Source organism: Dendrobates tinctorius, unplaced genomic scaffold (genome assembly GCF_039654945.1).
Source record: "Dendrobates tinctorius isolate UK_male_01 unplaced genomic scaffold, ASM3965494v1 ptg000058l, whole genome shotgun sequence".
Classification (NCBI taxonomy): Eukaryota; Metazoa; Chordata; class Amphibia; order Anura; family Dendrobatidae; genus Dendrobates; species Dendrobates tinctorius.
In genome coordinates, this window is record NW_027361726.1 from 7,172,764 (window position 1) to 7,461,121 (window position 288,358).

The 288,358-nt window shown below is 45.6% G+C and overlaps 1 long non-coding RNA gene across 1 annotated transcript; it reads left to right on the forward strand.

Annotated features, from left to right (window-relative positions):
• The first annotated feature begins 13,753 nt into the window (after positions 1–13,753).
• LOC141092212 (uncharacterized) lies at positions 13,754–168,812 on the forward strand. The gene is made up of 3 exons (XR_012232706.1): positions 13,754–13,802; positions 58,891–59,179; positions 167,724–168,812. It is a non-coding gene; the product is annotated as an uncharacterized lncRNA (long non-coding RNA).
• Positions 168,813–288,358: the final 119,546 nt, after the last annotated feature.

Here is a 288,358-nt window from a genome sequence, read left to right on the forward strand (position 1 = left end):
TTCCCATTATTGAATGATATGTACTTTATCCAGTCAGCAGGCATCTTCTCAACAGTCGAGTGCCGAGGTCATGTAAGGCCACACTAGTTTTGTCAAGCGCTCACAGACAATACAGCTCAGCTGCTGGCATCTCACCTTGGATAACTCAATAGCTTTTCAGTGGAAAGAAATGATATTTAAGTTTGCTGTAAATATGTAGCACGTGAAATCAGAATCTGATTTATTTTCAGGGCATCTACAGTGCTGCTCCCCATTATTCCCACCCCTTCATTTTTTTCATAGAATGTACAATATCTTCAGAAATAAATCTAAATGTACCAAAGTTTTATCCTCAGGATTTTTTAATTAGTGGTCCAAAGTAATACAACAATAAAACATTGTTTTTCAACTTACATGTTACAAATTCAAAGAATAAACAGAATAAACATCATGTGCAGCAATAAAGGCACCTCTAATTAATATTTGGTTGCATGCCCTTTGGCATTGATGAGAGACACCAAACATTTCTTGTAGCCATCTATAAGCTTCTTGCACTTCTCAGTTGGTATTTTCTCCCACTCTTCCTTTGCAGTTTGTTCAAGCTCTTGAATGTCTGCAGGGTTCTTTTTCCCAGTGGCAGATTTCAGCTCACCCCAAAGATTTTCAATGGGATTGGTGTCAGGATTCATTGCTGGCCATTTTAAAACAGTCCATTTTTCTTTTTCAACCATCCCTGTGTACTTTTTGATATGTGCTTTGGGTCATTGTCCTGCTGGAGGACCCATGATCCTTTTTCAAATATTAACAACATTATTGAAAAACCAAATTTAACCCCTTTCTGACATTGGATGTAATATTCCATCCATGTGCCCTGGGCCTATTTGACCATGGACGGAATACTACGTCCGAGCGATCACCCACGCACTCAGGAGGTGTGCGGGCGATCGCCACGGCTGTCAGCTGACAATGACAGCTGACATCTGGCACTTTAACCCCTGAAATGCTGCGATCGAATACAATCATAGCATTCAGGAGCAGGCAGAGGGCTGACAGCGGAGTGATGCGGGGTCCCGATCATTGCCTTGGTGACCAGATGTCGTCATGATGACATCTGGGTCACTACAGCTAGGAAACTTGCTGATCATGCCCACTGCGAGATCAGCAAGTCTCTGCTAATAAAGAGCTGACAGTTTCTATAGCATGGAGATGCTGCTTCATCTCCATTCTGCAGAAGTGATCAGCCTACAAAAAATGATTGTCCCATAGTGGGACAAAGAAAAAAAGTTAGAAAAAGGTAAAAAAAAATTAAAATATTTGTACAAATATTTTAAAAAAACATTAAAAATAATAATAATAAAAAAAAAGATATTGTATCTCAAAATCCGTATTTGAATTAACCCCTTCACCCCCAAGGGTGGTTTGCACGTTCATGACCGGGCCAATTTTTACAATTCTGACCACTGTACCTTTATGAGGTCATAACTCTGGAACGCTTCCATGGATCCCAGTGATTCTGACATTGTTTTCTCGTGACATATTGTACTTCATGTTAGTGGTAAAAATTAATTCAAATAACTTGCGTTTATTTCTGAGAAAAACGGAAATTTGGCGAAAATTTTGAAGATTTCGCAATTTTCCAACTTTGAATTTTTATGCCCTTAAATCACAAAGATACGGCACACAAAAAACTTGATAACTAACATTTCCCACATGTTTACTTTACATCAGCACAATTTTGGAACCAAAATTTTTTTTTGTTAGGAAGTTATAAGGGTTAAAAGTTGACCAGCGATTTCTCATTTTTACAACACCATTTTATTTTTAGGACCACATCACATTTGAAGCCACTTTGAGGGGTCTATATGATAGAAAAAACCCAAAAGTGACACCATTCTAAAGACTGCACCCTTTAAGGTGCTCAAAACCACATTCAAGAAGTTTATTAACCCTTTAGGTGCATCACAGGAATTTTTTTGAATATTTAAAAAAAAATGAACATTTAACTTTTCTTCACAAAAAAAATACTTCAGGTTCAATTTTTTTTATTTTACCAAGGGTAACAGGAGAAATTGGACTGCAAAAATTATTGTGCAATTTGTCCTGAGTAGGCTGATACCTGATATGTGGGGGGAACGACTGTTTCGGCGCATAGCAGAGCTCAGAATGGAAGGAGCGCTGTTTGACTTTTTCAATGCAAAATTGGCTGGAATTTAGATCGGACGCTATGTCACGTTTGGAGAGTCCCTGATGTATCTAAACAGTGGAAACCCCCTACAAGTGACCCCATTTTGGAAACTAGACCCCCCAAGGAACTTATCTAGATATGTGGTGAGAACTTTGAACCCACAAGGGCTTTACAGAAGTTTATAACGTACAGCGGTACAATTAAAAAATCATATTTTTTCCACAAAAATGATCTTTTCACCCCAATTTTTATTTTCCCAAGGGTAACAGGACCCTAAAAGTTATTGTGCAATTTGTCCTGAGTACGCTGATACCCCACATGTGGGGGTAAACCACTATTTGGGCGCATGGCAGAGCTCGGAAGGGAAGCAGCGCCATTTGACGTTTTTGGCTGGAATTGAGATCAGACACCACGTCGCGATTGGAAACCCCTGATGTACCAAAACAGTGGAAACCCCCCACAAATGACACCATTTTGGAAACTAGATCCCCTAAGGAACTTATCTAGATGTGTGGTGAGAACTTTGAACCCCCAAGGGCTTCACAGAAGTTTATAACATAAAGCAGTACAATTAAAAAATCATATTTTTTCCACAAAAATGATCTTTTCACCCTCAATTCTTATTTTTCCAAGGGTAACAGGACCCTAAAAGTTATTGTGCAATTTGTCCTGAGTACGCTGATACCCCACATGTGGGGGTAAACCACTATTTGGGCGCATGGCAGAGCTCGGAAGGGAAGCAGCGCCATTTGACGTTTTTGGCTGGAATTGAGATCGGACACCATGTCGCGATTGGAAAACCCCTGATGTACCTAAACAGTGGAAACCCCCCACAAATGACACCATTTTGTAAACTAGACCCCCCCAAGGAACTTATCTAGATGTGTGGTGAGCACTTTGAACTCCCCAGTGCTTCACAGAAGTTTATAACGCCCGGGCGTGAAAATAAAAAATTCGTATTTTTTCCACAAACATGATCTTTTAGTCACCATTTTTTTATTTTCCCAAGGGTACCAGGAGAAATTGGACCCCAAAAGTTGTTGTCCAATTTGTCCTAAGTATGCTGATACCCCATATGTGGGAGAAAACTACTGTATGGGCACACGTCGGGGCTCGAAAGGGAAGTAGTGACGTTTTGGAATGCAGACTTTGATGGAATGGTCTGCGGGTGTCATGTTACCTTTGGAGAGCTCCTAATGTACCTAAACAGTGGAAACCCCCCACAAATGACCCCATTTTGAAAACTAGACCCCCTAAGGAACTTATCTAGATGTGAGGTGAGCACTTTGAACCCCCAAAGGCTTCACAGAAGTTTATAATGCTAGGGCATGAAAATAAAAAAAAGGTATTTTTTCAACAAACATGATCAATTAGTCCCCAATTTTTTTATTTTCCCAAGGGTAACAGGAGAAATTGAAACCCAAAAGTTGTTGTCCAATTTGTCCTGAGTACGCTGACACCCCATATGTGGGAAAAAACTACTGTATGGACACACGTCAGGGCTCGGAAGGGAAGTAGTGACGTTTTGGAATGCAGACTTTGATGGAATGGTCTGCGGGTGTCATGTTGCCTTTGGAGAGCCCCTAATGTACCTAAACAGTAGAAACCCCCCACAATTGACCCCATTTTGGAAACGAGACCCCCTAAGGAACTTATCTAGATGTGTGGTGAGCACTTTGAACCCCCAAGGGCTTCACAGAAGTTTATAATGCCCGGGCATGAAAATAAAAAAATCATATTTTTTCCACAAACATGATCAATTAGTCCCCAATTTTTTCATTTTCCCAAGGGTAACAGGAGAAATTGGACCCCAAAAGTTGTTGTCCAATTTGTCGTGAGTATGCTGACACCCCATATGTGGGAGAAAACTACTGTATGGACACACGTCGGGGCTCGGAAGGGAAGCAGTGACGTTTTGGAATGCAGACTTTGATGGAATGGTCTGCGGGTGTCATGTGCGTTTGGAGAGCCCCTGATGTACCTAAACTATTGAAACTCCCCACAAGTGACCCCATTTTGGACACTAGACCCCCCACGGAACTTATCTAGATGTGTGGTGAGCACTTTGAACCCCCAAGTTCTTCACAGAAGTTTATAACGCTCGGACGTGAAAATAAAAAAATCATTTTTTTCCACAAAAATGATATTTTTGCCCCCGATTTTTTATTTTCCTAAGGGTAACAGGAGAAATTGGACCCCAAAAATTGTTTTGCAATTTGACCTGAGTAGGCTGGTACCCTACATGTGGGGGTAAAACACAGTTTGGGCGCATGGCAGAGCTTGGAAGGGAAGGAGCCCCATTTGACTTTTTCAACTCAGAATTGGCTGGAATTGAGATCAGACGCCATGTTGCATTTGGAGAGCCCCTGATGTGCCCAAACAGTGGAAACCCCCAATTCTAACTCCAACCCGAACCCCAACACACCCCTAACCCTAATCTCAGCCCTAACCCTAACCCTAACCCTAGCCCTAACCCTAGCCCTAACCCTAACCCTAGCCCTAGCCCTAATGGAAAAATGGAAATAAATACATTTTTTTATTTTATTATTTTTCCCTAACTAAGGGGGTGATAACGGGGGGGTTTGATTTACTATTTATGGCGGTTGTTATATTTGGCAGCTGTCGCATGCTAAAAGACGCTTTTTATTGTAAAAATAGTTTTTGCATCACCACATATTGAGAGCTATAATTTTTCCGTATTTTGACCCACCGAGTCATGTGAGGTCTTATTTTTTGCGGGACGAGTTGACGTTTTTATTGGTACCATTTTTGGGCATGTGACATTTTTTGACTGCTTTTTATTCCGATTTTTGGGACGCAGAATGAACAAAAACCAGCGTTTCATGAATTTCTTTTGGGGGGGTGCGTTTACACCGTTCCGCGTGCGATAAAATTGATAAAGCGGTTTTATTCTTCGGGTCAGTACGGTTACAGCGATACCTCATTTAGGTCTTTTTTTATGTTTTGTCGGTTTTATGCAATGAAAACTATTTTATATAAAAAATAATTATTTTTGCATCGCTTTATTGTGCGAGCTATAACTTTTTTATTTTTTCGCTGATGATGCTGTGTGGTGGCTCTTTTTTTGCGGGACAAGATGATGTTTTCAGCGGTACCATGGATATTTATATGCGTCTTTTTGATCGCGCGTTATTACACTTTTGGTATGATAATAAATCATTATTTTTTGCTTTGTTTTTTATTTTTATTTTTTAAGGAGTTCGCTAAAGGGGTAAGCTAATGGTACAGTTTTATAGGGCGGGTCATTACGGACGCGGCGATACCTAATATGTGTACTTTTATTGTTTTTTTTTTTTTTTATTTCCAAAAAATGGATTTATTGGGGGAATATTTTTTTTTTTCTAATTTATTTGGCGATTTTTTAATTTATTTTAACACTTTTTTTCATTTTTTTTTAACTTCATTAAATAGTCCTAGGTGGGACATCACTGTCCTGTGACAGATCGCTGATCTGTCACATCACAGATCACTGTGACAGATCAGCGATCTGTCACAGGCAGTGCAAAAGGCTTTGCAGGCACTGAGGAAGCCAGCTTCCTGCAGGCCCCCCGAAGGCCCCCGTCACCATCTTGGATTCGGGGGCCTGCAGGAAAGGAGCCCCCCGCAGCAGCAGCGCACATTGCGCTGCCGTGGGGGGCTCAGGGAAGCACGGAAGGAGCCCCCTCCCTGCCGATGCTTCCCTTTAACCCCCGGTACACCGCGATCATGTTTAATCGCGGTGTGCAAGGGGTTAACGTGTCGGGGGCGGTCCGTGACCGCCCCTGACACATTGTGCCGGGTGTCAGCTGTGATAATCAGCTGACACCCGGCCGCGATCAGCGGTGCTCACCACGTGGGCGCCGCTGATCGCGGTAGACGTACTATCCCATCCATGGGCATAGGGGCCCGGGTCCCATGGACGGGATAGTACGTCTGATGTCAGGAGGGGGTTAAAAAAACAACATAAAAAAAATAAAAGTACAAATATTTGGTATCACCGTGTCCACACTGTCCCACTAGTTAACAATCCTTTATCATCATACTGTCGAACAAAAAGTGGAATAAAACACGATCAAAATGACGGATATAAATAAACATGGTGAAACTGAAATGTCATTTTATCCCGCAAAAAACAAGCCGCCATGCAGCGAAAACATAAAAGTTATAGCTCTCAGAATAAAGCGAAGCAAAAATATTTTTTCTATATAATAGTTTCTATTGTATAAAAGCGTTAATACAAAAAAGAAAGATATAAATGAGATATCTCTGTAATCGTACTGATCCGAAAAATAAAAATGTCTTATCAATTTTACCACGCACGGAACGTCATAATCCCACCTACCAAAAAAAAAGAAATTCCTGAATTGCTTGTTTTTGTTCATTTTGCCTCATAAAAATCATAATTGAAAGCGATGAAAAAACATCATGTGCCCGAACATGGTACCAATAAAAACGTCAACCCATCCTACAAAAAACAAGACCTCACATGACTCCATGTGCCAAAATATTGAAAAATAATAGCTCTCAAAATGTGGTGATGCAAAAACTATTTTTTGCAATAAAAAGCGTCTTTTAGAGTGTGACAGCAGCCAAACATAAAAACCTGATATAAATCTGGTATCGCTGTAATCACACCAACCCAAAGAATAAAGTCGCCTAATCACTTATACTGCATGAGGAATGGCATAAAAAAAAAATAAAACCAATTATTCACATGCTGTTGATTTTTTCATTCTGCCTCCCAAAGATAGCAGTAAGACTCGGCGCACATTTATCCTGCGCTCTGCGCTTGCACTGGGTTTCCATGTGAATCTCTGAAATACGTGATTCAGATGGAAGCTCTGGTGGAAGATTCCCTATAATGAGGCAGATGGAGGCCGTGTGACCTGTGATCCATTGGCATCCATCTTTTTAGGATTGCATAAAAGTGCTTTCGGCCACAATTTTGTGCACTTCTGAAAAGAAGGACACAGCTGAACAGAGGCCAGATGGAGCGTAGAGTAACTCTGCTGCCTCATTATAGTGAATTTATCCCTCGGGAGTTTCATGTGAATCATGTCACTCAGAAATTTAGATGGAAACCACAAAGTAAGAGCTCAGCGTAGAGCGCCGGATAAATGTGATCCCAAACGTTATGTAAAATGTTTCCAATAAAAGCTTCAACTCAATCGACAAAAAAGCAAGTCCCCACTCAGGTCTGTCATCTGTTAATGGAAATATTGAGGCTTCCATGTTACTGGCAGCACAAAGGCACTGGAAAAGCGAAATGGCTCCTCACCCGCCAAACGAAATTCAGCAAATTCTCTGCTCCCAAATCCAAGTGCCCCCTCTATTTTGAACCCCACAGTGTACCTAAACCAAATATTGTGTACATGTTTGACATTTCTGAAACAATGAGAGCCCACCTAACTTACACATGCATGCCTCCAGAAGCACAGTCTGGGCATACTGGTTACTACAGCATACTGCTCACTGCAACCGCAGTTTGCAATTTCACTTGGCAACATTCATTGCTGCTTGTTTCTGGAAAATACCCATGGAGTCAAAATCATCACTACACTTGTAGATAAATTCCCCAATGGATATAATTTCCCAAATTGGGTCACTTGAGGGGGGATTCTGCTCTTCTAGCAATTGGGGGTTCTGTATATGGAGTCCGTAAACTGTTCTAGGAAAATCTGCTCTCCAGGAGGCAAATTGCGCTCTGTCTCTCCCTAGTCTATCCTTATGGCTAAGTAGTACTGTCTAGCCACATATGGGGGTATTTCCAGGTTTAGTAGAAATTATGAGACACATTTTGGTGTCATTTTTACCCACTTCTTGTGTGAAAATGTAAAATCTGGGGCTAAAACAAAATTTGGGTGGTAAAAATGTAGCTATTTTGTCTTCACTGCCCAATGGTATAAAATTCTGTGACACACCCATGGTGTCCATATGATCACTGCACCCCTAGATTAATTCGTTGTGAGGTGTAGTTTGTAAAATGGGATCACTCATGGGGAATTTTGCCGATCTGCCACCTCATGGGCTCTCTGAAAACAATAACAGTAAAATCTGGCGCTCCTTGCCTTCTGAGCTTTGCACTGTGCCTGAAAAATATTTCCCGATTACATGAAGGGTATTGGACCACTCAGAAAAAAATGGACCTCAGTTTGTTGTAAAAAAAAGTCCTATTAACCCTTAGAAAAATTAAAAACTTGGGGCTAAAACAACAATTTAGTGGTAAAAATGGATTTTATTCTTTCTTCACCGCTCAGTGGTATAAAACTCTGTGAGGCACATGTGGTGTCAATATGATCACTGCACCTCTAGATGAATCCATTTGGGAGTGTAGTTTGTAAAATAAGTTCAATGAGTTCACATAAAGGGGGTTTCTGTTGTTCTTGCACCTCAGAGGCTCCGCCAATGTGACATGGCACCCTCAAACCATTCCAGCAAAATCTGAACTCTAATATGGCACCTCTTCCCTTCTGAATTTTGCACTGTGCTTCAAAAGTAGTATTCCCCCACATATGGGGTATGAGTGTACTCAGGAGAAATTGCACAAGTTATATGGTGCAATTTCTCCTTTTACCGTTACGAAAATGCAATATTTTGTGCTGAAAACATATTTGTGGGGAAAATTAGATTTTTTTTATTTTTACGGCTCAACGTTATAAACTTCTGTGAAGCGCCAATTGTTTCCTCAAATTTTCCATTGAAAACGTCAAATGGCGCTCCTCCCTTTCCGAGCTCTGCTGTGCACCCAAACAGTGTTTTTCTCCCTCATATGGGGTATTGGCATGCTCAAGAGCAATTACACAACAAATTTTGGGGTCCATGTTTTGCTGTTACCTTAGTAAGAATTTTAAAAATTGGATCTGAAGTAAATTTTTGTGAAAAAGTTAATTTTTTTCAAAAGATTCTTGTGAAGCACCTGAAGAGTTAATAAACTTCTTGAATAACATAGAATGTGGTTTTGAGCTCTTTAAGGGGTTTAGTTTTTAAAATGGTGTCTCTTTTGGGTATCTTCTATCTTCTTTCATATAGACCCCTCAAAGGAACTTCAAATGTGATGTGGTACCTAAAAAAATGGTTTTGTAAATTTTGTTGAAAAAATGAAAAATCGCTGGTCAATTTTTAACCCTTATAACTTCCTAACAGAAAAAAAATTTGGTTTCAAAATTGTGTTGATGTAAAGTAGACATGTGAGAAATGTTATTCATTAATTATTTTGTGTGACATATTTCTGTGATTTAAGGGCATATATAGAAAATTGTGACATTTGCCAAATTTTCGCCAAATTTCCGTTTTTTTCTTCACAAATAAATGCAAGTCATTCCCTGTCTCCCTAGTGCCTTCCCTCCTCTGTCCTACCTCTTGCTCTCCGGTCTCCGTCTCCTTCCCTGTTGTTGCCTTCCTACGCCTAGTACATCATCGTGCTTCTCCTTTACAGCCTCCAGTTCTGTTCTCCTCTGGCTCTCCAGTCCAGTACCCCACTTGGTCTCTGTGTTGCCCGGTGTCCTGCTTATTGGACACGTCTGTGCCTTCTTACCCTCTATTGCCCCAGTCGTCCCTTTGGTTCCGGCTGTTGTGGCTCCATCCCCTGGAGGTCTGTCCCTAACACTCCCTGTATAGGGGGTGGTCCTCACCTGGGCACTCGCCCCAGGGGGCTCTGGAGCCTTGACCCAGAGGGTCCACTTTCGAGTAAATCTTTATTTTCCTCTTTAGCACCTGTAACACCGTAACAAAAATAATGAGAACATAGAATTAGTTTTCAGTATAACTAGGAACACAAAGTCTATTTGACAATAATATTAGTTATTGATATAATCGGTCCCTGAGTGTATATGACACCAATGTTTCAAATAAGTAATCATGTCAGCAAGATATATTAAGTCAGTTAGAAAGAATCCTCTGTATTCGACTCAAACCAAGTTTTTTTACACAGGGTAGGACATTTCGCTCTAAAATCTCTTGATAGTTCTCTGATTTCATGATTCCTGTGATATGGTCAAAGCCTCCAGTACCAGACACAGCAAAGCAATCCCACAGCATTATGGATCCTCCACCATGCTTAATTGTTGGTAGTGTGTTTTTTTCCTTATAAGCTTCATTGCACCATCTGTAAACAAACTGTTGATTTGCATTGTCAAAAGCTCTATTTTTGTTTCATTTGTCCACAGAAGATTTTCCCAGTAGGATTGTAGTTTGTCAAGGTCCTCTTGGCAAAGATCAGTAGTTCATTTTTACATCTTTTCATTAGCAATGGTTTCTTCCTTGGCCTTCATCCATAAAGCTCTGCTTGGCTTAGTGTGCAGCATATAAATTTTTCCACCTCCCTTTCGACCTATCATATCCAGTATCAATTCCCTTAATGAAAACCTTAGCTCATGGGTTAATGACCATTTACATCCATTGGTCTCTAGGACTCCTGGATATCTTAAAGATGCGTCTTCCGTTTTGGCAGCCTTCAATGAATTTCCTTGGCATGATAATTTTTGAGTTTTTTACATGCAATGTTGTCAATCTTTATTCATCTGTTCATCATTGTCTGGCCATTTGAGCTATTAATCATCATTTGGATTGTTACAGCAATTATTCTCGTGAATTAAAATGCTTCATTATCAGGTCGCTAACGTATCTGCTCAAACATAATTATTTTATATTTGGAATAAAGTTTTTTTTACAAATCCTTGGCGCCCCCATGGGCTTGAAAATTTCCCCTTCCCTCACTATTTTAGGCCTCATTCACACATCAGTATTTGGTCAGTGTTTTTCATCAGTATTTGTATGCCAAAACCAGGAGTGGACCTAAGGCTATGTGCACACGTTGCGGATTCTGCAGCGTTTCCGCAGCGGTTTTGACCCTGCGGAAACGCAGCAGTTCCGCTGGCCATGTACAGTACAATGAAACCCTATGGGGTTTCAAAAACGCTGTGCTGACCGTGCGGATTTTTCGCGCGGTTTTGCTGCGATTTACAAACCGCAGCATGTCAATTGTTTGTGCGGATTCCACAGCAGTTTCATACCTTTACCATAGTAGAGGTGTGAAACCGCAGGGCAAAACTGCAGGAAAACCGCAGGTCACTTTACCTGCGGTTTTAACTGCGTTTCCGCGCGGAAAAATCCGCAGCGGAATCCGCAACGTGTGCACAGAGGGTTACAGGGAAAAACTATAATTGAAAGACTGACACCTGTTCTGTGTTTTGGGGACACTCCTGGTTTTGGCATACAAATACTGATGAAATACTGATCAAAAATACTGATGTGTGAATGAGGCCTTATACATGGCTTGGTGGGGAGAACAATTTCTTTTTGTTGATTCTAATCCTTTTTCTGATGACATTTTTTGGTTGGGCAGGACGATATTCATTTGACAGGGTCCCCCATCGGACTTGGTTAAATTTCATATGTACTTAAATTCCAATTATTTAAATTTATCTTTTACCATTAGTGATATTGGTGATAAAGTTCCATTTTTGGATATATATTCGTAACAGGTGACTCAATTGCACATAAGATACATACTTCTGTGCATAGAAAAAGTAACTCGGGGAATGCCTTACTTTTTTTATTCCTCTTCTCATTCCAAACATACTATTAAAGCCATTCCCTATTGTGAATTTAGCAGGATTAAACGTTTGTGTTCTGACCAAAATATTTTTTAAAAGAAAGCCAGATTGTAATTAAACGTTTAAGGGACAGAGGCCATAATCGCCATGATATCAAAGTAACAGTTTCTCCTCCATATAGTCCCCAATTTCATTCAATTAAAAACATTGTGAAAAAATATCTACGTGTAATTAATCAGGATGATAAGTTGTGCCAAATTATTGGCACAGGCTGCAGATATGTAGCTAAAAGAGGCTTTAGGCTGGGGTCACACTGGCGATTAAATCGGACGAATGCAATGCGATAAAAAATCGCATTGCATTCGTCCCAATGTTATTCTATGGTGCTGCTCCCATCATGCGATTTTTGATCGGATCCGATCCTCGGACTGATACAATCGCAGCATGCTGCGATTGTCACCGATTTTCAGATCGGATTCGACAATACAAGTCTATGGGGGCGAGAAAAAATGGGACTAAAAACGGACTAGATGTGTGACTTGCGATAAAATCGCACCCGGTGTCCTTTAGCAAAAGCCGGCAATTCTTCCAATACAGTAAAATCACAGAGACCGGTTAAATAAAGAATGAATAGATCTAGACACACATGTGTATATATATATATATATATATATTTTTTTTTTATACATGTCATAGAGACACATTAATATATATATTACAAATTCATACAGTTCATCATTGCAGAATAGCCGCAGAAACATTTGCCGGCTTTTGTATAATTATTCTCCTGCCCGACATGAAATGACACATGGTTTACATATAGTTAACCATTTCATTTCATGTTTTTTTTTATGTCTATCACAATTAATTAGATGAGGGTTTGTGGGTAAAATTTTGGACTTGTAGAGGTTAATTTAAGGGGTTAATTCGTTGTATGAAATTATGGGGACTCCCTGCAGCCTTCATGACGTCAGCAGGAGTCCATTCAATTTCATACAACGAATTAACCCCTTAAATTAACCCCTACAAGTCCAAAATTTTACCCACAAACCCTCATCTAATTAATAGTGATAGACATAACAAAAAAAACATGAAATGAAATGGTTAACTATATGTAAACCATGTGTCATTTTATGTCGGGCAAGAGAATAATTATACAGAAGCCGGCAAATGTTTCTGCGGCTATTCTTCTATGATGAACTGTACGAATTTGTAATATATATAAATGTGTCTCTATGACATGTATAAAAATATATATATATATGTATATATATATATATATATATATGTCTTGATCTATTCATTCTTTATGTGGGGAAACCTGTCATTGGGCTCCATTATATGTCCATTTAGCTATCCTGCGAGAAAATCTCGCCAGACGGATGTCAAACGGATCCTTACATGCGATTAAAATCGCATCAATTAAGAAAAATCGCATCAAAAACGGATCAATGGTTAGGGTACCTTTGTGCGATTTCGGACAGTTAAATTGGGACCGTTTTTTTAATGGTTGTGTGTGACTCCAGCCTTAGTCTGGATAATGCAGACTAAAGGACTGGGCCCAACCAGTGAAACACCAGTCTGGTGAAGCCTTATATACAATTTCCAGCTCAGGAGAGGGAGACCACACCCCACCTTGCACAGAATGCAAAAATACAAAGAAAAAAACACAAAAATTGAGCTTGGTTTGAGCAAGACATCATAAACACATGTTCACATTTTTGTGTTTCTTTTTTTTTTTTTGTACTGTTGCATTCTGTGTGGCCTCCCTCTCCTGCACACTTTGCTACTTTTTATTTACTTAGTTACAGCAGGGTTTTTGCTCACTTTTTCTCTTGTAGGTTTTATATGTTTTGTGACCAATGTGAACATGCGTTTATGTTCTGCATGTGTACCAACTCAAACCAAGCTCAATTTTTGTGGTTCTTTTTCTTTGTATTGTTGCATTGTGTGCAAGCTGGGGTGTGGCCTCCCTCTCCTGAGCTGGAAATTGTATATAAGGCTTCACCAGACTGGTGTCCACTGGTTGGGCCCAGTCCTTTTGTCTGCCCATATGCACACACTGACGTCAACAATGACATATGGTAAGATTTTAATATTAGACAGTGTAGGACTGTCCCGATCAGAGTTACATTGCTGTGGTGGGACGGCTTTTATGCTATTTTTTTATTAAAAAAAAGAGTAATACTAAAAGCTTTGTATTATTTAAATGCATGTTTTGCTTTTTTTATTTACTTAGTTACAGCAGGGTTTTTGCTCACTTTTACCCTTTTAGGTTTTAAATGTTTTGTGGTCAATGTGAACATGTGTTTATGTTCTGCATGTGTACCAACTGAAACCAAGCTCATTTTTGTGTTTTATTTTCTTTGTATTGTTGCATCTGTGCTTGTATGATCAAGAAAAGGTCCTGCGTGATGCATGTTTTCTTCTTTTCTAAAAACACAACAGAAACTAGAGCCTGGGTGACCTTGTGACTGATTCATAACTGTTAAAAATGTCTACTATAATGTACGTCCATTTTGCTATGAGGCTGATAGAAGAAGAAAATAGCATATCCTGTATAGAATGAAATATACCATGAAACTCAGAGTTACATGTTAAATGTGGAAGAAAATCCTGTATTTGTTATGCAATCAAAGTGGTTGCTAAAGCCATAGTGGGAGTAGGGGGAGGGGATTTAGTTACGGAAATTCCTAGACAAACTACACAGTCATTTCAAGTCCTAAAGTGTAAAGCCTGCCAACGACCTCTCAGCTTATGTAAAATCCTTACATTTCCCACAAAAAGAAAATGGTGTAATCTGCATCCTCTATTTGATCCAAGTTTTAAAAATTCTTTGGAAGTTACTGGAATAGAACAGGGGAGAGAAAAGCATACATTTCCTGTAAATCAGAAACAAAATGGTTATTATTGCAGGTCTCGGAACTGGAAAAGGGAAATTATATTTTGTAACTTTAAATGATCAAAGGATTGGCTACAAAACCTTTTAATGCCTTCTATAGGTCCTTGCTGAAGTCTACATGGAAGGAATCAAGACTATTTTCATCGTTCCCCTTAGTTCCCTGGTGGTATTGAGTAGGTAAAAGGGTAATGCCTGCTTCTCTAGGGGTCTAGGATAATAAAGAGGGCTGTTTCCTGCTTTCCATACATTCCAGGGTAATGTTTGAATCTTTAGTGGTCTAGGGTAGTAGTGGGAAAAATATCCCTGGTGGTCTAGTGTAATAAAAGAGGTTAAAGGGACCCAAGGACAGCATGAGTTAGAGCATCGCTTCATGAGTACAGCCAGGTAAGTTACTATCTAAAAGGCTCCAGTTTTTCAAACACTAAATAGTTTGAAGAGCCTACCAGGGACAATAGGGAGTGGTCTGAATAGTCCCAATGGCTTCTTAAAATACTACTTTAGTTCATTGACAGGTCTCTACCTATGTACATGTTCAGCCAGGGTCTGATTAATGCTACCTGTGGTTTAGGCAGCATGAATAGACAGACAGATTGCCTATAATGGTCTCTTCCATGGTGGTCAAGGGTAGAAAAGGGATTAGTACTTGCTTTTATGGTTGTCTAGGGTAATAAAGTTTAATTCTTGCTTTCCTAACTTCTAAAGCTATGGAAAAGTATTACTTTCAAGGTTGTCAAGGGTAGTAAAGGGTTTACTACTTGCTTCCATGATAGTCTATTGAGGTTAATTTCCTGGAAAACTAAAGTAATTGAGAGGTTTATTATCTGTTTTCCTGGTGGTTTGGGCTGATATAATGAGATTATGACTTGCTTCCCAGATGGCCTAGGGTAATGAAAAATCTTACAGTTTGCTTTGCTGGTAGTCCAAAATAATGGAGGGGTTACTATCTGTTTTCCTGTTAACTAAGAATATTGGCAGGATTGGTACTTGCACCATGGTGGTATATGGTAATTAAAATGGTAAACTTTTGCTTTCTTGGTTGTCCATGTGGTAATAAAGTGTACAATTTCCCTGGTGGACTAAGGTAATGAGCTAATTTACAGTGGGGAAAAAAGTATTTAGTCAGCCACCAATTGTGCAAGTTCTCCAACTTAAAAAGTGAGAGAGGCCTGTAATTGACATCATAGGTATACCACAACTGTGAGTCAAAATGAGAAAACAAATCCAGAAAATCACCTTGTCTGATTTGGCAAGATTTATTTTTCAAATTATAATGGAAATTAAGTATTTGGTCACCAAAAAACATGCAAGATTTCTGGCTCTCACAGACCTGTAACTTCTTCTTTAAGAGGCTCCTCTGTCCTCCACTCATTACCTGTAGTAATGGCACCTGTTTGAACTTGTTATCAGAATAAAAGACACCTGTCCACAACCTCAAACAGTCACACTCCAAAATCCACTATGGTGAAGACTAAAGAGCTGTCGAAGGACATCAGAAACAAAATTTTAGCCCTTCACCAGGCTGGGAAGATTGAGTCTGCAATAGACAAGCAGCTTGGTGTGATTAAATCAACTATGGGAGCAATAATAAAAAAAGGAGACATACAAGACCACTGATAATCTCCCTCGATCTGGGCTCCACGCAAGTTTTCACCCAGCGGGGTCAAAATGATCACAAGACCATTGAGCAAAAATGCCAGAACCTCACGGGGGGAACTAGTGAATGACCTGCATGGAGCTGGGACCACTGTAACAAAGGCTACCATCAGTAACACACTACACCACCAGGGACTCAGATCCTGCAGTGCCAGACGAGTCCCCCTGCGTAAGTAAGTACATGTCCAGGCCCCTCTGAAGTTTGCTAGAATGCATTTGGATTATCTAGAAGAGTATTGGGAGAATGTCATATGGTCTGATGAAACCAAAGTAGAAACATAACTCGTCATGTTTGGAGGAAACAGAATGCTAAGTTGCATCCAAAGAGCAACATACCTACTGTGAAGCATCATGTTTTGGGGTTGTTTCTCTGCAAAGGGACTAGGACGACTGATCTGTGTACATGAAAGAATGAAGAAGGCCATGTATCGTGACATTTTGACTGCAAAACTCCTTCCATCAGCAAGGGCATTGAAGATGAAATGTGGATGGGTCTTTCAGCATGATAATGATCCCAAGCACACCGCCAGGGAAACAAAGGAGTGGCTTCGTAAGAAGTAGAGATGAGCGACTTTGCCTTTTTTCTGGTCGAGTCGGGTTTCATGAAACTCGACTTTCGCAAAAGTCGGGTCGAACGAAATCTGCCGATTATCGTGAAAAGTCGAAGGCCGACTGAAACACGAAACACAATGCAAGTCAATGGGGAAGCAAAGTCGGCAGGGAGTGGAGGACAGGAAACATACCTACAGTGCCCTTTTGAATGCCAAAAACATCAATTCTGAATACTAAAGCTTTTCAACCTTAATTTACTTCATAATACTAGTTACGCACTGAAAAATGGGGGTTATTTGGCTAAATTTGTGGGGGGTAGGGCTGGCTCCAGGTTTTCATATGCCCTGGGCCAAAGAGCGCCCCTTTAACACATACCACTAGAGTTGAGCGACTTTTGTTTTTTTAGGGTCGAGTTTCGTTTCGTGAAACCCGACTTTTCCAAAAGTCGGGTCGAGCAAAATCGTCCGATTATAGGGAAAAGTCGGGGTCGTCACGAAACCCAATGTAAGTCAATGGGGAATAAAAGTCGGCAGTGAGAGGAGGACAGGAAACACACCTACAGTGCCCATTTGAATGCCAAAAGCATCAATTCTTCTTACTTAAGCTTGTCAACCTTAATTAACTTCATAATACAAGTTACGCACTGAAAAATGGGGGGTTATTTGGCTAAAGTTGTGGGGGGGGAGGGCTGGCTCCAGGTTTTCATGTGCCCTGGGCGAAAGAGCGCCCCTTTAACACATACCACAACTCATCATGCTCCGATACGGCAGAGAAATAGCGGTATAGTACAATGAAAAATACTTCACTTTTTACATCTCATGACGAGGCCCATCTATTTCTCCATACAGAATCATTGGTCCCATATAATGTTTGAAACAGTATATGATGAGCTCCACATAATGCTACAGTATATGTTGGTCCCCATGGATGAAGCTCCACTGTCTTATGGGCCCAAATAATGCTCCAAACATAATGGGCCCCATTTCTAATGCTCTAGTGTATAATGGGCCCTGTAAATGCTGCTCCAGTGTCTGATGTCCACCTTTGGAATGTTCCAGTGTATGGTGGGCCCCATCTATCATTCTCCAGAGTATAGTGCTCCCCAAAAATTGCTGTCCCAACATTGAAAACAATCAAATAAGTCACCTCGCTAGGGAATCCCTGTACTAGTCTGGACTCCTTGTCGTCCCCATCTTCCATCTCACTGCACAGTATTTCAACCTTGCAAGTGCTGTGATCCTGAGCAAGCAGGGGGGGCCCACTCGTTGGCGATGGCACTGGCACAGGACCTCTGATAGTACGGTGGTGTGTCTGATGGCGGGTGGGCCGAACCTGCACTTTCATCTGCAGCTTCCTCTTTGTCACCGTGTAAGATGGAACTGTATATGGGAAGGGTAACCTGAGTTTCATCAGGGTCAGATTCAGGCCGTGTAGCGTGCGAGGGGAATGTAGTGGTCTGGGTCAATGTACCAGCAGATTCATCGAGCAGTGGCTGGGCATCAGTGCACTTGTGTCGCCCCAGGAGTACGGTCACCACAGTGGCATTACCTTCTTCCTAGGGAGTGTGATGTCATGCTTGGGAGCAACAAACGATCTCTCTAGCAGGTTAACTGATTGGGCGGCATTATTCCCACGAGTCATGACCCTCCAAACAGCGTTCATGAAGGCAAAGTGTTTGTTTTACGTGGGCAGTATGGTTGCAAAGCTGAACCTTAAAGGAATGTCCAGAAGGGCACCACCAGGAGTGGAGCCTACGGTTAAATTCGACTCCACCTGGGAAGCCTCAACCATGCCAGCTACAGAACAGATGCACACATTGCAAGCTTAATTCCGTTAACGAACGAGACTCCGTCATGCCCCGCGGTCCGAGTCCGGCTTACTAGAGGGACACGTGAGGCTCTGGCACATGAGATTGGCCAATAACTGGTGTGTCATGCCCTTACATGTCCGTGGCTGCACGTGCGCTACACTGAAAAGGCCAGCGTTTGTCGCTTACAGGTGCAGATAACCCGCTGAACAACATTAGTGATGGGGATCACTGATTACAATTATTACCCGCGAACAATGATTTCCCAGTAAGTGCAGGTCAACCGCAGTTCTGGAATTAGGCCTAACCGTCATTCCTGAAAAAATGAAAAACTTGCGTATGCAAACCACAGGTGCTGTAGCTTGCTTAACAGCTCGCCAGCCGTTCTCACGCCCAGTATGGATTACACGTGATTGCACAAAGGTGAGAAAGGGTACCGTATCCCCAGATAACATGTATGGATAGTGTACACATTCAAAATATATGTCTATACATCAGGAGGCAGGCTCAGACGGTGTTAGGCCCAGTATGGATTGCACGTGATTGCACAAAGGTTAGAAAGGGTACCGTATCCCCAGATAACATGTATGGATAGCGTACACATTCAAAATATATGTCTATACATCAGGAGACAGGCTCAGACGGTGTTAGGCCCAGTATGGATTGCACGTGATTGCACAAAGGTGAGAAAGGGTACCGTATCCCCAGATAACATGTATGGATAGCGTACACATTCAAAATATATGTCTATACATCAGGAGGCAGGCTCAGACGGTGTCAGGCACAGTATGGATTTGACGGCCCAGACTACACAGCGGAGGAGCAGGGAGAGGTAAAGATTGCAAATGCTGGGGCCCTGCCCAAGCAAGGGGGGCCCACTCGTGGGCGTCGGTACTGGCACTGGGCCCCTCATAGTACGGCGGTGTGTCTGACGGCGGGTGTGCACCACCACCGTCAGAGACACTTGATTGCACTATGAGGGACCCTGTGCCAGTGCCCGCGCCCGCGCCCAAGTGTCGGCCTACCCACCTGTCCAGGGCAACGGCACTCGCACTGTGTCGTGCACTAGGTGGTGACCCCGGCCATGGGGGGGGGGGGAGGCAGCACAGTTAGGGAGTTTTAGAAAGTGGCATATGTTGATATTGGACATTCAGCTGATGCAAAAGGTGAAATAGGTCAAGTCCCAGGAAGAGGTGGACCAAAGCAAGCCATATTTCTGTCACCCTATGTGTCATCAGGGGAAGGTGGGACAAAATCCTTGGAAACCCATGCATGGTTCATTTTAATGAAGGTTAGATCATCCACATTTTGGGTTGACAGACGGGTCCTTTTTTCTGTCAGGATTGATCCAGCTGCACTGAAGACTCTTTCCGATAGCACACTTGCAGCTGGGCAAGCGAGCTCCTGTAAGACATATTGTGCCAATTCAGGCCAGGTGTCCAGTTTAGCGGCCCAATAGTCAAAGGGGAATGACCTGTGTGGGAGAACATCGATATGGGAGGAAAAGTAGTTTGTAACCATAGTTGACAACTGCTGTCTCCTGTCACTTTCCATCGATGCTGTATTACCAGTTGTGTGAGCGGTACTTGAAAAATCAGTCCACAACATTGTTATGAAACCCCTGTCTCCAACACCACTTCTGCTGTGTGCACCACGAACACCTCTGCCAAGCTGCCCCCGGCCCGTACGGCTCGTGTGAGAACCATCACCGCTGCTGTGTGCTGGGAATGCCTCAAGCAACCGATTTACCAGAGTTGCTTGTTTATTAGCCAATATTAGGTCAAGGTTCTCCTGTGGCATGATGTTTTGTAATTTGCCTTTATAGCGTGGATACAGGATGCTGGCCAACCAGTAGTCGTCATCGTTCATCATTTTGGCAATGCGGGGGTCCCTTTTTAGGATCTGCAAGGCATAATCTGACATGTGGGCCAATGTTCCCGGTGTCAATGATGCACTGCGAGTGCTGGTTGGAGGAGCACTTTCTGGCAAATCCACATCCCTCCAGTCACGCACAAACCCTGTACCAGACCTTGCCACGCCAACATTTTCACTTGCCCCACGAGATGCATCCTCCTCCCCTAAGTAATCATCCCCATCATCATCCTCCTCCTCCTCTTCTTCCACCACCTCGTCCAGGAGAGGTCCCTGAGCAGACAATGGCTGAATGTCATCAAGGAATCCCTCCTCCTCATCAACATTGGCTGCAGAAGCCTGCTCCTTAAGGTGCGTCAAAGTTTGCATGAGCAGACGCATAAGTGGGATGCTCATGCTTAGGATGGAGTCGTCTGCGCTTACCAGCCGTGTGCATTCCTCAAAACACTGAAGGACTTTACAGAGGTCTTTCAGCTTCGACCACTGCACACCTGTCAACTCCATGTCTGCTCTCAAAGTGCCTGGCCGTGTATCCTCCCACAAATGCATTATGGCCTGCCTCTGCTCGCACAGCCGCTCCACCATGTGCAGGGTGCAGTTCCACCTTGTTGCAATGTCGATAATGAGGCGGTGGTTGGGAAGGTGGAGCAATCGCTGCAGCTTCTGCATACGAACGGAGTGTACAGGCGACCGGCGGATGTGCACGCACAGTCTTCGCACCATCTGGAGCAGGGCTGTTAACTCCGGATAATTTTTGAGGAAGCACTGCACCACCAGGTTCAAGGTGTGAGCCAAGCAAGGTATGTGGCTGAGTTTTGAAAGGGCTATGCCTGCCACAAAATTACGGCCGTTATCACTAACTACCTTGCCTGCCTCAAGATGTACACTGCCCAGCCATGACTCAGTTTGTCGCTGAAAGTACTCGGCCAGCACCTCGGCGGTGTGTCTGTCGCCCAAACACATCATCTGCAACACAGCCTGCTGACGCTTTCCACTAGCTGCTCGATAGGGGGACACATCGTGTGCAACAGTGGCAGCTGCAGATGGAGTGCTCGTACGACTGCGCTCTGTGGACGAGCTTTCGTTTCTGGAGAAGGAGGAGGAGGGTCGAACGCCTACAGCCAACTGTTTCCTATACCGTGGGCTAGGCAGCACTGTCCCACCACCGCTGTCCCCTGTGGACCCTGCATCCACCACAATAACCCAGTGCGCAGTGATGGACACGTAACGGCCCTGGCCATGCCGACTAGACCATGCATCAGTTGTGAGGTGCACCTTTCCGCTCACTGACTGCTTGAGTGCATGGACAATGCGGTCTTTCACATGATGGTGGAGGGCTGGGATGGCTTTGCGAGAGAAGAAGTGGCGACTGGGTAGGTCATAGCATGGTACTGCATAGGCCATGAGTTCGCGGAAAGCTGTGCTTTCCACCAACCGAAAGGGCATCATCTCAAACGAGATTAGTTTGGCAATGTGGGCGTTCAAACCCAGTGTACGCGGATGAGAGACTGAGTACTTTCTTGACCTACTCATAGTGTCTGGGAGGGTGAGCTGGACTTGAGAGCTGCATATGGTGGAAGTAGCGGTGGACAGGGTGGACTGAGAGAGGGTTGATGATGGTGATGGAGTTGTTGTTCTTTCTGATGGCCTAGAATCAGTCTTTCGTTGATATAACAGTGGGATTCCCTGACTGCTGTGGCATTGCAACGACACCTCAACATTTGCTGCTGTGCTAACCGGTGGGCTTACAGTGGGGGAAACAATGTAGCGTTGCTGACTACCTTCGTTGTGATCAGTTGCACATGTGGCACTTGAGGTTTGGTGTTGTGTCCACGCTTGCAAGTGCATGCTGGTTAAATGTCTAAGCATGCAACTGGTATTCAAATTTTTCAGATTTTTCCCTCGGCTAAAGGTCTTTGCGCACTTCTTACAGATAACCTTGGCCTGATCATGAGGATTTTGTTCAAAAAAGTGCCACACTGCACTCTTCCTACTTTGGCAGACATTTTGCGGCCTAGCACGCTGTGATATTTTGACCCTCTGGACAAGCTGTCCAGCAACTCTTTTGATGTTTGGAACCTGTCTTTGGAGTGCTCCGGGCCTGCCAGATAACAGCTGTTGCGATGTCGATGTCTGCTGTGGATGCTCCTCATCTGAGCTATTGGAAGCAGCACCCTCTTCCCCCAATGGATGCCAATCTGGGTCAACAACTGGGTCATCCATCACCTCCTCTTCTATGTCATGTGCACCTTCCTCTGTGTCACCGTGTATGGCGGTATAGTGTGCGGGAAGGTGCACCTGAGTCTCATCAGGGTCAGAATCTGGCTCTGTACACTGCGAGGACAATGTAGTGCTCTGAGTGAATGTACCAGCAGAATCATCCATCAGCGGCTGTGCATCAGTGCACTCCATGTCAGATTCATCTTGGCCTGGGTAATTCACCATTTCACTTGATAATCCAGGCATGGTATGTGAAAACAGCTCCATGGAGTAATCAGTAGTATGGCCTGCATCATCCTTCCATCTTGGTTGGGGTGAAGGACACAAGGAAAGGTGTGGTTCATGAACATGAGCCTCCAATGACGACTCAGTGCTTTTACTTTTTACAACTGAAGAAGAGGAGGCGATAGAGCTGGAGGCTGAGTCAGCAATGTAAGACAAAACTTTTTCCGGATGCTCTGGCTTTAAAAGCGGTTTGCCAACTCCTAGAAAACTAAGCGTTCGAGGCCTTATGTAGCCAGATGATGACGCAGGCTCAACACCTCCTGCATTCGGTCCTATTTTGCTCTTGCCACTACCATCAGATCCACCACCAACACCATCATTACCAGCTGCCAACCCCCGCCCAATTCCACGGCCTCTTCCACCAGCCTTCCTCATTTTTGGTAGAAATGTAGACAAAATCCAACAAACTATATAGTATGTAAAACAAGGTACAAGGTGTCTATAGGACAGGGGAGAATTTTAATTTCTGCACACACTTGTGGACACTGGACACTTATGGATTGTGTGAGGCCCACTGAGTATCTGAGCGCTCTGTCACAGGCTCGATGGCAGAGCTGTGACCAAAGTGACTAGAGGATAAGGGAGATTTTTAATTTCTGCACACACTTGTGGACACTGGACACTTATGGATTGTGTGAGGCCCACTGAGTATCTGAGCGCTCTGTCACTGGTCACAGCTCTGCCATCGAGCCTGTGACAGAGCGCTCAGATACTCAGTGGGCCTCACACAATCCATAAGTGTCCAGTGTCCACAAGTGTCTGCAGAAATTCAAAATCTCCCTTATCCTCTAGTCACTTTGGTCACAGCTCTGCCATCGAGCCTAAGTGACTAGAGGATAAGGGAGATTTTTAATTTCTGCACACACTTGTGGACACTGGACACTTATGGATTGTGTGAGGCCCACTGAATATCTGAGCGCTATGTCACAGGCAGAAATTGGCTAGTGTATCACAAACTACAAGGTGTATGTAGAATTGGGCAGAATTGGAATCTCCCTAGAGTGCAGGTCTGTAAGAACGGAACATGTCCTCGACTTATTCTCACAGAGTGACTCACTGAGAGCTTCACTGTGGCTGTGATAACAGCCGTTACACGGTACTGTGTGAGGAGCGTACACCGCTGTATGGTGTGAAAAAATGCACGCTCAGTACCTCAGCAGGACAAAAAAAAAAATTGTGATTGCTTTTAAAAAAGCAGTTTGCGGAGCAGTGGGTAAACAGCAATGCAGGAATGTCAGGAAGCCTTAGAAGGCAGCCCAACAACCAACACCACTGATACACCACTATATAGCCTCCCCTTGCACTGCACAGTGACTGGTGTGTTGTACAGGCAAAATCGCTAGCAGCAGAAGCAGTTTTTGGTGTCTTCTTCCCTGCCTAACGCTCTCCCTACAAAATCATCAGCAGCAGCAGCTCTCTCTATTCTGAGATCAGCATGAGTAACATGGCGGTCGGCGTGCACGCCCTTTTATACCCCCTGTGACGCCCACCAAAGCAAGCCAATCACTTGCATGCCCTTCTGAAAGATGGTGGTGACCCGTGCCTATGTCATCACGTTGCCCACAGTGTCCGTGGATCCTGATTGGCTGAAAAAGAGCGCAAAACAAACTTTTGAAACGCGACTTTGGCGCGTAAGTCGCCGACCTCGTGGCCGACCTCATCCTAGGGTCGGTTTTCGTTTCATGAAACCCGACTTTGCCAAAAGTCGGCGACTTTTTAATTTTTTTCGACCTGTTTCGCTCAACTCTACATACCACAACTCATGATGCTCCGATACTGCAGAGAAATAGCGGCATAGTACAATGAAAAATACTTCACTTCTTACATCTCATGACTGATATCCATTTTTAATAGCTCCAAAAATGAACAGTATATTACTCCATACAGTATTATGGCCACCGCATAGTGCGCTATACAGAGTAATGAAGCCCATATATTTCTCCATACAGAATCATTGGTCCCATATAATGTTTGAAACAGTATATGATGAGCTCCACATAATGCTACAGTATATGTTGGTCCCCATGGATGAATGTTATGAGCTCATTTTCTGCTCCACCAGTTGAGAGTTCCCCTTCCGTTCTCCCTCTGGTGGTGACGGGAGGTAGTGAGGTTGGTTTAAGTGGTAGTGATCTGCCACCTGGTGAGGAAGATGATTGGATCTCTGGAGTATCAGACTGGATATAAGACAGCCGACGCCCTATCCTGTTGCTGGTGATTCAGTCTGCTTCTCAGGTTTAGGACTCAGCTCTGTTCCAGTCTCTCAAGATAAGTTTGTTTTTTTGCTAATTTTCATACTTGCTCTTGTTGGTCTTTTCAGTTTTTTGTGTGGTCAGCCAGCCCGGCTGAGCTGTGCTGAATTTAAACTCTTATTTGCCAAATTGCCTTTTTTTTTGTCCCTTGTTAGATTGGCCTCCTTTTTGCTCTGTCTCAGAATATTTCAGAGTGCTGATATAGTGGGAGAAGTCTAGTGACTTCAGGGTTAATTTTGCTATCAGTTGTGTTGGGACATTTTGTAGGGTTTTTTCGAAACCCTCCAGAAGCAAAAGCTCGTCCACAGAGCGCAGTCGCACGAGCACTGCATCAGCAGCTGATGGTGGTGCACATGATGTATCCCACTATCGATCAGCTAGTGGAAAGCGTCAGTAGGCTGTGTTGCAGATGATGTGTTTGGGCGACAGACACGGCGGAGGTACTGGCTGACTACTTTCAGCGACAAACTGAGTCATGGCTGGGCAGTCTACATCTTGAGGCAAGCAAGGTAGTTAGTGATAACGGACTGAATTTTGTGTCAGCCATAGCCCTTTCAAAACTCAGACACATACCTTGCTTGGCTCACACCTTGAACCTGGTGGTGCAGTGCTTCCTCACTAATTATCCGGAGTTAACAGGCCTGCTCCATAAGGTTCGAAAACTGTGCTTGCACATCCGCCGGTCACTGGTACACTCCAGTCGTATGCAGAAGCTGCAGCGATTGCTTCACCTTCCCAAGCACCGCCTAATTATCGACGTTGCAACAAGGTGGAACTCCACCCTGCACATGGTTGAGTGGCTGTGCAAACAGAGGCATGCCATAATGCATTTGTGGGAGGATACACGGGCAGGCACTTTGAGGGCAGACATGGAGTTGACAAGTGTGCAGTGGTCGAAGCTGAAAGACCTCTGTAAAGTCCTTCAATGTTTTGAGGAATGCTGGTAAGCGCAGACGACGCCATCATAAGCATGAGCATCCCACTTATGCATCTGCTCATGTAAATTTTGATGCACATCAAGGAGCATAGTTTCATGAAACCCGACTTTGGCGAAAGTCGGCGACTTTTGAATTTTTTCGACCCGTTTCGCTCAACTCTAGTAAGAAGCATATAAACATCTTGAAGTAGCCTAGCCAATCTCCAGATCTCAACCCCATAGAAAATGTTGGGGGATTTAAAAGTCCATGTTGACCAGCGACAGGCCCAAAACATCACTTCTCTAGAGGAGATCTGCATGGTGGATTTCATGACTCTGGACAGGATGGTTCCGCCTCCATCCTGGACAAGTCAGGGTCAATTCTAGTTCGCCTCTCATTGGTTCTGGGGCGGCTATTTAATGTTGGCAGTTCCTGGATTTGGTGTTGGTGATACTTCTGTATACTTGGTTTGTGGTTGCTGACCCAGGTTACTTATCCTTAAATGTTGTGCCTCTGTGCGTGTGTGCTTTGCTGTGCATGACCTGGTTTGTCCCCTGACTTTTGCCTCTGTATCCTGCATTGTACTGTCCTGTCCTTCCTAGTTATCTAACCCCTTGGCTCGTCTCTGTTTACTCTCTCTTTGCCTTATCCCTAGGTACCTTGCTCTCGTCTGGTTTTTGACCCTCGACTCTCCTTTGACTATGTTAACTTTCTGTGCCCTGTACTCCACGCACTCAGCTGCCTTCCCTGTCCTCACGAGTGGTGACTCCCCCTCCCTGGTCACGTGACTGCTTAGTTCCAGGTCCTGTGCTCACTGCTTAGTCTCGGGTCCTTGCACACTGCGTGCCTTGTTCCTCGACTCCATGCGCTCGTTCACGTGCCCCCTGATAGTGCCCCCTAGGCTGTCCCAGTGACACCATCGATGTCATTACAGAGGAATGGGCCAACATACCACCAACAGTGTGTGCCAACCTTGTGAAGACTTACAGAAAACATTTGTCATTGCCAACAAAGGATATATAACAAAATATTGAGATTAACTTTTGTTAATGACCAAATACTTATTTTCCACCATAATTTGAAAAATAAATCTTGCCAAATCAGACAAGGTGATTTTCTGGATTTGTTTTCTCACTTTGACTCTCAAAGTTGTGGTCTACCTATGATGTCAATTATAGGCCTCTTGTTATTGTAAGGTGACATTAAGCACGGTTAATAATGGAGAGGTGTCAATAATATACCTATTCATATTAATCTTACAGTATGAAAGGGTTAATAAAACACACAGACATAAAGAATAAATTATTTTAATGAAATAATTAAACACACTGGTTTCCCATCTTTAATAAATTCCCAATCCCTCGTTCTCCTGTCCGGGGACTGCTGTGGGATCTACACTGCTCAAAAAATAAAGGGAACACTTAAACACCACAGTTTAACTCCAAGTCAATCGATTACATTTCTGTGAAATCAACCTGTCCATTTATGAAGCAATACTGACTGTGAATCAATATCTCCTGCTGTTGTGCAAATGGAACAGACAACAGGTAGAAATGATCAGCAATTAGTAAGACACCCCCCATAAAGGAGTAGTCCTGCGGAAGGGTGACCAAAGACCATTTCTCTGCTCATATCCTTTTTGGTTGTTGTGGGCCACACACACTACTGAGCATCATTTCCTTGTCTTGAGTCATTTCCACTGAAATTGGATCAGCCTGTAATTTATTATTCCACTTTGATTTTGAGTATCATTCCAAATCCATACCTCAGTGGGAGATTAATTTTGATTTACATTGATCATTTTTATGTTTTCCTGTTCTCAATGCATTCCACTATGTAGTGAATAAAGATTTGAAACTAATATTTCATTCAGTAATATCTAGGTTGTGGTGTTTTAGCATTCCCTATATTTTTTTAAGCACTGTATATTTGTTTAGAGAAATATATTTATTCAGAAATTATGGTCAGAATTAGTATTGATGGGTTCTGCATTCTTTATTTATTTAGACTGTGTGGGGTCTATAATGGTATGTTTCCACGTTCAATATTTGCTGTGGATTGGACGCTGCATACAGCTGAAGCGTCCAATCCGCAGCGGCCAGATGTTACAGCATAGTGGATGGGATTTTATAAAATCCCATTTCCACTATGCGTTCAAAGACGCAGGTGGCAGACTTGCGTATACGCACATGCGGTGCGTCTTTATAGACCGCAGCATGTCTATTTATCACCGTCCTATGCATAGGATGCGGTGATACCACATGTGTTCAATGAACACATGCGGAATCACCGCGTTTACAAAAGCCGGCAGCGCTTTGGACAGAGCACGGATCTGCTGCATTCAAAACGCTGTCAATACTGAATGTGGAAACATACCCTAATAGTTTTGGGGGTCTGTATTTATTACAGTAGTCTGATCTAGGTTTGTATCTTGCTAGTAGTGAGACTGATCTGGGGCCTGTACTTGTTTAGGTGTCTGACAAGACATTTGTATTTTTTACGGGGCCTTTATAGGTTTTTGTATGTATTTAGGTGGTCTGGTTTGGGTTCTGAGTTTATTCATGCGAGACTATGACCCAAATATCTTGGGTTGTTGTACAATTTATAAATGGGAAGGGTAAATGGTAACATTTGTTTGGCACGTTTTACACACCACGTGATAACTTATTACTACCTTTTTAATAAATGTATGCATATTGTATGCTGTATGCATGCAATATGCATATCGATATGCCCATTCTCCTCATACAGATTGCAGATCCCTGATCTTACCACAAAACTAGCAGTAGCAGTGGAGCGTGCCTACGATGTTCCTAGACGCCTCATCACGGCCGGAGGAATACATAAGCCTAAAGCAAGAAAAGGGAAAACTAACTGCCCCAGAGCAGACCGCAAAGGAATAGATAGCCCCCACACATGTATTGACGGTGAAATAAGATGAAGGCACAAACACAGGCAGGAAAATAGGCTGAGCAAATGATGGGACCCAAACTAACTAGAAAGGGAAGACACTGTCTGCAACCTGCAAAAAACCCTACAAAAATAATGTCCAACACTTCTGATAGCAAAATTAACCCTGAAGTCACTAGACTTCTCCCACTATATCAGCACTCTGAAATATTCTGAGACAGAGCAAAAAGAGACCGAACTAGTAAGGGACAAAAAGCCAATTGGCAAAATACCGATAAATAAGAGTGGAAATTCAGCTCAGCCCCCAGCCGGGGCTGGCAGACCACACAAAAAACTGAATAGACCAACAAAATCCAGTGTGAACATTAGCAGAAAAACTTAGCTTTAGATGACTGGAACAGAGCTGAAAACCAAGAACTGACAAGCCAGAAGGAATCAACAGCAACTGAATAGGGCACCGGCTGTTTAAATCCAATCTGAGAATCGTGAGATCCAATAGTCATCCTCATTCTCAGGTGGCAGATCTCCACCGATCAAACCAGCCGCGCCACCTCCCGTCACCACCAGAGGGAGTCCAGAAGGGGAACTCACAACTGGTGAACCCGAGAATGAACTCACAACAGTACCCCCCCTTGAGGAGGGGTCACCGAACCCTCATCCACGCCAACTGGCCGATCAGGATGGGCCCGGTGAAAAGCACGAACCAATCTATTGGCATGAATATCGGAGGCAGAGACCCAAGAATTATCCTCCTGACCATAACCCTTCCATTTGACCAAATACTGGAGTCTCCGTCTAACCAAACGAGAATCCAATATTTTCTCTACCTCATATTCCACATTGCCTTCGACCAACACAGGGTCAGGAGGTGCTGCCATAGGAACCACTGGCTCAACAAACCTCTTAAACAGAGATTTGTGAAATACGTTATGGATCTTGAGCGTAACTGGAAGAGCCAATCGAAATGAAACAGGATTAAGAATTTCCAAAATCTTATAAGGACCAATAAATCTTGGCTTAAATTTAGGAGATGCAACCTTCATAGGAATATTCTTAGATGAAAACCAAACCATTTCTCCCACTTTAAACCGGGGACCAATGGTCCTATGCCGGTTGGAAAATCGCTGGGCCTTTTCCTGAGAGAGTGACAACTTATCCACCACTTGGTCCCATATCTGCTGCTTTCTCTTAACCACAGTGTCCACACCTGGGCAGGACGAAGATTCCACTTGCCCTGAAGAGAATCGAGGATGAAACCCAAAATTATAGAAAAAGGGTGACATCAAAGTGGCAGAACTAGCTCTATTGTTCAGTGCGAATTTGGCCAAGGGCAAAAATGAGACCCAATCATCCTGATCAGCAGATATAAAACATCTCAAATAAGACTCCAAGGTCTGGTTTGTTCTCTCAGTCTGTCCATTGGTCTGGGGATGAAACGCGGAGGAGAAGGATAACTGAATTCCCAGATTGGAACAAAAGGCTTTCCAGAATCTGGAAACAAACTGGACTCCTCTGTCGGACACAGTGTTCTCAGGAATCCCATGTAACCGAACCACCTGTTGTAAATACAAGGGCACCAACTCAGCAGAAGATGGCAACTTTGGGAGTTGCACAAGATGGACCATCTTCGAAAATCTATCACAAATCACCCAGATAACAGTCATTCTCTGAGAGACAGGAAGATCAGAAATAAAATCCATTGAGATATGGGTCCATGGCCTATTGGGCACCGGCAAGGGCATCAGCAACCCACTAAAACGAGAACAGGGTTTAGACCAAGAACAAGTCCCACAGGACTGTACAAAATTCCTGACGTCACGAGATAAGGCAGGCCACCAAAAGGACCGACTCACCAAATCTCTGGTACCAAAAATACCTGGATAACCAGCCAATGCGGAGCAATGAATTTCAGACATCACTCTCTTTCTCCACTGGTCAGGAACATACAATTTTCCCATAGGGCAATGCTCAGGTTTATCCTCCTGAAATTCCTCCAGGGCGCTTCTCAAATCGGGCGAAATGGCAGAAAGAACTACCCCCTCACCTAGGATGGTAGTAGGCTCGGTCACACTAAGAGAATCGGCAAAGAAACTCCTAGAAAGGGCGTCTGCCTTAACATTCTTAGTGCCCGAAAGAAAAGAGACCACAAAATTAAAACGTGTGAAAAACAAGGCCCATCTAGCCTGTCTAGGATTCAAGCATTTGGCCGACTCCAGATAAATCAAATTCTTGTGATCGGTGAGGACCACAACTTGATGTCTAGCTCCCTCCAACCAATGTCTCCACTCCTCAAATGCCCACTTAATGGCCAACAATTCCCGATTCCCCACGTCATAGTTGCGTTGAGATGGGGAGAACTTTCGAGAAAAGAAGGCACAGGGATTCATCTTAGAAGTCACAGGGTCTTTTTGGGACAAAACAGCTCCTGCACCAATCTCAGAAGCATCTACCTCCACCTGAAATGGAAGTGAGACATCAGGTTGCCGTAAAACTGGAGCTGAAGTAAATCTCTGCTTAAGCTCCTGAAATGCTGAGATAGCCTCAGGTGACCAATTCAGCACATCAGCGCCCTTCTTGATCAGATCAGTCAGTGGTTTGACAATACCAGAAAAATTACCTATAAATTTACAATAGAAATTAGCAAAACCCGAAAACTTCTGGAGGGCCATCAAAGAAGTAGGCTGAACCCAATCATAAATGGCCTGTACCTTGGCCGAGTCCATTTCAATAGTCGATGGAGATAAGATAAATCCCAAAAATAAAATCCTCTGTACACCAAAGAGGCATTTCGATCCCTTAACAAACAGGGAATTCTCCCTCAAAATCCGGAACACAGTCCGGACGTGTTCCCCATGAGAATCCCAATCACTAGAAAAGATCAAAATATCATCCAGATAGATGATCAAAAACTTATCCACAAAATATCATTCATAAAGGACTGGAAGACAGAAGGGGCATTAGTGAGCCCAAAAGGCATCACCAGGTACTCAAAATGTCCCTCCGGAGTATTAAACTCCGTCTTCCATTCATCCCCGTGCTTGATGCGAATAAGATTATATGCCCCCCTGAGGTCAAGCTTAGTAAACCAGCTGGCACTCTTAACTCTGGAGAATAAATCAGACATCAGAGGTAACGGGTACTGATATTTAACCGTCATCTTGTTAAGGGAACGATAATCAATATACGGTCTTAATGAACCATCTTTCTTGGCCACGAAAAAAAAACAGCACCTAAAGGTGACGAGGATGGTCTAATATGACCCTTCTCCAATGACTCCTTAATATAGGATCGCATAGCATCATGTTCGGGTACTGATAAGTTGAAAAGCCGACCCTTGGGAAATTTACACCCAGGCATCAACTCAATTGCACAGGCATAACTCCTATGAGGAGGCAAAGACGCAGACTTGCTCTCACTAAATACATCAGAAAAATCGGCTAGATAATCAGGAATATCATGAGACTGAGGAGAGGTGGAGAAAACAGGAGCGTCCCTAAGAACACACTGACAACCCCAACTCGCCACAGACCCAGATTTCCAATCCAAAACTGGATTATGAATTTGCAACCAAGGAAAACCCAGAACAATAGTATCATGCAAAATATGCAGCACCAAAAATGTACAATTTTCTTGGTGGTCTGGGCAACCCCGCATCATCACCTGGGTCCAAAACTGAGGTTTATTCTCCGCCAAAGGAGTAGCATCAATACCCCTCAAAAGAATAGGCATCCGCAGCGGCATCATGGAAAAACCACAACGTTTAGCAAAGTCCAAATCCATTAGATTCAACGCTGCTCCTGAATCCACAAAAGCCTTCGTGGAAAATGTGGACAAGGAGCAGATCAGAGTAATTGCGAAAAGAAACTTAGGTTTTACACTGCCCACAGCAAATGTGTGTGCAAAACGTTTCTCTCATTTTGGGCAGACAGAAATAATATGAGAAACGTCTCCACAGAAAAAACACAGCTTATTATGCCTTCTAAACTCCTGACGTTGCGCCCTAGACAAAACCCCATCACATTGCATAGGTTCAGACATTTGTCCAAAAGGTGGCAACTCCTCTCATGTAGTTTTGCGTTCACGTAAACGCCGATCAATTTGAATGGCTAATGACTAGTGTTGAGAGACTTTTGGTTTTTTAGGGTCGAGTTTCGTTTCATGAAACCCGACTTTTCCAAAAGTCGGGTCGAGCAAAATCGGCCGACTATAGGGAAAAGTCGGGGTCGTCCCGAAACACGAAACCCAATGTAAGTCAATGGAGACTTAAAGTCGGCAGTGAGAGGAGGACAGAAACACACCAACAGTGCCCATTTGAATGCCAAAAGCACAAATTCTTGTTACTGAAGCTTGTCAACCTTAATTAACTTCATAATACTAGTTACGCACTGAAAAATGGGGGTTATTTGGCTACAGTTGTGGGGGGGGAGGGCTGGCTCCAGGTTTTCGTGGGCCCAGGGCCAAAGAGCGCCCCTTTAACATATACCACAACTCATGATGCTCCGATATGGCAGAGAAATAGCAGTATAGTACAATGAAAAATACTTCACTTCTTACATCTCATGACTGATATCCTTTTTAAATTCTCCAATACCTCCAAAAACGGACAGTATATAACTCCATACAGTATTATGGCCAGCGCTTAGTGCGCTATACAGAGTAATGAGGCCCATATATTTCTCCATACGGAATCATTATTCCCATATAATGTTTCAAACCGTATATGATGAGCTCCACATAATGCTACAGTATATGTTGGTCCCAATGGATGAAGCTCCACTGTCTTATGGGCCCAAATAATGCTCCATATATAATGGGCCCCATTTCTACTGCTCTAGTGTATAATGGGCCCTGTAAATGCTGCACCAGTGTCTGATGTCCACCTTTGGAATGCTCCAGTGTATGGTGGGCCCCATATATCATTCACCAGAGTGTAGTGCTCCCCAAAAAGTGCTGTCCTAACATTGAAAACAATTACATAAGTCTCCTTGCTAGGGAATCCCTGCACTACTCTGAACTCCTTGTCGTCCCCATCTTCCATCTCACTACACTTGGCTGTTTAGGCCCTCCCACCGGCAGAGACACTTTTGCGTACTATGCGGTGCCCCGTGCCAGTGCCATCGCCCATGAGTATGCCCCCCAACCTGCTCAAGGAACCTGCACTTTCATCTGCACCTTCCTCTTTGTCACCGTGTAAGGTGGTATAGTATGTGGGAAGGGGAACCTGAGTTTCCTCTGGGTCAGATTCTGGCTGTGTAGAGTGCGAGGGGAATGTAGTGGTCTGGGTCAATGTACCAGCAGCATCATCCAGCAGTGGCTGGGCCTCAGTGCACTTGTGGCGTCCCCAAGAGTACGGTCGCCACTGTGGCATTGCCTTCCTCCTAGGGAGTGTGTTGTCATGCTTGGGAGCAACGAAGGATCTCTCTAGCAGTGAAACCAACACACAACACATTTCCCACTCCAGGCCAGCAGGGAGACCTCTGAACCTGACTGCTGAGGAGCTGCGCTCTGTGGTCGGGAGGAGGTAAGTTAGGGAACTCTGTGCAGGGAAGGGGAAGTGTGTGGACGTGAGAAGGGGAGCTGGAGGATGAGCAGAGTTAAGGCTCACTCCTAGCTGGAGCGCTTGGTCCGGATTCCGGTCTCTGAGTTTGTAGGGACACTGACGTTCCTGCAGCAGAAACCGGGGGAGGTAGCAGCTATATATGCTCTGTACCCAACTAAGGCTCGGAGGCCCTAGCATCGACGTGTGCGAGGCAGAAGGAAAAGGCTACAGCTGTCTGCCATACAAGTAAAGTCTGAGGAACATCTGTTAGACAGGAGGCGTTTCAGTGAACCACGGTCATGTGAGTGCTTCCCCCACAAGCGCTAGAAAGGAGACGTTCAGGAAGGTACATGTTGGCGGAGTGTTGGAAGGGGGCTTTCCATTCTGGTCCCAGAGGTTGGCAGAGGTCCTGACCCGGAGGACACAGCACGGAGGCAGGCATCTGTGTAACCTGCAGACTGTGAGTAAAGCTTTGGAACTGCACGCTCTGGTGTCCTACAGTTATTCCAGCACCGCTACATCTGGGTACCAGCACCTACACCGCCTGTGCCTTTCCCCCATCACTACATCTACACTTCCCTGGGACTCCAGCTCCACCTGTGGGGAGCTTCACCATCTTTGCTGCACAACACCATCAGTCCCAGAGGATCTGCATGCAGCGTTGGCCTAACATCTATGTTGCCGAACACCACAGGTGGCATCAAACTATCTATATAAACTCTTTACCATTATACCACGCCATTTACATGGGCACCCAGGGCCACCGTCCGGGTCACCGCTGCTGTGACACATCCCACTGACACCGGCCCGGTACCGAGTACCGCACAGCCCTGGGAGGGCGACCCATATGCCGACTGCTGATCGGGCGGCGTTATTCCCACGAACCTCCAAACAGCGTCCCTGAAGGCAAAGTTTTTGATTTTCTGGGGGCAGTATGATTGCAAAGCTGAACCTTAAAGGAATGTCCAAAAGGGCACCACCAGGAGTGGAGCCTGTGGCTTAATTGGACTGCACCCTGGAAACCACTACCATACAAGCTACAGAAAAGATGGACAGATTGCAAGCTTTGTCGATTCTGTGTGTGGTGTGGTATGTCCGTTTGTAGATGTGCTAGCGATTTCTCAGCTTTATTCCGTTAACGACCGAGACTCCGGCATGGCCCCGCGGTACGCGTCAAGCTTACTAGAGGGATACGCGAGGCTGTGGCACATGGGATCGAGCAATAACAGGTCTAGCATTCCAGTACATGTCCGGGGCTGCATGCACGCTACACTGAAAGGACCAGCTTTTGTCGCTTACAGGTGCAGATAACCTGCTGAACTCCGTTAGTGATGGGGATCTGAGATTCAGATTATTACCCGCGAACAATGATTTCCCAGTAAGTTCAGGTCAACCGCAATTCCAGAGTTAGGCCTAACCGTCATTCCTGAAAAAATTACGTGTCCAAACCACAGGTGCTGTAGCTTGCTTAACAGCTCCGCAGCCGTTCTCAGGCCCAGTATGGATTCAACAACATTGTAGAAAGTTGATAAAGGGTACAGTTTCACCGGATAACACGTATATATGTAGCCTAGTTTACACATTAAAAATATATGTCTATAGATCAGGACGCAGACTCAGATGTTCTCAGGCCCAGTATGGATTTGACCAGATTGTACAAAGTTAAGAAAGGGTACTTTATCACTGGATAGCAGGTATATATAGCATAGTTTAAACATGTAAAATCTCTGTGTTCTCAGTATGGATTACACAGCAATCTAAAAAGTGGAAAAAAGGAAATGCATTTGAGGGCGTACACAACTATATACTTTTGGTGTTATTTTTAAATCTTCATATATATTTCTGTCTCAGTAATACAGTCCAGCCTCTCCGCAATAGGAAATGAGATGCATACAATTAGTGACATAAAGGCTATTAATTGCAGAAATCTAGGAATTATTATTCACGGGAAAAACTTCCGTCACAATTCTCATAGGCGATGCTGACCCTCAATTAATTTGTGTGTTGAGACAGTGAAAACATTTTTTTGTGAATAAAGTCTTGCTGTATCGCACTTCCGTTGATTCCATCACTGTTACTCATCTCAATCCAATTTTTATCACAGGGAGCGATGTAAACATGGTGCTCACTGGCTATCATGATCTGTCACGTAACTTTGGAGTGCAAAAGACAGAAGCCACAGGCCGTAGGCGATTCTATTTGATTGGCATGAGAGGGCACATTTTGAAATGTGCGCCGGAATGTCACACGTTTGTGTAGGAAAACTGAAAGCTGATGATAAACCACCACTGCATGTAATTGTGAGTCGACGTCCATAAGAAATGGAAGCCACTGATCATCTGGAGCTAGAGCCCGGCCAGCAGGACAGGGCATAGCTACATCTTAACCATCATCTTTCAGTTCAATCAATTTGTAGTGGCAGTCCCAGTGACGGATTTGACAGCACAGACTACACAGCGGAGGAGCAGGGAGAGGTAAACATTGCAAATGCTGGGGCCCTGCCCAAGCAAGGGGGACACACTCGTGGGCGTCGGTACTGGCACTGGGCCCCTCATAGTACAGCGGTGTCTCTGACGGCGGGTGTGCACCACCATGTCAGAGACACTTGATTGCACTATGAGGGACCTTATGCCAGTGCCCGCGCCCAAGAGTCGGCCTACCTATCTGTCCAGGGCAACGGCACTCGCACAGTTTTGTGCGCTAGGTGGTGACCCCGGCCATGGGGGGGGACCGCCCACTTAGGGAGGTTTACAAAGTGGCATATGTAGATGTGGGTCATTCAGCTGCTGCAAAAGGCGAAATAGGTCAAGTTCACAGAATAGGAGGAGGACCAAAGCAAGCCATTTTTCTGGCAACCTATGTGTCATCAAGGGAAGGTGGGACAAAATCCTTGGAAACCCGTGCATGGTTCATTTTAATGAAGGTTAGATCATCCACATTTTAGGTTGACAGACGGGTCCTTTTTTCTGTCAGGATTGATCCAGCTGCACTGAAGACTCTTTCCGATAGCACACTTGCAGCTGGGCAAGCGAGCTCCTGTAAGGCATATTGTGCCAATTCAGGCCAGGTGTCCAGTTTAGCGGCCCAATAGTCAAAGGGGAATGACCTGTGCGGGAGAACATCGATATGGGAGGAAAAGTAGTTGTTAACCATAGTTGACAACTGCTGTCTCCTGTCACTTTCCATCGATGCTGTATTAACAGTTGTGTGAGCGGTCCGTGAAAAATCAGTCCACAACATTGTCATGAAACCCCTGTCTCCAACGCCACTTCAGCTGTGTGCACCACGAACACCTCTGCCAAGCTGCCCCCGGCCCGTACGGCTCGTGTGAGAACCATCACCGCTGCTGTGTGCTGGGAATGCCTCAACCAACCGGTTAACCAGAGTTGCTTGTTTAGTAGCCAATATTAGGTCAAGGTTCTCCTGTGGCATGATGTTTTGTAATTTGCCTTTATAGCGTGGATCCAGGATGCTGGCCAACCAGTAGTCATCATCGTTCATCATTTTGGCAATGTGTGGGTCCCTTTTTAGGATCTGCAAGGCATAATCTGACATGTGGGCCAATGTTCCCGGTGTCAATGATGCACTGCGAGTGCTGGGTGGAGGAGCACTTTCTGGCAAATCCACATCCCTCCAGTCACGCACAAACCCTGTACCAGACCTTGCCACGCCAACATTTTCACTTGCCCCACGAGATGCATCCTCCTCCCCTAAGTAATCATCCCCATCATCATCCTCCTCCTCCTCTTCTTCCTCCACCTCGTCCAGGAGAGGTCCCTGAGCAGACAATGGCTGAATGTCATCAAGGATTCCCTCCACCTCTTCCTCCTCATCAACATTGGCTGCAGACGCCTGCTCCTTAAGGTGCGTCAAAGTTTGCATGAGCAGACGCATAAGTGGGATGCTCATGCTTAGGATGGCGTCGTCTGCACTTACCAGCCATGTGCATTCCTCAAAACACTGAAGGACTTTACAGAGGTCTTTCAGCTTCGACCACTGCACACCTGTCAACTCCATGTCTGCTCTCAAAGTGCCTGGCCGTGTATCCTCCCACAAATGCATTATGGCCTGCCTCTGCTCGCACAGCCGCTCAACCATGTGCAGGGTGGAGTTCCACCTTGTTGCAATGTCGATAATGAGGCGGTGGTTGGGAAGGTGGAGCAATCGCTGCAGCTTCTGCATACGAATGGAGTGTACAGGCGACCGGCGGATGTGCGCGCACAGTCTTCGCACCTTCTGGAACAGGGCTGTTAACTCCAGATAATTATTGAGGAAGCACTGCACCACCAGGTTCAAGGTCTGAGCCAAGCAAGGTATGTGGCTGAGTTTTGTAAGGGCTATGGCTGCCACAAAATTACGGCCGTTATCACTAACTACCTTACCTGCCTCAAGATGTACACTGCCCAGCCATGACTCAGTTTGTCGCTGAAAGTACTTGGCCAGCACCTCGGCGGTGTGTCTGTCGCCCAAACACATCATCTGCAACACAGCCTGCTGACGCTTTCCACTAGCTGCTCGATAGGGGGACACATCGTGTGCAACAGTGGCAGCTGCAGATGGAGTGCTCGTACGACTGCGCTCTGTGGACGAGCTTTCGCTTCTGGAGGAGGAGGAGGAGGGTCGAATGCCTACAGCCAACTGTTTCCTATACCGTGGGCTAGGCAGCACTGTCCCACCACCACTGTCCCCTGTGGACCCTGCATCCACCACATTAACCCAGTGCGCAGTGATGGACATGTAACGACCCTGGCCATGCCGACTGGACCATGCATCAGTTGTGAGGTGCACCTTTCCACTCACTGACTGCATGAGTGCATGGACAATGCGGTCTTTCACATAATGGTGGAGGGCTGGGATGGCTTTGCGAGAGAAGAAGTGGCGACTGGGTAGGTCATATCGTGGTACTGCATAGGCCATGAGTTCGCGGAAAGCTGCGCTTTCCACCAACCGATAGGGCATCATTTCTAACGAGATTAGTTTGGCAATGTGGGCGTTCAAACCCAGTGTACGCGGATGAGAGACTGAGTACTTTCTTGACCTACTCATAGTGTCTGGGAGGGTGAGCTGGACTTGAGAGCTGCATATGGTGGAAGTAGTGGTGGACAGGGCGGACTGAAAGAGGGTTGATGATGGTGATGGAGTTGGTGTTCTTTCTGATGGCCTAGATTCAGTATTTCGTTGATATAACAGTGGGATTCCCTGACTGCTGTGGCCTTGCAACGACACCTCAACATTTGCTGCTGTGCTAACAGTGGGGGAAACAATGTAGCGTTGCTGACTACCTTCTTTGTGATCAGTTGCACATGTGGTGCTTGAGGTTTGGTGTTGTGTCCACGCTTGCAAGTGCATGCTGGTTAAATGTCTAAGCATGCAACTGGTATTCAAATTTTTCAGATTTTTCCCTCGGCTAAAGGTCTTTGTGTACTTCTTACAGATAACCTTGGCCTGATCATGAGGATTTTGTTCAAAAAAGTGCCACACTGCACTCTTCCTACTTTGGCAGACATTTTGCGGCCTAGCACGCTGTGCTATTTTGACCCTCTGGACAAGCTGTCCAGCAACTCTTTTGATTTTTGGAACCTGTCTTTGGAGTGCTCCGGGCCTGCCAGATAACAGCTGTTGTGATGTCTATGTCTGCTGTGGATGCTCCTCATCTGAGCTATTGGAAGCAGCACCCTCTTCCCCCAATGGATGCCAATCTGGGTCAACAACTGGGTCATCCATCACCTCCTTTTTTAATGTCATGTGCACCTTCCTCTGTGTCACTGTGTATGGTGGTATAGTGTGCGGGAAGGGGCACCTGAGTCTCATCAGGGTCAGAATCTGGCTCTGTACACTGCGAGGACAATGTAGTGCTCTGAGTGAATGTACCAGCAGAATCATCTATCAGTGGCTGTGCATCAGTGCACTCCATGTCAGATTCATCTTGGCCTGGGTAATTCACCATTTCACTTGATAATCCAGGCATGGTATGTGAAAACAGCTCCATGGAGTAATCAGTAGTATGGCCTGCGTCATCCTTCAATCTTGGTTGGGTTGAAGGACACAAGGAAAGGTGTGGTTCATGAACATGAGCCTCCAATGATGACTCAGTGCTTTTATTTTTTACACCTTCAGAAGAGGAGGCGATAGAGCTGGAGGCTGAGTCAGCAATGTAAGACAAAACTTTTTCCTGAAGCTCTGGCTTTAAAAGCGGTTTGCCAACTCCTAGAAAACTAAGCCTTCGAGGCCTTGTGGAGCCAGACGATGACGCAGGCTCAACACCTCCTGCATTTGGTCCTATTTTGCTTTTGCCACTACCATCAGATCCACCACCAACACCATCATTACCAGCTGACAACCCCCGCCCAATTCCACGGCCTCTTCCAACTGCCTTCCTCATTTTTGGTAGAAATGTAGACAAAATCCAACAAACTATATAGTAATGTAAAACAAGGTACAAGGTGTCTATAGGACAGGGGAGATTTTGAATTTCTGCACACACTTGTGGACACTGGACACTTTTGGATTGTGTGAGGCCCACTGAATATCACAGCGCTATGTCACAGGCTCGATGTCGCAGGTGTGAAAAATGTCACTAGAGGATAACGGAGATTTTGAATTTCTGCACACACTTGTGGACACTGGACACTTTTGGATTGTGTGAGGCCCACTGAATATCACAGCGCTATGTCACAGGCTCGATGTCGCAGGTGTGAAAAATGTCACTAGAGGATAACGGAGATTTTGAATTTCTGCACACACTTGTGGACACTGGACACTTTTGGATTGTGTGAGGCCCAGTGAATATCACAGCGCTATGTCACAGGCAGAAATTGGCTAGTGTATGACAAACCACAAGGTGTATATAGAATTGGGCAGAATAGGAATCTCCCTAGAGTGTAGGTCTGTAAGAACAGAACAAGTCCTCGACTTATCTGTTGTGAGTTCATTTTCCCCTTCATTACTGAGGCCCGAGGAACTCCCTCTTCTGGTATAGAAAGGTAGTGAGCCTGATTATCAAACACCTGAGGCTGATGATGATGACTGGCTGAGTGGAGTTACTGACTGGATATAAGTGTCAGGAACACCGCACTGCACTTGCTCACTGTGCCAGTGCGGGTGTCCTGAGTACAAAGCCAGTACTCACAGATACCTGTGGAGCAGCGCAGCAGCGGTGACGATGCGTGCTTCAGAGTATCAGGACCTGAAGCACATGACTGCTGGGGGCGTGGCCTAAGCTCCACAGATCTAGGAGCTGCAGGGAAACTCCTAGAAAGGTAACTACGGGGCAATGTTACCAAGGGGCATAGACAGAGACAGAAACCAGACGAAGCCAGGGTCAAAGCACCAGATAGCAATACAGTACCACGGGGTTTAGACAGAAAGGATAGTCAGGACATAGCAATAGGTCAGAAAACCAGAACGGGCAATAGACGGTACAATAGGGACAAACTGTAACGGAGTAACGATAGCCAAGCCAGGAGGTCAGAACCGGAGAAGACAGTAGTACCAAAGCGAGAGACGGAGTACAGAGTGAGGGAACAGGCCGGGTCATACACGGGAATCAAACAAGCAACGCAGAATACACGCACACCAGGGGTCAGACACACCAGAACAACAGTATAGCTGACAGAGAACCCTGGTAAAGAGTGAGTATAAATACCCCTCCCAGATCCAGAAAGAGGCCACGAACACTTAACCCTGTGAGTGCAGGGCAAGAACCCTGTTCAAACCATGACAGTACCCCCTCTTAATGTGGGGCCACTGGACCCCCAGGCTTGTCTGGGTATCTGGCGTGGAAAGCCCGCACCAGACGATCGGCATGCACCGAACTGGCTGGAACCCATGACCGATCCTCCAGAGAGTACCCCTTCCAGTGTATCAGATACTGGAGTCTCCGGCGCACCAACCGGGAGTCAACAATGCGCCCTACTTCATACTCCAGCTGCCCCTCTACCAGCACTGGCGGAGCATTTGATGAGGGATCCTCTCTCGCCGTCCCCACAGGCTTTAACAGGGACCTGTGGAAGACATTAGAAATTTTAAAGGAGGTGGGCAGCTGCAGTCGGTAGGCTACTGGGTTAACAACCTCCACAACTTTGTATGGGCCAATAAACTTGGGGCCCAGCTTTATAGAAGGTATCTTAAGCTTGATATTGCGGGTGGATAGCCACACCTTCTCCCCTACTGCAAATGCTGGACGTGGCCCCCTCCTCCTGTCAGCAAATCGCTTATAGTTTTCCTGGGCCTTGGAAATATTCCTCTGAACCTCCCTCCAAAGAATTCTAAGACGTTGTGTCACATCCTCAGTACCAGGACAACCTGAATCCATACGGGAAAACTCTCCAAAATGTGGGTTAAAGCCATAGTTGACCTGAAAAGGAGACTTCCCAGTAGACTGACTCACACGACCGTTGAATGCAAACTCTGCCATGGGCAATACCTCACACCAGTCCTCCTGCCTGGAAGAGGCCAAGCATCTCAGAATCTGCTCCAACGATTGGTTCGTGCGCTCCGTCTGTCCATTAGACTCTGGGTGGTAGGCAGAGGAGAAGGACAACGAAATCCCCAGCTTTTTGCAAAAAGCCCTCCAGAACCTGGCTACAAACTGTACCCCTCTGTCTGACACCACATTCATAGGCACTCCATGTAACCTAATTATATGCTGCATAAATAAGCGGGCCAGGGTTTCAGCAGATGGTAACGCGGGGAGAGGTACAAAGTGAGCTTGTTTTGAAAACCTATCCACCACCACCCATATCACCGAGTTGCCCCTGGAAGGGAGAAGATTTGTGATAAAATCCATGGACAAATGTGTCAATGGTCTATCCGGAATTGGCAAAGGCACCAATTCCCCGGCCGGCCGGACCTGAGAACTTTTAGAACGAGCGCACACCCCACATGCAGTCACAAACTTTTTAATATCTGTTACCATAGAGGGCCACCAGAAATCCCTCGCAATTGCCCCCCGGGTAGCTGCAATCCCAGGATGAGCACTCAACACAGAATCATGAAATTCCTGCACAAGTCCGAGACGGAAACGTTCCGGTACAAACAATTTACCCGGGGGTTTACCACCAGGAGCCCGAGCCTGGGCCTCCAAAATCCCTCTCTGTAACTCAGATGAGATTTCGGCCACCACTACTCCTGGCTGAAGAATGGAGGAGGGAGGTTCTGGAGGGGACACCGAATCAAAGCTTCGGGATAAGGCATCAGCCTTGATGTTTTTAGATCCCGGGCGGAATGTGATGGTAAACTGAAAATGAGAAAAAAAAAGTGCCCACTGAGCCTGTCTGGGGGTCAATCTCTTGGCAGACTTGATATAGGCCAAATTTTTGTGATCAGTGATGACTGTAATGGGATGAACAGACCCCTCCAGGAAGTGCCTCCATTCTTCAAAAGCCAACTTTACCGCCAACAACTCTCTATTGCCGACATCGTAATTTCTCTCAGCAGAGGAAAATTTTTTAGAGAAGAAGGCGCAAGGCCTCAGGTTAGTAAGGGTAGGAGGGCCCTGAGACAAAACTGCCCCACCCCCACTTCCGAGGCGTCAACCTCCACGACAAAAGGTCTTGACGGGTCGGGTTGTACCAATACAGGGGCTGAAGAAAAGCACTTTTTTAATGTCATGAAAGAGTTTTTTGCAGCTACAGACCAATTTTTTACATCAGCTCCCTTGAGAGTGAGGTCCGTTAGAGGCTTTACCACCTGCGAGAAGCCCTTAATAAATTTCCTATAAAAGTTGGCAATGCCCAAAAATCGTTGCAACCCTTTCAAGTCATGAGGTTGCACCCACTCCGTAACAGCCTGGACTTTCTTAGGATCCATGTGGAACCCCTCTCCTGACACAATCAACCCCAGAAAGGATACTTCTTGCATGAAAAATGAGCATTTTTCCAGCTTGGCATACAAATGATTCTCCCTCAGTCTCATGAGAACCATCCGCAAATGGTGCAAGTGAGATTGACTGTCCACCGAGTACACCAGAATGTCATCCAAATAGATAACCACAAAACGACCGATTAAATCAGAGAAAATTACATTAATAAAATTCTGAAAAACAGCAGGAGCGTTGGTGAGACCAAAGGGCATAACCAAGTTTTCGAACAGCCCTTCAGTCGTCAGGAATGCTGTTTTCCATTCGTCCCCTTCACGGACTCTTATAAGGTTATATGCCCCACGTAAATCCAGTTTAGAGAACCACTTGGCCCCGGTGAGTTGGTTACATAAATCAGGAATTAGGGGGAGAGGGTATGTATTTTTCACAGTAATTTTGTTTAATTCCCGAAAGTCGAGGCACGGCCGCAAACCACCATCTTTTTTCTTAACAAAAAAGAAGCCCGCTGCCACAGGTGAAACAGAAGGCCTAATATGCCCTTTGCGGAGACTCTCAGTAATGTACTCCTTCATGGCTAGACGTTTGGGCCCGGACAAATTGAACAGGCGAGCCTTGGGTAACTTGGCTCCAGGGACTAGATTAATGGCACAATCAAAGGGTCTATGTGGTGGTAGCGCCTCAGCCTCACTTTCAGAAAATACGTCTTGAAAATCTTTCAGGCACTCCGGAATACCTTCCAGATCGACAGACGACACTGACACAGATTTTACTGGGGTGACAAGGGTTGTCAAGTTACAACATAGACCATTAGCCATACAACCCCACTGAATGATCTCCCCTGTGACCCAGTCAATAGTAGGATTGTGACGTTGAAGCCAAGGCATACCCAGTATCAGTCCAGCCGGCAGATTATTTATGACAAAACATCTTACCTTTTCTCTGAAAGTGGGTTCCACTCACGTGGAAAAATTATCAGTCATGAAACAAATTCCCTCCTGGGTGATAGGAGAAGAATCAATTGCCACGATTTTAACAGGATCTTTTAACCTGACTGTCCCTATCTTATGAAAAGTCACAACTTTGGCATCGATCAGATTAATAGAAGAACCACAGTCAACAAAGGCGGTAGTCCCAACCGGGCCGCCTGTAAGTTCCAGTTCCACCGGAAGCAGAATTTTAGTAAGCGAGTAAAAGGGTACCTGGGAGTCTGGGCAACCTCCTCGATTGTTACCCAGACTCAGTCGTTTTCCTGACAGCTTCACTGAAGAAGGGCAAGAAGGACAGTTCCTTCTCCAATGTCCAGCGGATCCACAGTAAAAGCACAATTGGTTGTTTCTTCGGTGTCACCTCTCTTTTTCCTCCAATGACGTGGCACCAACCTCCATGGGCTCAGGACTAGATGCAGAGTCTCTCAGATTGGAGAATAAAGGGGTCTCCTGCAGCATGACCCCTCTTGCCCGCAGCCTACGGTCCATGCGGACAGCCTGGATCATAGCATCCTCCAAAGAATCCGGTGGAGGATGAAGGGCTAGGGCATCTTTCAAACGTTCGGACAGGCCTCTACAGAACAAACCCCGGAGGGCAGCGTCATCCCAGGAGACCTCCGCTGCCCAGCGTCTGAACTCAGAGCAGAACCATTCAGCAGAGTTCCTTCCCTGTGTCACACTCATCACCATATCCTCTGCCAGACACACTCTATCAGGCTCATCATAAATGTGCCCCAGAGCCTCAAAGAACAAATTCACAGACATGCGTTCAGGAGAAGAGGAAGAGAGAGAGAAAGCCCATGCCTGTGGAGCCCCCCGAAGTAGGGAAATGACGACCCCCACCCTCTGGAACTCATCCCCGGAAGAGAGGGGGCCTCAGAGAAAAAAATAGCTTGCATCCTTCTCTGAAAGACCTGAACTCCTTTTTATCCCCTGAGAAAAGGTCTGGCAATTTGACCGGAGATTCTGGGAATGCCAATGACTCATCTCTATCCCCAGCACAAGAATCCCCTGTAGAGGCAGCCCCCTGTACCGTATCCACCAACTGTTGCTGGGTCTGGGCCATCATGCGCTGCTCCACATTAAGTTTGTGGAACATTTGGGTCAGGTGCTTGACCTGATCAGCCAAGGCTTGTATGGGATCCATGAGGATAACACACTTTTTTTTTTTTTTTTTTTTTCCTCAGAGGGGGGAAAAAAAAAACTGAAATGGTCAGCTATAATGTCAGGAACACCGCACTGCACTTGCTCACTGTGCCAGTGCGGGTGTCCTGAGTACAAAGACAGTACTCACAGATACCTGTGGAGCAGGGCAGCAGCGGTGACGATGCGTGCTTCAGAGTATCAGGACCTGAAGAACATGACTGCTGGGGGCGTGGCCTAAGCTCCACAGATCTAGGAGCTGCAGGGAAACTCCTAGAAAGGTAACTACGGGGCAATGTTACCAAGGGGCATAGACAGAGACAGAAACCAGACAAAGCCAGGGTCAAAGCACCAGATAGCAATACAGTACCACGGGGTTTAGACAGAAAGGATAGTCAGGACGTAGCAATAGGTCAGAAAACCAGAACGGGCAATAGACGGTACAATAGGGACAAACTGTAACGGAGTAACGATAGCCAAGCCAGGAGGTCAGAACCGGAGAAGACAGTAGTACCAAAGCGAGAGACGGAGTACAGAGTGAGGGAACAGGCCGGGTCATACACGGGAATCAAACAAGCAACGCAGAATACACGCACACCAGGGGTCAGACACACCAGAACAACAGTATAGCTGACAGAGAACCCTGGTAAAGAGTGAGTATAAATACCCCTCCCAGATCCAGAAAGAGGCCACGAACACTTAACCCTGTGAGTGCAGGGCAAGAACCCTGTTCAAACCATGACAATAAGGTTGCCGACGCCCTTCTGCCCTGCGGGTGATTTCTCTGTGGGGTCCTTGGAGACCAGTCTGAATTCCTGCTCCTCTAAAGCTAAGTTTGCTGCTCGGCCTTTTGCTTTGGTGCTTTGACTTTGTTTTGCTTTGTTTTTCTGGATTTCTGCCATTCCCTGCTGGGGTGTGCTGAATTCATTTAGCTCTGTCTTCTGAAAATACCTGAGTGCTGATTTAGTTTTTGAAGCCTAGCTGCTTCAGGGCCTTTTTCATATCAGCTTGTTGGCTTATGTCTTTGATAGGGTTTTGGCAGATTGCAGACAGCAGCCTTCCTGTCCTTTCCTATCTAGGTAGTTTTGGACCCCGTCTTTGCTCAGTCTATCTTTCTGCCTGTGTTAGTATTTTCATCTTGCTTCACCGTCGTTATATGTTGGGGTCTGCTCTGGGGCAGTTTAGATTTCCTCTTTCTTTCTTTAGGCCTATGTAATTCTCCAGCTGTGGTCGAGGGGTCTAGGGCATCGTAGGAACCCCCCACGGCTACTGCTAGTTGTGTTGATAGGTTCATGGGTCTGCAATCTGATAGTTGCCAACTTCTCTGATTTTCTGGATTTAGCTTGTATTTCTGCTTTTGCCTCCTACGGTGACTCATTCATAACAGAATCACCCGCCATACCGCAGATCCTAGGGTACTCAATAGCAGGAAAGAATTGTAAAAAAAAAAAAAGTGTGTATATTTTTTCCTCTATATCTAGGCCGTGGGGGGAATTTTTTTTTTTCTCTCAATGGAGATAAAGCAATTGTCTGATCGTGTGGAACAGCTCGCTGCGGAAGTGCGGGGAATTTCCGCCTACCTTGCTCATTCACATGCTGCTGAACCAAAGATTCCTACACCTGATGTATTTTTTGGGGATCGGTCTAAATTTTTGAATTTCAAAAATAATTGTAAATTATTTTTTGCCTTGAAGCCTAACTCGTCAGGGAGCTCCGCGCAGCAGGTTAAAATTGTCATCTCTTTGCTGCGTGGCGATCCCCAGGATTGGGCGTTTTCTTTGAAACCAGATGATCCTATTCTGACTAATGTGAACGCATTTCTTCAGGCCTTGGGGTTGTTGTATGACGAACCTAATGCCATTGATCAGGCTGAAAAGACCCTGCTGGCATTGAACCAGGGTCGTGATTCTGCAGAATTGTACTGTCAAAAATTCCGAAAGTGGGCAGTACTTACTACCTGGAATGATAATGCCTTGGCTGCTCTCTTTCGGAAGGGGTTGTCAGAAGCCGTAAAAGATACTATGGTGGGATTTTCTGTTCCCTCTGGTCTTGACGATTCTATGTCATTAGCCATTCAGGTTGATCGGCGTTTGCGCAAACGCAAAGCTGCACGAGAGGTGTTGCCACCTGTTGAACAAATGTCTGAACCTATGCAATGTGATAGAGTTTTTTCCAGAGAGCAGCGTCAGGAGTTCAGATGGCGTAATAAGTTGTGTTTTTTCTGTGGAGATGCCTCGCATATTATTTCTGTCTGTCCTAAACGAGAGAAATGCTTTGCACACACGTTTTCTGTTGGGGGTGTTCAACCTAAGTTTCTTCTGGCTATTACTCTGATCTGCTCCCTGTCCACATTTTCCGCCAAGGCTTTTGTGGATTCGGGAGCAGCCCTAAACCTAATGGACTTGGATTTTGCTAAACGTTGTGGATTTCCGATGACACCTCTGCAGACGCCTATCCCTTTGAGGGGATTGATGCTACTCCTTTGGCTAAAAATAAACCCCAGTTTTGGACCCAGGTGGTAATGCGGGTCGCCCCAGACCATCAAGAAAATTGCAGATTTTTGGTGGTGCATAATCTGCATGATACTATTGTTCTGGGGTTTCCCTGGTTACAGATTCATAATCCAGTTTTGGATTGGAAATCTGTGTCTGTGGTGAGTTGGGGTTCTCGGTGTGCCTTTAGTGAGGCTCCGGTGTTTTCCACCTCTCCTCAGTTGCATGATGTTCCTGATTATTTGGCGGACTTTTATGATGTATTTAGTGAGAATGAGTCTGCGTCTCTGCCTCCTCATAGGAGTTATGACTGTGCAATTGAACTGAGCCCGGGGTGTAAATTTCCCAAGGGTCGGCTCTTCAATTTATCTGTACCCGAGCACGAGGCTATGCGATCCTATATTAAGGAGGCGTTGGAGAAGGGTCATATTAGACCATCCTCGTCACCCTTAGGTGCCGGGGTTTTTTTTGTAGCCAAAAAGGATGGATCATTAAGACCTTGTATTGATTATCGTGCCCTCAACAAAATTACTGTTAAATATCAGTATCCGTTACCCCTGATTTCTGATCTATTCTCCAGAGTTAAAGGTGCTTGCTGGTTTACCAAGCTTGACCTCAGGGGGGCGTATAATCTTATTCGCATTAAGCATGGGGATGAATGGAAGACGGCGTTTAATACTCCGGAGGGACATTTTGAGTACCTGGTGATGCCTTTTGGGCTCACTAATGCCCCTTCTGTCTTCCAGTCATTCAGGAACGATATTTTCCGAGATTTTGTCGATAAATTTTTGATTATCTATCTGGATGATATTTTGATCTTCTCCAAGGATTGGGATTCTCATGTGGAACATATTCGGACTGTGTTCCGGATCTTGAGGGAGAATTCCCTGTATGTCAAAGGATCTAAATGCCTTTTTGGAGTACAGAGGATTTCTTTTTTGGGATTTATTTTGTCCCCGTCAACTATTGAAATGGACCCGGCCAAGGTACAGGCCATTCACGATTGGGTTCAGCCCACTTCTTTGAAGGCCCTCCAGAAGTTTTTGGGTTTTGCTAATTTTTATCAGAAGTTTATAGCAAAATTTTCTAGTATTGCCAAGCCATTGACTGATTTGACTAAAAAGGGTGCTGATGTGTTAAATTGGTCTCCGGAGGCTGTTTCTTCCTTTCAGGAGCTGAAGCGAAGATTCACCTCCGCCGCGGTTTTGCGGCAACCTGATGTCTCACTTCCATTCCAGGTAGAGGTGGATGCTTCTGAGATTGGTGCAGGAGCTGTTTTGTCCCAAAAGGATCCTGTAACATCTAAAATGAATCCCTGTGCTTTCTTTTCCCGAAAGTTCTCTCCATCTGAACGTAACTATGATGTGGGGAATAGGGAACTGTTGGCCATGAAATGGGCATTTGAGAAGTGGAGACATTGGTTGGAGGGAGCTAAGCATCAAGTCGTGGTCCTCACTGACCACAAGAATTTGATTTACCTAGAGTCGGCTAAGCGCTTGAACCCTAGACAGGCTAGGTGGGCCTTGTTTTTTACATGTTTTGATTTTGTGGTTTCTTTTCTTCCTGGAACAAAGAATGTCAAGGCAGACGCCCTCTCTAGGAGCTTCTTTGCTGATTCTCCTGTGGTGACCAAGCCTGCTACCATCTTAGGCGAAGGGGTAGTTCTTTCTGCCATCTCGCCTGATTTGAGACGTGCTCTGGAAGAGTTCCAGGAGGACAAACCTGAGCGTTGTCCCAGTGGAAAGTTGTATGTTCCTGACCAGTGGAAGAAGAGAGTGATGTCTGAAGTTCATTGCTCTGCTTTGGCTGGTCATCCAGGTGTTTTTGGTACTAGAGATCTGGTGAGTCGGTTTTTTTGGTGGCCCTCCTTGTCTCGTGATGTCAGGAATTTTGTGCAGTCCTGTGGGACGTGCTCCCGGTCTAAATCGTGTTCTCGCTCTAGTGGGTTGTTGATGCCTTTGCCTGTCCCCAAGAGGCCATGGACCCATATTTCAATGGATTTCATCTCTGATATGCCTGTCTCTCAGAGGATGACTGTTATGTGGGTGATTTGTGATAGGTTCTCTAAGATGGTTCATCTTGTACCACTCCCTAAGTTGCCGTCTTCCTCTGAGCTGGTGCCCCTGTTTTTACAACAGGTGGTTCGTTTGCACGGGATTCCTGAGAACATTGTATCTGACAGAGGAGTTCAGTTTGTGTCTAGATTTTGGAGAACTTTCTGTTCCAGGCTGGGAATTCAGTTGTCCTTCTCCTCTGCTTTTCACCCTCAGACCAATGGACAGACAGAGAGAACAAACCAGACCTTGGAGTCATATTTGAGATGTTTTATTCCTGCTGATCAGGATGATTGGGTTTCATTTTTGCCCTTGGCCGAATTTGCTTTAAATAATAGAGCTAGTTCTGCCACTTTGATGTCACCTTTTTTTTGTAACTTTGGGTTTCATCCTCGATTTTTTTTTTTCAGGGCAGGTGGAGCCCTCTCCCTCCCAGGTGTTGACACTGTGGTGGAGAGAATGCACCAGATCTGGGACCAAGTGGTGGATAAGTTATCTCTCTCCCAGGAAAAGGCCCAGCGGTTTTCCAACCGACATAGGACCATTGGTCCCCAGTTTAAGGTTGGTGATATGGTGTGGTTATCATCAAAAGATATTGCTATGAAGGTGGCTTGTCCTAAGTTTAAGCCTAGATTTATTGGACCTTACAAGATTGTGGAGATTATTAATCCGGTCTCTTTTCGTTTGGCTCTTCCTGTCACATTTAAAATCCATAATGTGTTCCATAAATCTTTGTTGAAGAGGTTTGTTGAACCTGTTGTTCCGGGGGTGGCACCTCCAGACCCTGTATTGGTTGAAGGTAACATGGAATATGAGGTAGAGAAAGTACTGGATTCCCGTCTGGCTAGACGGAGACTCCAGTATTTGGTTAAGTGGAAGGGTTATGGTCAGGAGGATAATTCCTGGGTCTCTGCCTCTGATATTCATGCCAAAAGATTGGTGTGTGCCTTTCATCGGGCTCACCCTGATCGCCCTGGTGGCGTAGTTGAGGGTTCGGTGACCCCTCCTCAAGGGGGAGGTACTGTTGTGAGTTCATTTTCCCCTTCATTACTGAGGCCCGAGGAACTCCCTCTTCTGGTAAAGAAAGGTAGTGAGCCTGATTATCAAACACCTGAGGCTGATGATGACTGGCTGAGTGGAGTTACTGACTGGATATAAGGCTGCCGACGCCCTTCTGCCCTGCGGGTGATTCCTCTGTGGGATCCTTGGAGACGAGTCTGAATTCCTGCTCCTCTAAAGCTAAGTTTGCTGCTCGGCCTTTTGCTTTGGTGCTTTGACTTTGTTTTGCTTTGTTTTTCTGGATTTCTGCCATTCCCTGCTGGGGTGTGCTGAATTCATTTAGCTCTGTCTTCTGAAAATACCTGAGTGCTGATTTAGTTTTTGAAGCCTAGCTGCTTCAGGGCCTTTTTCATATCAGCTTGTTGGCTTATGTCTTTGATAGGGTTTTGGCAGATTGCAGACAGCAGTCTTCCTGTCCTTTCCTATCTAGGTAGTTTTGGACCCCGTCTTTGCTCAGTCTATCTTTCTGTCTGTGTTAGTATCTTCATCTTGCTCACCGTCATTATATGTTGGGGGCTGCCTATTGCTTTGGGGTCTGCTCTGGGGCAGTTTAGATTTCCCCTTTCTTTCTTTAGGCCTATGTAATTCTCCGGCTGTGATCGAGGGGTCTAGGGCATCGTAGGAACCCCCACGGCTACTGCTAGTTGTGTTGATAGGTTCAGGGGTCTGCAATCTGATAGTTGCCAACTTCTCTGGTTTTCTGGACTTAGCTTGTATTTCTGCTTTTGCCTCCTACGGTGACTCATTCATAACACTTATCCTTACAGAGCGACACACAGCTTCACTGTGGCCGTGATAACAGCCGTTACACGGTACTAAGAGCGGAGCGTGCACGTACACGGCTGTCCGGTGTACGTAAAATTGTCAAGCTCCGTGTTTTTTAAGTATACAGACTGACACACGCTGTCTCTCTATAGTTTTGAATGTGATCAAACAGCAAATATATTTAACTGTTTGAAAACTAGACAAAACTAGAAGGTGCAGGTCTGTAAGAACGGAATATGTCGTCGACTTATCCTTACAGAGCGACACACAGATAGCTTCACTGTGGCCGTGATAACAGCCGTTACACGGTACTGAGAGTAGTAATCTTTATTTTTATATAGCGCTAACATATTCCGCAGCGCTTTACAGTTTGCACACATTCTCACCGCTGTCCCCGATGGGGCTCACAATCTAAATCTTGCACGTACACGGCTGTCCGGTGTACGTAAAATTGTCAAGCTCCATATTTTTTAAGTATACGGACTGACACACGCTGTCTCTCTATAGTTTTGAATGTTATCAAACAGCAAATATATTAAACTGTTTGAAAGCTAGACAAAACTAGAAGGTGCAGGTCTATAAGAACGGAACATGTGCTCGACTTATTCTTACAGAGTGACACACAGATAGCTTCACTGTGGCTGTGATAACAGCCGTTACACGGTACTGTGTGAGGAGTGTGCACTGCTGTATGGTGTGAAAAAATGCACGCTCAGTACCTCACCAGGACAAAAAAAAAATTGGGATTGCTTTTAAAAAAGCAGTTTGCAGAGCAGTGGGTAAACAGCAATGCAGCCGTCAGGAAGCCTTAGAAGGCAGCCTAACAACCAACACCTCTGATCCAGCAAAATATAGCCTCCACTTGCACTGCACACACAGTGACTGGTGTGTTGTACAGGCAAAATCGCTAGCAGCAGAAGCAGTTTTTGGTGTCTTCTTCCCTGCCTAACGCTCTCCCTACAAAATCAGCAGCAGCAGCAGCTCTCCCTATTCTGAGATCAGCATGAGTAACATGGCGGTCGGCGTGCACGCCCTTTTATACCCCCTGTGACGCCCACCAAAGCAAGCCAATCACTTGCATGCCCTTCTGAAAGATGGTGGTGACCCCTGCCTATGTCATCACATTGCCCACAGTGTCCGTGGATCCTGATTTACTGAAAGAGAGCGCAAAACAAACTTTTGAAATGCGACTTTGGCGCTTAAGTCGCCGACCTCGTGGCCGACCTCATCCTAGGGTCGGGTTTCGGTTCATGAAACCCGACTTTGCCAAAAGTCGGCGACTTTTGAAATTTTTCGACCCGTTTCGCTCAACTCTACTGACATAGAATCGTCAAGACCAGAGGGAACAGGAAATCCCACCATAGTATCTTTTACGGTTTCTGACAAACCCTTCCGAAAGAGAGCTGCCAAGGCACCATCATTCCAGGTAGTAAGGACCGCCCACTTTCGGAATTTTTGACAGTATAACTCTACAGAATCCTGACCCTGGTTCAATGCCAATAGGGCTTTCTCAGCTTGATCAATAGCATTAGGTTCATCATACAACAACCCCAAGGCTTGAAAAAATGCACCCACATTAGTCAGAATAGGATCTTCAGGTGTCAAAGAAAACGCCCTATCCTGGGGATTGCAGCGCAGCAAAGAGATGACAATTTTAACCTGCTGCGCAGAGCTCCCCGATGAATCAGGCTTCAAGGCAAGAAATAATTTACAATTATTCTTAAAATTCAAAATTTTAGACCGATCCCCAAAAAACACATCAGGAGTAGGGATCCTTGGTTCAGCAGCATGTGAATGAGCGAGATAGGCGGAAATTCCCCGCACTTCAGCAGTGAGCTGCTCCACACGATCAGACAATTGCTTAATCTCCATTAAAAAAAAATCCTCCTACGGCCCCAAAGAAAAAGAAGAAAAAATATACATATAAAAAAAAAAAAATTCTGACCCTTTTTTTTAACAATTCTTTCCTGCTTTTGAGTACCCTAGAATCTGCGGTATGGCTGGTGATTCTGTTATGAATGGGTCACCGAGGAGAAAAAAACAAAACAGCTAAGCCACAGAAAACCAGAGTGGTTGGTAACTATGCAGATTGCAGATCCCTGATCTTACCACACAACTAGCAGTAGCCGTGGAGCGTGCCTACGATGGTCCTAGACGCCTCATCACGGCCGGAGGACTACATAAGCCTAAAGCAAGAAAAGGGAAAGCTAACTTCCCCAGAGCAGACCCCAAAGGAATAGATAGCCCCCACACATGTATTGACGGTGAAACAAGATTAAGGCACAAACACAGGCAGGAAAATAGGCTGAGCAAATGATGGGGCCCAAACTAACTAGACAGGAAAGGAAAGGAGAAGACACTGTCTGCAACCTGCAAAAAACCCTACAAAAATAATGTCCAACACTTCTAATAGCAACATTAACCCTGAAGTCACTAGACTTCTCCCACTATATCAGCACTCTGAAATATTCTGAGACAGACAAAAAAGAGACCGAACTAGTAAGGGACAAAAAGCCAATTGGCAAAATATTGACAAATAAGAGTGAAATTCAGCTCAGCCCCCAGCCGGGGCTGGCAGACCACACAAAAAACTGAATAGACCAACAAAATCAAATGTGAGCATTAGCAGAAAAACTTAGCTTTAGATGACTGGAACAGAGCTGAAAACCAAGAGCTGACAAGCCAGAAGGAATCACCAGCAACTGAATAGGGCGTCGGCTGTCTTAAATCCAATTTGAGAATCCTGAGATCCAATAGTCATCCTCATTCTCAGGTGGCAGATCTCCACCAATCAAACCAGCCGCACCACCTCCCGTCACCACCAGAGGGAGTCCAGAAGGGGAACTCACAACTGGTGAACCCGAGAATGAACTCACAACAGCTCGCTCCATCTGCAACAAGCTCCACGTGATCCAAGACCTCCTTACCTCCCAAAACCTTTCCTTCCTGGCCCTCACTGAGACCTGGCTGACACCCACTGACATGGTGGCACTGAGTTATGGCAGCCTCCACTTTACCCACACTCCTTGCCATGACAACAGACATGGTGGAGGAGTGGGTTTCCTCCTTTCTAAACACTACTCCTTCAACCCTATCCAACCCCCACTCTCCCTTATCCTCACTTCTTTCGAGGTTCACTCTGGCCGTATCTACTCTCCCTCTAATCTCCAAATGGCTGTCATATACTGACCACCGGGCTCAGCCACTGCTTTCATTGACCAATTCACCACCTGGCTCCTCCACTTTCTCTCTGCTGACATCCCCACCTTCATCATGGGGGAGTTCAACATCCCCATTGACACCCACCAGCCAACAGCCTCCAAACTCCTGTCACTTACCTCATCCTTTGGACTTACTCAGTGGTCCTCCACAGCCACCCACACAGGTGGACATACATTAGACCTCATCTTCACCCTCCTTTGTTCCCTCACAACCTCTCCTTTCCTGCTATCTGACCACCATCTACTCACCTTCTCATCCTTGTCCTTCTCACCTGCCCCCCATGTCCAGCCACAAGCACATCCTCACAGAAACCTCGCACACCTAGACATTCACAGACTCTCACTCTCTTCTACCTCTGTCCCAAATTTCTTCACTCCACAACACGAACAGTGCCATTGCTTTCTACAACGCCACCCTCACATCAGCCATTGACTCAGTCGCTCCTCTCATGCATGGCAAAGTGCGACAAATCAATGGGCAACCCTGGCACAACAACCTCACCAAAAAACTTCAACAAGCATCCAGGGTCACGGAGCGGCGTTGGAAGAAAGCACACCTGCCAGACGACGTCACTGCTTTCAAGCAAACTACACTTGCCTTCAAATCAGCCCTTACCTCTGCTAAACAGACTTATTTCACAAACCTTGTATCTTCATTATCCCACAACCCAAAACAACTCTTCAGCACATTTAACTCTCTCCTTCGCCCACCACTGTCACCTCCAACTCCCCTCATCTCTGCTGAGGACTTTGCCACCTACTTCAAAAACAAGATCGACCAAACAAGGCAAACCTTTACTGTTCCACCACCTCAACAGCTCCACATACCAGACTTCTGCCCTTCCCTAATAACCTCCCTCTCCAACATCACTGAAGGAGAGCTTACTCATCTCCTTTCCAAATCACACCTCACCACCTGTGCACTTGACCCCATCCATTCCCACCTGCTCCCCAACCTCACTAACATGATCATTCCAGCCCTAACCCATCTCTTCAACCTATCCCTATCTTCTGGTACCTTCCCCTCTGCCTTCAAACATGCCACCATAACACCCATCCTCAAAAAATCAAACCTTGACCCAACTGCTATGCCCAGCTATTGCCCCATATTACTGCTCCCATTTGCTTCCAGACTCCTTGAACACCATGTCCATGCTCAACTTTCCTCCCACCTCTCATCTAACTCCCTCCTTGACATCCTCCAATCTGGCTTCCGCCCCCACCACTCCACTGAAACTGCCCTGACCAAAATTAATAATGACTTACTCACAGCAAAAAGGTAACAGACAGTTCTCCATCCTCCTCCTTCTCGAACTGACCACTGCCTACTGCTACAGATTCTTTCTTCCCTTGGCATCAAAGACCTTGCCCAGTCTTGGATTGCCTCATACCTTTCTGATCGCACATTCAGTGCTTCCCACTCCCACACTACCTCCTCATCCCGCCCTCTCTCTGTTGGGGTCCCCCAAGGCTCTATCCTGGGGCCCCTACTTTTTTCCATCTATAGTCTTGACCTAAGACAACTCATAAAGTCCCATGGCTTCCAGTACCACCTGTATGCATACGGCACTCAGATCTACCTTTCTGGCCCAGATGTCACCTCTCTGCTGTCCAGAATCCCGGAGTATCTATCAGCCATATCCTCCATTTTCACCTCTCGCTTCCTAAAACTCAATGTAGACAAAACTGAACTCATTATCTTTCCTCTATCTTGCGTATCTTCCCTACCCAATCTATCTATTAGGGTAAGCGGCATCACGCTCTCTCCCGCACCTGAAATCAGCTGCCTCGGAGTAACTCTCGACTCTGCCGTGTCCTTCAAACCACACGTCCAAACTCTTGCCACCTCCAGTCGCCTCCAACTCAAAATTATTTCCATAATCCGTCCCTTCCTCAGCCCTCAATCTACTAAAACTCTTGTACATGTCCTCATTATCTCCCGCCTTGACTACTGCAGCACTCTCCTCTGTGGCCTCCCTGCTAACTCTCTTGCACAACTCCAGTCTGTCCTCAACACTGCTGCCTGACTAATCCACCTCTCTCCTGGCTACTCCCCTGTCTCTCCACTCTGTAAATCCCTCCACTGGCTCCCAATTCACCAACGAAAGCAGTTAAAACTACTAACACTAACCTACAAAGCCATCCACAACCTATCCCCTCCCTATATCTCTGAACTAATCTCCCAACATCTTCCCTCACATAATCTTCGATCCTCCCAAGACCTCCTACTCTCCTCCACACTTATTCGTTCCTCACACAACCGCCTCCAAGATTTCTCCCGAATATCCCCTATCCTCTGGAATTCCATGCCTCAACATGTCCGATTATCCACCACCCTCGGATCCTTCAAACGGAACCTAAAACCCCATCTTTTCAGGAAAGCTTACAGCCTGCAATAACCATTCTGCCGCCTCACCACCGCCAGAGTCGCCACATCAAATCCATCAGAGCTGCTGCACCCCCGACCTTCTGTCTCTTCCCCACTATCCCATAGAATGTAAGTCCGCAAGGAAGGGGTCCTCTTCCCTCTGCACCAGTCTGTCATAGTAAATTTGTTTTCTGTTAACAATATCTATAACTTTGTATGTAACCCCCTCTTCTCATGTACAGCACCATGGAATTAATGGCGCTATATAAATAAATAATAATAAATGATAATGGTGGCCATACTGTTTGCCATTCAACTTATTCAGAATTTTCTGGTGATTTTTGCTCTTTTTCAGGTAAACCTTCGTCGAGTTGCATTCGCCTTAGTAACCCAGAAGACATGAGAAGCTTTGCCAAGAATACATTTGACAGCTCCACTGGCTCTGCTCGGGTTTCGTCATCTAGGCTGAGATTATTACAGATAAATATTACCATATAATAACTGTATGGGTTTCCCTCAGTGACTCATAATTTACTTCTTGCTAATCCGTGGACCTCTTGAGAATGCTTTACGCAGAGGGCATTGTGCATGACGCAGACTTGTTTCTCAGGGGCAAGATTTCTAAAGATTACAAAATGACCAAGGTTAGTTCAGTGCTCAATCCGGGTTTTGTTTCCAATAAACGAGTCCCTGTGTCTGCAGTTACTTGAAAGCGGTGTGTAATCTCAGACTGTGTAAACTGTGCGGCATTGTGTCCTCCGGGGTTCAGCCTTATAAATCCTGAAAAGCGTGTTTGTGTACATTAAGACGGGATTGGTGTAAGCCATGGCCCTTTAGGTAATCAGATGCTGGCTTTGCGGTCCATGAACGTCTATTGCTAAGTGCACTTCAACTCAAGGCCACTAGGGGGCAGACTACTATCTCATAGGGGACAGCCTGCATGCAAAAATTGTGTAAAAAAAAAAAGTGCTTGCAGCATAGACAGAACTAGACATTGATTTATACTGAAGCTTCCATTTGCAGACAGGATTAAGGGATTTATTTAAGAAGCAGTTCCCTCCTAAAATCCTTAAATCATTCACTTCTGCCAAGTTAAGTCTCTTATTGGAGAAGCTTGGTGACGAAGGTGCGTTCTAGCTATCTTGCATGTTGTCACCCAGCTTTCCCATAAGGCTTCATTCCCAGTATAATGTGATATTAACCCGCAGATTAACCTCATATCTTCTGGTTAATAGCGTTATCGGACATGACAGGTTCCCTTTATGGATGGGGCGTGCTACTCATGGGTCAGTGCTTTGTCCTTGACCCCAGACTAAAATTTGCCAGCTAGCCCATGTAGTATGCCACTCTTCCACTATATAGAATGTCTCAGTTCATATAATATATTAGAATGGAATTTAAGTTGACTTCACTTTAAATTAATGCAATATCATGCTGTATTACTTTATTCGCTATATATTCTATGGTTCCTCCTAATAGGAACCCTAGATCTGAAAGTCTGCCTTATGCCTATAAAGACAACCCTGAGTTAGGGACTTGCATTAGAATGTGTTTGTTTCCTAGTGTTCAAGTTATTCATACTCTACAGTGGGTATGGAAAGTATTCAGACTCTTTTAAATTTTTTACTCTTTGTTTCATTGCAGCCATTTGGTAAATACAAAAAAGTTCTTTTTTTTTTCTCATTAATGTACACTCTGCACCCCATCTTTATTGAAAAAAAAAAAACAGAAATGTAGAAATTTTTGCGAAATTATTAAAAAAGAAAAACTCAAATATCACATGGTCATAAGTATTCAGACCCTTTGCTCAGACACTCATGATTAAGTCACCAGCCTTCTGAAGAAGGCTCTAGAGTGTAGGAGTCGAAACGCATTGTCCTGCAATTTTTTGTTACCTCAATAAAGCAGATATTTATATATAACATCTATGAGAACCTCTATACGGGAGCGCTGGCTATGTGCTGGAAGTTTCCTTGCTATCTACTTCTTTCCTCTATGTACATGCCTCTCCTGCAGTACATGATTACTCTCAGCCCTCTATAAACAGCACCCTCCTGCAATACATCACTAAATCACTGCCACTAAAACACCTGTACACCATGCAGCTCCAAACAATTACTAGCCTAGTAACCCTTTAGGGGTGCCTGACTCTCAAGGACATTAGCAGTGCTGTACCTGGCATTAAATCACTGGCCGCTGCATCACTATCTGTAAGGCCAATTTCACACTAATGTTCGGCAGAGCTGCGGAGGGCTGCGTAGTTCCTCCATTAAGCTCCGTCCACTGCCGCACCTCTTCCTTCAGCTCCGCCTACATCGGCATGCGTCCTGCATACCCTACCTTTAACATTGGATATGCAGGAGATGCGAATGTATGTGGATGCCTGCGCATGCGTCGTTTTGACGCTGCGCCTACCCCAAGAAAGTGCAACATGTTGCGTTCCATGCAGCTTGGCACTGCATCAAAATGACGCATGCGCAGGCATCCGCATACATTTGCATGACCTGCGTACCCATTGTCAAAGATAAAGTACGCAGGACGCATGCCGACGAAGGCGGAGCTGAAGGAAGAGGTGCGGGGCTTAACGGAGGAACTACGCAGCCCCCCCGTAGCTCTGCCGAATGCTATTGTGAAACTAGACTAAGATACGCCACTCCTGTTACAGATTGTGATGCGACCATAAGTCATTGAAAGGTAAATACTGGTGAAGCACCGGGGACAGGGGGGGGCTGGACAGCCCCATTCAATTACCAGGGGCTATCCCATCTGCCCGTTTGCCCTCCGACCCAGCCCCTGCTGATACACCTGACTGTAATCCTACAAAACCGTTGACTTTGTGCAAGTGTACTTAAAATTGATGCTACTTTGAAGGCAAAGTGTGGTCACACTACATAATGAAATATTGATTATATTTAGATCTCTCTTTTGTTCGTTCACTTTTATTTTGTTAATTAATAAAAATAAAATAGTAACACTAATAGAGATGGGGGGGACCCCTGGATGTTTGGGTCCGGTGAGTTCGGCAGAACAGTTAAAAAAAATTAGGTTTCATGTACCAGAACAGTACCCAGACCCAAACCCAGATCCCAATCATTTGATTGGAGGGCCTGAACATCCAGTGTTTGCCATGCTTTCATGTGCATGACAGCACAGCAAACATTGCTTCTCATCTGCAGTAAAATCATTGCCATCTGTCAGACAGCTGCAGTTACCATGCTGCCAAATAACAGCGTGAGCGCGCAGCTTTGATCGGAGGTATAAAGTTCACCTTCGGTCACCGGTGTCGACTTATGGGACTACTGCTCCCATCAGCTGCCTCCTGCTGCCGCAAATAACAGTGAGCGGTATTGAGTATAACTGTATTTTTTTATTTTTACATACAAAATGGAAGTGTTTTGTTTTTATTTAAAATAAAAGACTTTATATTTGCTGTGTTTTTATTTACAATATAACTATGATTAGTAATGGATAGGTGTTTTATAGACGTCTCTTTATTACACATCCGTGGGCTTGATGTCATCGGACAATACTAAGGTGACATCAACCCCACAAATATTACTGCACTTGCCACCGTTACAGGGCAAGTGGGAAGAGCAGGGCAAAGCACCAGAATTGGGGCATCTAATAGATGTGCCTATTCTGAGCAGCTGTGGGCTGCTATTTTTAGGCTGGAGGGGTCAGAATCAATATCCATGGCTCCTTACCAGCCTGAGAATACCAGCCCCCAGTTTTAGCAACACTGGTTATATTGTAAACGACCCCATGCCGTTTTTTTAAATGATTTATTTAAATAATAAAAAAAAACAGCGTGACCCCTTTATTCTTGATAACCATCCTTGCTGAAGCCGACAGCTGAGGGTTGCAGCCCCCAGCTGTGAGTTTTCCCTGGTTCGTTATCAAAAATTCAGGGGAATCCACACCATATTTTAAAATTAGAATACCGTTACACGTAGCGACGCACCAACGATTCCGACAATGATATGATCTGGCTAAGATCATTTGTGCATCACTAGTAAGCAGTCATACAGGCTGATCTTCATAACGACGCATCAGCAATCAGCGATGTCACTAACGACCATGGCGATCGTTGGTACCGTGTCACACACTGTCTATAATAGCAATTCAGACTTCGAATAGGCGTCATTCAGCGCTATCTATATGAGTTCGGAGTCGCCAACGAGGTCGTTCGTCGGTGATAAGGGGCGTCAAACACAGCGATGCATGCTGTTCAGCGTGACGCCAGCGATCAAAAAATGATCCTGAACGTTCGCGCACGATCAGCGACATCGCAGCATGGAGCCGGTCGTTTCCGCGTGTCACACTTAGCGAGATCGCTAGCGATGTCGCTGTTGCGTCACAAAATCGTTGTCGCTTCAGCGATATCACTAGCGATCTCGACATGTGTAACAGGGGCTTTATTTAATTACAGCGAAGGCGTTGGCTGATGAATACTGCCATCAGCCGCTCCTGCTCTCACTGTTATTAGCGGCAGCAGATGTCAGCTGATGGGAGCAGTAGTCCCATAAGCTGACACCAATGGCCGGAAGAAAACTTATACCTCCAATGACAGCTGCGGGTTTACGTTGTCATTTGACAGTGTGGGAACTGTGGCAGTCTGACCGGCGGTAATGATTTTATTGCAGATCAGAAGCATTATTTGTCGTGCTGTCATGACAGCATGACAAACACCCGGTGTTTGGGAAGCTGAACCCGTACAGTAACAAGGACTTCCATGTTCAGTGTCCGTGCCCGAACAGTAGGTGTTCCGTATGAACGCCAAACTTTACTGGTCAGGTTCGCCCACCTCTAAACACTAACATTTCTGTCTTTGAAAGTATTCTTTCTTTGCAGCTTTTTTTTCTATACTTGCCTATAGGTTTTGCAACAGTCCTGTATGACGCTGTCAGTTTAGGTCATTAAATTCTCCATATAATGAACTAAGTTCAAGGTTGTTAGAATTTAGATGATCTACGTATGCATTGTTGTTAAGAAGGATGTAGAGTTATTTAGACTGGAAGTTACCTACATGATGGATTGTGGAACGGTTAAAAATCAAGAACTTTTTTACCTTTAATACTTTGTACCAGGAAATAAGTCATTTTGCTTTTTTCCAAGTCATTTAGATACCAGGCTGGACAGTAAGCTATATCTTTGCTGCACTAGACTCAGGACAAACGGTACAAGTTTAGCTGTAGCTTTTGGGAGTCACAGCCAAATCGCATGGACTCTGCATCAGTTGCACGGATTTCCTAAAGATGCACCACTGACTACACATCTGTACAGGTATATAACACATATGTATGATACATACAGTGGGGGAAATACGTATTTGATCCCTTGCTGATTTTGTAAGCTTGCCCACTGACAAAGACATGAACAGTTTATAATTTTAACGGTAGGTTAATTTTAACATTGAGAGATAGAATATCAAAAATAAAATCCAGAAAATCACATTGCATAAATTATATAAATATATTTGTATTTTCCAATGAGAAATAAGTATTTGATCCCCTACCAACCATTAAGAGTTCTGGCTCCTACAGACCAGTTTTATCCTCCTAATCAGCTCGTTACCTGCATTAAAGACAGCTGTCTTACATAGTTACCTCTATAAAAGACTCCTGTCCACAGACTCAACTAATCAGTCAAACTCTAACCTCTACAACATGGGCAAGTGCTTTCTAAGGAAGTCGTGGACAAGATCATAGACCTGCACAAAGCTGGAATGGGCTACAAAACCATAAGGAAAGTGCTGGGTGAGAAGGAAACAACTGTTGGTGCAATAGTAAGAAAATGGACAAAATACAAAATGAACGTCAATCGACACCGATCTGGGGCACCATGCAAAATCTCATCTCATGGGGTATCCTTGATCATGAGGAAGGTGAGAGATCAGCCTTAAACTACACCGGGGGAACTTATGAATGATCGCAAGGCAGCTGGGACCACAGTCACCAAGAAAACCATTGGTAACACATTACGCCATAAAGGTTTAAAACCCTGCAGTGCCTGCAAAGTCCCCCTCCTCAAGAAAGCACAAGTGCAGGCCCGTTTGAAGTTTGCTAATGAACACCTAGCTGATTCTGTGACTGATTGGGAGAAGGTTCTTTGGTCAGATGAGACTAAAATTGAGGTCTTTGGCATTAACTCAACTTGCTGTGTTCGAAGGAAGAGAAATGCTACCTATGACACAAAGAACACCTTACCGACTGTCAAGCATGGAGGTGGAAACATTATGTTTTGGGGGTATTTCTCTGCTAAGGGCACAGGACTACTTCACCGCATCAATGGGAGAATGGATGGAGCCATGTACCATAAAATCCCAATTGACAACCTCCTTCCCTCTGCCAGGACATTAAAAACGGTTTGTGACTGGGTCTTCCAGCAAGACAATGACCCAAAACATACAGCCAAGCCAACAAAGAAGTGGCTCTAAAAGAAGCACATTAAGGTCGTGGAGTGGCCTAGCTAGTCTCCACACCGTAATCCCATAGAAAACTTATGGAGAGAATTAAAACTCCAAGTTGCCAAACGACAGCCTCAAAATCTTAATGATTTAGAGATCAGCTACAAAAAATGCCTGACTGCTGTGCTTGCCAACAAGGGTTTTGCCACCAATTATTAAGTCTTGTTTGCCAGAGGGATCAAATACTTATTTCTCACTGCAAAATGCAAATACATTTACATAATTTATACAATGTGATTTTCTGGATTTTATTTTTGATAATTCTATCTCTCAATGTTAGCATTAACCTACCCTTAAACTGATAGATGGTTCATGTTTTTGTCAGCGGGCAAACTTACAAAATCGGCAAGGGATCAAATACTTATTTCCCCCACTGTATAAGTCCAGATGTGTAAAGTCTGGTAACCCTGACTGTACACATTAATTCATATATTTGAAGTCGTCTTTCTAGCAAATTCCTAATTGCTGGAAAGCAGAAGACTGTTCCAGATGTGAAGCAGAACTTTGTTTTTCTAGCTGATTACAAAGGGAACCTTGCATGGAGTCACCTCACAGTAATGTGCTGCATGCTTGGAAACTGACTGCTCAGACCACAGGGTAAGTAAGGTTCATGCAATTTGTCACCAGGTGACATCTACACTCATTCTGATACAGATACGGATATACATATTCCTCCTGATAGATAGTGCTCTGGGGCTTAGTTATTTATATTCATTACATACCAAAATTTACTGTCCTTTCCATATGGCAACTTCCCCCATTGCCCCCCCACCCCTGACATCTCATATTCAACACAACCATTTCCTCCTCTTTCAAGTGATGTATGATACAGATAAGCGTGGAAAATGTAAATGAAACCCATATGGGTGACGCAGGCGAGCTGGAAGAATTACCCATTAAAATGAACCACAGATGATGTCATTCATAATGTTTAATTAAGAGCGTTGAGCAAGCATTGATCATGAACAGCTATAAAATAATAAGTCACTTTATAACAGAAATATAGGGGGAGAGTTAGTAAGAAAATGTGCTAATTCAGGGACAATTTGCACCATAAAAGAGCACCTCCTCCACTATGTTTTTGACACTTTCTGCACTTTACTTGACAAGTAGGAGTGGCTTACTGAAAGGGCATGGCTTTGCAAAAAAAAAAAAACGGATGTGGGCTAAACGAGAAAATGCATTTATATGAGCAACTTGAAATTTGGCGCATTTTTATACAAAATCTCTGAGTTTACACGGTCCTAATGTAAAACAGGATGTCACGATCCATTTTTGGATTTGTTGCAGCTCTGGTTCCACTCACATTAAAACTTTTTTCCTTTCAGGCCAGCAGAGGTTAAATGCAGTTTTTCCCCGCTGGCGATCTGGTGTTACTGCAGTGCTGCTGGGTCAGCTGCTGTTGCTGGTGACCACTCCCACATTCTTTAAAAGGTCACCTGATGCATCAGCTGACTTGGTAATACAGGTCCTTTCTGGTGACCAGCCTAGCAGAAGCAGCTCTCTGGTGCCTGCCACATTTTGGTGTTAAGAGTCCTGTTGCTGTTGATATCTGCAGTGTGGAGCTTTGCAGCCGTGCATATAATCTAAGCGTGGTGTTTTTTCTCCTAGTCCCTTTTGGTGTTTGTCACTTTCCCCTGTGTGTATTAATTGCAGTGGCAAAGGCTAGTGCTCCTTGCCGGCCAGTGCATTAGCCAGGGCAGAGACAGGTGACACTAGGGATTAGGTGTTAGGAACGGCGGAACGCACTAAATAAAATAAATAATAAAGTGCGTTCGCCGTTCGGGGTCCACCGTGCAGAAGGTGTTATAACTGCTGCTGAGTAATGGCAGACGTGCTATATGGCGATATAATGCGCACGGGGTTAAACATCACCCAGGTGCGCAGAGCAATCACTGTTTATCCACAGAGATGCCAGTAGGAGTAAACACAAAAAGGCTGAGCCTGTTAGTGTCACAGGTCTCAGATATATGCAAACCACGGTATCAGGTCACAGGTGCAGGACCAAAGGCAGAAGGAACTGCGTCCATCTAGACCTACCGTGTGTGCGGTGTCGCAACTGCGGGCGCCAAAGGGAGCTGCAACTGCAGCGTGGTGTAGGACACTGCCGCGAGACGATAGTGCCGTGTGGAGTAGCACGATCGGACGCTAGTGTAGAGGCGCGGTGTGCACAGTGGCCTAAGGCTTGCCACTGACTGGCGCTGACTGCTGAACTAATTCCCTATCCACATGCATAATATCAGAGGGAAGGGGTTTCAAATGAGTCAGTCACCAGAATCATACATCCATCACCATTCACACATCTAGCAAGTAATGTCTATACTAGCGCATGGCCTTTTATAGCCGTGCACTGCCGGGACCTTCCAGATCTCTGAGATGGACCAATATGATCAGTACCTGAGCATGTGACTCCTGAGCTCCAATGGGAGATCGTCTCATGAGCATGCTCAGTGGATCGGCAGCGGGACTTAGCCTCAGGAATGACTTGCTGCAAAGCAGTATGTGAGGCTCTGGACTCCTGCTGTATAGCTACAGGAATCCGACACCTAACATTAGGTTCCTGACGTTGGCAGGGCGAAGGACCTGCATAGGGTGTTAGGTGAGAACAGGGACAGGCTCAGGGTGGAGCTCAGGAGGTGTCCGTCCCTGATTCCCTATAGTCAGGGTCTCCTCTCCCCTATTCCTTTGGCGTTGTGTTGTTGTGCCGTTTGGTGACTGACTAACCATTGGGTCATGTCATACTGGTCAGTCACTCCGTGACACAGGATAAGTTAACCTGGCCCACTGTTTCAATTTTGCATCAGTTGAGGTAACCCTAAGGTTGAGTGGAGATTTCCATGGTGGTATTCATAGCCAGCAACACATGTAACCACATTTACTGATTTTCCTTTTGCTTGAATAATTTAGACCAACAACACTTGGGCTAGACACAGACATTTAGGTCCTCCTGTGCGTTAAAATGTGTGTGTCACCCACCACCATGCAACCTGAATATGTTAACTTTTCAAATTTAATAATTGTTTCAACAAAACAGATTAATAACTATATCATCCTTGGTAGGCTAGTGTAGCCAAGAGGTTTATGGTATCATTTTTTGTGATCTGTGGCACTGAAGCGGTTAATGGTAACATCCCTGGTGGTCTAGGACATTGGAGGGGTTAGTAGTAACATAGTAACATAACATAGTAACATAGTTTTGAAGGCTGAAGGAAGACCTTATGTCCATCTAGTTCAGCCTATTTTTATTGCAGCTGTTCTGCATTGTTGATTCTGGAGAAGGCAAAAAACCCACAGAGTAGAAGCCAATTTTCTCCATAGGGAAAAAAATTCCTTCCCCTAAGCTGGGTCAACCATCTACATATAATATTCTGTTATTCGTAACCTTATATACTGTTACTCACAAGAAAAGCATCCATTCCTTTCTTAAATTCATTCAGTGAGTTGGCCATCACCACTTCCTCAGGAAGAGAATTCCAGAGCCTCACTGCTCTTACCGTGAAGAACCCTCTTCTATGCTGGTGCAGAAATTGGCTTTCCTCCAAATGAAGAGAATGCCCCCTTGTTCTTGTCACAGTCCTTGGTACAAACAGTTCATTGGAGAGATCTCTGTATTACCCTCTGATATACTAGCACATATATATTAAGTCTCCCCTAAGTCTTCTCTTTTCTAGAGTAAATAGACCTAATTTTGATAACCTTTCTGGGTATTGTAGTGAACCAACTCCATTTATCATTTTAGTAGCCCGCCTTTGAACCCTTTCAAGTTCAGTAATGTCTTTCTTGAGCACCGGCGTCCAAAATTGCACACGATACTCCAAGTGTGGTCTGACGAGTGATTTGTACAGAGGGAGAATTATGTTTTCATCTCGTGTCCCCAGACCTCTTCTAATGCATCCCATGACTAGAGTTGAGCGATACCGTCCGATACTTCAAAGTATCGGATCGGAATGGATCGGCCGATCTTAAAAAAAAAAAAGTATCGGTATCGCCGATTCCGATACCGGAAGTCCCATTCAAGTCTATGGGACTTCCGGTATCGGAATAAGAAAAACCCTGTTTTTCCCTTGTACAGCCTCTCTGGGGTCTGTACGGGCCTTTCGGGGGGCTGTGCAGGCTCCGGTGGTCTGTGCCGGCCTGCCGGGGGGCTGTGCCGGCCTGCCGGGGGGGCTGTGCAGGCTCCGGTGGGCTGTGCCGGCCTGCCGGGGGGCTGTGCAGGCTCCGGTGGGCTGTGCCGGCCTGCCGGGGGGCTGTGCCGGCCTGCCGGTGGTCTGTGCAGGCTCCGGGGGGCTGTGCCGGCCTGCCGGGGGGCTGTGCCGGCCTGCCGGGGGGCTGTGCAGGCTTCGGGGGTCTGTGCAGGCATCGTCCGATGGGACTACAAGTCCCATCGGGTGATGCCTGCTACCATGACAGTGATTGACACATTAGCCAATGATGGGACAGTAGTAGTCCCATCATCCGGCTAATGTGTTGAATGTAAAAAAAAAAAAAAAAAAAATTACATGCTACATTCATACTACATATATACTACATGCAACATATATACTACATGCATGCAACATGCATACTACATATATACTACATGCATGCAACATGCATACTACATATATACTACATGCTACATACATACTACATATATGCTACATATATACTACATGCATGCTACATACATACTGCATGCTACATACATACTACATATATACTACATGCATGCTACATACATACTACATACATACTACATACATACTACATACATACTACATGCTACATACATACTACATATATACTACATGCATGCTACATATATACTACATGCATGCTACATACATACTACATATATACTACATGCTACATACATACGACATGCTACATACATACCACATACATACTACATATATACTACATGCATGCTACATACATACTGCATGCTACATGCATGCTACATACATACTACATACATACTACATGCTACATACATACCACATATATACTACATACATACTACATACAATACATTCATACAATACATACATAGACATACAGTACATATAACATAGAGTAACATACTTACCAATACTTGTCACATTGTTCCCCGAAGCCATTGTCTTTTAAAGGAATAAATATTAACATAACAAACCACAAAAATACTCACCCACGATCCGAAGCAGTCCACGAGTGTGTCCCACGACGATCTTGGGTAGAGAACTGCGGCATCAGCTGATGCCGCCGTTCTCTACGGGCTGCAGGAATCCAATGACGGAAGGTAGGTATCCTTCCGCACTGTATTCCTCCGCCACTTAAAAAAAAAAAAAGTCCCTAGTCTCACTTTATGCCATTGCTGCGTGGGAAATTCCCACACAGCAATGGCATAAAGTGAGACTAGGGACTTTTTTTTTTTAAGTGGCGGAGGAATACAGTGCGGAAGGATACCTACCTTCCGTCATTGGATTCCTGCAGCCCGTAGAGAACGGCGGCATCAGCTGATGCTGCAGTTCTCTACCCAAGATCGTCGTGGGACACACTCGTGGACTGCTTCGGATCGTGGGTGAGTATTTTTGTGGTTTGTTATGTTAATATTTATTCCTTTAAAAGACAATGGCTTCGGGGAACAATGTGACAAGTATTGGTAAGTATGTTACTCTATGTTATATGTACTGTATGTCTATGTATGTATTGTATGAATGTATTGTATGTAGTATGTATGTAGTATATACTGTATGTGGTATGTATGTAGTATGTATGTAGCATGCATGTAGCATGCAGTATGTATGTAGCATGCATGTAGTATATATGTAGTATGTATGTGGTATGTATGTAGCATGTAGCATGTATGTAGCATGCATGTAGTATGTATGTAGCATGCATGTAGTATGTATGTAGCATGTAGTATGTATGTAGTATGTATGTAGTATGTATGTGGTATGTATGTAGCATGTAGTATGTATGTAGTATGTATGTAGCATGCATGTAGTATGCATGTAGCATGCATGTAGTATGTATGTAGTATGTATGTAGCATGTAGTATGTATGTAGCATGCATGTAGTATGTATGTAGCATGCATGTAGTATGTAGTATGTATGTGGTATGTATGTAGCATGTAGTATGTATGTAGCATGCATGTAGTATATGTGTTATGTATGTAGCATGCATGTAGTATGTATGTAGTATATATGTGGTATGTATGTAGTATGTATGTAGCATGCAGTATGTATGTAGCATGCATGTAGTATGTATGTAGCATGCATGTAGTATGTATGTAGCATGCATGTAGTATGTATGTAGCATGCATGTAGTATGTATGTAGCATGCATGTAGTATGTATGTAGCATGCATGTAGTATGTATGTAGCATGCATGTAGTATGTATGTAGCATGTAGTATGTATGTAGCATGCATGTAGTATGTATGTAGCATGTAGTATGTATGTAGCATGCATGTAGTATGTATGTAGCATGCATGTAGTATATATGTAGTATGTAGTATGTATGTAGTATGTATGTAGCATGCATGTAGTATATGGGTTATGTATGTAGCATGCATGTAGTATGTATGTAGTATGCATGTAGTATGCATGTAGTATATATGTGGTATGTATGTAGTATGTATGTAGCATGCAGTATGTATGTAGCATGCATGTAGTATGTATGTATGTAGCATGTAGTATGTATGTAGCATGCATGTAGTATGTATGTAGTATGTATGTAGTATATATGTAGCATGTAGTATGTATGTAGTATGTATGTATGTAGCATGTAGTATGTATGTAGCATGCATGTAGTATATATGTTATGTATGTAGCATGTATGTAGTATGTATGTAGCATGCATGTAGTATATATGTAGTATGTATGTATGTAGCATGTAGTATGTATGTAGCATGCATGTAGTATGTATGTAGTATGTATGTAGTATTTTTTTTTTTTTTTTTTTTTTTTTAACATTTAACACATTAGCCGGATGATGGGACTACTACTGTCCCATCATTGGCTAATGTGTCAATCACTGTCATGGTAGCAGGCATCGCCAGATGGGACTTATAGTCCCATCGGACGATGCTTGCACAGACCCCCGGACATCAGCACAGCCCCCCGGCAGGCCGGCACAGCCCCCCGGCAGGCCGGTACAGACCCCCACAGGGTGCACAGACCACCGGCAGGCTGGCACAGCCCCCCGGCAGGCCGGTACAGACCCCGGGCAGTCCACACAGCCCCCCGGCAGGCCGGCACAGCCCCCCGGCAGGCCGGCAGAGACCCCCGGAAGGCCTGAAATGACGGCGCATCATGATGCGCACACACCGCGCATCATGATGACGTCAGGCTGTCAATCAACTTTGAACTTCCGATTCCGATGCCGACTTCCGATATTGAAAAAATATCGGAAGTCGGTATCGGAATTCCGATACAGCAAGTATCGGCCGATACCCGATACTTGCGGTATCGGAATGCTCAACACTACCCATGACCCTATTTGCTTTGGTGGCAGCTGTCTGACACTGGGCACTCCAATTTAGCTTCTTATTGACTAAGATGCCTGTCTTTTTCCATGTCTGATTTCCCCAGCAGTTTCCCATTTAGTAAGTAATTTTAGCATCTGTTTCTCCTTCCCATGTGCATAACCTTACACTTATCTGTGTTAAACTTCATTTGCCATTTTTCAGCCCAATTCTCCAATTTACTCAAATCTGTCTGTAGTTGCAAACTGTCCTCCTTTGTGTTAACTACCTTACATTGTTTTGTATCATCTGCAAATACTGATATTTTACTGTGTTAGCCATCCACTAGATCATTAATAAATATATTAAATAGTAGGGGGCCCAATACAGAACCCTGTGGTACTCCACTAGTAACCCTAGCCCAATCTGAGTATGCACCATTAATAACCACTTTTTGTTTTCTATCACTAAGCCAGCTACCTACCCATCTACACACATTTTCCCCTAGCCCAAGCTTTCTCATCTTACATCTATGGTTGTCCAGAGCAGTAGTTAATAGGTTTAGGGGAAAATCCTTCGTGGTCTAAATATCTGTCTAAGTATCTTCCCCAATGATCTAGGACACTGAAAGAGGTTACTGATGATGTCCCTGGTGGCTTACTTGATTGAAGTGGATAATTCTAAGTTCCTTAGAGACCTACGAGAATTGGGTAGTGAGTAAATAGTAACATACCTGGTGGTCTGTGGCAAAAAAGGGGCTTATGAAAACATCCCTGGCTGACTGGGACATTATAGGGTTAAAAAATACAGCAAAAAAGGCAGAGATGCTTACCTGCCCAGGCCTCCAAACAAATGCACTATCAGGATGCAGTGGACCCATATAGTTAAGATGGCGGCAACACAGGTGCAAGAATACTGATGAGACAACTGCTCACAAACCACCAATCCTGGAGGGGTTGGTTGCTTGGTATATTAATGCACAATGAAGACTTGTATGTGGCGCTGTTCACACTATGGCAATGTACAGCATCCAGGTTAACAGCCTATTAGTTATGCCCTTCTATTAGATCAGGCTGTGTAGTGAACACTTTTGACCTGGCTTCTGAGTTTGGGCTCCCTCTGGTGGATGCTGCTGGTAATGGAGCTGGTCTGGCTGACAGAAGTCAATCACCTGAGGAGGATGATTGGAGGTCAGGTGTTACAGACTGGAGAGATTTAAGTAAGCAACCTTCCCTCAGTTGTGGCCGGTGATTTGGTTTTCTTCCTGAGCATTTTGGAAGTCTTCTTGCCTTATGCTTTGTCCTGCATCTTTCAGATAAGTTATTTGTCTGCTTGAATCTTTTTGCATTTGATCCATTTTTTGCTTTCCTCTGATTTCTGCTTTGCTCATGTGAGTTCAGCCTTGTTCCCTGCTGGGACCTGTGCTGGACTCTGTTCCATATGCCACATCTCATATCAGTCTTTTCAGTATTTCTAATCCCCTGTTATTTCAGTATCTTTTGTTTTGTGTCCAGTTCACACCAGAGTTCTGATTTAGTGGGGGAGAGGTCGTGTGGCCTCAGTATTTTTGCATATCAGACGTGTTGGATTTTTTCTTAGGGTTTTTTACGTGATTGCAGACAGTATCCTTTCCTGTCCTGTTCTATCTAGACAGTTTGGGCCCCATCATTTGCTTACTCTATTCTCTGTCTGTGTTTTGTGCCTCATCTTGTCTCACCGGCAATATATGTTCAGGGGCTATCTATTCCTTTGGGGTTCTACTCCGGGGCAGTTTAGCTTTCCCTTTTCTCTCTTTAGGCTTAGTTAATTCTTTGGCTGTGCTGAGGCGTCTAGGGCATAGTAGGTACGTCCTATGGCTAATTCTAGTTGTGTTGTCAGTTTAGGGGTCTGCAATCTGCTAAGTTACCAACCTCTCTGGTTATCTGGTTGCCTAGTCTATTCCCCTGCTAGGGTGAGGAATATGCGGTCCAGACTTACGGCTACTCAGACTTGACAGTGTGGATGTAATATGCTGCAGGTGCTGAGGATGTCACCATGGATACGAGACAGACCAAGATTTAAAGGTTTATTTACAGGGACTTTACTCTGTCACATTTAACCCCCCACTGCTCCTCCCTGCGTGGAGAGTAAACAGTAAAACAGCAAAATAGACTAAAGAAAGCTATTAAACAGTTAGGCAGCATTGAAACGGTTAAACTGGGATTCTTATAACTTATCAGTCCAGGGAAAGCTTGATTGAAGGGTTTCTTTCTCCCACGTTGGCACCGACAACAGCGACGCTTACAGTCTCTGTAGACTCTCCTCTCGATGAAGCTGGAACCTCAGGAGTTAAAGCAAGGAGCAGAGAGGCTGCGATCCTGAGCCTCCCCTACTCTGAGTCTCTGTAAGATGCACCGTCTGTCTCTCCACAGGAATGAATCTGCGCACACTAGGAGTCTCTTTACCACACTCAGGGGCCTTGGCTTGTCACTGCGGTCCCCAGGACAGCGCTCTCGTGTCACTGTCTCTGCACTGTCAGGGGAAAGTCTCCTCTAGTCATGGAGGATACCGGGACCACGTGCTCACATGTGGCGCTCTCAATGCCTCGCCTTTTAGTCTCAGTCCCTTGACTCAGGGTTCTCCGTCTCTGGGAGCATGGTGCTGCAGCCTGCTCTCCGTCTAGCATGCTCTGCTCTGTCTCTGGTGTGCTCTGCTCTGTCTCTGGCACGCTCTGCTTGTGCGCCCTTTCCCTGCACATCTTCCTGTCAAAAACCTCCTCTCTTGTCACAGCCCCCCACGGTCACATGGTTCAATCGGTCCGGGCCCGAATATCTTCCCCCCGGCAACCCTGCTGTCTGGCTAGGTGGTTCTGGATGCGAAGCAGGAAAGGTAACCCCTTTTTGTGTCAGTTACTAGGGTAAAACACAGCAAAAACAGTAGAATGAATGCCACAAATGCCATAATGTTTAGCCCATAGATAGATGAGGCATCTGATGGAGGTACCACACTGTTCAATATGTGGCCTGTATTTTTGTTTTTTTAACAGCAAAATAGTGTATAGAAATAGGGTAAGACACAGCAAAAACAGATGAATGGAGCTCTCCAATGCCACAATTTTTAGCCCACAGATAGATGAGGCTTCTGACGGAGATAGCCCACTTTCAAATATCTGCCATGCATTTTTATTTTTTTGGCCAGCAAAATTGTGTCAATAAGTAGGCTATGACGCAACAAAAAAAGGCGCAATGATATGTGATCAGTGTGGCGGACAAAATCCAGTGTAAAATATCTGCCCTGTAGCTAAATTTTTTCTGGCAGCAAAATGGTGTCAAAAATTGTACAAGACACTCCAAAAAAATTCTACAGTACCAAAAAAAATGGCATTTTGTGCGCATTCAGATGTGATGGCTGGGACGGGCAAACCCGTTTAAAACTGCTGGATTTTCACGCTGTCCTATGAGAAGGATCTGGCTGTAGTCTGCAGTGTCAACAAGCAAATGGAGAAAAAAAGGGCTTCTGGATTGCTTTGGAATAAAATAATCAGGAATAAGATCCAAGAAAAATTATTCCTAGCCACTGATACCTGGGTGTTATGAATGAGTCACCGTAGGAGGCAAAAGCAGAAATACAAGCTAAGTCCAGAAAACCAGAGAAGTTGGCAACTATCAGATTGCAGACCCCTGAACCTATCAACACAACTAGCTGTAGCCGTGGGGGGTTCCTACGATGCCCTAGACCCCTCGATCACAGCTGGAGAATTAAATAAGCCTAAAGAAAGAAAGGGGAAATCTAAACTGCCCCAGAGCAGACCCCAAAGCAATAGGCAGCCCCCAACATATAATGACGGTGAAGCAAGATGAAAACACTAACACAGACAGAAAGATAGACTGAGCAAAGACGGGGGCCCAAAACTACCTAGATAGGAAAGGACAGGAAGGCTGCTGTCTGCAATCTGCCAAAACCCTATCAAAGACATAAGCCAACAAGCTGATATGAAAAAGGCCCTGAAGCAGCTTGGCTTCAAAAACTAAATCAGCACTCAGGTATTTTCAAAAGACAGAGCTAAAGGAATTCAGCACACCCCAGCAGGGAATGGCAGAAATCCAGAAAAACAAAGCAAAACAAAGTCAAAGCACCAAAGCAAAAGGCCGAGCAGCAAACTTAGCTTTAGAGGAGCAGGAATTCAGACTGGTCTCCAAGGATCCCACAGAGAAATCACCCGCAGGGCAGAAGGGCGTCGGCAGCCTTATACCCAGTCAGTAACTCCACTCAGCCAGTCATCATCATCAGCCTCAGGTGTTTGATAATCAGGCTCACTACCTTTCTTTACCAGAAGAGGGAGTTCCTCGGGCCTCAGTAATGAAGGGGAAAATGAACTCACAACACCTGGGGCTAGGTATATATGGTCAATATATGTAGTAGGTAGCAGCAGACAGTAATGGAATGGACCCTCTTGATGTATGCAATGATATCTATATACAGACATACAGTGCCTGCATGCCTTGCACTGATATGTATATAGCCACATAGACTCCCCTGCTTACCTAGCACTGCAATCTATATACCCCGTTTTAAGTCCTTAGAAGGACTGTTGGTTTAGCTGGATTTGTGGATTCTATGATGGTATACCCACACTAACTTATAATCCCCCAAATCTGACCCTCGGCAACAGTTCTCCCTATACTGTCTGATTCTGGAGGTCACTGTGATGAGCAGGGCGGCGTCAGGTCTCTTATAGACATGATGACACTGTGCTGCCAGCCAATCACTGTAATACCACAACAAAGATGACTGCGGCATTACAGTGCATGGCAGACAATCCCTGCATGTTGATTGGCTCTCTAAAGAGCTCCAAACATGCAGGGCGGGGACCCGAGCTCCCGCCGAATAATACCGGAAATGCTCAACGCTCGCCGAGTACCGCGAGTACAGCAATGCTCGGGCGAGTATCAAGCATTACCGAGTATGCTCTCTCATCACTAATAATATTAGCAAATACCTCCAATTAGAAATGTAGTATACTTTTTCAGATTCGCTATGTCGCTTTTCTCATGTGGCCCATACTGGCAACATTTTTGGGCCCCCTTGAGACTCTGTCCATGCTCCACCCCAGCTCTGCATTCACTGCATTAACAGTTCCCATCAAACACCATATCACATACATAGCCATCAGCTTTTCTTTTGGCCAAAATACTTTTTAATCTGCCAACATGACAAATTAAACTTTTTTGGCTGGACAATACTCTACTCTAACCTATTAAATATTTCTTAAAATATAAAATTCTTATTTTAGGTATATTATTATTAGTAGTAGTAATATTAGTATTAGTATTGTTATAATTTTCTTTAAGGGAATGTGTCACATACATTTTTTAAAATGACCAATAATTGCATATACAAGGGACAAATATACCATGACCAGACCACATTACCACCACATAGTGACTGAATAATACCACATCCAAGGAACAAATACTGCCACACCGTTACGATATCACATATTACCACTACATTGTGATGGAAAATTAAAATTCCGATCATTAATAAAAAAACAATACTAATATTACCATAAATTCCATTATACCTAGGAGCTCTGTACATAGTATACAGTCCATAGTGTAAGTGTACACCTGTGACATTATAGACAGAAGCTCTGTCAGCGTACAGGTCATACAGTGAACTTCAGTGACATTATACACAGAAGCTTTGTATACAGCCTATAGTGTACAGGTAATACAGTGATCACCGATGACATTATACACAGGAGCTCTGTCTATAGTGTCAGTGTATAGGTAATACAGTGATCACCAGTGACATTGTACACAGGAACTCTGTCTATAGTGTCAGTGTATAGGTAATAGAGTGATAACCAATGATATTATACACAGAAGCTCTGTATATAGTGTCAGTGTACAGATAATACAGTGATCACCGATGACATTATGCACAGGAGTTCTGTCTATAGTGTCAGTGTACAGGTAATACAGGGATCATCAGTGACATTGTACACAGGAACTCTGTATATAGTGAAAAGTGTTCAGGTAATACAGTGATGACCAGTGACATACACAGGAGATTTGTATATAGTGTCAGTGAACAGGTAATATGAGTACAGTGATCACCAGTGACATTATACACAGGATCTCTGTATATAGTGTCTGTGTACAGCAAATACAGTGATCACCTGTGACATTAAACACAGAAGCTCTGTATATAGTGTCAGCGTACAGGTCATACAGTGAACTTCAGTGACATTATACACAGAAGCTCTGTAGTCTATAGTGTACAGGTAATACAGTAATCACCAATGACATTATACACAGGAGCTCTGTCTATAGTGTCAGTGTACAACACTCAGCCCTTCACCATGTGGTGGATTTTAATTGCAGCAAGGTCCTACCTACCCATAAAATCAGACTTGGAACAGAGGTTTTCACATCTACCCAGGAATTCAGACTTCTGTCTTAGAGAGTTATTCACATTAGATACGTTAGAACCCGTCAGTTTTGACACCACCTTGCAGTTGGTTGATGGGGATGCATGAACTGGCCAAATTATGTGCTAAGCGTCTCAATTTTTCCTAGTATCCAGAAGCCATATTGTTATTCATATTTCATATATTTCAAATTGACGTGCTTTAGCACTACAGTGTGCAACTTTTTTGTTTATTGTTTATGGAGGTAGCTGTTCCTAGTTGATTCCTGTTCACATTAGCGTGGAAGTGCCAGTTAGTCTTTTTGTCAATGCATGAGAGGGGTGACCGTGTCAATAGCTGACATTATTACTGACAGTACCATTTTTCCGGAGACCCAATCGCTCAAGTGGAGGCTTTTGCATGCCTGATCCAGACTTTTACGGATGAGGTTATGGAGTTGCGGTCTCAGGTGGTGCAGCAGCTTCAGTTTGTATCTGGGTTCTTGGTCTCGGCTCATGCCCAGGCTCAACTTTAACCTAAAACTTCTCTCACCAACAGGTTCTATGGAGGGACAGATACATTTATTATTTTTAAGGAAGCCTGTAAATTGTATTTCAGGCTCTGCTCTCATTTCTCAGGGAGTGAGGAACGAGTGGAGATTGCAGTCTCCCTTCTTAAGGGTGATTCCTAGTTCTGGGCCTTCTCCCTGCCGACCGACTCCCCACCTTTGCTGTTGGTCAGCGAGTTTTTTTTTGTTTTGGCGCTGGTGTATGGGGATCCTGATGTTGTCTCCCTGGCTGAGTCCAAACTCTGTAAGATCAAGCAGGGGGCCGGCCGGCTGAGGAGTGCTGTTCGTGAGTTTCGGAGATGGGCCACTGGCACTCAGTGGAATGACCCTGCTCTTAGGAGTCATGTTTGTCTGGGTCTGTCTGCTACGCTTCAGGATTCTCTGGTGCAATATGCTACTCCTAGTTCCTTTGAAGCTGCCATGGCCTTTGCTATCAGGGTAGATAGATGCCTCAGGGAGAGACATACACTGACTCTGCCCCCTCTTGTTCTTCCTAGGGAGAAGGACACATAGGTGCTGACAGACAAACCCATGTAGTTGGGGGAGGAGTCTCCTCTCATACTAGGTTGCCTGTGGTTTATCATGGGAAGGGGGCATGTTTTTATTGTGGTCTTAATAATCATTATATTAAAGTCTGTCCATCTCACGCCAAAATTGGTACTCCATCACAAAAGCCGCTTGCCCCTGGTCATTTGGAGGGAGACGACCAGAGTGTGTACACTTACTCCACTTTTTCATCTCAGTTTACCATTTCGGCTGAAATAGTGGTTGGTGGGAAAACTGAGACTATTGCGGGTCTTGTGGATAGTGGAGCTGGAGTCACTTTGGTGGATTTTTGCTTTGCTCAGACCCAAAGACTGATCAGTAGGGCGCTGGCAAGACCCAATTCTATTTGTGTGATTGATTCTGTTTCTCTCAGCCAGAAGAGTTTGACCCAAGTTGTACATAATGTGAACTTGTGTATAGGATCTTTTCATGAAGAGTTCCCGTCATGCTAGATCTTGAAGGCTATTCCTACTCCCTTCATCTTAGACCTTCCCTGGCTAAAAAAACACAATCAGGTCATTGATTGGCAGACCAGAGAAGTAGTAAGTTGGGGAAAGTTTTGTAAAAACTTTTGCCTGGGAGCTATGATCGCTGCTGTCCTTCTTAAATCTACCCTTTCTTCTCCAGTGGAGGTAGCTAAGGTGCTATCAAGGAATAGGGGCAAGACTCTACCTACACTCAGGTAAACTATGAGTCTTGGTGTTCTTGTAGAGGTGTGGAGGGCCGGACTAGGGGGGTGATCCCTCGTTATACCGCGCAGAGACGTACAGAGACAATTGGAGGCAACATTCGGGTACAACGGGTCGAGGTTTATTCGCTTGCCGTCCGCCTGACGGCCTCTGAAGTACACCGCACTTCACTTCAATTCACTTCACTTTCCTGGGCCTCCGTTTCTAGGCCCACTTTACACACCGTACCTTAGCACCCGGGACTTACATGCACGTACCGTCCCTACTTCACTTGATGATGCTGCTGACAGGTCCGTCACTGTGGCCGCCTTAGGCCCGTACACTAACAGTAATTTTACTGGTCAGACGTCTTCTTCCACACGGTATGTTTCGCCTCTGTCTTGTCCTTTTGGCGGTACTTTCCTGGTAGGACCACCCCCCTGACGTTCTCTCTCCTCAGTCCCCCTGGTCTGGATTCACCTCACAGCGCACAGACTGTAGCAGTCCTCCTATCACTGGAGCTCCCCCTGGGGACTGGAACCCTCCCTCAGTATTTATAGCTAACCCGGTTCCTTGAAACTGTCACTCCGCCCCCCATGACCAACGGTTTCTAAAGCCCTAAGCTGATGTCAAGTCCTTTGCTCACACTCCTCCCTGCCATCTAATGGTCAACCCAAGGTACTGTACGTCCACTACACTTTTCTAGCTGTTTTCCCACTGTAATACCTGACACCTACCCTCACTGTGCAAACCTTTCCTTCTTCACTTTGACTAGTCCGTCCGTCTGTCAGGTCACCTTCCCTACACTCCCCCTTCCTTTGTCCATTGTCGTCCTCGACAATTGTCATCCCTGCCTTCGTCGTTCTGAAGCTACACCTACATTCTGTTGTCGGACCAGCTGTTGAGCCAAACCCACTATCTGCGGGGGCCGAACCATACTGGGAGCTCTATGCTCTGAGCAGCCTACTGCTACTCACCAGCGCGCACGCCACATGACAACGTCTTTCAAATTGGGCTAGGTACACCCATATTCTCTCTATGGCGTGTACCTTCCCCTACTCTCCCCTACTGTCACCTTCCACTATTCGGTACGCCATGATCGAGGTCTCTTACCTTCCAGATCATTACCAGCGCCCGCCTTTCTCCTTCAGGGGTGTCCGTGGTGTTGGGGACCTGACCTAGGACGGCTGTCTTCCTCACGTCTTCTAACTCATTTTCCTTTCTTTCAATAACATGTCATGGTCGGCGTCCCGGTCTCCCAGACCTCCTCAACTCTTAGATCCCTACCGGACCTCACACTTTCCTTTGGTCCCGCAGACCTTCCCTTACCCGGACCTGTTGCATTTTACCTTGGCATATTATACATTAAACAACTTTATAATAGCACAAGTACCCATTTTTATATATTTTTTTTCATTTTCTTTTGCTTCTAAAACCAACATATAACAGAAAAAAAAAACATTGCATGTCTTCTTTCTCCCTCCTTCCTTGGACCTGAACACTCCTCTCTTCTAAGTATCCCTGCTCTGTCAGTCTAACAAGTAAACATGGACTATCCTGTAAGAGGAACATAGAAAAACAGAAATCAAAATCACAGATAAACATTTTTTTTTTTTTAAATCTGACCGCGAACTGTCCTTTTGATCTGCATAACGGTGCAACAAACTCCTGACAGTTCAATCCTCCTTTCGGTGGTCAGTAGTAAGGGACCCCACAACTGTGGAGCTCCCAGGATGCAAGAAGTGTCCCTTTCTGCAAGTTAGTATAAACGAGCCGTCCCGGGGGTCGTGCAGCCGCCATGCCAGCCTCTCCCCTCTCATGGAGCAGGTTCCAGACTTCTTGCACCCTGGCCCTCTTCTTCTCTATAACTCCTGCGACCCAAACAGAGGGTCCGGCACAAGCCCTGGAGTCCAGTGGGCGGGACTTAACCGAGGAAGGGCGTGGATCAGAGGCGGCCGATGATTTCTGCGGCTCAGCAGCCGCTGGGGCCAGGTGGCAAATGGGGACAACCGGGTCCTCGTAGGCTGGAATCACAGGGCCCACTAAGTCGGCTGCAGTCAACTCCAGCAGCGGCATAACCGTGGCCTCAGGACAGGCCGCATCCACTACTTCCAATGAAGCCGGAGTAATGGCAGGTCCCAACGACGCAGCCGCTATCAGCAGGGGGAACGCAGCAGCGTCTTCTTTGGATGACTTCCACACTGGCGGCTCCAGGCGGGGTACCTCAGGGACTTGAGCAGGGGCCTCGCTCAACTCTGCATACACCACCGGGCCCGATGTACCAAGGCCTTCCGGTGCGCAGGGGGCAGCGTGCTGCGGTGGAATGATGAGGGCTGCTGGCAGAGGCACTGGTGGTGCCGGGGGTACTCTCACCTTCCTTGGCGCTGCGGCCTCCATCACATCAATACGCGGCTTCACCCGCAGCCTCCGTCCCTCGCTCCACTGTCCCGCGGGTCTTTCCCCCAAACTCGGGGGCTCCGCTGAGAAGTCCTCTGCTGGTATTGGTGGCGGCCGTTCTCGCTGACTCCGCTCAGGCTCCGCTCCCCAGCTCAGCATCCCGCTGCTCTCCCGTGGCTCTGAGGGCGACTTCTGGCACAGCTCCATCCCCTGTCGCCACTGCCACTCTAGGCGGCCGATGCCCCGACACCTGCAGAGTCTCATACCGTCCGTTGGGCAGCACTCGAGTGGCATCAGACAGCCGCAGCCAAGTTTTTCTTCTGTGCCACTCCCTCTGTGAAGTGAGGTGTCGGCAGGCCCCTCCACCCTCCTGTCAGGGTCCAATATATGGAAGCGTCGATCTCCAGGCACATACTGCTTCCTTTTAGGGTACGTTGGAGGGGGTCCCAGTCCATTCTGAACAACTGCAAACACCCGGACCTCTCCCCTGCGCTGTAGTAATGCCGGCATCTTGCGCAGCTCCTGATACCGCCCCGGATCTTCGGTCAGCACTATGGAGTCACCACAGCGCTCCCAATTTGTAATCCACAGGTAAGCCAATTGTAATCCACAAGTATTTATAATCCAAGCAGCACAGTCCAAGTCCTTTTCCATTCTTTAAGGCAGGCCTGCCGCAGAAGATGATGTATTAGCGGCGGCGATCCTGCCGACTACGCCAAATGTAGAGGTGTGGAGGTCCGGACTAGGGGGGTGATCCCTCGTTATACCGCGCAGAGACGTACAGAGACAATTGGAGGCAACATTCGGGTACAACAGGTCCAGGTTTATTCGCTTGCCGTCCACCTGACGGCCTCTGAAGTACACCGCACTTCACTTCAATTCACTTCACTTTCCTGGGCCTCCGTTTGTAGGCCCACTTTACACACTGTACCTTAGCACCAGGGACGTACATGCACGTACCGTCCCTACTTCACTTGATGACGCTGCTGACAGGTCCGTCACTGTGGCCGCCTTAGGCCCGTACACCAACAGTAATTTTACTGGTCAGACGTCTTCTTCCACACGGTATGTTTCGCCTCTGTCTCGTCCTTTTTGCGGTACCTTCCTGTCAGGACCACCCCCCTGACGTTCTCTCTTCTCAGTCCCCCTGGTCTGAATTCACCTCATAGCGCACAGACTGTAGCAGTCCTCCTGTCACTGGAGCTCCCCCTGGGGACTGGAACCTTCTGGAACCCTCCCTCAGTATTTATAGCTAACCCGGTTCCTTGAAACTGTCACTCCGCCCCCCATGACCAACGGTTTCTAAAGCCCTAAGCTGATGTCAAGTCCTTTGCTCACGCTCCTCCCTGCCATCTAATGGTCAACCCAAGGTACTGCACGTCCACTACACTTTTCTAGCTGTTTTCCCACTGTAATACCTGACACCTACCCTCAATGTGCAAACCTTTCCTTTTTCACTCTGACTAGTCCGTCCGTCCGTCAGGTCACCTTCCCTACATTCTCCCAGAAAGAGTGGTCAGGGGAGAGTAGTGGTTCCCTCTGAGTATCCTTAGGGTATGAGTTTGGTGACAGATACCTCTGTTGTCTGTCCCTCAAGGAGAGTACCATCTTGTGGCAAACGTACTCGTGGTAATAAACGTTGAGGTCCGGACCTGTGTGTGAATGAGTACATGTGGGTGTCCACTAAAAACATCAGGTGAAAGTATGCTTCTGGGAGTTAGAGTTCTAGGGTGATCAGGCCATATAGGGTGGCAGCCATTCTCAGCCCAGGGACTTTTAAATAGTCACATGACCCAACAGCTGACTGTCAGTAATAGAGTTATTCTATGCAGACCAGATTGGAGTGAGGAGCTCTCCTGTGTCGATGTTTTGCTGCAGTTGTGGGCGTTCAGATTCATAGTGCTGTTTTCTATGCTGCTATGAAGCTTGGCAGCAGAGTCTTAACTGAGTATATTGTCCCTTTTTCTTTGCCCCGTGTTTGTCTCTTCCCCTGTGTTTCACTATCAGTAGTAGTCAGGCTAGCATCCTTGCCGGCCAGTGCACTAGCCATGGTACATTTAGGAGACAATCAGGGACTAGGCACATGACAGCGGCAGGGGTAAGAAGCAAGGGACTGGCACAGGTTGGTGTCAGGAGGTGTCAAATCCTACCTTTAGGGACTTCCTTTCCTTTTTTCCATCATGTAGTAATTGTATGCTGTGTTGTCAGCCGGACCTACCTGTGTCCGAGCGTGACAACAATACAGCAAAACTCAACCAGAATAGCACAATACAACATAAAAGAAATCAACAAAATAACAAAACACAACATAAACCAACCAAACATAAAACAACTTAAACCTACATATTTTCTAATAAAAATACAACGAAAATTAACATTATATGACACAACTATGACATAATGTGACACAATAAAGCAGAAATAAACCAAAAGACTTTTACCCAACAACATGACAATACAATAACATGGCACAAAACATAACAAGAAAATACAATATAACAGTCTAAAACCAATGAACCCATGCTGGTCAATTTATTTTAAAAAAAACATGCAATATAACAACAACATAAAAAATATAAAATATTTTGGTTCAATAAAACCCTAGATTATGAATTTCTCCTAAAATGTGGTTTTTTTTTTATATATATATATCTTCAGAGCCCACAGCTACTTTGTCACACACCCACGCCATGATCTACACACTGACAACCCACACAATATCAAAATTATCTTGAATTTTAGGAAAATAGTACCATCCACACTGAGATATATCTAAAGCACATTGCAAAACATGACATTATTTCTTATTTATTATACCATACTATATCATACGCTAAATACAACATTATTGAAACATTATTTCTTATTTATTTTACCATACTATGTCATATACAATTTTCAACATTTCTGACACATACACCACACTGTATCATTCCGCAATTCATTAAGTTGTTACAGTCTTGTACCTACGTCAATTCGGGACAATGGTTCCCTTCTTTCCACTATTCGTAAGAGCTGATATGGGTCACATGACATGATATTTTTCTACAAATTTGACCTGTTGTAATAGGATGAGTCCGGATTCTATCTAGTTGGTGGGAGGCAGGTCACACTTCCTTTAACTATTGACTTGCACTGTAAAGCCCAAAACATGCCCCATTCCAATTAAGCTACGAGAGACATTTGGAATATATCCTTAAAAGTTTCCCCCACCCCACTGAATACAGATATTATTGATCCACAGAATAGATCATAAATGTAGAATCACTGATGGTCCAGCTGTTGAGACCCCACGAACAGAGGTTCCAAAGACCACTGTATAAATTGAGATATAGTGCATATATGAGACCACATCTTCATTAATTTCTTTAGGACTGACATAATGTTATCTCCTACAGTTGAATAGACGTCAACAGAATGATGCTCTTTTCACACAGAGGACATAAGAGACTCCTACTCTGAGGATTGGAGTGGGGTCCAAACATTTGGACCAGCAGCAATAATGCATTTATAATCTATCCTGTGGAGATCTTTTCAGTTGTCTAAATTCTGCTGATCAGAAGGAACACAAGATTACGAAAAAGTTAGAGCACTAAAAATAACATAAAAAAAAATCCAACACAATAATGGCCGCTATGGCGATTTAATCAGAAGAAGTCATGTTGCTTCCAGGCATTTCCTTCTTATCGCTGATTGAGATGATATTAAGGATAATTGTTAGTTTCTTGATCACATGAAATGGAAAATTCTACTAAAATGAAAACATGACAAAAACTGATTCCAAAGACAATTAAAGGAAAACTATGGACAGCACTTTAGAGGCCACTGTGCAGTCCAGTTGTGAAACCCATTACCTTATTCCTGGGTGGAGAGATCATTGATCTTAAAGGATTACAGCTCATGAATTCAAGAGGTCTTATTACAATGTGGTATCCCAGTACCCGGTCTACTGCTGCTGTGTGAATCAGTTGTCATGTGGCTGTAGATTTGTTACAGTGTGCCAGAACTACTTTAATGCTTGTGAATTAGGAGATGTAATACATTGTGTGTGCGTACACTGAAGATTACTTTTCCAATATACTTTGGATGGTGATTAATTTCCTTATAACAAGATACCATAGAAACGGCTGGAGGTGGCTTCTTGGCTTAGTGCACACACTTTCTGTGAGCTGGTGCAAACCAGTCTAGTCCTGTTTAGTCCAGGGTACCAACAGCAAGGAAGTCCCAATTCTCCCTGAATCTACTGGAGTGCCCCGCCACTATTGACTCACTGCATAGGAAATAACAGTATAGGAGACTCACTGTTTAATAATGGGAACAACAAAGCATAGCCAGCTGATGGCCTTTTAAGAAGCTTAATGCTGCCTGATGCCGCTATAAAAATTGGCTTTGTGACTTTCAGAGTCGCTCCTTCATAAATGAAACAGGATGTGTCTGATGATGTGTCACACACCACATGGCCAGCTAAGGTTGAAAAATGTTAAAATGACATTTAAGATTGAATGCATTTGTATTGGTTGAAAGCAATGCTAAAGTTGAATAACGCATCAAAAACGCTACGTGTGAACATAGCCCAATTGGTGGAGGTGCATTTTTTGGGGGGGTTATTTATTTTGTCTTACATACAAATCATTACCCTAGGAGAAGTGACCTAGGAGTCAAAAATGCTTACAAGGGTCTTCCCCATGATGTTCCCATGTCATTTGAGCTCTGTTCCCATTGATTTATGACGTTATGATACGCCGGGGGGGGGGGGGGGGTGGTAAAAAAACTCTTTTTACAGCAAAATAGTGTTAATAATTGGAGTAACAAACAGGAAAAATGTTTGAATGAAGGCCTGAAATGCCCCAATTTTTAGCCCACAAATAGATGAGGCATCTGACGGAGATTAGCCCACAGAGATCTGGCCTGTATGTTTTGTTTTTTCCTGTGCAATAGTGTATAGAACTAGGGTAAGACACAGCAAAAAACAGTTGAATCGAGGCCTGAAATGCCACATTTTGTAGCACACAGATAGATGAGGTGTCTGACGGAGAAAGCCCACTTTCAACTATCTGGCCTGTATTTTTGTTTGTTCCTGCACAATAGTGTATAGAATTAGGGTAAGACACAGCAAAAACAGTTGAATGGAGGCCTGAAATGCCACATTTTGTAGAACACTGATAGATGAGGAGTCTGACGGAGATAGCCCACTTTCAAATATCTGGCCTGTATTTTTTGTTTTTTCATGCACAATAGTGTATAGAACTTGTGACAGCTCCTGGAGTGGACCCTCTGGGCAGTGGCGTAGCAACTGTTTGTGGCGCCCGGGGCGGTCGAAAAATTTGCCGCCCCTTTGGTCGTTGCTAAAGCTGACTCCCAAGTGTGTATACGGGTATATAGCTTTTGTAGACTACTGCCAGGTGTGTATATAGCTTCTATAGGTGGCTCCCAGGTGAGTATATAGGGGTATATAGCATATATAGGTGTTCCCAGGGGTGTATACTTGTATATAGTTTTGATAGGTGGCTTCCAGGTGTATACAGGTGTATATAGCTTCTATATAAGGCTCACTGGTGCCCTCCATGACTGGATTACATGACTGGTGTAAATGACTGCCCTCCATGACTTGCGTACATGACTGGCTTACAAGACTGACATAAATGATTCGTATACATGACTGGCGTAAATGACTGGCATACATGTCTGTCTTTCATGACTGTCTTTCATGATGGGCCCACATGACTGGCGTACTTCTGGCATACATGATTGTCGTACATGACTGGCTTACATGACTGGCTTACATGACTGGCATACATGACTGGCGTACATGACATGACTGGCTTACATTACATGACTGGCGTACATGACTGGCGTACATGACTTGACTGGCTTACATGACATGACTGGCTTACATGACATGACTGGCTTACATGACATGACTGGCTTACATTACATGACTGGCTTACATGACTGGCTTACATTACATGACTGGCGTACATGACTGGCGTACATGACATGACTGGCGTACATGACATGACTGGCTTACATGACATGACTGGCTTACATGACATGACTGGCTTACATTACATGACTGGCGTACATGACTGGCGTACATGACATGACTGGCGTACATGACATGACTGGCGTACATGACATGACTGTCTTACATGACATGACTGGCTTACATTACATGACTGGCTTACATTACATGACTGGCATACATGACATGACTGGCTTACATGACATGACTGGCGTACATGACTGGCTTACATGACTGGCGTACATGACATGACTGGCTTACATGACTGGCGTACATGACTGGCTTACATGACATGACTGGCTTACATTACATGACTGGCGTACATGACTGGCGTACATGACTGGCTTACATGACATGACTGGCGTACATGACTGGCTTACATTACATGACTGGCTTACATGACATGACTGGCGTACATGACATGACTGGCATATATGATGGCTTAAATGACTGGCGAATATGACAGGCGTGCCGCCGCCACGTACGTACTTTTATTTTTATTGAAAAACCTGAAAAAAATAAAAAATAGCCGAATAAGAAACTGCCGAATAAGAAACCAACTTCAGCATTGTCAGACTCCAGGACTCAAGGCCTGAGGCTGTCAGGGTTGACCGGGCGGTGTGTGGCAGACCGCAGGCAGATCACGTGTCTCCCTCGTCCTCCCCTCACAGATATCAAGGGCAACCCGGCAGCGCTTCCCGCCGTCCCCCTCACTCACCGGCTCCTGTGTCCCGGGATCCGCTCTGAGTCCTGCTGCGTCACCGGCTGAGCGCGAACACCTCCTCCAGGAGCGGACGGGTCTCTGAGTGCGCCCGCCGCCCAGCAACGGCTCAGGAGTGGACAGCAGCCGAGGCTCCAGTCAAGCAAGCCAGGTAGTAGAAGAATTTGAAAGCGCCTGCACTGTGCGCCTCCGCGGAGTCCGCGCTGTTCTCCCACAGGCCACAGAGGAGAGGACTTGCTGCTGCCACGCCGCCCCCACACACGTGCCGCCTGGGGTGGACCGCCCCCCCCACGCTACGCCACTGCCTCTGGGTCATGGCACCAACCCACCTAGGGCGAGCTGACCTAGTGAGGACCACCCCCTATCCAGGGAGTGTCAGGGGCAACCCCTAGGGGGTGAGGTACCACGACTGCTGGAACCAGGTGGCCGGCTCACAGGAGACACGAGTGAGTGTGTCTAGCAACAGGGAATGTGCAGAGTACAAGAGTATGCAAAGCGTGGACACAGGGACACACAGGGTATAGGACAATACAGGGTGAGTGTACAGGAGCACGGAGAATACAGGACAATACAAGGCGTGTACACGGGAGTGCGCTAGATACAGGATAGTGCAAGGCGGGTACACGAGAGCATGTATGGTGTGCACAGACAAACACGCCCGGGGGTGTGCAAAGCAGGGCACGTGCGAAGGAGCACACCTGAGTACAGATTTAGACAAAGCGTGCGCAGAGAGCACGCCTGAGTGCAAGGTTAATAATAGAGAATGGGGAAAGCTAACCAAGCCACCAGGAAAAAGAGCAATATATTCATAAGTAACCTGAGGCACAAAAATTTTTTTAATTTTGCAGAAAAATATTTATTGAACATGGAACATGAAAAATACAGACTCCCCAACGTTTCGGCTAAACTAAGCCTTTATCAAGGGTTTATCTATAAAAAGAATAACCATAACATAAAATCAACAAAGTATGTTGGGAAAATTTTCATTATCATACAAAATCAATTCTTTATTCAGATTATGTAGATATTTTTTGCCAGCATAAATAAGAAAAAAGAAACAATTCCATCCAGTAGGTGTATCATAATTTTCTGTTAAGAAGAAAACACATTACATATGTAAGTATATGCGCACATATAAAAAGTAAAAGTGTATATAAAAAAACAAAACAATAAGGTGAACGCCAGAATAATACCTGTATAATCAAGTGTTCCACTCTTAAATGTTCTAAAGGACAAAACAAAAAGGGAAAATTCTAAGTGTCCAAAAATAAAAATATAGCCCAAAAATAGATAAACCCTTGATAAAGGCTTAGTTTAGCCGAAACGTTGGGGAGTCTGTATTTTTCATGTTCCATGTTCAATAAATATTTTTCTGCAAAATTAAAAAAAATTTTGTGCCTCAGGTTACTTATGAATATATTGAGTGCAAGGTTAGGCAGAGGGTGTGCTGAGAAGCACGACAGGAACAAGGTAGGAGCTGAGCCTGTGCAAAGGAGAATGACAGAGCATAGAGCAGAGGCAGAGCGTGTGCAATGGAGTATGACAGAACACAGAACAGAGGCAGAGCGTGTGCAATGAAGCACGATAAGGCAGAGTACAGGAACGGAGCACAAGACAGAGTACAGGAACAGAGCACAAAGCAGAGTACAAGAAGGGAGCACAAGGCAGAGGACCCGAATACAGCACACAGCCAGGCAAGGACCAAGCCAGGAAGCAAAACAATAATCAGGCACCTCCCATAGGAAGAGGTAGCCTGATATAGGGCATGAGTGCTAGGACTTACGGGTCGGGTACTCCAGGACCATACAGAGGGCAAAGCTGCAGCTACAACTGAGAAGAGCGCACATGAGCACTAGCAACGTTATGCACCAGTGGAACTAAGTACGAGAGGTGCACGTGTGCACCCGACGGGACCCCCGGAGTGGCCGCGGCGCCGGAAGTGGTGACATCGGACGCAGGGTCCTGCCCCCAGGTGAGAGTGGCATGACAGGCGGCATGACAGAACCAGAGTAAGACACAGCAAAAACAGTTGAATGGAGGCCTGAAATGCTACATTTTGTAATCAACAGACAGATGAGGCGTCTGACGGAGATAGCCCACTTTCAAATATATGGCCTGTATTTTTGTTTTTTCCCTGCACAAAAGTGTGTGGAACTAGGGTAAGACACAGCAAAAACAGTTGAATGGAGGCCTGAAATGCCACATTTTGTAGCACACAGATAGATGAGGCGTCTGACGGAGATAGCCCACTTTCATATATCTGGCCTGTATTTTGTCATGGGAAGGGTTGTAAGTGAAACTCACCTATGCAATCTCCTGGGAAGACAGGTCCTTCAGACAGCATCAGGCTCCCAGGAACGAGGGGCGAACTGGACTGAAGAGAGATTGCTTCAGGCCAAATAGGACCTGAAGCACCTGACTGCTGGGGGTGTGGCTTAAGCTCCAGAGAGCTAGGAGCTGAAGGAACACTGCTAGAAAGGTAACTACAGGACAGAGCTACCAAGGGGCATAGACAGAGACGTAAACCAGATCAAGCCGGGGTCAGAGCACGGGATAGCATGATGGTACCAAGGGATTAGGCAGAGGACAATACCAAACATTTCAATTAAATGATTTTTTAATGGGTGTCTGTGTTTTCTTTACAATGGTAGAAACAACAAGGCACTCAAATATATAGTCTCTTGTAGGTGCACAAGTAGGGTATCTAGCCCATTCCAAAAACAATAATTAACTTGGCACTCAATATTTGTTGAAAATAAATTTCATTTTTATTTTGTATCCACGTGAAGTTTAAATTCTAAAAGTTTTAGGTCCAGCATAGGACCTTCATCAGAGAATCTCTTAAAGATTACTGTATGGAATACACAAACAAAATCACAATTAGAACTAGATGTGTATTTCCTGAAGGAAGTACAGATAGTGCTTTGAAATGGTGCCCAGGCTGCCCCTTTAAGAGAGACTTGCCTGCTGCCCCTGCAAGACTTTCAACTCAGGATCCGTTTTAACTGTGGGTGCCTCTCAGGGGCCACTTTGGCATCAGGGTCTGATTTGGTGGGTGGGGCCCCTCAGGATCCGATTCGGTGGCCTGGGCTCCTCAGGGCTTGAATTGGTGGCTGGGGCCCCTCAGGGTCCAATTTTGTGGGTGGGGCCCCTCAGGGTCCGATTTTGTGGCTGGGGCCCCTCAGGGTCTGATTTTGTGCGTGGGGCCCCTCAGGGTCCGATTTTGTGGGTGGGGCCCCTTAGGGTCCAATTTAGTGGGCGGGGCCCCTCAGGGTCTGATTTTTTGGGTGGGGCCTCATAGGGTCTGATTTTGTGGGCGGATCCCCTCTGGGTCCGATTTTGTGGCTGGGGCCCCTCAGGGTCTGATTTTTTGGGTGGGGCCTCATAGGGTCTGATTTTGTGGGCGGAGCCCCTCTGGGTCCGATTTGGTGGGCGAGGCCCCTCAGGGTCTAATTTGGTGGGCAGGGCCACTCTGGGTCTAATTTGGTGGGCGGGGCCACTCAGAGTCCGATTTGGTGGGCGAGGCCCTCAAGGTCCAATTTGGTGGGCGGGGCCACTCTGAGTCTGATTTGGTGGGCGGGACCCCTCAGGGTTTGATTTGGTGGGCGGGGCCACTCTGGGTCCGATTTGTAGGCCAGGGTCGATCAGCCTCCGATTTGGAGTCCGGGGTGGCTCAGCCTCCAATTTGGAGCCTGGGGTCACTCAGCTTTCGATATGGTGCGCCGGCCCTTTAAGACTCATTTCGGTGCGCCGACCCTTTAAGAATCACTTTGGCACGTCGGCCCTTTAAGAGCCAGTTTGGCTCACTGGGCTTCTAAATCCACTTTGGCGGACATTCTCTCTCAGGGGCATGCGTCATGTGATGAAGCTAGATTTGCATTTGTGCTGTGGGTTTCGCTTTAAGAGCTGATATTATCTGCCAGAAACTGTGTCCTGGAGAGGTCATGTGAAGTTCGTAGGCGTTGGCATAGTAACTGGGTCTGCCTGCGCATATCAATGAGCTTAACTGCCATTTGAATCGCGTCAGGGCACGTTTTCCCTGTGGCAACATTTTCACATTGAAATGCATTGAGAAAAATGTTTTTTCAAACGCAAATTGCGCAAAAACTACAAATCTGATTGACACGAAAATTACTTAGCACACCTCTCTCTTCGAAACGATGCCTCAACGGAGTCTGTGCGTGTAGCAGTTCGGGCCGCATTAATTGCAGAAACCAACTGAATAATAATAAGAAGAAGGAGCAGAAGAAGAAGAAGTTAGCAGCGTTCGGATTACATGATAGTGGTTTTTTCAATCCACTATAATTACTCTCCACTGATACCCAAGGATCAAGGAAAGGGGAGGGATAAGACAAAAATCATCATGTCAATCAAAGTCTCCAATTGAAAAACAGACATAAGTGATCGTTCCACGAAGGAGTGGCCCATAGAAGTGTCTCATAGAGGTGTCCATTTCAAACATTCAGAGATCATGTTAGGAAAAAATAAGAAAAAATAAGAACTATCAGTTCCATATTACATTCCAGATTGTGGTGTGGTAAGAGACCATTCAAGGCAATGAGAAGGTATAGGTGCGCCAGGTAATTTGAGTATAATAGGTGGTGCTATCAGAGAGAATCAGAGCCGTGCTTATGCTATATGCAGATTGATTACTCTGGTCCTCCTGGGAGGAGAAGGTAAGAGAGTGAAAATTGCGCCATTATAGCACATATTACGTCCGAATCAAATCCATCCTGCTTATAGTGCCATTCATATTCAGGTAAGTACTCATGATTGGCCACAAATGTGTGCCCTCAGCTGTCTGCATAGCCATTGCTGGCTATTATTTATGGGGGAACCCCAAGCCACTCTTTCCATAAAATAATCTTTTATTAATTAAATACATGTCCGGTATTTTGAACACACACTATACTAATTGTATTTGTCACTTACATGTACAGTATATATCTACCTATTATATATGGATTTGCTCTAAGTAATCCATCTCTCCTATCCTGTCAGCTCCTGCAGTGATTTTACAGAAGCCGGCAAATTAATAAACGGATATTCTTTTATCTATCTCTCTATGCAATATAAATTCATATATGTGTGTGTTACTGACATCTATATATATATGTGTATATATATCCTATGTGTATATATCTATTCTTCTGTAACCTGTCAGTGTGATTTTACTGTATATGAATTACCGGTTTTTCTTCTATCTCTCTATCTATGTAATATAAATACATGCATATGTGTGTCACTGACGTGTGTGTGTATAAATATATATATATATATATATATACAGTTCTAGCAAAAATTAAGAGACCACTGCACAGTTTTATAAAAATCAGCTTCTCTACATGTCTGATAGCTATTCCATCCCAGTATCAGTTGAATTCCAACCAGGGTACGCCTCATTTTACTTAATGTGCTTCTGATTAGGTGATCACCTGAACAAAATCTTATTTAACGAAGGAAAGTATAAAAAACCCTGCTGTGGTGTTCACAATCCTCTTGCAATAACATAGTAACATAGTTTTGAAAGCTGAAGGAAGACCTTATGTCCATCTAGTTGAGCCTATTTTTAGTGCAGCTGTTCGGTATTGTTGATCCTGGGGAAGGCAAAAAACCCACATAGTAGAAGCCAATTTTCTCCATAGGGAAAAAAAAATTCCTTCCCCTAAGATGCCTGCGCAGGAGCCCCTTCTCTGTCGCCGCCATCACTCGGGGGCGAACCACGGCGCCTCCCAGTGGCCGAGGCAGGAACAGCAGGCCCCGAGTCTGACTGCGATGTGACAGTCCGGCGCCTCCTAGTGGCTGAGGCCGGGACAGCAGGCCCCGAGTCTGATGGCGATGTGACAGTCCAGCGCCTCCTAGTGGCCGAGGCCGGGACAGCAGGCCCCGAGTCTGACGGCGACGTGACACTTGTCATGGCCAGCCCAATCTCCAGACCTGAACCCCATTGAAAACCTCTGGACTGTAATCAAGAGGAAGATGGATAGTCACAAGCCATCAAACAAAGAACTGCTTACATTTTTGTACCAGGAGTGGCATAAGGTCCACCAAAAGCAGTGTGAAAGACTGGTGGAAAGCATGCCAAGACGCATGAAAGCTGTAACTAAAAATCATGGTTATTCCACAAAATATTGATTTCTGAACTCTTCACGAGTTAAAACATTAGTATTGTTGTTTCTAAATGATTACGAATTTGTTTTCTTAGCATTATTTGAGGTCTGTAAGCACTGCTTTTGTTTTGTTATTTTGACCATTTCTTATTTTCTGAAAATAAATACAAAATTTATTGCTTCAATTTGCTTGGAAATTTGGAGACATGTTGTCAGTAGCTTATTGAATAAAAGAGCAATTTACATTTTACTCAAAAATATACCTGTAAAGAGAAAAATCAGACAAACTGAAAATTTTGCAGTGGTCTCATAATTTTTGCCAGAGTTGTATATATATGTATTCTATGTGTATATATCTATTCTACAGTATATATTATTTTCAAAGCTATCAGTGTGATTTTACATGAATTGCCGGCTTTTCAAAGGACACCGGTGCGCAAAAATCGGACAGAACTTGCATGGTGTGAGTGCTGTGTGATTTTTTTTTTTTCTCACACCCATTGACTTGCATTGTCGAATCTAGTCCGAGATACGCAGCAAATCGCAGCATGCTGCGATTTTTTTTTCTCAGTCCGATTTCAGCTGAGAAAAAAAAAATCGCAGATGAGCTGTAACTAGTGATGAGTGAGTATACTCGTTGCTCGGGTTTTCCGAGCATGCTCGGGTGTCCTCCGAGTATTTTTACGTGCTCGGAGATTTAGTTTTATTCGTGTTATTTGTATGATTTGCGGCTTGTAGACAGGCTGAATACATGTGGGAATTCCCTAACAAACAGGCATTCCACACATGTATTCAGGTTGTCTAGCAATCGCAAATCATGCAGATGACAGATGGAAACTAAATTTCCCAGCATGCCAAAATACTCAGAGGACACCCGAGCATGCTCAGAAAAACTCAATGAATAACATTGGTCCGAGTGCAATTCGATTTTTTTATCAGATTACACTTATCCGTATTTCTCGCAAATGGGTATGAGCCCAAAACAGCTACTCAGTGACTGGCCCAGGGGGAAGTATATGCCCCTCTGCCCCCCCACCCTAGCCCACCCCTGGCTCCAATCCCATATTCTACAAACATGGATCCTCTCATTTCAAGGTGTTTTGCAGTATTAGGATATGCTCACATCTGCGTCTATCAAGTAGCTGAGATTCTCAGCAAGAAAACTGGAGAGTGTCATGCATTTTTTTTCTCACCTAGCATCCTTATGCCATGAGTATGCAATCTGTATGCAGTGAGTTTTTAACATCAGCTTTTATATACAGCAATTCTCTGTTATTTAAAGCTAGTTTACATACTAATAAAACAATTTTATGTACAGATATTAATAGAAGGAAATATGTCAGTGAGATATATAATCAGTGCTTTGCATGTATAGTTTTCTGTACTGTTCATAGCCAATGAACTTTGGTCATCTTACTGATGTCACCGCTTATCATTGCAGGCATGTTCCCACACTACAGTCAGTGTGTTGAACACACTGACTGATATGCTGAGCGGTCGCATCATGCCACCGCTCAACACACCATGCGGATGTAGAAAAGCTGGGGTTCTTCATGGGACATAAGTTCTCTGCGGACAGGTGAGGACTACTTTATTTTTTTTATTTCTATTTTGATTTTAATAATTGGGTAAAAGAGGGTCGGGTAGTGTTTTGTTCTTAATAAAGGACATTATTATGTTTTTTTTTAACTTAAACTTATTGCGTTAGTAATGGGGGTGTCTTATAGATGCCTCTCCATTACTAACCATAAAACAGCTGACATCAACCCCCAAACCATGACCCCACTTGCCAATGCACCAGGACAAGTGGGAGGAACTGAAGTTAAGCGCTATAATTGGGGCATCTAATAGATGCGCCATTTCTTGGGTGGCTGCGGGTTATTAGTCTGAGAGGGGGGAAAACCTATTAATATAAGCCCACAGCTGTCTGCTTAGCCTTTGCTGGTTATTAAAAAATATGGGAGACCCCATGCCATTTTATTTGGGGATCCCCATTGTTAATCACCAGTAAAGGCTAAGTAGACAGCTGTGAGCTGATATTAGTAGCCTGGGAAGCTCCATGTTTATTACCGCCTTCCAAGACTATAATCAACAGCCTCCAGCTGTTGACTTTCCCTCAACTGCTTAAGAAAAATACCGTATTTTTTCTTTTAAAAACTACACTTGCCTTTCTGTGTTCCCTCGCAGTGTCTTGTTCCGGTGCCAGCAGCTGCTTTATGCTTGTAAGCAGCGCATGGCACGGATGTGATGTGTTGCTTCCAAGCCGAAGGACAGCTGCCAGAATACTCACTGCACTCCACGCCGGGATTATGTGTGTGGAGGGTAGAGAGTATTCATTGCTGTTTAATAGCGTGCACAGTGTCAGCCACCGGCTTCCTGGAGCTGCAGGCAGTCATATGTGCCTGCTACTTAAGAGAAATGAATATTCACCGCCTTCTTGCCCATGGGATTGGAGCAAGGTCAATGGCAGCTACAGGAAGACAGCGGCTCAACAAGGAGGTGGAATAAGATTCTGCAGGTGAACAACTGGCTACGTCGATGGTGCCGTCAGCAACGATTTGGATTTATGGATCACGGAGTGAATTACCTTTACGGTGGACTACTTGCTAGAGATGGGGTGCACCTTACGAAGACTGGAAAACTTGTATTTGGAAGTCGCCTTGCTACACTTGTAAGGAGAGCTTTAAACTACAACAACATGGGAAGGGAAGCAAAAGACCAGAAAAAGCCAAACACCTGACAAATGCTATTGAGAACTCTGCTATTAGAAGTGGAAAGGAAGAACAAAGACAAAAGAATCTAATTCATACAAATATTGGAGAAAGAGAAACCAATCACAAACTAAAATGTTTCTATACTAATGCACAAAGCATGGGCAACAAACAAGGAGAATTGGAACTACTAACACAGGAAAAGAAATATGATGTCATTGGCATCACTGAAACTTGGTGGGACAATACACATGATTGGAATACAAGACTAGAAGGATACAACTTATTTGCAAGAAACAGACTTGATAAACGAGGAGGAGGTGTCGCATTGTATGTTAGAAACGTGTATATCTGCACAGAGATTGAAGCTTTAGAGACTGGGAGTTCTGTGGAAACTGTTTGGGTAAGAATACAAGGACAGAACAATGGAAAGGACACCATTGTAGGCATTTACTATAGGCCGCCTGTGCAAGCTGAAGATATGGATGAACTCTTTATGCATCAAATGGCCAAGTTCTCCAAAAAATATGACATAGTTGTCATGGGAGATTTCAACTATTCAGACATTTGTTGGGAATCTCTCTCAGGCAAAACTAGCTGGTCAAGGAAATTCTTATCTTCTCTTGCTGACAACTTTATCTTCCAAAAGGTAGGGGAGAAAACAAGGGGAACTGCTACCTTGGATCTAATCCTTATAAACAGAGAGGAAATGGTTGAGGAGGTAACAGTGGCTGGGACCCTAGGAGGTAGCGACCATGCTATTTTAGAATTTTGGATAACTAGAGGAGGAAGACCTGTGAAGACTCAGACGTCAAGGTTAGATTTCAGAAAGGCAGATTTTAAGGGATTCAGAAAGAGAATTGGAGGGATCCAATGGCTGGATATCCTTAAGGACAAAAATGTCCAGGAAGGATGGGAAATCTTGAAAAATGAGATTCTCAAAGCACAATTGTTAACAATTCTGAAAAGAGGGAAGAATAGGAAGCATTTAAGGAAGCCAGGATGGATGAACACAGAACTTAAGCACATGCTAAAAAGGAAGAAAAAAATGTTTATAAAATGGAAAGAGGGAGGCATATCTAAAGAAGAATATAATGCTGTCTGCAGAACCTGCAGGGCACAAATCAGATTACTAAAGCTGATAATGAATTGAGGCTTGCAAGAGATGTCAAAAGCAATAATAAAGGATTTTGAGGATATGTCAAAAGTAAAAGAAAAGTCAAAGATGCTATAGGATTTTTACATGATGAAAATGATGAAATGGTAAGACAGGATGTTGAGAAGGCTGAACTTTTAAATTCCTATTTTGCATCTGTTTTCTCTCAGAAAGGAAATGTAACATCAACTGTTCTTCACTGTCCTATTAAGGGAATAGAAGAATCCAGGATATCTATAAACAGAAATATTGTGAGGAAACACTTAGCTAACCTAAATGAATTCAAGTCTCCAGGTCCAGATGAATTACACCCCAGAGTACTGAAGGAGATAGCAGAAGAAATTTTTGAACCCCTCTCCATAATCTTTGAAAATTCTTGGAGAACAGGAGAAGTCCCAGAAGACTGGAGAAGAGCAAATGTTGTTCCTATCTTCAAAAAGGGGAAAAAGGTGGACACAGGCAACGATAGGCCGGTAAGTCTGACTTCTATACCAGGAAATATCTTTGAACAAATTATTAAACAACATGTATGTCAGTACCTGGATAAGAATGAAGTGATTAAACAAAGTCAGCATGGGTTTGTAACTAATAAGTCATGTCAGACTAACTTAATTTCCTTCTATGACGGAATCACTGATTGGGTGGATCAAGGAAATGCTGTAGATATAGTATATCTTGACCTCAGCAAAGCATTTGACAAAGTATCTCATGCAATCCTTATTGAAAAAATGACTAAGTATGGAATGGACAAGGCAACTGTTAGGTGGATTCATAACTGGCTTAGTGATCGGGCCCAAAGAGTGGTCGTAAATGGCTGCACATCCAGTTGGAAGAATGTCTCAAGTGGGGTACCACAGGGCTCTGTCCTGGGCCCTGTATTGTTCAACATCTTTATCAACGATTTAGATGAAGGAATTGAGGGTAAACTGATTAAATTTGCTGATGACACAAAGCTAGGAGGGATAGCTAATACTAGAGAAGAGAGAGAGAGGATTCAAAAATATATAAATAAACTGGAGAAACAACTAACAGAATGGTTTTTAACAGGGAAAAATGCAAAGTACTACATCTGGGCAATAAAAATGAAAAAAGCATATACAGAATGGGAGGAATAGGGCTAAGCAACAGCACATGTGAAAAAGACTTGGGTATACTAATACATCACAGACTGAATATGAGTCAACAGTGTGATGCAGCAGCAAAAAAGGCAAATGCAATTCTATCATGTATTAACAGAAGCATACAGTCATTATTTCCCTCTACTCCTCTTTGTTCAGACCTCATCTGGAATATTGTGTCCAGTTTCGGGCACCACATTTTAAAAAAGACATCAACAAACTGGAGCAAGTTCAGAAAAGAGCAACCAGAATCGTGACCGGTCTGCAAACCCTGTCTTATGAGGAAAGGTTGCAGGATTTGGGAATGTTTAGTTTGCAAAAGAGAAGACTGAGAGGAGACTTAATAGCTGTCTACAAATATCTAAAGGGCTGTCACATTGTAGAAGGATCAACTTTATTCTCATTTGCACAAGGAAAAACTAGAAGCAATGGGATGAAACTGAATGGGAGGAGACACAGATTAGATATTAGAAAAAACTTTTTGACAGAGTGATCAATGAGTGGAACAAGCTGCCACGAGAAGTGGTGAGTTCTCCTTCAATGGAAGTCTTCAAACAGAGGCTGGACAGACATCTGACTGGGATGATTTAGCGAATCCTGCTTTGAGCAGGGGGTTGGACCAGATGACCCAGGAGATCCCTTCTAACTCTACGATTCTATGATTCTATGACACTGTGCGCGCTACTAAAGAGCAATGAATGCTCACTCCCCTCCACACACATAGTCCCGAGGTGGAGAGCAGTGAGTATTCTGGCAGCTGTCCTTCGGATTGTAAGCAGCGCATCACACTTACAAGCATAAAGCAGCTGCTGGCACCAGAACAAGACGCTGCGAGGGAATGCAGAAAGGTAAGTGCAATTTTTTTTAATGTTTTTCTGATGGGGCAATGCATACATGGATGGGGATGGGGCCATGCATACCTGGACGAAGATGAAGGCCAATCATACCAGGATAAGGATGGGCCCAAGCATACCAGGATGCTATTAAAGAGAACGGAATATTCATTGCCATCCACGCCAATGGGAGTGGAATGCAGTGAATATTCATTTCTCTTTAGCAGCGGGCACAGGCTTTACCCGCAGCAGCCGTCTCATGCCTCCTGTGACCCGCTGCCTCTCTCACTCTTCTCCACCATAGTGAGAGCAGGTACATCAAGACTATAAGATGCACCCCCCATTTTCCTCCACATTTTTGCAGGAAAAAAGTGCGTCTTATAGTCCAAAATTACGGTAAGTGGGACCTCACACAATTTTTTTATTTTATTTTTTAATTGTTAGCTAAATACATGAACAGTAAGCTACACATGCACTGCTCTATATCTAAATGACATATTTCTATCTATTCTATCTATATATCTAGTCTGTTCTGACAGTTCACCCTGCAAATTTACTGTACGTGGCTGATGAAATAGAATCCAAGGACAAGAAACACGATCAATAATCCCAGGACAATTTATATCACGTATGCAAAAAATAACACTTTATTTGATATCAGGAAACACGGAAGCAGGGAGGATCAAAACCCAATATGCACATACACAGAAATAAGGTGCACTGCGGACATATGAATATATTTAGCACTTATAGAAACATGGTGCAAATTGCACAATACCTATTGGCCTTCACAGTGATATTGAACAAAGGTATAAGTAGACTAGCATAATAGACCATAATAGGCATAATACCTGTCCAAAGATTGGCAGGGTGTCCCACAGCATGCGCCCACCCCGACGCACGTTTCGGCAGAATAGCCTTTGTCAAGGAGTGCAGGGAAGAAAGGAAGTGAGGCTATAAAAACACACCATCCACCAATCAGAATATAATACACACTCATGTGGCTAATTGTGTGATGTATAATGCAATGCGCCCATGTCCACTTTAGATGACGCCGTTTATTGCCATAGTAACCAAAGTAAATAGTAGTACACCACATGTGTCCGAGATGGCTGCTATATTAACATAATACATTGGATACTCCACACCATCTACCTGCCCAGTATATGCAAAAGATAGTGCATGCCTAGACACCGCAATCAACCCACCCAATGACCGTGGCATCATGTCGTCACATGATCAAATATATTCTGGCTGCTCAGCATCCAATAGGGGCGCATGCGCGGATAACACAACCAACCTACCCAATGGCCGCAGCATCACATGTCGTCACTTGATCATGCATAATCCGGCCGCGCAGCGTCCACTGTGGATGACGCATTCGTAGCCATGGAAACTGGGACTCACGGCAGCGTCGTCATCACACAGACATGCCGAAAGCCACCGGGCAAACCAGGGCCACGGCACGCATGGGTACCAGTGGAATCTGAGGAGGTACTTATAGAGCCGCAGTGTGAGTATAATCAATACGGACCGGGATCACAGCACACTTATATATATATCAGTGGGACCCAGGGACAAATGGTTATAAAACCACGGTAAAGGTATAGTCAATTGATTTTATATGCAGATTATCTTGGAAAAAGGGTATTTCCCTTTTGAGGAAACAGCACCACACCTATCTATAAGCAATATCTGGGATTACAACTCATCCCCATTCAGCAAATCTGGCTAAACTGCAATACTAAATATGGCCTATAAAAAGCCGTGGCGCTGTTTATGGTAAAAAAGGCAAATCCTGTGTTTTAATCATGGACAATTCCCTCAATGAAACACACCTATATGGCTACAATTGCACCTGACTTTTTTCTAAGCGTTATTACAGCCTTAATGGTATATCAAATTGATAATGCCATAATAAGAGATCAATGGCTACATTGTAAAAATCTAGGTCTGCAAAAGCTAGATGATTTCCTCTAAAGTATGAGTACTGGGGTGAGAATTGTTGCTAGGCTTTACTAGGGGAAAATTCAGTTTAGTGCCCCTGAATTGCAGATATACTGGTTTTCAGCCAAAAGATGTACCTAAAGGATGGCTGTAAAAACAAAACAAAACTAGTTTATCCTTAATTTTCAAATTTTTACTATTTTGCAAATCTCTTTCAGTTACATCATTTGGTTGACAAGCAATATGTCTACAATTCAGAGGTGTATCTGGGGAAGGGGGCTCAAATGGGGCATGTTCCCAAGCTGCTGTCTTCCTGGGGGCTGAACAATAAAAAACCAGTCTGCCTATTGCCAGGGTATTTAAGGTAATTCATCATCATGTCTTTTACTAAGAACACACCATGTAAAGTTTTGGATTTTTTTTTTTTTACATACAGTATATGCATAAGAAAGCAATAACTTTTTTATATAAATGGTCAGATAATAATTTGGTAATATGTTGAGGGAAGTGTTTTATGCTATATAAATAGCATGATAAAATTACTAGACAAGAAGTAAAATAACTTTACACTGTATCAGACAATAGCCAGCATGAAATACTTGAATGGTAACGTCACTATTTCACTGTCCTCTGTGTTTTATGACTTTGGACTAAGTTTCTACATAGGGAACGATATCTTTGTACCTGTAGCATAAACACGAACCAATAAAATAGTGAAAAGTTTATATGCTCTGCTGATTTATCCAGCTTAGAAAAAGAAGGAAAACTATGAAAATGTCATATAAGGTACAAAAGTAAAATGAAAAAAATAGACTTGGCCTTTATTTTTTAACTTACTGAAACATGTATTATGACAACTTCGGGTAAAATTATCCCAGGGGATTGCCATATTCTGGGTTAGATGATTGTCATAGGAAGAACTTTTACTCTAAGGCCAAATTCATATGTTTAGTATTTGGTCAGTATTTTACATCATTTACGTTTTAAGCTCTTCCTGCAGTAGGGCAAAGCAAAGTGCGAAGGCACAAGCTGGCTATGTCTTTGCCCAGGTGCGAGATTTTGGCCGGCTATGTGGATGACGTAGGAGGCATCACCTATGTCAATCAGAGGAAAAGGACGGCGATCAGCAAGCAGGGATAGATGCCTCAGTAATGACGTCTTTTGAACCAGACCAGCAGGATTTACATAGAGCGTGTGGAGTTTGAAAAGGTTTTTGGTGGTTAAACAGGGGCAGTCAGGGGGTTATATACCCTTTTTTTGGAATACAGCCCAGATGCTGATTAAGATGCTAGTCTTAGTTCAGACATGAAAAACTGGTGAAGCAGAGGCGTAGCTAGGGTTTTGGTTCAGGGGGGGGGCGAAACTTCTGAGTGGGCCCCTAACTAGGTAACTTTGATTACAACTCGGTGACGCACCCTAATAGCGGATGTAGGAGATGACTGCGCTGTTACTGAAAATAATCCCTATATAAACACCAATATTGATATTACCGCCATATGGTCAGTGGTAAATACCAGTCCTACAAAACATATAAGTGATTACTGCACAGTTATAGTTGGTGTCTTACTGCTGACGATCTTACTGATGGAATCGTTCACTTTTCACGTCTTTTCCATCTGGCCCAGACCGACATGACGACTCCTCCAGCCAGGACTCTGCTACAGAGAATACAACAACGACATGTTTCACTTCTCATATTCCAGCCCCATCTCCATCTATCTCCAATCTGCACAAACCCCTCATCCTGCTGATACCCCAATACTGCTGCCATATGTGTCCCTATTACTGCACCTGATACCCCAATGCTGAGCCTCTGCTAGCTGCCATATGTGTCCCTATTACTGCACCTGATACCCCAAAGCTGAGCCGCTGCTGCCATATGTGTCCCTATTACTGCACCTGATACCCCAATGCTGAGCCTCTGCTGGCTGCCATATGTGTCCCTATTAAAGCACCTGATACTCCAATGCTGAGCCGCTGCTGCCATATGTGTCCCTATTACTGCACCTGATACCCCAATGCTGAGCCGCTGCTGCCATATGTGTCCCTATTACTGCACCTGATACCCCAATGCTGAGCCGCTGCTGCCGTATGTGTCCCTATTACTGCACCTGATACCCCAATGCTGAGCTGCTCCTGCCGTATGTGTCCCTAATACTGCACCTGATACCCCAATGCTGAGCCGCTGCTGCCGTGTGTGTCCCTAATACTGCACCGGATACCCCAATGCTGAGCCACTGCTGCCGTATGTGTCCCTATTACTGTACCTGATACCCCAATACTGAGCTGCTGCTGCCATATGTGACCCTATTACTGGACCTGATACCCCAATGCGGAGCCGCTACTGCCGTATGTGTCCCTATTACTGCACCTGATACCCCAATACTGAGCCGCTGCTGCCATATGTGTCCCTATTACTGCACCTGATACCCCAATGCTGAGCCGCTGCTGCCTTATGTGTCCCTATTACTGCACCTGATACCCCAATGCTGAGCTGCTGCTTCCGTATGTGTCTCTATTGCTGCACCTGATATCCCAATGCTGAGCCACTGCTGTTGTATGTGTCCCTATTGCTGCACCTGATACCCCAGTGCTGAGCCGCTGCTGCCGTATGTGTCCCTATTACTGCACCTGATACCCAAATTCTGAGCCGCTGCTGCCGTGTGTGTCCCTATTACTGCACCTGATACCCCAATGCTGAGCCGCTGCTGCCATATGTGTCCCTATTACTGCACTTGATACCTCAATGCTGAGCCGCTGCTGCCGTATGTGTCCCTATTACTGCACCTGATACCCCAATGCGGAGCCGTTGCTGCCGTATGTGTCCCTATTACTGCACCTGATACCCCAATACTGAGCCGCTGCTGCCGTATGTGTCCCTATTACTGCTCTTGATACCCCAATTCTGAGCCGCTGCTGCCGTTTGTGTCCCTATTACTGCACCAGATACCCCAATGCTGAGCCGCTCCTGCCGCATGTGTCCCTATTACTGCACTTGATTCCCCAATACTGAGCCGCTGCCGCCGTATGTGTCCCAATTACTGCACCTGATGCCCCAATGCTGAGCCGCTGCTGCCATATATGTCCCTATTACTGCACTTGATACCCCAATACTGAGTCACTGCTAATGTATGTGTCCCTTTTTTCTGTACTTGATACCCCAATACTGAGCCACTGCTGCCATATGTGTCCCTATTCCTGCATCTGATACCCCCTATACACACACTGCTCTGCTCCACACCCCCTATACACACATGGCTCCGCTAAGTACACCTTGTACATATGCAGCTCTGTTACATACACCCGCAGCTCTGTTACGTACACCTTGTACACACGGTGCTCTGCTCCGTACACCTTGTACACACCTGGCTCTGCTCCGTGCACCTTTTACACACGCAGCTCTGCTACGTACACGCTGTACACATGCGACTCCGTTCCGTACATCTTGTACACCTGGCTCCGCTCCGTGCACTTGTACACATGCGGCTCTGCTCCGTATACGCTGTACACACGCGGCTCCACTCCGTACACCTTGTACACACCTGGCTCCGCTCTGTACACCTTGTACACACACGGATTTGCTCCGCACACACCGTACACACGCGGCTCTGCTCCATACACCTCGTACACATACGGCTCTGCTCCGTACACCTTGCACACACAGCTCCACACCGTACACCCCGCACACACATGGCTCTGCTCCGTACATGCCGTACACACATGGCTCTGCTCCGTACACCCTGTTCACACACGGCTCTGCTCCGTACACCCCCGTACACACACGGCTCCGCTCCGTACACAAATGGCTCTGCTCACCCCATACACATGTGGCTTCGCTCCTCTGTACACCTCATACATGCATATCTCTGCTCCGTACACCTTCTACACACATGGTTCCGCTCTGTACACCTCATACACACACAGCTCTGCTACATCCACCCTGTAAACCCCTCCTGACCCCACACAGAAACTTACTTCACCTCATCCAGCACCATGACAGCCAGCACAGCAGAGTCCTGCAGCCACTGAAGCCCCTGATCATGTGACCTCCTGACTCCGCCCTTCCTGTGACCTCATCACAGGTCCTGTGCACACAGAATAGCCCAGGATGACATTGCTGGCTGTGAGGTGGGGGGCACACTGCTGGCACCGGGACCCCCCACCGTCCTCTCAGGGGCCCATAGCGGCTGGGCGGCAGAGTAGGGAGATCGATGTAACTGTATGGGCACGCTGTGAAAGCTGATACAGTTACAGTAGTGTAGCTCGGTGGGCCCCCTCAGAGCACGGGGCCCGGGGCGACCGCCCCCTCTGCCCCCCCCGGTAGCTAAGCTACTGTGGTGAAGGTTACCGTTAAAACAAATGTGTCACTAGGAATAACTTATTCTTTAACTCCTTTAACCCCGAAAGTGGTTTGCATTTTAATGACTAGGCCAATTTTTCCAATTCTGACCACTGTCACTTTATGAGGTAATAACTCTGGAACTAGTGATAGGTGAGTAGCATCGTTGCTCGGGTCTCCCAGAGCATGCTCGGGTGGTCTCGAAGTATTTTGGCGTGCTCGGAGATTTAGTTTTGGTCGTCTCAGCTGCATGATTTGTGACTTGTAGACAGGATGAATACCTGTGAGAATTCCCTAACAAACAGGCATTCCACACATGTATTGAAGCTGTCTAGCAGTCGCAAATCATGCAGCTGAGGCAACGAACATTAAATCTCCGAGCACGCCAAAATACTCCGAGACCACCCGAGCATGCTCAGGGAGACCTGAGCAACGAGTATACTTGCTCATCACTATCTGAAAAGCTTTAACGGATCCCACTGACTGTTTTTTCGTGACATATTGTACATCATGATAGTGGTAACATTTGTTTGGTATGACTTGCATTTATTTGTGAAAAAAATGGAAATTTGGTTAAAATTTTGAAAATTTAGCAATTTTCCAACTTTTAATATTTATACCCTTAAATCACAGAGATATGTCACACAAAATACTTAATAAATAACATTTTCAACATGTCTACTTTACATCAGCAAAACGTTGGAGCTACATTTTCTTTTGTTAGGAAGTTATAAGGGTTAAAAGTTGACCAGCGACTTTTCATTTTTCCAATAAAATAAATATTTTTTTTAGGGACCACATCACATCTGAAGCAACTTTGAGGGGTCTATATGAAAGAGATACCCAAAAGTGTCACCATTCTAAAAACTGCACCCCTCAAAACCACATTCAAGAAGTTTATTAACCCCCAGGTGCTTCACGGAAGTTTATAACGTTGAGCCGTAAAAATAATACAATCGCATTTTCCTCTCAAAAATGTTATTTTAGCCCCAAATTTTGCATTTTCATAAGGGTAACAGGAGAAATTGCACCATAAAATTTGTTTTGCAATTTCTCCTGAGTATGCCGATACCTCATGTGTGGGAGGATACTAATTTTGAGGCAGAGTGCAAAGCTCAGAAGGGAGGAGGTGCCATATTGGAGTTGAGTTTGCTGGAATGGTTTGAGGGTGCCATGTCACATTGGCAGAGCCCCTGAGGTACCAGAACAACAGAAACCCCCTATATGCGAATTCATTTTGCAAACTAAACTCCCCAATGATTTCATCTATGGGCACAGTGATCATATTGACACCACATGTGCCTCACAGAATTTTATACCATTGAATGGTATGAAAAAATAAATTACATTTTTACCACTAAAATGTTGTTTTAGCCCCAAGTTTTTAATTTTTCTAAGGGCTAATAGGAAATATTTTTACAACAAACTGAGGTCCATTTTTTCCTGAGTGCGCCAATACCCTACATGTAATTGGGAAATATTTTTCAGGCACAGTGGAAAGCTCAGAAGGAATGGAACGCCAGATTTTACTGTTATAATTTGCAGGTGCTATGACCCACTAGGAAAGCCCATGAGGTTCCAGAACAGCAGAATCCCCCATATGTGGCTATATTTTACAAACTATACCTCTCAGTGAATTCATCTAGGGGTGCAGTGATCATACTGACACCACGGGTGTGTCACAGAATTTTATGCCTTTGGAAATTGGAAAAAAACTTATTACATTTTTACCACCCAAATTTTGTTTTAGCCCCAGATTTTACATTTTCACACAAGAAGTTCGTAAAAATGGCACCATAATTTGGCCCACAATTTCTACAGAATGTGGAAGTACCTCATGTGGCTGTACAGTACTACTTAGCCATAAGGAAAGAATCAGGAGGGACGGAGCGCTATTTGCCTCCTGGAGCGCAGATTGTCCTAGAACAGTTTGCTACATGTTCACAGACTTAACAGTGGAAAAGTCAAACTTCATATGTCAGAAATGCAAGCTTGTGCCCCTGTTGGAGGAAAAGTTGCAACATTTAGAAGAGAGGTTAGCTACACTGAAAATAATTAAGGAAGGTGAAGAGTTCTTAGACAGAGCAGAATTATCTCTTCATGTTACAGAAAGAGAAGACATTTGAAGTGCACCTGAAGAAACAGAGGAATGGAAGCATGTGACCAGGGTCAGACTGGCCCACCGGAGAACCGGAGGATTCTCCGGTGGGCCCTGGCTCTGACACCTGCTGGCATATTGGCCAGCAGCTGCCTAGGGCCCCCACTGCTCCAAGGGCCCCCAGCCAGTGGTGGATAATAGCGGCACACCTAGCTTCTATGGGGCCTAAGGGGCCCCTGAGTCAAGGGGGGCCCTCCCGCTGCCTGGAGCAGAAGCTGGAGACAAGCCCCTGTCCTTACTGCTAAAGATAAATGAATATTCATGCCTTACCACACCCCAATGGTCGTGGAGAGGCTTGAATACCATTTCTCTTTAACAGCCAGCAGTGTTAGCCATCAAGCTGAGGCTAACACTGCCCGCTGGTGCTGCTGAATCAGGGCCCTGGAGAGGTGGGCCCCCTTAAATGGGGCGAACCCTAATTGCGATGCAGCTTTTGACCGGAGCGGAGCTGCAGGGATCCGATCATCCGAGTCATGATCTGACACTGTTCTCCTTCCTGCTGGCCTGCCCGGCACTTCCTGTCTGACTCAGCGAGGCTGGATGATGTCATCATTCAGCCCAGCTGTTTCAGAGAGCAGAGAGGAAGCTGACAGGATGTGCTTCGGGGAACCTGCGGAGAGGTGAGTGAGTGTTTGTGTGTGTGGAGCGGTGCTGTACTGTGTGTGCGTGGGAGGGGTCTGGTGCGGTGCTGTGTGTGTGCTGCTGTACTGTGCTGTGTGGTGCGGTGCTGTGTGTGTGGAGCTGTGCTGTGTGTGTGTGGTGCTGTGTGTGGTGCAGTGCTTTGTGTGTGTGAGAGTGGTGCGGTGCTGACTGTGAGGTACTGTATGTGTGATGCTGTGGTGTGGGGGAGGCAATGATGATGGTGGTGAGGAGGCGATGATGATGGTGGTGGGGGGAGGCAGTGATGATGGCTGGGAGGCAATGATAATGGTGATGGGGAGGCGATGATGGTGGTGGGGGGAAGGCAATGATGATGGTGAGGAGGCGATGATGGTGGTGAGGAAGTGATGGTGGTGGGGGAGGCAGTGATTATGGTGAGGAGGCAATGATGATGGTGGTGGGGGGAGGCCATGATGGAGGTGTTGGAATGGGCAATGATGGGGGTGTTGGGGGAGAAAGCAGTGATGGTTGTGGTGTAAAGGACAATGATGGTAGTGGTGGAAAGGGCAATGGTAGTGGGGGAGGAGGCAATGATTGAGGTGGTGATGCAGACAATGGTGGAGGGGTGCTGCATTATACCCTTTGAAGGGGGCTGCATTATACCCTATGAGGGGGGCTACATTATAAACTGTGGGGGTTGCATTATACTATATGAAGTGGGCTACATTATGCCATATGAGGGTGCTACATTATAGTCTATGGGGGGCAGCATTATAACTTATGAGGGAGTTGCATTATATTTTGTGGGGTGCTGTATTATACCCTATGAAGGGGGGTGCATTATATTTTGTGGGGTGCTGTATTATACCCTATGAGGGGGGCTACTTTATATTCTATGAGGGGGCTACCCCAAACCGTGCTACATAATTAAGACGTGTACTACCATATATTATAACCTGATATTAGCGTGTTTTACCACACAATTTGTGGTCTTGTATTTATTTCTATGTGGCTACATAGTGGGCCCCAAGAATGATTTTCTCTGGTGGGCCCAAGGTGCTCCAGTCCGACGCTGCATGTGACCCAGAGAAGCAGGAGGATCAAGAGGCAGTCAGCCACCATATTGCTCAAGAACCAGTACCAGGCTCTTACGCAGGAGAATGATGAAGAAATACATAAAGAAAAGATTTTGCCCACAAACAACAACCTTGTATGTCTTCAGAGTCCTCCTGGATTGAGAAAGAAAAATGTTGTGAAGAAGAAACGGAGAGTTGTCATCATGGGGGATTCCCTGTTGAGACGAACAGAGGCCGCTATCTGCAGACCGGATATAACATCAAGAGAAATGTGCTGTCTCCCAGGTGCAAAAATTAAAGATGTGTCTGATAGGATATCAGGACTCTTCAGACCTAGAGATGACTACCCATCTCTGCTAATACACGTGGTGACAAATGACACCGTGAGAAACGACCTGGAAACCATCTGCAGTGACTTTGCTTCTCTGTGCAGTCACCACACACGTCAAATCGCCACATGCAGATGCATCCGAACACAATGCATGTCCCTGCGTACCCAATGTTAAAGATAGGTACACAGGGAAATGCAGGACGCACACAGAAGTAGGCGGAGCATAGGCGGAGCTTCAGGAAGGAAGACAGGAGGAAGTAGGCAGCCATCCGCAGCCCTCCTGAACGCAAATCTGAACCTAGCCTAACGCAGGAAAAGAAATATGATGTCATTGGAATCACTGAAACTTGGTGGGACGATACACATTGTTCTGCCTATTCTTGTGCAGCAAGACATTTCTCAAGTGCTATTCCAGCTATGGCCATTAGATGTCATAGTTGTCTTCTTTTTCCTGTTCATGGATTCAGAATCCTTTCCCTTTAATGGTTAATCTGTTCAGAACCATCCCTTCATCTTCCAGAGCTGAAGCATGTAGCCATTTTCCCTCGGATCCCTGAGCTGCTCACAGTGTCTAGCTCCCTGCAAAATCAATGCTTATATTAAGCAGATTCCGGTGAGGTTTTAATGCAGTTATGTAATACAGTATATGCTATGCATCTCTGTTGGCTAGCCATAATGCAGCCCCACATGATATTTGCAATGCATTTTTAGTTTCTTGTAATGCTCTTGCTCTGCATGTACAGTAGCTATATGCATTTTCTGTTCAGTTAGCATGATGCTAGCAGCCTAAGTTTGTTTCACTGCATTATATGTTGTACTAGCTGTTTCCAGTCAGCTAACGCTCGGCACGCTCATTGCTATCTAACGCTACTGGTGATTAAACTAAAGTAAATAATGACAACATTCAATAGCGCTTACGCAGTTGGTAAATTAAATTAAAATGATGTTAATAACAATAATAATCATTAAAAATATGAATAATGCTAATGATACATTTTATTCACAGTGTGAAATAAAAAACAAACTGGATTCAGTAAGATGTGCGTTTTTTATTCATTCCAGCATCTAAATAAATTTCATAACGAAACATAAATTAAGTTAAAATTTCTCTGTAAACACAATTAAATGTATAGTCATTTTTGTCATTTTCAAAGATCTTTCCTTGACTTCTACCAGGTACAACTTGAACTGAAAGAACTTTACAACTTGTTACTCTAGAGAATGCAGTGTATAATTGACCATGTGTGAATATAGGATCAGGTAGGAGAATGCCAATCGTAAAGAATGTGGTGATGTGGTGGGGGGCCAGGATTATGTGTGGTGATGTGGTGGGGGGTCGGGATTATGTGTGGTGATGTGGTGGGGGTGGGATTATGTGTGGTGATGTGGTGGGGGGCAGGATTATATGTGGTGATGTGGTTGGGGGGCGGGATTATGTGTGTTGATGTGGTTGGGGGGCGGGATTATGTCTGGCAATGTGGTGGGGGGGCGGGATTATGTGTGGTAATGTGGTAATGTGCTGGGGGGGCGGGATTATGTGTGGTAATGTGCTGGGGGGGGTTTTGCTAATGGTGCAAATGCCTGAGCCTCCAACCTTTCCTTATCTCCTGCTCAGCCCTAAGCTGAACCCTCCACCCTCCACCCCAGTGAGTTGTCAAACCACCAAAGCCCACACAGTAATGACAGACAGGGAGAACTTAAACCACACCAGGCTGCAAACACACAGGACAATACTGTAATGTGAACAGGACAAAACAAAGCACAAATATAGGAAGGCGAAAAGGTAACAATGGATCATACGCCACCAGATACGAATTTCTCTCTCCAACACCTCCTCTCCAGACCGGAACCACTTGGCATAAAACACAAGCTATAATCGGCAACGCCCACAGGCCAGCACGACTATTTAAAGACCGTGGGCGTGACCAAACATCCCACCTGATTTCCAGCTAGATTAACCCCCGATAAACTGAGTAAAATCAAGCCGGCGCCACTGAGGCTATAGTGGACGGAGATGGAACTACCGCTGCCTGTCGGACGCTGTGGTGTGAATAGCGTCCAACATGACACTACTATACCATCTGTTATCATCTCCCATTGTTGTCCATATCATCCCAATAAACTTAGATTTAAGCACCCATACAGTCTTCTTACTGGGAGTGGATGAAGGGTTTAGCCGTATGCTGGAATCCACACAGCGTCATACGTGGAAGAAGGCAGAACACACATGATTGGAATACAAGGCTAGCAGGATACAACTTATTTGCAAGAAGCAGACTTGATAAACGAGGAGGAGGTGTCGCATTGTATGTTAGAAAAGTGTATATCTGCACAGAGATTGAAGATTCAGAGACTGGGAGTTCTGTGGAAACTTTTTGGGTAAGAATACAAGGACACCATTGTAAGCATTTACTACAGGCCGCCTGTTCAAGCTGAAGATATGGATGAACTCTCTATGCATCAAATGGCCAAGTTTTCCAAAAAATATGACATAGTTGTCATGGGAGATTTCAACTATGCAGACATTTGTTGGGAATCTCTCTCAGGAAAAACTAACAGGTCAATGAAATTCTTATCCTCTCTTGCTGACAATTTTATCTTCCAAAAGATAGAGGAGAAAACAAGGAGATCTGCTACCTTGGATCTAATCCTTATAAACAGGGAGGAAATTGTTGAGGAGGTAAGAGTGGCTGGGACCCTAGGAGGTAGCGACCATGCTATTTTGGGTAACTAGAGGAGGAAGACCTGTGAAGACTCAGACGTCAAGGTTAGATTTCACAAAGGCAGATTATAAGAGACTCAGAAAATTGGAGGGATCAAATGGCTGGATATCCTTAAGGACAAAAATGTCCAGGAAGGATGGGAAATCTTGAAAGATGAGATTCTCAAAGCACAATCGTTAATAATTCCAAAGAGAGGTAAGAATAGGAAGCATTTAAGGAAACTAGTATGGATGAACACAGACCTTAAATACATGCTAAAAAGGCAGAAAGAAATGTTTATCAAATGGAAAGAGGGAGGCATATCTAAAGAAGAATATAATGCTGTCTGCAGAACCTGCAGGGCACAAATCAGATTACTAAAGCTGACAATGAGTTAAGGGTTGCAAGAGATGTCAAAAGCAATCAAAAATGATTTGGGGATATGTAAAAAGTAAAAGAAAAGTCATAGATGCTATAGGATGAAAGAATGAAAATGATGATGGTAAGACAGGATGTTGAGAAGGCCGAACTTTTAAATTCCTATTTTGCATCTGTTTTTTCTCAGAAAGGAAATGTAACATCAACTGTTCTTCACTGTCCTATTAAGGGAATAGAAGAATCCAGAATATCTATAAACAGAAAGATAGTGAGGAAACACTTAGGTTAGCTAAGTGAATTTGAGTCTCCAGGTCCAGATGAATTACACCCCAGAGTACTGAAGGAGATAGCAGAATACATTTTGGAACCACTCTCCATAATCTTTGAAAATTCTTGGAGAAAAGAAGAAGTCCTAGAAGACTGGAGAAGAGTAAATGTTGTTCCTATCTTCAAAAAAGGGAAGAAGGTGGACCCAGGGAACTATAGGCCGATGAGTTTGACTTCTATACCTGGAAAGATCTTTGAACAAATTATTAAACAACATCTATGTAAGTACCTGGATAAGAATGAAATAATTAAACAGAGTCAGCATGGGTTTGTAACTAATAAGTCATGTCAGACTAACTTAATTTCCTTCTATGACAGAATCACTGACTGGGTGGATCAGGGAAATGCTGTAGATATAGTAGTAGATAGATATCTTGAATTCAGCAAAGCATTTGACAAAGTATCTCACACAATCTTTATTGAAAAAATGACTAAGTATGGAATGGACAAGGCAACTGTTAGGTGGATTTATAACTGGCTTAGTGACAGACACAAAGAGTGGTTGTAAATGGCTGCACACCCAGTTGGAAGAATGTCTCAAGTGGGGTACCACAGGGCTCTGTCCTGGGCCCTGTTGTGTTAAACATCTTTATCAATTATTTTGATGAAGGAATCAAGGGTAAACTGATTAAATTTGCTGATGGCACAAAGCTAGGAGGGATAGCTAATACTATAGAAGAGAGAGAGAGGATTCAAAAATATATAAATAAACTGGAGCAGTGGGCAGCAACTAACAGAATGGTTTTTAACAGGGAAAAATGCAAAGTACTACAGCTGGGCAATAAAAATGAAAAAAGCATATACAGAATGGGAGCAATTGGGCTTAGCAACAGCACATGTGAAAAAGACATGGGTGTACTAATAGATCACAGACTGAACATGAGTCAACAGTGTGATGCAGCAGCAAAAAAGGCAAATGCAATTCTGGGATGCATTAACAGAAGCATAGAGTCTAGATCATGTGAAGTTATTATTGCCCTCTACTCCTCTTTGGTCAGACCTCACTGGAATAGTGTGTCCAGTTTTGGGCACCACATTTTAAAAAAGACATCAACAAACTGGATCAAGTTCAGAGAAGAGCGACCAGAATGGTGACCAGTCTGCAAACCATGTCCTATGAGGAACGGTTGCAGAATTTGGGAATGTTTAGCTTGCAAAAGAGAAGCCAGAAAAGAGACTTAATAGCTGTCTACAAATATCTCAAGGGCTGTCACATTGTAGAAGGATCATCTTTATTCTCATTTGCACAAGGAAAGGCTAGAAGCAATGGGATGAAACTGAATGGTAGGAGACACAGATTAGATATTAGAAAAAACTTTTTGACCGTAAGGGTGATCAATGAGTGGACCAGGCTGACACGAGAGGTGGTGAGTTCTCCTTCAATGGAAGTCTTCAAACAGAGGCTGGACAGACATCTCTCTGGGATGATTTAGCGAATCCTTCTTTGAGCAGGGGGCTGGACCAGATGGCCCAGGAGGTCCCTTCCACTCTACCAATCTATGACTCTATGATTCTATAACTCGATATACAGAACCCCTAATTGCTAGAAGAGCAGAATCCCCCCTCACGTGACCCCATTTTGGAAATTATGGAGTCCGCGTGTGTCCGCATGCGTTGTTTTGATGTTGCAGCGATTGCAACCAAATGCAACATGTTGCGTTCAACGCAGGTCATGGCAGCATAAAAACGACGCATGCGGACTTATCCGCATACAGCCGCATGGCCTGCATACCCAATGTTAAAGATAGGTACGCAAGCCGCATGCAGACGTAGGCAGAGCTGAACAGAGGAGGTGCGGCATTGGGCGGAGCTTCATGGAGGAACTACGCAGCTGTCATGACCATCATGTCTGTTATGCTGTATGACCCCTGGAGCAGTGTGCACATGCACCTCATCTCATGGCTGCCTGCTAGAGTTGAGCGAAACGGGTCGAATAATTTCAAAAGTCGCTGACTTTTGGCAAAGTCGGGTTTCATGAAACGAAACCCGACCCTAGGATGAGGTCGGCCACGAGGTCGGCGACTTACGCGCCAAAGTCGCGTTTCAAAAGTTTGTTTAGCGCTCTTTTTCAGCCAATCAGGATCCACGGACACTGTGGGCAACGTGATGACATAGGCAGGGGTCGCCACCATCTTTCAGAAGGGCATGCAAGTGATTGGCTTGCTTTGTTGGGCGTCACAGGGGTTATAAAAGGGCATGCACGCCGACCGCCATCTTACTTCTGCCGATCTTAGCATAGGGAGAGGTTGCTGATTCTGTAGGGAGAGCGTTAGGCAGGGAAGAAGACAAAAAAACTGCTTCTGCTGCTAGCGATTTTGCCTGTGCAACACACCAGTCACTGTGTGTGCAGTGGAAGGGGAGGCTATATTGTGGTGGATCAGCGGTGTTGGTTGTTAGGCTGCCTTCTAAGGCTTCCTGACAGCTGCATTGCTGTTTCCCCACTGCTCTGCAAACTGCTTTTTTAAAAGCAATCCCAATTTTTTTTTTGTCCTGCTAAGGTACTGAGCGTGCATTTATTCACACCATACAGCGGTGTACGCTCCTCACACAGTACCGTGTAACGGCTGTTATCACAGCCACAGTGAAGCTATCTGTGTGTCACTGTGGAAGGATAAGTGGAGGACTTGTTCCGTTCTTACAGACCTACACTCTAGGGAGATTCCTATTCTGCCCAATTCTACAATTCACTTTTTTCACACCTGTGCCATCGAGCCTGTGACATAGCGCTCTGATATTCAGTGGGCCTCACACAATCCAAAAGTGTCCAGTGTCCACAAGTGTCTGCAGAAATTCAAAATCTCCCTTATCCTGTAGTCACTTTTTTCACACCTGCTGCATCGAGCCTGTGACATAGCGCTCTGATATTCATTGGGCCTCACACAATCCAAAAGTGTCCAGTGTCTGCAGAAATTCAAAATCTCCCTTATCCTGTAGTCACTTTTTTCACACCTGCTGCATCGAGCCTGTGACATAGCGCTCTGATATTCATTGGGCCTCACACAATCCAAAAGTGTCCAGTGTCCACAAGTGTCTGCAGAAATTCAAAATCTCCCTTATCCTGTAGTCACTTTTTTCACACCTATACCATCGAGCCTGTGACATAGCGCTGTGATATTCAGTGGGCCTCACACAATCCAAGTGTCCAGTGTCCACAAGTGTCTGCAGAAATTTAAAATCTCCCTTATCCTGTAGTCACTTTTTTCACACCTGTGCCATCGAGCCTGTGACATAGCGCTGTGATATTCAGTGGGCCTCACACAATCCAAGTGTCCAGTGTCCACAAGTGTCTGCAGAAATTCAAAATCTCCCAGAAATTCAAAATCTCCCTTATCCTGTAGTCACTTTTTTCACACCTGTGCCATCGAGCCTGTGACATAGCGCTGTGATATTCAGTGGGCCTCACACAATCCAAGTGTCCAGTGTCCACAAGTGTCTGCAGAAATTTAAAATCTCCCTTATCCTGTGGTCACTTTTTTCACACCTGTGCCATCGAGCCTGTGACATAGCGCTGTGATATTCAGTGGGCCTCACACAATCCAAGTGTCCAGTGTCCACAAGTGTCTGCAGAAATTCAAAATCTCCCAGAAATTCAAAATCTCCCTTATCCTGTAGTCACTTTTTTCACACCTGTGCCATCGAGCCTGTGACATAGCACTGTGATATTCAGTGGGCCTCACACAATCCAAGTGTCCAGTGTCCACAAGTGTCTGCAGAAATTCAAAATCTCCCTTATCCTGTAGTCACTTTTTTCACACCTGCTGCATCGAGCCTGTGACATAGCGCTCTGATATTCATTGGGCCTCACACAATCCAAAAGTGTCCAGTGTCCACAAGTGTCTGCAGAAATTCAAAATCTCCCTTATCCTGTAGTCACTTTTTTCACACCTATACCATCGAGCCTGTGACATAGCGCTGTGATATTCAGTGGGCCTCACACAATCCAAGTGTCCAGTGTCCACAAGTGTCTGCAGAAATTTAAAATCTCCCTTATCCTGTAGTCACTTTTTTCACACCTGTGCCATCGAGCCTGTGACATAGCGCTGTGATATTCAGTGGGCCTCACACAATCCAAGTGTCCAGTGTCCACAAGTGTCTGCAGAAATTCAAAATCTCCCAGAAATTCAAAATCTCCCTTATCCTGTAGTCACTTTTTTCACACCTGTGCCATCGAGCCTGTGACATAGCGCTGTGATATTCAGTGGGCCTCACACAATCCAAGTGTCCAGTGTCCACAAGTGTCTGCAGAAATTTAAAATCTCCCTTATCCTGTAGTCACTTTTTTCACACCTGTGCCATCGAGCCTGTGACATAGCGCTGTGATATTCAGTGGGCCTCACACAATCCAAGTGTCCAGTGTCCACAAGTGTCTGCAGAAATTCAAAATCTCCCAGAAATTCAAAATCTCCCTTATCCTGTAGTCACTTTTTTCACACCTGTGCCATCGAGCCTGTGACATAGCACTGTGATATTCAGTGGGCCTCACACAATCCAAGTGTCCAGTGTCCACAAGTGTCTGCAGAAATTCAAAATCTCCCTTATCCTGTAGTCACTTTTTTCACACCTGTGCCATCGAGCCTGTGACATAGCACTGTGATATTCAGTGGGCCTCACACAATCCAAGTGTCCAGTGTCCACAAGTGTCTGCAGAAATTTAAAATCTCTCTTATCCTGTAGTCACTTTTTTCACACCTGTGCCATCGAGCCTCTGACATAGCGCTGTGATATTCAGTGGGCCTCACACAATCCAAGTGTCCAGTGTCCACAAGTGTCTGCAGAAATTCAAAATCTCCCAGAAATTCAAAATCTCCCTTATCCTGTAGTCACTTTTTTCACACCTGTGCCATCGAGCCTGTGACATAGCACTGTGATATTCAGTGGGCCTCACACAATCCAAGTGTCCAGTGTCCACAAGTGTCTGCAGAAATTCAAAATCTCCCTTATCCTGTAGTCACTTTTTTCACACCTGTGCCATCGAGCCTGTGACATAGCACTGTGATATTCAGTGGGCCTCACACAATCCAAGTGTCCAGTGTCCACAAGTGTCTGCAGAAATTCAAAATCTCCCTTATCCTGTAGTCACTTTTTTCACACCTGTGCCATCGAGCCTGTGACATAGCACTGTGATATTCAGTGGGCCTCACACAATCCAAGTGTCCAGTGTCCACAAGTGTCTGCAGAAATTCAAAATCTCCCAGAAATTCAAAATCTCCCTTATCCTGTAGTCACTTTTTTCACACCTGTGCCATCGAGCCTGTGACATCGCGCTGTGATATTCAGTGGGCCTCACACAATCCAAGTGTCCAGTGTCCACAAGTGTCTGCAGAAATTCAAAATCTCCCAGAAATTCAAAATCTCCCTTATCCTGTAGTCACTTTTTTCACACCTGTGCCATCGAGCCTGTGACATAGCGCTGTGATATTCAGTGGGCCTCACACAATCCAAGTGTCCAGTGTCCACAAGTGTCTGCAGAAATTTAAAATCTCCCTTATCCTGTAGTCACTTTTTTCACACCTGTGCCATCGAGCCTCTGACATAGCGCTGTGATATTCAGTGGGCCTCACACAATCCAAGTGTCCAGTGTCCACAAGTGTCTGCAGAAATTCAAAATCTCCCAGAAATTCAAAATCTCCCTTATCCTGTAGTCACTTTTTTCACACCTGTGCCATCGAGCCTGTGACATAGCACTGTGATATTCAGTGGGCCTCACACAATCCAAGTGTCCAGTGTCCACAAGTGTCTGCAGAAATTCAAAATCTCCCTTATCCTGTAGTCACTTTTTTCACACCTGTGCCATCGAGCCTGTGACATAGCACTGTGATATTCAGTGGGCCTCACACAATCCAAGTGTCCAGTGTCCACAAGTGTCTGCAGAAATTCAAAATCTCCCTTATCCTGTAGTCACTTTTTTCACACCTGTGCCATCGAGCCTGTGACATAGCACTGTGATATTCAGTGAGCCTCACACAATCCAAGTGTCCAGTGTCCACAAGTGTCTGCAGAAATTCAAAATCTCCCTTATCCTGTAGTCACTTTTTTCACACCTGTGCCATCGAGCCTGTGACATAGCGCTGTGATATTCAGTGGGCCTCACACAATCCAATTGTCCAGTGTCCACAAGTGTCTGCAGAAATTCAAAATCTCCCAGAAATTCAAAATTTCCCTTATCCTGTAGTCACTTTTTTCACACCTGTGCCATCGAGCCTGTGACATAGCGCTGTGATATTCAGTGGGCCTCACACAATCCAAGTGTCCAGTGTCCACAAGTGTCTGCAGAAAATCTAAATCTCCCCTGTCCTATAGACACCTTGTACCTTGTTTTACATTACTATATAGTTTGTAGGATTTTGTCTACATTTCTACCAAAAATGAGGAAGGCTGGTGGAAGAGGCCGTGGAATTGGGCGGGGGTTGGCAGCTGGTAATGATGGTGTTGGTGGTGGATCTGATGGTAGTGGCAAAAGCAAAATAGGACCGAATGCAGGAGGTGTTGAGCCTGCATCATCGTCTGGCTCCATAAGGCTTTGAAGGCTTAGTTTTCTAGGAGTTGGCAAACCGCTTTTAACGCCAGAGCATCAGGAAAAAGTTTTGTCTTACATTGCTGACTCAGCCTCCAGCTCTATCGCCTCCTCTTCTGAAGTTGTAAAAAGTAAAAGCACTGAGTCGTCATTAGAGGCTCATGTTCATGAACCACACCTTTCCTTGTGTCCTTCACCACAACCAAGATTGAAGGATGACGCAGGCCATACTACTGATTACTCCATGGAGCTGTTTTCACATACCATGCCTGGATTATCAAGTGAAATGGTGAATTACCCAGGCCAAGATGAATCTGACATGGAGTGCACTGATGCACAGCCACTGATAGATGATTCTGCTGGTACATTCACTCAGAGCACTACATTGTCCTCGCAGTGTACAGAGCCAGATTCTGACCCTGATGAGACTCAGGTGCCCCTTCCCGCACACTATACCACCATACACGGTGACACAGAGGAAGGTGCACATGACATTGAAGAGGAGGTGATGGATGACCCAGTTGTTGACCCAGATTGGCATCCATTGGGGGAAGAGGGTGCTGCTTCCAATAGCTCAGATGAGGAGCATCCACAGCAGACATCAACATCGCAACAGCTGTTATCTGGCAGGCCCGGAGCACTCCAAAGACAGGTTCCAAAAATCAAAAGAGTTGCTGGACAGCTTGTCCAGAGGGTCAAAACATCACAGCGTGCTAGGCCGCAAAATGTCTGCCAAAGTAGGAAGAGTGCAGTGTGGCACTTTTTTGAACAAAATCCTCATGATCAGGCCAAGGTTATCTGTAAGAAGTGCGCAAAGACCTTTAGCCGAGGGAAAAATCTGAAAAATTTGAATACCAGTTGCATGCTTAGACATTTAACCAGCATGCACTTGCAAGCGTGGACACAACACCAAACCTCAAGTGCCACATGTGCAACTGATCACAAAGAAGGTAGTCAGCAACACTACATTGTTTCCCCCACTGTAAGCCCACCGGTTAGCACAGCAGCAAATGTTGAGGTGTCGTTGCAAGGCCACAGCAGTCAGGGAATCCCACTGTTATATCAACGAAATACTGAATCTAGGCCATCAGAAAGAACACCAACTCCATCACCATCATCAACCCTCTCTCAGTCCGCCCTGTCCACCGCTACTTCCACCATATGCAGCTCTCAAGTCCAGCTCACCCTCCCAGACACTATGAGTAGGTCAAGAAAGTACTCAGTCTCTCATCCGCGTACACTGGGTTTGAACGACCACATTGCCAAACTAATCTCGTTTGAGATGATGCCCTATTGGTTGGTGGAAAGCGCAGCTTTCCGCAAACTCATGGCCTATGCAGTACCACGCTATGACCTACTCAGTCGCCACTTCTTCTCTCGCAAAGCCATCCCAGCCCTCCACCATCATGTGAAAGACCGCATTGTCCATGCACTCAAGCAGTCAGTGAGTGGAAAGGTGCACCTCACAACTGATGCATGGTCAAGTCGGCATGGCTAGGGCCGTTACGTGTCCATCACTGCACACTGGGTTAATGTGGTGGATGCAGGGTCCACAGGGGACAGCGGTGGTGGGACAGTGCTGCCTAGCCCACGGTATAGGAAACAGTTGGCTGTAGGCGTTCCACCCTCCTCCTCCTCCAGAAGCGAAAGCTCGTCCACAGAGCGCAGTCGTACGAGCACTCCATCTGCAGCTGCCACTGTTGCACACGATGTGTCCCCCTATCGAGCAGCTAGTGGAAAGCGTCAGCAGGCTGTGTTGCAGATGATGTGTTTGGGCGACAGACACACCGCCGAGGTGCTGGCCGAGTACTTGAAGCGACAAACTGAGTCATGGCTGGGCAGTGTACATCTTGAGGCAGGCAAGGTAGTTAGTGATAACGGCCGTAATTTTGTGGCAGCCATAGCCCTTTCAAAACTCAGCCACATACCTTGCTTGGCTCACACCTTGAACCTGGTGGTGCAGTGCTTCCTCAAAAATTATCCGGAGTTAACAGCCCTGCTCCATAAGGTGCGAAGACTGTGCGCGCACATCCGCCGGTCGCCTGTACACTCCGTTCGTATGCAGAAGCTGCAGCGATTGCTCCACCTTCCCAACCACTGCCTCATTATCGACATTGCAACAAGGTGGAACTCCACCTTGCACATGGTGGAGCGGCTGTGCGAGCAGAGGCAGGCCATAATGCATTTGTGGGAGGATACACGGCCAGGCACTTTGAGAGCAGACATTGAGTTGACAGGTGTGCAGTGGTCGAAGCTGAAAGACCTCTGTAAAGTCCTTCAGTGTTTTGAGGAATGCACACGGCTGGTTAGCGCAGACGACACCATCCTAAGCATGAGCATCCCACTTATGCGTCTGCTCATGCAAACTTTGACGCACCTTAAGCAGCAGGCGTCTGCAGCCAATGTTGACGAGGAGGAAGAGGTGGAGGGAATCCTTGATGACATTCAGCCATTGTCTGCTCAGGGACCTCTCCTGGACGAGTTGGAGGAAGAAGAGGAGGAGGAGGAGGATGATGATGGGGATGATTACTTAGGGGAGGAGGATGCATCTCGTGGGGCAAGTGAAAATGTTGGCGTGGCAAGGTCTGGTACAGGGTTTGTGCATGACTGGAGGGATGTGGATTTGCCAGAAAGTGCTCCTCCAACCAGCACTCGCAGTGCATCATTGACACCGGGAACATTGGCCCACATGTCAGATTATGCCTTGCGAATCCTAAAAAGGGACCCCCGCATTGCCAAAATGATGAACGATGACGACTACTGGTTGGCCAGCATCCTGGATCCACGCTATAAAGGCAAATTACAAAACATCATGCCACAGGAGAACCTTGACCTAATATTGGCTAATAAACAAGCAACTCTGGTAAATCGGTTGCTTGAGGCATTCCCAGCACACAGCAGCGGTGATGGTTCTCACACGAGCCGTACGGGCCGGGGGCAGCTTGGCAGAGGTGTTCATGGTGCACACAGCAGAAGTGGCGTTGGAGACAGGGGTTTCATGACAATGTTGTGGACTGATTTTTCAAGTACCGCTCACACAACTGGTAATACAGCATCGATGGAAAGTGACAGGAGACAGCAATTGTCAACTATGGTTACAAACTACTTTTCCTCCCATATCGATGTTCTCCCACACAGGTCATTCCCCTTTGACTATTGGGCTGCTAAACTGGACACCTGGCCTGAATTGGCACAATATGCCTTACAGGAGCTCGCTTGCCCAGCTGCAAGTGTGCTATCGGAAAGAGTCTTCAGTGCAGCTGGATCAATCCTGACAGAAAAAAGGACCCATCTGTCAACCCAAAATGTGGATGATCTAACCTTCATTAAAATGAACCATGCATGGGTTTCCAAGGATTTTGTCCCACCTTCCCCTGATGACACATAGGGTGACAGAAAAATGGCTTGCTTTGGTCCACCTCTTCCTGGGACTTGACCTATTTCGCCTTTTGCATCAGCTGAATGTCCAACATCAACATATGCCACTTTCTAAAACTCCCTAACTGTGCTGCCTCCCCCCCCATGGCCGGGGTCACCACCTAGCGCACGACACCGTGCGAGTGCTGTTGCCCTGGACAGGTGGGTAGGCCGACTCTTGGGCGCGGGCACTGGCACAGGGTCCCTCATAGTGCAATCAAGTGTCTCTGACGGTGGTGGTGCACACCCGCCGTCAGACACACCGCCGTACTATGAGGGGCCCAGTGCCAGTACCAACTCCCACGAGTGGGCCCCCCTTGCTTAGGCAGGGCCCCAGCATTTGCAATCTTTACCTCTCCCTGCTCCTCCGCTGTGTAGTCTGGGCCGTCAAATCCATACTGTGCCTGACACCGTCTGAGCCTGCCTCCTGATGTATAGACATATCTTTTGAATGTGTACGCTATCCATACATGTTATCCGGGGATACGGTACCCTTTCTCATCTTTGTGCAATCACTTGCAAGCCATACTGTGCCTGATACCGTCTGAGCCTGCCTCCTGATGTATAGACATATCTTTTGAATGTGTTCGCTATCCATACATGTTATCCGGGGATACGGTACCCTTTCTCACCTTTGTGCAATCACTTGCAAGCCATACTGGGCCTAACACCGTCTGAGCCTGCCTCCTGATGTATAGACATATCTTTTGAATGTGTACGCTATCCATACATGTTATCCGGGGATACGGTACCCTTTCTCACCTTTGTGGAATCACTTGCAAGCCATACTGGGCCTAACACCGTCTGAGCCTGCCTCCTGATGTATAGACATATCTTTTGAATGTGTACGCTATCCATACATGTTATCCGGGGATACGGTACCCTTTCTCACCTTTGTGCAATCACTTGCAAGCCATACTGGGCCTTACACCGTCTGAGCCTGCCTCCTGATGTATAGACATATCTTTTGAATGTGTACGCTATCCATACATGTTATCCGGGGATACGGTACCCTTTCTCACCTTTGTGCAATCACTTGCAAGCCATACTGGGCCTAACACCGTCTGAGCCTGCCTCCTGATGTATAGACATATCTTTTGAATGTGTACGCTATCCATACATGTTATCCGGGGATACGGTACCCTTTCTCACCTTTGTGCAATCACTTGCAAGCCATACTGGGCCTAACACCGTCTGAGCCTGCCTCCTGATGTATAGACATATCTTTTGAATGTGTACGCTATCCATACATGTTATCCGGGGATACGGTACCCTTTCTCACCTTTGTGCAATCACTTGCAAGCCATACTGGGCCTTACACCGTCTGAGCCTGCCTCCTGATGTATAGACATATCTTTTGAATGTGTACGCTATCCATACATGTTATCCGGGGATACGGTACCCTTTCTCACCTTTGTGCAATCACTTGCAAGCCATACTGGTCCTTACACCGTCTGAGCCTGCCTCCTGATGTATAGAAATATCTTTTGAATGTGTACGCTATCCATACATGTTATCCGGGGATACGGTACCCTTTCTCACCTTTGTGCAATCACGTGTAACCCATACTGGGCGTGAGAACGGCTGGCGAGCTGTTAAGCAAGCTACAGCACCTGTGGTTTGCACACGTAAGTTTTTCATTTTTTTCAGGAATGACGGTTAGGCCTAATTCCGGAACTGCGGTTGACCTGCACTTACTGGGAAATCATTGTTCGCGAGTAATAATTGTAATCAGTGATCCCCATCACTAACGTTGTTCAGCGGGTTATCTGCACCTGTAAGCGACAAACGCTGGCCTTTTCAGTGTAGCGCACATGCAGCCACGGACATGTAAGGGCATGACACACCAGTTATTGGCCAATCTCATGTGCCAGAGCCTCACGTGTCCCTCTAGTAAGCCGGACTCGGACCACGGGGCATGACGGAGTCTCGTTCGTTAACGGAATTAAGCTTGCAATGTGTGCATCTGTTCTGTAGCTGGCATGGTTGAGGTTGCCCGTGTTGAGTCAAATTACGCCATAGGCTCCACTCCTGGTGGTGCCCTTCTGGACATTCCTTTAAGGTTCAGCTTTGCAACCATACTGCCCACGTAAAACAAACACTTTGCCTTCATGAACGCTGTTTGGAGGGTCATGACGCGTGGGAATAACGCCGCCCAATCAGTTAACCTGCTAGAGAGATCCTTCCTTGCTCCCAAGCATGATATCACACTCCCTAGGAGGAAGGTAATGCCACTGTGGCGACCGTACTCCTAGGGGCGACACAAGTGCACTGATGCCCAGCCACTGCTCGATGAATCTGCTGGTACATTGACCCAGACCACTACATTCCCCTCGCACGCTACCCGGCCTGAATCTGACCCTGATGAAACTCAGGTTACCCTTCCCATATACAGTTCCATCTTACACGGTGACAAAGAGGAAGCTGCAGATGAAAGTGCAGGTTCGGCCCACCCGCCATCAGACACACCACCGTACTATCAGGGGCCCTGTGCCAGTGCCGTCGCCAACGAGTGGGCCCCCCCTGCTTGCTCAGGATCACAGCACTTGCAAGGTTGAAATACTGTGCAGTGAGATGGAAGATGGGGACGACGAGGAGTCCAGACTAGTACAGGGATTCCCTAGCGAGTAGACTTATTTCATTGTTTTCAATGTTGGGACAGCAATTTTTGGGGTGCACTATACTCTGGAGAATGGTAGATGGGGCCCACCATACACTGGCACATTCCAAAGGTGGACATCAGACACGGGAGCAGCATTTACAGGGCCCATTATACACTAGAGCATTAGAAATGGGGCCCATTATGTTTGGAGCATTATTTGGGCCCATAAGACAGTGGAGCTTCATCCATGGGGACCAACATATACTGTAGCATTATGTGGAGCTCATCATATACTGTTTCAAACATTATATGGGACCAATGATTCTGTATGGAGAAATAGATGGGCCTCGTCATGAGATGTAAAAAGTGAAGTATTTTTCATTGTACTATACCGCTATTTCTCTGCCGTATCGGAGCATGATGAGTTGTGGTATTATGTGTTAAAGGGGCGCTCTTTCGCCCAGGGCACATGAAAACCTGGAGCCAGCCCTACCCCCCCCACAACTTTAGCCAAATAACCCCCATTTTTCAGTGCGTAACTTGTATTATGAAGTTAATTAAGGTTGACCAGCTTAAGTAAGAAGAATTGATGCTTTTGGCATTCAAATGAGCACTGTAGGTGTGTTTCCTGTCCTCCTCTCACTGCCGACTTTTATTCCCCATTGACTTACATTGGGTTTCGTGTTTCGGGACGACCCCGACTTTTCCCTATAATCGGCCGATCTTGCTCGACCCAACTTTTGGAAAAGTCGGGTTTCACGAAACGAAACTCGACCATAAAAAAACAAAAGTCGCTCAACTCTACTGCCTGCCATTGCTGGTGCACACTCATGCTCTACCTCATGGCTATATGCCATTGCTTGTGCGCACATATGCTTTATCTCATGGCTGTGTGCCATCGCTAGTGTGCACGCGTGCCTCATGGCTGCATGCCGTTAATGTGTGCGCGCCCGTCTCTGCTCTGCCTGCTGCAGTCCTCTATGGTGCAGGAGGACCTGATCCAGCAACCATTTCTATGGTACTGGAGGACCCGACCATGTGATCCTCTCTATGGTCCAGGACGACCGAATCCAGCAAAACTCTCTATGGTTCTGGAGGACCGACCCGGAAGTTCCCCACATGGTCCTGACCCGGAAGTCCAGGTGCTAATGCCCTATATCAGACCGCTTCTTCCTATGGTCGCGGCCTGAGTATCGTGTTGCTTCCCTGCTAGGCTGTTTGGTCCTATTGGTAGCTCCCTGTACTCTGTGCCCCTGCACTCTGCCCTGTTGTGCTTCTTCGCACATGCTCTGTGCTTGTACTTTGTCTGGTGTTCTGTGTTTGTCTGTTGTCTTGTACCTCGTCTGTTATCTTGTACTTCGTCTTGTGTCCTGTATCTTGCTTTGCCTGGCTTTCCTATCCTCAGTCTTATTGTGCTCCTTTTGCACAAGCTCTGCTTCCTTCCTTTGCTCTGCCCTATCGTACTCTCTAGCACAAACCTGTTTCCATACTGTGCCTCGCTGTGCGGTCTGTACGCGCTGTGGCCATGTACTCTGCCTTGAGCTATATCATCCTATTCTTACCTTCCATGCTCCTTTAGCACAAGTCTTGTCTTATACTCTGTGTTTTGCCATATAACCGGCTCTGTGCCTCAGCATACGTTCCGTTACCTGTCTGTACTCTGCTCTATGTCTCTGACCCGGCTCTGGGTTCTAGCATATGCTCCGCTTCTCTTTCTTGTACCCTACTCTGTGCTTCTGCCTATGTTCCGCTCCTTGTTCTGTACTTTGTCTAGCCTTGCCTTACCTTGTTTCTTCGCATGCCCTGTGCACGTGCCTGGCCTTCCCTTGCCCGCCTACTTGTGCCTCAGCCATGCTTGTTGGCCAGTGACTTACCTGTATCCACCTGTTGTGCCCCAGCCGTGCTCGCCTAAGTCTTGCCTGCCTGTCTGAGCCTCAGACCGACCAGCTAGCCAGTGCCCCAGCCGTGCTCTGTGCTTCCTTGCACTCACGCTGTCCCTGCACTGTGCATTGCATGCCCTCTTGGCACGCGCAGGCCTTAGCCTGCTCCATGGCATACCTCCCCATGCTTCTCTAAAGCACTGGCCTGTCTCTTAGCATGCAAAGGCCCTATCCTGAACCCTGGAATCTTTCTTAGAATGCACAGGCCCTAGCCTGTATCCTGGCATGCCCTCTAGCACGCACAGCGCACAGGCCCTAGCCTGTACCCTGGCACACCCTCTAGCACGCACAGGCCTAGCCTGTACCCTGGCGTGCCCTCTAGCACGCACAGGATCTAGCCTGACCCTGGTATGCCCCCTAGCAACCACCCTACCTTGCACCTTGCCTTGGACCCTGGTGTTCCCCCTAGCACGCACCCTGCCTTGGACCCTGCCTTGGACCCTGGTGTGTGTCTTAGCACTCATCCTGCCTTGAACCCTGCCTTGGACCTTGGCATGTCTCCTAACACGCACCATGCCTTGAACTCTGGTGTGCCTCCTTGCCTGAACCCTGGCTTGCCTGCCGGATGCCCGAAGCCTGCCAATCGCTGCAAGAGGTCTGGAGCCTGATGACTGCGGCCTGATGTCCAGAGCTGATGTCCGCAGCCTGATGTCCGGATCCTGTTGATCGTTGCCAGATGTCCTGAGTCCGATGCCATCTAGCCCTTGCCGGAACCCTGGCGTGCCACCTAGCATGTACCATGCCTTGGACCTTGGCGTGCCCTTGCACGCACTCTGCCATGTGTCACCGTGTCCTCGTAATTATGTCTTGCACCTGATGTTACCCTGAGACCACACTTTAATGAAGATACCCTGAGACCATGCTTTGTCTTGTCTTGTATCCTGCACGTTACTTGTTGCCAGACACACACACTCGTGTCTTCCTTGAGCTGGCGGTCTGGTTCCAGCAATCGTGGTGACTCACCCCCTTGGTCTTGCCTCTGACACTCTCTGTATAGGGCGTGGTTCCTCACAAGGTCAGCTCACCCTATGTGGGTGGGTGCCATGACCCAGAGGGTCCAGTCTAGAAATTGACTCAGCAAAAGCTGACTCTGTCACAGCAGCCCTCCACAGCTCTGACATCCGCAAATGTGAAACCAGCCTAAACCACGTATTTCAGAGATTTACTCGGAAACCCTGATGCAAGTGCTCAGTCCAGAGTGCAGGATCTTTGGGAGGCAGAATGAAAAAATCGACAGCATGTGAAGAATTGGTTTAATTTTTTTTTTACACAGTTCCTCGTGTGGTGTTGGTGATATGGCAACTTTATTCTTTATATCGGGTTTTTATGTTTCGTTGCTGTTACACTCTAAAAGAAGCTTTTTATCGCAAAAAATAGTTTTTGTATCACCATATTCTGAAAGCTATAGTTTCTCCATATTTTGTCCCACAGAGTCATTTGAGGACTTGTTTTTTGTGGAATGAGTTGATGTTTTTATTGGTACCCTTTTCGGGCACTTGACATTTTTTGATCGCTTTCTATTCTGATTTTTGGGAATCAGAATGAACAAAAACCAGCAATTCAGGATTTTTTTTTAGGGGGGAGCGGTTTATATTGTTCCGTATGTGTTAAAACTGATAAGGCAGCTTTATTCTTCAGGTCAATACAATTACAGCAATAACACATTTATTTTTTTTATGTTTTGGCACTTTTACACAATAAAAACTATTTTAGAGAAGAAATATTTTCTCATCGCTTTATTCTGAGAGCTATAAGTTTTCTATTTTTCTGCTGATGGAGCTGTATGGCAGCTTGTTTTTTTGTGGGACAAGATGATGTTTTCAGCGGTACCATGATTATTTATATCCATCTTTTTTATCAAATTTTATTCCACTTTTTGTTTGGCAGTATGATGATAAAGCATTGTTTTTTGCCTTGTTTTTTATTTATTTTTTATGGTGTTCACTAAAGAGGTTAACTAGTGGGACAGATTCATATGTCGTGTTGTTGCGGATGCGGCAAAACCAAATATGTGTACTTTTATTGCTTATATTTTTTTGTACAAATATTGATTTATGGATGCAATATGTTTAGATTTTTTTATTATTATTATTTTTTTTTACAATTATTTAAAAAAAATATTTTACTTTTTTACTTCGTCCCACTATGGGACTATAATTTTTTGCAGGCTGATCGCTTGTACAGCAATGGGTATGCAGCAGTATGCCTGTGCTGTACAAACTGTCAGCTCTGCACTGACAGAGAAAGTTGCTGATCATGCACTGCGCATGATCAAGCAATTTTCCTAGTTCTGGTGATCCAGATACGTCATGACGGCATCGTGTCACCATGGCAACGATCAGGATCCGAGAGCAGAGGACCTGTCATCCCTCTGCTGGCTCCCGGGATGCTGTGATCGCGTTCGTGGGTTAAGTTGCCGGGAGTGGTGTGTGACCACTCCTGGCACTTAGTGTCGGGTGTCAACTGTAAGAGTCATCTGACTCTCAGCAGCGACCGCCCGCTCACAGCTCATGTGCGTGGGCGAACGTGATGCCGTCCCTGGTCAATAAGGCCCAGGCCACAGGGACGTATTATTACAACAAATGTCGGAAAGGGGTTACATTCAGTTTTTAGATTGAAGGTTTTGTTTTTTTTAAAATGTCATTGTTTTTTTTACTTTGCATATCATTATCTTTGTTTAACCCCTTTGTGACAAGGCCAATTTTTTTCAAATCTGATGTGTCACTTTATGTGGCAATAACTCTTGAATGCCTCAACATATCCCAGTGATTTTGAGACTGTTTTTTTTCATGACACATTAAATTCTATGTTAGTGGTAAATTTATGTTGATATGTTTTTCGCTTATTTATAAAGTATAGTGATTTATAAAGTATATAGTGATCCCCTACTTCAATTACAGCGCTACCTCACACTATCAATAGCGCCCTCTCAAATTCCACACCATCAGATGGAGGTTGGATACTCATGGATGGAAGACTGGTCCCTGAGAGAGGAAATCTGGAAGCTCCGGAAGTACCCACGGATCAGTGATCAACACAATCCTCAGCCAAGAAAACCATGGCCTTATAGGCCAAAAGGGGGCAATTAAGATAACTTTTGTCTTGTCCTCTCTGATCTTTCTTATTACCAAAGGAGTCAAGGCTATTAGAAGGAAGGCAAATGCCAGGCTGAAGTTCCATCAGACAAAGAAGGCATCTACCCCCTGTGGACCTTCTCTGGGGTTGAGAGAACAGAACTGTTCCACTTTCCTGTTCCCCTGGTATCAAAAAGGTCTATATCCGGATGACCTCACATATGTCCTATTTGGCCGAAGATGACATGGTTTAGCTCCCTGCATGAGCTGATTGCAGCTTGGAAAGTTTGCATTTGTGTTTTCTCTCCCCCTTATGTGAAGAGCCAGGAGCCAGGTTTTTGCTATACGGAATATGCAATTCGACACTTTTATAAAAAGTTTGGATCAGGTCCCCCTTAGTGGTTGACATAGGTCACTGTCACCTGATTGTTGAAAAGAATATTGACATGATGACCCTTTAGGGACATAAGGAGCCTTCTTATTGCTGTCTCAAATGCTATTAATTCCTTTAGGTTATATGAACCCCCTATTTCCTCCCCCAACCAAATTCCCTGGACCGCTAATTCGCCAAGATGGGCTGCCCAAACTTTGAGGGCTTGCATCAGTGGTGACCACCCTAGGTACGTCAATCACACCGGGAACCCCACTGGACAGATTAGCAAGCTCCAGCCACCAATGAAAGGATTGCCTTGAAGACTGGGATAGAGATATTTTTCCTTCTAGGTATTCCCTAAGGGAAGTGTCGCTAAGCAAAACATCCCACGGCAAGGCTCTAGTATGGAATTGGGCCGGAATATAAGACGTCAGTGAACCTAGAAGGGACATCGCACTTCTAAGGGACATGGTGGGACAGTACAAGGTTCTCAACACCTGGCGTTGGATGACATCTATTTTAATGTCCGATAGTCAACACTCCTGTACCTCAGAATCCAGTAAGAGCCCAGGAATTCCTGTACCATTAGGGGCTTTAAACGTGACTTCCTAAGGTTTAACAACCACCCCAATGGCTCCAAAAGTGGATATTATCCCTTCTACCTGTGCCATGCAATGTTGGGCCAAATTGACTACTACAAGAAAATCATCCAGAGAGGGGACAATTAAGACATATTTTTCCCATAGATGGGCCATGACCTCCGCGACCACCTTGGTAAAGGCTCGTGGGGCAATAGTGAGGCCAAACAAGAGGGCTCTAAGTTGAAATTGTCTAACTGTACCTCCCAGGACTACTGCAACTCTGAGAAACTGTTGATGATCTGCATGTATAGGCATATGGCAGTAGTTATCCTTCAGATTTAATACTGCCATGAAGCAATTTATAAAGAGTAACTTTATTGCTGATCTTATGGACTCCATCTTAAAAGGTTGTACTTTTAGGAACTTGTTCAGATGTTTTAGGTTTACTATGGTCCTAAAGGAACCTCCCTGTTTCCTAATCAGAAAGAGAGGAGAAAAAAATCGCCTGCCCCTTTCTGATAAGGGAACCTCCACCAGGACTGCCTTCAGCAACAGCTCCAGAACTTCTGCTTCTAGGACCTGTTGTTCTACTGTGGAGGATCCAGAGGGAGTTATCATGAACCTGTCCCATGGAATTGAAAGAAACTTCATCCTTAGCCCAGATCTTATTAGACTTTGAATCCAGTCACTTCTTGATATTTCTTTCCAGGCATAGAAGAAGGCCGAAAGCTTCCCCCACCTGGGCTGGAAGTCATTAGGATGTTTTTGTGATCTTGGAAGAAGGTTCAAAACATGAAACCCTTACCTTTCCTCCTCCTGACATCCCATTTGATCCGGTCTCTGGAGGGCTTCCCACGGATGAATCTTCTTTTACCGAAGGAATGTCTGTAGGATGGGACCGAAAGGCTAGGGAATCTTTTCTTGTCATCATCCGCCTTCTCTAGAAATTCATCCAAGGCTGGACCAAACAGGTATTCCCCCTCACATGGGATGGGCGTACAGCTTTGCTCTGGCATGGATGTCCCCCGGTCAGCAGTCCAACCATAATGCCCTTTGGGCCGCGTTTGAGAGGGCTGTGGCCTTTGCTGCCAATTGGACTAAGTCTGCTGAGGTATTCAACAAGAAAGCTGTGGCTCCTTGCATGATTGGTGGCTAGTTTACTGTCTAGAAGCCTTGAAGCCTTATCCTTTAGCTGGGATTGTAGCTGATCCAGGCAGATCATTAAGGACCTGGCAGTACAAGTAGCCGTTACCGCTGGCCTAAGATATACTACTGACATTTCCTAGATGCCTTTAAGAAAGGTATCTGCCTTTTTTTGTCAAGCGGGTCTTTTAGATTTCTCATATCTTCAAAAGGCAAAGAGGACCTCCTAGAAGCTTTAGCCACTGCGGCATCAAGCTTTTGGGCTTTATACCAAGATGATGAAGGTTCATCAAAGGGATATCTCCATTTAAATGCTGGGGAAAGGGAACCTATCTTCTCAGGTTTTTTCCACGCCTAATGTATCAGGGTGTGGATCTTTTCATTCAAGGGAAATGATCTGTGTCTCTTTTGGTCCAGTCCCCCAAACATGATGTCCTGAACGTACCTCTCCTGCTTGGACTCCACTATCCCCATGGTATTCCTAAATGCTTTAATAAGTTTATCCACCAGGTCTACAGGGAAGCAGGAATGACTTGACATGTCATATGAAGAGGAGGAAGCTGATGTTGAATCACCATCACTGTCTGAGCCACTATGTACGTCCGCCTCAGGGGACCTAGCTTTTCTCTATTACCCCCTATGGACCCCTTCTTGGGAAAGGGATCTCACTGACTCTTTAACCGCTGCCCTTATGATATCTCTAAAATTAGTAGGAAAGCTAGAGGTTCCTCCTCTACAGTCTGCTCAATACATGATTGGCAGTCTCTTCTGGCAAGAATCAAGCAATAGGGCCCTGCAAAGTGAACAGTCATTATGCTTAGACTTTGCTGTACATTTCTTTCCCTGCCAGAAAATTGGGAGAAAGAAGGGGAACACAACATCATTGAGTCAACTTTCACAAACATTATTTACTAGTGTGGAGCAATCGACTGGTACTGGATTATGAGGGGAATACAACTCAGTTGAAAGACTATCTCAGGAGGTTGATGACTCCTCCATCCTGCTGGAGCTTCTCTGAATGGATCTTCCTGCAGAATCTTGTCTCTCACTACCACGGCCGCTTCCAGCACTGCTACGGGATTGTTGCCGATTTTCTTGCTACTGGGGCTTCCCACTGAGCTACTGCTGTACAAGCTGCGGATGCTCCAATGAATCCATCTTCCTTGAAAGGATCATGGGCCAGGAAGCATCGGTCCCTGTCCGGGCTGTCTTTTAAGTCTCAGGCCACTCCCCCGATCTGGTACCCATGGGTCTCCAGGTTAGCAGGTTCATCTGACAATGTCGGCACATTGGTGCCATTTCAATGATGCGTGCTACTGGACCCCTCTGGCTGTGTCATCAGAGCATCACCAAGGCATGCCCTAAACCCCTCCACATCATGTGAGCGAGCCCCGCTGCATCACCAGGGCCCAACAAGGACTTGTCATCAGGGCCACCCTGTGCTGCATCATCAGGGGTGCCCTGGCCACATCAATAGGGTGCGTGCCCCAGCCATGTCACCAAATGGCACGCCTGTGTCCCAAGCCATATTCACCCGCATCATCTTCAGCGCCTGTAAGAAGTTGAGCTGAGACAGAGTCAGCGGTTTCCGGTGTCCTTTGAGGCTGGAACTTTCGGGACTGTCACCACTGTTGCCAGGGGGGATTGTTCTTCCGGGAGGGGAGGACCTTCATGCTGGACAGCAGGGGGTACGGGGAATATAAAAGGGGCTGAGCGCAGGAATGGGTCAGACTTGGCGGGAAAGCGACAGGAGTAGAGTTTAGCGACTTTGGTCGGATGGGGTTTCATGAAACAAAATTTGTTTCAGATAAAACTGGTCCGACTAGGGCAAAAAAAGTCGGAGTTTCGTCCGAAACCCGACCCCATTTCAAGTCAATGGGTATTAAAAGTCGGCATTGAGCGGATGACTCCCTCCCCGCTGCTCCGACTGCAAACTCCACGTCATCCATTCCCCAGCGTACTTACTCTAAAGTTGACTGTGTCATGACCGAGCTGTCTTCTGACCCTTCCTCTTTGGATGACTCCTTCCCACCTGCAGTTGCAGATAAGCTGACTGCTCCATTCTTAGAGACTACTCCAGAGGACCGCCCGCTGTTGCGGTCTGCGAGCGTGCCCACGGTTCATGTTCGGCACCATCCCTAAGGAATCTAAACAAAGGCTTCGTAACAGAGCCAGAGATATTGTCCACTACTTGCGACGCCGTCGGGATATATTCCAGCCTTTCCCCTGCAATAACTGCAAGTGATAAGTTACCTCTTTTTTGTATACCTTTTTCTCGAGCATTGTGTTTGTGTTCAATTCCCATCGTTTGCCGTTACTTATCTTGCCTCCCTGCGTGGAGTATTCCTTATTTAATTACCTGTTCAGTAAATCCTGTTAACCCCTCTGCCTCCGGCTCTTCACTGCATCCAACGAACCTCTCACCTTTACACACCCTGCAGTGCAGCAGGGTTAGTGCAGTGTGACAGACAGACTTCAAAACAAAGTCTTAATGTCAAAGAAAAACTTACACTGGAACTCAAAAGGTATCCTCCGGATCGCAGCCGGGAAAAGAGATAGTCCATAACCGGGACTGGTGGCCGTAGTTGACTGCACCAATGTGTACGCTGAGGGTGCAAGGCCTTTTGGCTCTGCTTGGTTCTGTGTTCCTTCACACAGGTTAGGTTCTGCAGGGCCTTCTGTTCTGCACGCTTGCAAAACCAAACTGACACATCCAACCCTTTGCTGCACAGGTTTTTACAAGGAACCTGTGGCCATAGACCACATGGAAAGCCCGGCCAGGAAGGATACAGACCACCCCACTACCATCCTGTAGTCCGTTTCAAAAATAAAAGCCCCATGGCAGGTTTTCCTAAATCTGCCTTGGACAAATAATTTGCCCAAGACCAACACTTACTTTTATTTTGCATTGTAATCACCACTATACCTGTGACTGCAATGCACTACCACGGCCTCAATACGCTTCTGTGCGCATCCTGGAGGACACATAGCGACCCTCACATATAACACCAGTCATTGCTTCACAGCCCACAGACCATGACTGAGCTGGCTGCCCTACTGCTCACCTGCACCGCACACAATCATGAAGTCCCCCTGGATCCACTGTGGCACTTCCACGGGCCACGCACCGGCCAAAGCATGGGATCCCCGTTGCCTAAACTGACAGGCTGGGCTCGGGAATGACTCTTTCTTCAAACGGTACCTTTGTAAGAAGTTCACCCGTCAAGAACAGGAAACTAACTTATGTGTGGGAGAGGTGTCGCCCTTATATGTCTGTTGGTTTCCTGTCCTTGAAGGGCGGATTCCCTCTCTTGAGGTGCTTTCACGGGGGATCAAATAAAGTAGAAATAATCTCTCAATTTTTTTTAATACAAGTCAAGATCCGAAAAAAAATACAATAAAAAAACATTTAACATTAAAACTCTGATATAAAATAAGAGGCCATTTCTGATGATACATTCCTGATAAAGTCCACGCACTAAAACATTACTTTCAAAAAACGGCAATCTTTGCAAGACTTTACAAACAATATCTTTTAGGTGTAATTTATGTTCCTTTCAGTATCTTGCTTAATGGAGACTAATGATAGATAGGTCTACTCAGCTTCACTCCACATCATACAATTAGGGATGAGCGAACCCGAACTGTAAAGTTTGAGGTTCGTACCGGGCACCTAGTGTGTGGTGCTGATCTCCGAACACGGACTTCTCATTGAAGTCCGTGTTACTGTTCAGAGTTTGGATGCTTACTTGAGCTTGATGAAAGGCTGCAGTTCGGCTAATCAACAGGCTTTTAAGCTGTGGGCATTGAAACAGCCATCACAGCCTTACCAAGTATTGTCATGGCTGAGATTGGCCAGCGCCACCCGTAACCCAGCCTATATTACCGCCGGATCACGGGTAGCAATGCTGCTGAAGTGATAAACAGCGTAAAATAAATAAATTTAAAAATCTACAAGGTGGGCCATTTATATGGATACACCTAAATAAAATGTGAATGGTTGGTGACCCAGATCGGCCCACTGAATTTGCAGAATGGGCAAAACAAAAATTGGAACAGGACCCTCAGTTTACACAGAACATTATGTTCAGTGATGAGACAAACTTTTTTAGGTGGGCCATTTATATGGATACACCTAAATAAAGTGGGAATGCTGACAGTTTTCTTGCGTAGGGAATCTTGCATTGAAATCTGCTGCACTGCGATGCGTTCACCAGACATCAACACAATTTCTATCCGCTAATCATGTGTTAACTTCCATGTAGACTACAGTTGACTGGTGTGGTTTTTTTTAATTAAATAAGGGACCAGTACCCGGTACCAGCATCAGGGCAATCAGGAAGAGCCAAAGCTAAGCGCATATAATGGATGCATCATTTCTAGCTGGCTCAGAGCTGGTCTTTTTAGTCTGGGAAGGGGACAATATCTATGGCCCTTCCCAGCCTATTAATATCAGCCCTCAGCTGTCTGCTTTGCCTTAGCTGGTGATTAAAAATAGGGGGGACCCCACGTCTTTTTTTTGTGGCTCCCCATTTTTAATAACTAAAAAAGGCAAAACAGACAGCTGGGGGTTGATATTAATAGGCTGTGTAGGTCCATGTATATTGGCCCCTTCACACCATAATAAGGCCAGCTGTCAGTATTCCAGGTTTTCTAAATCACCTTGTGAATGATTTTGCCCTTTGTCAAGATTGAGGTTGCTGTTTTTGTGTGCCCTACTTCCTGTTCATTTGTATAAAACCCGGCTCAGGTGCTGCCTTCCTTGCTGGAGTATTCTGCTTCCTTCAGCTGTCCTACTTGTTTCTTAGTGTGCTTCTACTGTGGCTCTGGACATTCCCTGTTCTCTGCGTAGGAAAGCTGCACTCATCTTGCTATCACTAATCTGCTGACTTTGAAACTTAAACCTTGGTTCACTTCATCTGGTAAGAACTGTGTTCCTGAACTGTGTGTTGTTCTTAACCCTACACTCTCCCCGGTGAGAGCGGTCGGAACTGTCACCAACCTTATGCTTTAATGTGAACCTGTTTCTGGATTCACCTGTGTTCACGCCGCTTCTGGGATCAACTTGTGAATCAGCGTTTGGACTTACCTGTGCTCTTGCTGTGTCTGGGATTTACCTATAGATTTGTTCTGGACTTCCCTGTGCTTACTACATACCTGGATTGGACTCTCTCTGCATCACTACTGTGTGAACTGCGCCATCTCACCTGAGTGTCACACTCACCTTTGGATCACATTTTGTGAGGACTCTGTCTTAGAAACTCTACCGAATTGCTATATAGCTTTAGGACTTGTCTCATTACAGGTTATCAGTATATTGTTTTTGGGTGTCACTGTGGTTGTAAAAATACTGTCATGATCCAAGGTGGATTTGACAAGTAAATGGACAAAGGGAACTTTTTTCCTTTGGCTTGGTGCCAAAGTGGTGTGATTGCCCCCGGTGGCCATTAGAATTATTGCACTGTGGTGTCGTTTGTTCTGAGTTGCCCCAGTGGTGGTGAGCGGGAGTGCACTTTAGTTTCTTTGGTTTAATGTGCAGTTAATTACAAATCAGGTGTGAGGCTCTATAAATGAGTGTCAGGTGAGTTTGTTTACGGTTGGTGATATTGTGAGTTAGTCATTCTCAAGGAAGCCTGGGTGAAAGAAGGAGCTGAATGAGAGTCCTGGGCAGCCTAGCCAGAGGGGATGAGTCAGCTATGGAGTGTGCATGGAGGGCTGGCATGGCATGGTGGAGTCGCAGTTTATGGTGTCAGCAGGAGGTGCTTGCATGGCTTGGTGGAGTGGCGATGATGGTGAGAGTTGCACTCAGCATGCTGGACTTGGTTGCTGAAAACTGGACTCAAGCATGCTGGACTTTTTGGCAGAAGCTGGACTCATCTTTGGGACTCTGTTTACTGGGCAGCTGCAACTGGTGGTGGACTCTGCTCCAAGGCTGCACTATGGTGATGGATCCGGTTATGGTGATGGATCCAGGTGGAGGAGAAGATGCACGCAGGTGGTGGGCTCTGTTGCTAGGAGCGTAGGCAACAGAGCAAAGCTAAGTGGTGTTCCCCCTGTATTGTCATTTTCCCTTGTGTGTGTTTAGTGCAGTGGTGGGATTAGTTTCCGCACCGACCAATTCCCTAGTGAGGGTTTAGGGTCAGGGCGAGTCAGGGTTTTAAGGTTCCTGTGCGTCGCCTGGTGCGGAACCGGCATAGGGAACGTTAGGAGTGCAGGGACTCTGGCTCAGGGGAGTGCAGGAGGTCTCCACATCCCTATTCCCTATCGCAGGGCCCACCATTGTTAATGTTACCCAGGTTCCCCTTTATTATTTAAATTCACCTTACTGGAGGCGGGGTTTCCAGACTATTGTATAAATACTTGTAATATCTAAATTCACCAGTTGGAGGCGGTGTATCCAGCTGCACGTCTTATTATTTAAATTCGCCCAACTGGAGGCGGTGTATCCAGGGTCACGTGTGTCATATGGGTTCACCTTGCGGTACTCGCTGCGTCCAGACACACGTGACCGTGACAAATACACTATTTGCACTAAAGTAACCCGTTTCTGTCTGTTCATTGCCCCACGCTACCAGAATCCTCGAGTTCCTACAATAGTATTACACCAGCTCACAGCTGTCTGCTTTCCCTTTTTTCATTTATTAATTAGCAAGTACAGTAAAATATACAAGTAAGGCACTGTTCCACTCATCCACTTGGACCTCCGCCCCCTGGTTCAAGAATTATTATTTTTTATTCTATGTTATTTTAATTCATTTCCATACGCACATTTGTTTGCAGGGCAATTGTCCTGCTCTTACCGCTATTTTGCTTTCTTTTTCATCCCCCTAGCCCTCAGTACAACCATTTTACAGCCATTTTAGAACACCAAAGTTCAGATCCCCATTGACTTAAATAGGGTTTAGGATCGGGGTCAAATTTTGGTACCCAAACCGAACTTTGGACTAACGTTTGACCGAACCCACCAAACCCAAACTTCCACGGGTCTGTTAATCCTTTCATATAATTTACTTCTAAGAGATTGCATGTAGAAGTGTTGATTTTTTTGGAATATAAGTGTGATAGCTATCCTCCCCCATTTGCTATCACAAGTTGCATATAATGGAATGTGATAGGTGCTGGATTATCAATCAGGAAAAGAAAAGTGTATGAAAGGGTAAGGCACTTTGGCAATAGTAATAAAATGTCAACACAAAATTTGTTTGCTAAGTTCTTCACTCCAATGATGTTCCTTAGGATGTACAAACATGAAGATTTGCTTTATGATTCTGTTTCTGATTTTTGCCATGATTTTCTCAATTATGTCAATTTTACAAAATGTCGTGCTCTTGAAGCTTTACCTAAGTTCTTGCAATATGTGAAGAAACCCAAAAAAGCTTTTCCTAAATTATGTATATTATTTTATTTGATAGCTTCTATTTGACCAGAGCAAACAGAACAAAGATATAGAGGCAAGAGAAGTCAATGAATCCCTTCTTTAATTAACAGCTAATAACAATTTGCATATTCCAGGTGCCTTCTGGGAAAAATGAAGAGTCTGCCTCAGGAAGAAGATCATTGGGTTCAGCCAGGACCCAGGGGCTTGGAAAGCATCGCCAAACTGCGCACCGTAGGGCGTGCAAATTTTTGCCTCTAGGACATTATTGCAAGAAAGCTTGGCTTATTGAGTAGATTACATAAGAAGGAAAACACACAGCAGATTACACCAGAAGGTTATACACAGTAGATTACACAAGAAGGAAGACACACAGTAAGTCAGCATGATCTAAGAGCAACATGGCAGATGTGACAAAATACATCGTGAGCTGCAACATGTGCTACACGTTCACAGATTGACCAGAAGAAGAATCCAACTTCATCTGCCAGAAGTGTAGACTACTGGCCCTTTCAGAACAATAGGTGCGGGGTCTGGAAGAAAGAATTGCAACTTTGAAACTCAGCAAAGAAATTGAAGACTTCTTAGACAAAGTAGAAGCATCTCTAATGGTCATAGAAGGTGAAGAAAGTGTCAGAGAACCTCCAAAAGCAGATGAGTGGAAGCATGTGACCAAAAGAAGCAAGAAGACCATGGAGACATCACCAACCACACAACTGAGAAACAGATACCAAGGCCTTGTGGAGAACAAAGATGGCACACCTAAGAATGAGGCACTATCAGCAAACAAAGAAGAAAAGGGCGCACAGCAACACACAGAAGTGACAACAAACAGTACAGCCAAGAAGCGTAGAAGAGTGGTAGTGGTGGGAGACTCACTACTGAGAGGAATAGAAGCAGCCATCTGCAGACTGGACATAACCGCAAGAGAAGTATGCTGACTCCCAGGTGTGAAGGTCAAGGATGTAACGAATAGTACACCAAAGCTCATCAGTTCCAAAGACATCCACCCATTTCTTCTGATACATGTTGGCACCAATGACATGGCAAGGAATGACCTACCGAAAATCTGCAAGGACTTTGAAGAGGTGGGGAAGAAAGTAAGAAAGTAAAGGGACTGTATGCACAGGTATTTTTTCCTTCTATCCTTCCAGTAGACAGGCATGGCACCAGGAGATGGAACAGGATTCTTGATGCGAACAACTAGCTAAGACGATGGTGCAGTCAACAAGGATTCGGATTCTTGGACCACGGTGTGAATTACCTGTACGACGGACTCCTCGCCAGAGACAGACTACTCCTCAACAAACCTGGGAAACACACATTCAACAGAAGACTGACTACACTCATCAGGAGGGCGTTAAACTAGAAGAAGAGGGGATGGGAAGAAAAACATTAGACTCGAACATTAAGCCAGAAATTATACTGATGAAGGATATGGGGTGTGGCAAAGAAGACCCAAGACAACATACTTGCAAGGGAGAAAATAAAATTTCTAAAACAATCCACAGGGAGGAGATTGGAACAAAACAAAATCCTCTAAATTGCATACTCGCTAATGCCAGAAGAGTGACAAACAAGATGGAATAACTAGAAGCAGAAATATCTACAGGTAACTATGACATAGTGGGAATAACCGAGAGATGATTACATGAAAGCTATGACTGGGCAGTTAACTTACAGGATTACAGTCTATTTAGAAAGGATCGTAAAAATCGGAGAGGAGGAGGGGTTTGTCTTTATGTAAAGTCTTGTCCAAAGTCCACTTTAAGGGAGAATGTTAGCGAAGGGAATGAGGATTTTGAGTCCATATGGGTCAAAATACATGGAGGGAAAAATAGTAACTTAATTCTCATTGGGATCTGTTACAAACCCCCAAATATAACAGAAATCATGGAAAGTATACTACTAAGGCAGATGGATGAAGCATCAACCTATAATGAGGTGCTTGTTATGGGGGACTTTAACTACCAGGATATAACTGGGAAACAGAGACCTGCGAAACCCATAAAGGCAACAGGTTTCTGCTAATAACCAAGAAAAATTATCTTTCAGAAGTGGTGCAGAAGCCAACCAGAGGAGCAGCACTTTTAGACCTAATACTATCTAATAGACCTGACAGAATAACAAATATGCAGGTCGTTGGGCATCTAGGAAATAGCGACCACAATATTGTACAGTTTCATTTGTCTTTCGCTAGAGGGACTTGTCAGGGAGTCACAAAAACACTGAACTTTAGGAAGACAAAGTTTGACCAGCTTAGAGATGCCCTTAATCAGGTTGACTGGAACAATGTCCTCAGAAATAAGAATACAGATAATAAATGGGAAATGTTTAAGAACATCCTAAATAGGCGCTGTAAGCGGTTTATACCTTGTGGGAATTAAAGGACAAGAAATAGGAAAAACCCAATGTGGCTAAACAAAAAAGTAAGAGGGGCAATTAACTGTAATAAGAAAGCATTAAACCCCTTCATGACCCAACCTATTGTGACTTTAAAGACCTGGCCATTTTTTGCAATTCTGACCAGTGTCCCTTTATGAGGTAATAACTCTGGAACACTTCAACGCATCCTAGCGATTCTGAGATAGTTTTTTCGTGACATATTGGGCTTCATGTTAGTGGTAAATTTAGGTCGATAATTTTTGCGTTTATTTGTGAAAAAATCAGAAATTTGGTGAAAATTTTGAAAATTTCGCAATTTTCAAATTTTGAATTTTTATTCTGTTAAACCAGAGAGTTACGTGACACAAAATAGTTACTAAATAACCTTTCCCACATGTCTTCTTTACATCAGCACAATTTTGGAAACAATTTTTTTTGTTAGGAAGTTAAGGGTTAAAAGTTGACCAGTGTTTTCTCATTTTTACAACAAAATTTACAAAACCATTTTTTTAGGGACCACCTCACATTTGAAGTCACTTTCAGGGGTCTACAGTATATGGCAGAAAATACCCAAAAGTGACACCATTCTAAAAACTGCACCCCTCAAGCTACTCAAAACTACATTCTAGAAGATTATTAACCCTTCAGGTGCTTCACAGATTCATAGATTGTAAGCTTGCGAGCAGGGCCCTCATTCCTCTTGGTATCTGTTATGATCTTAGTGATTATTGTTATGCTGTAATGTCTATCATCTGTACAAGTCCACTCTGAAATGTAAAGTGCTGTGGAATATGTCGGCGCTATAGAAATAAAATTTATGGATCCTTAAATTTATTGGGCAATTTCTCCTGAGTACACCGATACCTCATATATGGTCATATACAAATGTTTGGGCGCACGGCAGGGCTCAGAAGGGAAGGATCGCCATTTGACTTTTTGAATGGAAAATATGCTGGAATGTTATGAATGAGTCACCGGAGGAGGAGAAAACAAAAATACAAGCTAAGTCCAGAAAACCGGAGAGGTTGGTAGCTATTGGATTACAGACCCCTGATCCTATACACCACAACTAACAGTAACCGTGGGGGGTTCCTACGGTGCCCTAGACCCCTCATCACAGCCGGAGAACTACATAAGCCTAAAGAAGGAAAGGGGAAATCTAAACTGCCCCAGAGCAGACCCCAAAGCAATAGACAGCCCCCAACATGTAAACATGTATTGTCAGCGAAAAACAGATGAAAACACAAACACAGACAGAAAGACAGGCTGAGCAAATGATGGGGCCCAACTAACTAGACAAGACAGGACAGAAAAGATGCTGGCTGCAATCCGCAAAAAACCCTACCAAAAATGTCCCAACAGTCTGATAGGGAAAAAGGCCCTGAAGTCGCTAGACTTCAAAATCACTATATCAGCACTCAGGTATATTCTGAAAACAGAACAAAGAGATCAACTGATCAGAGACAAAAATGGAATTCAGCCAGTCCCAACCAGGACTGGCTGAATGCAAACACTAAGGAAACCAGACAAAATCTCATGGAATAATAGAAGGGCAAAAACTTAGCTTTTAGTAGACAGGAACTAAGCTGGATGCAAGAGCTCAGAGCAGAAAGGATCACCAGCAGCCCTGCAGGGCGTCGGCTGCCTTATATCCACTCAGAAACTCCAGATGTCCAATCACACTCCGCCAGTTCAGATGACCGGTTCTTCCCATCCCAATCAATTTCACTACCTCTCTTCACCAGCAGAGGGAGTTCATCAGACGTCAAAGGTGAAGGGGAGAATGAACTCACAACACTGGAATATTTAGCGGTTACCATGTCACGTTTGGAGAACCCATGTGTGCCTAAACATTGGAGATCCCCCACAAGTGACCCCATTTTGGAAACTAGACCCCCCAAGGAACTTATCTAGATGATAGTGATCACTTTGAACTCCCAAGTGCTTCACAGAAGTTTAGAATGCAGAGCCGTGAAATTTTTTATTTTCACAAGGGTAACAGGAGAAATTGGACCCCTAAAGTTGATGTCCAGTTTGTCCTGAGTATGCTGGTACCCCATATGTGGGGGGAACCATTGTTTGGGCACACGACAGGGCTCAGAATAGAAGTAGTGATAATAGCGGGGCCCGGTCAAAAGGAGCGCAAAGAGGGGAGAATGTAGATTTAAAATATTCCTTTATTAAAGTCCACAATGTGTTTCGACAGAGACATCTGTCTTCCTCAGGTGGCAATTGCAGACTTTGATGGAATGGTCTGCGGTCGTCGTTACGTTTTCAGAGCCCCTGATATGCCTAAACAATGAATACCCCCCACAAGTGACCCCATTTTGGAAACTAGACCATCCAAGGAACTTATCTAGATGTCTGGTGAGCACTTTGAACCCCCAGGTGCTTCGCAGAGACGTGAAAATGAAAAAAATCATTTTTTTTTCCACAAAAATAATTTTTAACCCCCAATTTTTTATTTTCCCAAAGGTAACAGGAGAAATTAGTTCCCAAAAGTTGTTGTGCAATTTTCCGTGAGTACGCTGATACCCCATATGTTGGGGTAAACCACTGTTTGGGCACATGTCAGGGCTTGGAAGGGAGGGAGCACCGTTTGACTTTTTGAACGCAAAATTGGCTGGAATCAATGGTGGCACCATGTCGCGTTTGGAGACCCCCTTTATGTGCCTAAACAGTGGAAATCCCTCAATTCTATCTCCATCCCTAACCCCAACACACCCCTAACCACAAATCTAACCCCAACACATCCCTAACCCTAATCCCAACCCTAACCATAACCCTAAACCCAACACATCCATAACCCTAATCCCAACCCTAACCACAAGCCTAACCCTAATCCCAACCCTAACCCCAAGACACCCCTAACCCTAATCTTAACCCTAAATCCAACCCTAACCCTAATTCCAACCCTAACCCTAATTCTAACACTAATCCTAATTCCACCCTAACCCAAATTCTACTCTATCCCTAACCCTAATTGCAACCCTAACCCTAATTCCACCCTATCCCTAATTCCAACCCTAACTCTAACCCTAATTCCAGCCCAAACTCTAACCCTAATGGTTAATATTTTCTTTATTTTATTAGTTATGCCTACCTATGGGGGTCATAAACGGGGGGGTTATTTACTTTTTATTTCATTTTGAATGCTGTGAGAGTGATCAAAATGAATGAATTGATTCTGCATTTTCCATGATGGCGGCGCCCATGATCCGGGACCACGGGACACCGGGAGCGACAGCAGCACTCGGAAGGTACCAGGGGGTGAGGGGGGATCGGAAGCTGGCTGGGAGCAGAGGGAAGGGGAGGGGGAGCAGCGATCTGCCGCCGCTGTCATTCAGTGGCGGGGGGGTCGATCGCCGTGGGAGGGTCGGATCAGTGTCACCAGTCATGTCCGATGCTACTGCAGCATCGGCCATGGCTGATTTGTAATGTTTCATCAAATTTCATTGATGAAATATTACTATTGCTCTGATTGGCTGTTTCACTTTTAGCAGTCAGAGTGATCGTAGCCACATGGGGGTGAAGTACAAAGCCCCCTGTATGTGCGGGTCGTGTGACCTTTCATTGACCCCGGTCACCCGACCCGCAGGGGGGCTTTGAATTCATGACACAGCATATGCATCATGGGTTGGAGTGGCATCGACTTTCATGACGCATACGCTGTGCCACAGGACGGGAAGGGGTTAACCCCCTACTAAACTACTAAAGCAGGATGGGACCATTGAAGCACTAAAAATCTATAGGGAGAAAAATACTTTATCTAAAAAGCTAATTAAAGCTGCCAAAAAGGAAACAGCGAAGCACATTGCTAAGGAGAGTAAAACTAATCCCAAACTGTTCTTCAACTATATCAATAGTAAAAGAATCATAAGTGAAAGTGTTGGCCCGATAAAAAATTGTGAGGAAAGAATGGTTGTAGATGAGGAAAAAGCTAATATTTTAAACACCTTCGTCTCCATGGTATTAACGGTGGAAAATGAAATGTTGGGTAAAATGCCAAGAGACAAAGCAAACCCTATATTAAGGGTCACCAATCTAACCCAAGAAGAGATATGAAACCAACTAAATTAGATTAAAATAGATAAATCTCCGGGTCCAGATGGCATACAGCCACGAATACTAAGATAACTAAATAATATAATAGACAAGCCATTATTACTTATATTTAGGGACTCTATAGCGACGTGGACTGTTGCACAGGACCGTCGCATAGCAAATTTGGTACCAATTTTCAAAAAGGGCTCTAAAAGTGAACCTGGAAATTATAAAATATTTGAAGAGTACTCTGCTACAGATGGATCTGGATAAGTTGGAAACTTGGGCCAAAAGGTGTCACATGCGGTATAACAATGATAAATGTAAGGCTATACACATGGGAAGAAGGAATCAATATCACCATTACACACTGATCGGGAAACCACTGGGTAAATCTGACATGGAGAAGGACTTGGGGATCCTAGTTAGTAATAAATTTACCTGGAGCATTTACCTGGAGCAGCCAGTGCCAGGCAGCGGCTGCCATGGTAAACAGGATCATGGGGTGCATTAAAAGAGGTCTGAATACACATGATGAGAACATTATACTGCCTCTGTAGAAATCCCTGGTTAGACGTACATGGAACACTGTGTCTAGTTTTGGGTACCGGTGCTCAGGAAGGATATAATGGAACTAGAGCAAGTACAAAGGAGGGCAACAAAATTAATTTATGGGGATGGGGGAACTACAATACCCAGAGAAATTAGCAAAATTAGGATTATTTAGTCTACAAAAAAGACGACTGAGGGGCGATCTAATAACCATGCATAAGTATATAAGGGGACAATATAAATATCTCTCAGAGGATCAGTTTATACCAAGGAATGTGACGGTCACAAGGGGGCATTCTCTGCGTCTGGAGGAGAGAAGGTTTTTCCACCAATATAGAAGAGGATTGCTTACTGCTAGGGTAGAGAGAATCTGGAATTCCTTGCCTGAGGAGGTGGTGACGGCGAACTCATTTGAAGGGATTCATGAGAGACCTGAATGTCTTTCTGGAGCATAACAATATTGTGTCTTCCAGATATTAGGTTCTTTAGTAGGACATAGATCTTGGGATTTATTCTGACGGAATATAGGCTGAACTGGATAGACAAATGTCTTTTTTCGGCCTTCCTAACTATGTTACTATGTAATATCAATAGACATTACTATATATTATTGTAGTGTTGGAAATATAATTGCTTTGTTCATAATTTTGTTTCTTTCTTCCAAGAGCGTTGTTTGCCAGGCTTATTTAGTGAGTTATAACTCTGAAGGAAGCTTCTATGTACTGATTGTTTGTCCAATATGGGCAGTATACATGGAGAAGAGGAGGGGGCCTAGGACTGATCCTTGCGGAACCCCAACAGGAAGGGGAAGATGAGAGGAGGAGGAGCCAGCAAAAGATACAGTGAAGGAGTGTTCAGGGAGGTAGGAGGAGAACCAGGAGAGAACGGTGTCATTGATGCCGATGGAGTGGAGCATAGTGAGGAGGAGCTGATGATCCACAGTGTCGAATGCTGCAGAAAGATCCAGGAGAATTAGCATGGAGTGGTGACCATTAGATTTAGCTGTTAGTAGATCATTAGAGACTTTAGTGAGGACAGTTTTGCTTACTTTTTTTCAGATAATGGATGTGTGGCATGGCAAGATGAAATGATTTAAGCCGCTAAATTAAATGTACTTGTTATGTTTTGTACCTGTTATGTTTAAAACATACCTTTAATGTCAAACATTACATACCTGTTATATTTAAATGTACCTGTGATGTTAACATGTACATGTAATGTAATTTACCCCTAATGTTTGCTAAGTTAAATATAAACTACCTTCCCTCAAAAATAAAGTGTGTTTGTGTCGTACCATACCTCAAAAATAAAGTGTGTTTGTGTCGGCGGCGACGCATAAAGATAAAAAAAAGATATAGTGCTAACAAAATACAAATTTTATTTTCAATACTTTTGCAACTTTTATTTTAAACACTTTTGCAAAAAAAATTGGTACGGTTGGGGTGATTTGTTTTTTCTTCGGGGTTTATGTGAGGGTGAAATGGGGAGGACCTTGGGGGTGTGGAGCTGTGAGGATTGGGTGGTAGTTGATGAGGAAGGGGTTACAGCGGAAAGGACTACAGGGGAAGGGGTAACAAATTGAAGGATTGAATCAGGGATGGCAGTGGAGACATTGGGGATAGATGACAAAGTGGAATCATGGGAATCGATAGACAAACTGGAAGGAACAGACAGAGACACAAGGGAAGGTAGTGACAAGTTGGTAGGTGAGGGTGGAGGTGGTGGGTTCAAGATGGGCATATTTTTTTGGCTCCTGGTTTTGGTCCTGATGCCAAGATTTGTTTTTTGGACCTCGCTTTTCTTGGCCAAGTGGGAGTGCTGGACTCTGTAGCAGTCATCTGGCATGGTGCTGGACTGGGCTGCTTTGTGGATACTGCTGGCTGCAGGGGTGCTGTAGTGGGCTGGGGTTCTGTAGTGGGCAGGGGTGCTGGACTGGGCAGGGGTGCTGGACTGGGCCGCATTGTGAATACTGCTGGCTGCATGGGTGCTGGACTCTGGAGCATGGTGGATGCTGCCGGCTGCAGGGTTGATATACTTGGCAGCGTGGTCGCTCGGTGAACTGGAGGAGGTAGTGGTGGCGGATAGTTTGGTGCTGTGGAGCTGGAAAGTTGATTGGCTGCTGGTAATATCCTCCAGCCTGTTGATTGTAGGATTGTGATTGCTGCTGCTATAATGCGTGGCTGTAAGCATATAGAAAAAAGAAAAAGTAACCAGCTCACCGGTCTGCCACGGGTGCAGGGAGCTCCGCCAGGACAAGCGTGAATCACATGAAGAAAGGACAAAAGTGCTCCAGCTCCCATAAAATCGTTGATTTTTATTCTTCCATTAAAAGCATTAGACAAATGGCATGCTCATATGAGACAGCTCAGGGAACAAGGGACGCGTGCTCACATAAGCATGCCATTTGTCTAATGATTTTAATGGAAGAATAAAAATCTACGATTTTATGGGAGATGGAGCACTTTTGTCCCTTCTTCATGTGGCTGTAAGCAACCTGGCAGGCCTGCATGACGTTCAGCTGTAGTTGAGGCGTAAGGTTTTCCGACACGCTCCACTCAATTGCAGAAAAAAAATGTTTTGCCAGTCTCTCAAGGTCGGCTTCCAGGTGGTCAAGATGCTTGTTGACTTCCTTGAACCCACTTTTCACTCTGTCAGCAGTCAACCTAATGCCATACTGGAAGACCGAGCTTAATTACAGAAACTCGGGCATGCCTGACCTCTCCCAGGCACTCTGCCACTGACGAGAAGACCCAGCAAAAGCAGAGGCAGAGGGCTGGGAGAGGGGTAAACCTGATGGACCGGCTGCCTGTTCCCCAGCCTGTGAAGCCTGCAAAGTTGCTCCATCGCTGGTGGATGACTGGGACTGCATCTGTTCAGTGGCTGGTAGATGAGGGGCCGCTTCAACCGAGGATGATCTGGGTTGTGTGGTGCTGCACCAGGTTCTGTGTGGAGAAGAGAAAAACATTAGTGCAAAAATCAAGGTTGTGTTGTGCTTCTCCTGGTTCTGTGTGTGGAAAAAAATTAAACATTAGTAAAAAGAATATATACTTACGTTCACTGAGCAAGCGCAGACCTCTGAAAGGCAAGGTCCCGGTGGTACTTGTATTTGCGGAACCTTGCAGCAGAACCACTTCGAACCCGAACCTCCTCTCTCATGTGCTTGTTGAAGTGGTTCTTTATTGATTCGCTTCACAGAGAAAGGGAAAAAAAAAAATTAGAAAACAATGCACATCTATTCACAGGTGCAATGCAGGTCCAGACCACATTGCAATACTTACCAAAATCAATTCTGGCTCACAGCGTGGCACGGTCCCAACCAGGCAGCAGCCACCTGTTACTGTGGCTGATCGCTTCAACAGCATAATCAATAGAGAAAGCTTTTGGGTATTCAAGCTTGGCACCCTTGCCCCTGAAGGTCTGAATTTAACTAATGATAAAGTGATAACTTTATTTGCCTTTTTTATCATCAGTGCGTTTTACTTATGTGCTATTGTTTACATGATTTTATTCATTTGCTTTTTATTAATATGGGTTCTCGCTTTTTATTGGTCATTTTAGTGGTCTACTAACCTCGTATTAATTTTTATCTATTTTTTATCTATATTTATTTTTGCTCTTTTTTGTATATTTTATACACTTGAAACATGACTGTTGTGACTGTTGTGATTGGCTGCTTCCCATTTAAATACTCCATCCCCTATTTCATTGATAAACATCCACCTGATGAAGACGGATCCTCCATTGAAACGTGTTGTGGTTTAACACCATCTCTTGTCTGAGTCTCTTTCTTGCGCTCCTAAGACCGTTTTCCATATTCTCATGCTCCTATCCTCCATTGGAGGTTTTCGTCTGGAGCTGCGGTGGAGACCCAACATCCTGTCTGCCCCTGGGTTGCTTCCTATGCGCTCCTCTATGACCGCTCTTTACTGACTCTTGTTCTTCACTTGAGGACATTTTGAAGAGCAGGCAGCAATCAAGTGAAACACTACAGAAAAGAACAGAAGAAAAATTAAACTTGTAAAGATCCAAAAACAATGTAGACAAAAAAAAGGACAACAATACTTACATTACAGGCAGTAGTTCAAAACCACAGCAGTTAGCACAGGTCAGGGACAAACGACAGCAACAGGAGCCAAACACAGCACCAGGAGACGAAATGGAGAAAACCGCTGCACCAGGAGACACCCACTGCGCCAGAGAGAATCGGCCAGTCTACAAGGAACAGAAAAAGCATTTAGAGAGAAAGACATTTCAAAAGCTTCTATAATTACATAGCATAGTGTTGTCTTCACCATGACAGAAAGCAGCACCAGGAGACGAAATGGAGAAAACCGCTGCACCAGTAGACACACACTGCGCCAGAGAGAATCGGCCAGTCTACAAGGAACAGAAAAAGCATTCAGAGAGACAGACATTTCCAGAGCTTCTATACTTACATAGACAGTGTTGTCCTCACAACGACAGAAGGCAGCACCAGAAGACGAAATAGAGAAAACCGCTGCACTAGGAGACACCCACTGCGCCAGAGAAAATCGGCCCGTTTACAAGGAACAGAAAAAGCATTCAGAGAGACAGACATTTCCAAAGCTTCTATACTTACATAAACAGTGTAGTCCTCACCACGACAGAAAGCAGCACCAGGAGACGAACTGGAGAAAACCGCTGCACCAGGAGCCAACTAGGAGCCAACCACTGCACCAGGCCAGTCGACACATCTAAAAGTAAACAGAAAAAAATTAAATACAAAGTTCAAACAGCAGTGAGGGAGGATGACATTTTCTAAGATTCTATACTTACATAGCCAGTGTTGTGGTATCGTCCAGAGAGAGTTATGGTCTTGCTGTGACCACACTTCCTTTTATAGAGCTCTCAATTATCAGGTGGTTGAATCACTTCCTGGACCAACTCATTAAAAAAATGCATGCGTATAGAACGCATGTGCGTATGCATGTCCTTGCGTACGCATGTGTTCCCATAGACAGTAATGCGTTTATTTGACACACTCATCCGCCATGCGCATGAATGCGCATATTTGACAGATTTTTGCCACTTCCAAAAATCCAACATGTTGCATTCGCCGGACACTGTCGCACACCGAAAAACAATGCATGCGTATGCTGACACATGCGATCTGATGCAAACACGTGCCCCTGCGTACACCATGTTAAAGATAGTGAAACATGATGCATATGGATTGCTGTGGATGAAACCCTGCGCAAACAGACGCAAATGTGAAAGTAGCCTAATAGTACTGGAAGTAAGGTTCGTTGGATGCAGTTAAGAGCCGGAGGCAGAGAAGGGGTTAACAGGATTTACAAAAACAGGTTATTGACGTATAGGGAATACTCCGCACAAGGAGATGAAATCAACAGCGAAATAGCACAGGAACGCTGAGCGCAACAACAGGATGTGAACAAAAACACAATATTTGGGAAAAAGGTGTACAAAAAAGATAACTTATTGCTTGCAGTTCTTGTTGGGGAGAGGTTGGAATCTCTCCCGCCGGCGTCGTAGATCGTGGACAATGTCTCTGGCTATGCTACAGAGAAACGAAAGGCACTGTCTCCTGACCGTACTGATGTATCCGGGCTCGCTTTGCTTGAGTGCCCTGGAACATAGAAACAGTCTCTTTTGTTGATTCCTCTGAAATGGCGCAGAACATGAACATGCATGCTTGCAGGCCTCGGCAGCGTGCAAACCTCTGAAGTAGTCGCTAGGAGCAGAGCGAGTTATCTTTCACTGAGACCAGGAAGGAACCGTCCAGTAAGGGAACATCCGAGGACAGCTCAGTAAGGACACAGTCAGTTGGTAAGTCAACTCACAGGGAGATAGAGGATGAGGTGTTAGCAGTCGGAGCAGTGGGGAGTCATCCTTCTTGTTCTCCTGTCGCCTTCCCGCCAAATCTCTCCTGTTCCCACGCTCAGCCCCTTTTAACTCCCCCATGCCCCCTGCTGTCCAGTGCAACGGTCCTCCCCACTCAGAAGAATCGTCCCCTGGTAACAGTGGTGACAGTCCCGGTCCCAAAGTGTACAGGGAACCGCTGACTCTGTCCTGGCTCATCTTCTTACACATCATGCCTGCATTATTACAAAATATCACTGATTGTCTTACTGCTGTCTCCAACATCATGTCCTCCCTCTATCTGAAACTGTACCTGTCAAAAACTGAACTCCTAGTGTTTCCTCCACTAACCTACCTATGCCCAATGTCACGGTCACGTGTGTCTGGACGTAGCGAGTACCGCAAGGCGAACCCATGAGACACCCGTGACCCTGGATACACCGCCTCCAGTGGGGCAAATTTAAATAATAAACACGTGCAGCTGGATACACCGCCTCCAACTGGCGAATTTAGACATTACACGTATATACAAGTCTGGAAACCCCGCCTCCAGTAAGGCGAATTTAAACAATAAGGGAAACCTGGGAAACATTAACAATGGTGGGCCCTGCGATAGGGAATAGGGAAATGGAGACCTCCTGAGCTCCCATGAGCCAGTGTCCCTGCACTCCTAACGTTCCCTATGCCGGTGCCGCACCGGGCGCCCAACAGGAACCTAAAAACCCTAGCTCGTCCAGACCTAAACCCTCACTAGGGAATTGGTCGGTGCGGAAACTAATCCCACCACTGCACTAAAACACACATGAGGAAATATGACAAAACAGGGGAAACACCACTTAGCTTTGCTCTATTGCGTACGCTCGTAGCAACAGAGCCCACCACCTGTGTGCATCTTCTCCTCCACCCGGATCCATCACCATAACTGGATCCTTCACCATAGTGCAGCCTTGGAGCAGAGTCCACCACCAATTGCAGAAGTCCAGTAACAGAGTCCCAAAGATGAGTTCAGCTCCTGCCCAAAAAGTCAAGCATGCTTGAGTCCAGCTCTCAGCAACCAAGTCCCGCATGCTGAGTGCAACTCTCTCCATAGTCGTCAATCCACCAAGCCATGCAAGCACTTCCTGCCAACACCATAAACTGTGACTCCACCACGCCATGCCAGCCCTTCTTGCAGACCACCTAGCTGCCACTCGTCCCCTCTGGCTGGGCTGCGCAGGACTCATGTTCAGCTCCTTCATTCACCCAGGCTTCTTTGTGAATGACTAACACACAATATCACCAACAGTGATTGAACACACCTGGCTCCCTTTTATAGAGCCTAACACTTGATTTGCAATTACGTGCACATTAACCCTAAAACTAAGGTGCGCTACCCACCACTGGGGCAACTTAGAATGAACGACCCCTCGTGTAATAATTCTAATGGCCACCGGGGGAAATCACATCACTTTGGCACCTAGCCAAAGGAAAAAAAAGTTCACTTATCCATTTAATCTGCCAGATCCACGCTGGATCATGACACCCAACATTGCCATTTCCATGTGTAGTTCCACCATTACTCACCAGCAACATGCCCGCTGTCTTGAGATCATACTTGATGCAGAGCTTTCATTCACCCCCCACATCCGATCACTGGCTTGCTCTTGTTATCTACATTTCAAAAACATTTCTATAATTCAACCTTTTCTTACTTTCGACTCTGCAAAAACTCTTACTGTATCTCTTATTCATTCTCATCTGGACTATTGTAACTCTATAGTAATCGGTCTCCCTCTTACCAAACTCTCCACTCTCCATTCTGTCTTGAATGCTGCAAACATGATCATATTCCTCACCAACTGTTACATCGATGCCTCTACCTTGTGCCAGTCATTGCACTGGTTACCCATCCACTCTAGAGTTCAATATAAACGTATCACTCTCGCCCACAAAGCACTCCATGGCTCAGCACCACCCTACATCTTTTCCTTAGTCTCAGTCTACCACCCTACCCATGCCCTCCGTTCTGCTAATGGTCTAAGGGTAAAATCCTCAATAATCAGAACCACCCACTCCCGTGTCCAAGACTTCTCGTGTGCTGCGCCAATTCTCTGAAATACACTACCCAGGATAATTTGATTAATCCCGAATACCCACAGTTTCAAGCGTGCCCTAAAAATGCATTTCTTCAGACTACTGCCTTGACACATATCTATCTATCTATCTATCTATCTATCTATCTATCTATCTATCTATCCCTGTGTTACTCATTCAAAATTTTCTTCATAACCGGGACCCTTGTATCATGTTCTCACACGCTTTATGCATTTAATAGCCCTCTGTGTCTGTACTTTTACACATTCTGACTGGTAGCCGGGACATGCAACATTACACGAACACCCGATTTATTCCATTATGGCCGAACTGTACAACGCAGCAATTTTTACCATCCATCTGTCATGTCTCCCCCATTTCCTCATAGGTTGTCAGCTTGCGAGCAGCCGGACCCGCATTCCTCCTGGTATTTGTTGTTTTATGTGATTATTGTTATTCTGTAATGTCTTGTATTTTCTGTACAAGTCCCCTCTAAAATGTAAAGTGCTGCGGAATATGTTGGCGCTATAGAAATAAAATTATTATTATTAATTTTGGCCCATTCTTCCATATAAAGAACTAGCCCAGTAAGAGTTCATAAGGCTGAATATAACACGCTACTTCTAGTCCTGGATTCCTTTCTCCCTACAAGCAATTTTCTGACACTCGATGTTGCACTACAACTGCAGCCTTCGTCTACAAGGACCCGGCAGCTGAGCCACTAATAGGAATGGTCCTGCAGACACAACAACAGTTTGACTGTTTGAGGCTTAGGACTTGGCAGTGGCGGATTATAACATCGATGCCTTCTTAATTCAAGCAGCCATTTCTTTGTTTACAGTCTTTACTTCATCCAAATCAAAATTCAGTCTTAATTGTTTTATCTCGGACCAAAAAAGGAGGTTTTTTTTTAAATCATTTTTTTTGGAAAGACCCGAAACAATCCGATTTATTTGAAAACAATAAACTCTTTAATCTAACATACATCAGCAAACAGCCATTTTTCTATTTTCTAGCAAAAATAACAACAGTTTGGTTGCCAGCCGCTTTCATAAGATCCTATTTCTGCCGCTGCCTGAATAGCAGCATTGTTCCACTCAGCAAAGGATTAAGAAGGTTGCTATTTTGGTAATAAGATGGGGTAGATGTACTTACAACATAACAGAGATCCAACTTGGATGTGTGAGGTGGGAAGAAAGTCTCTTACCTCAGATGAACCTGCTTCTAATGAGTATCTCGCCGTGCAGTAAGTCTCGTACAAAGCACCAACTGCAAAATGTGACAATGCATATATAATTACATTTTGATGGAGGTTTTAATCGGACTTACTGTAGCTCTCTCCCCGGGTTGGAATTCAAGCAGACAGCAGGATGTAGATCAAAAAGTGCTAAAAAATGTTTCACATCCCGTTTTAACTTTTTTTTAAAGGAAATTTTTGAAAAATTCTGCAAAAAAAAAAAAATGCTTAGTTGTATTAAGATGAAGGAGTAAGATAAGACAATAGCACATGATATATTTCAAATCATATTTTTAATAAAGGAATGTACTGTGTATTAATTGTTTTGCTTATTATTTCTAAGTATTGTATATTTGCCTTCTTTTTTATTTGAAAATATGTTCCTGGGGTATTAGAAGCTCATGCTTTAGTCTGCATTTTGTTTATGCATAGTGTGAGCTTTAGGCTAGCTTCAGACTAGCATTTTTGCCTGCAGTGCATGGCGCTGCTAAGCCCCACCTCCTACTGCGCCCCCTCCGGTCATCTCCGCCTAGTGTCGCACATCACTGCATGCAATCTGCACACCCTAGCTTTATGACAACAAAACAAGGGTAAATAGCAGCATCATGTGTAGTATAACTGAATAGGATGCCTGTATTATGGATTAAACAAAGGATCAGTCGTTAATATACATAGCAACGGGGATGTGGAAACCACAAATTACGACCAAAAGATCCATTAGAAAATTATCTTTATTAAAGAATCATACAGAACGGGGCAAAGTGGGGAGACACATACAGGGGAACAAAGTGCTACAGTGCAACGGACACGTGACCAACCCTTAGCCAACGTTTACAATATCAAATTCTACAAAATAAATTGATTCACATCATTCCTATAGCCTGAAAAGGCCTGGCAAGCGGATTATCTTCCTATTATTACAATGTATAAATTAGTGAATATTAATGAGCTACATTATATATGGGCAACCACAGATATTCAGGGCATATCCTCGCCACTATAACAAACCCAAACTATAAGTACCCAATTGGAAAATAATGCAATGACCATATGTGAGGTCTAGTATCCACCATGTGTGTAACACATAATCCGCCCACCAACACGCTGGTGGACGGCACAAGGCAGAGGTAATTACCTGCAAAAGGAATGAATCAGAGGCCTGGGCAGTCAACGCGTCACCCCGACACGCGTTTTGGAGAGATTCTCCTTCGTCAGGGGGCGTGTGTAATCTTAAAACCAGTAAGTTTAAATATCGCCAAACCGGAAGTACCCGTGACGCGGACCGGAAGTGACGCGGGTGCAGTCATGGAAACCGGGAACGCCGGATGGGAATAGCGTCATGCGATAGGGAGGGGCCCAGCAACCTGAGACATTCCCACCGCATAGAGACACCAGTACCATCCGACGCACCGGGACATGACTCACGCGCGTACAGGGTCAGCGCCACGTCAGATCCGCTGTCACTAATCATGGAAGAGGAGGGGAGAGGAACCAAAATCAGACACAAATCAGGCTGATCAAATGTGGAATTATATTATATATATCGTGCCACCCCGCATCATATTAATACAACAACAAATCACAGCCACTTAAAAAGTCAGCTAATGTAACAATATGCATAGTTCATGACATAATGTCATACTGGATGTTCACATATAGCAATGAAAATCAATCTCCTAATTTCGAACCTTAATGCATGGAAATAATATAATATATCAATACACAGCATGTACATCCATATACCTATATACCCGCACATAATTGTAAACAACAATGTATACAATAAAAAATTACATATATATTATTATATCCTAGTATATGAAAATCAGATAACACCAAAGGATGGGGTATAAAGATATAATATACATGTGTGCACATATGAAATAAAATAAAATAAAATACATCCGTAAGAAAGGGAGTATAGGGGGATAAAGGAAAGGAAGGGGAGGGGGGGGAAGGAAAGGGAGGGAAACAGGGGAAGGAAAGGAAAGAACCACTCTTCATCCATGACGGTAAGGGGGATCCAAGATGTAATGGTGTTGCCGGTCCAGACCAAAATATAATCCTAAAAAAAAATTAAAAACAATTAAAATCAATAAGAACAAACAAACTGCAGCGCAATGCATCTCCGTGCATTGCTCCAACCACAGGGACATCACAAGAATGGAACATAAGATATATTTTCATTTAATCCTAGGGGGTGTACCGTGTCCAAAGTCCAAATCCAGCGTGTCTCTCGCTGAGCCAATCGTTGAGACACACGTCCACCCCGAATCCCCACATCAATCATATCAATGCCTTTTACCTTTAGGCCACTACTGTCGCAGTTATGATGAATCTTAAAGTGTCTTGGTAGAGTTTTGTGTGAATTAAGATCTACCTCATTTGCTGCGGCCTGTATGCCAAGAACATGCTCCCTGATCCTCACCTTTAACTGACGAGCGGTCAACCCTATATAGATAAGGGAACAGGGGCATGTGGCATAAAAAATTACATTGCGGGACGTGCAAGTAATGGCTTTCCTGATATTAAACATTTTCCGTCCAGAAGAATCGAAAAACTTGTCATCCCTAACCATATTACTGCATGCCACGCAATGACCACAGGCCTTACTTCCACCACTCCTCTTTCTGGTAAAATTATCCAGAAAGGTCTTTGAAGATTCATCAGAATAGTGACTGCGCACAATATGGTCCCGTAGGTTTTTGGCCCTCCTAAACGTGATCTGTGGTCTATCTGGAATAATTTTGGTGATGATGGGATCTGTCTTTAATATAGCCCAAGACCTTTCAAGAATCCCACATACTTGACCCGACCGTGCATTGAAGTTTGTAATAAATCTCAGCACATCCTTCTTTTCCTGTGCCTCCTTGGTTTTATATAGGAGGGAATTCCTACTGCTATGTTTAGCCCGGAGATATGCCCGTTTAATAGAACGATTGCTATATCCCCTTTCGGAAAACCGATTTCTCAGATCCAGGGCCTGGGATTCAAATTCTTGTTCTGTTGAACAGATCCGTCGGAGCCGTAAAAACTGGCCAACTGGTACAGAACGCACCATATGAGCTGGGTGGGAGGAAGATGCATGTAGGAGTGCATTCGTAGATGTTAATTTACGAAATATAGTTGTGTGAATTAAACCCTCATCACCCCTAGTGAGAGAGACATCTAAAAACTCAATCTTATCCCTATCAAAAGTACCTGTAAGCCGAATGTTCCGATCATTATTGTTAAGTGCTGCTATAAATTCATTTAATGGTCCAGCCTCACCTTGCCAGATAACAAAAATATCATCTATGTAGCGCGTCCATAACAGGACGCGCTCCATAGATGATAGATGATCTGACATCAGGAGGTCCCTCTCCCACGCCCCAGGAACAAATTAGCGTAGGAGGGCGCATAGGCCGCTCCCATAGCGGTGCCCTGGAGCTGTAGGAAGAAGGACCCCCTGAAAACAAAAAAGCTGTGTGTAAGAGCGAATTCCAGAACCTCTAGAATAAGGCCCTGGAATCCCAAAGATAAATTGGACATCGCTAGAAAAAATTTCGTGGCACGCAAACCATCACCATGGCGGATGCTCGTGTATAGCGACTCAACGTCCATGGTGACAAGCAGCGTGTCATTGTCCAAAAAAAGAGAATCCATCCTGCTCAACAGCTGATTGGTGTCTTTAAGGTACGAGGGCATCAATTCTACAAGTGGCTGAAGAAGAGAATCCAGCCACTTGTTCACGCATTCCAAATAGCTCCCCCGTCCCGACACTATGGGCCTACCTGGTGGTGACTGTACATTCTTGTGAGTTTTGGGAAGTAGATAAAACGTCGGAATTGTGGGTTCCACTACAATCAAAGCTGACAAGAGCTCCTTGGAAATAATGTCATTTTCCATCGCTCTAGTCAAAATCTCCCTGAGTTGTCCACAAAAGGCGGAGAGGGGGTTATATGTCAATCTTTTATAACAAGTAATATCAGAGAGTTGACGCATGGCTTCTTTTACATAAAGCTGTTTAGGCCATAAAACAATATTACCCCCTTTATCCGCCGGTTTGATTACAACATCAGGGAGACTTTTCAAATAAACAAGGCGTCTTCTCTCTTCCCTGGTTAAATTATCCCTCTGGATATACTGAGGTACTTTCAGGAATTCCTTACTAACCACCTTAACAAAAAGATCAATAGCACTACAGCTTGAAAGTGGGGGGAATTTCTTAGAGTGTGGCCTAATTGACGGGGGTACCTTACCTCCCTCTGTGATTAAATGCTCTTCAGACAAATCCTCTAATATCCTCAGGGCTGATCGTTCTTTCTCTGTGGGAAATAATTTATTTAAATTGTCATCGAAGAAAAAACGTTTAAACAAAAGAGACCTGGCAAAAATGTGTAGATCTTTAATGGCCATGAATCTATCGAAGCCTGCCACAGGCGAGAAAGACAGTCCCTTATGTAAAAGTGCGCAATCAGCTGATGTAAGGGTATAAGTACTAAGATTAATTACCTTATTGTCCCTGTTCGGGCCTCCAAACGAGCGATTTCTCTGTCTTTTATATGGGTGGAAATTATAATTCCTCATCTTCCCATAGTTAGCTCTAGATCGAGTCGTCATTGAGGAGGCGGAAACATCTGACTGCGCACTCATTGATGACACCGAGGTATATGTGCGGGTATATAGGTATATGGATGTACATGCTGTGTATTGATATATTATTTTATTTCCATGCATTAAGGTTCGAAATTAGGAGATTGATTTTCATTGCTATATGTGAACATCCAGTATGACATTATGTCATGAACTATGCATATTGTTACATTAGCTGACTTTTTAAGTGGCTGTGATTTGTTGTTGTATTAATATGATGCGGGGTGGCACGATATATATAATATAATTCCACATTTGATCAGCCTGATTTGTGTCTGATTTTGGTTCCTCTCCCCTCCTCTTCCATGATTAGTGACAGCGGATCTGACGTGGCGCTGACCCTGTACGCGCGTGAGTCATGTCCCGGTGCGTCGGATGGTACTGGTGTCTCTATGCGGTGGGAATGTCTCAGGTTGCTGGGCCCCTCCCTATCGCATGACGCTATTCCCATCCGGCGTTCCCGGTTTCCATGACTGCACCCGCGTCACTTCCGGTCCGCGTCACGGATACTTCCGGTTTGGCGATATTTAAACTTACTGGTTTTAAGATTACACACGCCCCCTGACGAAGGAGAATCTCTCCAAAACGCGCGTCGGGGTGACGCGTTGACTGCCCAGGCCTCTCATTCATTCCTTTTGCAGGTAATTACCTCTGCCTTGTGCCGTCCACCAGCGTGTTGGTGGGCGGATTATGTGTTACACACATGGTGGATACTAGACCTCACATATGGTCATTGCATTATTTTCCAATTGGGTACTTATAGTTTGGGTTTGTTATAGTGGCGAGGATATGCCCTGAATATCTGTGGTTGCCCATATATAATGTAGCTCATTAATATTCACTAATTTATACATTGTAATAATAGGAAGATAATCCGCTTGCCAGGCCTTTTCAGGCTATAGGAATGATGTGAATCAATTTATTTTGTAGAATTTGATATTGTAAACGTTGGCTAAGGGTTGGTCACGTGTCCGTTGCACTGTAGCACTTTGTTCCCCTGTATGTGTCTCCCCACTTTGCCCCGTTCTGTATGATTCTTTAATAAAGATAATTTTCTAATGGATCTTTTGGTCGTAATTTGTGGTTTCCACATCCCCGTTGCTATGTATATTAACGACTGATCCTTTGTTTAATCCATAATACAGGCATCCTATTCAGTTATACTACACATGATGCTGCTATTTACCCTTGTTTTGTTGTCATATTATTGTTCTGTGTTTCGCACAGGTTCTGGCACGAGTCAGATGGATTATAAAGCCAGGGAGAAAGCCTGGTTAGGACAGATTGATTTTTTTTTTGGACAGGACGGGACCAGTGGTACACAGGCTGGTGATCTCAAGAATGATGTGTTATTTGATTCCATTAAGAAGAATTTGACGAAACGCACAAAAATTTGGAGAAATAGAATTTTTTTAGAGAAATATATTACAAAAAATATGATACCTAGGGGTCTCCGTGTCCGAGTTTTACCCACCTTTCCCATTGATGATGCTGAATTTATGACTGGATGGGAGGATGCATGTGGGACCTGCTCAACTACCTTGATGAAATTACTTGTGGGACATAACACTAAAATCATCAATGGTTTGGATAAAGAGATCGATCAGGCCTTGATTGATCTCCGGACCATCTGTTCAGTTGAACAGTTGAAATTATATGAGGAAAATTTGGATAAATCAGTGGATGCCACTGTGAAGAAAATTAATGAAACACAGACCTCTAAATTTAATAGGGATCTTAAAGATTACCAAATGAAAACAGTTTACCAATGGAAGAAAATTTCTTCACATTTACCATCTATGCATCGTAGTATTTCCAATACCTCGGTGTCATCAATGAGTGCGCAGTCAGATGTTTCCGCCTCCTCAATGACGACTCGATCTAGAGCTAACTATGGGAAGATGAGGAATTATAATTTCCACCCATATAAAAGACAGAGAAATCGCTCGTTTGGAGGCCCGAACAGGGACAATAAGGTAATTAATCTTAGTACTTATACCCTTACATCAGCTGATTGCGCACTTTTACATAAGGGACTGTCTTTCTCGCCTGTGGCAGGCTTCGATAGATTCATGGCCATTAAAGATCTACACATTTTTGCCAGGTCTCTTTTGTTTAAACGTTTTTTCTTCGATGACAATTTAAATAAATTATTTCCCACAGAGAAAGAACTATCAGCCCTGAGGATATTAGAGGATTTGTCTGAAGAGCATTTAATCACAGAGGGAGGTAAGGTACCCCCGTCAATTAGGCCACACTCTAAGAAATTCCCCCCACTTTCAAGCTGTAGTGCTATTGATCTTTTTGTTAAGGTGGTTAGTAAGGAATTCCTGAAAGTACCTCAGTATATCCAGAGGGATAATTTAACCAGGGAAGAGAGAAGACGCCTTGTTTATTTGAAAAGTCTCCCTGATGTTGTAATCAAACCGGCGGATAAAGGGGGTAATATTGTTTTATGGCCTAAACAGCTTTATGTAAAAGAAGCCATGCGTCAACTCTCTGATATTACTTGTTATAAAAGATTGACATATAACCCCCTCTCCGCCTTTTGTGGACAACTCAGGGAGATTTTGACTAGAGCGATGGAAAATGACATTATTTCCAAGGAGCTCTTGTCAGCTTTGATTGTGGTGGAACCCACAATTCTGACGTTTTATCTACTTCCCAAAACTCACAAGAATGTACAGTCACCACCAGGTAGGCCCATAGTGTCGGGACGGGGGAGCTATTTGGAATGCGTGAACAAGTGGCTGGATTCTCTTCTTCAGCCACTTGTAGAATTGATGCCGTCGTACCTTAAAGACACCAATCAGCTGTTGCGCAGGATGGATTCTCTTTTTTTTGGACAATGACACGCTGCTTGTCACCATGGACATTGAGTCGCTATACACGAGCATCCGCCATGGTGATGGTTTGCGTGCCACGAAATTTTTTCTAGCGATGTCCAATTTATCTTTGGGATTCCAGGGCCTTATTCTAGAGGTTCTGGAATTCGCTCTTACACACAGCTTTTTTGTTTTCAGGGGGTCCTTCTTCCTACAGCTCCAGGGCACCTCTATGGGAGCGGCCTATGCGCCCTCCTATGCTAATTTGTTCCTGGGGCTGTGGGAGAGGGACCTCCTGATGTCAGATCATCTATCATCTATGGAGCGCGTCCTGTTATGGATGCGCTACATAGATGATATTTTTGTTATCTGGCAAGGTGAGGCTGGACCATTAAATGAATTTATAGCAGCACTTAACAATAATGATCGGAACATTCGGCTTACAGGTACTTTTGATAGGGATAAGATTGAGTTTTTAGATGTCTCTCTCATTAGGGGTGATGAGGGTTTAATTCACACAACTATATTTCGTAAATTAACATCTACGAATGCACTCCTACATGCATCTTCCTCCCACCCAGCTCATATGGTGCGTTCTGTACCAGTTGGCCAGTTTTTACGGCTCCGACGGATCTGTTCAACAGAACAAGAATTTGAATCCCAGGCCCTGGATCTGAGAAATCGGTTTTCCGAAAGGGGATATAGCAATCGTTCTATTAAACGGGCATATCTCCGGGCTAAACATAGCAGTAGGAATTCCCTCCTATATAAAACCAAGGAGGCACAGGAAAAGAAGGATGTGCTGAGATTTATTACAAACTTCAATGCACGGTCGGGTCAAGTACGTGGGATTCTTGAAAGGTCTTGGGCTATATTAAAGACAGATCCCATCATCACCAAAATTATTCCAGATAGACCACAGATCACGTTTAGGAGGGCCAAAAACCTACGGGACCATATTGTGCGCAGTCACTATTCTGATGAATCTTCAAAGACCTTTCTGGATAATTTTACCAGAAAGAGGAGTGGTGGAAGTAAGGCCTGTGGTCATTGCGTGGCATGCAGTAATATGGTTAGGGATGACAAGTTTTTCGATTCTTCTGGACGGAAAATGTTTAATATCAGGAAAGCCATTACTTGCACGTCCCGCAATGTAATTTATTATGCCACATGCCCCTGTTCCCTGATCTATATAGGGTTGACCACTCGTCAGTTAAAGGTGAGGATCAGGGAGCATGTTCTTGGCATACAGGCCGCAGCAAATGAGGTAGATCTTAATTCACTCAAAACTCTACCAAGACACTTTAAGATTCATCATAACTGCGACAGTAGTGGCCTAAAGGTAAAAGGCATTGATATGATTGATGTGGGGATTCGGGGTGGACGTGTGTCTCAACGATTGGCTCAGCGAGAGACACGCTGGATTTGGACTTTGGACACGGTACACCCCCTAGGATTAAATGAAAATATATCTTATGTTCCATTCTTGTGATGTCCCTGTGGTTGGAGCAATGCACGGAGATGCATTGCGCTGCAGTTTGTTTGTTCTTATTGATTTTAATTGTTTTTAATTTTTTTTAGGATTATATTTTGGTCTGGACCGGCAACACCATTACATCTTGGATCCCCCTTACCATCATGGATGAAGAGTGGTTCTTTCCTTTCCTTCCCCTGTTTCCCTCCCTTTCCTTCCCCCCCCCTCCCCTTCCTTTCCTTTATCCCCCTATACTCCCTTTCTTACGGATGTATTTTATTTTATTTTATTTCATATGTGCACACATGTATATTATATCTTTATACCCCATCCTTTGGTGTTATCTGATTTTCATATACTAGGATATAATAATATATATGTAATTTTTTATTGTATACATTGTTGTTTACAATTATGTGCGGGTATATAGGTATATGGATGTACATGCTGTGTATTGATATATTATATTATTTCCATGCATTAAGGTTCGAAATTAGGAGATTGATTTTCATTGCTATATGTGAACATCCAGTATGACATTATGTCATGAACTATGCATATTGTTACATTAGATGACTTTTTAAGTGGCTGTGATTTGTTGTTGTATTAATATGATGCGGGGTGGCATGATATATATAATATAGTTCCACATTTGATCAGCCTGATTTGTGTCTGATTTTGGTTCCTCTCCCCTCCTCTTCCATGATTAGTGACAGCGGATCTGACGTGGCGCTGACCCTGTACGCGCGTGAGTCATGTCCCGGTGCGTCGGATGGTACTGGTGTCTCTATGCGGTGGGAATGTCTCAGGTTGCTGGGCCCCTCCCTATCGCATGACGCTATTCCCATCCGGCGTTCCCGGTTTCCATGACTGCACCCGCGTCACTTCCGGTCCGCGTCACGGGTACTTCCGGTTTGGCGATATTTAAACTTACTGGTTTTAAGATTACACACGCCACCTGACGAAGGAGAATCTCTCCAAAACGCGCGTCGGGGTGACGCGTTGACTGCCCAGGCCTCTCATTCATTCCTTTTGCAGGTAATTACCTCTGCCTTGTGCCGTCCACCAGCGTGTTGGTGGGCGGATTATGTGTTACACACATGGTGGATACTAGACCTCACATATGGTCATTGCATTATTTTCCAATTGGGTACTTATAGTTTGGGTTTGTTATAGTGGCGAGGATATGCCCTGAATATCTGTGGTTGCCCATATATAATGTAGCTCATTAATATTCACTAATTTATACATTGTAATAATAGGAAGATAATCCGCTTGCCAGGCCTTTTCAGGCTATAGGAATGATGTGAATCAATTTATTTTGTAGAATTTGATATTGTAAACGTTGGCTAAGGGTTGGTCACGTGTCCGTTGCACTGTAGCACTTTGTTCCCCTGTATGTGTCTCCCCACTTTGCCCCGTTCTGTATGATTCTTTAATAAAGATAATTTTCTAATGGATCTTTTGGTCGTAATTTGTGGTTTCCACATCCCCGTTACACCCTAGCTTTAGCATAGGGTGCGCAGACCGTGAGCTGGCTGTGCGCTAGTAGGATTTTGCGTGCGCTGCGCCCTTTTGACGGTGCTCCGAACGCACCAAAATACAACATGGTGCGTTTGGCGCACGTCAGCGCACTGTCAAAAGGGCGCAGCGCGCGCAAAATCTTACTATCGCATGTCCAGCACACGGTCTGCGCACCCTATGCTAAAGATAGGGTGTGCAGATTGCATGCAGCGATGTGCGACACTAGGCGGAGATGACCGGAGGGGGCGGGGCTTAACGGTGCCATGCGCTGTGGGCAAAAGCGCTGGTCTGAAGCTAGCCTTATGGCAGCTGAAATGAATGGGAGTTTAAAAAAAAAAGCCATAACTGTAAAGAGATGAATACAGTCTACAGGAAGTGATGGATTAAATATTTCTCCTAAAGAAAAAGGAGTTGAAAAGGAGCTGCATACAGTCCACTGTCTGTGTACATAGTTTATAATGTTACTATCCTGTCTTATCTAGACCTCCAGAAGTACATCAGAGTGGTCATTTGTGTTTATCTGGTCACTGTAACTTTAACTTTGCGTAAATCAACACTATGAGAGAATATTAAAAAACTGTGCAATATTTCTTGTCAAAGAAATATGCTTTTTTGTCCATTTAGTAGCCACTTCTCAGTGCTGTGAAGTCAGAGTCGGCAGCCATTTTCGTGGTGTCAGAGTCAAAGTCGATATAAAATGGACCGACTCTGACTCCCAAAATACAGTATATAATAAATTCGGTACCGTAGTTCAATGCAGGATGTTCTGAATATTTTTTCATAATAATTTGGAAACATATGAAATGTCCTATAGATGTCCGTTCTATTCCTGATCTAAGGAGTAAGGCTTTTTAGTTGAGGTGAATTTGTGTACATGCTCAGAAGTGCAGTTCCTCCTCTAGTGCTGTGGAGTTAGAGCTGTTGAGTCAGAGTAAGTGAAACTTAGGCATTGGAGTCGGAGTTGGAGGTTTGGCTTACCGACTCCACAGCCCTGCTTCTCCTCCCCCCTGCTTCCTGGGCTCATCATTCACTCTGAAAAACTACTAAAATTCATCTTCATGAAAGCAAGCTGCAATGCCAGCTAACTGAGGAACAGATTAGGGTCCAGAGTTAGTGAAGTGGGACAAAAGATTATAATATGAGTCTTATCTTCCTTGGAGCTGGATTCACAGATACTCTGCTCAGCACTGCAGTGTATTGTGTTCTCCATGCTGCTGCTACTTGTAAACATTTGCTACAAAAACAGGGGAGCAAGTGTAGGGTTCTAGTAGGTTCTCAGGATGCAGTGACGAGACACGAGACAGGGTATGACTTGTATAATAAACTTTTATAAATTGAAGCCACTGGGGCTAGGCTGAGCAGGCAAAACAGGGTAACAAACAATCTGTCCTCGCAGGGACTCAATAAGATAAACAATACTTTCTGTGTAACTGGGAGTAACCCGGCTAGTCCGGGTGTCAGAGGCCAGAATATGGCCAAACTAATACACTTATTCCTAACGTCCACTTATCCTTCCATGCGTTGCTCGGGATTGCAGATGCAGACACTTAGAGGTCATTGATGCGGCTGCCTTGACGCCTCGATCTTCCGGGAATGGTTTGGGCTCATCGGGCCCTGATTAAACTGTACCGGTGGGGCGCAACAGGCCCTGAAGAAACGATGCCAGTGGGGCGCAACAGGCCCTGAAGAAATGATGCCGGTGGGGCACAACAGGCCCTGAAGAAACAATGCCGGTGAGGGGCGCAGTAGTAACGTAGTCTCTAAATCTAACCGCTCACCAATCTGCAGTCTGATCCCGAGTGGGGGTGACCACAGCGAACTTGGTGAAATGATCTACCATAACGAGACAGTGTTCGTATCCTTGAAATGCGGGCCCAATGGTCAGATAATCCACCGTCAGAAGCTCAAGGGGCGCTGAGGTCACAATAGTCTGTGTTGCGGCTCGCTGAGCGGGTGGTTTGGTTAATTCACACAAGCGGCCGGTCCGGCAAATTCCGTCCACAACAGCTGGCAAGCGCATGTGGTACGCTTTGTGTCGCAGCCATTGCAAAGGTTTTTTTCTTCCGAAATGGGCCCCTTTTTCGTGAGCCTCCCGAGTCAGTACGTGAAGTTGGGCTCCTGGCGTAACCACCTGCCAAACCGTCATTGAGGTTGTGATGTTATTTTACTATACAATAATCCCTTTCAGATAACCAACCTCTCCCATTGTCACAGCATAAGCAAGAGGTCTTGAGTCAAATTTTGCCGTTGGGAATCAGTGGGTAATTGCCCAGCGGCGACCCATGTCCTGAGAAGGCCAACCTCTTCGTCTTCTTGTTGCTGTTGTATCCACTTATCCCGGGATTGTTCCAGTATGCCCCTTGGGGTCTCAGAGGAAGATATCTTTTTATTGTCAGTTGTGAGCACGGTAGCAGTGAGAGCTAACGGTATTTCCTCTCCTTCCAATTCTTCGTCTCGATTCTGCCCTGGAGTTGTATGTCGAATCCTGGAGAGGGCGTCTGCATGGACATTCTCGGCCCCTCTTTTGTAGATAATCTTATAGTTTTACTTCACCATCCGGGCCACCCATCGTTGTTCCAGAGCCCCCAATTTGGCATTTTCCAAATGAGCAAGCGGGTTGTTGTGAGTTCGCACTACCACCTCGGAGCCCGCTAGGTACTCTGCGAATATCTCCATCATAGCCCACACCACCACGAGGAGCTCGAGCTTAAAAGAGCTGTAATTGTCAGGGTTACGCTCGGAGTCATGGAATGAGCGACTTCCATATGCGATCACCCTCTCCCAGCCAACCTGAACCTGTGACAACACAGCCCCCAGTCCATGAAGACTCCCGTCAGTGTGCAAGATGAACGGTTGAGAGAAATCCACATAAGCCAACACTGGGGCATCCGAGAGCGCAGCCTTGAGGTCTCGGAAGGCCTCTTCCTGAGGGTGTTGCCAATGGATTTTTCGCCCATTGGCCCCAGCAGGAGCCCCCTTCAGTAGGTCGTGCAAGGCTCGAGCTCGACATGCAAAATTCTTTACGAAGCGACGGTAATATCCGGCTAACCCCAGAAAAGACCGCACAACTTTCACCGTCTCAGGGGTAGGCCATTCCTGGATAGCAACAACCTTCTCCCGGGATGGCCTCACACCTTCTGCCGAAACGACATGACCCAGATACTCAATCTGAGAGCGAAATAGGTGGCATTTCTGAGGCTTCACCTTCAACCCGTACTTTTGCAACCGGCTGAGTACCTGTCCCAAGCGCTTCAGGTGGTCCTCGAAGGTGGCGGCATAGACGATGATGTTGTCCAGGTAGATCAACCTGGCCTCAAAGTTGAGATCTCCCAAACATCGCTCCATCAATCGCTGAAAGGTCCCGGGGGCGTTAGCCAGCCCAAACAGCATCCGATTAAACTCAAACAGTACCATGGGCAATATGAACGCCGTCTTGGCCCTATCTCCTTCTGACATGGGCACCTGCCAGTACCCACTGGCCAAGTCCAGGGTTGAAAAATATGTTGCTTTCCCCAAGGCGGCCAGGGATTCTTCTATGCGGGGCACTGGGTATGAGTCTAGTGCAAGCATTCAGTTTACGGTAATCCACACATCTTTCTTCCAGACCAACACGATTGGGGCTGCCCAGGGGCTCTGATTTTCCCGTATCACCCCTTTTCTACGCATTTGGGCCAGCAAGGTTTTCACCTCTTGATAGAGTTGCGGCGGAATCTGTGGATATCGTTCCAGGATAGGGGCCGCTCCTGCTGTGAGGATTTCATGAGTGATGGCAGTGGTACACCCAAAGTCGTCCTCATGACTAGCAAATACTTCATGGTACTGTCCCAGCAATGTTTTTATCTGTGAGAGTTGGGCTGCAGTTAATCCAGAAAGCTCGGCCCGCATCTGCTCCAAAATATTTCGGCCCTTCTCTTGTGCCAAGACTTCGTGGGCCTGTAAGGTTCGTATTATTACTTCCCAAGGATCCTCGGGGTGAACTCGTAATTGAACCGCAGGAGCTGGCAGCACTTATTCTAAAGGCCTTACTAGTTTGGCCAATACAGTCCGTGCCTTCAGAACGGTGTCTCGGTCTTCAAGGTTAACGCAGCGCACCAGGACGGCTCCTTTTTGCACGGTAGCCAAGGAACGGCCACCAGTATGCCAGGAGGCAAGCGCTTTGAGTGACACGGCTCCACCTGCACCTCCACGCCCTCCAAGGGTATCGGGGCTCGAATAGGCAGGGCCACCACAGTCTGTCCAGGAGGTAACACAAGCAGGGGAGACGCTGGCGTGATGACCTTACCCAGAGCCTCGCGTTCCTGACGGTCCTGATGTACCAGTGCTCCCCGCACCAGCTGCTGGAATACCTGTCCCTGGGCTGTGCGAGAACCCCACTGCTTCAGAATCCTCTGTGTAGGGTCATTGAGCAGTAGGTTGCCGAACTCTCGTAGAACATTCATGCCTAGGGTGACGGGGTGTTGCTTGTCAGCTTCTCCTTGAGTCAGTACCACCCCTCTGCGACCAAGGGATTTACCGCACAGTGTCACTTGCACCTACACCACCCCGGCAACTGGGACCGGCAGTTGGTTGGCGGCTACTAGTCTGATCACGAGCCCCCACTGAGGCCTTGCTGCTTCCGGGAAGTTCGGTTGAAAGTACGTTACGGACATAGTGGTTACTTGAGACCCCGTGTCCACCAGGCACCGGACGGCCCAGCCCTCCACTTCTGCCCAAACCACCGGACATTTTGCTACCAAATCTTCGGGACTTCCACCACCCCTAGTTGTGGTTTTCGGCTCCGAGCGGCATCCCCCAGCCTGGAGCCCTTTAGTTTAATGGCCGCCGGGGTGGGTATCTCCTACGCCGTGGACACTCTCGGGCAAAGTGGCCTGGTTCTTCACACTCAAAACACCGGGCCTGTGTAGGCTGACCACCCCGTGGGGAGCGTGATCCCCAGGAGCCGGGGTTAAAGCTAGGTCGTCCAGTCCCAGTCTCGGTTCTTCTTTTTACTTCGGCCAACTCGCCCTTAATACTTTTCAGCTCTTGCTTTATCTCTTTCACCCACTGAGGCTCCTCGACTACATTCACGGAGGCCTCCACACCTCGGACCTTCCCCACGGGGACCGCCACCCCCTGCTTCTGCTCTCGAGCACGTGCCTGACTTCCCACCTCTGAAAAATCTGTTCGGGGATTCATTCTGATCTGTTCCCACAGTGCCTGTTTGACTAATGGATCTCGTAAACCAGTCATCAGTAGGTCACGAAGGGTAATGTCAACAGGTCCTGCCCCTACCCTGTCCTTTCTTTCTATAGCCGTATGCAATTCTTGGAGGACATTCATATACTCTGTGATCGTCTCCCCCTCTACTTGCATCCGACTAAACAAACGGGTTCTTAACTCTCCCACATTAGTCGGGTCCCCATGGGTCTGTTCTACTATCTGTAATACTTTTTCAAACGTGTTGCGGTGCCCCAGAGGTTTCAACATCACTGACCTACGTGCCTCCCCGTCCAGTGCCATGAGTGCCACCTCGGCCTCCAAATCAGGGGTCATCGGGTGCATCCGAAAGAGCCCCTGCATCCGCTTTGTCCAGCTCCATAACATAGTATTGGAAAATCTAGGCAGGTTGTTCAGCATGGCCCCCAATGATATGCTGGTACGGGGTCCCTCATCATTGATAGAGTTTACAGCTCTACCCTGATCTGGGGCACCACTGTCTGTGCTCGGAGACTGCATCCTGCCGACTACAGCAAGTGTAGGGTTCTAGCAGGTTCTCAGGATGCAGTGACGAGACACGAGACAGGGTACGACTTGTATAATAAACTTTTATAAATTGAAGCCACTGAGGCTAGGCTGAGCGGGCAAAATGGGGTAACAAACTATCTGTCCTTGCAGGGACTCAATAAGATAAACAATACTTTCTGTGTAACTGGGAGTAACCCGGCTAGTCCGGGTGTCAGAGGCCAGAATATGGCCAAACTAATACACTTATTCCTAACGTCCACTTATCCTTCCATGCGTTGCTCGGGATTGCAGATGCAGCCGCTTAGAGGTCTTGATGCGGCTGCCTTGATGCCTCGATCTTCCGGGAAGGTTTGGGCTCGTCGGGCCCTGAAGAAACTATACCGGTGGGGCGCAACAGGCCCTGAAGAAATGATGCCGGTGGGGAGCAACATGCCCTGAAGAAATGATGCCAGTGGGGCGCAACAGGCCCTGAAGGAACGATGCCGTTGGGGCGCAACAGGCCCTGAAGAAATGATGCTGGTGGGGCGCAACAGGTCCTGAAGAAATGATGCCGGTAGGGTGCAACAGGTCCTGAAGAAACGGTGCCGGTGGGGCACAACAGGCCCTGAAGAAACTGTACTGGTGGGGTGCAACAGGCCCTGAAGAAATTATGCCGGTGGGACGCAACAGACACTGAAGAAATGGTGCCGGTGGGGCGCAACAGGCCCTGAAGAAACAATGCCGGTGAGGGGCGCGGTAGTGATGCAGTCTCTAAATCTAACCGCTCACCAATCTCGGCCCAGAGTCCCTCAGCAAACCAGACGGGGGCCTCTACGGACGCCTGTAGCAGGGTGGCGCCCCCTGGGGCCGGTGATGACGGGGCCACAGCTGTGGGAGAAGACAGGGGGGTAGTGCCCTGGACGCTGTAACGGAATGATCTCGCGTCGCAGCGGTCACTTGAGGTAGCGGCCTTGTAACAACAGGGTGGGAAGCAGCGGGAGTGGCTGTATGCGGGGAGCGGCCGCCGGTGCCAATCTCTCACGTGTCAATTGTCGGTAAGTCTGTAACTTTCCCCTCACAGACCCCTCCCGGTCTCTCCAAAACACACCGTCCGCTCCCTCGGTCCTCTCTCTTTTACACGGCTCCCTGTCTGTTGTCCGGCTCTCTATCAACTGCCACTTCAGCGCGCCCCCTGCTCCTTTTAAGCTTGCCCCGCCCCCTGTTTCCCTGACAACTCCAGTCAAGTCTTTCCTTTTACTGTCCTCCCAGTATCGTTCCCTCAGGAACCCTGATGGCGGTCCCCTGGGTACCTGCCCATTCACTGTCTGGGAGTCCTCCTCCCCACACAAGAATGACTGATATATATGTATTTTGCCACTTATGGGAGACTTCAAGGCAGCGAGTCTACACCCACTAGCTCAGAGATACTTAAAATTAAAGCTAGAGACTGCAGAGCTGAAAACTGTTAAAAAATGAAGGATACAGGTCAAATAATTGCCAGAACTAGTGTTATTCTTGATGTACACATCAATCAGCTTTATCTGAAAAGTCACCAGAAACAACATGTTATTTTAAACCACTACCCTCTAATGATAATGAGATGAATCAGCTGACCTACTTTCTAATGTTGAAATGACTCTGCTCACCTTGCACCAGTCAACACAGGAAAGTTGAAATATGAGCTATGGGAAATATCAGCCTATGGTGTAACCAGTAGCCTGTGTGGAAATTGCAGTTTTTCCTTTTCGGTGTTGCTAGAGACTTAACAGGCAAGTCTGCTGCACTAAAGAATGGGTAGGCAATATTACACTAATGATAATAATAGGGAAATAGTTTAAAGGGAACCTGTCACATGTTTTGGCCTCTATAAGATACGGTCACTGCCTTTCAGGGCTTATCTAAAGCGTTCTATAATGCTGTAGATAAGCCCCCGATCCGGCCTGCAAGATAAGAAAACTAAGTTAAGCCCTGAAAGGCAGTGGCCGCATCTTACAGCGGCCAAAACAGGTGACAGGTGCACTTTAAAAATGTTTCCCTGCTCTATTTAACTGTGTGGCAGAAGGAATCTGCAACTTCCTCCAGTCACTTTATGGTCTTTGATCGGTGAGATTGAGTGGAGATAACCACTAGTTGATCCAGGTTCTGACACAGTAATTGATCTCTTTGCTGCAGATTTGACGTCAGTGACTAGTGATGAGCGAACGTGCTCGCCACTACTCGTTACTCGCCCGAGTATCACGGTACTCGGTGTACTCGGCGAGCACCGAGCATTTCCAGGATTACTCGGCGGGAACTTGGGTCTCCCACCCAACATTTTTGGTGGACTTTAGAGACCCAGTCACGCTGCAGGGATTGTCTGCCAGGCTATGATACACCGCAGTCATCTTTGTTGTGGTCGTGCAGTGATTGGCTGGCCGCACAGCAACATCAGGGATATAAGAGACCGGACGCTGCCCTGCGCGGCGCATTCAGCTCCGGATTGACAGAGTGTAGGGAGAGCAGTTGCCTTGATAGGGTCAGAATTGGGGATTTATTAGTTAGTGTGGGGTCTACCATCCTAAATACTCACATCCATCTAAACTAACAGTCCTTCTAAGGACTAATTCCGGAATATAAAGGTTCCAGTGTTAGGTAGGCAGGGTAGTGTACGTCGCTGTATACACATCAGTGTAAGGCCTGCAGGCATTGTATGTGTGTATATAGATCATTACATACATCAAGAGGGTCCATTCCCTTCCTGTGTTCTGGTGCTGCTGCTACCTGTTGGATATATTAGCCATATAGAGCTAGTCACAGGTGTAAATGGAATACAGGCCACACATTTTTTGGTGTGGTATCTCCGTGCCAGCTCATATCTGTGCATGCTCAAAATTTAACCAGTTTACATCGGTTTTCTTTTTTTGGCCTGGCTGTCTCTGTCGTTAAATACAGCAGTATTTAGCCCAAAATAAAAAAAATACAGGCCACACATTTGTCGTAGTCGTATCTCCCTGCCAGCTCATATGTGTGTGCTCAAAGTTTTGCCAGTTTACGGTGGGTTTCTTTTTTTGTCCTGGGTGAAACTGTACTTACAGTATATACAGCACTATTTTGCATTATTTTAAAAAACATGCCACAGTTTACAGTGGGGTCTATCTCATACATCTGTGTGCCAAAAATTGGGGCATTTTAGGCCAAAATTCTCTTTTTTGGTCGGTCTGTCCCTCTCAATATATCTACCAGTCTTTTCTATCCAAAAAATATTTAAAAAAGATTAATACAGTCTGTTATCTTAGGCTGAGTCCTGGTGTATCTGTGGTGTAAAAATTTTTGCTTCGCAGACACACTTTGCATAGTTCTGTCTGTTAGCCTTGTTCTACTCATTATTTTGTGTTTTCAAAAAATAACACAAAGCCTAAAAAAAAATTAATACAGTCTGTTATCTCAGGCTGAGTCCTGATGTATCTGTGGTGTAAAAATCTTTGCTTCGCAGGCATATGTTGCATAGTTCGGTCTGCTAGCCTTGTTCTACTCATTATTTTGCGTTTTCCAAAATTAACACAAAACCTAAAAAAAAATTAATAGAGTCTGTTATCTCAGGCTGAGGCCTGGTGTATCTGTGGTTGAAAAATCTTTGCTTCGCAGTGTCGGGATCCCTCAGATTACTCTTTCATCTGAAGGACCGATGTTCTTGGGTGTGAAGCATCATATGTCTCTAATTAAATCAGCTCCGTCGAGAAGAACTACACAGACACCAGCTGTATGGTACAACTCAGGATGCCTCCAAGACGCCTCTGGCTTATCAGTTAGGCTTCCGTCTTTTATAGTAAAGAATTTAAACATTTTACAGACATGCGCAGTACAAATGATTTTACAACTTGTTTTAGACAAAGAAAGTCATTTAGGCGAAAAAGCAGAGGTATTTGACCTTGGTTCACAAGGGAGATGTCTGAGACATCTCCTCGAAGAAAAGATAAGGTTTTAAACAAGAGAATGCAACATAGACAGAACTCAATTTAACTCCTTCAGTTCCTATCATTCCCCCCTTTGACATCTTCATTTTCCACAATCTGGAACACTGGATCCTGCAACAACAGCGGATAGTGGCTCGTTCACCAGGTACTATCCCAGGCCGACGGGTTGCCCAAGGGAGACAGGTCTTCTACCTTCTCCATCCCCCAGATACTGAAGCCACGTCCATCATTGCAAGAGTACGCTCCTTCATGCCAGAAATGAGATGTCAATCTAGGACTCAAAGGAATAATAGTTAAATTCTTGTTGTTTACAGTCAAACTTCCTTATCTATTTCTACATCTTTTCTTGCATACAGAGATACACCAAAAAACAAGTTTCAATAGCACATATATTACGAAGATACAGACAACAATACGTAATAGACTTAGTATAATCCCAGCTATCCAGCCTCCAATACCCTTAAACCAATTAGCTGGATTAAGAAAGGAGAATGTATCTGACCACCAACTATCCTTAGTACGATCATTGTCTTTATCGTACTGATCTCTAAGTTTTTGAACATCCTCTATTTTTGATCTTAACTTTAAACTACTGTTGGGATCTATATAATGACAGCAAGCTGGTCCGATGACTTGACACATACCTCCTTGCGCTGCAGTTAAATAATCTAATACTATGGTATGCTGATTAGTGGCTATGATGAGCTGATTTTGGACAGCAACGGTGGTGTTCAATATCTCCAATATATCCCATATTTGGTCATCTAAGTAATCTGTAGCCCTGACTAATTTATCCCACATTTGAGTGATCATAGGATAAATAAAAATAGAACTGACAATTTTATTAGCCACACTCATCTGCACTACATGTGGTCTCCCAGAGAGGCGAGGTGTATTGTCAGCAGCTCTTTTGTACAACGTGTGTTTAGGTATGCTCTGAGTACTCAACTGGTCATTCGGAATAACAAAGGTAGCTGGAGTCAAACGACCCAGAGTACAAGCACCTTTTACCCCTACTGGCAACCATTTATATGCATTGTCTCCACATACCCAGAACATGTCACTAGGTAGGTCCCATAGGGCTGAATGTTGTAATACCAGTCTATGAACTAAATCTATGAACGCAGATACATTCTGAAGCATACACCAATTTGGAAGTTGTCCTAAAGGGCTACAATACCCTACATCGGGATTTCCACAGGTGGGAGTTCCTTTCTCATATCCAGATGACTCGTTGCAAGGTATATTACCTGAAATATTAAAACAAGTTTCATTATTGCCCTGGGGAAATAAATTGGAATACTCCCAGGACGTGTTATGCAACCTTCTTTCTAGCAGTATTGGTTTGAAGGCATCAGTAGAGTGGGAAGTTACATTAAAACTAACTTGTAGGCCATACATTGGAATTTGCCCCAGGTAGGTTAATCGAGTTCTATTCCTGGGTACCCAAGCCCCCCCTTATATGCCAGATATTGAAGGTATGTATTACTTCCTGAAAGATTACCCTGCCACCAAGGGTATCCTACCCATCCCACAATAGGTATTCCAACAGTTGTGTTCCATAACTTCACATTATTTGTGGCATTATTAGCAAGTGTATCAGAACAACTGGTCCAGGCAAATAATTCCTCGGGTGGCACAGGAATAACAAGGAACGGAATACTAGTGGCCGATATTGGTGAATGTGTGCAGATCCAGCAATCTGCTGGAGACTGAGTGTCTTTTGACCAATCATTCAGTAATTTTTCATGATGTTGTATAAACTTATTATTCAAGGACATTGGAGAATTTAAACTATCCCACGCAGCTACCATTATTACAGAAAATGCAACAAAACCAAACCAAAACATTATGCACGCTTATGCTTTGTTAATTCCTGTGGCTAGTTTGCAATGCGATGCGTGGATCCAGTTTGGTCGTCCCTCCAACTTAACAGAAGTAGGCATTGTCAGGAGTACTTGGTAAGGTCCTTGATATCGGGGTTCAAGGGTCTTTCTGGAGTGTTTCTTGACATATACGTAATCACCAGGTTGTAGACAGTGAGTTCCTTCCACACTATCTGGATCTGGAGTGGAAGAGAAAACTAGAGAATGCATTTGAGTTAAATGCTTTTGCAACTGGATTACATAACTTGTCAAATTATCCACATTAAGTGTTAAGACCTGTGGGTAGTACAACCCTGTGTTCGGTGGTCTTCCAAACAGTATCTCGAAGGGTGACAGTTTAGCTTTCCCCGTGGGTGTGTGCCTTACTGAGAATAATGCTAATGGGAGACACTCTGGCCATGGTCTATGGGTCTGCTCCATGGTTTTCTGTATTTTCAATTTCAGTGTCCCGTTCATTCTTTCTACCTTCCCTGAACTCTGTGGGTGGTAGGGTGTATGAAATGCCTGTTCTACACCTATCATTTGCATGACATATTGCATTACCTCAGCAGTAAAGTGTGTACCTCTGTCTGATTCAATTGTTTCAGGTACACCGAATCGTGGTACTAGTTCCATCACCAGTTTCTTTGCAGTGGCTCGAGCTGTAGCCGTTTTCACCGGGTAGGCCTCTGGCCATCCAGAGAAGAGATCTACACATACTAGGATATTTGCATACACTCCTACCTTGGTAGCTGTATGTCGTCAATCTGCCATCTCTGAAACGGGTAGAGAGGCCTAGGTGTCGCTTTCTTAGGGACTTTTACTGTTTTACCTGGGTTGTGCTGTGCACAGATGAGGCATGATTGTACAAGTTTCGCGGCTGCGCAACTGAAGCCAGGAGCGATCCAGAAGGCATCTACCATGGCACACATGTTACTTTTTGAGGTGTAATTGGGGCCATGTGCTGCTTGCGCCATGATTGGGAACAGGGACTTTGGTGGGCACATTTTATCCTTATTCTCCCATACTCCATTTGAGTTCAGCTCAGCTCCCAGTCTCCCCCGGTGTACCTTCTCTGTTTGGGCAGCCTTTTGCTGGAGGGATTTCAGGACATCTAGACCCAATGTGGCTGGAATACGCTGACTCCCCGCCACCGTCCACTGCTCTCTCTAGGCCGCCTTGTGCTATTTTAGCAGCCTCGTTCGCCCTTCTATTGCCCTCTACCTCCACGGAGTCACCTTTGTGTGTGCTTTTACCTTGACAATGCCAACCTGGACTGGTAACATCAATGCCTCCATCAATTGTTTCACCAGCTCTGCATTTTTAATGGGCTTCGAATCTGTGAAAATATTAGCGACTTTACCTGCAGCGGCTCTACACGCCTCAGTGAGTGCCTTCAACTCTGCCTCCTGCGCCGACATGTGAGGAGAGAGTGGTTCCGCTCGGATTACCTCATGTGAGGATACTACTGCATATCCAGTGTAGAATCGTCCATCCTGGTGGTATCTGGGGCCATCTACAAAAAAGAAACTCAAAATCTGCATTAGGAACAGGTTTTTCATGAATGTGTGCAAACCCAACTGTCTCCTGACTCATCAGTTCTATGCAGACATGTTCATGCGTCATGTCAAAGTATCCTTCCTCACTTGCCAATACGGTCACCAATTCCCCCTTTTCTGAATCCACAGGCAGGAGGGTGGCTGGATTCAGAACGTTACATCTTTTGAGGAGTGACATACTCAGGAATTAGTAGAGCACACTCAAGTCGGAGCTGTCTGGCCATAGACAGATGTTTTGGTTGAACTTGTAGGAGTATGGCATGGATGTCATGTGGGGAATAGATTGTCAAAAGAAACGTCAGTGTCATCTCACATGCCTTCCCTATTACGTCTCCACTTTTTTCCTTGTGCTCCAGCATACATGACAGGTCGTTTTATTGTCCTTGTTTGCTCAATTTCTTTAGCTACCTTAAGGAGGTCTTTCGGATCTACATGTCTCCATTCAGGTCTGGCTGTCTGTACTGCGTCTCGTAAGTCTTTGTTCATACCGTCAATGAATGCATCCACCAGTATTCTAACATCAAGTGGGTTTATGCAAATGTACCCCATGTCTGCCCATTTCAGCTGTAACCGTCCAAGGTATATCTCTACTCTCTCTCCTTTTTGCTGTGTCACATTAGTCAGGAGTACAGACTGCTCTGATTGTTCCACTGCAGCCCATTGTCTTAGTGACTCACAGTACGTCTCCCCAGATCGTGCAGATTTATCATCCATGCCCCAAGCCTGATTCTTTGTCACATCTGTGTGTCTTAATTATATGATCTAGTGCGTCACCTGCCTTTAAACTCACCAACCTCTCTAGGTCTGCCCAGGTACACTTATATGTCTGCTGTACTTCCTTTATGTGTCTGTAAAACGGGAATGGTTGGTCTTCAGGGGCAGGCAGCTGCTTCAGCAAAGCTAGCTGGTCAGAGGGGCTCCAGGGATAATACACCTGCATCTTTCTTATTCTAGTCACACTTCTAGGTCCTGATGGGGTTGGCCGTCTGATGTCTACTGTCAGCTTACTCCTCAAGGGCCAATGTCCCCACTACCCACTATCCACACTATTATGTCAGCTTCTTATGATCTTGTCTGGATAAGATTTAGTGCAATTCTCTTAGGTCAGTAGCACAGGTCACACAAGTAGCTATTCAGTCTGGATTTGTCTGAGTCTGACCACAGTGTTTACAAGTCCATCTGTTTTGTCTGGGTCTCTGGTTACACTTTGTCAATCAAACATTCATAATACACCTTCCACACTGCTGCACATTCTCAAGCATCATTTATTCACTTGCTATTTTCTTCCCTTGTCTGTGCCTTTTTGTACATCCAAACATTCACACTCTGGTATTTTTGCCTTTTTCAATATTTGTCCCACTTGTTTTACTGCTTCCTTCCTTCTCTGTCTTTTGTAATTTGACACAATTTGCTATACAAATCAATCACACAACTAGAAGCAGGTTCAAACACATTAATGACCAAGCAATCACTTACAATTCCCTTCTAAATTAGGCACCATATCTTACTTTTAACTTCCAATCTTCAATTAAGTACTGTTGCTTTAAAATGCACAAATCTTTCAGCGTGTACCTTACGGATAGAATTACAGAGAATTTTGAGCACAGCTCACACTCAGCAGAGATAAGAGCGAAGGGAGAAGAAAAACTACGCAGCGGTATCATTCCCCCCTCCCGTCAGAATGCAGCGTCGTCCTTCACAGAATTCTGTAGTTCTTTAGACTTATCAAAATCAATTTCTACAAAGAAACTCAAAATCACGGGATTTCACTGTAAGGGCAGATAACTGTATAATGAGATTAACCATGCCTTGCCCTCTTTCTGGCCAAATGCATTCAGGAAACTTTACAATGTAATGCCACATATAACACGAACTATATCATTACTCAATTCATTCAGTCTCAGATGTAGATTTGAAATATCTATAACGCATCTGTCCGGGATTCCACCACAACTAGAAAGGTCACAAATCTCTTGACACAAAAATGATGTGTGATGATTCATTCATACGTGCTCATTCACTGATTTTTTTTTTTTTTTTTTTTTTTTACTCAATTACTCATCTCTCATCTTATTCAGAGGTTCTCATAGACATATATACAAGGATTCACACAGCCTGCCTATCTTGCACTTTGGATTTGATTAATACTTTTTCCAGGTTCTTTGCTGCACTACTTCCATATCTATCCTCAATTATATCACATAACCGATTTCCTTCTTCAGGTATCTTTCCCTGACTGTTCCCCATCTTATCTTTTATTCTTATCCTGTCTCTCTTGTTGTCTTCCTGTTAGTCCCCTGCCTTAGGTGGTGTATTGGGTAAGCTCAAGACTAGGCTCTACTATACCTCGTTACCTTCTTCCTAAGGTGCTAACAGGCTAAATGGAGTGTCTGTTCCTCGGTGTACTACGTGTTTCGTGTACTTATATGCTATGTAGCATCCGAACAGAAATACTCCCACAACACACAGGATTGTAAATAAAGTGTCCATCTACTGGGGTTCTTCAGTCATATCCTGTCACAGGCTCATTTCACGGTCCTGTGCTCATTCGGTCACACTCTTATCTGTCACAAGGTTTATTCGTAAAGGGTGTTGATTTAAGCTTAGGCGGTGACCTCCCCAAAAGGACACTGTCACATGACCCAGTTAGGCAATATCACCACTCTTTGAACGAATACCTACTGTGCAGCTTATTTTTCTACTTTCCACAACCTTTCAAATCAAAGTAGCCATTCAACAACCTCCTCTATTTCTAGTGCGGAATCGTCTATTGTGAAAAACTTGTCCGTCCGGGCTGTGCAGTATGAACTGTTCACCCAGCCTTATATTCCGTAATGTCAGACCTCTCCCATTTTGATTTGCATCAGCTCTTTTTCTAAAAATAGCTGTGCACAGACAGAACCTACAGTAACCTCTCATTCGAGCAGAATTTACATATGCGTGTCACACCCGATTTCCTCAGAGTTCTTATAGGGACCTGATTTTACGGCCCCCTCCTCTACTAGATTCCCCTTTATACGGACCTTAGTTATAATGATAGATTATGAAGAGCAGAGAAGAGAAAAATTGATCTCTTACCTGGCCAGGTGTTTAGGTCTGCTGTTCACAATTTCATCAGTAACTGGAGTGGTCTGTAGATCGGGTAGTCTTGGAGAGGTGCCTATATCAGGTCCCTGTTTCGGGCACCAGGAAACTGTCGGGATCCCTCAGATTACTCTTTCATCTGAAGGACCGATGTTCTTGGGTGTGAAGCATCATATGTCTCTAATTAAATCAGCTCCGTCGAGAAGAACTACACAGACACCAGCTGTATGGTACAACTCAGGATGCCTCCAAGACGCCTCTGGCTTATCAGTTAGGCTTCCGTCTTTTATAGTAAAGAATTTAAACATTTTACAGACATGCGCAGTACAAATGATTTTACAACTTGTTTTAGACAAAGAAAGTCATTTAGGCGAAAAAGCAGAGGTATTTGACCTTGGTTCACAAGGGAGATGTCTGAGACATCTCCTCGAAGAAAAGATAAGGTTTTAAACAAGAGAATGCAACATAGACAGAACTCAATTTAACTCCTTCAGTTCCTATCAGCAGGCATACATTGCATAGTTCTGTTAGCCTTGTTCTACTCATTATTTTGTGTTTTCAAAAAATAACACAAAACCCCCCAAAAAATTAATACAGTCTGTGTCATGCCCGCCATGTCCGTTATGACTGTCATGTCCACCATGTCTGTTATGCCGCATGATCCCTGGAGCAGTGTGCACGTGCACCGAACTATCATGCCCGCCATGTCTGGTATGCCGCATGACTCCTGGAGCAGTGTGCACATGTACTGAATTCTCATGCCCGTTATGTTTCATGATGCAAGATCCCTGGAAGCAGTGTGCACACGCACCTCATGACTGTTGTGCTGCAAGATGCCTGGAGCAGTGTGCACGCGCGCCTTACCTCATGGCTGCACGACGTTGCTAGGTAACCATCCGTTTCTGCTCTGATTCTGCAATCCTCTCTGTATTCCTGGAACACCCTGATCATGTGACCTTTCCTATGTTCCAGCACTGCCTGACCCAGCTAACCTCTCAGTGTTTGTGGAGCCCCTGATCATGTGACCTTCTCTATGGTCCAGCCCAGTCTTATCTAGCAATGCTCTCTATGACCCTGGAGGATCTGAATCGGAAGTCCTTCCCTGGTTCTGACCCGGAAGTGCAGGTGCTATGGTGCTATATCAGACCGCCCTTTCCTATGGTCGGGGCCTGAGTATCGTGTTGCTTCCCTGCATGACTGCTTGGTCTGCTCGGTCGCTCCCTGTATTCTGTGCCCCTGCACTCTGCCCTGTAGTGCTTCTCTGCACACGTTCTGTGCTTGTATTCTGCCTCTTGTCTCGTGCCTTGTTTTGTGTTGTCTTTTGTGCCATGTTTTGTCCTCGCTATGCTTGTAGTACTTCCTTTGTTCTCTGCCTTGCCTGTTTTGCCATGTCTGGCCTTTGCTATTCTGAGCCTTGTAGTACTTCCACGTTCTCTGTCTCTGCCTGGTTTTCCTTACTCTGTCCTATGGTGCTCTCTTGCACATTCCATGTCTAGTCTCAAGGTTCTGCCTTGACCCGGCTCTGGGCTTCGGCCTACGATCTGCTGCTAGACTCTGTCCTATCTCAGGCTGAGTCCTGATGTATCTGTGGTGTAAAAATCTTTGCTTCCCAGACATATGTTGCATAGTTCTGTCTGCTAGCCTTGTTCTATTCATTATTTTGTGTTTTCCAAAATTAACACAAAACCTAAAAAAAAATTAATACAGTCTGTTATCTCAGGCTGAGGCCTGGTGTATCTGTGGTGGAAAAATCTTCGCTTTGCAGGCATACTTGTCACATATAATTATTCTCCAAATAAATCCATTTGTTTTGACCTTTTCAAATATTTCAGTAGTCCTTTTAAAATGGGCAAGGCAAGGGGCAAGGGTCGGGGATGTGGACGTGATGCTGATGGTGCATGCAGAGGACGAGGCCGTGGCCAAGCTGAAAGTGGGCCACAGCAAAGACCCACATCTTTGCGCTCGACCTTCCTGTCCCAGTTTCTAGGGGACTGCACCACACCACTATTGAAGTCAGAGCAGTGTGAAACGGTTGTTGGTTGGATAGCGGATAATGCTTCCAGTCACTTAGCCACCACCACCACCATGTCTTCCAAACGGTCAAGTCTGAGTAGCCGTGAGTGTGGACCGGATATTACTCACCCTGATCCTCCTTCCTCCCACTATGCCGAGTGCCCTGAGACAACTGATCCCACACTTGGAGACTCCAAAGAGCTGTTCAGTTTTCCATTTAGAGATTCATGCCTCTCGCCCGCTCCACTTAAAGCGAGCCAAGTATGTTGGAGGGAGACCAATCCTTCCTGTGGTGATTGACGGCATCCCCATGAACACTTTGCTGGACACTGGCTCCCAGGTGACCACTATGCCCTATATCCTTTATAAGAGGTATTGAGTTGACTCTGAACTCACCCGTGGCCCAAGTGATGAACTAACAGTAGTTGCCAGTAATGGTCAGTCTTTACCACAAGTGGGATGCAAAGAAATTACTGTTAAAGTGGGGAGGGTGGAGTTGAAATCTCAAGGTCTGATAGTTGTGGATATTGATCGACGAGAATGTAATTCCAGGATGACTCTTGGTACAAATGTAATTGAAAATTGTCTTTCCGAGGTTATTGTTTTGTTGCAACAGGTGGCTGAGACTGCTGGTTCCAGTGAACAACGAGTCCTGCAGAAGGAGATCAAGGCCCTGATGCAAAGACAACAGGTAGAACTCTCTGGTGGAGAAATTGGTAGTGTCAGAGTGAGTGATGCTTTCCCCAATGCAATACCCCCCAGATGTGAAATGTTGATTTGGTGTCGGGCAGCCATAGGCCTCAGAGGGAAGGATTACCAGGTATTGGTAGAACCAGTATATTCTGATAGCAGGTCCACTGTCCTGACAGCCAGAGGGGTGGTTGATGTACGTAAAGGGAGAGTCTCTGTATGCCTTTTGAATTGTGGGGAAGAGGAGGCCACAATACCTCGGTACGCCACAGTTGCTAAGCTGCTCACTATCAGTAATAATGCAATGCAGGCAGCAGAGCCCTTGGTCTCATCCGACCAGGTGGAGGACAATGGCTCTGGAAAGCAGCTAGAGGAGTGGTGCCAGCAACTGCAGGTGGGGACTGACTCTACACCTTCATACCAGAAAAATGGGGTTTACAGGGTGACCCAGGAATATGAGCGGGTATTCAGTAAACACCCCCTAGATTTTGGGAAGGCAAAAGGGGTTCAACATCATATCCCCACTGGAGATCATCTACTCATAAAAGAAAGATACCGGCCTATACCCCCAACACAATATCAATGTGCTAAAGGTGTGTTGAGAGAGATGAAGAAAGCTGGGGTTATCAGAGACAGTTGTAGCCCCTGGGCAGCTCCAATAGTTTTTGTAAAGAAAAAGGATGGTACCATGAGAATGTGTGTTGATTACAGGAAAATTAACAGCACTACACATAAAGATGCCTATCCATTACCTAGGATTGAGGAATCATTAGCTGCACTTAAAACTGCTAACTACTTTTCTACCTTAGATCTCACTAGTGGGTATTGGCAGGTTCCCGTGGCGGAGGCAGACAAGGAGAAAACAGCATTTACCACCCCAATGGGTCTCTGTGAGTTCAACTATATGCCATTTGGGCTCTGCACTGCCCCAGGAACATTTCAACGGCTGATGGAGTGCTACCTGGGACACATGAACTTTGAGACATTCCTGTTGTACCTTGATGATGTCATTGTTTTCTCCAAGACTTAGGCCTCTTTCACACATCAGGTTTTCGCCGTCAGGCGCGATCCGGCGCTTTTGACAGAAACCGGATCCGGCGAAATGCAATGCCAGATCCGGTTTCCCCCCCATTGACTTGCATTTGCGCCGGATCGCGCCGGATGGCCATGCGTTTCATCCGGTTTTCGCCGGATCCGGCAATGTGTCGCGATCCGGCGTCTGGAAAAAACGGCTACTGTAACGTTTTTTGTCTCCGGCGAAAAAGCCGGACACGCCGGATCCGGCGTGTCCGGCTTTTTCACACAATGAAAGCCTATGAGCGCCGCAATGCGACTGATCCGGCAAAAGCCGGATCCGGTGGCCGGATCCGTTTTTTTGGTCTGAGCATGCTCAGTAGCTCTGCCCACAAGACATATATAAAAGCAAGACAGTGGGACCCACAGCCACACCCAACATGCCACCCAAGAAAGCAACCAAGCGCAGCAGGAGAAGGCAGGAGACCACTGCAGCACCATCAGCACCACCACCACCCCAAATGGAGCAGCAAATGGAACATGCTGAGGAGGGGAGGCCAGCAGCAGATGAGAGACGGTAATTATCAAATCCCCCATTCCTCCAAACTAGGGCTATTGAATATCAAGATATTCATTGGCCCTTTGTTTCTCTTTATTCAACAGCCACCCAATAGATGCAGCAGCAGCAGCAATGGCAGCAGCTGGAACACCACCCACAGGCATGGAGTGTGGCCACCAGGAAGACAGCACATCATCTTCTGGGAGCCCTCCCTCGCATCGTCAGCGTTTAACGGTAAGTTTTTATTTCCAAAATCCATCATCTCTGTAATATATGTCTATTCATTGCCTTTTATTTCAAAACAGGATTCACAAGATGAAGAGGAGCTCCCAGAAGAAGAAGGAAGGGGTGGACAGACACTTGGAGTGGGCTCACAATTGGTAAGTTTTTTGCATCAAACACAACATCACACTACACACAACACATAGAAAACAATGTTCTGCAGACCACACACAGCAAACAAATGCCTACATCCAAAGACATAACATTTTTTGTTTTCTTCTCTAGTCTTCCCAATCTGGTGCTCGGCCAAGAGGTCCTCGCAGTGCCTCCCAGGGTCGTCGGCGACAGCAACGCGGCGGTCACCAGCGTGTAAGTATAAATATTTTTGCTTTGTTTTTTTGCACTTTTTATTTCATTTCTTTTGTGGAGGCTAATTATGTTATTTTTGTCTTTTTCTTTAACAGCCTTCACAGCGTGCTCCCGACTCTGACGGTGAGGATGGAGGACTCAATGTGGACCACCTCATCGATCTCGTCAGAGAAAGGGAGCCGCTCTGGAATATGGCTGACCGCCGCCACGCTGACCTTATCGTTACCCGACGACTCTGGGAGGAAATCTGTTCGCTCCTTGTGGGCCGCTGGGAGGACCTCGATGTTCGGGCCCAGATTAAAGAGCGTAAGTATATACAGTACCGGTTGCTTGATGTAAACCAGTGTTTCCCGAACTCCAGTCCTCGTGGTCCCCACGGATCATGTGTTCAGGATTTCTATTTACTATGGAAATCCTGAAAACATGACCCCTGGGGACCATGAGGACTGGAGTTTGTGAAACACTGATGTTGTATACTAACCACTCCTTTCTCGTTTCAGGGAACAGAATTGTGAATCGGTGGTGGTCTGTGAGGGATCGTTTCAAGAAGGAGTTCAATAAAGAGATGCGGGCCCCGAGTGGATCTGGAGGACGCAGGAGCAAGTACAAGTACGCACAAGCCCTGTCGTTCCTCCGGGAAACAATGGTCACTAGAAGGTAAATATTACACACCACATGTGAAAAAAAATGTTAGATGTAACTTTTTTTTTTCAGCCAGGGCCATACCATGTCAGTATTTTAATTGTTTTTTTTTCTCTTTATTCCACAGCACGGTGAGCAGCACTCGGGAGCCTGCACGATTGGACCCTTCTGAGGCGATCCCTGAGGAGACCGGCACCGAGGGACACTTCGACCGCCCCGGTACATCTGCACCTTCCCAGCCTTCCCACACATTCGACCCATCTGTCCCATCCACCAGCACAGAAGCATCGTGGCCGCCTACATTACATGAAGCTGCTGGTGAGGAGATCGCTTTCCCTTTACCCCACCCTTCTGCCCCTGCCACCTCTAGTACACCTGCGGGTACTGGGCGGCAGCGGCAGAGGGGTCAGGAAAAGAGTTATGCGCCAGAGTTCTTGCATCTGAATGCATCTTTCCAGAACTGTCTAAAAGTCTTGTCAGAGCAAATCTCCGCAGGCTTTCAGCAGATCAACTCCAGCATTCTGGAGGTGAAGACACTTCTGTAAACCATGCATTCAGAAGCAAGATCTTCGCCAAACCACACCTTTTTCAGGTCTGTTGTGGAGCGCATGGCAACACTATCTCCTACCCAGCAGATGCATGTAATGCATTCGTGCCACGGTGCTCTACAGCAGGTTACATCCCAAACTCCACCTCCCACCACTGTAGTTCCTCCACCTGCACCCCCTCCAGCCACTTTCCATCCTCCCCCTCCTATTACATCTGCACCCCCTCCAGCCACTTTCCATCCTCCCCCTCCTATTACATATGCACCCCCTCCAGCCACTTTCCATCCTCCCCCTCCTATTACATCTGCACCCCCTCCAGCCACTTTCCATCCTCCCCCTCCTATTACATACCAGCAACCTCACCAGTACCAGCAACCTTCCCAGTACCAGCAACCTCCCCAGTACCAGACATCTCCCCACTTCCAGCAACCTGCCCCGTACCAAACTCCTTCCCCGTACCAAACTCCTTCCCCGTACCAAACTCCTTCCCCATACAACTTTCCATCAACATCATCTGCTCCTACAGTCCCTGCCCAACCCTCCACTCCACCACCCACCACCTCTTCTGCCTCCCACATGTCCACCCATTCTGTAGCTTTTTCCACACCATCATCTCTAACTGTTCCTTCCCCACCATGATCCCAGTCCTCTCTCCACACTCCCATTGTCGAAGTGTCCCGCAGCCCCTCCAGCAGTATTTCCACCCCACACTACACAGAGTTATAATGTTTTTTTTGTAATAAAAATGCCCATTTGGTTGGTTTCAAACCTTTATTAAAAAAGTTTTTTTAACTTTAAAAACAGTTTACACAAAAAACAATATTTTAAATAAAAGTTAAATTATTGTTTACACTGGTTGTCTGTCATTTCTTTCTGCGGCGAAATATGTTTAAAAAAAAGGTTAAATACAGGGTATTTAAAAGGTAAAAAGGTATTCAAAACCAGGTATATAACTGTGGGTAAATTTTAGCTTTTTGCCACAGTTGTGTTCCTGGTTGTGTTTGAAGCAAAGTATTTCACCTGAAAAGTTGTGTTTATTGTTGGTGATTTCCTAACAATGAACACAACTTTTGTTAAAAGGTGAAATACTTTGCATAAAACACAACCAAGGAACACACCTGTGGCCTAAAGCTGAAAATAGTAAGACCATGACAAGATAGCCAACTTTGGTTGGCAAAGGTATATACTGTTGGTCCAGAAGGTACACAAGTTTGGTTAGGGCACAAATCTTTCACACTCTGTCATCCTGCCAGTGTACTCTGCCTTGAGGTGACATAAAGTATAGTGCAAAATTGTCCCTCATTACTGAAACCGTCACAGAACTTCTAGTGGTAATATTTCCAATGACAACATCCATCTTCGCCAGTAACTTGCTCTTCTCTCCAACCTGCACTTTCTCCTCTACAACCTGTCAAAGAAGGGCTGTAGGAACATGCTATATATAGTTTTCCAGTAGCCAATCCCGTTCGGAAGGCCACAAGGGTCAATTTTAAAAACCAGATCCGGCGTAATCCGTCGAAAAACGGATAGAAAAACGGATGAACCGGATGAGACGGATCCGGTTTTGTCTGTCAAGAACAAGACGGATCCGGCAGAAAACCGGATCCGGCACATCAGGTTTTACAAAACATTTGCCGGATCCGGCATTCCGGCACGACGCCGGATCGCGCCTGACGCCGAAAACCTGATGTGTGAAAGTAGCCTTATGAAGACCATCTGGAACACCTGGCTGAGATGTTTGAAGCCTTGTCCAACTTTGGCCTGAAGGTGAAGCCTTCCAAATGCCACCTCCTGAAGCCCAAGGAACAGTACCTCGGGCATATATTGAGTGCAGAAGGTGTGGCACTAGATCCTGACAAAGTCACAGTCATCTGGGACTGGCCGAAGCCCAGCAACCTCCATGAAGTACGCCAATTCCTCGGGTGGGTAGGCTACTACCGAAGGTTCATCAAAGGCTTCACTGAAATAGCCACTCCTATGCAAAATCTTCTGGTGGGGCAGTCCAAGAAGGCCAAACAGAAAAGTTCCACCTTTGAATGGACTGAAGAGCTGGAGAGGTCTTTCACCCGACTGAAGATGGCTCTCACAGGAGATGAAGTTATGGCCCACCCAGATTATGACAAGCCCTTTGTGTTGTATACTGATGCCAGCAACGTGGGACTGGGAGCAGTACTGTCACAGGTACAGAATGGCAAAGAAAGAGTAATCTCCTATGCCAGCAGGAAGCTTCGTCCCACTGAAAGGAACTCTGACAACTACAGTTCCTTCAAGCTGGAGTTCCTCGCCATAGTCTGGGCTGCAACTGAAAGGTTCAAGCATTACCTAGCTTCAGCCAAGTTTACCATCTTCATGGACAACATCCCGTTGACTCACTTGGAAACTGCAAAATTACAGTATATGTATCTGTTTTCAAGTTTGTGCCTAAAGATTATCTGTAAGAGTTTCCTTTGAATTTCCCAGCTTTGTTTATATGGACATTGGATCACAGGACTTGTGTGGTCACCAACTTTGTAAATAGTTCACCATTTGCCCAGGAATGGATCATGGACATTGATGCTTGGACTTGTCATCATAGGACTGTTTTTGGAGCTTTTGGGTTTTGTACATTTTTCATTTTTCTTAAATCTTGTAACCTTCATATTGTTTACATGTTTATATGTTTTTCATGTTTTCTTTTATCAGTCCAGGAGTACTGACTTTCACTAGGGGGGAATGTGGCGCCCCCAGGGGTATGGCCACCACAATGGCATTGCCTTCCTCCAGGGAGGGTGATTTTATGCTTGGAAGCAAGGAAGGGTCTCTCTAACAGTTAATCATTTACATGCAACACGTTCCCACTCCAGGCCAGCAGAGGGAGCTCTGAACCAGGATTGGGGGAGGAGCGCGCTCTAAGGGCCAGGAAGGGAAATAGTTAGTTAGTGTGAGGAGGGCAACGTGTGTAGATGCATGGAGAGAAGCTGCAGGTTGAGCTGAGGATAGAGAGCTCCCTCCCAGTGAGAGCGCATGATCTGGAGCCTGGTCTCCACGGTTGTATGGATACTGAAGGTCCTGCAACAGAAACCAGAGGAATAGGAAGCTGTAAATGCTCTATTCCCAACTAAGACTCGGAGGCACAACAGCGACCGGTGAGCCAAGAGAGATAGAGGGCTACAGCTGTCTGCCATACGAGGTAGTTCTAAGAGAAGATAAGAAGGAGGAACTTCAGTGTAACATAGCACTGGATGTGCCTCAAGCCAGCGCTAGGAAGGAGACTACACAACCCATCTGATAGAGAGATCCCTGAGTTGCTTCCAGGCTAGCCTGTCCTGTGCCATCTGTAATCAGGACCCTGGACTGCATTTGCCAAGTAAAGGTAAAGAAACTGCACCCTGTTGTGTCCTTGCCTCCTTCCTGCAACATCCTCCGTACTGCTACATCTCTGTGCCAAACACTGCACCTTCTTCCTAAACATTACGCTACACTGCCCTGGGACTACAGCCCTGCCTGTGGAGGGCTATAACATCACTGCTGCACCCCACCATCTGTCCCAGAGGATCTGTCTGCAGCGTCGGCTTAACATCTTCATTGTCGAACACCACAGGTGGCGTCACAAATCACTTATAAACTTTTTTCCCAACTCAACCCTTTTTACATGGGCGCCCAGGGCCACGGACCGGGTCACCGCTGCTGTGACAATCCCTTCTGAGAGACCGGCCCGGTACCGAGTACCCCACAGCCCTGGGAGGGCGACCCATCGTCTTGGGCAACTCCTGTGACCGGATACCGTGTGTGTATTTATACTGAGTACTTTGACCTCAACAGGCTCAGTCTGTATATTTGTGTTTATTTGACATCTCTGTGACTTAACAGAGATTGCTCTGCGCACCTGGGTGACGTTTAACCCTGTGCGCATTTCCGCCATATTGCTCCTGCCACCACTTAGCAGCAGTTATATCACCTACTGCACGGTGGACTCCGAGCGGTGAACGCTCTTTATTATTATTTTTATTTAGTGCGTTCCGCCGTTCCTAACATTATATTAGCGCCAGAGTCTGGCTAGTGATGGCAGAACAGCAGCAACTGTTACAGTGTATTCGGCAGCTTGAGGGCCAGTTGGCCACTCTTGAGAGGGCCCTCTCAGCTGCACAATCCACCGAAGCTGCTGTAAAGGCAATCACAGATGCGGTTTCCCGTATGTGCACGTCCTCCCTCCCGCCGACAGTTACCCGCCTTCCGTTGCCCGATAAATTTTCTGGCGATGGCGCCTCCTGTAGGGGTTTCATCAGTCAGTGCTCTATTCAGCTGGAGCTACTGGCTGTGTGATTCCCTACAGAACCGGCCAAGGTGGGGTTTATTGTTTCCCTTCTGTCGGGCAAGGCGTTGGAGTGGGCTACGCCATTATGGGAGCGTGGTGACCCAGAGGTTCGGACTGCTGCTCACTTTCTAACAGCTATTAAGCAGGTCTTCCTCAGTCCATGGGTCACGCACGACACCTCTCTTCAGCTTCTTGCTTTGACTCAGGGTTCTCTCTCGGTTAGTCAGTATGCCGTCCGTTTTCGGACACTGGCTTCCGAGCTGGAGTGGTCCGATAAAGCCCTCATCCCTGTGTTTTGGAGAGGTTTGGCGGAGCATGTTAAAGATGCTCTCTCTACCAGAGAGGTTCCTGCAAGTTTGGAAGAGCTGATTGCCATTTCCACCCGCATTGACCTCCGTTTTTCGGAATGCGGTATGGAGCGTGCTCAATCCAAATGGAAGGTTACCTCGGCTCCCAATTTTTTAGAACCTCTGGAACTACCCGAGCCAGAGGTTCCACCCCCAGAGCCCATGGAGGTGTCTCACGCCGTTCTCCAGGCGCATCCGGCACAAGACTCCAGTTGCAGTTATACTTGTCTACACGCTGTGTCTCAGAACAACAGTGCCCCGCTACAGCCAAATTCTGTGCCGCCGGGCAAGTCCCTTGTTCGTCCCCGCCTTCGGCCGAAGGTGCTCGCGTGGGCACAAGCATCCAGGAGGGGTGGTCACTGTGGCTATATGCAGACCACAAAACTCCTGGCAGGGTCTTACTGGTGGCTGCACAGGACTCAGGATGTTAAAAAATATATTCGGGCCTGCGCCTTTTGTGCTCGGAATAGCCTCCTTAAACGAAGGGTGGAGATGCCTGCCGACACACGGTGGCGTTCCACTTTAACTTCTGCTCCCGTTGTCTCCCACGGGTCCCTTCTCAAACCTGGCAATCTTGTCACCCCTGACGCCTTCCACTTGACCCGGGTCTCTCTGTCACCTACCGGGACATCACACTTGCCTTCGGACGAGTCTGAGGCCTATATCTCTGATGGGCAAAAGTTGGTGGATCAGAAGGCTCAGGGAGGAGGGGGCCCTAGGAGGGGGGGTAATGTTAGTAGTCGGATTTCTGCGTTTACTCCGCAGGGATCCAGACCCTCACATTCTGCAGTCTCCTGCTGTTTATGTACTGCAGAGGAGATTGCAGAGGAGATTGCCTTGCAGCAAATCTCTCCTGAGGCGAAGTCCTTCTGTCCTCCTACTGAGCATGCTCATGGGACGATCTCCCATTGGAGATCGGGAGTCATGTGCTCAGGTCCCGCTCCAGATCTCATTGGTCCATCTCAGAGATCTGGAAGCTTGCGGAACGTCCCGGCTGCTATAAAAGTAGCGCATGGCTGTTCCGCCAAGCGCTAGTATAGACTTACTTGCTGCTGTGTGTATGAGGACGTATGTATGATTCTGGTGAATGACTCATTATAAAACCCCTTCCCTCTGATATTACGTATGTGGTTAGGGACTGAGTTAGAATCAGCGCCAGCGCTCCTCTGCTGCAACATCCACAGCTGCTAGCGTCCGACATTGCGCTTGCGTCATAGCTTTGTCGTTTAGCTGCAGTGTCCACGCCGCGCCGCAGTAGCAGCTCTCCTTAGCGTCCGCAGCTGCAACGCCGCACACACGGTAGGTCTAGACAGACATAGTGCCCCTGTGCACCTACTGCACGGTGGACCCCGAGCGGCGAACGCACTTTATTATTTTTATTTTGTGCGTTCCGCCGTTCCTAACAAAAGGCTTATTGGGGTGCATATGACTTGGTAGCAGGGCAGGCTTTGCAGTCAATCCATAAGAAAACAGAATGGGAGTACAAAATGAATAATGTGAAGTGGATTTTCCTGGGCCCATCCAGTATGTGGGTTCAATGGCTTATTGGGGTGCAAATGACTTGGTAGCAGGGCAGGCCTTGCTTTCAATGCAACATTTTTTATAGAAGCCATCCTGGACATCTCGTGAAAGGGGTATTGGGGTGCGTCATAGTTCTCGCCCATCCACTGCATAGGCTGTAACAGTTTAGGAGACCCACTGTTTAATAATAGCACTTTAAGCAGATTAACGCTGCTTGATGCCCCTGTAAAAATAGGCTCTGTGACTTTAAGCGTACCTCCTTCATGAATGATGCAAGATATGTCTGCACACCACATGGCCAGCTAGGGTTGGTAAATGTTACAATGACATTTCCTAGTGAATGCATTTGTTTTGGTTGAAAGCAATCTAAAAGTTGAAAAACGCTTCAAAAACGCTGCGTCTGAACATAGCCCAAGTGGTGGAGGAACATTTTGGTCAGGGGTTAATTATTTTGCCTTATATACAAGTCATTAACCAGGAAAGGATGTACCTTAACATATTTCCCAGCAAAATCTGTTTTGGTTTCGTTTTGGTATGTTTTTTGGGGCACCGGTAAAAATGGCATGAAACTCTGACAACATTGTTTAAAGCTGTGAACTAGGAGTCAGGAATGCTTCCAGGGGCAATCCCCATGAAGTCCCCGTGTCATTTGAGCAGTGTTTTCATCATTTTCAGATGTTTTTAGACTTTAAAAGGACCCCCGGGGGGGATCGCTGTAAAAATGCTCGGGTCTCCCATAGACTTACATTGGGCTCATTGTTCTGTCCGAGTACCTGAGTATTCCAATTTGCTTGACCCGAACAACGAGCTTCCGAGAATTTTAGTGCTCGCCCATCACTAGATCTCAGACTTGGCCGAGGGTTCACCTTCCAACAAGACAATGATCCAGAGGCGTAGCTAGAGTTTCGGTTCGGGGGGGCGAAACTTCTGAGTGGGCCCCTAACTAGGTAACTTTGATTACAACTCGGTGATGCACCCTTAGTGGATGTAGGAGATGACTGCGCTGTTACTGAAAATAATCCCTATATAAAGACCAACATGGATATTACCGCAATAAGGTCAGTGGTAAATACCAGTCCTACAAAACATATGTGATTACTGCACAGGTATAGTTGGTGTCTTACCACTGACGTTCTTTCTGATGGAATCGGTCACTTTTCACGTCTTTTCCATCTGGCCCAGACCGACATGACAACTCCTCCAGCCAGGACTCGGCTACAGAGAATACAACAACGACACGTTTCACTTCTCATATTCCAGCCCCATCACCATGTATCCCCAACCTGCACAATCCCATCATCCTGCTGATACCCCAATGCTGAGCCGCTGCTGCCGTATGTGTCCCTATTACAGCACCTGATACCCCAATGCTGAGCCACTGCTGCCGTATGTGTCCCTATTACTGCACCTGATACCCCAATGCTGAGCCGCTGCTGCCGTATGTGTCCCTATTACAGCACCTGATACCCCAATGCTGAGCCGCTGCTGCCGTATGTGCCCCTATTACTGCACCTGATGCCCCAATACTGAGCCTCTGCTACCGTATGTGTCCTTATTACTGCACCTGATACCCCAATACTGAGCCTCTGCTGCCGTATGTGTCCCTATTACTGCACCTGATACCCCAATACTGAGCCTCTGCTGCCGTATGTGTCCCTATTACTGCACCTGATACCCCAATACTGAGCCACTGCTGCCATATGTGTCCCTATTACTGCACCTGATACCCCAATGCTGAGCTGCTGCTGCTGTATGTGTCCCTATTACTGCACCTGATACCCCCTATACACACATGGCTCTGCTCCACACCCGCTATACACACATGGCTCTGCTCCGTACACACTGTACACATGTGGCTCCGCTCCGTACACCTTGTACACACCTGGCTCCGCTCTGCACACCTTGTACACACACGGCTCTGCTCCCCACACCCCGTACACACGCGGCTCCGCACCATACACCTCGTACTCATACGGCTCAAATCCGTACACCTTGCACACACGGCTCTGCTCTGTACACCCCGTACACACACGGCTCTGCTCTGTACACCCCGTACACACTTGGCTCGGCTCCGTACACAAACAGCTTTGCTCACCCCATACACACACGGCTTCGCTCCTCTGTACACCTCATACATGCATATCTCTGCTCCGTACACCTTCTACACACACAGCTCCGCACTGTACACCTCATACACACACAGCTCTGCTACATCCACCCTGTAAACCAATCCTGACCCCACACAGAAACTAACTTCACCTCATCCAGCACCATGACAACCAGCACAGCAGAGCCCTGTGCTGAAGCCCCTGATCATGTGACCCCCTGACTCCGCCCCTCCTGTGACCTCATCACAGGTCCTGTGCGCATAATGAAGTTGCTGGCTGTGAGGTGGGGGGCCCACTTCTGGCACCGGGGCCCCCCACCGCCTTCTCAGGGGCCCATAGCGGCTGGGCGGCAGAGTAGGGAGATCGATTCTCCCTGCTCTGCCGCAGAATGTAACTGTATGGGCGCGCTGTGCACGCCGATACAGTTACAGTAGTGTAGCTCAGTGGGCCCCTCAGAGCTCGGGGCCCGGGGCGGCCGCCCCCTCTGCCCCCCCGGTAGCTACGCTACTGCAATGATCCTAAGCACACAGCTAAAATAACAAAGGAGTGGCTTCAGAACAAAGCTGTGATCATTCTTGACTGGCTCAGCCAGATCCCTGACCTAAACCCAATTGAGCATATCTGGAGAGATCTGAAAATGGCTGTCCACCAACATTCACCATCCAACCTAACGGAACTGGAGAGGATCTGTAAGGAAGAATGGCGGATGATCCCCAAATCCAGGTGTGAAAAACATGCTGCATCATTCCCAAGAAGGCCCATGGCTGTACTAGCTCAAAAGGGTACTTCTACGCAATACTGAGCAGAGTCTGAATATTTATGATCATGTGATATTTCAGTTTTTCTTTTTAATAAATTTGGAAAAATTTCTACCTGGCTGCAATGAAACAGAGTGAAAAATGTAAAGGGGTCTGAATGCTTTCCGTACCCACTGTATATAGATTACTTGAGAGGTCTAGTTTCAAATCCAGGATCACTTGTAGGGGGTTTCTACTGTTTAGGCACATTAGGGGCTCTCCAAACGCAACATGACACCAGCAGGACCATTCAATCAAAATCTGCATTCAAAAACATCACTCCTTTTTTGAGCTCTGTTATGTGCCCAAGCAGTAGTTTACCCCCGCATATGGGGTATCTTTGTACGCAGGAGAAATTGCACAACAAAATTTGGGGTCCATTTTCTCCTGGTATCCATGTGAAAATGCAAAATTTGAGACTAAAAAATATTTTTGTGGGAAAAATGTGATTTTTTAAATTTTCTTGGCTGAACGTTATAAACTTCTGATAAGCACATGGAGTTTCAAGGTACTCCTCACACATTTAGATAAGTTCCATGAGGGGTCTAGTTTCCAAAATGGTGTCACTTGTGGGGGATTTCCACTATTTAGGCACATCAGGGGCTCTTCAATTGCCAACATGACGTCTGCTAGTTTTTCCAGCAAATCAAATGGTGCGCCTTCCCTTCTGAGCACTGCCATGCACCCAAACAGTAGTTCCCCCCCACAAATGGGGTATCACGGTACTCAGAAAAAATTGAAAAACAAATTTTGAGGTCCATTTTTCCTTGTGAAATGAAAGAAAATTGGTCTAAAGTAAAATTTTTGCGAAAAAAGCTAAATATACTTTTTTTTGTAAATGAGAAATTGTCAACTTTTAACCCCTATATCTTCGTAACAATAAAAAAATTATGCTTCAAAAATTGTGCTGATGTAAAGATGACATGTGGGAAATGTAATTTATGAACTACTTTGTGAGATATAACTCTGATTTTAAGGGCATAAAAATTAAAAGTTTTTTGCCAAACCTCTATTTTTTCGTACATAAACGCAATTCATATTGAAGAAATTTTACCACTATCATGAAGTACAATATGTCACGACTCACGAAAAAACAAACTTAGAATGCGTGTGATCCATTGAAGCGGTCCAGAATTATTACCACATAAAGTGGTCAAAATTGTAACATTTGACCTGGTTATGAAGGTGAAAATAGTCTTGGGGGGTGAAGGGGTTATTCATGGTATCATACCTTGATTAAGGGTGAGTGACTCGCCAGAAAAGCGTTGTATTTAAATCCCTAGTGTGCCATTTTAATGGCTACAAGATTAAAGAATTATTGACTTTTACCTACATTTGTATGTTCCGTTTCTTCTGTCTTTCCTTTGAAGTCAATCAGTTGTTCTTCAGAAATTTGCTTCCTTTTCTGCGCATGTGCTCAAATAGTAATCATAGGCCTACTCTTCACACATCCACTTCCAATGGTCTCTGCTGTGTATGTGCCGAAATGGTGATCTGCTAAACAAGAAATTAATTGTTTTCTCCTCCGGAACCTGCATCCTGCGAACAAGTTTATGCATATGCTCTATTGCTGGTCATAAAAACAAAAAGGAAAATGGTTTCCCCTAAGAAATCCATTTCCTGTGATTACCGTCTGCCATATGCAAAAAAACAGTTATCACATAAAGAAAGTGAATAACAAAGTGGAATAGATTGTATGCAGTTTGAGTTTCCTGTGACCATTTTTGTGCATGAACTCTAATGTTGGTCAACCAACACGAAAATAAATAACTTCTATGAATATAACGATTTGTGACCAGTTTTGTATCTAAATGGTGGTCACCTGGAAGAAGAGAAAAAATAAAGTTTTTACAAAGCTAAGTACTAATTACACTATTTAGAAGTATAGGCTTAAAGTAGAAATTAAGTGCATAGATGAGTCAAGAGTCCCAAAGTCTTGGCAGCTGCTTGGTGTTCCTTGTTGATGAGGTCATTTCAGGATACATCCCCAGCAGCACATGATTGGCTTCTAGCTGACCCTAGGGCAACCTTTTCAGCAAGAATTATGATTTATGCTATAATCCGACTTGAAATGTTCCTTAGAATTTTCTAAGCTGGTACAGTATGATCCACTTACTTTGACTGCATTGCTTACATTGTGTACCCATACTATTTGATGGAGACCTTCCACGTAGACATCAGCTGCTTCTTAATTAACAGGGTATGAGGGGAGTGAATAATTCTACAACATCTACGGAGGTTGAATATTCTCTGTAGTATTGATGATTGTGTGATAATCCCACTAGTTGGAGAAATGTTTGGATTTCAAGAGTTAAAGGCCTCCAAATATGCACTTTTTGGAAAACCTTCAATCAGAATGTATCCATCTAGAACTATCAAAAATTACCAACATGAATACACTTTTCCTTAAAATATTAAGTTGTTTCCTCTTGACCTATGTGCAGCTTTGGTACATTGATCACAATATGGTTCTATTCAATGTAGCAAATCTAATGATTATTTTCCGTAGAATTTGTTTCACACATTCCATTCGTCTCCTCACAACCAGTCTTTTCCAAATAACTTAATTCCAATCTGCTAATATCATTTCACATACTTGGGAGGGAACCTGAAGAATGCTAGTGAACAAAAGCCAAACAAAGGATTCTGGTAAAGGAAACAGTGCATAACAGCCAGGAAACCAAAAGTAATGGCCCGTGGCATTGCAATGAGAATTGTGAGTTATTACTTACTCCTTGGTAGAGACTGCCAGATCATACCACCATCAAACACCAAGGCTTCGACTAGTCCAACATTTTTAATGGCATCAGGGTATTAAAAGTAAGATAAAAGTAACCTACAGATCACCAGTTTGTAAAGAAAAGGTTTAACAACATAACTTGAGTATAAATTTGTGTTAACATAAAAATGTAAGTAATATTTATTGATACACAATTATACAAAATACCGAACTTTTGAAAATTTAATTAAGTTGTCAGATAATAAAAACCCATATCCATATGTCCATTAAAGGATTATTCTCAATATTTAAATTTATTGCCAATCCAGAGAATAGGTGATTACTTGCAGATTGATGGATTTCCAAGCGCTGGAAACCCTACTGATCCTAAGAATAGCATTTTGAAATGTCCCATCACCACTCAATAATTTTCAACGGGATACTCGAAAAAGCATGGCCCTATAGCTGGCTATCTCCAGAAGTCCCAGAGAGAATGAATACAGCAGTGGAGCGCATTCCCTATACTCAAGAGCAACAAAAAGCAACTATTATGGACTTGAACAATTCATGTTTTTCATACAATAGATGGCAATTCATTTCTGGCTCCCTCTTTTGGCTTCCATATTATACTTATATATAACTTCTCTTAGTAGCCCCTTCATAGTCTTTGACAAGACAACTATCAAATTACAGGAGTTATTTGCGATGAAACAATCACTTTAAGTGCAAATACAAATATATCTTCTAGACTAGTTGTGAAGGATATGGGGGGATTTAACCCTAGAACGCATACCTGGGGCCTCGCAGGCCTTCCAGGTTACTTGTTTTCTATTTTCTGTAAAAGTACTTTAGTTAGAATTTTGAAAATCTAGGTAATCCTCAGGTATATAGTTGTTAGTAATTTCCTTTATTTATATATTTTTATGTTACAGACATTTCGGTATAACAACCTTTTTTTGGGACTACCCCATATTCACGCACCTGGGGCCTTTTAGGCCTGTACTAGGTTTACATGTGATACTCAGTCTTTTTGTCTGTATTGATGCTGGGGATTCACTTTTATGACTCTGCTATTGCTGGGAAGAGTGTGGGTTCTGCATAACAACATGGTCATGTGATCTTAGAAGGGAGGCTCCCTCACTTTACCTGCTTTATATTGCTTGGTGTGCTGGGACCCTAACAAAGAGTCTTATCACATACTGTTTACAGTGCACAAGCCTGATTGTAATCTTTTTTTTTTTTCTTTTTAGTTTACTGACATCTAAAATTACAATGGCACAGTCTACTTCCAGGGGATTGACTGACCATGAAATCGAGGTGATTGTTTTCAATAGTGATGAAGAAAGTGAAATTTCTTTGTCTGATGAAGAGTACATGCCACCAGCTAATGTATCAACTTCATTGTCCAGCGATTCTTCAGATGATGAAGAAGTATTGGATCCAGCAGAACGTTCAAATAGAACATCTAAAACGAATATTTTTTGGAACAGTACTGCTGCGGCTCCTGCACGCACCCCATCACATAACATTATTAGAGTTGCTCAAGGAGCTGTCGGAATTCCCCAATTCATGTCCAAAAGAGATGTTTTCTGTAAATTTGTTTCGGATGATATTGCAGATGAGGTAGTTATGTGTACTAACGTAGAAGGAAAACGTATCGCGTCAGGAAGAAAAAAAACATGGAAAAATATAACTAAAGAGGAACTATATGCTTATATTGGCCTTACTCTTCTGGCAGGGTCGACAAAATCATACGATGTTCCAATCAGAGAGTTATTGCAGAACCCATTTGCAGATCCACACTACAAAGCTACTATGTCCATCAATAGATTTGAGGGTAGTCGGAGATGCCTTCGTTTTGATGAAAAGAGAACTCGCCCTGTGAGGTTGGCAACCGATAAATTAGCCCCTGTTAGCTACATCTGGAATCTTTTTATCAAGAACTCTACAAAGCTTTACCATTCCAGTGATAATGTGACAGTGGACGAGCAACTTCTTGCCTTTAGGGGACGTTGCAAATTCATTCAGTATATGCCCAGTAAGCCAGCTAAGTATGGCATAAAAATGTTCTGGATGTGCGATTCAGCAAGCTATTATGGGATGAATGGTCTGATTTACTGTGGCAAAGAAGCTGATGCTCCAGTCCAGAAAGACCTATGTTCCGACATAGTAAAAACACTTGCTCTACGGATTACGGATCCATTACGGATCACCTCCTGGCGGACCCCAGCGCTAGTGGGAATGCATCCTTACTTTGCAATTGTAAAATAAATTTTGTAAAGTATTTTTATTTGAGTTATTCCGTGTTATTTGCACACAGGCCTAAAAGGCCCCAGGTGCGTGAATATGGGGTAGTCCCAAAAAAAGGTTGTTATACCGAAATGCCTATAACATAAAAATATATGAACAACTGGAAATTACTAAGAACTATATGCCTGAGGAATACCTAGAGTTTCAAAATTCTAACTAAAGTAATTTTACAGAAAATAGAAAACAAGTAACCTGGCAGGCCTGCGAGGCCCCAGGTATGCGTCCGCCAGCCTTAGCTGGGGTCACCAGGAGGTCAGATCCATTACGGAATCCCGTCCTGGCAGACCCCAGCGCTAGTGGGAATGCATCCTTACTTTGCAATAAACTTTGAAAAGTATTTTTATTTGACTTATTCCATGATAATCGTAAACAGGCCTAAAAGGCCCCAGGTGCGTGAATGTGTAGATTTCTATGGGTATGCGTTCTAGGGTTAATGACAGTTTACACTCCTCCTTCAGCATGTATAGCTGTTCCAGCCTCACCAGCTACACAGTGAAAACTCACACCCCTCACCAGCCTAGCTAGTATCCACAGGGGGTCATCCTGTGTAACTGCTTCATCCAATCAGATAGGATTTCAGAAGGAGAAGTAAGGAGAATATGGAGTTGTAGTATGTCCTAGCTGTACACAGGTTACATTTTCGAACGTCTTCCAAGGTCTCAATCTGTTCTAGCAACCCAAGGTGGGGAGAATGCAAAACAGCTAGTAAAAGCCAGATAGCAGATCTGTGGCCTGATATCTCGTTAACAGAACAGGTTTATATCTAAGGAGGTACTGGTGGCAGTCCTACCGGGCTGACAAGGCTCTGTTTCACTTGTGCTAGTGAAAGGGGCCTCTCAGCCTGTCAGGATTGTGAGCAGGTGCGGTGCCAAGTCAGCGGTTGCATGAGCCACCTTCTCTCCCCGTGCCTCCCTTGGTCCATGTGGACAAGGGATGTCTGTGAACAACTATGCCAAGCTGACCTCACTTGTCTCCAGAGGTGCAGAACATCACGCTGGTGCAAGTGGGGAGACCGTAGCCTGTGATCCCTCCAATGTAATAGTGACATCTGGATGGGAGGCAAGGTACGGGTTTGTCACATGTGGTGGCAGCATGGTGGGATCGAGATTATAGTTTGTGAGAGTGTGGGACCCATACTCCCAGACACTAAAGACTAAAGGTGCTGTCACACTTAGCGATGGACCAGCGATCCCGACCAACGATATGATGAGGTCAGGATCGCTGGTGCATCGCTAAGTGGTCGCTAGTGAGCTGCCACACAGGCAGATCTCACCAGCAACATAGCAGGGGTCAGGGGTCGCTACTTACCTGTCAGACGAGGCGATCCTGACGTCCTACCGCCCGCGGCCACGCGTCGCTCGTCTCCACAGCAGGAAGCCCAGCAGGAAGCTGACGACGAGAAATGGCCCAGGATGTTCTCGCGCGATCAGCGATAACCAGCGGGGGAGCCGTCGGTGGTGAGTATCAGACATAGCGATATCGCTAGCAATATCGCTGCTACGTCACAAAAACCAGTGATGTTATAGCGATATTGCTAGCGATATTGCTTAGTGTGACAGGCCCTTAACTTCAGTAGCTTTTTGCTGCTGGGATCTTCAGATCAGCCTTATGCAATCCGAATGCAAATACTGTAAGGTGTAGGTGCATCTTGTTGCAGTTCTCTGTCAGTGACCAAAGGTTGCCAGGATGGCCAGTGGCACCAAGGGCACAGGCAGGGATATGGCCAATGCTATGGACGGTGGGGAGGAGGTGGAAGTGTGGCGCCCCTGAGGCTTCAGTCGCCACAGAGGTACTGCACCTTCTCCTAAGGTGTAGTGCCCCACCATCCAGGTAAGGTGGCAACTCCTGACCACGCTCCACACCTGCATTCCACACACAGGATAGTTCAGTGGGGCCACCTAACAGCTTCAGGCTGGGGGTTAGCAGAGCACCCCTCGTGGAACCCTGCTTCGTAACACGAGATCTGCTCGGAGACGGGTGGAGTGAGATGATATAAAAGAGTGGGAGGAGTAGAGTAGTTGGTTGGTTGGTTGGAGAGAGAAGAGAGAAGATGGGTGTCTGAAGGATGTGCTGCAGCAGGTCCCAGTGATCTGGGCTGCTGGCACGAGAAAGACCAGAGAAAGAGACTGATAAGATTGATAACCTAACCTTCCATAAGAGAGATAGAACAGATCGGAACGAAGGAGAATAGAAGGACGGTGGGAAGCTGGTTGAAGAAAGATAGAGAACCCTTCCAGTCCAGAGAGCGCAAAGGCCGGGTCCCGGTCCCCGAAGGTTGATTGGATCTTTATGTCAGGCAACAGACACCGGAGGAGTAGTGAGCCGCTAACTCCTTGCTCCCATCATAGACTTGGGACACAACAGCAACTGAATAGAGAGCTGGGACGCAGTGAGGAGCCCCCCGAAGCAGGCTACAGCTGTCTGTCATACAAGTAAAGACTAGAAACACCTAGAGAGAGGCATTCCAGGGTAACTAAGTACTGGAGTGCTTCGCATTGGAGGAGTCGTTCAGTAAGGTACATGCTGGCGGAGTGTGGAAGGGAGAATCCTATCCTGCCTGGAGGTTGGCTGGAGCCCTGGCCTGGAGAACACAGTGCGGAGGCAGGCAGTTGAGTGCACTGCAAACAGTGAGTAAAGCTTTGGAACCGCATACTCGGGTGTCCTCCAGTTATTCCCGCACCACTACACCTGGGTACCAGCATCTATACCATTCTGCGCCTCTCCTCATCCATTGCACCTACACTGCCCTGGGACTACAGCTCCACCTGTGGGGAGCTACACCATCTTTGCTGCACCACACCATCAGTCCCGGTGGATCTGCATGCAGCGTTGGCTCAACATCTTACTTGCCAAACACCACGGGTGGCGTCACAAACTATTCTAATAAACTTTAACACCATTAACATCACCGCCATTGATATTGGGTGCCCAGGGCCACGGACCGGGCCACCGCTGCTGTGACACATTCCCACCTTGACACCGGCCCGGTACGCTGGGTGTGCGAGGGCGACCCAAATTTGGCGTCACAAACAGGATGACGAGACCCGATGCCATCGGGTTCTGTGTGCCTTGGATTTACAACTTTTGAAAATGTGCAGAAGACCAAATTTAATAGACGGTAAAATGGACATTAGAAATGGCCGCTGGCGCGGAGAAGAAGGGCGTGGAGAGATGGGAGGTCCTAAGAAAAGACCGCAAAGAGTCTTGGGCCGTCCCTGCCTGAACTACTATGTGACCGATGCATGGCCCACCCCCCGAGGGGTTCGTATACTGGCTTGGTATGGAGGCTCTGGAAGAAGACGCCGCCCTGGAAGGAGGGGCAGAGAAAGCCAGTGTCGAGCAGAAGGGCGGAGCAAGGAGAACACCAGAACGCCATGATGAAAGCAGATGAGAAGACAGAAGAACAGGGAGGGGAGAAGTCACTCGCCCCTAGGCCACCTACGCGGAGGCTGCGACCGCTGATTCATCCTCAGCTGCATCCGCCACCACCTCACAACAGATATTGTCATTGGGTGAGCCCCGTCCGGAGGAGATACATGAGGGCTCTGGAACAGAATGGAGGATCGGGACCGCGTCTCCGCCTGGACCGGGCGCGGTGGCACCGGCCTCCGCCGTCAACCCCAGCTGAGACCGGTCTGGTCCCGGCATGGTTCCAACTGCGGCCTACTCCACCAGTCACTCCGGGAGTTGCAGATGCTGCCATCTACCACCAGGAACCGGAGCCGGAACCGCGGCTGGAAACGCCAGGTATGATCGCTACCCCCGGTCTGATCCTGGTTTTGGGAGCGGAACCCACAGATAGGAACGGGCCCACTGACCTTCGCCGATGATCCCCGGCTGCAGTGCCTATGGGGGGGATGATCAAGTTGTTCTTGGCAGGCGGCCTCGGGCTGCGGCACCATCTCCTGAACTTCCTACGGAAACGGAGGGACCCATATCTCTGCAGACAGTAGAAATCTCCATGGCCTTTTCCCTGGGCCCTACCAGTCCCTATCCCTCTCTATGGGAGATTGAGTATATGCGGCTAGCAAGTAGTCAACGGGATGAAGCTACCACCTATGAGAACAGTTCCAGTTCGGCTTCCAGAACCCCAGGAGGGGACCACAATTGAAATAATTTACTAAATCTTGTTACCCAGGAGGGTTTGTTGCACCAGATGTGCCTTTGCCTTTTTGTTCATCATGTTGCCCGATTTTTGATTGGCAGCGTTGTTTTTGAAATGGAACTGTGGCGATCATAGACGCTGATTGATCCAAAAACTTTTATTGTAAATAGATGCACCTCTTTAGGTGCCCTTTCTTGGTTTTACATATAAAGACACTTTGCGAAGATAATGTTTTTGCATGGACACTTTTCGAAGAATGATGTCTACCTCAAGGGACACTGCAAGAAAGCCCGGCTGGGAGCGGTGTTCAGCACTTTGCAGGAATCTTTGAATGTTTTATGAAAACGTATTTGATAATGTTGTGTCTTGTGAAAAGTAAATGTCTTTTATAGAATATTTGATACAGGGAATTAGAAAAGTTTTGAGATAGAATGTGAGAATCGAATAAAGACTGAAGAATTGAAAGTGACAGGTGACAGGCCAAGTACACATGGTCAGTGTCTTGTGTCCAGTAGAAAGAGAAAGAAAGAATAATTGCCCTTTGAACTAGGAATTGCACTTAAGTAAATTTTTGATACTAAGATAGGAAGTTAACCTGTTTGTAACGTTTAAGAAATGTGCCTCCTACATTGGGAAGATTAGATAGGTATTGTTGAATAGCATTTGGAGATTTTTGTGTGTTCCTGTGTTGTAACTTTTGTTGTCTTGCAGCCCGCGGGCGTGCTGTGTTTAACGGGGGGTATGTGGCGCCCCTGAGGCTTCAGTCGCCACAGAGGTACTGCACCTTCTCCTAAGGTGTAGTGCCCCACCATCCAGGTAAGGTGGGAACGCCTGACCACGCTCCAGACCTGCATTCCACACACAGGATAGTTCAGTGGGGCCACCTAACAGCTTCAGGCCGGGGGTTACAGAGCACCCCTCGTGGAACCCTGCTTCGTAACATGAGATGTGCTGGGAGGCGGGTGGAGTGAGATGATATAAAAGAGTGGGAGGAGTAGAGTAGTTGGTTGGTTGGTTGGAGAGAGAAGAGAGAATATGGGTGTCTGAAGGACGTGCTGCAGCAGGTCCCAGTGATCTGGGCTGCTGGCACGAGAAAGACCAGAGAAAGAGACTGATAAGATTGATAACCTAACCTTCCATAAGAGAGATAGAACAGATCGGAATGAAGGAGAATAGAAGGATGGTGGGAAGCTGGCTGAGGAAAGATAGAGAACCCTTCCAGTCCAGAGAGCGCAAAGGCCGGGTCCCGGTCCCCGAAGGTTGATTGGATCTTTATGTCAGGCAACAGACACCGGAGGAGTAGTGAGCCGCTAACTCCTTGCTCCCATCATAGACTTGGGTCACAACAGCAACTGAATATAGAGCCGGGACGCATTGAGGAGTCCCCGAAGCAGGCTACAGCTGTCTGTCATACAAGTAAAGACTAGGAACACCTAGAGAGAGGCATTCCAGGGTAACTAAGTACTGGAGTGCTTTGCACCTAAAGGCGCATTGGAGGAGTCGTTCAGTAAGGTACATGTTGGCGGAGTGTGGAAGGGAGAATCCTATCCTGCCTGGAGGTTGGCTGGAGCCCTGACCTGGAGAACACAGTGCGGAGGCAGGCAGTTGAGTGAACTGCAAACAGTGAGTAAAGCTTTGGAACCGCATACTCGGGTGTCCTCCAGTTATTCCCGCACCACTACACCTGGGTACCAGCATCTATACCATTCTGCGCCTCTCCTCATCCATTGCACCTACACTGCCGTGGGACTACAGCTCCACCTGTGAGGAGCTACACCATCTTTGCTGCACCACACCATCAGTCCCAGCAGATCTGTATGCAGCGTTGGCTCAACATCTTACTTGCCAAACACCACGGGTGGCGTCACAAACTATTCTAATAAGCTTTAACACCATTAACATCACCGCCATTGATATTGGGCGCCCAGGGCCATGGACCGGGTCACCGCTGCTGTGACACATTCCCACCTTGACACCGGCCCGGTATCGAGTACCCCGCTGCCCTGGGTGTGCGAGGGCGACCCAGAAGACTATGTTGCTTAAGCAGAGGGGGAGTCAAGCTCAGGCTCACCAAGGAACCATTCACCGGCGGTCAGTCCCACAGTGGGCCACTCACCACCTGCCCATTCACCCCAGCTGACAGTCTCAGATACCCTATTGCAAGTTGCTCTGGTCAGACTCTAGGCTGGAGATAAGGCCACCTACAAAACCCTCATTGCAGCATATAGCGAGGAAGCCATTGGTGAGCACAAGCACCAGCTACAAATGCTCAAGCTCCAGCCACTGAACCCAGCCAGTTGTGAGTCCCCTGAGATCTGGGTCCCGAAGCTATGTGCTGAAGACTTCCCCCTACTGGACAAAGGAGGGGACTTTGACACTTTCTTGTTGGCCTTTGAGAAGATGAGTCATCAGTACTATTTGACTGAGGACCAGTGGGTCCTGTTCTTAAGCCCTCCCCTTAGGGGTAAGACCCTGAAAATCTTTGGATACCTGCACAGTGAGACTGCCATGATCCAGTCCAGAGTTTGTTTCCTGCTGCCTTCTCTTTGGACTGGTCATGCGGGGGTTAATCCCCTCTGCCTCGTTCTGGAGCTGGCTGTGCTATTTCAGTCTTCTGCAGTCTGTGGGCCAGCGTGGGCTATGCTGCAAGCTTCCAAACTAGAACTAGTGCCTTTGACCTGTATTCCTTTAATATTCCTTCTGCCCCTGATTACCTGGACTTGAATATGACTCGGCTTGATCTCTGATACCACGCTTCCCGACTGACTTTTTGACCCTCTGGCTTGTACCCTGACTCCGTCTTAAATCTTATGTTTCTGATACCACGTTCCCGGTAGGTCCTGACTTCTTGCTCGTCCCTGACTACGCACTTGTTGTCTCCCTTGGTACTTCTGCTCCTGACAGTTTCTGACTTCGGCTAGTCTGACCACTCTTTTCGTTACCTGTGACACCTGTGCTGCTGCTCTGTGTTACTACACTGTGTGTGCAATCCCTCTTCCTTCACCAGAACCCCCTGGTGGAGGTTGCGCTGTACTGCACTGCAACAGCACATTACATTATAGCTGTCACGTGCCCCGTCCTGTGTGATACGGCCAGCAGGCCGGTAACTAATACAACAGGACATGCCACGTGTAATTGTCCAGTGTGACGCGGCCCACAGGCCGGTAACTAATACAACCAGACACAGGGGATAGGGAAACATTTACAATGGTGGGCCCTGCAATAGGGAAAGGGGACATGGAGACCTCCTGCACTCCCCTGAGTCAGTGTCCCTAACGCTCCTAATGTTCCCTATGCCGGTTCCGCACTGGGCACTGATCACGAACCTGTCGCCCTAGCACACCCTACACCTATCCCTTGCTAGGGAGCTGGGTGGTGCAGGCACTGGCCCCACCGCTGTACTAACACCAACATGAGGAAAAGTGACAAGCAGGGAAACACTTAACTTTGCTCTGATGCACTTGCTCCAGGCAACAGAGTCCAACACCTGAGTGCATCGTCCTCCCACCGTGTCCAACATCTGGGTGCAGCTGTCCAGTAATGGAGTCCAACACCTGAGTGCAGCTTTCAGCCAAAGAGTCCAGCAACTGAGTGCAGCTCTACACCATAGCTGCCACTCCACCAAGCTTTGCAGGAATTCTTCACTGACACCATAGCTGCCACTCCACCATGCTTTACACGAACTCCTCGCTGACACCATAGCTGCCACTTCAGGACTCTGACTGAGCTGTCCTGAGCAACGGAGTCCAGCACCTAAGTGCAGCTGTCCAGCAACGGAGTCAAGGACCTGAGTGCAGCTGTCCAGCAACGGAGTCCAGCACCTGAGTGCAGCTTCCAGCCAAAGAGTCCAGCAACTGAGTGCAGCTCTACACCATAGCTGCCACTCCACCAAGCTTTGCAAGAATTCTTCACTGACACCATAGCTGCCACTCCACCATGCTTTACGCGAACTCCTCGCTGACACCATAGCTGCCACTCCAGAACTCTGAGTGAGCTGTCCTGGACTCTCCTCAGCTCCTTCCTTCACCCAGCATGGTTGGAAAAGCCAAACAATATCACCAACGTGAGTCAGAACAACTGACACACCTTTATTGAGTAAACACACCTGTTAGTGATTCCCGTGCAATTACACTAGCCACCACCAGGGGAAAACTATCTCTAAAAACACCAGTGCAATGACCACACTTGCCACCGGGGCAAAACTATCTCTAAGCACACAGTGCAATGACGATACTGGCCACCGGGGCAAAACTATCTCTGAGCACACAGCTCAGGGAAAAAAAGGTTACTTTGTGCATTTATCTGTCATGATCCAGCATGGATCATGAAAATAGCTGACCAACACATTTAAAGAGGATTTTGTATTTTTTTCCTCTGGTCATGCATCCGCTTGATAACTTAGCGGATCAAGTTTCCTGGTTGACACAGAAGATGCAAGTTTTTTCGGTGGAACATCAGGCCCTTGTCACGTCTCATACTCTCTTAGAGAGAAAACTGACTGATACTGTTCAGACTGTGCAGGAAACCACCCATCATGCTGTTAGTCGACCTGGGGATTCAGTTGATGTTGTTGTGCACTCTCCCAAAGCTTCCTGATACCTTTTCTGGCATAAGAGATAAATTTCATATGCTCAGGGAGAGTTGTAAATTATTTTTTTCTTTGAAACGTCTGGGGATAAGACTAAGGGGGTAGGGATTATTATCCCCTTACTTAGGGAGTGTCCCCAATCTTGGGCTTTCTTGCTGCCACCTTCTGCCACTGAACAGATGTCGGTAGATAGGTTCTTTGAGGCCCTAGGACTTATCTATGATCAACTGGACCATGTCAGGGTAGAAGAGGACACTATTATGGGTCTGGTTCAGGGAAAGGGCTCAGTTGAGTGGTACAGCTCCGAGTTCCATCGAGTTCCATCGATGGTCCTCTGAAGTGTCCTGAGGCGACTTTGCGCTAAGGTGTTCAGGTGTGGACTGGCGGATAATCTGAAGGACGCTCTGGCTCGCCATCCACTTCCCAGCTCGTTGGAGGAAGCTATGACTCAGGCTATCTGCATAGATCGGAGGCTGCGTGAGAGAGGTATCGCACAGCGAGAGGTTCCATTGCTCTCTACTGGTCCAGTTGTTTGACCGCTGTCTAAACCTAAGGAGGTGGGAGTCGCCAACCTCAAGGAGGAGAGGAGATGGCGGCATGAAGGAAAATTGTGTTTTTTTGTGGAAATCCTGGACATTGGAAAAAGGATTGCTCCTCATGTCCACCGACCAACAAGCGGCTGAGTCTGGGTGATTGTCGCGGAGGTCACCCAGATTCTCAGGTACCTTTTCCTCCATTTTCAAAAATTTTGTTGCAAGTGGAACTTTGTTGTGGGAGTGACTCCATGTTCACATCTGCCTTCGTGGATTGTGGGTCGTCCATGAACTTTATTAACTCTGACTTGGTGTCCAAGTGTAAGTTAGGGACAGTCAGGCTGGAGACTCCTATCCATGTTGTTGCCATTGACAAAACACGACTGGTTAAGAATGGCATCAAATTTATTTCAGAGGACTTTCTCCTTAAAGTGAGTTGCTTGCACCAGGAGCGTATTTCATGCTTTGTTATGGACAATCTGCCTGCGGCACTGGTGTTGGGGTTCCCCTGGTTGCAATTACATAATCCTGTGATTAATTGGGAACCTCAGGACATTGTTAAATGTCATCCCAATTGTTCTAAGAAATGTCTTGTTTCTGTATCAGTGTCATCCGACAGTCTGGAGGGTATTCCATAGTACCTGAAGGACTTTGAGGATGTGTTCTCCAAAAAGGAGGCTGAGGTTCTACCACCACACCATCCATTTGATTGTGCTGTTGATCTTGCTCCCAGTGCCAAATTCCCAAAGCCCAAAGCCTGTCTTTACAATCTCTCCGCCCCTGAGCGGGCTGCTATGAAGGAGTATATCTATGATAGCCTCCGTAAAGGTCACATTCAGTCATCTGTCTTTCCTGTGGTGGCGGGGTTCTTTTTCGTGAAGAAAAAGGATGGTGGTTTACGCCCATGCCTCGATTTCCGAGAACTTAATAAAATCACTATAAGAAACACTTATCCCCTTCCACTTATACACGATTTGTACAATCAATTGTTGGGGGGCAAGTGGTTCTCTAAGTTGGACCTCAGGGGTGCATACAATCTCATCCGTATGCGGGAGGGGGATAAGTGGAAAACTGCATTTCTCACCTCTGAGGGTCTGTTTGAGAATTTGGTTATGCCCTTTGGCCTGACTAACGTGCCGGCGGTATTTCAAAATTTCATGAATCATGTTTTCCCAGATTTTATTGGGCGATTCATGGTAATTTATTTGGATGACATTCTTATATATTATTCTGACAAGCAGAGTCACATGGGCCACCTCTGTGCGGTTCTTCAGAGGCTTAGGGAGAACTCACTATTTGCTAAACCAGAGAAGTGTTGATTCTTTGCTCAGGAATTGTCCTTCCTAGGGGTCATTTTGTCTGCTGAGGGGTTTCGTATGAACCCTAGGAAGGTACAGGCTATTGTGGATTGAGTGCAACCCAGAGATCTCAAGGGTCTTCAGCGTTTTCTGGGTTTCGCCGATTATTATAGAAAATTCATAAAGGTGGTTTTCTCAGATTGTCAAACCCCTCACGAATTTAACTGATCTTAAAAACTGGTCAGCTTCAGCTGTGGTGGCGTTTTCTTCTTTAAGGCTGTGTGCCCATGATGCGATTTTTAAGCGTTTTTGCCGCAATTTTCGGTGTGAAAACGCTGCGAAAATGTTTAAAAACCTAGTAGCGAACGCAACCCATGTATTCCTATGGCATTCCGCACATGCTGTACTAATGCTGCGCTTTTTTCCGCGGCAGAATTGCATTGAGGAAAAAAACACAGCATGCTCATTCTTTTTGCGGAATCGCAAAAGAATTGCCGCGATTCCGCACCCATAGGAATGCATGAGAACCGCTTACTTCCCGCATGTGGCTATGCCCACCATGCGCAAAGTTAAGCATCTCATGTGCGGTTGGTACCCACGGTGTGGAGGAGAGGAGACTGTCCTCCAGGCCCTGGGTACCATACCCCTGTAAAAAAAAAAAAAAATTGGGGTATATTTACCTTCCGGTGTCATGCGCAGCCTTCCCGGCCTCAGCGTTCCCAGTAATGCCTTGCGGCAAGGTCCTGTGATGACGTAGTCTCGCGTTACTATAGCGATCTCGTGAGATCACTATAGCAACTCGAGACCAACGTCATCACAGGTCTCTCAAGGCATCGCTGGGAACGGGAGCGTCGCTGAGACTGCGCGGGACGTCGGAAGGTAAATATACCCTAAATTTTTATTTTTTTATCATTTTTAACATTCTATCTTTTACTATTGATGTCGCATAGGCAGCCTTAATAGTAAAAAGCTGGTCACACTTGTCAAACACTATGTTTGACGAGTGTGACCAACCTGTCAATCACTTTCCAAGCAATGCTTCAAATCACTTGGAAAGTGCTTGAATTTCGCACGTGAAAATCGCGAACATAATCGCGGTAAAATTGCGTGGAAAAAAACGCGCATTTTCTGGGAAGGAGTCCAGTTTTAAGTGTCTGGTTTAAAATGCTACGTGGGCACATAGCCTAAAAAACTGTTTCATAACCGCCCCTGTACTGGTTCAACCTGATTTGTCTAAACCATTTATCGCAGAGGTGGACGCCTCGGAGGTGGAAGTGGGGGCTGTGTTGTCCAAGGGCCCACAATATTGACTAACTTAACCCTTTTCTGACATGAGACGTACTATACCGTCCATGGGACCCGGGCCCCCATGCCCATGGAGGGTATAGCACGTCTAGCGCGATCAGCGGCGCTCACAGAGTGAGCACCGCTGATCGCAGCCGGGTTTCAGCTGATTATCACAGCTGACACCCAGCACTATGTGTCAGGGGCGGTCACGGACCACCCCCGACACGTTAACCCCTGGCACACTGCGATCAAACACGCAGTGTACCGGGGGTTTAAGGCGGCATTGGGAGGCAGGGGGCTCCCTCCATGCTTCCCTGAGACCCACTCAGCAGCGCAATGCTTCCTGCAAAGCGCCAGCATGAGGAAGTCTACTTCAATGCCTGTGACAGATCACTGATCTGTCACAGCGATCTGTGGTGTGTCAGATCAGCGATCTGTCACATGACAGTTATGTCCCCGCTGGGACAATGTAATAAAGTGAAAAAAAAAGTGTAAAAATAATTTATAAAAAAATTGCTAAATAAATTAAAAAAAAAAATTCCCTAATAAATTCATTTTTTGGAAATAAAAAAAACAATAAAAGTACACATATTTAGTATTTCCGCGTCCATAACGACCCGCCCTATAAAACTGTCCCATTAGTTAACCCCTTTAGCGAACCCCTTAAAAAATAATGCTTTATTATCATACTGCCGAACAAAAAGTGCAATAACGCGCGATCAAAAAGATGGATATAAATAAACATGGTACCACTGAAAATGGCATCTTGTCCCGCAAAAAAAGAGCCACAACACAGCATTATCAGCTAAAAAATAGAAAAGTTATAGCTTGCAGAGTAAAGCAATGCAAAAATAATTATTTTTTATATAAAATTGTTTTCATTGCATAAAAGCACCAAAACATAAAAAAAGACATAAATGAGGTATCGCTGTACCTGTACTGACCCGAAGAATAAAACCGCTTGATAAATTTTACCGGATGTGGTACGGTGTAAACGCACCTCCCAAAAGAAATTCATGTAATGCTGGTTTTTGTTCATTCTGCGGCCCAAAAATCGTAATAAAAAGCGATCAAAAAATGTCACGTGCCCGAAAATGGTACCAATAAAAACGTCAACTCATCCTGCAAAAAATAAGACCTCACATGTCTCGGTGGGTCAAAATATGGAAAAATTATAGCTCTCAAAATGTGGTAATGCAAAAACTATTTTTACAATAAAAAGCGTCTTTGTGTGTGACATCTGCCAAACATAAAAACCCGCCATAAATAGTAAATCAAATCCCCCTTTATCACCCCCTTAGTTAGGGAGATATAATAAAATTAAAAAAATGTATTTATTTCCATTTTCCCATTAGGGCTAGGGTTAGGGTTAGGGCTAGGGTTAGGGCTGAGATTAGGGTTAGGGGTGTGTTGGGGTTAGGGTTGGAGTTAGAATTGGGGGGTTTCCACTGTTTAGACACATCAGGTGCTCTCCAAACGCAACATGGCGTCTGATCTCAATTCCAGCCAATTCTGCGTTGAAAAAGTCAAATGGTGCTCCTTCCCTTCCAAGCTCTGCCATGCGTCCAAACAGTGTTTTACCCCCACATATGGGGTATCAGCCTACTCAGGGCAAATTGCAAAACAACTTTTGGGGTCCAATTTCTCCTGTTACGCTTAGGAAAATAAAAAAATTGGGGGCAAAAATATCATTTTTGTGGAAAAAAATACGATTTTTTTATTTTCATGCCCGGGCGTTAAAAAATTCTGTAAAGCACTTGGGGGTTCAAAGTGCTCACCACACATCTAGATAACTTCCGTGGGGGTCTAGTTTCCATAATGGGGTCACTTGTGCGGCATTTCAACAGTTTAGGCACATCAGAGGCTCTTCAAACGTGACATGACATCCGCAGACCATTCCATCAAAGTCTGCTTTCCAAAACATCACTACTTCCCTTCTGAGCCCCGACATGTGCCGATACAGTAGTTTTCTCCCACATATGGGGTATCAGCATACTCAGGACAAATTGGACAATAACTTTTGGGGTCCAATTTCTCCTGTTACCCTTTGGAAAATAAAAAAAATTGGGGACTAAAAGATCATGTTTGTGGAAAAAAATATGATTTTTTTATTTTCACACCCGGGCATTATAAACTTCTGTGAAGCACTGAGGGGTTCAAAGTGCTCACCCCACAACTAGATAAGTTCGTTAGGAGGTCTAGTTTCAAAAATGGGGTCACATGTGGGGGGTTTCCACCTTTTAGGTACATCATGGGCTATCCAAAGGCAACATGAAACCCGCAGACCATTCCATCAAAGTCTGCATTCCAAAATGTCACTACTTCCCTTCCGAGCCCCGACGTGTGCCCATACAGTAGATTTCTCCAACATGTGGGTTATCAGCATACTCAGGACAAATTGTTCAACAACTTTTGGTGTCCAATTTCTCCCCTTACCCATGGGAAAATAAAAAAATTGGGGACTAAAAGATCACGTTTGTGGAAAAAATATGATTGTTTTATTTTTACGCCCGGGCGTTATAAACTTCTGTGAAGCACTGAGGGGTTCAAAGTGCTCACCAAACATCTAGATAAGTTCCTTAGGGGGTCTAGTTTCCAAAATGGGGTCACACGTGTGGGGTTTCCACTGTTTAGGTACATCAGGGGCTATCCAAATGCAACATGTCACCCGCAGACCATTCCATCAAAGTCTGCATTCCAAAACGTCACTACTTCCCTTCCGAGCCCCGACTTGTGCCCATACAGTAGTTTTCTCCAACATATGGGGTATCAGCGTACTCAGAACAATTTGGACAACAACTTTTGGGGTCCAATTTCTCCTGTTACCCTTTGGAAAATAAAAAATTGGGGACTAAAGAATCATGTTTGTGGAAAAAAATATGATTTTTTATTTACTCGCTCGGGCATTATAAACTTCTGTGAAGCCTGTGGGGGTTCAAAGTGTTCATCACATATCTAGATAAGTTCCTTGGGGGGGTCTAGTTTCCAAAATGGTGTCATTTGTGGGGGTTTCCACTGTTTTGGCACATCAGGGGCTTTCCAAACATGACATGGCGTCCGATCTCAATTCCAGCCATACAGTAAAAGTCAAATGACGCTGCTTCCCTTCCGAGCTCTGCCATGCACCCAAATAGTGGTTTACCCCCACATATTGGGTATCAGCGTACTCAGGACAAATTGCACAATTACTTTTGGGGTCCTGTTACCCTTGGAAAAATAAAAATTGAGGGTGAAAACATCATTTTTGTGGAAAAACTATGATTTTTTAATTGTACGGCTGTACGCTATAAACTTCTGTGAAGCCCTTGGGGGTTCAAAGCTCTCACCACACATCTAGATAAGTTCCTTGGGGGGGTCTAGATTCCAAAATGGTGTGATTTGTGGGGGTTTCCACTGTTTTGGCACTTCAGGGGCTTTCCAAACATGACATGGCGTCCGATCTCAATTCCAGTCATAAAAGTCATATGGCGCTGCTTCCCTTCCGAGCTCTGCCATGCGCACAAATAGTGGTTTGCCCCCACATATTGGGTATCAGTGTACGCAGGACAAATTGCACAATAACTTTTGGGTTCCTGTTACCCTTGGAAAAATAAAAATTGAGGGTGAAAACATCATTTTTGTGGAAAAACTATGATTTTTTAATTGTACGGCTGTACGCTATAAACTTCTGTGAAGCCCTTGGGGGTTCAAAGCTCTCACCACACATCTAGATAAGTTCCTTGGGGGGTCTAGTTTCCAAAATGGTGTAATTTGTTGGGGGTTTTCCCACTGTTTTGGCACATCAGGGGCTTTCCAATCGCGACATGGCGTCCGATCTCAATTCCAGCCAAAAAAGTCAAATGGCGCTGCTTCCCTTCTGAGCTCTGCCATGCGCCCAAATAGTCGTTTACACCCAGATATGGGGTATCAATGTACTCAGGACAAATTGCATAATAACTTTTAGGGTCCTGTTACCCTTGGGAAAATAAAAATTGGGGGTGAAAAGATCATTTTTTTGGAAAAAATATGATTTTTTTAATTGTACAGCTGTACGTTATAAACTTCTGTGAAGCCCTTGTGGGTTCAAAGTTCTCACCACATACCTAGATATGCTCCTTGGGGGGTCTAGTTTCCAAAATGGGGTCACTTATGGGGGGTTTCTACTGTTTAGGCACATCAGGGACTCTCCAAACGTGACATGGCGTCCGATTTAAATTCCAGCCAATTTGGTACTGAAAAAGTCAAACGGCGCTCCTTCCCTTCTGGGCTCTGCCATGCGCAGAAACAGTCGTTCCCCCCCCACATATCAGGTATCAGCGTACTCAGGACAAATTGCAAAATAACTTTTGCAGTCCAATTTCTCCTGTTACCCTTGGCAAAATAAAAAAATTGGACCTAAAGTACTTTTTTGTGAAAAAATGTTAAATGTACATTTTTTTTTAAAACATTCAAAAAATTCCTGTGAAGCACCTGAAGGGTTAATGTGGCACCCCTGAGGCTCAGTCGCCACAGAGGTACTGCACCTTCTCCTAAGGTGTAGTGCCCCACTGTCCGGGTAAGTTGGGAACTCCTTTCCACACTCCAACACCTGCACCCACACACAGGATAATTCAGCAATGGACCAGATTGCGGCTCCATGCTTAGAGGGTAGCAGAGCACCTTTCGTGGGTCCTTGCTTCGTAACACGAGATGTGCTGGAGGTGGGTGGAGTTAGAGTTATAAAAGAGTAGGAAAGTTTAGAGGTTTTGGTTTTTCAGTCTGACAGAAGGTTGGCGGAGTAGTAGGACACTCCAAGAGGAGTGGGGATCCCTGGAAGAAGGGATGGAGGAAGGAGTGCTGCAGCTGCCTCAGTGACCTGAGCCAGCTGGCACGGGAAAGGAGAATAAGGAGAAAGACGTAGAACTGCAACCTAAGCTTCCATAAGAGAGAGAAGGAACAGCGCGGAAGGAAGGAGTAGGAGAACAGAGAGGAGTTGTGGGTTGGAAGTGGAACCCTGCCTATAGGTTCTCAGCGCAAGGCCGGGGCCCGGTCCCCAAGGTTGTATGGACACTTATGGTTCTGCAGCAGACACCAGTGGAGTAGTTGGCAGTAAATGCATTACTCCCATCCAAGACTTGGGGCACAACAGCAACCGAATAGAGAGCCGGGACTCCAGAGAAGGGAGTCCCCGAACAGGCTACAGCTGTCTGTCATACAAGTAGAGTTGTTAGGAGCATCTGACAGGAGGAACTTCAGAGTACCACGGTACTGGAGCTCTTCACACTAAAAGGCACAATAGAGGAGTCGTTTAGGAAAGGTATATGTTGGCGGAGTGTTGGAGAAGAGAAGCCTGACTTGCCCGGGAGGTTGATTGAGTCTCTGCCCCCGGAGGACACGGCACAGAGGCAGGCACCAGTGTGTACCACGAACTGTGAGTAAAGCTTTGGAACTACAAGCCCTGGTGTCTTCCAGTCATTGTGCGCCAACACCGTCAGCACCGCTACATCTGGGTATCATCCTGTACACTACCTGCGCCTATACATTGCCCTGGGGTTACAGCTTCACCTGTGGGGAGCTACACCATCTATGCTGCAACACACCATCAGCCCCAGAGGATCTGCACACAGCGTTGGCTTAACATCTTGCTTGCCAAACACCACAGGTGGCGTCACGAACTATTTCATTAACTACATAGACATTTCGCCATTGACTTGGGCGCCCAGGGTACGGACCGGGTCACCGCTGCTGTGACACATTCCCCTGACACCGGCCCATACCGAGAACACCACGGCCCTGGGACGGGGTGGCCCTTTAATAAACGTCTTGAATCTGGTTTTGAGCATCCTGAGAGTTTTTAGAATGGTGTCACTTTTGGGTATTTTCTATCATATAGACTCCTCAAAGTGACTTCAAATGTGATGTGATCCCTAAAAATAAAATCGTGTTGCAAAAATGAGAAATCGCTGGTCAACTTTTAACCCTTATAACTTCCTAACAAAAAAAAATGTTGGTTCCAAAAGTGTGCTGATGTAAAGTAAACATATGTGAAATGTTACTTATTAAGTTTTTTGTGTGCCATATCTCTGTGATTTAAGGGCATAAAAATTCAAAGTTGGAAAATTGCAAAATTTTCAAAATTTTCGCCAAATTTCTGTTTTTTTCACAAATAAACGCAAGTTATATGAATGAAATTTTACCACTAACATGAAGTACAATATGTCACAAGAAAACAATGTCGGAATCAGTGGGATCCATGGAATCATTTCAGAGTTATTACCTCATAAAGGGACAGTGGTCAGAATTGTAAAAATTGGCCCGGCCATGAATGTGCAAACCACCCTTGGGGGTAAAGGGGGTAAGGCCCTGTGCCTTCTTTTTGAGAAAAATTTCCTCTGCTGAGCGGAATTATGATGTGGGTAACCAGGAGTTATTGGCCATTAAATTGGCGTTTGAAGAATGGAGGCATTTTTTGGAGTGGGCTGTCCATCGTATCACTGTCATTACGGATCACAAGAACCTGTCTTACACCGAGTCTGCCAAACGTCTGACTCCGAGACAGGCAAGTCGGTCACTTTTTTTTCCCCGATTTCAGTTTTCTATTACTTTCAGACCAAGGTCCAAGAATGTGAAGGCTGATGCTTTATCTCGTTGCCTGGATCCAGTTTCACCTCCTGAACCTTCTTCCTCCATTCTTCAGTGCGGAGTGGTGGTGGCTGTGGTGTCCTTGGCATTGGAACGAGAGATTCGTTAGGCCCAATCTCTTGCTCCTTCGTCCATACCTAATAATAAGCTCTTAGTGCCTGTTCAGTATCGGTTAAGGGTGCTTCGGGAATTCCATGTCTCAGCTCTGAGTGGGCATCCTGGAATCTCAACCACGCGTAAAGCCATTACTGGGTGGTTGTGGTGGCCTTCGTTGACTTCTGACGTCACTGGGTTTGTGTCCCCCTGTGAAATGTGTGCTCGTGCTAAATCCTCTCATAACCAGCCGGCCGGTGAATTGATGCCACTGCCAATTCTAGTTAGACCGTGGAATCAGCTGTCCATGGATTTTATCACGGATCTTCCTCCCTCTAATGGCAAAACCGTGATCTGGGTAGTTGTTGATAGGTTCAGCAAACAGGCGCATTTTGTACCTTTGGCTGGCCTCCCTAATGCTGAGACAATCTAAACTGGTCATTGAGCATGTGGTCCAATTGCATGGTGTGCCTGTCAGTGTGGTGTCTGATAGAGGGGTGCAATTTGTGGCAAAATTCTGGAGGGCTTTTTGTAAAAGGCTGGATATCAGTCTGACCTTTTCATCGGCCTACGATCCCGAGACCAACAGTCAGACTGAAATGGTGCAGATATTGCGATGTCTTGTTATGTCCAGACAGGATGATTCGTGCTCTGCGTATTAGAGTTTGCGTTCAATAATCGTGTGAATCAGTCCACTGGTACTTCTCCGTTCTTCTGCAACTATGGGTTTCACCCTCACTTTGGTGAGTTTTCCCGGCTGGATTCGGGGTGTCCAGGGGCTGATTCAGCCTTTTTGCAGTTGGGGGAGATCTGGAGGGAGGTTCAGAGAAACATTGGGGAGGCTCAGGGCAAGTATAAATTTTTTGTGGATAAACAACAGTTTGTGGGGCGGGCCTACCAGGTGAGGGATAAGGTATGGTTATCCACTAAGAATATTAGATTGAGCATTCCTTCTGCTAAGTTGGGTCCCAAGTTTATTGGCCCTTATGAAATTTTAGAGGTGGTTAATCCTGTGGCCTTTCGCCTGCGCTTGCCTCTGTCATAGCGGATCCCCAATGTATTCCATAAGGCAATTCTGAAGCAATCGGTGCCTTCCTCTGGTGAGTCTCCCTTGCTCTCGCCACCTGTTGTGGTAGATGACCAGACCGAGTATGAAGTGGAATGGGTGTTGGATTCTCATATGCTCCACCGTTCACTTCAGTACTTGGTCCATTGGAAAGGTTACAGTCCTGAGGACCAGTCGTGGGTGCCAGCACATTCAATCCATGTGGATCGATTGGTCCGTGCCTTTCACGCTCGTTGTCCAGGGAAGCCTGGTGGTCATGTGGCCCCCGTTGATAGGGGTACTGTCATGATCCAGTCCAGAGTTTGTTTTCTGCTGTCTTTTCTTTGGACTGGTCATGCGGGGGTTAATCCCCTCTGCCTCGTTCTGGAGCTGGCTGGGCTATTTCAGTCCTCTGCATCCTGTTAGCCAGCATCAGCTATACTGCAAGCTCCCAAGCTAGTGTCTTTGACCTGTATTCCTTTAGTGTTCCTTCTGCCCCTGATTACCTGTGTCTGACTCGGCTTGATCTCTGGACTCTGCTTCTGTTTTTTTCGCTTCTGATACCACACTTCCCGATTGGCTTTTTGACCCTCTGGCTTGTACCCTGACTCCGTCTTACGTTTCTGATACCATGTTCCCAGTAGGTCCTGACTTCTTGCTCGTCCCTGACTACGCACTTGCTGTCTCCCTTGGTACTTCTGCTCCTGACTGTTGCTGACTTCAGATAGTCTGACCACTTTTTTCCTTACCTGTGACACCTGTGCTGCTGCTCTGTTACTACGCTGCATGTGCAACTTCTCTTCCCTCACCAGCACCCCCTGGTGGAGGTTGTGCTGTACTGCACTGCAGCAGCACATTACAGAGACCAGTTTGAACAAAAAACTTATATCTCATGGGAATCAGAAAGTAGAGTGAACATACAAATCCCCTTAAAACCAGGTTTATTCAAAATGTATTAAAAAAACACACCTTTCCCAGTGAATCATTGGCAAATGCCACAAATGAAAAAAGACCTTTTCTGGGATGCTGCACAGCCCTATATTAAGGCTTTCTGATACCTTCCTAGCCGTGGAGGTTGGTTGGCACCCTAAAAGTACGAATCTGGTGCCCCCACTCAACGAGGACTGTCCCTCACTCCCCTACCAGTCCCTAATATGACAGGAGGGAAAACAATGACCAGATAGGGCAGAGATGAATGTTCAAAATGCCCTAAGCTAGTGCAGGACCCCAGACAAATATTACACACATATTAAAAACTATGATACATCCACATCATGATATCTTATGACCAACTATTATGCCAAACGGTAAATATTGAAGATCAGTCCCCTTCAGGGGTATAGATTAAATCTAGTATAATAAAAGTGGTCACTTATCATATGCGGATGAGCCCCGACGTGTTTCTCCGCCTGCACTGGTTCATCAGGAGGAATGACCGATATTTCTGATGTCCATAGCTGATATGGTCTCTCTCATCAAGCATCATCTTGGTATCAGCTATGGACATCAGATAAGTAGATAAATACACTACCCCTGCCCCCAAGAACCTGCCCATGTTTACCTCTGCATGTCAGTGGGGGAACTTTGACTATGCCATCTCTGCCATCTTCAAAGTCATGTGTTCCCAGTGCCAGAAGGGCCTGTCCCCATACCAGAAACCCTCCACTGTTTTGTGTATGGGTGGGAGTGGTGAAAGGGTCCTTAATAACTTTCAGTCCGTCACCATAGGCCAGGCCATGGCCATGGAACTGTGGGACTTCGGCACTGAGGCCACTCTTATGTGGCCTGAGCTGGTGTCCCCACAGAATTTGGAATCCGGTAAAACTCTCTCTGTCTCCAGGATTGGAGGAGTTGAACCTGTGTTGCCCAAGGTATATTTAGACTGGGGCAATGGGGAGGAAGTGCAGGAGGTGGGGGTATCCTTAAACATTCCTGCAAGTGTTTTGCTTGGGACACACTTGGGGCCGCTAGTGTCCCAGTATGTGGCCACTGAACCCTCAAGACCTGATCCTACAGACAGCAATGTAATGTTCACCCCTGTTATTCTCACTGTGAGTAATATGACTACTAAAGGGGATGTGGAGGTATCCCCTTGGAGGGGAGATCAATCAAGACAGCTCTAATATTACCTTAGAATGTGGCCAGCAGGCATGCTGGATCTTGTTGTCCTGTGTGGTTGTCACAGAGGGAACAGACAGGGGACAGACAGCTGCAGAGAAGGAGCTTGCAATGAAGGGTGGGGCAGTCCCAGGAGATGTAGGGCTCCCAGGTAAGGCTTCACTGTAGAGTTCTTACACAATCGGGATGCCAGAGGGCCAGTTTGGTCATTATGGGCCAGCAACTTGGTCAGAAGCAGAGGGGAAGCTGGCACTATCCGCGGTTGCAGCAGCCTTGGCCGATGTCACGCACACTGGTAGGACTGGGGACCCAGGGGCTCTGCAGAGGCCCTATAGCTTCCCCACTTTTAACCAAGTAGTAGTAGGGGTTTCAGGCAGAGTCGGAAACCGACGAAAGCCTGAACACTCTCAAGGAGCAGGCAGCACGAGCGGTTGGTCTGGGACCAAGGGTGTCTGTACTTGCTAACGATCCAACAGGGTTCACCGGAGATGTGACCTAGGGACCGACAGTTAGTGGTACCCTATCCATTCATGGTGGACTTTTTGCAGATAGGACACAAAATTCCGATGGCTGGAAAGATAGGGATCCATAAGACAAATGCTAGGCATTTCTACTGGCCAAAGATGGGGACCAATATGGCTGCCTACTGCCTTTCGTGTGACACCTGTCAGAGGGTGGGAAAGGCAGGGTGGCATCCCAAAGTCCCATTGGTAACTCTGCCCATTATTGATGAGCCTTTAAGGAGGGTGGCTGTGGATCTAGTTGGATTACTGTTCACTCCCAGTAGCTCCGTGAAATGTTTTGTACTTACAGTAGTGGACTATGCCACCTGGAAACGGTAGCCTTCTTATCCATTCTGGCTGACAAGGTGGCCACTGCCTTACTGGAGATTTTCTCCAGAGTGGGTTTTCCCCAGGAAATGCTCACTGGCCGGAGGACTCAGTTCACGTCGCAGCATATGTATTCCCACTGTAAGCAGTTACAGGTGCCACATCTGATGACCAGTCTGTAGCACACACAGACCAACGGCCTGTGTGAATGGTTCAATGGCACCATGAAGCAGATGCTTAAGGTGTTGGTTAATTCCAACTGGTGCGACTGGGAGCGGTACCTCCCACACCTGCTATTTATCTACCAAGAGGTTCCACAGACCTTAGTGGGGTTCTCCCCCTTTGAGCTCCTGGAAAGGCAACGTATGGTGGCCCCTGGCCCTGGTAAAAGAGGTCTGGGAGGGAGATTTAGTCACTTCTGGAGTGTTGGTCATGTCGTGCACTTCTGTGACAACATGCAGGCTTTGGCACAGCTGGTGCAAGAAAATATGACACGAGCCCAGGCAGACCAGAAATGATGGTTCGACCAGAATGCTTGTGAGAGCACCTATCAGGTGGGTCAAAAGATGTGGGTACTGGTCCCTGTACCCCTGAATAAACTTCAGGCGGCCTGGGAAGGCCCTTACTTCGTGCTTCAGCAGCGCAACACTGTAACATAACTGGTCACCATAGACCATGTCCAAGGAGGTGGAAGGCCTTGCACGTGAACATGATGAAGGCACATTATGAGCAGGAGGCCTGTGCCCTCCCCGTATGCAACCTGCCAGAAGGAGAGGGGGATACCCTACTGGATATGCTTGTCCAGGCTAGGGTGGGTGGGACCATCAAGGATGTAGCAGGTTTACAACCAGTTCTTGTCACTCCTAGCTGTGGGCAACCCTACACCCCTTCTGGGAATTGTTCAGCAACAAGCTCAGAAGGACAGAGTCAGACATCAATCAGGTGGACACCGGGGATCACCCAAACCGGCATTCAGAATGTCAGGTCTCCCTGGCAGTGCAGCAGCACATGTGCCAGGAGATTCACTCTTTATTGAAACTGGGTGTCATCCAAACATCCAGCAGCATTTGGGCCTCACCTGTGGTACTCATTCCAAAGAAAGACCAGACAACTCGGCTCTGCGTGAACTACTGGGGGTTCAACGCGGTTACAGCTACTGATGCATATCTCATGCCACGCATTAATGACCTGCTTGATCAGTTGGCAACGGCCAAGTAGCTGATCATCATGGATCTGGATCAGGGATATTGACAGATTGTGGCACCTTTATCACCCTATTTGGACTGTACAAGTCTGCGATGATTCAGTTCGGAATGAAGAATACCCCTGCCATTTTTCAGTGGATGGTCAACACACTGCTTAAGGGACTTGAATGGTATGCGGCCACGTGTCTGGATGACATTGCCATCTTCAGTCCCACCTGGGAGGGTCACCTAGAGCATCTGGCGCAGGTGTTCGGGTGGATCAGCAGGGCAGGCTTGAATTTTAAGGCCTCTTTCACACATCAGGTTTTCGCCGTCAGGAGCGATCCGGCGCTTTTGACAGAAACAGGATCCGGCGAAATGCAATGCCGGATCCGGTTTCCCCCCCATTGACTTGCATTAGAGCCGGATCGAGCCGGATGGCCATGCGTTTCATCCGATTTTCGCCGGATCCGGCAATGTGACGCGATCCGGCATCTGGAAAAAACGGCTACTGTAACGTTTTTTGTCTCCGGCGAAAAAGCCGGACACGCCGGATCCGGCGTGTCCGGCTTTTTCATACAATGAAAGCCTATGAGCGCCGCAATGCGCCTGATCCGGCGACAGCCGGATCCGGTGGCCGGATCCGTTTTTTTTGGTCTGAGCATGCTCAGTAGCTCTGCCCACAAGACATAGGGACCCTCAGCCACACCCAACATGCCACCCAAGCCAAGAACCAGGAGCAGGAGAAGGCAGCAGACATCTGCAGCACCATCAGCACCACCACCACCCCAAATGGAGCAGCAAAGGGAACATGCTGAGGAACGGGAGGGGAGTCCAGCAGCAGATGAGAGACGGTAATTATCAAATCCCCCATTCCTCCAAACTAGGGCTATTGAATATCAAGATATTCATTGGCCCTTTGTTTCTCTTTATTCAACAGCCGCTCAATAGATGCAGCAGCAGCAATGGCAGCAGCTGGAACACCACCCACAGGCATGGAGTGTGGCCACCAGGAAGACAGCACATCATCTTCTGGGAGCCCTCCCTCGCATCGTCAGCGTTTGACGGTAAGTTTTTATTTCCAAAATCCATCATCTCTGTAATATATGTCTATTCATTGCCTTTTATTTCAAAACAGGATTCACAAGATGAAGAGGAGCTCCCAGAAGAAGAAGGAAGGGGTGGACAGACACTTGGAGTGGGCTCACAATTGGTAAGTTTTTTGCATCAAACGCAGAAACACAACATCACACTACACACAACACATAGAAAACAATGTTCTGCAGACCACACACAGCAAACAAATGCCTACATCCAAAGACATAACATTTTTTGTTTTCTTCTCTAGTCTTCCCAATCTGGTGCTCGGCCAAGAGGTCCTCGCAGTGCCTCCCAGGGTCGTCGGCGACAGCAACACGGCGGTCACCAGCGTGTAAGTATAAATATTTTTGCTTTGTTTTTTTGCACTTTTGATTTCATTTCTTTTGTGGAGGCTAATTATGTTATTTTTGTCTTTTTCTTTAACAGCCTTCACAGCGTGCTCCCGACTCTGACGGTGAGGATGGAGGACTCGATGTGGACCACCTCATCGATCTCGTCAGAGAAAGGGAGCCGCTCTGGAATATGGCTGACCGCCGCCACGCTGACCTTATCGTTACCCGACGACTCTGGGAGGAAATCTGTTCGCTCCTTGTGGACCGCTGGGAGGACCTCGAAGCTCGGGCCCAGATTAAAGAGCGTAAGTATATACAGTACCGGTTGCTTGATTTAAACCAGTGTTTCCCAAACTCCAGTCCTCGTGGTCCCCACGGATCATGTGTTCAGGATTTCTATTTACTTTGGAAATCCTGAAAACATGACCCCTGGGGACCATGAGGACTGGAGTTTGGGAAACACTGATGTTGTATACTAACCACTTTGTCCTTTCTCGTTTCAGGGGAGAGAATTGTGAAGCGGTGGCGGTCTGTGAGGGATCGTTTCAAGAAGGAGTTCAATAAAGAGATGCGGGCCCCGAGTGGATCTGGAGGACGCAGGAGCAAGTACAAGTACGCACGAGCCCTGTCGTTCCTCCGGGAAACAATGCTCACCAGAAGGTAAATATTACACACCACATGTGACAAAAAAATGTTTAGATGTAACTTTTTTTTTTCAGCCAGGGCCATACCATGTCACTATTTTAATTGTTTTTTTTTCTCTTTATTCCACAGCACGGTGAGCAGCACTCGGGAGCCTGCACAATTGGACCCTTCTGAGGCGATCCCTGAGGAGACCGGCACCGAGGGACACTTCGACCGCCCCGGTACATCTGCACCTTCCCAGCCTTCCCACACATTCGACCCATCTGTCCCATCCACCAGCACAGGAGCATCGTGGCCGCCTACATTACATGAAGCTGCTGGTGAGGAGATCGCTTTCCCTTTACCCCACCCTTCTGCCCCTGCCACCTCTAGTACACCTGGGGGTACTGGGCGGCAGCGGCAGAGGGGTCAGGAAAAGAGTTATGCGCCAGAGTTCTTGCATCTGAATGCATCTTTCCAGAACTGTCTAAAAGTCTTGTCAGAGCAAATCTCCGCAGGCTTTCAGCAGATCAACTCCAGCATTCTGGAGGTGAAGACACTTCTGCAAACCATGCATTCAGAAGCAAGATCTTCGCCAAACCACACCTTTTTCAGGTCTGATGTGGAGCGCATGGCAACACTATCTCCTACCCAGCAGATGCATGTAATGCATTCGTGCCACGGTGCTCTACAGCAGGTTACCTCCCAACCTCCACCTCCCACCACTGTAGTTCCTCCACCTGCACCCCCTCCAGCCACTTTCCATCCTCCCCCTCCTATTACATCTGCACCCCCTCCAGCCACTTTCCATCCTCCCCCTCCTATTACATACCAGCAACCTCCCCAGTACCAGCAACCTCCCCAGTACCAGACATCTCCCCACTTCCAGCAACCTGCCCCGTACCAAACTCCTTCCCCGTACCAAACTCCTTCCCCGTACCAAACTCCTTCCCCATACAACTTTCCATCAACATCATCTGCTCCTACAGTCCCTGCCCAACCCTCCACGCCACCGCCCACCACCTCTTCTGCCTCCCACATGTCCACCCATTCTGTAGCTTTTTCCACACCATCACCTCTAACTGTCCCTTCCCCACCATGATCCCAGTCCTCTCTCCACACTCCCATTGTCGAAGTGTCCCGCAGCCCCTCCAGCAGTATTTCCACCCCACACTACACCGAGTTATAATGTTTTTTTTGTAATAAAAATGCCCATTTGGTTGTTTTCAAACCTTTATTAAAAAAGTTTTTTTAACTTTAAAAACGGTTTAAAAAAAAAATTATTTTAAATAAAAGTTAAATTATTGTTTACACTGGTTGTCTGTCATTTCTTTCTGCGGCGAAATATGTTTAAAAAAAAGGTTAAATACAGGGTATTTAAAAGGTGAAAAGGTATTCAAAACCAGGTATATAACTGTGGGTAAATTTTAGCTTTTTGCCACAGTTGTGTTCCTGGTTGTGTTTGAAGCAAAGTATTTCACCTGAAAAGTTGTGTTTATTGTTGGTGATTTCCTAACAATGAACACAACTTTTGTTAAAAGGTGAAATACTTTGCATAAAACACAACCAGGTACACACCTGTGGCCTAAAGGTAAAAATAGTAAGACCATGACAAGATAGCCAACTTTGGTTGGCAAAGGTATATACTGTTGGTACAGAAGGTACACAAGTTTGGTTAGGGCACAAATCTTTCACACTCTGTCATCCTGCCAGTGTACTCTGCCTTGAGGTGACATAAAGTATAGTGCAAAATTGTCCCTCATTACTGAAACCGTCACAGAACTTCTAGTGGTAATGTCATGGTAATCTTGCAAGGTGGTTTCTTCAGAGGTGTCCTCAATGGAAATGGGTTCCTTGCAGATAACAAAATTGTGGAGTACCACGCAAGCTTTGATCACCTCGTCCACAGTTTCTGTCTTGAGGTTGATCGCAGTCAATAGGACCTGCCATTTGGCTGTCAGAATACCAAAGGTACATTCAACCATTCTTCTTGCTCTTGTGAGGCGGTAATTAAAAATGCGTTTTGGTCTTGTCAATCCTCTGCTAGAGTACGGTTTCAAAAGGTGTTCTGACAGCTGGAAGGCTTCATCCCCTACACAGACAAATGGCATAGGTGGACCAGATGTTTGCGGCAGCGGTCTAGGTGGTGGGAACTGGAAGGTGTTTCCATACAGTTTACGCCCCATGGCAGACAGTTTGAAAACTTGAGAGTCATTGGAGCGGCCATAGGCCCCAATATCAACCGCAATAAATTTGTATTCCGCGTCAGCGATGGCCATGAGGACAATTGAAAAATATTTCTTGTAATTGAAATATTCCGATCCCGATCCAGCTGGCTTTACAATGCGGATATGTTTCCCATCCACAGCGCTCAAGCAGTTGGGAAACTGACATATCTGTTGAAACTTGTCAGCAATTTCAATCCACCTCTCTGTTGTAGGCTCTGGTAAAAACTCTTCAGCTAAGGAGTCCCACAGTGCACGGCATGTGTACTTCACAATTCCAGATATGGTGGAAATCCCGAGTCTGTACTGGAAATGCAGTGACGAAAGGGATTCTCCAGTTGCAAGAAATCTGTGGGGAATTAAAAAACAATAAATTAGTTTTAAATCGCAGCATTACATACCAAAACTGAGCTATAACACTTGGAGATACAAACTACCACCAACAAGATTGCAGTGAAAGTGTGCTCTGATGCGATCACATCCAATAAATGTGGCTTACCTTAAAGTCACCATCAGACGCTCTGCGGGTGAAACAGAGAAGCGGCAATAGGTGTCCGCTTTTCTTATGAGGTGTGCAATGCGCTCCACCAAGTAATCAAAATTCTCCATTTTCATCCGAACATATCCAAAAAATTTATCCGGGTTTCGTCGAAGGTCCATGCAGAGTGTAGAATAGACCCCACGCGTCATTCTCTTGGCTGTGATGGGGTGGATCCACAAACGTCGTCTACGATGCCTGATGCGCTGCTGTCTCGCTCTCTCCTTCTCCAGAACAATCACCCTCAAACGATTCGCCTCCGCTATAAAATCCGCCAAATTCTTCAAAATATTTCCAATGACAACATCCATCTTCGCCAGTAACTTGCTCTTCTCTCCAACCTGCACTTTCTCCTCTACAACCTGTCAAAGAAGGGCTGTAGGAACACGCTATATATAGTTTTCCAGTAGCCAATCCCGTTCGGAAGGCCACAAGGGTCAATTTTAAAAACCGGATCCGGCGTAATCCGTCGAAAAACGGATAGAAAAACGGATGAACCGGATGAGACGGATCCGGTTTTGTCTGTCAAGAACAAGACGGATCCGGCAGAAAACCGGATCCGGCACATCAGGTTTTACAAAACATTTGCCGGATCCGGCATTCCGGCACGACGCCGAATCGCGCCTGACGCCGAAAGCCTGATGTGTGAAAGTAGGGAGGGTCACCTAGAGCTGGCGCAGGTGTTCGGGTGGATCAGCAGGGCAGGCTTGAATTTTAAGATGGAAAAGTGCCAGCTGGGCATGATTGAGGTCCCCAACCTGGGACAACGGGTAGGTTCTGAAACCGGAACCCATGAAGGTAGATGCCATTGCATCCCACCCCTAGGACTAAGAAACATTTGATATCCTTCCTGGGCATTAGGTCGGGTACTATAGAGGTTTGTCTCCCACTATAGTAGCCTAGCGAAGCCCCTGACGGACTTCACCAAGGAGAAGCAGCTTCCGCAGTTGACTGGACAAACGACTGTGAGACGGCTTTCTGGGCACTGAAACCCACCCTTTCCAGCTTCCTGGTAATAAAAACAGACAAGTTTATATGGCATTTTATAGTACAGACCGATGCTAGTGACTTTGGCCTCGGTGCGGTATTCAGCAAGGTCAACTCTATGGGCCAGGAACACCCCGTCTTGTACCTGAGCTGGAAGCTCCTGCTGAGGGAGGTGGTCTACTTCACTATGGAAAAGAAATGCGTGTTTGCGTGGGTTTCCTCCGGGCACTCCGGTTTCCTCCCGCACTCTAGAGACATACTGATAGGGAATTTAGATTGTGAGCCCCATCGGGGACAGTGATGAAAATGTGTGCAAACTGTAAAGCGCTGCGGAATATGTTAGCGCTATATAAAAATAAAGATTATATAAAGATTATATAATGCCTGGCAATTGTGTGGGCCCTGCTGTATCTGCAGCCCTACTTGTACGGGAGCCAGTTCACAGTGGAAATGATCTGCTTAGCTGGTTACACAACGTATCCAAAAGAAATGAGAAGTTGCAACACTGGAGCATTGCGCCCAGCAGTACCACTTTGCCATTCGCCACAAGAAGGGTCATGAACACGGTGATGCCGATGGGTTTTCCTGACAAGGGGAGGTTGTGGACGGGCATGCGGGGAACACCGGAAAGAGCTGCTCACTAGCGTTCCCTAAAGGGGCAATATGTGAAGGATATTGGGGGATTTAATAGCAGATTACAATCGTTCAGCATGTGTAGCTGTAACAGGACACTTGGCTTAGCAGGTAGTCCAGCCTCTCCAGCTACACAGTGAAAATTCACACCAACACCAGCCTAGCTAGTATCCACAGGGGGTCACCCTGTGTAACTGCTTCATCCAGTCAGATTGGATTTCATAAGGAGATGTAAGGAGAATATAGAGTTATAATATGTCTTAGCTGTACAATGGTTACATTTTTTAGATCTCGGGAACAGACGGAATGCCATCCAGGGTCTCGATCCTTTCTAGCACTTAAGGGTGGGAGATATGCAGAACAGCTAGTCGAAGCCATGTAGTGAAACTATGTTTGGTCTCCAAGTGTAACAAGGGTCTGTGTTATGAATGAGTCACCGAAGGAGGAAAAAACAAAAATACAAGCTAAGTCCAGAAAACCGGAGAGGTTGGTAGCTATCGGATTGCAGACCCCTGATCCTATCCACAACAAATAACAGTAGCCGTGGGGGGTTCCTACGATGCCCTAGACCCCTTGAACACAGACGGAGAACTAAATAGGCCTAAAGAAAGAAAGGGGAAATCTAAACTGCCCCGAGCAGACCCCAAAGCAATAGGCAGCCCCCAACATATAATGACGGTGAAGCAAGATGAAAACACTAACACAGATAGAAAGATAGGTTGAGCAAACGATGGGGCCCAAGCTAACTAAAAAGCACAGGATAGAAAAGCTGCTGTCTGCAATCTGTAAAAAACCCTACCAAAAAATGTCCCAACCGTCTGATAGGAAAAACAGGCCCTGGAGTCGCTAGGACTTCAAAAAGACTATATCAGCACTCAGGTAAATTCTGAAGACAGAGCAAAGAGACAAACTAATCAGAGACAATAATGGAACTCAGCACACCCCCGACCGGGGATGGCTGAACTCCAAAAAAACAAGGTAAACAAAACAAAACTAACAAGTTCAATAGCAGAGCAAAAACTTATCTTTGGGAAGCAGGAATCAGACTGGTCTCCAAGAATCCAGCAGAGAAATCACCAGTGACTCAGAAGGACGTCGGTTGCCTTATATCCAGTCAGAATTTCCTGTTACCCAGTCATCATCTACCAGATCAGGTGTTTGGTAATCAGCCTCACTACCTTCCTTCACCAAAAGAGGGAGTTCATCAGACATCGACGGTGAAGGGGAAAATGAACTCACAACAGGTCTGGCTGGATCTGATGGTGCCACAATCACCATCCTATTACCTTCCCTTAGCCACAAAACCCCAAAGGAGGAGGATTAAGGCCAACCCAGGGGATGGATAAAAGTGTGACTGACCAAAGTATTAAAAGCTTGTGTAAGGCCAAGTGCTCTCTTTTTGTCATGCTTGCAGTTCACTTCATCCCACACCCCCATGCAGCCCAGCACATGGTCGAACATGAAACCAGTAACTGACATGTTTCATCTGCTGTTCCTTTTGTACTACCTTCTGTATTTTCATATCTGACTATTGTATATGAATAACCATCGTGTATATAATGTTTTTTATATTTTATAGTGTGCCCTTAAGGTGATTAAATATATAATTTATGCTAGGGCTGCTCTTTTATCTCGATCCACAAATCCACATGTCTGTGTTCTTAATTTTCACTTCACATGCTACTGAGGTTGGTCGCAGTCCTACTGAGCTGACAAGGCTCTGTTTCACTTGTGCTAGTGAAAGGGGCCTCTCAGCCTGTCAGGGTTGTGAGCGAGTGTGGTGCCACATCAAAGGCTGCATAGGCCACCTTTTCTAAGTCTACATGCCTCCCTGGGCCCATGTGGACTGGGGGTGTTTGTGTAAAACTGTGCTAATCTGACCCTAGATGTCTTCTGGGGTGTGGAAAATCACATGAGTGAAAGAGGGGAGATTGTACCTCGTAATCGCTCCAACATAATAGTGACGTCAGGCGTGGAGATGAGGTGCAGGTTCATAACATTAGTGTTTTCAAATCGGTTTCTCCAGAACTATTGGGTATTATAGATCACGTGAAGTCATTATTGCCTTCTACTCCTCTTTGGTCAGACCTCATCTGGAATACTGTGTCCAGTTTTGGGCGCCACATTTTAAAAAAGACATCAACAAACTGGAGCAAGTTCAGAAAAGAGCCACCAGAATGGTGACCCAAACCCTGTCTTATGAGGAAAGGTTGCAGGATTTGGGAATGTTTAGCTTGCAAAAGAGAAGACTGAGAGGAGACTTAATAACTGTCTACAAATATCTCAAGGGCTGTCACATTGCAGAAGGATCATCTTTATTCTCATTTGCACAAGGAAAGACTAGAAGCAATGGGATGAAACTGAATGGGAGGAGACACAGATTAGATATTAGAAAAAACTTTTTGACAGTTAGAGTGATCAATGAGTGGAACAGGCTGCCACGAGAGGTGGTGAGTTCTCCTTCAATAGAAGTCTTCAAACAGAGGTTGGACAGATATCTGTCTGGGATGATTTAGCGAATCCCGCTTTGAGGAGGGGGTTGGACCAGATGGCCCAAGAGGTCCCTTCCAACTCTACGATTCTATGATTCTATAGATCATATTGCATCCAAGTGACACTAATTATGTCCTAGTATTACTACAACTTGGCTCTAAGCTCACCATCACTGACGGATAGCACTTGAAAGAAAGAATCTCATATCACAAGACTGAACTAAATGTAGTCCAAAGCAAGTTTGATCAGTTCCCCATCTGTTAGACGAAGAACCACCAGAGCTGTTGAGGATCCAACTCTTTGAGAGCCAATAGATGGTTTAGGGAGTGAGACAATCTGTTAGGAGTTGGATTCCTGCGTTTACTCAGCAGGGATCCAGATCCTCACATTCTGCACTCTCCTCCTATTTTTCCACTGCAGAGGAGATTGCCTTGCAGCAAATCTCCTGAGGCCTTCTGTCCTCTTACTGGGCATGCTCATGGGACGATCTCCCATTGGAGATCGGGAGTCATGTGCTCAGGTTCCGCTCCAGTTCTCATTGGTCCATCTCAGAGATCTGGAGGCGTGCAGAAGGTCCCGGCTGCTATAAAAGGCGTGCATGGCTGTTCCGCCATGCGCTAGTATAGTCATACTTGCTGCTGTGTGTATGAGGATGGATGCATGATTCTCGTGACTGACTCATTTGAAACCCCTTCCCTCTGATATTACGCATGTGAATAGGGAGTGAGTTATTTTCAGCGCCAGCGCTCCTCTGCTTCAACTTGCACAGCTGCTAGCATCCGACATTGGGCTTGCGCCTTGCCTTTGTCGTTTGGCGGCAGTGTCTATGCCGCGCTGCAGTAGCAGCCTCCTTTGCGTTTGCAGTTGCCACGCCGCACACACGGTAAGTCTAGACGGACGTAGTGCCGCCATCTTGGGCTACTCCTGTGACCGTATACCATGTGTGCGTTTTTTACTGAGTACTGTGACTTCAACAGGCTCAGTTATTTGTGTTTGTATTTTTGGCATCTCCGTGAGTTTAACTGAGATTGCTCTGCGCACCTCGGTGGAGTTTAACCCTGTGTGCAAGACCGCCATATTGCTCCTGCCACCACTTAGCAGCAGTTATTTCACCTACTGCACAGTGGACCCCGAGCGGCGAACGCACTTTATTTATATTTTTATTTAGTGCGCTCCGTCGTTCCTAACACAATCTCCTTCTCAATCCAAAAAAACACAATTTTCTCAAAAGCCACTCTCTCAAGATCTAAGAGTTGAAGAACCTAATGGGAAAATGTGAAATCTAAAACTTATAAGAGAGATCACCTTATACCATCTTACTTGAAATAAATACTCAAAAACATTAATTTTCAAGCCAAAAGCAATCCATAACAAGAAGTGCTGTGTTCAGACATAATTGCTCAATCATTCTCCAAACCATAATCTGTATATTAAGCTGTATTTTTATCTGCCAAATTTTCTCCCACATAATAAACCATGATTGCACCCTTTCCAAGGCTGCTGTATAATATGTGATATTTAATCTGACATAAGACACATGCCAGGAAGATGTAAATATGCGAATTTAGGTTTGGCTCCAAACTACTGACATTGCAGGGCTGTGTTTACATGTCGGAGGGCTTGTGCTACTGTGTGTTGAATCGTCTCCATTCATAAAACTGAACATGAGCCACAATGTAACTTTTATGACTCTGCAAATATAGAGCATGACACTCAAATGTTAAGTAGAGATTAATGGCCTCTGAAACATCTGCACATGCACAGACTTAAAAGGGGTTTTAGTACATGAAAAATCCTTTTCTGAAATTAATTAGAAAATCTTGAGTTAAATTTGAAAACATGATTTCTGTGGCCACCAATGAATATGGAAACTTTCTTTTAAAATTCCTGCCACTGTTCTGCAGGTATAAGGAATGGCTGCGTAGAAATGCATTTTCAGTTAAATAAATGCTTTAAAAAAACATTTATAATGTCCCCATTTCCGATGCTAATGAGAACTTTCACTATTCGATGGGGCATTAGTTTCCCCAGACTAGTCAAACCTCTTTCCATGTTTTCATGCCCCTGTAGGCATAACAACATAATTTGTACAAACCGGCCTCATCGCCAGCTCATGCGTGCCGCTAATTTCGGCAGCAGCAATGCATCTCTGAAGCCGGGTGTACGCTTCCAGCCTTCGGAGACACACTGCATATGATCGGAAGCTCTGAAGATGGCTTCCAGTCATGTGCAGTACGTCTCAGAAGACGGGAACCATGCACCCGACTTTAGGCTATGTGCACACATAGTGAACTCAGTATGAGGTATCAGTGTGCTCAGGACAAATTGGACAACTATTGGGGTCCAATTTCTCCTGTTACCCTTGGGAAAATAAAAAAATTGGGGACTAAATAATCATGTTTGTGGAAAAAATATGATTTTTTTATTTTCATGCCCGGGCATTATAAACTTCTGTGAAGCTCTTGGGGGTTCAAAGTGCTCACCACACATCTAGATAAGTTCCTTGGGGGGTGTAGTTTCCAAAATGGTGTCATTTGTGGGGGGTTTTCACTGTTTTGGTACATCAGGGGCTTTCCAAACGCAACATGGTGTCCGATCTAAATTCCAGCCAAAAACGTCAAATGGCGCTGCTTCCCTTCCGAGCTCTGCCATGCGCCCAAATAGTGGTTTACCCCCACATGTGGGGTATCAGCGTACTCAGGACAAATTGCACAATAACTTTTAGGGTCCTGTTACCCTTGGGAAAATAAAAATTGGGGGTGAAAAGATCATTTTTGTGGAAAAAATATGATTTTTTAATTGTACCGCTGTACGTTATAAACTTCTGTGAAGCCCTTGTGGGTTCAAAGTTCTCACCACATATCTAGATAAGTTCCTTGGGGGTCGAGTTTCCAAAATGGGGTCACTTGTGTGGGGTTTCCACTGTTTAAGTACATCAGGGGCTCTCCAAACGTGACATGGCGTCCGATCTGAATTTAAGCCAATTTTGCATTGAAAAAGTCAAACGGCGCTCCTTCCCTTCTGAGCTCTGCCATGCGCCGAAACAGTGGTCCCCCCCCACATATCAGGTATCAGCATACTCAGGACAAACTGCACAATAACTTTAGCAGTCCAATTTCTCCTTTTACTCTTGGTAAAATAAAAAAAAATTGAACCTGAAGTATTTTTTATGTGAAAAAAGTTAAATGTTCATTTTTTTTTTTTTTAAATATTCAAAAAATTCCTGTGACGCACCTGAAGGGTTAATAAACTTCTTGAATGTGGTTTTGAGCACCTTAAGGTGTGCAGTTTTTAGAATGGTGCCACTTTTTGGGTATTTTCTATCATATAGACCCCTCAAAGTGGCTTCAAATGTGATGTGGTCCGTAAATATAAAATGGTGTTGCAAAAATGAGAAATCGCTGGTCAACTTTTAACCCTTATAACTTCCTAACAAAAAAAAATTTTGGTTCCAAAATTGTGCTGATGTAAAGTAAACATGTGAAAAATGTTACTTATTAAGTTTTTTGTGTGCCGTATCTCTGTGATTTAAGGGCATAAAAATTCAAAGTTGGATATTGTGAAATTTTAAAAATGTTTGCCAAATTTCTGTTTTTTTCACAAATAAACGCAAGTTATTTGAATGAAATGTTACCACTAACATGAAGTACAATATGTCATGAGAAAACAGTGTCAGAATCAGTGGGATCCATGGAAGCATTTCAGAGTTATTACCTCATAAATGGACAGTGGTCAGAATTGTAAAAATTGGCCCGGTCATGAACATGCAAACCACCCTTGGGGGTTAAGGGGTTAAAGCATTTATTTAACTGAATTACATTATACAGTGCTGATTATGCAGGAAGTTTAATCATACATAGGTGAATGTTGCTGGTTTGGAGGGCAAGGGGGGCTTTACAGGCTCCCTTTAAGACTAATTAAGATTACAAAGGGGCAAAGACAAAATTTCCGCCAAGATGTCAGATTTTCAGCTCATGATGCAAATTCCAGTCCTACTGGGAAAATGCAATTGCCAAGTCGTGGAATAGTCCCTTTTACATTCCATTCTATAATAAAAGGCACAATATCCACGGATTAGGAATGACCTCATATTTGCACCTGTCAAAGGCTTCATCAGGAATTGTCAGTCTACTAATCAAAGTATGATGCTGTGGCTGCTTAAATGGGGTAACTAAAGAGGAGGTAGAATTTCTCTTTTCATTTGTAGCCTGGTGCTTAAGAGTGCTCAAAATTTCCAAACGGGGAATAATACTATGGCTGACTGACATAATCGTAGGAAAAAGTACAATCAGCTCACCTGTCATGGCAATAGTACTCTTTAAGCAATATAAGGGATCCACAAAAGAACCAGCGTTCATTGTCTTCCATAAAAAAATAAAGTACCGTAAGTGCTTTATTTGATCATATTAAAAAAATAGTTGGCTGTTAAGAACAGCATATACAATAAGTGTATTGGCAAGAGAAGAACACATAACATACTCAGTCAACGCATTTCTGACCTATGCGATCCTATGCCTGTTTGACAGCTCACCAGTGATCACATAGCGACTCACCAGCGATCCTGACAAGGTGATATCGCTGCTGGGATCGCTGGTGAGTCGCTATGTGTGACGGGGCCCTTACTCTAGACTCCATCTGGCCTCTGTTCAGCGCTGTCCTTTTCAGAAGTACACAAAACTGTGGCCTACTGCACTTTTATGCAATCCTAAAAAGATGGACACCACCAGATCACAGATCCTATGGCGTCCACAGTGCCTCCATCTGCCTCAATATAGGGAATCTTCTGCCGGGACACCAGAAAGCCGGTGTAAGTGCTCAGCTAGAGCACGATCTTTGGGAAGCAGAATGAACAAAACAGCAGGTGAAGAATTGGTTTTATATTTTTTTATGCTGCTCCTAGTTCAGTATAAGTGATTAAACAACTTTATTCTTTGGGTCAGTGTGATTACAGTAATTATTGTCACACACTAAAAGACGCTTTAATTTATTTTAAGAGCTATAATTTTGACATATTTTGGCTACCTGACTTATGTGAGGGCTTGCTTTTTGCGGGACGAGTTGATGTTTAAATTTGTACCATTTTCAGACACACAACATTTTTGATTGCTTTCTATTCTGATTTTTGGGAGGCAAAATGAACAAAAAAATAATTATTTTTGCATCGCTTTATTCTGAGAGATTTTATTTTTCAATTGATGGAGTTGTGTAATGGCTCGTTTTTTGCGGGACAGCGAAACCATTTTTATTTATATTCGTCTTTTTGATCACATTTTATTCCTCTTTATGTTCGGCTGTATGATGATAAAGCATTGGTTTTTGCTTTGTTCTTTTTTTTATGGTGTTCTCTAAAAGGGTTAACTAGTGGGACAGTTTCATAGATCGGGTAATTCCAGATGAAGCCATACCAAATATATGTACCATTCTTGTTTTGTTTTTTTCAAAAAAAAATTCATTCATGTGTACAATATATTTAGATTTTTTTTAATATTTTTACATATTTTTTAACTTCTTTTTAACTTTTTAAAACTTTTTTACTTTGTCCCACTATGGGACTTTCATTTTTTGCAGGCTGATCGCTTGAGTAGCGTGGGGATGCAGCAGCTATGCAAACTGTCAGCGCTGCACTGATAGATTAATTTGCTGATCATGCCCTGAGCATGATCAAGCAACTTTATTAGCTCTAGTGACACGGATGTCTTCTGACATAAGGTCACCATGGCAGTGATCAGGATCGTTGTGCGTGGTCTCCAATCCAAGGGCAGAGGGGCTGTCATCCCTCTACCTGTTCTCGGAATGCTGTGATCGAGTTCAGTCACAGGATTTAGGGGGTTAAAGTGCCAAGAGTGGTGCGGGACTGCTCCTCGCTCTTACTGCCGGTGTCAGCTCTTAGAATGAGCTGACACCCAGCAGTCTGTGTGTGCAAAATCACCAGGACCTATCCATACACCCCAGGTCAACGACCAGGTCACAGGGATGCATTGATACATCTCAGGTGGAAAAGAGGTTAAACTTTGGATTTTTTTCACCACTTAACAAAGAACCTATACATTTTTCACATCTTTGAAAGCATAATAACCTAGAGAATCATAATGACAGATCAGTTTTAGTATTGGTGAACATGGCAAAAAAAATTGTGGATTTGCAATGTTTTTTGCAATTTCACCACACTTGCATTTTTTTCCACATTTTCAAGTACATGAACGGTGTTGTTCAAAACTACCACTCGTCCTGCAAAAAATAAGCTTTCAACATGGCCATATTGACAGAAAAATAAAAAAAATTACTGCTCTGGTAAGAAGGGGAGCAAAAAAATTGAAATGCAAAAACAGAAATGGGCTGAGGCGTGAAGGGGTTAAGAGGTGTGTTAAAACTAAGGACTGACAGGGAGGTCAATTACTGTACCAGAGGTAAGGGTGGTTTATATAGTGACCTGGGACAAAATAATGAAATGGTGGGGTTGGAACAGAATTAAAATAGTTAATACAGAGAGAAGGAATAGAGATACAACAAAATATATAAAGTGCATGAATACTAATGCCAGAAGTCTGTCCAACAAGACTAATGAATTACAATTGTAATATTAGAAGACTATTCTGATATAATTGGGACAATGGAGATATGGCTGATGACAGCTATAACTGGGCTGATAATTCATGGGGCTATAGTTAGTTTAGGAATGACTGTACAAAGAAGCAAAGAGAGATCTGTTTGCTTGTAGATGTAGAGACCCTGTGGATGCAGTTAAAAGGAGGGAGAAAGAATTAAAAAAAATATAGGAGTTTGTTATAAGTTTGCAAAGGTAATTGAAGAAAAAATCCTCAGAAAGCAAATCAGGGCAAAGTAATTATTATGAGGGACTTCAACCTGATATATATTGGGGAGCATAACCCCGCAAAGAAAATAGATTTTTAATGATAACAACAGACAATAACCTTTCATAACTGGTGTAGGACCAAACAAGAGGGCATATGGGCACTTCTAGACCTAATATCAACCAATAGTCCAGGCTGTTTATAAAAATTTCCTTTTTCTAAGAGAGGATCTAAGGCTATGTGCGCACATTGCATATTTGCTTGCAGAAATTTCTGCAAGGTTTCTGTATCTCTTGGCAGAAAAATGCAGAGGAAAATCTACGCGTTTTTGTTGTGTTTTTGATGCGTTTTTGTAAATCCATAGAGCTAAATAAAGATATATTATTAAAAAAAAAAAGAATTGTGATGTCATTTCTTTGTTCAACCTCTTCTTTTTCATTCTTCATTGAAGACCATAATATCAGTACATACCATGTTCAAGTTTATGTTTACACACACAAACAAATATACGGTAAGTGAATATCTGTATATACAGCGCTGGCAAAAATTAAGAGACCGTTGCAAAATGTTCAGTTTGTCTGATTTCTCTCTTTATTGGTACATTTTTGAGTAAAATGTAAATTGCAATTTTATTCTATAAACTACTGACAACATATCTTCAAATTTCCAAGCACTAAATTTTGTATTTATTTTCAGAAAATGAGAAATGGTTAAAATAACAAAAAAATACAGTGCTTGCAGACCTCATATAATGCGAAGAAAACAAGTTCATAATCCTTTAGAAACAACAATACTAATGTTTTAACTCAGCAAGAGTTCAGAAATCAATATTTTGTGGAATAACCATGATTTTTAATCACAACTTTCATGCATCTTGGCATGCTTTCCACCAGTCTTTCACACTGCTTTTGGGTGACCTTATGCCACTCCTGGTACACAAATTAAAGCAGTTCTTCTTTGTTTGATGGCTTGTGACTATCCATCTTCCTCTTGATTACATTCCAGAGGTTTTCAATGGGACTCAGGTCTGGAGATTGGGCTGGTGATCCTTGATCCACACATTGATTGACCTAGCTGTGTGGCATGGTGCATTGTCATGCCGGAAAAAAACAGTCCTCAGAGTTGGGGAACATTGCCTGAGCAGAAGGAATCAACTGTTTTTCCAGGATAACCTTGTATGCAGCTTGAGTCATACATCCTTCACAAAGACTAACCTGCCCAATTCCAGCTTTGCTGAAGCATCCCCAGAACATCACTGATCCTCCACCAAATTTCACAGTGGGTGCAAGACACTGTGGCTTGTACGCCTCTACAGTTTTCCGTCTGACCATTAGACGACCAGGTGTTGGGCAAAGCTGAAAATAAGACTATTCAGAGAAGATTACCTTACTCCAGTCCTGTATGGTCCAATCCTTATGGTCTTTGGCAAACTTCAGCCTGGCTCTCCTATGCTTCTCATTGATGAAAGGCTTTTTTCTAGCTTTACATGACTTGAACCCTGCCACTAGGAGCCTGTTACGAACTGTTCTTACCGTGAGCTTCAACCCAGCTGTCATTTGCCATTCCTTTTGTAGGTCACTTGATGTCATCCTGCGGTTGCTGAATGACATTTGAATAAGATGACGTCATCACGGTCAGTGGAAAGTCATTTTAACCCTCTGCTGGTCTGTAGCTTTTTTGTCCCGAAAGTCTGCTGCTCGACTTCATTGTAATGGACTGCCGTCTTTGAAATTTTAAGGATGCAGACTGTCAGGAACACTGCACTACACTCGCTCACTGAGCCAGTGCGCATGTCCTGAGCACAAAAAACCGTGCTCAAAGATACCTGTGGAGCAGGGCAGCAGCGGTGACAATGCGTGCTTCAAACGATTTGGACCTGAAGCATGTGACTGCTGGGGGCGTGGCCTAAGCTCCACAGAGCTAGGAGCTGCAGGGAAACTCCTAGAAAGGTAACTACGGGACAAGTTACCAAGGGGCATAGACAGGGGCGGAAACCAGATCAAGCCGGGGTCAATGCACAAGATAGCAGGACAGTACCAAAGGGTTAGACAGAGCGGATAGTCAGGACGTAGCAATAGATCAGAAAACCAGAACGGGCAATAGACGGTACAATAGGGGCAAACGGTAGCGGAGTAACAATAGTCAAGCCAGGAGGTCAGAACCAGAGAAGACAATAGTACGTAAAACGTGAGACGGAGTTCAGAGTGAGGGGACAGGCCGGGTCATACACGGGAATCAAACAAGCAATGCAGTACACGCACACCAGGGGGGTCAGTCAGACACACAGCCAGAATAACAGTATAGCTGACAGAGAATGCTAGTCTGGAGTGAGTATAAATACCCCTCCCAGATCCAAAGAGAGACCGGCAAAAGTTAACGCTGTGAGAACAGGACATTAACCATGTCCTAACCATGACACAGACAACATGAATCTCACTGTATCCCTCTGCTAATAAAGCCAGAATTGAGCCCTTCTTTTCCTCACTCAAGACTTTTCTTTTCAACTCCTTTGGCATGGTTAAAAGTTATTTTTTCATTCCTAATACTTTTGGGATATTACTGGCATTGTTTTTCCATCCAGTTTATCCTATTGCAAGAGGATTGTGAACACCACAGCAGGGTTTTTTTTATACTTTCCTTCATTAAATAAGATTTGTCTCAGGTGATCACCTAATCAGAAGCACATTAAGTAGAATGAGGTGTACTCTGGTTGGAATTAAAATGATACTGGAATGGAATGGCTGTTAGACGTAGAGAAGCTGATTTTTATAAAACTGTGAAGTGGTCTCTTAATTTTTGCCAGAGCTGTATATGTAATACAAAGCCTGAGGTTTAGTAATGAACAGGTGTCAGCCAGATACCCTTATTAATAAAATGGTACATAAAGAGTTAAATAAAGACACACACACCAGCCTATCTAGGAGCATTAGCATAATTAACCTACATATGTTGCAACAAAACAGCAACTGTCAGAAATCTTCATAAAACGCAATTTCTGTTTATTTAAAAAAAAAAAATTAAAAAATTGAGTGGGCTCCCCATGCAATTTTCATAACCAGCAGAGGGGAAGCTGACGGCTGAGGGCTGATGTTATATTTCTGGGAAGGAGCCAATAGCCATAAAGATTCCCAGGCTAATATCAGCTCACAGATGTTTGCATAGCCTTTACTGGCTAGTTTACAGGGGAACCTGTTTATTACAATAATTAAATGACTACAGAAAAAATGAAATAGTATGATATTGCATACACTTTTGTATAATATAAATCACAAAGGTAAAGTACTTACATTGCACACTACATAAGCAAAAAGCAAATAGCGACATCATCTGTCCAGAAACATCAACCGTGAAAAGCGAACGGCGAAGACAGAGAAATTCCTGCGATATCCACACTGTAGACCCACATGGGCATCCCCTCCAGTCTACAAGTTAAAAGGCTTCTGTCTTAGCTGAAATCTTCCCCAGCTTATGTATTCTTTAGAAACAACAATGCCTGTGTAACCATGTGTTACTCAAATTCTATTTGTCCAGTATAGCATCTCTCTTCTAAGTGACCAGCTCTTCCAATGTGAATCTACACCGGCAAATACATCACCGGATATGACATACTTTTCTATTGAGAACATGCTTGTTTATAGTATTCACCCAATTATCATATAGTTCTTTTATCGCTGTTTAGTGAGAAGGGTGTATGTTTATATTCTTCAGTGGGAAAGTGTATGTTTATATACTGCTCAAAAAAATAAAGGGGACACTAAACAATACACTGTATTGTTTAGTGTTCCCTTTATTTTTGACCAGTATATTATGCATCCAATTACTCCATAGGTTCGCTATTAATGTTTGGTGAGAAATGTTGTGTTTATAGAATGGTGGAACATCTGTGGCACCCCTCAGGCTCAGTCGCCACAGAGGTACTGCACCATCTCCTACGGTGTAGTGCCCCACCATCCGGGTAAGGTGGGGACTCCTTTCCACACTCCAACACTCACACCCCACACAACAGGGTAGTTCTGCACAACCACATTGCGGCTCCTTGCTCAGAGGGTAGCAGAGCACATTTGGTGGTTCCCTGCTTGGAACACTGGACATGCTGGGAGGTGGGTGGATTTAAGATACATAAAAGAGTGGGAAAGTGTAGGAGGACAGGTCAGTCTGACAGAAGGTCAGTCGGGTAGGAAGTCACTCAGACAGGAGTGAGGATCCCTGGAAGAAGGGATGGAGGAAGGAGTGCTGCAGCTGCCTCAGTGATCTGAGCCAGCTGCCACAGGAAAGGAAAAGAAGGAGAAAAACGTAGAACTGAAATCTAAGCTTCCATAAGAAAGAAAGACAAGTACAGAATGAAGGAGTAGAGAGAACAGAGAGGACATGGGTTGGAAGAGGAACCCTGCCTATAGGTCCTCAGCGCAAGGCCGGGGCCCGGTCCCCGAGGTTGTATGGACACTTATGGTTCTGCAGCAGACACCGGTGGAGTAGTTGGCTGTAAATGCACTACTCCCATCTAAGACTTGGGGCACAACAGCAATTGGATAGAGAGCCGGGACTCAGGAGAAGGGAGTCCCCGAAGCAGGCTACAGCTGTCTGCCATACAAGTAGAGTTCTTGGGAACATATGACAGGAGGAACTCCAGTGTAACTCAGTACTAGGAGATCTTCACACTTTAAGGTGCTATAGAGGAGTCGTTCAGAAAGGTACATGCTGGCAGAGTGTTGGAGGGGAGAATCTTAACTTGCCCGGAGGTTGATTGAGTCTCTGACCCGGAGGACACGGCCCGGAGGCAGGCACCTGTGTGTGTGTACAACGAACTGTGAGTAAAGCTTTGGAACTACAAGCTCCGGTGTCCTCCATTCATTTGTGCGCTAACACATTCAGCACCGCTATAGCTGGGTACCATTCTCCACACTGCCTGCACCTCTCCTCTTCTATTGCATCCACGCTGCCCTGGGGCTACAGCTTCACCTGTGGGGAGTTACACCATCTAGGCTGCAACACACCACCAGCCCCAGAGGATCTGCATGTAGCGTTGGCCTAACATCCTACTTGCCGAGCACCACAGGTGGCATCACAAACTATTCTATTAACTACATTCCACCATTCGCATCTCCCCATTACTTGGGCGCCCAGGGCCACGGACCGGGTCATCACTGCTGTGACACATCCCACTGACACCGGCCCGGTACCGAGTACTTCACTGCCCTGGGAGGGCGACCCACATCCAGTACTAGGAGAGCTATGGTGCTCTCACTTACGGCACTACTGCTGTGTGAGAACTTTCTCACGCAGCATTGCAGTAAGTGAGAGCACTGGAGCTGATCAGTTGATGTATTCCGGTGAACTCTCACAGCTGCTCAGTGATACACTGCGGGAGCGATTAACTCCTGTCAGTGTATTGCCGGCAGCCGGGAGACATCGACGTGGGACACTCAGTATTAAATGAACTATGGCGGACAGGGAGTATATGTTGTTTTTTTATTTTTGATTGCTTGTAGGAGACGAAGGCGTCGGAGATTAGGTGTTCGGTGAGTATGTATATTGTATGTGAATATGTATGTGATTATGTCAATGATTTGATTTTTTTTACAATTGAACTCAAGCGCCAGATGATGAGACTATTCTCTCATCATCAGCTCATGCTGTCTCTGTTATATGTGAAAGCAGACATAGCCGGATGGGAGTAGTAGTCCCATCAGACGACGCCTAAGTACAATCACTATTGGCTGTTCATCGCATGGACACACACACACAGACTCTCTTATATACAAATTAGAACAGAGTGCATTGTAAATATATAATGAATGATCCTTTCATTGGATCAGATTACATAAGCACCAGGGAAATTTCCCAACTGGTGCACTCCCTCAAACAAAAATACTCTCTAGTATGGTTTACATTCTGGCACACGCACTTTAAAGCCGTGCATTTATATAACCTATATGACTTTAAACATTCTTCCCACCTCTTGATGTTTATCTAAGGCCCGGTTTATATATACTTGCTTGTCTGTTCGTTCCTCGTATGTGAACCCTTTTATGTTTTTATGTACATCTATGTGAACTTTTGTATATTGAATACTTAATAAAATTTGTATTTTATTGGATTTACACTCAGTTGTTTTTGTTTATCACACACAGACACTCGCAGACAGATGCAGACAGAAAAACGCAGACACACACAGACACATGCAGACAGACACAGACAGACCCATATTCTCCGCTCACACATATTCTCCACCCACACACTCTTCCTCCTTCTGATATCATTTCCTTTGACAATTCTGTAGCGTTTTTGGCAGCAAATCTGCAGTCAATACGCAAACCTTTTTACACCTGCATTTTTGCTGCAGATTTGACTGACTCAGTTGAAGTCAATGAGTCAAAAATGCTGCATAAACACAAAAAGAATTGACATGCTGCAGAAAATAAAATGCTGCAAATACAGATGGAAATTTACAGATCATGTGCACAACACTTCAGGATTGTCATTGCATTACCTTGCTTAAGTATTCCATTGCATTGTTGGAGCATTTCCACATGTAAAAAAAGCCGTGAAAACGCATCAAAAACGCATCGTGTGCACATAGCCTTATTATAATAAACTGGATGAAAGACATTAAAAATAAAAGTGCACAAAGGAAATTGGAAACTTTTATACGCATACTGCATAGGTCATGTGCATAATATATACTGTATGGGATTAAACAATTCAGAAATAGGAGAAAACCAATTTGGCTAATTAGAGCTATAAGGCAGGACAAAAGCATCCTCCTGATTTGAATGCTGGCGCCTGCGCTATGACATGCGCAGTGCGCGCTGCCCGAGACCAACATCAGGCTATTGCGCCTGCGTGCTGTGGAGGCCCCAGATCCCGCCCCGCAATGTGTTATGATTAGTGTTGAGCATTCCGATACCGCAAGTATCGGGTATCGGCCGATATTAGCGGTATCGGAATTCCGATACTTAATTCCGATACTTTTGTCATATCGGATTCCGGAATCGGAATCGGAATAGGAAGTTCCCATCATGCTATGAGCCTGCTTGCTTTGATTAAGCCAATGGGAATCCTCCGAAGTGTGGGCACATCCTGTTAGGCATGTAGGCATGTTAACTATTGGCATGGCTGTGATTGGCTGCCGAAATGATGTCATGATGCACTATAAAAGCCACCGCAGCCGCCATTTCTGGTCACTCTGCTGTGAATTCAGTTAGGGACAGGCTGCTGTAGAAGACTGTGAGGGACAGTTAGAAATAGCGATTCCACCAAACATCTAGTGCTTTACCCAGGCTACATAAACCACCACTGTAGCCTTCTTTGCCCTAGCAGCAGTGTTCACAGCTGTCTGCAAGGGCTGTGTGAGTGCAGCTCACGCTGTGGAGTGGGTCCTGCAGCCACGTCAGGCTGTAGGCCACCCAGTGTGATCACTGCTGCCTCATACATCTTTTATTTTTTGAGCTGCATTTTTTACATAATTTCAATCTAGTGTGCTTCCATCCGTATCCATATACGTTGGTTGCAAACACTAGTAGTAGACAGCGGAGCCTTTCTGCAGCCTTTCAGTGCTAGTGTCCACTTTGCTGCACTGTTCACGGCTGTCTGAGAGGTCTCTGACTGTGTGTGAGTGCAGCTCACGCTGAGTAGTGTGTCCTGCAGCTACGTCTGGCTGTAGGACGCTCAGCGTGCGTCAGTGCCTCACACATATTTTTATTTGAGTGCAGCTCATTTTTTCTTCTATTAGTGTGCATCCATCCGTCTCCATCTACGGTGGTTGCAAACACTATAAAGGAGTACACAGCGGAGCCTTTCTGCAGCCTGTCAGTGCCAGTGCCCACTTAGCTGCACTGTTGACGGCTGTCTGAGAGGCCTCTGACTGTGTGTGAGTGCAGCTCACGCTGAGTAGAGTGTCCTGCAGCTACGTCTGGTTGTAGGACGCTCAACGTGCGTCACTGCCTCACACATATTTGTCTTTGAGTGCAGCTCGTTTTTTCTTCTCCTATTAGTGTGCATCCATCCGTAGCCATCAACATTGGTTGGTTGCAAACACTATATAGGAGTAGATAGAGGAGCCTTTTTTTCTGGCTTGTGCCCTGCCGGCGCAGCCAGATTAGTATTACCCAATTTTTTTGGAGCCTCATCTTTTGCATTGTAGGTTACCTGCCTGCATTGTAATAGCTCCAAAAAGTTGGTGATACTATCAGTTTCAATTCTTTGTTCACATACTTTGAGTTTGTTTCCAACAAAGAAACCACAAAAAAAGTTCACCAAACACTACATTTTGAACTTGTGTAGGCCACATCAGCTCCTATTAAAGTCTAGTCCACACACACACACACTTCATAAAATTAGTGTTTCTTGTACCTGTAACCAGCTGTTCAGGAATAAGCACACTAAGGCCCCCCTTTGTACTTTTTTGCCTATCTTAAGCAGTCTTGCAAGATGAAGAAGGCAGGGAGTAAGGCGCGTGGGCGTGGGCGTGGAGTTTCAGCAGGGAGAGGACGTGGGGATTCTGCAGGGAGAGGACGTGGGGATTCTACAGGTAGAGGACGTGGGGATTCTGGGCCTGCTGCGGGCACCAGTGGATCAGCATCCCCCAGTTTTAGCAGGCAACAGTCCTTTATGCGCAGCTTTGTAGGACCTCAACGTACCCCACTGCTGCGGGAGGAACAAATTGAAGCCGTTGTCGGATGGATGGCAGCTAACGCATCGACTTCAATTACTTCCGCATCCTCTCAGGGTCAGAGCACCGAAGAGCAACCATCTGTCTCTTCACCACCTGCCAAAGTGCCCAGGCAGTCAGAGAGACATGGACAGGAGCCATCACAGTCTCTACTTCTGTTCTCGGAATCTGTTGGCTTGGAAAGAGGGGGCCAGCCAAGCAGCATTCCTGAATGTGAAGAAGAGGGAGTATGCAGTGATGCGCAACTTCTTTGTCCCTCTGAATCTGAAGAGGCGAGTGGGCCAGTGCCTATGGTCAGCACACCTCAGTACGCATCAGATGATGACGAGACTCAGTTGCCACTTTCTGGTGCGTACGGTGCTGGCGAGACAACCCCGGAGAAGCAGCTGTTTGAAGAGGGGAGGGAAGATGATGAGGTCCTTGACCCATCATGGCGTGAGCAACAGGAAGGTGGTGGGAGCAGCTCGGAGGAAGAGATTCCCCTACCGGCCAAAACAGGAGGCAGAGGGAGGGGGAAGACTTGGTTGCCTGTACCCTCCACTTCGGCACCCGTTAGGAGCATTCCTCCTTCCAAAGGCAAACCGGGCGCTCACAAGAGTTGCAGTGCGTGGTCCTTTTTTGACACAGTTGCAGATGACATTTGCTTTGTCAAATGCAAGCTGTGTCATCAGAGAGTCAAAAGAGGGAGAAATGTCAGCAACCTCAATACCACAAATATGTGGAAACATGTGCGCACCAAGCACGAGTTGGAGTTGCAGAGACACCCTGAAGACGTAGGCCAACGTACAGCACCACCTACCACCTCTTCAGTTCGTGTTGGGCCCTCTTCCTCCAGCTCACACACTGCTGGTTCGGCTTCCTCACAGGATCGCCAAGGAAGAACCTCTGCCACTGTTGTCCGGAGACCCTGTCAGATTACACCCATAGCAGCACGTTCCCATCCATCACAGCCATCGGTAGCACAGGCATGGGATAAAAGGCGCCCTTACTCGGCAAACCATCCCCGAGCACAGTCTCTGAATGCTGGCATTGCTAAACTTCTGGCAGTTGAAATGCTGTCATTCAGGCTGGTGGACACTGACACCTTCCGGGACTTAATGGCATTGGCAGTCCCCCAATACAACGTGCCCAGCCGCTTTTATTTCAGCAGGCGAGCCGTCCCTGCCCTGCAGAAACATGTTGAGGGCAAAATAAAACATGCGCTACTAAACGCCGTTAGTAGCAAGGTCCACCTGACCACCGATGCGTGGACCAGTAACCATGGACAGGGACGATACCTTTCCCTCACTGCCCACTGGGTCAATGTTGTGGAGCCGGGTACGGATCTGGAGAGTGGAGCTGTACGTGTTCTTCCAACGCCACGGATTGCAGGACTCCAGTCTGTACACATAGACTCCTCCTCCTACTCAAGTTCCTCAGAAACAGCAGAGCAGGAGCCTGTTACGACCGATATGAGCACAGCCGTGGCCAAACGTCCACAGGTTGTACTCAAATTAATTTCTTTGGGGAATCGAAGCCACACAGCGCAGGAGCTCTGGAATGCTATCAAGCTGGAGAGCGATGTGTGGTTTGGGCCAGCGAATCTCCAGCCGGGCTTGGTAGTGTGTGACAATGGCCGAAATCTGGTGGCAGCTCTTGGCCTAGGCAACCTCACACACATCCCATGTCTGGCACATGTTCTTAACTTGGTCGTGCAGAGCTTTCTGAGGGACTATCCGGATCTTGCTGCACTGTTGCACAAGGTCCGCATAGAGTGCGCTCACTTGCGACGTTCCAGCACGGCAAGATCGCGCCTCGCTGCTCTGCAGCGACGAATTGGCCTTCCGGAACATCGCATCATATGTGACCTACCCACCCGGTGGAATTCAACGTTACATATGTTGGAGCGGTTGTGTGAGCAGTAGGCAGCAGTCATGGAGTACCAGCTGCATCAGGCGCAAACAAGTCGCACTGTGCGCCGTTCACACTTCAGCACCATTGAGTGGGCCTCTATGAAGGACATCTGCCTCGTTTTGCGTGCCTTCGATGAATCCACGCGGATGGCGAGTGCAGATGATGCACTAGTCAGCATGACTGTCCCCCTTATCTGCCTGCTTCAACAAACACTGCAAGCACTAAGGGATGAGGTTTCAGAAGAGGTGGAGGATGAGGAGTCCCAAATGCCATCTGCTTCTGGACAGTCTGCGCTACGTGTTTCCTCACAAAGGCCTAGGCAGGGGACACTTTGTGAGGAGGATGAGGAGGAGTCGATGGAGGAGGAAGACATCTCTCCAGAGGAGGGAGGTACACAAACCTCTACTCAGTATGTACAGCGAGGGTGGGGTGATGCAGAGCAGGCCGAGGTCACGCCTCAAACAGGGGACAGCGGTTCTTTGGCAGTTGGGAGTCTGCAGCACATGGTTGATTTCATGCTGCAGTGCCTGAGAAACGACCGCCGCATCGCCCACATTCTCGTCTCGGCTGATTATTGGGTGTACACCCTCCTAGATCCTCGCTACCGGGACAGCGTACAAAGGCTCATACCAACGTTGAACCGGGAGCGTAAAATGCGGGAGTACGAAGAGTCACTGGTGCAGTCCATAATGTTTTCCATTCCACCCGACAGCATTGTTGCTAGTGCTTTACAAAGCAGCTCTGTGCGTCGAGGCAGTGGAGGAAACTCTGCACAAAGAGGGAGCAGAGGCAGCGCCGCAGCACAAGGCAAGACCACTATGGCCCAAATGTGGCAAAGTTTTGTGTGTCCACCACAATTGTCTACACCATCAGCGACGCCTCGAGTCAGCAGGAGGCAACGCTTCCGTCAGATGGTGTCAGACTACATGTCTTGCCCTGTCGCTGTACTCCCAGATGGCTCTTCCCCCTTCAAGTTTTGGGTCTCTAAGCTGGATACATGGCCAGAGCTTAGCCAGTATGCATTGGAGGTGCTGGCTTGCCCTGCTGCCAGTGTATTATCGGAACGTGTCTTTAGTGCCGCAGTTGGTGTACTAACAGACCGTCGCACGCGACTATCTTCCGATAATGTTGACCGGCTGACTTTTCTGAAAATGAACAAGGCCTGGATCTCCAAAGACTTTGCCATTCCTCTTACAGACTAAATTAGTGGTTGGCAACTGTATCCAGGTCTGCTGGTGTGTTCATTTTTCTACCACCTGAACTATAATCCCTTTGCTTCAACACAGCCAGTTGTCGCTCAGATGTGTCGTCTGCACAGAGAAACACACTAGCTCCTGTGTTAGTGGGGTTCAGTAATGCCAGCTGATCCCCTGCTGTGTGGACGGCAAAGTCACCAGCTCCATCAACATTCAAACCACTACTGATTTTTAACCGTGCCCAACTTAGGTCTCTGGCTCCACTGTCTCTACTATTTCCCCTGACCTCCAACCCCGCCATCTACATCTCTGAAGTGGCGTCAGCACAATCTACACTTGTTCCTGTGTTCCTGTGGCTCAGTCCCATCAGTTTATCCCCTGATGTGTGTCCGGCAAGGTCTCCTGCTCTGTCCACATTCCCATAACCAGTAGTGGGAATGAGGACAGAGCTGGCGAACTTGCCGGACAAACATCAGGGGATCAACTGACGGGACTGAGCACCAGTAACACAGGAACAAGTGTAGATTGTGCTGACGCCACTTCAGAGATGTAGCTGGCGGGGTTGGAGGCCAGGGTAAATAGTAGAGACAGTGGAGCCAGAGGCCTAAGTGGAGCATGGTTAGAATCAGTAGTAGTCCACAACCTCCATAAAAACCGCTGCCCATTGGCCTCTGCATGCGGCATGCGTAATCCTGGGCTCCAACAGCGTCAGTTGGTGTTCAGAAGTGTCATCTCCACAGAGCCAAACACCTTCGTTAGAGTGTTAGTGGGGTTCAGCACTGCCAGCTGTTCCCCTGCTGTGGAGATGGCAAGTCTCCTGCTGCCTTCACCTGCCAAAATCCAGTAGGCCCCAGCCTGCTCCTCGCCTAATCCTGGGCTCCAACAGCGTCAGTTGGTGTTCAGAAGTGTCGTCTCCACAGAGCCAAACACCTTCGTTAGAGTGTTAGTGGGGTTCAGCACTGCCAGCTGTTCCCCTGCTGTGGAGATGGCAAGTCTCCTGCTGCCTTCACCTGCCAAAATCCAGTAGGCCCCAGCCTGCTCCTCGCCTAATCCTGGGCTCCAACAGCGTCAGTTGGTGTTCAGAAGTGTCGTCTCCACAGAGCCAAACACCTTCGTTAGAGTGTTAGTGGGGTTCAGCACTGCCAGCTGTTCCCCTGCTGTGGAGATGGCAAGTCTCCTGCTGCCTTCACCTGCCAAAATCCAGTAGGCCCCAGCCTGCTCCTCGCCTAATCCTGGGCTCCAACAGCGTCAGTTGGTGTTCAGAAGTGTCGTCTCCACAGAGCCAAACACCTTCGTTAGAGTGTTAGTGGGGTTCAGCACTGCCAGCTGTTCCCCTGCTGTGGAGATGGCAAGTCTCCTGCTGCCTTCACCTGCCAAAATCCAGTAGGCCCCAGCCTGCTCCTCGCCTAATCCTGGGCTCCAACAGCGTCAGTTGGTGTTCAGAAGTGTCGTCTCCACAGAGCCAAACACATTCGTTCAAGTGTTAGTGGGGTTCATCATTGCCAGCTGATCCCCTGCTGTGGAGATGGCAGTCTCTCTTGCTGTCTCCGCATTACAAAGACAGTAGGCCTCTGCCTACACCCTCCTATTTCCTGGGCTTCAACACAGCCAGTTGTAGTTCGGAAGTGCCATCCACACGGAAAGAGATACTTGCTCCCGTGTCTCAGTGGGGTTCAGTAACGTCAGCTGATCCCCTGCTGTGTGGATGGCAGTCTCTCCTGCTGTAAACTCATTCAAAATACAGTAGGCCTCTGCCTACACCCTCCTATTTCCTGGGCTTCAACACAGCCAGTTGTAGTTCGGAAGTGCCGTCCACACGGAAAGAGATACTTGCTCCCGTGTCTCAGTGGGGTTCAGTAACGTCAGCTGATCCCCTGCTGTGTGGATGGCAGTCTCTCCTGCTGTAAACTCATTCAAAATACAGTAGGCCTCTGCCTACACCCTCCTATTTCCTGGGCTTCAACACAGCCAGTTGTAGTTCGGAAGTGCCGTCCACACGGAAAGAGATACTTGCTCCCGTGTCTCAGTGGGGTTCAGTAATGTCAGCTGATCCCCTGCTGTGTGGATGGCAGTCTCTCCTGCTGTAAACTCATTCAAAATACAGTAGGCCTCTGCCTACACCCTCCTATTTCCTGGGCTTCAACACAGCCAGTTGTAGTTCGGAAGTGCCGTCCACACGGAAAGAGATACTTGCTCCCGTGTCTCAGTGGGGTTCAGTAATGTCAGCTGATCCCCTGCTGTGTGGATGGCAGTCTCTCCTGCTGTCACCTCATTCAAAATACAGTAGGCCTCTGCCTACACCCTCCTATTTCCTGGGCTTCAACACAGCCAGTTGTAGTTCGGAAGTGCCGTCCACACGGAAAGAGATACTTGCTCCCGTGTCTCAGTGGGGTTCAGTAACGTCAGCTGATCCCCTGCTGTGTGGATGGCAGTCTCTCCTGCTGTAAACTCATTCAAAATACAGTAGGCCTCTGCCTACACCCTCCTATTTCCTGGGCTTCAACACAGCCAGTTGTAGTTCGGAAGTGCCGTCCACACGGAAAGAGATACTTGCTCCCGTGTCTCAGTGGGGTTCAGTAATGTCAGCTGATCCCCTGCTGTGTGGATGGCAGTCTCTCCTGCTGTCACCTCATTCAAAATACAGTAGGCCTCTGCCTACACCCTCCTATTTCCTGGGCTTCAACACAGCCAGTTGTAGTTCGGAAGTGCCGTCCACACGGAAAGAGATACTTGCTCCCGTGTCTCAGTGGGGTTCAGTAACGTCAGCTGATCCCCTGCTGTGTGGATGGCAGTCTCTCCTGCTGTAAACTCATTCAAAATACAGTAGGCCTCTGCCTACACCCTCCTATTTCCTGGGCTTCAACACAGCCAGTTGTAGTTCGGAAGTGCCGTCCACACGGAAAGAGATACTTGCTCCCGTGTCTCAGTGGGGTTCAGTAACGTCAGCTGATCCCCTGCTGTGTGGATGGCAGTCTCTCCTGCTGTAAACTCATTCAAAATACAGTAGGCCTCTGCCTACACCCTCCTATTTCCTGGGCTTCAACACAGCCAGTTGTAGTTCGGAAGTGCCGTCCACACGGAAAGAGATACTTGCTCCCGTGTCTCAGTGGGGTTCAGTAATGTCAGCTGATCCCCTGCTGTGTGGATGGCAAAGTCTCCTGCTGCCTACACAGTCGTACCACTACTGATTTTTAACCGTGCTCCAATTAGGCCTGTGGCTCCACTGTCTCTCGTATTTCCCCTGTCCTCCAACCCCGCCAGTTACAGCTCCATAATGGGAATGTGGACAGAGCAGGCGACATTGCCGGACACACATCAGGGGATTATCTGACCGGACTGAACACCTGTAACACAGGAACAAGTGTGGATTGTGCAGACGCCACTTCGGAGCTGTAACTGGCGGGGTTGGAGGACAGGGGAAATACGAAAATCAGTGAAGCTACAGGCCTAAGTGGAGCTTGGTTCAAATTAGTAGTCTACAACCGATCTTAAAATTTCTTCAATGCAGCCTAAGCCTGCTCCGTGCTTGTCCCTGGGCTTCAACACAGCCAGTTGTTGCTCGGAAGTGCCGTCTTCACAGAGTAAAACACTAGCTCCTGTGTGTGTAACATCAGCTGTTCCCCTGCTGTTTTGATGGCAATCTGTCCTGCTGCCTCCCAATTGACAGCACATCAGGCCTCAGCCTGCTAAGTGCTTGTGCTGGGCTCCAACATCGCCAGTTGCTGCTCATAACTGACTTTGGCACGGGTACTCCCTCCTGCCCAGCTTGGTTCCAGCCCTGCCTGCTGTTTCTGGGAAGTGTCAATGTCAGTTTGCCACCCCAAGTTGCCATGTCGTGTTGCGGTTGGGTTAGCCGAGGCTAGGGTGCCAGCAGTTTAGGTGCTTCCTATGTGGACTGCGGGTTCTGGTAAGAAAGGTTTGTTCCATAGTGCCAGTAGGACAAGCACCCCCTGTAGGACTGTGTGATTCGGTAACTGCGGCCAGCTTGCGGCATGCCAACTTTGCTTTTCAGGGGTAACTTCTGATACCCCTCCGGGTTCCAGCACCGTCAGCTGGTTCTCATCAGAGCCTTTGGCCTAGGTGCCTCCATCTCGGTATCCGAGTTCCGGCAACGTCTGCTGGTCCTTGGTAGTGCTTTGTAGCACAGGTACCTCCTGCTTAGTAACCGGGTTCCAGCACCGTCAGCTGGTCCTCGGTTGTGCCATTGGCTCTTATTCCTTCTGCTGCCCCTCCGGGTGCCAGCACTGTCAGCTGGTCCTCGCTATTTCCATTTGCTCTTGCAGCTTATGCTACCCCTCCGGGTTCCAGCACCGTCAGCTGGTTCTCGTCAGAGCCTTTGGCCTAGGTGCCTCCATCTCGGTATCCGAGTTCCGGCAACGTCTGCTGGTCCTTGGTAGTGCTTTGTAGCACAGGTACCTCCTGCTTAGTAACCGGGTTCCAGCACCGTCAGCTGGTCCTCGGTTGTGCCATTGGCTCTTATTCCTTCTGCTGCCCCTCCGGGTGCCAGCACTGTCAGCTGGTCCTCGCTATTTCCATTTGCTCTTGCAGCTTATGCTACCCCTCCGGGTTCCAGCACCGTCAGCTGGTTCTCGTCAGAGCCTTTGGCCTAGGTGCCTCCATCTCGGTATCCGAGTTCCGGCAACGTCTGCTGGTCCTTGGTAGTGCTTTGTAGCACAGGTACCTCCTGCTTAGTAACCGGGTTCCAGCACCGTCAGCTGGTCCTCGGTTGTGCCATTGGCTCTTATTCCTTCTGCTGCCCCTCCGGGTGCCAGCACTGTCAGCTGGTCCTCGCTATTTCCATTTGCTCTTGCAGCTTATGCTACCCCTCCGGGTTCCAGCACCGTCAGCTGGTTCTCGTCAGAGCCTTTGGCCTAGGTGCCTCCATCTCGGTATCCGAGTTCCGGCAACGTCTGCTGGTCCTTGGTAGTGCTTTGTAGCACAGGTACCTCCTGCTTAGTAACCGGGTTCCAGCACCGTCAGCTGGTCCTCGGTTGTGCCATTGGCTCTTATTCCTTCTGCTGCCCCTCCGGGTGCCAGCACTGTCAGCTGGTCCTCGCTATTTCCATTTGCTCTTGCAGCTTATGCTACCCCTCCGGGTTCCAGCACCGTCAGCTGGTTCTCGTCAGAGCCTTTGGCCTAGGTGCCTCCATCTCGGTATCCGAGTTCCGGCAACGTCTGCTGGTCCTTGGTAGTGCTTTGTAGCACAGGTACCTCCTGCTTAGTAACCGGGTTCCAGCACCGTCAGCTGGTCCTCGGTAGTGCCATTGGCTCTTGTTCCTTCTGCTGCCCCTCCGGGTGCCAGTACCGTCAGCTGGTTCAAGAGGACAAAGAACAGGAAGACAACCACCAAGATGCAGAACAACAAGAGAGAGAAGACAAAGAAGCATAAAAAAAACAAAGCAGAAGAACATTAAGCATAAGACTAATACTCTGAGCAAATGATATTATCTTATTTATAAGCAGAAGAAGACTAAGCAGTGTATGGGGGTGAGTCCGTTCCTCCTCGTGGTGCCCCTGGAAAAGGCCTGCTGCTGCAGGCCAAACTGAACGCGGACAAATCCTGTTGTAAATCTTTTGTGACAGGCAGAACGGAAGGTGTAAACTTCTAACTTTTCTAGATAACAACTACAGGAATGCCTGACACAAACAAGAATATGATGAAGAAGAATAGGAAGAAGATGAAGAAGCTGAATATGTAGAATAATAATTGTTGAATAAGAAGAATATGAAGAATGTAAGAAAAGGAAGAAGAAGAAGAAGAAGAAGAAGAAGAAGAAGAAGAAGAATGTAAAAAAAGGAAGTAGAAGAAGAAGAAGAAGAATGTAAAAAAAGGAATAAGAAGAAGAATGTAAAAAAAGGAAGTAGAAGAAGAAGAAGAAGAATGTAAAAAAAGGAAGTAGAAGAAGAAGAAGAATGTAAAAAAAGGAAGTAGAAGAAGAAGAAGAAGAATGTAAAAAAAGGAAGTAGAAGAAGAAGAAGAAAGAAGAAAGAAGAAGAAGACATACATGTCTGGCAAAATATAAATGAGGCTAACATAGTCAATATCTTTGTAACTCCTAACATCTTTAAAAAAAAAGTTTAATTCCTGCTATTCCATTTGATTGGGCTAAACCTCTATGGCTTTAATGTCTCCTCCACCTCCCACAATACATTCTACATTATTCTTAGTTGTTTTTCTTCATGTAGAATTAACCTACAAGGAAAGAAAGGTTTTTTTTTAATTCCGATATTTTGGCCCCATTGACTTGCATTGGTTCCCGGTATCGGAATCGGCGATACCGATACTTTTTTTTAAGATCGGCCGATCCATTCCGATCCGATATTTTCAAGTATCGGCTGGTATCGCTCAACTCTAGTTATGATGTATTCACACTGCAGGGCTGGGGCCTCCGCATCACGCAGGCGCAATAGCCTGATGTCGGTTCTCGGGCAGCGCGCACTGCGCATGCCCGAGAACTCTTGTCACAGCGCAGGCGCCGGCATTCAAAACAGGAGGTGGCACCGACGCACAGGGGCATCATGATGGACAGATGGTGGGTGGCGCCGAGACACCGGACAGGCATGATGGATGGATGGTAGGCGGCTGATACAGGGGGGCACAACATACCTATGGGACACATTACAGGTATGAGGAGCTATTTATAAAAGTCGATATTTCAGCGTTACTAGGGGTCAGAAAAAGATCCATCTTCACAGAATGCAGCCTTAGTGCTGCTGAAGGTGGCTCTTTAACTGAAAAACGTCCTGGGGGGGTGACAGGTTCCCTTTAATGTAGTAAGCGATGTAACCTACTGTATTACTTTCGTTGTTGTCACCTGTCATATCTTGTGTAACTGTGTAAGCAGGTTGCAGTATGCAGTGACAGACAGAAGGCAGATCAAGGGATAACAATTTTATCAGTTTTAATTTAACAGAGGGTTCCTCACAGGGAGATAAATGGTTAAATGAGCAATAGGCAAAGTTAATCTATATATATAAAACTCAAAATCTGTAGTAGCTCGCTCTAAACAAATCCACAGTTCTCGCCCGATTTGGGTGAAATTTGGCACGCCTGTGCCAGGCAGCGATCTTGTCACACAGTAATGCTGCTTCTCCTCTGATCTCCTGTCAGTGCGAGATCAGAGGAGAAGTGGCATTACTATGTGCCAGGCAGCGATCTTGTCACACAGTAACGCTGCTTCTCCTCTGATCTACTGTCAGTGCAAGATCAGAGGAGAAGTGGCGTTACTATGTGCCAGGCAGCGATCTTGTCGCACAGTAACGCCGCTTCTCGTCTGATCTACTGTCAGTGCGAGATCAGAGGAGAAGTGGCGTTACTATGAGTCAGATCACAGGGTTCAGAGGAGAAACAGTGTGACAAGCGCTGCTGACAACAGCTGTGCCAGGCAGCGATCTTGTCACATAAAAAAAAGTAAAGGAAAAAAAAATGCAGGTACGCAGGCTAGGGCTAGGGTTAGGGCTAGGGTTAGGGCTAGGGTTAGGACTAGGGTTAGGGCTAGGGTTAGGGCTAAGGCTAGGGTTAGGGCTAGGGTTAGGGCTAGGGTTAGGGCTAGGGCTAGGGTTGGGATTAGGGTTGTGTTGGGATTAGGGTTGTGGTTAGGGTTATGGTTGGGGTTGGGATTAGGGTTAGGGGTGTGTTGGGGTTAGGGTTGGAATTAGAAATGGAGGTTTCCACTGTTTAGGCACATTAGGGGCTCTGAAAAAGCAACCGCAGACCATTCCATCAAAGTCTGCATTCCAGAACGTCACTACTTCCCTTCCAAGCCACACCGTGTGCCCAAACAGTAGTTTTCTCCCACATATGGGGTACTGTTGTGAGTTCATTTTCCCCTTCACCATTGAGGTCTGATGAACTCCCTCTTCTGGTGAAGGAAGGTAGTGAGGCTGATTACCAAACACCTGAGCTGGATGATGATGACTGGGTGACGGGAATTTCTGACTGGATATAAGGCAGCCAACGCCCTTCTGCCTTGCTGGTGATCTCTCTGAGGGATTCTAGGAGACCAGTCTCGTTCCTGCTCCTCAAAAGCTAAGTTCTCTGCTCTGTTTTTTTGCATTTGTGTTTTGGTATTGTTTTTCCTTGTTTTTCTGGATTTCTGCCATTCCCTGCTGGGGTGTGCTGAATTCCTTTTTGCTGTGTCTTCAGAAAATATCTGAGTACTGACATAGTCTTTTTGAAGCCTAGCGTCTTCAGGGCTTTTTTCCCTATCAGCTGTTGGCTCTTTTGATAGGGTTTTGGCGGATTACAGACAGCAGACAGTCCTTTGTAGTTAGCTTGGGCCCCATCGTTTGCTCAGCCTATCTTTCTATCTGTGTGAGTGTTTTTTCATCTTGCTTCACCGTCATTATATGTTGGGGGCTGCCTATTGCTTTGGGGTCTGCTCTGGGGCAGTTTAGATTTCCCTTTCTGTCTTTAGGCCTATGTAGTTCTCCGGCTGTGATCGAGGGGTCTAGGGCACCGTAGGAACCTCCCACGGCTACTGCTAGTTGTTGTTGATAGGTTCAGGGGTCTGTAATCCGATAGCTGCCAACTTCTCTGGTTTTCTGGACTTAGCTAGTATTTCTGTTTTTGCCTCCTATGGTGACTCATTCATAACAGGGTACCAGCGTACTCAGGACAAATTGGACAACAACTTTTGGGGTCCAATTACTCCAGTTACCCTTGTGAAAATAAAAAATTGGGGGCTAAAAGATCATTTTTGTGGAAAAGAAATGATTTTTTTATTTTCACGGCTCTACATTCTAAACTTTAGTGAAACAGTTGGGGGTTCAAAGTGCTCACCACACATCTAGATAAGTTCCTCTGGGGGGTGTAGTTTCCAAAATGGGGTCACTTGTGGGTGGTTTTTACTGTTTAAGCACATCAGGGGCTCTGCAAACGCAACATGATGCTCGCAGACCATTCTGTTATGAATGAGTCACCGAAGGATGAAAAAACAAAAATACAAGCTAAGTCCAGAAAACCGGAGAGGTTGGCAGCTATTGGATTGCAGACCCTTGATCCTATCCACAACAACTAACAGTAGCCGTGGGGGGTTCCTACGATGACCTAGACCCCTCGATCACAGCCGGAGAACTAAATAGGCCTAAAGAAAGAAAGGGGAAATCTAAACTGCCCCAGAGCAGACCCCAAAGCAATAGGCAGCCCCAACATATAATGACGGTGAAGCAAGATGAAAACACTAACACAGATAGAAAGATAGGTTGAGCAAACGATGGGGCCCAAGCTAACTAAAAAGGACAGGATAGAAAAGCTGCTGTCTGCAATCCGTAAAAAAAACCCACCAAAAAATGTCCCAACCGTCTGATAGGAAAAACAGGCCCTGAAGTCGCTAGGACTTCAAAAAGACTATATCAGCACTCTGGTAAATTCTGAAGACAGAGCAAAGAGACAAAACTGATCAGAGACAAAAATGGAACTCAGCACACCCCAGACCAGGGATGGCTGAACTCCAAAAAACAAGGAAAACTAAACAAAACTAATAAGTTCAATAGCAGAGCAAAAACTTATCTTTGGGAAGCAGGAATCAGACTGGTCTCCAAGAATCCAGCGACTCAGAAGGGCATCGGCTGCCTTATATCCAGTCAGAATTTCCTGTTACCCAGTCATCATCTACCAGATCAGGTGTTTGGTAATCAGCCTCACTACCTTCCTTCACCAGAAGAGGGAGTTCATCAGACATCGACGGTGAAGGGGAAAATGAACTCACAACACCATTCCATCAAAGTCTGCATTCCAGAACGTCACTACTTCCATTCCGAGCCCCACCGTGTGCCAAAACAGTAGTTTTCTCCCATATATGGGGTACCAGCGTACTCATGACAAATTGCACAAAAATTTCTGGGGTCCAATTTCTCCTGTTACCCTTGGGAAAATAAATATTTGGGAGCGAAAAGATCATTTTTGTGGAAAAAATATGATTTTTTATTTTCATGGCTCTACATTATAAGCTTCTGTGAAGCACTTAGGGGTTCAAAGTGCTCACCACACATCTAGATAAGTTCCTTAAGGGGTCTAGTTTCCAAAATGGTGTCATTTGTGCGGAGTTTCCACTCTTTAGGTACATCAGGGGCTCTCCAAATGCGACATGGCGTCTGCTCTCAATTCCAGCCAATTCTGTATTGAAAAAGTCAAACGGCACTCCTTCCTTTCTGAGCTCTGCCGTGTGCTCAAACAGTGGTTTAGCCCCACATATGGGGTATCGGCGTATTCGGGAGAAATTGCACGAAAAAATTTGTGGTTCATTTTCTCTTTTCACACTTGTGAAAATGAAAAAAATTGGTTCTGAATTAAAATGTTTGTGAAAAAAGTTAAATGTTTATTTTTTCCTTCTAAATTCCACTCATTCATGTGAAGTACCTGAAGGGTTAATAAACTTCTTGAATGTGGTTTTGAGTACATTGAGGGGTGCAGTTTTTATGATGGTATCACTTTTGGGTATTTTCTATCATATTGACCCCCCAAACTCACTTCAAATATGAGGTGGTCCCTAAAATAAATGGTTTAATTAATTTTGTTGTAAAAATTAGAAATCGTTGGTCAACTTTTAACCCTTATAACTTCCTAACAAAAGAAAATAATGCTTCCAAAATAGTGCAGATGTAAAGTAGATATGTGGAAAATGTTATTTATTAATTATTTTGTGCGATATGCCTCTCTGATTTAAGGGCATAAAAATTAAAAGTTTGAAAATTGCTAAATTTTCAAAAGGCTTGCCAAATTTTGATTTTTTTTTAACAAATAAGCACAAGTTATATGAATGAAATTTTACCACTATCATGAAGTACAATATGTCATGTTAGAATCAGCAGGATCCGTTGAAGCGTTCTAGAGTTATGACCTCATAAAATGACACTGGTCAGAATTGAAAAAATTGGCCCGGTCACGATGGCAAAAACAGGCTCTGGCGCGAAAGGGTTAATGGAGACTAAGCAATTGTCCAATTGTGTTGAGCAGCTCGCTGATGAAGTTCCGGGTATTTCTGCCTATCTCGCTCAATCGTTTGCTGTAGAACCAAAAAATCCCTATTCCTGATGTATTTTCTGGGGATCAGTCTAAATTTTTGAACTTTAAGAATTATTGTAAACTGTTTTTTGCCTTGAAACCTAATTCCTCGGGGAACTCGGTGCAGCAGGTTAAAATTGTCATCTCCCTGTTGCGCGGCGACCCCCAGGACTGGGCTTTTTCTCTGACACCTGGGGATCCTATTCTGGTAATGTAGATGCGTTTTTTCAAGCTGTGGGGTTGTTGTATAATGAACCTAATGTTATTGATCAAGCTGAGAAAACTTTATTGGCATTGAACCAGGGTCAGGAAGCGGCAGTTATATTGTCAAAAATTCCAAAAGTGGGCGGTTCTTACTAAATGGAACGATGACGCCCTAGCAGCTCTTTTTCTGAAAGGTCTGGCAGAAACCGTAAAAGATGTTATGGTGGGATTTCCTGTCCCCTCTGGTCTTAACAACTCTATGTCATTAGCCATTCAAATTGATCAACATTTACGTGAACATAAAACAATGCGAGAGGCGGTGCTGCCTTTCGAACAAACTTCTGAGCCCATGCAATGTGATAGGGTTTTGTCTAGGGCGCAACGTCAAGAGTTTAGAAGGCATCATAAGTTATGCTTCTTTTGTGGGGATGCCTCTCATACTATTTCTAACAACAAATATGAACCTAGCAATCAACTTAAAGGTATTTGTAAGGCGGTTTATTGTAGTACACGAAAAAAGACGTTTCGGTCAATGTGACCTTCTTCACTTACTACAAGGGTAAATATAATTACAAAACAAAATGTCATATAAAACAGAAAAAAATAACAAAGGAAAAAAAAGGGAAAAAAAACAAAACAAAGGAAAACAGAAGTATATACAAACAATAGTCAAAATGTTCATACAAAAATAGGATAAATTGGTCGCAGATAACGCCAGGTATCCCATACTGCCCATAGCACGCCAAATAATTTAAAAAGAGCCATAGAAAATATATAGCAGCAATCCATAAGAATGTCAAACATACCGTGTGGTATATAGATTGTGTAGAGCTTATAGGCATCTATCAGAAAGGACGATGGTGCTTTAGGCATCTAAAAAACAAGATGCGGTGAAATGGAGCGTATGATAGTAGTAGTGAATCATGTAGCAGGAAAAAAACAGCTCATCCTGATGTTCGAGAATTCAAAAACCGTTTCTCCCCTGCTTTAAACGAGCACCCAATCTGAAGGACTCCCTTGTCAAAGCAGACATTGGCCCTAAATCCACTATTCACAAACAGCGTTTTCTACATAAACCTAAAATGGGAACTTTCCCATGCCTACATTGTGTGCAATGTAACAATGTTCTCAAGGGAGATAAATTTGTACACCCCCATTCTGGCAAAGAATTTAAAATCTCCAATTTCTTTACATGTGATTCTGCTTATGTGATATATCTCATTAAATGTCCCTGTGGTCTCTTATATGTAGGGGAAACTTCACAACCCATACGAGATCGAATATCAAAGCACAAATCAACAATTAGGTGCAAAAATCTTCTTCTTCCCATTCCCCACCACTTCATTACCCAGGGTCATAACATCTCACAACTTCGATTTCAGGTAATAGAACAAGTGTCACCTCCCCGACGGGGTGGTAACAGGATCCTTCACCTCAAAAAACGAGAGGCATTTTGGATCCATACCCTCGAAACTATGAGCCCGAGAGGGTTAAATAGGGATTATGAAATATCAGCATTTTTGTAAAAAACTACATCTCACATAAGCCCCTTACAAAATTAGAGTCAACACTCAGTGTATGTTATGTTTTTTTTTGTTTTTTTTTCGACCTGTTAATTATGCTACTTTTATGTATATTCGTTTTTCTAGGAGCCGTCTTGATGCCATAATATACTAACGTATTCCTCTCTCTCTCACAGAGTCGATTATATTAATGTGTTGGAATTGGACGCCACTGCTACAAGCCTATTTCTATCCATTTGGGATTACATAGCGTTATTTCTCTCCCACAAGTCTGCACAGCACAAATACTATCGATCTCAGCTGCTTTTGCCTCTCTCTCTATAGTTCTCCTTGAATATACTGCCCTTGTATGAATTATCACAATAAAGTTATTTAGTATATTTGTCTGGACCTCTGCACAGTGTCTCAATTAGCATAATCCCGACACCAGGGGACCATTGTCTGCTCACTCCCACCTGCTCAATGTTTTCTCCTGACCAGGCTATGGTCATTTATATGTTAATTTCTATCTCTTGAATTCTGAATTCCAATCTCCCTACCAACAATATATAGCATCCCCACACATAACCGCTATCATTAGCATGTGTCTCTCCACATTTTGAGCTGTTATTATGTCTTTCCTCTGGTGGAAAGCAAGCTCACTGTACTGTGGATCCCACAGCCATATTCTTCCTGTTAGTCACTTCCTGTTTACTGGAGCTTACAGCTCCCATTGGCCGCCCACCACTAAATATCCCTCCCCCTCCCCTTTTTAAACCTGCATGTCTGCATGCAGGATCAGATGGCCGGTGGACACCGCATCTGGAGGCACGTTTGCCCCTCTCCTATATACTGACAAGGTAAATACTTAGTGCTGATATGTACCTATCAACAGGGGAGGTGATACTATTTATGCACACATTGCAATAATGCTCCCCCTTGCTATATCCTCCACAGCTCATTACCTTAGAGAGATCATTCTCCTCAGTAAGTACTATTTTTTTTTTTTTTTTCCTGCTACATGATTCACTACTACTATCATACGCTCCATTTCACCGCATCTTGTTTTTTAGATGCCTAAAGCACCATCGTCCTTTCTGATAGATGCCTATAAGCTCTACACAATCTATATACCACACGGTATGTTTGACATTCTTATGGATTGCTGCTATATATTTTCTATGGCTCTTTTTAAATTATTTGGCGTGCTATGGGCAGTGTGGGATACCTGGCGTTATCTGCGACCAATTTATCCTATTTTTGTATGACCATTTTGACTATTGTTTGTATATACTTCTGTTTTCCTTTGTTTTGTTTTTTTCCCTTTTTTTCCTTTGTTATTTTTTTCTGTTTTATATGACGTTTTGTTTTGTAATTATATTTACCCTTGTAGTAAGTGAAGAAGGTCACATTGACCGAAACGTCTTTTTTCGTGTACTACAATAAACCGCCTTACAAATACCTTTAAGTTGAGTGCTAGGTTCATATTTGTTGCTTTAACGGTTTGGGAACCTAACCTTAGCACCATCTTGAGTTGTGCTCACGGTGTTCTTTCTCTCATACTATTTCTGTCTGCCCTAAGCGGGAAAAATGTTTTGCTCACTCATTTGCTGTGGGCAGTGTACAGCCCAAATTCCTTTTGGCGGTTTCCTTGATCTGCTCCTTATCTTCATTTTCTGCTAAGGCTTTTGTTGATTCAGGAGCAGCCCTGAACCTGCTGGATTTTGACTTTGCCAAATGCTGTGGTTTCCCCATGGTACTCCTGCAGACTCATTCCTTTAAGGGGTATTGATGCTACCCCTTTGGCAGAGAATAAACCCCAGTTTTGGACCCAGGTGATAATGCGGGTAGCCCCAAACCACCAAGAGAATTGTAAATTTTTGGAGTTGCATAATTTACATGACATTATTGTACTGGGGTTTCCTTGGTTACAAACCCATAATCCTGTTTTGGATTGGAAATCTGTGTCTGTGGTTAGTTGGGGTTGTCAATGTGTTCTTAGTGACACTCCAGTTTTCTCCACCTCTCCCCAGTCTCATGATGTTCTTGACTATTTGGCTGATTTTTCTGATGTATTTAGTGAAAGTAAGTCCACATCTTTGCCTCCTCATAGGAGTTATGATTGTGCGATCGAGTTAGTGCCCGGTTGTAAATTTCCTAAGGGTCGGCTTTTCAACTTATCTGTACCTGAACATAATGCTATGCGATCTTATATCAAGGAGTCATTGGAGAAGGGTCATATCAGACCATCCTCTTCACCTTTAGGTTCTGGTTTGTTTGTTTTTTGTGGCCAAGAAAGATGGCTCATTAAGTCCATGTATTGACTATCATCTCCTTAATAAAATCATTGTTACATATCAGTATCCGTTACCCCTGATTTCTGATTTATTTTCCAGAGTTAAAGATGCTAGTTGGTTTACCAAGCTTGATCTTAGGAGGGCGTATAATGTTATTCGCATCAAGCATGGTGATGAATGGAAGACGGCGTTTAATACCCCTGAGGGACATTTTGAGCACCTAGTGATGCCTTTTGGGCTCACTAATGCCCCTTCCGTCTTCCAATCTTTCATGAACGATATTTTCCGGGACTTTGTGGATAAGTTCTTGATCGTTTATTTGGACGATATCTTGATTTTTTCCAGTGGTTGGGATTCTCATGTGGAACATGTTCGGACTGTGTTCCGGATTTTGAGAGAAAATGCTTTGTAGTTAAGGGATCGAAAAGTCTCTTGGGTGTACAAAAGATTTTGTTTTTGGGATTCATTTTGTCCCCATCTGCTATTGAAAAGGACCCGGCCAAGGTCCAGGCCATTTATGATGGGGTTCAACCCACTTCTTTGAAGGCTCTCCAGAAGTTTTTGGGCTTTGCTAATTTCTACCGTAAATTCATAAGTAATTTTTCTGGTATTGTTAAACTACTGACAGATTTGACCAAAAAGGGCACTGATGTTGTGAATTGGTCTCCAGAGGCAGTCTCGGCGTTTCAGGAGCTTAAGCAGAGATTCACTGCTGCTCCTGTCTGACTGCAACCTGATGTTTCACTCCCATTTCAGGTGGAGATAGATGCTTCTGAGATTGGTACAGGAGCTGTTTTGTCTCTAAGAGATCCTGTAACATCTAAGATGAAACCCTGTGCCTCCTTTTCACGAAAATTTTCCCCATCTGAACGAAACTATGATGTGGGAAATCGGGAATTGTTGGCTATGAAGTGGGCATTTGAAGAGTGGAGACATTGGTTGGAGGGAGCCAGACATCAAGTTGTGGTCCTCACCGACCACAAGAACTTAATGTATCTCTAATCAGCCTAGCGATTGAATCCTAGACAGGCTAGGTGGACCTTGTTTTTCACGCGTTTTAATTTTGTGGTCTCCTTTCTTCCAGGCACTAAGAATGTTAAGGCGGATGCCCTCTCTAGGAGTTTCTTTGCAGATTCTCTTGATGTGACCGAGCCTACTACCATTCTAAATGAGGGTGTGGTTCTTTCTGCCATTTCACCAGATTTGAGACTTGCCCTGGAGGAATTTCAGGAGGACAAACCTAAAAGATGCCCTATGGGGAAATTGTATGTCCCTGACCAGTGGAGGAGAAGAGTAATGTCTGTAATTCATTGCTCCACGTTAGCTGGTCATCCTGGTATTTTTGGTACCAGAGATTTGGTGAGTATGTCCTTTTGGTGGCCTGCTTTATCTCATGATGTCAGGAATTTTGTGCAGTCCTGTGGGACTTGTTCTCGGTCCAAACCCTGTTCTCATTCTAGTGGTTTGTTAATGCCCCTGCCGTTGCGAAGGGGGCCAAGGACCCATATCTGAATGGATTTTATTTCTGTCCTCCCTGTCTCTCAGAGAATGACGGTTATCTGGGTGATCTGTGATAGATTTTCTAAGATGGTCCATCTTGTACCACTCCCAAAGTTGCCATCTTCTTCTGAGTTGGTGCCCTTGTTTTTACAACAGGTGGTTTGTTTGCACAGTAATCCTGAGAACATTGTGTCTGACAGAGGAGTCCAGTTTGTTTCCAGATTTTGGAGAGATTTGTTCTAAACTGGGAATTCAGTTGTCTTTCTCCTCTGCATTTCACCCTCAGACCAATGGGAAAACTGAGAGAACAAACCAGACTTTGTAAACCTATTTGAGATGTTTTACATCTGCTGATCAGGCTGACTGGGTCTCATTTTTGCCCTTGGCCGAATTTGCTATTAATAGTAGGGCTAGTTCTGCCACTTTGATGTCTCCTTTTTTCTGCAACTTTGGGTTTCATCCTCGATTTTCTTCAGGGCAGGTGGAGGCTTCGGCCTGCCAAAGTGTGGATTCTGTGGTAGAGAAAATGCAGCAGATTTGGGATCAAGTGGTGGATAAGTTGTCTCACTCTCAGGAGAAGGCCCAACGGTTTGACAACCTGTATAGGACCATTGGTCCCTGGTTTAAAGTGGGTGACATGGTTTGGTTGTCCTCAAAAAATATTCCTATGAAAGTTGTGTCTCCAAAATTCAAGCCAAGGTTCATTGGACCTTATAAGATTTTGGAAATCCTTAATCCCATTTCTTTCCGTTTGGCTCTTCCATAAACGTTTAAGATTCACAACGTTTTTCATAAATCTTTGTTGAAAAGGTTTGTGGAGCCAGTAGCTCCCATGGTTGTGCCCCCAGATCCTGTATTGGTTAAGGATAATCTTGAGTATGAGGTAGAGAAGGTATTGGATTCTCGTCTGTCTAGGCGGAGACTCCAGTACTTGGTCAAGTGGAAAGGCTATTGTCAGGAGGATAATTCTTAGGTGTCTGCTTCTGACATTCATGCCGAGAGATTGGTTCGTGCCTTTCACCGGGCCCATCCTGATCGACCTGGTGGCTTGGATGAGGGTTCGGTGACCGCTCCTCAAGTGGACGTACTGTTGTGAACACTCTTAACCTGACTTCTGAGTTTGGGCTCCCTCTGGTGGTTGCTGCGGGTAGTGGAGCTGGTCGGGATGACAGAGGTCCATCACCTGAAGACGATGAGTGGAAGTCAGGTGTTACAGACTGGGAAGATTTAAGTGAGCAAGCTTCCCTCAGTTGCTGCTGGTGATTTGTTTTTCTTCCTGTGCATCTTGAAGTCCGCTTGTCCCCTGCTTGGTCCTGCATCATTAAGATAAGCTATTTGTTTGCAGGAATCTTTTTGCATTTGATCCAGTTTTGCCTTTCTCTGCTTTGCTGTGTGGGTTCAGCATTGTTCCCTGCTGGGACCGGTGCTGGACCCCGCTCCATATACCACAGCTTATGTCAGTCTATTCAGTATTGCTAATCCTCTGTTATAGCAGTGTCTTTGGTTTTGCTTCCAGTTCACACCAGAATGCTGATCTAGTGGGGGAGAGGTCGTGTGGCCTCAGTATTTTTGCATATCAGACGTGTTGTATTTTTTAGGGTTTTTTCATGATTGCAGACAGTATCTTTTCTGTCCTGTCCTATTTAGATAGTTTGGGCCCCATCATTTGCTTACTCTATTTTCTGCCTGTGTTTGTGCCTCATCTTGTCTCACCAGCAATATATGTTTGGGGCTATCTATTCCTTTGGGGTTCTGCTCTGGGGCAGTTTAGCTTTCCCCTTTCTTGCTTTAGTTAACTCTTTGGCTGTGCCGAGGCGTCTAGGGCATTGTAGGTATGTCCCACGGCTAATTCTAGTTGTGTTGTTAGGTTTAGGGGTCTGCAATCCGCTAAGTTGCCAACCTTTCTGGTGTTCTGGTTGCCTAGCTTATTTCCCAGCTATCCTCCTCAGTGACCTAATCATAACAGGCATATCTCTGAGGCCCGCCATGAACTGGTCTCTCAATATCACGTCAGAGGACCCCATTCCATTTACCCCACATCATCCCGGCGGGCGATATGCGCGTGTATCTCCTGCAGCGCATTAATGTACTGCGTCAGGACTCCCGCTCCCTTTGGACACAGCGGAACAAGCGCATTCACAGTTCCCTAAGATCAGTGGGATCTCCATGCATTTCCTCTAGGATCTGGAATACCTTGGTTAATGTGTCCCGTTCATGAGGTGGGGCGGAACATTACAGAATACTGGTCCTCATCGTCTAGGGACATTAACGCTATCTCTGCCTACAGCACAGGGGCCATGGGGTACACCTGCAGCATGCTCTTAACTCTTTCAGTCCAGTCCCACAACATCATGTTGCTCCCCTTGAATTTTGGGATGTAACGGCAAGCTGAACCTGGGGGTACCCACGGCCACTTGATCGACTCTTCTGTGCTTGTGGACAGCATCCTGCCAGGTTGCGGTATGCAGTGACAGACAGAAGGCAGAGCAAAGCTTAACAAATTAAACACTTTTAATTTAACAAGGGACGAACTCCGCGCAGGGAGATAAATGGTTAAATGAGGGATAAACAACTCAATGGCAAGCAATAGGCAGTTAATCAGCAATAAACAAGATAACAGCAGTTCTTTAAATCACTTATCGTGGCAGAGACTTCCCCATCCAGAACTCATGCTTGGAAGGCAGTGGCGCCAACAACGGCTGGCACGGTGCTGTTCTAGTGTGGTCCTGCAAACAATAGTCCGTCTTCTGGCAGCGGCGGTTGTTCTCCAGTACCTTCTGCTGAGCCCCTAGTCCATAAGTTGGTGCGGCAAAAGCAAACGGTAGCAGCATTGACAGAGACCAACGTGGACTGACAAGTGTCAACTGGCAAGGTAGGCCGCAATTGTCTGTCCAGTACACAACTTTCTCTATGCGGCACGTGCACTGTACTCACAGTCACAGAGCGCACATGTCTCTCTCTGAGCAGCTGCCATCACTAGAGTTGAGCGAAATGGGTTGGTCAAATTCAAAAGTCGGCGACTTTCGCTGAAGTCGGGTTTCATGAAACGAAAACCCGACCATAGCGTGAGGTCGGCCACGAGGTCGGCGACCCGAGCGCCAAAGTCGCGTTTCAAATGATGCTTCCAGCGCCCTTTTTCTGCCAATGATGGAGGACGCACACTGTGGGCAACGCGATGACATAGGCATCGGTCACCACCATCTTTGAGAAGGGCATGCAAGTGATTGGCTGGCTTTGTGTGATGTCACAGGGGCTATAAAAGGGCATGCATACAGACCCCCATCTTACTTCTGCCAATCTTAGCATTAGGGAGAGGTTGCTGCTGCTGATTCAGAATAAGGGAGAGCGTTAGGCAGGGAAGAAGAACCAAAAAACTGCTTCTGCTGTTCGAGATTTCCACTTACAACACAACAGTTTGTGTGCGTGACAGGGGAGGCTATATTTTTGTGCATCAGCTCTGTTGGTTATTAGGCTGCCTTATAAGGCTCCCTGATAGCTGCATTGCTGTTTGCACACTGCTGTGCAAACTGCTTTTTTAAAAGCAAAAATACTTTTCTTCCTCTTTTCTGCACAGTTACCAAGCGTTCATTTTTCCACCCTCTTGGGTGCAGCAGTAGTTCTTATTAGGCTGCCTGCGTCCATACTTGGACTGAGAGCATCATTGTCAGCCTCCTAAAATCTCTAGGGAGATTCAAATTCTCACCAATACTATATACACTCTCCACCTTGTCAAACACCACCCAATTTCAGCCTGTTACATTGAGGTGTAATCTCTACTGGGCCTGAGACAATAGTTCAGCGTCCTCAAATCTCTAGTGAGATTCAAATTCTCACCAATACTATATACACCCTCCACCTTGTCATACACCATCCAATTTCAGCCTGTTACATTGAGGTGTAATCTCTATTGGGTCTGAGACAATAGTTCAGGGTCCTCAAATCTCTAGTGAGATTCAAATTCTCACCAATACTACATACACCCTCCACCTTGTCATACACCATCCAATTTCAGCCTGTTACATTGAGGTGTAATCTCTATTGGGTCTGAGACAATAGTTCAGGGTCCTCAAATCTCTAGTGAGATTCAAATTCTCACCAATACTACATACACCCTCCACCTTGTCATACACCATCCAATTTCAGCCTGTTACATTGAGGTGTAATCTCTACTGGGTCTGAGACAATAGTTCAGCGTCCTCAAATCTCTAGTGAGATTCAAATTCTCACCAATACTATATACACCCTCCACCATGTCATACACCATCCAATTTCAGCCTGTTACATTGAGGTGTAATCTCTACTGGGTAAGAGACAATAGTTCAGCATCCTCAAATCTCTAGTGAGACTCAAATTCTCACCAATACTATATACACCTTCTACCTTATTTTACAGTACCATATAGCTGGTGGTATTTTGGGTACATTTTCACAAAAATGAGGAAGTATGGTGGAAGAGGCCATGGAAGTGGGCGGGGGTTGCCAGCTGGTCATGATGGCGGTGGTGTTGGTGGTGCATCTGTTGGTAGTGGCAAAAGCACAATAGCACCTAAGGCAGGAGGTGTTGAGCCTACATCATCATCTGGCTCCACAAGGCCTCGAAGGCTCCCTTTTCTGGGAGTAGGTAAACTGCTTTTAAAGCCAGAGCTTCAGGAACAAGTTTTGGCTTACATTGCTGACACAGCCTCCAGCTCTCTCGCCTCCTCTTCTGAAGTTTCAAAAAATAAAAGCACTGAGTCATCAGTGGTGGCTCCTGGTCAGGAACAACACCTTTCCTTGTGTCCTTCACCCCAACCAAAAGTGAAGGATGCGGCAGGCCACACTACAGATTACTCCATGGAGCTCTTTTCACATACCATGCCTGGGTTATCAAGTCAAATCGTGAATTCCCCAGTCCAAGATGAATCTGACATGGAGTGCACTGATGCACAGCCACTGCTAGATTTTTCTGCTGGTACATTCACTCAGAGCACTACATTGTCCTCACAGTGTACTGAGGCAGAATCAGACCCTGATGAAACTCAGGTGCCCCTTCCCGCATACTATACCACCTTACACGGTGACACAGAGGAAGGTGCACATGAAATTGAAGAGGTGGTGATGGATGACCCAGTTGTTGACCCAGATTGGCATCCATTGGGCGAAGAGGGTGCCGCTGCCAATAGCTCAGAAGAGGAGGAGGAGGATCTGCAGCAGGCAATGACATCGCAACAGCTGTTATCTGGCAGGACCATAGCAGTCCAAAAACGGGTTACAAAAACCAAAAGAGTTGCAGGACAGCTTGGCCAGATGGTCAAATTAGCACAGCGTGTAAGGCCTCAAAATGTCTTCCATAGTAGGAAGAGTGCAGTGTGGCACTTTTTTTAACAAAATCCTAATGATCAGGCAAAAGTTATCTGTAAGTAGTGCGCAAAGACCTTTAGCCAAGGGAAAAATCTGAGAAATTTGAATACCAGTTGCATGCTTAGACATTTAACCACCATGCACTTGCAAGCGTGGACGGACTACCCAGACTACCAAACCTCACGTACCACATGTGCACCTGCTCCGAATGAAGGTAGTCAGCAACGCTACATCACTTCCCCCACAGTAAGCCCACCGCTTAGCACACCACCAGCAGCAAATGTCGAGGTGTCATCGCAAGGGCAAATCAGCCAGGGAATCACAATGTTATTACCATGAAAGACTGAATCTAGGCCATCAGCAACACCACCAACACCATCACCATCACCAACCCTCTCTCAGTCCACCATGTCCACCGCTAGTTCCACCATGTGCAGTTCTCAAGTCCAGCTCACCCTACCAGAGACTCTGAGTAGGACAAGAAAGTACTCATCCTCTCATCCGCGTACACTGGCTTTGAACGCCCACATTGCCAAACTAATCTCGTTAGAGATGATGCCCTACCGGTTGGTTGAAAGCAAAGCTTTCTGCGAGCTCAAGGCCTATGCAGTACCACGCTATGACGTACCCAGTCGGCACTTCTTTTCGTGAAAAGCCATCCCAGCCCTCCACGTGCATGTGAAAGACCGCATTGTCCATGCACTCAAGCAATCAGTGAGTGGAAAGGTGCACCTCATAACAGATGCATGGTCCAGTAGGCATGGCCAGGGCCGTTACCTGTCCATCACTGCGCACTGGGTTAATGTGGTGGATGCAGGGTCCACAGGGGACAGCGACGGTGGGACAGTGCTGCCTAGCCCACGGTATAGGAAACAGTTGGCTGTAGGCGTTCGACCCTCCTCCTCCTCCAGAAGCAAAAGCTCGTCCACAGAGCGCAGTCGCACGAGCACTCCATCCGCAGCTGCCAGTGTTGCACACGAGGTGTCCCACTATCGAACAGTTAGTGGAAAGCGTCAGCAGGCTGTGTTGAAGAAGATGTGTTTGGACGACAACAGACACACTGCGGAGGTACTGGCCGACTACTTGGAGCGACAAACTGAGTCATGGCTGGGCAGTCTACATCTTGAGGCAGGCAAGCTAGTTAGTGATAACGGACGGAATTTTGTGGCAGTCATAGCACTTTCAAAACTCAGACACATACCTTGCCTGGCTCACACCTTGAACCTGGTGGTGCAGTACTTCCTCAATAATTATCCAGAGTTAACAGCCCTGCTCCATAAGGTGCGAAGACTGTGCTCACACATCCGCCAGTCGCCCGCACACTCCAGTCGTATGCAGAAGCTGCAGCGATTGCTCCACCTTCCCAAGCACCGCCTAATTGTCGACGTTGCAACAAGGTGGAACTCCACCCTGCACATGGTTCAGAGGCTGTGCGAACAGAGGCAGACTGTAATTCATTTGTGGGAGGATACACGGTCAGGCGGTTTGTGGGCAGACATGGGGTTGTCTGGTGTGCAGTGGTCGAAGTTGAAAGACCTCTGTAAAGTCCTTTGAGGAATGCACATGGTTGGTAAGCGCAGACGACGCCATCATAAGCATGAACATCCCACTTATGCGTCTGCTCATGCAAACTTTGACGCACATTAAGGAGCAGGTGTCTGCAGCCGAGGAGGAAGAGGAGGAGGGTAGCCTTGATGACAGTCAGCCATTGTCTGCTCAGGGAAGTCTCGTGGACGAGGTGGAGGAAGAAGAGGAAGAGGAGAAGGATGTTGGGGATGATTATTAAGGGGAGGAGGATGCTTCTCAGGGGGCAAGACAAAATGTTGGTGTGGCAAGGTCAGGTACAGGGTTTGTGCGTGACTGGAGGGATGTTGATTTGCCAGAAATGCTCCTCCACCCAGCACTCGCAGTGCATCATTGACACCTGGATCATTGGCCCACATGTCTGATTATGCCTTGCAGATCCTAAAAAGGGACCCCCGCATTGCCAAAATGATGAACGATGACGACTACTGGTTGGCTAGCATCCTGGATCCACGCTATAAAGGCAAATTCCAAAACACAAGAGAACCTAGAGCTAATATTGGCTAACAAACAAGCAACTCTGGTAAACCGTTTGTTTGAGGCATTCCCAGCACACAGCGGCGGTGATGTTTCTCCCACGAGCCATAGGGGGCAACATGGAAGAGATGTTCGTGGTGCACACAGCCGAAGTGGCGTTGGACACAGGGGTTTCATGACCATGTTGTGGACTGATTTTTCAAGTACCGCTCACACGACTGGTAATACTGCATCGATTGAAAGTGACAGGAGACAGCAGTTGTCAACTACGGTAACAAACTACTTCTCCTCCCATATCGATGTTCTCCCTCACCGGTCATTCCCCTTTGACTATTGGGCCAGTAAACTTGACACCAGGCCTGAATTGGCACAATATGCCTTACAGGAGCTCGCTTGCCCTGCTGCTAATGTGTTATCTGAAAGAGTCTTCAGGGCTGCTGGATCATTCCTGACAGAAAAAAGGACCCGTCTGTCGACCCAGAATGTTGATGATCTAACCTTCATTAAAATGAACCATGCATGGGTTTCAAAGGATTTTGTCTCACCCTCCCCTGCTGACACATAGGTTGCCAGAAAAATGGCTCGCTTTTGTCCTCCTCTTCCGCGGACTTCTCCAATTACTCCATTTGCATCTGCTGAATGTCCAACATCAACATATGCCATTTTTTCCACCTCCCTAACTGGGCTGCCTCCCCCCACAAGGCCAGGGTCACCACCTGGTGCACGCACCCGTGCAAGTGCCGTTGCCCTGGACAGGTGGGTGGGCCCACTGTTGCGCAACGGCAGTGGCACAGGGTCCCTCATAGTACAATCAAGTGTCTCTGACGGTGGGAGTGCACACCCGCCGTCAGACACATCGCCATACTATGAGGGGCCCTGTGCCAGTGCCGTCGCCAACGAGTGGGCCCCCCTGCTTGCTCAGGATCACAGCACTTGCAAAGTTGAAATACTTACCTCTCCCTACTCCACCACCGTGACGTCTTCCGCGTTTCCTGACAGTGACATTCTGGTCAGAGAGCGCAATGACATCACGTCTGTACGCCCTCTGTCTAAACAGTCCAAGTGCAGTGAGATGGAAGATGGGGACGACGAGGAGTCCTGACTAGTACAGGGATTCCCTAGCGAGGAGACTTGTTAATTGTTTTCAATGTTGGGACAGAAATTTTTGAGGAGCACTATACTCTGGAGAATGATATATGAGGCCCACCATACACTGGAGCATTACAAAGGTGGACATCAGACACTGGAGCAGCATTTACAGGGCCCATTATACACTGGAGCATTAGAAAAGGGGCCCATTACATATGGAGCATTATTTGGGCCCATAAGACAATGGAGCTTCATCCATGGGGACCAACATATACTGTAGCATTATGTGGAGCTCATCATATACTGTATGGAACATTATATGGGACGAATGATTCTGTATGGAGAAATATATGGGCCTCATTACTCTGTATAGCGCACTATGCAGAGGCCATAATACTGTATGGAGTAATATACTGTCCATTTTTGGTGCTATTGGAGAATTTAAAATGGATATCAGTCATGAGATGTCAGAAGTGAAGTATTTTTCATTGTACTATACCGTTATTTCTCTGTCGTATCAGAGGATCATGAATTGTGGCATGTATTAATCCTTTAACACATGCCACAATTCATGATCCTCTTTGGCCCAGGGCCCACGAAAATCTGGAGCCAGCCCTACCCCCCCACTACTTTAGCCAAATAACCCCCAGTTTTCAATGCCTAATAGTGTTGAGCGATACCATCCGATATAGAGAAATATCAGATCGGATTGGATCGGCCCGATACAAAAAAAGTATCGGGTATCGCCGATTCCGATACCGGAAGTGCCATTCTAGTCAATGGGACAGAAATATCGGAATGAAAAAAACCCCTTTCCTTACTTGCACATCCAGTTCGGGAAGGGGGAAGAGTGTGGGCTGTGCGTGGGCAGACACTGTGCGTGTCTGTGTGGGCGGGGTCTGTGCGGGCCTGCCGGGGGTCTGTACGGGCCTGCCGGGAGCTTGTGCCGGCTGGCGGGGTCTGTACGGGCCTGCCGGGGGCTTGTGCCGGCTGCCAGGGGTCTGTACGGGCCTGCCGGGGGCTTGTGCCGGCTGCCAGGGGTCTGTACGGGCCTCCCGGGGGCTTGTGCCGGCTGCCGGGGGTCTGTACGGGCCTGCCGGGGGCTTGTGCCGGCTGCCGGGGGTCTGTACGGGCCTGCCGGGGGCTTGTGCCGGCTGCCGGGGGTCTGTACGGGCCTGCCGGGGGTTTGTGCCGGCTGCCGGGGGTCTGTGCGGGCCTGCTGGGGGTCTTGTGTGTGTGCAGGCATCGTCAGATGGGACTACAAGTCCCATCGAGCGATGCCTGCTACAATGACAGTGATTGACACATTAGCCAATGGTGAGACAGTAGTAGTCCCATCATCCGGCTAATGTGTTGAATGTAAAATATATATATACACACATAGTACATACATACAACATGCTACAGACATACAACATACATACAACATGCATACATTCATACAATACATACATACTACATTCATACAACATACATACATACTACATACATACAACATGCTACAGACATACAACATACATACTACATACAATACATTCATACAATACATACATAGACATACAGTACATATAACATAGAGTACATACTCAGCATTACTTGTCACATTGTTCCCCCGAAGCCAGTGTCATCTGTGAAAAAATATGAAAATAACAAACAAACCATATACTCCCTGATCCGCAGAAATCCACGAGGGTCCCACGCCGATTTCCCGTGGAGAACAGCAGCATCAGCTGATGCGACCGCTCTCTACGGGGCTCCAGGATTCCAATGACGGGAGGTAGGTATCCTTCCGCATTGAATTCCTCCGCCACTGTAAAAAAAATAGTCCCTAGTCTCACTTTTGGCACTGCTGTGAGAAAAAGTTCCCACGCAGCTTTTGCCATAAAGTGAGACCATACATACTATTGTATGTAGTATGTATGTATTGTATGAATGTATGTTGTATGTAGTATGTATGTTGTATGTATGTTGTATGTCTGTAGCATGTTGTATGTATGTTGTTTGTATGTAGTATGTATGTTGTATGAATGTAGTATATATGTAGTATGTATGTATGCATGTTTTATGAATGTAGTATATATGTAGTATGTATGTAGTATGAATGTAGTATATATGTAGTATGTATGTAGTATGTACTGTATGTCTGTAGCATGCTGTATGTATGTAGTATGTAGTATGTATGTAGTATGAATGTAGTATATATGTAGTATGTATTTAGTATGTAGTATGTATGTAGTATGTATATATATATATATATTTTTTTTTACATTGAACACATTAGTCGGATGATGCGACTACTACTGTCCCATCATTGGCTACTGTGTAAATCACTGTCATTGTAGCAGGCATCGCCCGATGGGACTTGTAGTCCCATCGAACGATGCCTGCACACACACAAGACCCTTGGCAGGCCCGCACAGACCCCCGGCAGCCGGCACAGGCACCCGGCAGGCCCGCACAGACCCCCGGCAGCCAGCACAGGCACCCGGCAGGCCCGCACAGACCCCCGGTAGCTGGCACAAGCCCCCGGTAGCCGGCACAAGCCCCCGGCAGGCCCACACAGACCCCCAGCAGCCGGCACAAGCCCCCGGCAGGCCCGTACAGACCCCCGGCAACCGGCACAAGCCCCCGGCAGGCCCGTACAGACCCCCAACAGCCGGCACAGGCCCCCAGAAAGCCCGTACAGGCCCACCCCCGCAGTCGGTACAGGCCCCCCGCAGTCGGTACAGGCCCCCCGCAGTCGGCACAGACCGCGCATCATGATGCGCACAGACCGCGCATCATGATGACATTATTTCAGCAGTTAATCACAGCCACAACAGTGGCTCAATGCATTATGGGGACTTCCGATTCCGGTATTCGATATTGAAAAAATATCGGTACTCGGTTTTGGAATTCCGATACAGCGAATATCGGCCGATACCCGATATTTGCAGTATCGGAATGCTCAACACTATTATTATAAAGTAAATTAAGGTTGATAAGCTTAAGTAATAAGAATTGATGTTTTTGGCATTAAAATGGGCACTGTAGGTGTGTTTCCTGTCCTCCACTCATTGCCGACCTTGTTTCCCCATTGACTTGCATTGGGTTCCGTGTTTCAGTCGGCCTTCGACTTTTCATGATAATCGGCCGATTGCATTCGACCCGACTTTTGAGAAAGTCGGGTTTCATTAAACCCGACTCGACCCGAAAAAGTCAAAGTCACTCATCTCTAGCCGTCACCTGAATGGCTGCAAACTCTGCTTGGTTTGCGCTGCTCTGCACGTCCATCGATACAAGTAAATACCTCACGCAGTAAGTCTCTCACACAGCTGTCCCAGATCTGTGCTCTGCTGCCGGGAGCTTTTCCCAACCAACTCCCGCTCGGAGTACTCTGACCAACACGGGTGCTGCTGCGCATCTATCAACCTTGGGGAAAACACCTCAGGATCCTGCACCAGTCCCCCGCTTCACTGTGCGAGCACTTCACTCTGCACATCCGGACACATGGCGCTCTGCACGCATATTGTCTCACCGGAGCATGTGCTGAAGTTCTGCTGGAGCACAGCTACACGCTGCACACCTGCCTCTGCTCTCACTGCGTGTAGTGAACTGACCCTTTCTTCGCGCTCTTTCTCCTCACTGCCTGGCCTAGCCACACCCCCTCTTCCAGGGTCATGGGGCCTTTCCTGTCCCCTATTCTTTCCCCAGGCAACATGGGACGCAGCCTCAGCAGTTCCAGACCCAGCATAATGCAGGCACCTGTAGCCTCGTCTTCCTCCTTACACCTGCATATACATATATACCTGTAATGTCCTCTGCTTTTGACACAGTTGACCACTGCCTCCTTCTACAGATCCTCTCCACCTTTGGCATCAAAGACCTTGCCCTTTCCTGCATCTCCTCATACCTTTCCAACTGCACATTCAGCGTCTTCCACTCCCACACTACCTCCTCATCCCACCCTCTCTCTGTTGGAGTCCCCCAAGGCTCTGTTCTAGGATCCCTATTCTTCTCAATCTTTACACTTGGCCTGGGGCAACTCATAAAGTCCTACGGATTTCAGTACCACCTTTATGCTGCTGACACTCAGATCTACCTCTCTCGCCCAGACGTCACCTTTCTGCTGTCCAGAATCACGGAGTTTTTACCAGCCATAATCTCCTTCTCATTTTGCTTCCTCAAGCTCAATGTGGACAAATCTGAACTCATCATCTTTCCTCCATCTCACAAATCGTCCTTACCTGACCTATCTATCACAATTAACGACAACACGCTTTCCCCCGTACCGGAAGTCCACTGCCTCGGAGTAGTTTTTGACTCTGCCCTGTCCTTCAAACCACATATCCAAGCTCTTTCTACCTCCTGTCGCCTCTAGCTCAAAAATATTTCCAGAATCCGTCCTTTCCTCAACCCACATTCTACTAAAATGCTTGTGCATGCCCTCATCATCTCCCACCTCGACTACTGCAACATCCTTTTCTGTGGCCTCCCTGCTAACACCCTCGCACCTCTCCAGTCCATCTTTAACTCTGCTGCCCGACTAATTCATCTCTCTCCTCGCTACTCCTCCGCTTCTCCCCTCTGAACATCTCTTCACTGGCTCCCATTCCCTCAGCGTATCCAGTTCAAATTACTAATACTGACCTACAAGGCCATCTATAACCTGTCTCCCCCATATGTCTCTGAACTAATATCCCGATACCTTCCCTCACGTAATCTCCGGTCCTCCCAAGACCTCCTTCTCTCCTCCACACTTATTCGCTCCTCACCCAACTGCCTCCAAGACTTCTACCGAATATCCCCCATCCTCTGGAATTCTTTGCCCCAACATGTCTGACTATCAACCACATTCTTCAGATGGAAACTGAAAACCCACCTATTCAAGAAAGCTTACAGACTGCAATGACCCTGCTACCTCCTCACCACTACCGGAGATATCACCTCAACCAACACCGGAACTGCTGTAACCCACCAACCTACTGTCTCCTTCCCCACCATTCTGTAGAATGTAAGCCCGAAAGGGCAGGGTCCTCTCCCCTCTGTATCAGTCTGTCATTGTTAGTTTGTTTACTGTAAGTGATATTTGTAATTTGTATGTAACCCCTTCTGATGTACAGCACCATGGAATCAATGGTGCTATATAAATAAATAATAATAATAATAATTAGATTTTGTAAGACACATAAATAGGGACGGTGGACTTACCTATACAATTTTTGCAGAACAGGCCAATTGCCATATAGATCTCATTGGGAGAAACCCACAACGAAATTCCATGAGAACAACCAGTTTGAGGTTTCCTCATACCTCTACATAGCATTGCCAACATGGTCTTTAGACTAATCTTTGGCTATCAATGCATCCAAGACAAATGCAGGACTCATGACTGGAGAGGATAACCTTCACTCCAACCTTCATTGCTCCATTTCAGCTTCTGGAAACAGAGACCACAAGGGAATTGTCATTAAAGGAAACCTGTCAGAAGGATTGTGCACAGTAACCTACAGACAGTGTCAGGTTGGGGCAGTTATACTAATTAAATTGATACTTTGGTTGATGAAATACATCTTTTTGTTGTTGTTTAATCTTTATTTTCAGTTTTGAGTTAATGATATGCTCGTGCTCCGTGGCGGCATGTGGGGGAGCTTCATGTGGTACTCCGATTAGGTATTCATTTGTATGGCTTCTGACAGGTTACTGATCTCTCAGTGACCTGCCCCCTAGTTTACATAATGAATAATACATATATATATATATATATATATAAACTGTACATTTATATATCTATTGGAAAAAATTAAAAAATAACTTCTGCAGGCAAGCGCTGGCGGTGGCGCCTGTGCTGCAGCATGAGTGGATATTTATTGTGCATATAATTAATTTGTTTCATGTTATCCTGATATTCCTAAAAAAAAAGCTGTTTTAAAATGACGCCAGCCACGCCTGTGCAGCAGCAGCTATTGGTGATCCTGCTGACAGGTTCCCTTTAAGAAAACTTCACGTGAGAACATCACACCAGTTCTTCTCCTTCTTCTCTTCTTATGGTTTTGGGTGACTCACAGATTTGGGAATTGTGGTCTAATGAAATGTAGCAGTGACCCAGACTATGGCCAGTCTAACAAGCACAAGCACCAATAAAAGCATACGAAGTTGACGATCCTAGTACGAAGAGTACAGAAGCTGGACCTCTTTAATCTTCATTCCAAGTAAGGCCTCTTTCACACATCAGTTTTTTGCCTTCAGGCGCGATCCGGCTTTTTTTTGTAAAACCGGATCCGGCAAAATGCAATGCCGGATCCAGTTTTTCCCCATTGACTTGCATTAGCGCCGGATCGTGCCGGATGGCATTGCGTTTCATCCGTTTTTTGCTGGATCCGGCAACTTGTCTCATTCCGGCGTCTGGAAAAAACGGCTACTGTAATGTTTTTTGTCTCCGGCGAAAAAGCCGGAAGCGCCGGATCCGGCGCTTCCAGCTTTTTGCTACAATGAAAGTCTATGGGCGCCGGAATGCGCCGGATCCAGAAAAAGACGGATCCAGCCACCGGATCCGGTTTTTTTAAGTCTGCGCATGCTCAGATCCAATTGGCCAGCCCCCAGGAACAGATATAACCTGCTAGACGGATCCAGCAAAAAAACGGATCCGTTTCTACAGTTCTCCAAAATTTATGCCGGATCCGTTTTTTCTAAAAATAGCCGGATCCTGCCTGACGGCAAAAAACTGATGTGTGAAAGT